This window comes from Stenella coeruleoalba (assembly GCF_951394435.1).
Source record: "Stenella coeruleoalba genome assembly, chromosome: 5".
Taxonomy (NCBI): domain Eukaryota; kingdom Metazoa; phylum Chordata; class Mammalia; order Artiodactyla; family Delphinidae; genus Stenella; species Stenella coeruleoalba.
The window spans coordinates 16,042,217-16,330,574 of NC_137150.1; the positions used below are offsets into that span (position 1 = coordinate 16,042,217).

General features: G+C 37.6%; 1 protein-coding gene and 1 long non-coding RNA gene across 19 annotated transcripts; one reads left to right on the forward strand and one right to left on the reverse strand.

The window, feature by feature from the left end:
* Positions 1–30,160: 30,160 nt before the first annotated feature.
* On the forward strand, positions 30,161–56,216 carry LOC307186559. The gene is made up of 3 exons (XR_013828406.1): positions 30,161–30,276; positions 33,754–33,856; positions 54,210–56,216. It is a non-coding gene; the product is annotated as an uncharacterized lncRNA (long non-coding RNA).
* MBNL1 (muscleblind like splicing regulator 1) lies at positions 45,866–222,093 on the reverse strand. Of its 18 annotated transcripts, none has more exons than XM_079921803.1 (12): positions 221,380–222,093; positions 189,938–190,926; positions 86,044–86,214; positions 84,884–84,994; positions 77,811–78,011; positions 66,861–67,118; positions 65,637–65,690; positions 64,610–64,763; positions 57,027–57,062; positions 56,238–56,332; positions 53,132–53,206; positions 45,866–50,539 (listed from the first exon to the last, which is right to left on the reverse strand). In XM_079921803.1, the coding sequence occupies exons 2-11, from the start codon at positions 190,109–190,111 to the stop codon at positions 53,150–53,152; spliced, it is 1,311 nt and encodes a 436-aa protein (XP_079777929.1). In that variant the 5' UTR covers positions 190,112–190,926; positions 221,380–222,093; the 3' UTR covers positions 45,866–50,539; positions 53,132–53,149. The 18 variants fall into 18 exon arrangements, with proteins under 18 accessions (XP_079777929.1, XP_079777939.1, XP_079777936.1 ...); XM_079921813.1 differs by lacking the exon at positions 221,380–222,093 and adding an exon at positions 191,147–192,403; XM_079921810.1 differs by lacking the exon at positions 189,938–190,926.
* Positions 222,094–288,358: the final 66,265 nt, after the last annotated feature.

Genomic DNA, 288,358 nt, shown 5'->3' on the forward strand with positions numbered 1-288,358 from the left:
CAACCCTGTGATTAGAGGGTTGAAACTTTCAGATCCATCCCCTCACTTCTTACCCCCAACCCTCGCCACCTCTGGAGGGAGAGAGGACCTAGAGGTTGAATAAATCACAAATGGCCAATGATTTAATCAGTTAGGACTGTATAATGAAGCTTTCACAAAACCCCAAAAGGACGGGGTTCAGAGAGTTTCTGGCTTAGTGAACATGTGGCAATTCAAGGAGGGTGGTGCCCTAGGAAAGGGCATAGAAGTTCCAAGTCTTACCCCCATCCCTTGCCATATGCACCTCTTCCATCTTGGCTGCTCTAAATGAGATCCTGTTATAATAACCTGGTAATCTAGTAAGTAAAATGTTTATTTGAGTTTTGTGAGCCTCTCTAGCAAATTAATCAAACCCAAGGAGGGGGTTGTGGGAACCTCTGATTTATAACCAGTTAGTCAGAATCACAGGTAGTAACCTGGGTTGTGGCTGGCATCTGGAGTAGGGGGCTGGAAAGGGGCTGTCTTGTAGGACTGAGCCTTAACTTGTGTAATCTGATGCCGTCTCAAGGTAGATAGCGTCAGAATTGTGTTGAATTGGAGGACACCATACTAGTGTCGGAGAATTGGTGGTGGTGTGGGAAACCACACGCTCCTACGTTAGAAAATGGGTCTCAGAACAACAGGTATCACCATAGATACAATGGATGTACATAACCTCAAGGGCATGGATGATAGTCAATTACAGTAAAATAATTAGAAATTTATCTGTTTTAAGTATGTATTAGCCTTGTTTCTAAGATAATTAATTTAATTCTGTTTATATTATTTAATTTTTAATAATGGCTGTTTAATTACCAGCTTGCAAAATGCTTGAAAATTTATCAGTTGGCCCTTGCAAGCTGACTCTAATGCATTACTAAAAGGGAAATATTATAGTCACACAGAGAAGCAAACCACTGCAAAAGGACACGTTTATTCTTGGACCTCCCAATAGTTATAGTCATAATAATAACAGTGAGAAAGACTGCTGGTTGTCTATCCAAATCCAATATTCCCCTTTTTTCTTAAGAACAGAATTTTAATTTTGTTAGGTTTGGCAATGCCTCCAGTTAAAGTATACTTCCCATCTCCCCTTAAAGAAAAAGGAAAGCGTGTGACTGTATTTAGGCCAGTGATGTTTGAGCAACAGTTATTGACTGGGACTCTGGAAGAAATGGCATGGATTCAGCTGGCCTTCACCATTTTGCACAACCAGCTTTTTTCCTTCTTCTCCCTGTATGTGGTAGGTAGGATCATGGCAGTCATATTGTGAGCATGAGGTAGTTCTGAGGATGTGAGCTTCTGCTAAGAAGAGCAAAGCAGAAAATAGAAGTATTCTAAGATATTGATAATATGAAGAAGTCAATATGCCAGCCTTGAACAGCCCACCTCTCAACTCCATTGTACGTGAGAGAAAATTTAATGTATTTTTAAGCCACTTATTGTTAGGTCTTTGTGATGCACAATCAAATACTACTTCTAAATGATGATTATAGTTAAGGTTTATTGAGTGTCTGCCATGTGCCAGAACACCATGTTAAGTAATTTATAAGTGGTACTCCTAGAGAGATAACACCTTTCTGTGCTTAATCATGCTAGTTTATGATATTTAGAATTATTTGTCCTACGAAGGATTGATTAACTTTAGATTTATAAATGTTCACACTTTCCCTTCAGCAGAATATACGTGTTCTGAGTCAAATTTATCCTTTCATGCTACGAGGGGTATTTACTCAATTTCTGCTCAAAGAGGTATTAACAATATAAAGAATTGTATTACATTTGAATTGCACGTGCTAGTCTAATACTCAGTTCATTGTTTGCAATAGTAAAGGTCTATTCAGAATCACAAGAAGTTAAGTAAGACTGAATATAGAAAGCACTGTTCTGATGTTCAAGCTCTCTTATAAAGATTTGAGGTAACTCTACTCCATTTCTCCATACAGTTCCAAAAATTTCTAAGAATCATATTATTAAGTTAGACATAATATTCAGACATAGAATCCCTGCTGGAATTGCAGACAGAAGGAGCTAACATTTCTAGTTCCTTCCAATGAGTCTATGACAGCACCTCAAAATAACAACTCATTGAAATCAGCTCCCGGAAGGAACAGTTGATAATCAGCTAGAAGAATGAAGCCTTGGCATGCTTGTCAATCATATCTATTGTTGCATCCTATGAAGGAAGGTAATCAATTCTGAGTGGCATCTCTTAAGGAGGAAACCTGCTTTTATTACAATAAGGCTTTTCCTGAAATTTAACTTTTGAAAAACATCTCGATCCTTCTTTTCTGAAATACTAAGAGGACCATTTGAGGATTATTGTACTTTATTTTACAGTTCAGATTATAGTCTATCTTTTTTTTTAATTCTGAAATTAAAATTGAGGGGGGTTTGTTTTGGTTTTGTTTGTTTAAGTCCTCAGAATGGAGCCGTTAATAGTTATTGGCGCCAAACAACTTTCACCAAATCTTTCTTGATGTCCTCGCCTTCACCCAGTCCCATCTCTCTTTTATAGCAGCAACAATGCATCCTCGACAAAGTCAGAATTCCTGGGGAAGATGTGGAGACTTATTCCAAGATTTATACTCCTCTTTTGAACCACCGTGAAATGTTTTTTAAAGGTAATCTTTCCTAAAATACCTCCATTTATTTCTTCAGTGTGTTATAATTAAAGGGAAAAAAAAACTCCATGACTGACTTACACATTTTCTCCTTTGTATTTCTCCTTCACTGAATTATCTGTGAGAATTCTAAGGAAATAAGTAAATACCATGTATACACAAGGATTTAGGTAATGGGTTTTACTCCTGTTGTGTGCCAAAAATTTGTCTGGAAATTCCAGACATGTACGAGTTAACTACTTTTTAAAAAAATTATTGAAGTATAGTTAATTTACAATGTTGTGTTATTTTCAAGTGTACAGCAAAGTGATTCAGTTATATACATAACTGAATATATATAAAGAATATGTATGTACCCTTTTCAGATTCTTTTGCATTATAGGTTATTACAAGATATTGAGCATATTTCCCTTTGCTATACAGTAGGTCCTTGCTGTTTACCTATTTTATATATAGTAGTGTGTATATGTAATTTAGGAATTTAATTTTTAAAGTGACCTGTTGCTTTTCTGGTGTCTGTTCATAGACAAGGAAAGTTTGGAAGTTGGGGGCAGAGCTCCATGGGGTCTAGGGCTGTATGGACCTTTTTTGTTTTCCTGTGTCTTCACAAAATGCTTTATCCAGAGCCTGCTCTAGGTAATAAGTGACAGATAAGGCATACTGGGTCCTTAACTCCACACTAGGTACCACACTGAGCAGTTGACATGTGTGATTTCCCTTAGACCTCACAGCCAACCTAAGAGTTAGTTAATGTTATTATATTTATTTCACAGATGAGGACATAGAAGCTCAGTCACAGCTTTGGCACAGCCTGAACTCAATCAGTTTGTCTGCCTCCAGGGTCTTTGAACTTAAATTCTCGTGCCCTATTGAGAACCTTAGCAGATATTCACTGCATGTGTGAAGATCGCATAGGGGAACTAAAGGCCTGCAATAAACACATCCCTTTCAAAGTACTCTGCCTCGAAAATATTTCCCCACTTAGTCCATTGATTAGTTGTACTTAGTTCATCAAACCTTACACTGCACAGGTTAAGACTTTTACCCTCAGAGTGAATTACTTTAATCCCATGGTCTCCTACCTGCTAAAGATAAGCACTTTTTGGTAATAACCATTTTGATCTTAGGGAAAGGAAGAAAGTAAGTGAAGAATGGAATAATTTTAGAGTGACGTTGACGTTATGCATGGCAGACCCTGTGTTGAGCTGTGAGGTCGCTCAGAGGCAAAGAAGGATACAGAAGAGAGTGAGAAGGCAACAGAAGTATATTTATTTTAGTTTGTAAATATGCCTAAGGCCCTTATGGCTGAAACAGATTCGCGTGCCACTGACTGTCACATCTGGTTTCTCAGCAACAGATTACTAATATTTGTTCTGGGCCTTGATGGATTGAAAGCTTTAAAATAATTGAAATGTAATAACAATACTATATATACTAAACCAAAACAATGCTGAAGATCATATGTTTAAGTCCATGATTCAAAACACACTGTATCTCAGATCGGATCTTACTGGATCTCAGAATAAATATTCTGAAAGCTATTACAAATATTCTCGTTATATAGGACTTTTGGTTGTTTGCAGATACTCAGATCTACACAACAGAAGGACAGTGAAGGGGTCTTACTGCACGTTTTCTGCAAGAGAGGCTACTCTAGAGCCTGAAGTCTGTGCACACGGGCAGCCTTTCTAGCAGCCTCTTGGCAGATGTAGAGTCCCATGGCTTCATGGATGCTGTATTCATTTCCTATTGCCTCCATAGCAAACTGCCACAAATGTAGTGGTTTGAAACCACAAAATTATATATCCTACAGTTCTAGAAATCAGAAATCTGACACAGGTCTCACTGAGCTAAAATTAAGATGGTGCTCGGGCTGCTTTCTTTGCTTTCTCTAGAGGAGAACTCATTTCCACATCTTTTCCAGCTTCTAGAGGTGCCCATATTCCTTGGCTCAAGACCCCCTTCCACCATCTTCAAAGATGATAATATTGCACCTCTCCAACTTTTCTTTTGGCCTCTCACCTCTGACAGCAGTTGAGAAGTGTTCTCAGCTCTTAGGGCACATGTGATTAGATCGGGTCCACCCGGCTAATCTCCCTACCTCAGGGCTGTTAACATCACATCGGCAAAAGTCTCTTTTTGCCATGGAAGGTAACATATCCGTAGGTTCCACAGATTAGAGCCTGGGGATCTTTGGGACCCCTTATTCTGCCTACCACAGATGGCCTAACTGAAATATTTTGACTAGGACTGCAGCGGTCACCTTCCACGGGGCAACAAGGAAGGTCACTGTGCAGAGAGCCTGGCAGAGCCTCATCCTCAGAGTGACTCAAAGGTTAATCCTCTCATGGCAACCTCAGTGACAGCAAGTTCAAAAACAATTAAAACCTGCCAGGAGACTCCAGCTGTGAGCAAATTTTGTAGTACGGGGAGGAATAAAATTGGACAAATTAGCTTGGCTGAGTTAACTTGAAAATTTTTTAATACACATTTAGAATATTCCTGATTTGGAGGTGAGGATATATTCAAATAAGTCATCAATTTAAGTCAGAGAATCCCAGATTGGGATGAGATATCACCTTTTACTGTCCAGTGCTATAGTCCCCTCTACCACGTTTCTGACCTGTGAATGATATCTAAGCATAGCAAGGGCTGGTAACTCACTGCTCATTTGAATTTTGCACAGCTGTAATTGTTTAAAGGTTCTTCCCACCACTATGCTGAAATAAGCCCATCTGTCATGTTCACATATGGCTCTCTGTTCTCTCTTTTGGAACCACACAGCAAAAATCTAATTCAGCTCCTACTTGCTAACTGGTTTCTAAGAGGGCATATAGATCCATTGTAGGCCACTGTATAGATTAAAGAAACTGATAGTGACTTCCCTGATGGTGCAGTGGTTGAGACTCTGAGCTCCCAATGCATGGGGCCTGGGTTCGATCCCTGGTCACGGAACTAGATCCCACATGCATGCCACAACTAAGGATCCGGTGAGCTGCAACTAAGACCCAGCACAACCAAATAAAGAAAGAAAGAAAAATAAATATTTTTTAAAAAGAAAAGAAAATGATAAAGGTTTCCTATTTTACAATTTGAGTCAAGAAAACAAACAAAAAAATCTAGCTTGTGCCATAAGTAATCACGTGTAAAAACAGTTAAAAGATGTATTATAAATCCATTAAACAGTTTTTAGTCCATATTATAATCTCCTTGTTCAAATTTGTTACAAGGGAAAAAAAATTCTACAATGGACTTTTAGCCAGACAGTTCTGACTTGACATTTATCTCCAAAATACTAAAAATCACTTCAGTAACTAAGACTAGAAAAACAATCTTTCATTTTCTTTATGAAATATATGAAATTTCTATTTCACTTTAAAATCATCTAAATAACATTGCCCATGCTCTCTTTTAAGACAATTTTACTTTATCAACAAAAAGAGAGAATTTGAAGATTGAAAATTTCAAGGAACGGAATAGATAAGGGTCAGCAATTTCCAGGCAGCTGTTAAATAGATGTTTCTGTATTCAAAGGAACTGTTCATGAAAAGCAATTAAGTACTGCGCCTTTTAGTGTATCTCTTATTTTTTTGGGTCATGTTTTTCTTGGTGTATTTCAAAAAAATTTTAAATCAATATTAGTAAATATATAATAAAAGTTAATGAAATTCACTCAAGTTTAAATAAACTGGCTTTGCTGCTTAAAATTTTTTAAAAAGAAATAATTCTGTCTAGTTCTTAAAGCTTATTTGTGTTTATAAGCAGTCAAGTAAACAAAATAAATCCAACAAAAGACCATTTATTAGTGTTTTTTAAAAAGTAATAGTGAAAAACACAGGAAGTTGGGGGGAGAGATTTTTAAATGGGGGGATAATCTTAATCATAGGAATGTCAACTTTTTGAAGTGACAAAAAGCAACATGTTCAGAAACGGAACATTTGATTGACAGACGAGAGTCTGCACAAAAGCTTTGAGAGTTTGATCCTGGTGTCTTTTGTGGAGTATTTGAATTATAAAAATAATGAACATACCATGTTGTTCTGAGGTATTTTTGTAATTGAAGTGTTATTTGGTTCAAAATTTCTTTCTGTGTTTGTTAAATATAATTGGTGTTAAAATATCCTTTATGTGTATTGGTCTATAGCTTAAAACTGAACTTCAAAATGAATACACTGCAAATGAAATTCAAATTTGCCATTAGAGCTCTGATTCTGCCTGGATGAATCTATATTCATTGAAATATTTCTAAATAAGATATAGTTTAGTTGAACGCTCTTTTTTCACCAGTATTTTTGGATAGTTTTAATAAATAATGTAAATAATATCAAATTCAATTGTACCATAGTAGTTCTATTACCTTTTTTTTAACTTAAAACACTTTATTTATGAATATTCACTTTTGTGAGACATTTGTGGCTTAAGTTGTGCTCCCTGAAAAATAGATTCTGAGATGGAGATTTGGGTGTCCGAGGTTCGGGACTGCTTCTGGGAATACTTCTGAAGAGTAAGGGAAGAGAATTGAGCAAAAGGAGAGGTTGAACTGTGATACATTTGTGCAAGCGTGTTCTCAAATTGAGGTCAAGGTTCTAGGCCTTATTATCTTTCCTACACTGACATGTCATTGGATGTAACACACATAGGGGAAGGGATGTGCAAGGGATGTCCTTCAAAGGAAGGGCAATTCCCCAAGTATAATGCAACTATGAACTCTAATCACCCAACGCTCTCAGCAGCAGTGGAAATGAGTGCCCCTTCCTCCTAAAGGCAATGGGTACATTACACTATTTTTTCAAACTAAAAAAAAATTCTTCCAGTATACCATTGGCATCATGACCATGATATCATTAGTATTAAAATTTATACCTTAATAGAATATTTGTCATGATCAACCCCAACCCTCTCAAAGCACTAAGGAAGAAACAATGTAGATGATACCCTACACATCAAACCACTTCTAAGACTTTGGGCTAATGCATTCAGCTGAATTCCAACTCATATATCCACCTGCCTACTCAATATTCTCCTTTGAATGCCTAAATAGCACATTAAAATAAAAATCAAGCATTTGATTTTCCCCTGCATAAGTGTGCTCCTCCCCCAAGATTCCTCACTTGTGTAAGTGGCACAGTCATTCTTCCGAGTGTTCAAGATAAAATAATCTAATTCATTACATTTTGCTCCTTTTGGCACATGGAATCCATTAGGACATCATGTAGGCTCTTCCGACAAAACATAACTAGAGGGACTTCCCTGGTGGTCCAGTGGTTAAGACTCTGCAGGTCCACTGCAGGGGGCACGGGCTCGATCCTCGGTTGGGGAACTAAGATCCCGCACATCACACGGTGCGGCTGAAAAAAAAAAAACCATAACTGGAATCAGAGCACTTACATGCTATTATTATCTTAGCATAATCCAATATCTCCACTTGGCTATGGAAGCAGCCTCCTGTGTGGTCTCTGCTTCCCCCTTACCTGACAGTATGTTCTCCACACATCAGACAGCGATGCTTTTAAAACTAAGATCATGTCACTCCTTTTCTTAAAACCTTTCAAAGACTCCATATCACCCTCGCAGTCCCACTCACTATCCATCTTAACCACCCACCATTTCCCCTCCCTCACTCTGTTCTGGCTACACTAGACTTGTTAGTCCCTGAACACAACCACCAAACACATACCCTCCCCCAATGGCCCTTTCCCTTCCTGTTTTTTCTGCCTTGGATTCTGAGCAGAGAGTTAGATATCTGCATGTCCCCTCACTTCCCTCAGATCTCTGCTCAAATTTTGTCCATCAAAATTTTCTTCCTGCCCCTCCCTGACGCATCATCCTTTATCCGTTTCCCTGACTTAGGTAGTTCTTTAGTGAGCTTTTCAACACTTTTGCCATACTGCTCTGAAATTAAACTTTGTTCTAATATGGCTGTCGATACTGATGGCAGCTTACTTTGTCTAAGGTAAATACCTATCACACAAACATGGTAGATGGAGAGAACAAAAAGATGATGACGGGGAAGGTAAATGTGGCTTTGCTCACGAGAAGAGTGTTCTTAGTGACAGCTGGAGGGAACTGACACAAGAGGTGATTAGTTTCCAGTTTCTGGAGGGTGTCCTCAAGACGCTAGAGAATCACCTCCTGGTGGTTATATTCACAGAATTGGATTCTAAGTTGGTCAAGTGAATCTCAGTATCTCTTACATATCTGATTTCATATGATTTTATTAGAATTTTAAAGACCGACCATTGTGTTTTATGGACCCTTGAGATATTTTTATTCATGTTCAGATTTGTCTAGGCGATCCATCTCAACGTGCTCATGGTTTGCCATAAAGATGACTCTTCTTGTAAACAAGGCAAAAAAACAAATTCCTCTTGCAGGATTCACTATGCATATGAGCACTTGATTAGAAATTTGGCAACGAGAAATAAATAATCTCTTGAAAGTTCATTACTAAATGATGCTATCATATTCTAAATAAGCACAGCGTGAATTTCAAACTGGTTCATTAATCATTAGAAGATAACTCTAATCAGTGGAGTGTTTAGTGTAAAGTCTAACTTTGTGGCAATTGTACTTGATTGAAGATAGCTGCCAATTAAGAAAAAAAATGCAAATGATTGGCAAGAAGGAAAAAGAGAACCTTAAAACCTTAGACATAATGACTCCACTGATTGCTAAAAATTGAATTGTTTAAAACCCTCAGATTGTTATAGCTGCCCTGAATTAATCCTGCACTATGCAGATTAGAGAAGTCATTTCTAGGTAGAGACAGTTTTGATTCTCTCCTTCCTTAGTTTCGAGCCCCAGTTATATCTACAATGCATTCATGTAATGGACTACATTTCCAGCCAACCACCTTTATGGTTAGCTGACAAAATTCTGGATAATGGGATGTAATTTAAAGTGTCTGGGGAAAATTCTGGAGAGACTATTTTATTGGGAGCTGACTCAGCTGGGAAGTATGTTTTTGTGCCTTCTCCCTTCCCCTTTCCTACTGCTTGAAAAATCAGATTTGAAGGATGAACTTCCAGAAGCCATCTCAAAGGTGATTTTGAAGAGGGAGGCCACCTAACTGCAAAACAGCCCTGGACATCTATCTTTTTTATGCGAGAAGGAAATAAACTTCGATCTTCCTTAAGCCACTGTTTTGCGTTTTCATATACACATAGCCAAACTGAATGTGATAATACTCTGCTGCATGATGTTATATTAGGTTCAGTGGACGTGCTCTCTGGAGCACAACAAAGTAGCAAATGCACTGAGTATGGTAGTTATCTGTCATAATTTCCTGCCCAGCATCTATTCCTTTTCTGTAATGTGATCTCAGCTTCTGTGGAGCCATCTTTCCATTACTGAAGGTTCTTTCGGTGAGACTATAAAACAAGATGCCCTCTTCCCTGAGGAAGAGGTACCCATTATCCAACCATGAGTGATGGGATTCCATGTGCCCTAATCTTGAAGCTTGAGTGACAAAAAGGTGAAATCGCTGGAGCTGAGTCTTCTACCATCATCCTGAAGAGACTGCCCTTTGTTTCTAGCCAAATAGATACTGAGAACCTCTAGTTACTGTCCTTTCTTAGCCCTAGTTATTTATCTTTTTCTTCAATGCTATATTTCCTTTCTATATATATTTCATCTTTGCTTTCCTTTTGAGGGGTGTTGAGGCGGGGGTGGGGAGAGAGTGCTGTATTTTCTTTTGTTTTTGATTCAGTAAACAGAAGTGTTTTTTTGTGTTCCAAGTTGTACTTAACACATGACCAAAATTGGTCTCATGATGGGTCAGTCAAACCCAACATAATTGATACCGATTAAGCCTGAAGCTCATGTCCACTGCAGTTGTCTCATAGACTTAGACTGTTCTGATGCCAGATGACCACTAGGACTTCTGAGAGTCTAGCATTTGTCCCTGGTCTGCATGGGATCTTAGGTCACTATTACTTAAAGCAATTGGTTACTGTATAGTTTCTTTTTTTTTTCCCCAGGATGAAAATTTTATTACTTTATTTTTATACCTTATTATTAAAACGAAGATGACTATCCTCATATGCATATTTCTTTCGCATTTGAAGTTACATCATCGTAGACACAGTTAAAATTTATAATGCAAGATTAAACAGGACAAGGACAAAAAATGAAACAAGTAAAATAGGAAATGATGATATTTTTACAGCAATTTTTCAAAAGGCTCAAGGATTAAAGAAAGAATTTCACTTCATTCTTAAACATCTTTTGGGATTAGCTGAAAACTTTTTTCCTTGGGTATCTGGCAATAGACCTGGAAGTAATGACAGGCCTTCATAGTACCTGAACTCTGAGTGTGTGTAACACCAGTACACCAGCAAGGTAATGGAAAAATAGATCATATTACTATGGAAAATCCTTCCGTTACCAAGTAAGATTAAATAATAATAATTTACATTTGTATGCTAGTTTTCAGTTTCAAATATTTTCCAAAGTATCTCCAGAAACCTAAACTTCTAGAGAATAAACAATCTTCTCAAGCATAAAGGAGAAAATTTTAAATGACTATGTTTTATGACTCTGGAATGTACGCTTAGTCACAGCTAACCATGTCATACATGATGTCAGTGACTAACAGCATTATTTGGAGTGGATAAATTCATCCCTACTCCTAGAACACAGCAAATCAAAAATCACATAACGTAGATGCCAACATAGTAGACTTTTGAACACATTTAGTACAACTCCAACTTAGTGCCATAGAGCTTGATTACTGTGGCTAAAACTTCCAAAACTATGTTGAATAAGAGTGGAGACAGTGGGCAACCTTATCTTGTTCCTGATCTTAGGGGAAATGCTTTCAGTTTTTCATCATTGAGGACAATGTTGGCTGTGGGTTTGTCATATATGGCCTTTATTATGTTGAGGAAAGTTCCCTCTATGTCTACTTTCTGCAGAGCTTTTATCATAAATGGGTGTTGAATTTTGTCGAAAGCTTTCTCTGCATCTATTGAGATGATCATATGGTTTTTCTCCTTCAATTTGTTAATATGGTGTATCACGTTGATTGACTGGCGTATATTGAAGAATCCTTGCATTTCTGGAATAAACCCCACTTGATCATGGTGTATGATCCGTTTAATGTGCTATTGGATTCTGTTTGCTAGTATTTTGTGGAGGATTTTTGCGTCTATGTTCATCAGTGATGTTGGCCTATAGTTTTCTTTCTTTGTGACATCCTTGTCTGGTTTTGGTATCAGGGTGATGGTGGCCTCGTAGAAGGAGTTTGGGAGTGTTCCTTCCTCTGCTATATTTTGGAAGAGTTTGAGAAGGACAGGTGTTAGCTCTTCTCTAAATGTTTGATAGACTTCGCCTGTGAAGCCATCTGGTCCTGGGCTTTTGTTTTTTGGAAGATTTTAAATCACAGTTTCAATTTCAGTGCTTGTGATTGGTCTGTTCATATTTTCTGTTTCTTCCTGATTCAGTCTTGGCAGGTTGTGCATTTAGAAGCATTTGTCCATTTCTTCCAGGTTGTCCATTTTATTGGCATAGAGTTGCTTGTAGTAATCTCTCATGATCTTTTGTATTTCTACAGTGTCGGTTGTTACTTCTCCGTTTTCATTTCTAATTCTATTGATTTGAGTCTTCTCCCTTTTTTTCTTGATGAGTCTGGCTAATGGTTTATCAATTTTGTTTATCTTCACAAAGAACCATCTTTTAGTTTTATTGATCTTTGCTATCGTTTCCTTCATTTCTGATCTGATTTTTATGATTTCTTTCCTTCTGCTAACTTTGGGGTTTTTTGTTCTTCTTTCTCTAATTGCTTTAGGTGCAAGGTTAGGTTGTTTATTCGAGATGTTTCCTGTTTCTTGAGGTCGGATTGTATTGCTATAAACTTCCCTCTTACAACTGCTTTTGCTGCATCCCATAGGTTTTGGGTCGTCGTGTCTCCATTGTCATTTGTTTCTAGGTATTTTCTTATTTCCTCTTTGATTTCTTCACTGATCAGTTCGTTATTAAGTAGTGTATTGTTTAGCCTCCATGTGTTGGTATTTTTTACAAATCTTTTCCTGTAATTGATATCTAGTCTCATAGCGTTGTGGTCGGAAAATATACTTGATACAATTTCAATTTTCTTAAATTTACCAAGGCTTGATTTTGACCCAAGATATGATCTATCCTGGAGAATGTTCCATGAGCATGTGAGAAAAATATGTATTCTGTTGTTTTTGGATGGAATGTCCTATAAATATCAATTAAGTCCATCTTGTTTAATGTATCATTTAAAGCTTGTGTGTCCTTATTTATTTTCATTTTGGATGATCTGTCCATTGGTGAAAGTGGGGTGTTAAAGTCCCCTACTATGAATGTGTTACTGTGGATTTCCCCTTTTATGGCTGTTAGTATTTGCCTTATGTATTGAGGTGCTCCTATGTTGGGTGCATAAATATTTACAATTGTTATATCTTCTTCTTGGATCGATCCCTTGATCATTATGCAGTGTCCTTCTTAGTCTCTCCTAATAGTCGTTATTTTAAAGTCTATTTTGTCTGATATGAGAATTGCTACTCCAGCTTTCTTTTGGTTTCCATTTGATTGGAATATCTTCTTCCATCCCCTTACTTTCAGTCTGTATATGTCTCTAGGTCTGAAGTGGGTCTCTTGTAGATAGCAAATATATGGGTCTTGTTTTTGTATCCATTCAGCCAATCTGTGTCTTTTGGTGGGAGCATTTAGTCCATTTACATTTAAGGTAATTATTGATATGTATGTTCCTATTCCCATTTTCTTAATTGTTTTTGGTTCGTTATTGTAGGTCTTTTCCTTCTCTTGTGTTTCTTGCCTAGAGAAGTTCCTTTAGCAGTTGTTGTAGAGCTGGTTTGGTGGTGCTGAACACTCTGAGCTTTTGCTTGTCTGTAAAGGTTTTAATTTCTCCATCAACTCTGAATGAGATCCTTGCTGGGTAGAGTCATCCTGGTTGCAGGTTTTTCTCCTTCATCACTTTCAGTATGTCCTGCCAGTCCCTTCTGGCTTGCAGAGTTTCTGCTGAAAGATCAGCTGTTAACCTTATGGGGATTCCCTTCTGTGTTATTGTTGTTTTTCCCTTGCTGCTTTTAATATGTTTTCTTTGTATTTAATTTTTGACAGCTTGATTAATATGTGTCTTAGCGTATTTCTCCTTGGATTTGTCCTGTATGGGACTCTCTGTGCTTCCTGGACTTGATTAACTATTTCCATTCCCATATTAGGGAAGTTTTCAACTATAATCTCTTCAAATATATTCTCAGTCCCTTTCTTTTTCTCTTCTCCTCTGGAACCCCTCTAATTCGAATGCTGGTGTGTTTAATGTTGTCCCAGAGGTCTCTGAGACTGTCCTCAGTTCTTTTCATTCTTTTTTCTTTATTCTGCTCTGCAGTAGTTATTTCCACTATTTTATCTTCCAGGTCACTTATCCGTTCTTCTGCCTCAGTTATCCTGCTATTGATCCCATCTAGAGTATTTTTCATTTCATTTATTGTGTTGTTCATCATTGTTTGTTTCATCTTTAGTTCTTCTAGGTCCTTGTTAAATGTTTCTTGCATTTTGTCTATTCTATTTCCAAGATTTTGCATCATCTTTACTATCATTATTCTGAATTGTTTTTCAGGTAGACTGCCTATTTCCTCTTCATTTGTTAGGTCTGGTGGGTTTTTATCTTGCTCCTTCATCTGCTGTGTGTTCTTCTGTCTTCTCATTTTGCTTATCTTACTGTGTTTGGGGTCTCCTTTTTGCAGGCTGCAGGTTCGTAGTTCCCGTTGTTTTTGGTGTCTGTCCCCAGTGGCTAAGGTTGGTTCAGTGGGTTGTGTAGGCTTCCTGGTGGAGGGGACTAGTGCCTGTGTTCTGGTGGATGAGGCTGGATCTTGTCTCTCTGGTGGGCAGGTCCACGTCTGGTGGTGTGTTTTGGGGTGTGTGGACTTGTTATGATTTTAGGCAGCCTCTCTGCTAATGGGTGGGGTTGTGTTCCTGTCTTGCTAGTTGTTTGGCATAGGATGTCCAGCACTGTAGCTTGCTGGTCGTTGAGTGAAGCTGGGTGCTGGCGTCGAGATGGAGATCTCTGGGAGATTTTCGCCGTTTGATATTATGTGGAGCTGGGAGGTCTCTTGTTGACCAGTGTCCTGAAGTTGGCTCTCCCACCTCAGAGGCACAGCACTGACTCCTGGCTGCAGCACCAAGAGCCTTTCATCCACACGGCTCAGAATAAAAGGGAGAAAAAGTAGAAAGAAAGAATTAGTAGAAGTAGAAACAGAGAAAGAAAGAAAGAAAGAACAAAGAATGCAGGGAGGGAGGGAGGAAGGAAGGAAGGAGGGAAGGAAGGAAAAAAAGAAAGGAGATAAAGTAAAGTAAAATAAAGTAAGATAAAATATAAGAAAGTTAGTAAAATAAAAAAATAATTATTAAGAGAAAAAAAGAAAAAAATTAAAAACAAAAATCGGACGGATAGAACCCTCGGACAAATGGCGCAAGCAAAGCTATACAGACAAAATCTCACACAGAAGCATACACATACACACTCACAAAAAGAGGAAGAGGGGAAAAAATAATAAATCTTGCTCTCAAGTCCACCTCCTTAATTTGGGATGATTCGTTGTCTATTCATGTATTCCACACATGCAGGGTACATCAAGTTGATTGTGGAGCTTTAATCCGCTGCTTCTGAGGCTGCTGGGAGAGATTTCCCTTTCTCTTCTTTGTTCGCACAGCTCCCGCGGCTCAGCTTTGGATTTGGCCCAGCCTCTGCGTGTAGGTCGCCGGAGGGCGTCTGTTCTTCGCTCAGACAGGAAGGGGTTAAAGGAGCCGCTGATCCGGGGCCTCTGGCTCACTCAGGCCGCGGGGGAGGGAGGGGCATGGAGTGCGGGGCGGGCCTGCGGCGGCTGAGGCCGCCATGACGTTGCAGCAGCCTGAGGCGCGCCGTGCGTTCTCCCGGGGAAGTTGTCCCTGGATCCCGGGAACCTGGCAGTGGCGGGCTGCACAGGCTCCCGGAAGGGAGGTGTGGATAGTGACCTGTGCTCGCACACAGGCTTCTTGGTGGCGGCAGCAGCAGCCTTAGCGTCTCATGCCCGTCTCTGGGGTCCGCGCTTTTAGCCGCGGCTCGCGCCCGTCTCTGGAGCTCCTTTAAGCAGCGCTCTTAATCCCCTCTCCTCGCGCACCAGGAAACAAAGCGGTAAGAAAAAGTCTCTTGCGTCTTCGGCAGGTGCAGAGTTTTCCCCGGACTCCCTCCCGGCTAGCCATGGTGCACTAACCCCCTTCAGGCTGTGTTCACGCCGCCAACCCCAGTCCTCTCCCAGCGCTCCGACCAAAACCCGAGCCTCAGCTCCCAGCCCCGCCCGCCCCGGCGGGTGAGCAGACAAGCCTCTCGGGCTGGTGAGTGCCGGTCGGCACCGATCCTCTGTGCGGGAATCTCCCCGCTTTCCCCTCTGCACCCCTGTTGCTGTGCTCTCTTCCGCGGCTCCGAAGCTTCCCCCGTCTGCCACCCGCAGTCTCCACCCGCGAAGGGGCTTCCTTATGTGTGGGAACCTTTCCTCCTTCACAGCTCCCTCCCAGAGGTGCAGGTCCCGTCCCTATTCTTTTGTCTCTGTTTATTCTTTTTTCTTTTGCCCTACCCAGGTACGTGGGGAGTTTCTTGCCTTTTGGGAGGTCTGAGGTCTTCTGCCAGCGTTCAGTAGGTGTTCTGTAGGAGTTGTTCCACATGTAGATGTATTTCTGGTGTATGTGTGGGGAGGAAGGTGATCTCCGCGTCTTACTCTTCTGCCATCTTCCCGGAAGCCTCACTAATTAGGTTTAAATGTTTTTCATTCCTTTTTTATATTGTCTTTTGAAAATTGTCTTTTTATATTCTTAGTCCTTAGGAATGAGCTCTTTATAGGTTTCTCTAGTGCTTAAGCAACGAAGAAGTATTTGTAATCATTTTTGAATAATTAAGTGATCAACTTTTTAAAGCCCTTGTAATCTTCTGTTCAGCAATCCTACTTGTTTTGCTCATAGAAACTAGCTTTTTACTTCTAGTTACTGAACATAAGTTGAGCACATAGTAGAGATGACAGTTTACACTCACTACCTCGTATAATTCTTTTTGTCAGTCCTGTGAAGTAGGAACCGTTATTATTACCAGGTTAGAGGTGATTGGAGAGAACGGTAAATTGCAAAGGTCAGACAGCTTGTTAGAGCTGAAGCCCAAACTAGAGCCCGCACCCCACACGCTTTAACCACTGCAAGCCACCAAACACAGGAAGTGTTTATAAAAACAACTTGTCACATGGGAGCTGTCAGAGAATGACCTGATTCATACTGTCATATTTCTGACCTTTAGCTTTAGTCTTGTGACCAAAAAACACCCCCCAAATGGTATAAAGTTTAGCTTTCAACATGACTGAAGAGCGGGAATTATAGAGCTATTTTCATCTTCATCCATGTGAAATGACAAAAGGCACAGTGATGGTGTGAGAGCTGGGTCTTCCATTAATCCTCAGTCTCCCACTAACCCCCTGAGTGACCGTAGGAAGTTATTTAAGCTCCCAGAGTCACGATGTCCTCTTCTTTAGAAATTATCTTCATACAGCTTTCCTTGGATTCAGTGGGACTGTATATGTAATGGACCAGACAGAGTGCTTGGTACATAATAGATGCTCAATAGATGTTATTTTTGTGTTTGGTTTCCAAGGTTTGATTTGGATATGTAGGTGTCCAATGTCTGCAAATGATTTGCTCCAGGCTCTGTCACTCCTGAGAGTTGCTAAACTAGTTAATTCTTGCCAAGACTTTAATTGGAAGAAAATAATCCATTTTAGAACTTCTAACAAGTACTTACACATTGGAAACTTTCCAGTGTAGACTAACTTACTCTTAGCACATCTCTGGACAATTCCATGTCCTCCAAAATCTCTGTACCTTGACTATATTCATAGTGTAAATTCCTGAAACAGGTTTAAATAACTGATTGAGGAAAAGAAGAAAGAACGTCATACCATTATCAAGATTGGATTCAGACTCCCACAAGCCTAATTACCTCCTTGAAAAGTACTCTTCTGTACTTTTTGGCTCCAGCCTCTTAACACAATTAGCTACAGCCTTGATTTTTGTCTCTGCTCATTACCTGTATGTTCTATCTTCAAACGAGGTATGCACGGTGGATTATTACTTTTTCATCTAACACTGATACAGGCACAATTATATGATATTAACACTTCCTCTTCAGAAGAAGTTTGTTTTGTAGAGGTCTTGATAATCAATTGTTCCTCATTTCATGATTTCGTTTAAGGACAGGCCCAATGAAACACATTCTGTTCTCCTGTTTTTTCAGTCTGTTGATTGCTGCAGGTGCATTGTAAGCCATTAGGTCCTTCTCACACAATCACAATCTTTCTCTTGGTATAACTGAAGTTACTGCATTTGTTACCGTCAAGAACAGTATAATTTTCAAAATACATCACACTCAGTAGCTAGAATGGTTTTAATTTCTTTTATTCACTGAGAGATGGCAGAAAGAATATTTAGGGTATGTAGAGACTAAGTGGGTTAACTAAATATAATTAAGGCTGAGATTTTTGAATGACACAATGATTTTATTATTTTAAAATGCTTTGCATGCCTCCTCTATTGTAGTTATTGTCTGTTTGGGCTTTTAAAATATCCAATGCTCACCTGATTAAAATGGCAGGGCTAATTCTTATTCAGGCTGTTTGGTATTTCTGTTTCTACTGTGATGGATAAATCATTTAGAGGACATAACCCTTAATAACCTTTTTCTGTGTTTGTTTGCGGTACGAGGGCCTCTCACTGTTGTGGCCTCTCCCGTTGCGGAGCACAGGCTCCGGACGCGCAGGCTCACCGGCCATGGCTCACGGGCCCAGCCGCTCCGCGGCATGTGGGATCTTCCCCGACCGGGACACGAACCCGTGTCCCCTGCATCGGCAGGCGGGCTCTCAACCACTGCGCCACCAGAGAAGCCCGCTTAATAACCTTTAACAAGATCTCAGACTGTAATCTGTCAGAATCATTCCCTGAGTACAGTTCTTCCTTCTGCTGAACATTTATACAGCAAAGAAATGTTAATAACTCCTAAGAGAGCTGGTAGGATTTTATTATATTTTAGAAGGAACAGTTATTTCTCTGAGAGCCCAAATTGGGTTGTCTATCCAAGGATCTCAACCTCAGAGACTTCTCTAGAAGTAGAATGATCCAGAAAAGCCACTTTGGATAGGCTTTCAAATTTTCATCTTTTCTAGAGAAACTACATTGATACTGATGACATAAAAATGATGGGAAGTGTACCTTTCTTGACTGTCCTGTATAAAACAGGTGACTTCCCTGCATTTCGTCGCTTATCACCCCACAAAACCCACATGTCTTTTTTCTTGGCCATCGTGTGATTATATGTCATAGTGCATCTGATCATAATACTTTGCCCATAAAATCTAGCTACCTGCACTAGAGTTAACAGAGGTAACCCTTAGGATTTCCATCTATAATTGTGCCAAGCTCAGTTTTTGTGTATAGATTTCATCAACATTAGATTTTATCTCATCTGTCTATTTCTGTTCTCAATTCGATGCTGATTAGAGACCCACAAGTGCAAGAACTTACGTTAGTCCTGCCTCAGTCCTCTACGACTCCACTTTGTAGCAATGGGTAGAGCTTTAAAATCCCTCTGAAACTTAAAAGAAAGGGAAAAACTCATGTGCTAAGTGCTATTTTAAAAGTAATTATCTCTTTTCTCAGAAGCTCCTTAATTTCCAAAATGATGTTTAGTTGCTTGGCTATTTACTATTTACTCAATGTGTGTCTTTTTCTTTAAATTTTTATTGGCGTATAGTTGCTTTACAATGTTGTGTTAGTTTCTACTGCACAGCATCAATGTGTGTCTTAAACGTGGACATGGGACAGTTATTTTGATTACTCAGATCTCTTCTTTCCTTTCACATGAGTTTTGAGATCTCTTTCTGATAGTAGAATTACAAGAAAATGTCCTCCATATAAATTCAATCCAAATCTAAAATCTAAATATATGTATACACTCAAATGTATATTCATGTGTGTTTTGGTCACTGGATAGAGGGAGAGGGACCTACACCCGGTATTTGGTTTGAATGTTGAGACTGATGATGCCACACAAGCACCAAGAGAATCGAAAAAACTTGTGAAATAATGAGGCTTTGGGGAGAGAGCAGGGTGCCTCCCAAGCAGTTCCAAAAGTCACTTGGGAGTGTAGGGAAAGGAGACTAGCTTGCGAGTTTTATGGGGGTTAGGAGGTGGGGCTGCTGTGGGAATTCCTGTGTATGGCTTGAACTTCCCGCAGGACCCACAAGAGGGAGCACCAGCCTTGCTTGCCGGCTTGCCCAGCTGCGGGGCAAAAGGGGGAAAAAGAGGGGAGAGCCTTAGAAGCTGTCAGCAGGCAATCTCAAAAAATAGGGCCAGGGCTTCCCTGGTGGCGCAGTGGTTGAGGGTCCGCCTGCCGATGCAGGGGACACGGGTTCGTGCCCCGGTCCGGGAAGATCCCACATGCCGCGGAGCGGCTGGGCCCGTGAGCCATGGCCAATGAGCCTGCTCGTCCGGAGCCTGTGCTCTGCAACGGGAGAGGCCACAGCAGTGAGAGGCCCGCGTACAGCAAAAAAAAAAAAATAGGGTCAGTCTCTTACTACAGTATTACACGTGCATAAACACATAGCACAGACTTGAGTACACCTACCTACCCCTGCAGTCTCCTTCACCTTATCTTCCCGTAAGATTTCTGTGCATTGCAAGGACTTACGTTCCTGTGATCACACTTGGCTCGTAATTCCTGCTCCCTTGTGATTCTGACTTGCATCTCATCTCCCAAGGCTATTGGTGTCTTTCCACTTGGGTTGATCAAGATGCAGAATTCAGACCTTCTACGTGACTGAAACAACAGCTAAAAGAAAAATGTCCCACTTCCACAAGACATTTGCCTTTGTGTCATACTATTGTAAAAGTTTGATATTTCAAAAGTTTTCTCTCAAGAAAAGAGAGTAATTGGTAGATTACTATCCCCCTATTGGTGGGAATTTGCCACACCTCTAAGAAGGCAGAAGTGCCTGTGTGAATTTTTTCTCTATGACATAAAAAAAAGCTGTCCCCCTTTGATTATATGAGGTTATAAATCTAAGTAATCTAGTAAACACACACACACACACACACACACACACACACACACACACACACACACACACACCAGCACACGCAGACAAATGCTGACACATGGTCTGCTGATCTTGTTTGTTTCCTTGATGCTAAATGAGGAAACTTCACACAAAGTTGTCTTAGACTCAGGAGACTCAGAAATTCTGATAGTCTCCTCTAGAAAATGAAGCTGAAAATCACAAAAGATCTCTCTAAATTAAATGTTATCATTTGTATAAAATTCATAAAGTGGAGTTCTAACAGAAGGTACCCAAATTCTCTTTTCCTCTAAACTTCTTTTCTCAGGGGAAAAAAAACCCAGAACCATTTCTGTTTATTCCTACAACATATATTCACATCTCACTTTCCCTAATGAAATGTGGAACTGAGAGGGAAATGACTTTAAGTACGTGTCAACTTAGCATTGTGAGTTGAATTAATCTGTAAACATGAAGCTTCTGCTCCTCACTTGTAAGGGTGTCATTGCTGAGCATTTACCATGAGTGACAGGTCTGGAAGTTTCAGATGGCTGCTTCCTCCCCTAATCTAACTCCCAACAAGATTCCTACTGAAGAGGACAGGCTGATAAATGTACTGGCTTGAGCTTTGTCTTAGTTAGAATATAAATAATTTGGATGGTTCAAATATAAATTTCAAGGTTTATTTTTCCCCAATTTTAGGACATATGGTTTTAGAAATAGCTTATCCATCTTTTATGGAAGCAAATAAATATTTTGCATGATGAAGCAGCTTCATAGTTCCTTCTAGAAAATATTCAAGGTTAAAATGAGCCTGCCTCACCCAAATTTGCCAAAATATTAGGAAACGACTTTATAGGAAAAAAGTTATAAACATCAGTTTCACATGTTAAATATAAAAATCAAAAATGTTACCTTGAGCTTAAAATAGTATATGTCAGTGATTAATGATGGATCTGTTTTCTCTTTTATTATTCTTTGTAAGTAATTTTTTCAGTTGATAACAATTAAATGACTAGAAGTGGTTTATTGCAAAATGTTCTCAAGGATCCAAATGAATCAATGAATCTTTATAATTAAGCATTTTACTTGCTCTCTCCCTGAAAAAGAAAAAATGATATTAAAACAGATTTTACATCCTGTTATGTCCTTTAACCCAAACTAATGCTGACTGGATAAACCAGCTGCATAATTTCTGTAAGAGTTTTTGTGGATTTAAATAATTGTGAACAAATTTATATTTAAAAAATAATAAAGAGTTATAAAATTGGCTAACCAGAATTTGAAATTGACTAAGGCCAGTGGTATTTCTCTTGAGCATCCCAAGGTTTTCTCAAGGTCACCAGAGTCAGAAAGACCTCTTTTGAATTCTTGGTTAATTATTAAAGCTCTATTTGGCAATGTATTGTCCTCTCTGTGCCTCAGTTTCCTCACCTCCCAAATGGACATAAAAATGCCTACTTCAATAGTTTAGTTGTGAGAATTAACTATAATAAAATGATTTTAAGAAAAAAGCAGAGCACAGTGCCTAGTTCACTGTGACACTTAGTACCTAGTACCTATTATCATTGTGGTATAATTGCATTTTCCGGCTGATACTAAAACTACAGGATATTTTTTCTTCACTTCTAAAAGTACACATCTTCTGAACTAATTATCAGCTTGATAGCAAGACAACTTTTAAGACTCTTTGGTTTGTACATGTCTGAAATATATCCTTTATACTTTATACGTACAGTATTCTCTCTTTCTCTCCTTTTAATGCTCAAATGCACATAATACAAAGAAGCTCTCACACACACAAAAAGAAAAGAATATCTCTTCTTCCTGTTCTGAGAATTTTTCATTGCAGGTAATAAAATATTTTACAGAGAATTTATGTTATATATAAGTTACAAAGCTTTTATCCCAAAAGATAAGCCAAATATAATTGAATTTGAGAAAGTTCCTCTCTTACGAAAGCTCCTGCAAATGTGAGTGAGGTTATCCTCACAACTTCACCAGGTTCTAGGCCAATTAACAAATGAATACGGTGGAATAATAATTTGAGATGTTCCTTTGGTCTAAGAGATATGATGAAGGGACGTCTGAAATCGAGGAGAGATCAAGAGGGAAACTCCTTAGCTCTTTGATACAACTTATCATCAAAGTTTGACAGGCTAATTTAGGAAGTGACCAGTTATCAGCCAGAGCTAGTTTTTCCTACTTCCATCCTGTTCCAGACCAGACAGAGGGTATATGCTCTATTTGGCAATGTATTGTCCTCTCTGTGCCTCAGTTTCCTCGCCTCCCAAATGGACATAAAAGTGCCTACTTCAATATACCCATATACCCATATACCCTCTGTCGTCACACATACACAGCTTGTATAAAGTGAGGAGGGAAATTGAGAGTATTTTGACATTGGTGGTTCTCTACGCCTTTCTTCCCATCTTCACCCCAGGATGTGTCTGTGTGGACTTTGGATTAGCAGTAGAACATCTCAGAACCACTTGAGGATGATCCAAGAGCTGAGGAGGACTGTGAATCATCAGTCCCTTATGGACTCTGGTGATTGCCAGCCTTGCTGATGTCCTCCCACCCAATGGTGTGAAAGCTAGAATCCAGAAGTCTGCGAGGAGTGTTGGAAACAAGTTGTAGCTTCAGAGCACCACAGAGGGGTGTGCGAGAGTCCCCAAGACTTCTCTGTGTTCAAGAGAAAGTGTCCGTACCTGAAACTAACACAACATTGTCAATCAACTATATTTCAATAAAAATTAAAAAAAAGAGAAAGCGTACCCAAGGTGAATGAGAGAGAGAATAATTAATGTAAGCATGGAGTTGGTTCCTTCAGCCAAGATGAGAGGCTGTGTAGCAGGAAATGTGTGCAAAGCTGTCCTTGCCAGGCAGCACTGGTTGGGAATGCAGTCATCACAAAGGGATGCCAGTGTGGACTGGGCAGTGAAAGCTCAACCACTAAATTGACTATGTTTTTTGGGAGTGACTAGACTCAGGTAGGTTTTATGTTTTTTACATCAAGCAGAATGAGTGCTTTTTTTCCCTTTCTTTCTTTTTCCTTCCTTCTTTCCTTCCTTCCTTCCTTCTTTCCTTCCTTCCTTCCTTCCTTCCTTTTTTGAGGGCTTTGAATAAAGAAAGTTAATTTGTAGGAAAAATAGAGGTATATTTTTGCACATATGCTATTTGAAGAAGGTTAGTGGTACCTGGGCAAAAGAAGCCAGGATCCTTACCCAGGTCTTTGATCCCAGAGCCAGGGGTAGGAGAGGTAAATCCCATATTTTCCATCCCCAAATTATACCAATTTTCAGAACTGAGGCTCCCAATAATTTAACTTCTGTTATTATTTTTCTGTATTCTCCAAGTTGAATGATTTCACCTACCAAACAAGTTACATATGTCAAGTAATCATTAATTCATATTTCAAATTTTAAACCAAAAGGTATATAACTAATTTTCAGTGCTTCTCAACAGTGTGAGTTGATTGACTCCTTCCAGGACCAATGAAACTTATTTGTGTTCACATCTTTCACCTTATCCTGGCAAAGGAAAGATGATTTTCTCTTGGAAAATTACTAGACTCCTAAAATTCCAACCACATTCTCATTTTGAATGTGAAGGAATGGTGAAAGGCTCATGTAGTGGATAGATGGTACATCACCAAAAGGAGGAGAGGTAAAGAGGCTCGATTACTCTCATTGTCAATAATTAGAATTTGAATGTAAGAAAAGAATTCAAAGGTGTATTTAAAACTTTGCAGAACTGTCTTACTTATCCAAATACACATAAAGTAAGCTAACAGGTAGGAAAACTGTGAAACGATTGTTGGGAATTTTTTTTTTTAAGATTTAATTTTATTTATTTTTGGCCGCATTGGATCCTCGCTGCTGAGCGCGGGCTTTCTCTAGTTGAGGCAAGCGGGGGTTACTCTTAGTTGCAGTGCACGGGCTTCTCCTTGTGGTGGCTTCTCTTGTTGCAGAGCACAGGTTCTAGGCATGAGGGCTTCAGTAGTGGCGGCGCACAGGCTCCGTAGTTGTGGCACACGGGCTTAGTTGCTCTGCGGCATGTGGGAATCTTCCTGAAGCAGGGATCGAACCCATGTCCCCTGCATTGACAGGCGAATTCTTATCCACTGTGCCACCAGGGAAGTCCCTGAGAATATTTTTAATTACATAACTCATTGTTCCCTATACAATATCTTATTTGACAAAATTTCTCTTCTGTAAAACCTTGGCTTTCTTTAGGTCACTGCTTTGTTTCTCTCTCTCCTTTTTTGTTTTTTGCGGTACGCGGGCCTCTCACTGTTGTGGCCTCTCCCGTTGCGGAGCACAGGCTCCGGACGCGCAGGCTCAGCGGCCGCGGCTCACGGGCCCAGCCGCTCCGCGGCATGTGGGATACTCCCGGACCGGGGCATGAACCCATGTCCCGTGCATCGGCAGGTGGACTCTCAACCACTGTGCCACCAGAGAAGCCCTCTCTCTTTTTTTAAAGAGCAATTTTAGATTCACAGAAAAATTGAGAGGCGTATACAGAGGTTCCCATATACCCTCTGTCGCCACACATACACAGCTTCCTCCATTTTCAATATTATTCACCAAAGTGGTACATTTGTTACCAAAGATGAACCTACATTGACACATCATAATCACCCAAAAGTCCATAGTTTACTTGAGTTTCACTCTTAGAGTTGTATGTTCTTTTGGTTCGGACGAATGTATAATGACATATCCATCATTATGCTATCATACAGAGTATTTTCACTGCTTTAAAAAATCCTCCGTGCTCTGCCTATTCATCCTTTCCCACCCTCTACCCTGACGGCCACTAATCTTTTTATTGTCTCCATGTGTGTCATATGGTAAGAGAATGACATTATGGAAAAGGCAGAAGTATGGTAAGACTATGTTTAGTTTTGTAAGAAACCACCAAACTGTCTTCCAAAGTGACTGTGCCGTTTTGCATTCCCACCAGCAATGGATGAGAGTTCCCATTGCTCCACACACTCACCAGCATTTGTTGTTGTCATTGTTCTGGATTTTGGACATTCTAATAGGTGTGTAGTGTATCTCACTGTTGCCTTAATTTGCATTTCCCTGATGACATATAATGTGGAACACTTTTTTCGTATATTTATTTGCTATCTATATATCTTCTTCAGTGAGGCATTTGTTAAGGTCTTTAGCCCATTTTTTAATTGGGTTGTTTGTCTTGTCATTGTTGAGTTTTAAGCATTCTTTGAATAGTTTGAAGAGCAGTCCTTTATAAGATGTGTCTTTTGCAAATATTTTCTTCCAGTCTGTGACCTGTCTTTTCTATTTCTTGGCATTGCCTTTCATTAAGCAGAAGTTTTTAATTTTAGAGAAGTCCAGCTTATCAATTATTTCTTTCATGTATTGTGTCTTTGATGTTATATCTAAAAAGGCATCACCATACCCTGGGTCATCTAGGTTTTCTTCTATGTTGTCTTCTAGGAGGTTTATAGTTTTGCATTTTATAGTTAAGTCTATGATTCATTTTAAGTTAATTTTTGTGAAAGTTGTGAGGTCTGTGACTAGATTCTTTTTTTCTTTCTTTGTCTTCTTGCATATTGATGTCCAGTTGTTTCAGCAGCACTTGTTGAAGAGGCTGTCTTTGCTCCATTGTATTGCCTTTGCTTCTTTGTCAAAGATCAGGTGACTGTATTTATGTGGGTCTGTTTCTGGGTTCTATTCTGTTCCACAGGTCTATTCTTTTACTGTAGCTTTATGGTAAGTCTTGAAGTCGAGTAGTATTAGTCCTTCCATTGTGCTCTTCTTCAATATTGTGTTGGCTATTCTCGGTCTTTTGCCTCTCCAAATAAACTTTAGAATCAGGTTGTCTATACGCGTTTCTCTTTTCATGTGAGTAATTCAACTCGTTCAACCTTTTCACCTTGGTTGCCTGGAAAAAATCAATGTAAGGTATATTTGCTTATTCACTGGAATTCTGTTCATCCTTATGGGTGGAATTTGATTTTCTTCTCTAAGTCTTGTTTTTCCCCTTTCACTTACTTTTATTTTCTGAGTCATAATGAAATAAATATAAACATGAATCACAGAGTCAACCCAACTTTAATAAGCCCATCATTTACCTTCCTTACAGTGAGGAAGGCCGCCGAGTCAATCAACTTGGGAGCTAAGGGTCTGATTCCTGTTCTGTCCTTCTCCTTCAACCGCACTTCATTCTTAGTTGTTCTCACTTAGGAAAGGAGTCGGTCTTCTTCACAAGATAAGAGGGAAAACAGACTGCTGGGTGATCAGCCTTTTCAAGTGGGATGTTGCCTTATAGGCTCATATTGACGAAATCCTCAATAACCCTGATTTTCCCTGCATGAGCACTATTGTTGCATTGGAGAGATTCCTCACACTCTGCTCTTTGTCTGCCTTTCTCTTGGTGTGCTCTTGAACCTGAGTTGGTCCTTCACTGATAACATGTAAATATGATCCAAAACCACACAGTAAGACGTGCAGAACAGACAACTGCTTGAAATGCCTGTTTTGATATGGTCTCTATACTAAAGGACAAAGTTAATCTGCACAAATATCAAACACTGGTGACCTATTGGTAAACAAATAAAGAAAGATTGGTTCACTTATTTTCCCAGTGAAAGCCTGAGTGCCTCTACTCAGTGTCTACTTTCTTGTATATTTCCTCAAATTCCTAATGAGATAAAAGAGCTACTCATCATAGCTAACATTTTGAGCACTTACTATGTGCCACATACTGTACTATGTACTTCATATTTATTTCACTAAATATTCTTAACAATTCAGTGAAGTGTCGGTATCATTAACTCATTTTCAGATGACAAAACTGATTCAAAAGAATATTAACATTTTTCCCTAAATTATAATCTAATAATTGAAAAGCAAGGATTTGAATCTAGGTAGACTCTAAACTCTTAAGTTTGTGTTCTTAATCACTCATTAAAATGGCCTCTAGCCCCAAACTATTCTTAACTACTTGAATATACTTCACATAGTCCTCAAAGAATCAAGACTATGCTCTAAAATCACTAGTATTGAAATCATATGCATGACCAACATTCATTAACATTTCGCATGTTATTTATTCTCCGAAAACCTTTCCCTTGAAGGCTTATGTTCATCCTTCAAGGCTCCAAATTCCTTCCTCAATGAAGCCTCCCTGACTTCCTCCAGATAGTATCTGTTGCCCTGTCTTCTGTGCTTAGTAGCTTGTTCAAACCTTGTGATAGAACTTAACCCCATAATTACAAGACTTTCTTTAAGGCAGCTAGGCTGTTCTGTTTCTTTGGTACCTGGTAAGTGCTAGATAGATTTTTCTAATATAAACACATTGAAATTCTTCAAGCCAAAAAAAAAAAATCATTCTTCTGGGAAGGAATTCAGAGAGAAGAATAGTGAATATACTTTTTGGAGCAAGAAAAAGAATAAATACATATAATTTATGTATAACTAAAACAGGTTAAATCTCAAAGAGATGGACGAATACTGTTGAATTCAATATCTATTTCCTAACCTACGGCAACATACTTCCCACAAAATATCCCACAAAAGAGCAGAATTCTCCAGAATACCTCTCGGCTCTTCACAGGAACTGAGGAGCTGCACAGCACTCTCTTCATCTTCAAGGTCAGGCCCCAGGTTTGGAGGACTTCCTAGATCGCATCAAACACCAACACTGACATCTGCTGGAAATGCACTCTGCCCATATTTCCTGCAGTTGGTTAAAAAAAAAAAAAAAAAGTGCACAGAAACAAACTTATAAGAAACTACCTAAAAAAATACCCCTGAACCTAAACAAAAAACTTATTTACCAAGAAAATGTAAGTTTGAACAACCTGGGGTATTTCTTTTACTGAGACTATACTCTTGACAGAAAATTTTTGGAGTAACATAGCCATAGATTTATGACTCTGGATTACTAATTCTTATATATGCATCCTTTAGCTTGGCCTCCAAAATGTATTTAATATTTTTTTAAAAAAGAAAAATAAGATGCATATCTCTGCAATTAATTTCTACCTCACTTTTCATAAATAGCATGGTTCATGCTCTCTGGATCATAGAAAATACTAAATCATTTTGCGGCCTCAGTTTTCATGGATATGGAGAACATAGTTTAGGCGAATAGTTTGTTGCTGTGGTTTATAGCATTCTACCTGTTCTCCTAAGTTTTCTTTCTGCTGTCTCACTTGTGATACTAATTAGGTATTTGGAAAATAGTCAAATTGAAGAAGAATATACTTTCCTCCATTTATTTATTTATAAATTTAAAGTTAATCAGATGTGAAGTATTTCTTTCTACACTTATTTTTCCTATTTATTAAAACATTTTGGTAAGAGAAAAAATTCTGCAACTCAAAAAAATGATTTTGTTTTATTTTTCAGGAAAAAAATTCCAAAAACCTGTATGTTTAAAATTGGTTACCTATAAAAATTAAATCCTAGCTTTCTAGCATGAATCTTCCATGTTAAAAGATGTTCATGTTTTCTTCTAAATTTACGTCCTAAGTTCCTTTCTGGGGAAGTAAGGTACTTATTTTGTCCCTTTTTTGCTTTTCAGCTTTTTATCTCTATTGTAAAATATGATGAATATACAGAAAAAACATATAAAACACAAGGGTACAGCTTAATGCCTTATAATAAAATAAGCACTCATGTAACTCTCACTCAGCTCAGGAAATAAAACATGACCAACACGTTTACAAAAACCCTAGCTGCCCCTTCTCAGTTACAATCCACACCCTTGCTTTTCTTTACATTTTAACTCCTAAATATACATCTCTAAACACTACAGTGTTGCTGGGATTTTAATTTTGTGTAAATGGGATCAGAGTGCACGTTGGCTTTTATGTTGGCTTCATTCAGTCAACATTCTGTGAGTTTTATCCATGTTGTTGCACGTAGCTGAGATTTGTTTATCTTTACTGCTCAACGTTATTCCATTTTACTAATATATCACCAATTGCTCATCCAGTCTATTGTTGGTGGATATTGGGGTCATTTCTGACTTGAGGCTGTTTCTGATTCTAATGCTTCTAAAAGCAGTCCTATGTCTTGTGATGCATTTACAGGCATTTCTGTTAGATACAAACCTAAGAGTGGATTTGCTGGGTCATAGGGTATATGGGTCTTCAACTTCCATACGTAACCAAATCTTTTATTAAAGTGGTTGTACCGATTTGTATTCTACCCAGCAGTATGTGAGTGTTTCATTTACTTCACGTCCTTGCCAACACCTGATAGGGTCAGACTTTCTCATTTTAGCCGTTGGGGAGGGTTTGTAGTAGTATCTCATTTTGTTTTTAACTTGCATTCAATATCCTTTTTTAAATAAATTACCTACAGAAGTCCATTGCTCATTTTCCTAATGGAAATTTCTTTTTTCTTAGAAATTTCTAGAAGTGTCAGAACAACCTGGCAGCCTTGCAGCCGAAGTTGGACCACTGTGCAGTCCTGTGCACCTGCAGCTTCCTGCTCCAGCACCTGCCAGGCGACATCAAGGCACTCTTCTGCAAGCCCAGCAAGGTGAGTACAGCGAGGCCGTCCTCTTCCTGAGGGCAGCCCTGAAGCTGGAATCTTCCAACAAGACCATCCACACCAAGCTCTCAAAGCTAGTGAGGAAGCACGCCAACCAGCAGAGCACAGAGACCACCCTATACCCAGAAATGCTGGGCAACCCCACACAGCTGACTACCAAGTATCCTGCCAAGGGGGCCTGGTCCATCCCATGCAGGAGGCTTTTTGGGGGGAATGCTGTTGCCCTTGGGGGCGTGGCTCTCTCTGTGGTCATCGCTGCCAGGAACTGACTGCCCAGGTGGCTGCCACCTGCCACCGCCTCCTTGCACTGTGGACCCCACCCCATGCTCCCTAACTCTCCCAGGCTCCCTGTCCACTGCTCTCTCTGACCTGACTCCCTCCTCCAGTTTGGAGGCAGTAAAGTTTGGGGATCCCCTGGTCCAGAGCGCAGAAGGGACTGAGACCCTATAGGAGGAAAGTGAAGCAGAGCAGAACCTCACGTCCAGCTTGGAGGGAAGGGACCCTCAATCCTCCAGACACAATTCCCACCCCAACCCCATCCACCTGGGCATCTGTTTTCTAGAAGGCCCTAAGAATTCATTAATTCTAACCATCATGATGTCTCATCGCCAATAGCTGGTTTTCCTGTTGCTAGTTTTGCCTTCCCAAATCTTCTGCCAGTGGCAACCAGAATGCGCCGTCTGTCCATAACTGCACTCTGAAAGTAGAAACACTTTACTGAGGTTTCTACGACCCCATTCCGGCCTATCTCTCCAGCTTTCCCATTGTCTCTGTTCACATTTCATGTGATAATGACTTCAGGTCTGTTGAAGCCTTTCGACTCATGCCTTGTCTTATCTCCTCTGTGCCTTAGCTAAGGTGGCCTTTTCTGCCTGGGATGTTCTTCCAGCCTCTTTGCCTAGATGCAATGGCTCATCTCTTGGCACCTCCCCGAGAGAACTTCCCAGAACACCCCAAGCTAGATTTTGTGCCTGATGCCACCAGTCGCCCTATGCCTTAAATGTTCCTAGGTCTTACGTTACTGCCTTTGTACCTTTCTCCCCAACTGAACGGTCCTCCATCAGGGCGGGAATAGTGCCTCACTCGTTCGTCTCCATGTGCTCAGTGCTAGCACATGCTTAGCCTAGAGGAATCATTGGGTAAATATTTGGTTTTTTAATTGAAAATGTTAAACCCTTGTATTTCGTTACTTTACCATCCTGAGAAACTCTTAAAGTACGAAATAATTGATTCGTCTGTGCAAGTGTTTTGCAGTTATTAGAGGACACGTTATTTGTAATTCGGGGACTGACACAGGTAAAGCTGCGGCTGCCCAGAGTTTTCATCATTTTAGGATTATGGGAACTTCCAACAGAGGGTGAGCCAGAGAAGGAAAATAAGATTAAATCAAAACCAATCCATTTTCTAAGATAAGAACATTAGAGAAATAAAGAAGAATAAATAAATTGTTGAGACTAATGACTGAATTGATGTTTGAATTTTGTGGAGAGCTGGTTTACTCTTTCACCCATTCATATTTGAAATAAGACATAATCAAGCCTGCCTTTCAGAGTTTTGGAAAAATGCAAAGAGTTAAGCATTTAAATAATTTCTCTTACATGTATTTTAAAAATATTATCACGTTTACCCACGCCTGTGGTGGGTATGCACTTGATATTGGCAAATCAGAGAATTAAAGAGATATCCATCCACATTTATGCCAACACATCAATCAATTCAAGTTAAAGGAACAGTATCATTTGCTGGGGCCAAAACGTAGGGGGTCACATTTTGGACTCAACACACTGAAGGTTTGGGTATTGTGCAATTACAGAAGGCAAATAGTAGTATTCTTCTGTATCTCACGAGCATGATAGAGCTTGTAGAGAGGGGCACTTTTTAGACAGTGGGAAAACTGGAAAATTGGGGAAGTTAGTGTTCCATAGACTCATCTTCTGGGCTCCTTCTCTACCATTGCTCCTTAGAGATCAGCGACCTTGCCCTCTCCTTTCCCATAGCAGTCTGCATAGTCCTCTAGTGTATCAATCATCAGTTTGAACTGCAGCGTTTTGTTGGCACAAATATCCTGCCAACTCTTCTTTGGGGTCTTTGAGCATGGAGACTGATTCAGATTAATTGTATTGTCCTCAGTGACTATCACAGAACAGGACACAGATTAGCATTCTGTAAATTCTTACAAAAGAAAGAACAGGGGAAAAAAAGATGAAGAAAGGATGTGAGAGAGAGAGGAAAGAAAGAAAGTAACATGAATTTAAGTCATTTTTCCCACAAAGTCTCTAAAGTATTTAAATCATCATTAACTATGGAATGAAAAATTTTATCTCTTATTCAGGGGTTGGTAATTAAAAGTGAAAAGGTGGGAAAATTGTAGGGGAATGAAGCAGCTTCCCAGACCCTTTTAAGTCACATCAGATGAAATAATTGTTCACTACACCTTTTCATAAGGAGGGTTCTGCTGGGAGCTGAGAGCAACAAAAATAGTGATCGGAGTTCAGTGCCTTGTGAAATAATGTAGAGGGAAGAGGGAGGAAGAAAAAGAGCCAACTAATTAAAACAAGATAAATATATTAAAGAGTATTCAGGCTGGAGGTGTATATTCTGTACAAATCAATTTCCACTGCAATTCTTATAACTTGTTCACAAGCAAATGGCTTATGTTCCTCCTATGTGCCCCTGTTGTTGCTAATTAACACAGGCTTGAGATGCCTGGGAAAAGAAACAAATACATAAATAAAAACCGTTCTGCGGATGATAGGGAAAGGCATCTGCATGCAAGGCAACAGACTCTCAGTTAGAAATATTTTAAAGGGTGTACAAAGACTATAAATGTATGTTCTCTCTTTCACCAAGATCCCTTATCAGAGTATGCTCATAAGCTATCCCACCCTACCAGAATATTACTTCCTACAGTCTCCTCTCCATAGGTAATGAGTTAGGTAATCACATTTTTGTATTCAGGAGGGAGGAAAGCTTTAAACAAACACATTCTAAATTACTCTCTTTAGTGGAACAGTTCAAGGAGTTTAGAGTGGGCTGTGGGCTGGGAAATACCAGCTCATTTCTCCAGACAATTTTTCAAACAATGGAAGACATTGAAATGCCATCAGTCTTTCTAGATATTCAGTGGTTGCATTGTTTTCATGACCTGAAAAGCAGAGTTAGGTAGAATGTTCCTGATCTGCATTTTCAGCGAGGATAGGAGATACATTTAATTAAAATTCAAGTAAACAAACCTTCAACCAGCACCTCCTAAATACAAAGCTAGTGCTAGGCACTGAATGCCACACACAGATGAGTAAGACTGGCTGGCTAATCCTGGTGAGAAAATGCCTTTCTTTGGGCAGATTCCAAGTTGTGATAGTCTTCCTGTAATATCAGGAAGAGTAAGTACTGAAGTGGAGGTAAAAGCAATCAGCCCTGAGAAAGTAAAGCAAGAAATAACTAATGTGTCTTTCATGTTGTCAGAAAGGAAGAGAAGAATGCTTCTAAAGGAAGTGGCATCTAATTAAGCAGAAAGGATGAGTCAGCATTCAATAGGAGAGATGGCTGGAAAGGATATGCCTCCAAGGTAAGAGGATGCTGCCTTACTCCATTCAGGTCTCTGCTCCAATGTCACCTCCTTGGAGAGTACTTTGCCCTCATCTCCCAGCTTAGTATACTTACCTTGCTAGCAAATCTTCCTAAGGTATGTTCCGCACACTTACTTGTCTTTTCCACTAAATTATAATAAATATATATGAAACAATTTTGATGATTTAGAGTATTCTGAGGACAGGGAAGGTGAGGAAAACACCTAAATAAATTGATTGATGGGTTTAAAATAGAAATTTGTGCCATAAATAAAATGTAAATAGTGAATGATATAATCACCCAGAAACTAGTTATAATCTTGGAGAATTAAGACCAAAGATTATACAAGATTATACTAAGAGTCTTCCCTAAAATAACATACATATTTCACTGATTCAGCAAGATATTTTATACAATTTTCAACTAACAGTGATACATAAGTGCATGTTTTAGATAACACATTTTAATACTCTGAATTTGGCAAACCAACTCAAATGGGTGCCTGCTCTAAGAAACAATTTAAATGAATTTATCGTAAACAGTAAAGGAAAAAATATGAAGCAATTTAAATGAAAAGCAATAAATGTTTACTAAAACGCTTAGAAAATTTGAAAACCCAGAAAATTTAAAAATAATAATCCTATAATCCTACCACTAAAGTTACTTTCCTATGTGACCAAATCATTTTTGAAAAAATCCTTTTTAAATACAAAACACTCCCTAATACTTTACTTAGTCATTTCCTAAATACTGAAACAAAGACTGCTCTTGGTTTTTAATATTATGAAAAAATGCTACAGTGAACATATTAACTCATAAATATTTTTTCAATACTCAGATTACTTTTTTTTAAACATCTTTATTGGGGTATAATTGCTTTACAAGGTGTGTTAGTTTCTGCTTTATAACAAAGTGAATCAGTTATACATATACATATGTTCCCATATCTCTTCCCTCTTGCGTCTCCCTCCCTCCCACCCTCTCTATCCCACCCCTCCAGGCAGTCACAAAGCACCGAGCTGATATCCCTGCGCTATGCAGCTGCTTCCCACTAGCTATCTACCTTACGTTTGGTAATGTGTATATGTCCATGCCTCTCTCTCACTTTGTCACAGCTCACGCTTCCCCCTCCCCATATCCTCAGGTCTGTTCTCCAGTAGGTCTGTGTCTTTATTCCTGTCTTACCCCTAGGTTCTTCATGACATTTTTTTTTTAAATTCCATATATATGTGTTAGCATACAGTATTCGTCTTTCTCTTTCTGACTTACTTCACTCTGTATGACAGACTCTAGGTCCATCCACCTCATTACAAATAGCTCAATTTCGTTTCTTTTTATGGCTGAGTAATATTCCATTGTATATATGTGCCACATCTTCTTTATCCATTTGTCCGATGATGGGCACTTAGGTTGTTTCCATCTCCGGGCTATTGTAAATAGAGCTGCAATGAACATTTTGGTACATGACTATTTTTGAATTATGATTTTCTCAGGGTATATGCCCAGTAGTGGGATTGCTGGGTCATATGGTAGTTCTATTTGTAGTTTTGTGTTTTTTGTTTTTTTTTTTATTTGTAGTTTTTTAAGGAACCTCCATACTGTTCTCCACAGTGGCTGTACCAATTCATATTCCCACCAGCAGTGCAGGAGTGTTCCCTTTTCTCCACACCCTCTCCAGCATTTATTGTTTCTAGATTTTTTGATGATGGCCATTCTGACTGGTGTGAGATGATATCTCATTGTAGTTTTGATTTGCATTTCCCTAATGATTAATGATGTTGAGCATTCTTTCATGTGTTTGTTGGCAGTCTGTATATCTTCTTTGGACAAATGTCTATTTAGGTCTTCTGCCCATTTTTGGATTGGGTTGTTTGGTTTTTGGTTATTGAGCTGCATGAGCTGCTTGTAAATTTTGGAAATTAATCCTTTGTCAGTTGCTTCATTTGCAAATATTTTCTCCCATTCTGAGGGTTGTCTTTTGGTCTTGTTTATGGCTTCCTTTGCTGTGCAAAAGCTTTGAAGTTTCATTAGGTCCCATTTGTTTATTTTTATTTCCATTTCTCTAGGAAGTGGGTCAAAAAGGATCTTGCTGTGATTTATGTCATAGAGTGTTCTGCCTATGTTTTCCTCTAATAGTTTGATAGTTTCTGGCCTTACATTTAGGTCTTTAATCCAGTTTGAGCTTATTTTTATGTATGGTGTTAGGGAGTGCTCTAATCTCATACTTTTACATGTACCTGTCCAGTTTTCCCAGCACCACTTATTGAAGAGGCTGTCCCTTCTCCACTGTACATTCCTGCCTCCTTTATCAAAGATAAGGTGACCAAATGTGCATGGGTTTATCTCTGGGCTTTCTATCCTGTTCCATTGATCTATATTTCTTTTTTTGTGCCAGTACCATACTGTCTTGATTACTGTAGCTTTGTAGTATAGTCTGAAGTCAGGGAGCCTGATTGCTCTAGCTCCGTTTTTCATTCTCAAGATTGCTTTGGCTATTCGGGGTCTTTTGTGTTTCCATACAAATTGTGAAATTTTTTGTTCTAATTCTGTGAAAAATGCCAGTGGTAGTTTGATAGGGATTGCATTGAATCTGTAGATTGCTTTGGGTAGTGGAGTCATTTTCACAATGTTGATTCTTCCAATCCAAGAACATGGTATATCTCTCCATCTATTTGTATCATCTTTAATTTCTTTCTTCAGTGTCTTACAATTTTCTGCATACAGGTCTTTTGTCTCCTTAGGTAGGTTTATTCCTAGATATATTATTCTTTTTGTTGTAATGGTAAATGGGAGTGTTTTCTTGATTTCACTTTCAGATTTTTCATCATTAGTGTGTAGGAATGCAAGAGATTTCTGTGCATTAATTTTGTATCCTGCTACTTTACTACATTGATTAGCTCTAGTAGTTTTCTGGTAGCATCTTTAGGATTCTCTATGTATAGTATCATGTCATCTGCAAACAGTGACAGCTTGACTTCTTCTTTTCCGATTTGGATTCCTTTTATTTCCTTTTCTTCTCTGATTGCTGGGGCTAAAACTTCCAAAACTATATTGAATAAGAGTGGTGAGAGTGGGCAATCTTGTCTTGTTCCTGATCTTAGTGGAAATGGTTTCAGTTTTTCACCATTGAGGATGATGTTGGCTGTGGGTTTGTCATATATGGCCTTTATTATGTTGAGGAAACTTCCCTCTATGCCTACTTTCTGCAGGGTTTTTATCATAAATGGGTGTTGAATTTTGTGGAAATCTTTCTCTGCATCTATGGAGATGATCGTATGGTTTTTCTCCTTCAGTTTGTTAATATGGTTTATCACATTGATTGATTTGTGTATATTGAAGAATTCTTGCATTCCTGGAATAAACCCCACTTGATCATGGTGTATGATCCTTTTAATGTGCTGCTGTATTCTGTTTGCTAGTATTTTGTTGAGGATTTTTGCGTCTATGTTCATCAGTGATATTGGCCTGTAGTTTTCTTTCTTTGTGACATCCTTGTCTGGTTTTGGTATCAAGGTGATGGTGGCCTCGTAGAAGGAGTTTGGGAGTATTCCTCCCTCTGCTATATTTTGGAAGAGTTTGAGAAGGATAGGTGTTAGCTCTTCTCTACATGTTTGATAGACTTCGCCTGTGAAGCCATCTGGTCCTGGGCTTTTGTTTTTTGGAAGATTTTAAATCACAGTTTCAATTTCAGTGCTTGTGATCGGTCTGTTCATATTTTCTGTTTCTTCCTGATTCAGTCTTGGCAGGTTGTGCATTTAGAAGCATTTGTCCATTTCTTCCAGGTTGTCCATTTTATTGGCATAGAGTTGCTTGTAGTAATCTCTCATGGTCTTTTGTATTTCTGCAGTGTCAGTTGTTACTTCTCCGTTTTCATTTCTAATTCTATTGATTTAAGTCTTCTCCCTTTTTTTTTTGATGAGTCTGGCTAATGGTTTATCAATTTTGTTTATCTTCTCAAAGAACCAGCTTTTAGTTTTATTGATCTTTGCTATTGTTTCCTTCATTTCTTTTTCATTTATTTCTGATCTGATTTATATGATTTCTTTCCTTCTGCTAACTTTGGGGGTTTTTTGTTCTTCTTTCTCTAATTGCTTTAGGTGCAAGGTTAGGTTGTTTATTCGAGATGTTTCCTGTTTCTTAAGGTGGGCTTATACTGCTATAAACTTCCCTCTTACAACTGCTTTTGCTGCATCCCATAGGTTTTGGGTCGTCATGTCTCCATTGTCATTTGTTTCTAGGTATTTGTAAATTTCCTCTTTGATTTCTTCAGTGATCACTTCGTTATTAAGTAGTGTATAGTTTAGCCTCCATGTGTTGGTATTTTTTACAGATCTTTTCCTGTAATTGATATCTAGTCTCATAGCATTGTGGTCGGAAAAGATACTTGATACAATTTCAATTTTCTTAAATTTACCAAGGCTTGATTTGTGACCCAAGATATGATCTGTCCTGGAGAATGTTCCATGAGCACTTGAGAAAAATGTGTATTTTGTTGTTTTTGGAAGGAGTGTCCTATAAATATCAATTAAGTCCATCTTGTTTAATGTATCATTTAAAGCTTGTGTGTCCTTATTTATTTTCATTTTGGATGATCTGTCCATTGGTGAAAGTGGGGTGTTAAAGTCCCCTACTATGAATGTGTTACTGTGGATCTCCCCTTTTATGGCTGTTAGTATTTGCCTTATGTATTGAGGTGCTCCTATGTTGGGTGCATAAATATTTACAATTGTTATATCTTCTTCTTGGATTGATCCCTTGATCCTTATGTAGTGTCCTTCTTTGTCTCTTCTAATAGTCTTTATTTTAAAGTCTATTTTGTCTGATATGAGAATTGCTACTCCAGCTTTCTTTTGGTTTCCATTTGATTGGAATATCTTCTTCCATCCCCTTACTTTCAGTCTGTATGTGTTTCTAGGTCTGAAGTGGTCTCTTGTTGACAGCAAATATATGGGTCTTGTTTTTGTATCCATTCAGCCAATCTGTGTCTTTTGGTGGGAGCATTTTGTCCATTTACATTTAAGATAGTTACCGATATTTATGTTCCTATTCCCATTTTCTAAATTGTTTTGGGTTCGTTACTATAGGTCTTTTCCTTCTCTTGTGTTTCTTGCCTAGAGAAGTTCCTTTAGCATTTGTTATAAAGCTGGTTTGGTGATGCTGAACTCTCTGAGCTTTTGCTTGTCTGTAAAGGTTTTAATTTCTCCATCAACTCTGAATGAGATCCTTGCTGGGTAGAGTAATCTTGGTTGCAGGTTTTTCTCCTTCATCACTTTCAGTATGTCTGGCCAGTCCCTTCTGGCTTGCAGAGTTTCTGCTGAGAGATCAGCTGTTAACCTTATGGCGATTCCCTTGTGTGTTATTTGTTGTTTTTCCCTTGCTGCCTTTAATATGTTTTCTTTGTATTTAATTTTTGACAGTTTGATTAATATGTGCCTTGGCGTATTTCTCCTTGGATTTATCCTGTATGGAACTCTCTGTGCTTCCTGGACTTGATTAACTATTTCCTTTCCCATATTAGGGAAGTTTTCAACTATAATCTCTTCAAATATATTCTCAGTCCCTTTCTTTTTCTCTTCTCCTTCTGGAACCCCTCTAATTCGAGTGTTGGTGTGTTTAATGTTGTCCCAGACGTCTCTGAGACTGTCCTCAGTTCTTTTCATTCTTTTTTCTTTATTCTTCTCTGCAGTAGTTATTTCCACTATTTTATCTTCCAGGTCACTTATCCGTTCTTCTGCCTCATTTATTCTGCTATTGATCCCATCTAGAGTATTTTTCATTTCATTTATTGTGTTGTTCATCATTGTTTGTTTCATCTTTAGTTCTTCTAGGTCCTTGTTAAATGTTTCTTGCATTTTGTCTCTTCTATTTCCAAGATTTTGCATCATCTTTACTATCATTATTCTGAATTGTTTTTCAGGTAGACTGCCTATTTCCTCTTCATTTGTTAGGTCTGGTGGGTTTTTATCTTGCTCCTTCATCTGCTGTGTGTTTTTCTGTCTTCTCATTTTGCTTATCTTACTGTGTTTGGGGTCCCCTTTTTGCAGGCTGCAGGTTCGTAGTTCCTGTTGTTTTTGGTGTCTGTCCCCAGTGGCTAAGGTTGGTTCAGTGGGTTGTTTAGGCTTCCTGGTGGAGGGGACTAGTGCCTGTGTTGTGGTGGATGAGGCTGGATCTTGTCTCTCTGGTGGGCAGGTCCATGTCTGGTGGTGTGTTTTGGGGTGTCTGTGGACTTGTTATGATTTTAGGCAGCCTCTCTGCTAATGGGTGGGGTTGTGTTCCTGTCTTGCTAGTTGTTTGGCATAGCATGTCCAGCACTGTAGCTTGCTGGTCGTTGAGTGAAGCTGGGTGCTGGCGTCGAGATGGAGATCTCTGGGAGATTTTCGCCGTTTGATATTATGTGGAGCTGGGAGGTCTCTTGTTGACCAGTGGCCTGAATTTGGCTCTCCCACCTCAGAGGCACAGCACTGACTCCTGGCTGCAGCACCAAGAGCCTTTCATCCACACGGCTCAGAATAAAAGGGAGAAAAAGTAGAGAGAATTAGTAGAAGTAGGAAGAAAGAAAGAAAGAAAAAAAGAAGAAAGAAGGGAAGGCAGGAAGGAAGAAAGAAAGAAAGAAGAAAAGAAGGAAAGAAGGAAGGAAAGAAAGAAAGGAGGGAGGGAGGGACGCTGTGAGGAATGAAGGAAGGAGGGAAGCAAGGAAAGAAAGAAAGAAGATAAAGTAAAATATAATAAAGTTATTAAATTAAAAAATAATTATTAAGAAAAAAAAAAACGGACGGATAGAACCCTAGGACAAATGGTGGAAGCAAAGCTATACAGACAAAATCTCACACAGAAGCATACACATACACACTCACAAAAAGAGGAAGAGGAGAAAATCATAAATCTTGCTCTCAAAGTCCACCTCCTCTATTTGGGATGATTCGTTGTCTATTCATGTATTCCACACATGCAGGGTACATCAAGTTGATTGTGGAGCTTTAATCCGCTGCTTCTGAGGCTGCTGGGAGAGATTTCCCTTTCTCTTCTTTGTTCGCACAGCTCCCGGGGCTCAGCTTCGGATTTGGCCCCGCCTCTGCGTGTAGGTCGCCGGAGGGCGTCTGTTCTTCGCTCAGACAGGACGAGGTTAAAGGAGCCGCTGATTCGGGGGCTCTGGCTCACTCAGGCCAGGGGAGAGAGGTGCGCGGAGTACGGGGCAAGCCTGCGGCGGCAGAGGCCGACGTGACGTTGCAGCAGCCTGAGGCGCGCCGTGCGTTCTCCCGGGGAAGTTGTCCCTGGATCCCGGGACCCTGGCTGTGGCGGGCTGCACAGGCTCTCCGGAAGGTGGGTGTGGATAGTGACCTGTGCTCGCACACAGGCCCCTTGGTGGCAGCACCAGCAGCCTTAGCGTCTCCCGCCCGTCTCTGGGGTCCGCGCTTTTAGCCGCGTCTTGCACCCGTCTCTGGGGTCCGTGCTTTTGGCAGCGGCTCACGCCCGTCTCTGGAGCTCTTTTAAGCAGGGTTCTTAATCCCCTCTCCTCGTGCACCAGGAAACAAAGAGGGAAGAAAAAGTCTCTTGCCTCTTCGGCAGGTCCAGACTTTTCTCCGGACTCCCTCCAAGCTAGGACTGCTTCCCGGCTAGCCGTGGTGCACTAACCCCTTCAGGCTGTGTTCACGCTGCCAACCCCAGTCCTCTCCCTGCGCTCCGACCAAAGCCCGAGCCTCAGCTCGAAGCCCCGCCCACCCCGGCGGGTGAGCAGACAAGCCTCTCGGGCTGGTGAGTTCCGGTCGGCACAGATCCTCTGTGCGGGAATCTCTCCGCTTTGCCCTCCACACCCCTGTTGCTGCGCTCTCCTCCACGGGTCCGAAGCTATCCCCCTCCGCCACCCGCAGTCTCCGCCCGTGAAGGGGCTTCCTAGTGTGTGGAAACCTTTCCTCCTTCACAGCTCCCTCGCACTGGTGCAGGTGCCGTCCCTATTCTTTTGTCTCTGTTTATTCTTTTTCCTTTTGCCCTGCCCAGGTACGTGGGGGAGTTTCTTGCCTTTTGGGAGGTCTGAGGTCTTCTGCCAGCATTCAGTAGGTGTTCTGTAGGAGTTGTTCCATGTGTAGATGTATTTCTGGTGTATCTGTGGGGAAGAAGGTGGTCTCCGCGTCTTACTCTTCTGCCATCTTCCCCTCCGCCTCTCAGGTTACTTTTTAAGGATAAAATGAGTTGGATAATGAATAGAGTAGTCATAGTATTGTATTCGAGAAAAGAGGGTGGTTTTCATTTAACCTATTCTAATCTATTTTGTGGTTCAGTTAAGGGCTTGGAGCAGGAGTGGGAGGTAGGAAATACTAGCTCCGTGTGTATGCAGTGGCCTATACGTCTTGTTTTAGTCATTGCCCTGTGAGGTTCTTGCCTTTCAACCTTGCAGCTCAAGCCCAGCATGGTGCCTGGCTAGATTCTTTTGTTTGTTTGTTTTTGAATTTTATTTTTTTATACAGCAAGTTCTTATTAGTTATCCATTTTATATATATTAGTGTATATATGTCAATCCCAATCTCCCAATTCTGGCTAGATTCTTATGTGTGTTTATGGAGCCGAGTCAGTGCTAATTTAAGCATCTAAACTAAACCTATGATGAAATATGATAAATATAGTAGTGCCACTCAAATGTAATTAGAAATATTTTGATAAATATAATAAAACACTTTAAATATATTAATGACACAGTTTTCATGATCATTAAGGCATCCATTCTATGATTTGATCTTGATTTAAGTAAAGGGGGAATTCCAATAGTTGAGTTTAGGTACATCTAAAGGGTCGCTTTCAAATTGACATGGTTAAGTATGGTCTGTGATCATATCACGCTGGCTCATGAATTTAAAATATTCAGTGAGTCAGAAAGCACTTGATTCTAGTTTTGAAATGTTCGCTGTATTTGCAACAATGAGCAGGACCTGTTGTGGTGGTAAATAACAGGAAGATAGAGTTTCACTTCTGAACAGGAAAGATAGAATTAGAGATGACACAAATGGAGTATGTCCATGGCTGCTTTGAAAGGGATGTGTAACCTAAGAACTAGGATGAAAATTAAAGATTACGTGGAGTCATTTGAAAAATGGATAATGATAAAATAGCAATCATTGTTACCATGTATCCATTTCTTGCTGTATGCCAGGCACTGTTCTAAGCATTTTATATACATTAACCCAGTAGTTGCCTCCATAGCAATTACATCAGAATGTCTGGTGGAAGGGACCAAGCATCAATACTTTTTTAATGATGCCCCAGGTAATTCAGTCTGGAAACCATTCAGCAACCCTGCAAGGTAAATATTCTCATTGCTCTTTCTATCTTACGAAGGTGGAAACTTGAGTCCCAGAGAGGTGATGTGGCTCCGCCAAGGTCAAAGAACTGAAAACTTGAGACATGAGTCCAGGTGGACTGATTGCAGAACCCTTGATCTTAACCACTTGCAGTGCCTCCCCCAGTGCTTTAATGCCATTTCTAATGAGTAGCTTTGATTTTTATGAGTTTAAGGAAGCTTCCAATGCATGTCTTAACAATAATCATTTCAGGAGGTTATACTCTTTTCCTGTGGTTTGACCAGCAACTGTGTTGTTGGTGGCCCTGGGTAGTACCCACCGCTAACATGCACAAGGTTGTCAAAAGTGCCCTTCTCTCTGTCTCATTCCTTAACCCTCCAGATATTACTACTTCTATCTATCTTCAGAGTCCACCTAAGCCCACATCTGGGAATTGGTTGCATTTGTGAAAGGAAGAGGCAGTGCCTCCCAGTGCCAAGGCAAAGCAGGGCAAGTGCTGACGTTCTTCCTGTTACTGAAGCCCCATTCACCGTGTCCAGATTTCGACTGTTAATTTGCTAGTTGTCCATTACAAAGGCTTCTTTTGTTCAGCCTCTGCTGCAGGCTTCTAGTTCCTCAGATGTCTTTCTGCTTTCATCCAAAACCTAAAGTCAAGCTCCTCAGATGTCCTTCTACTTTCATCCGAAACCTAAAGTCCTGTTATATTATGCAACTTCAGGGGTCTCTCACCATAAGACTTTAGTCAAGAGACTTATAATACTCTTTTCTAGACTAGTGTACTGTGTGCTGTTCTAAATAGATTTTGGAGATCTGCTTGGCTAACTTTCTGGTTCTTTGGCACGGCATTGCTTTACATTTAAGTTCAAGCATGGACTTCTTCTGCAGACTGCGGTCCAGACCTTGAAAGGCACCACCACCACTATTTCTACACCCCTTGTGAACACGGTGTTCTCCTGTGAATGGATCCTGTCTGCATGGGTAATTTCGGTCACAGCTACCCTGGTCCAAGCAATTGCCTTTCAGCTATAGCTTGGGGGGTATATTTCATTATTTAATTCCCCTATAGCAACTGTATATCTAGTGTCAGAACAGATTTAATAAGCGAGGCACTTGGGGGTCTGAGGACTCATCCAGATGTGGAACACTTCTATGGAAGTGTTCTATGCTTTTTTATTTCCTAGATGAATTCATGACCTCAGCACATGCAGTGGTTGCAATAGTTAAAATTTCCCTCCAGTGAAATTGTGCCCTTTGCAGTGGAATCATACAAGCCCACCTGAAGCCGCAGTTGAACGCAGCCACCAGGCTCTGCTAAATTCCAAGGGCAGGGATTCAACAGCCCAGGCTCCACCAAGAGGCACCTGTGACCGACAGCAGTCAGAATTCACATAACAACCCGGTGGCCCCCCACCACCATGGACGAACCTTCAGGTTTATTCTCTACCTGTTAGAAATTCTGTCTTGTCATTATGAAACCCAGTGAGGGAGAAAGAAACTGACCGCACTTGCTTCAGTAAATTTTTTCTGAAAAACCGAAATAGGTCACTAATAGTAACAGATTTTGTCTGTGTTCTAATCTGCCACTGCTCTTTTCTCCTAAAATGGTACACTCAAGGGCAGGCTATATTTTTTTCCCCAACATTTAATTAGCAAAGAAAAATATCCCATGAATAAAGAAAAAGCTCATACGACAAAAAAGGAAGAGAACCGAGGGGGCTGCTTCCTAAGACAAAAAGGAGTAGCTCTGACCCCCTTGGTTGCCTCAGCCCCCTGGTGGAGGACAGGCAAAGGGTAGGACAGGGCAGTTGAGGATGCCAGGTGTCCGGGGCAAGTGCCAGCTCTGAGGGAGTTTGGCTACAGGGCTTGGAGGAAGGAGAGTTCTCCAGCCCTGGGCCCCCATCGGCCCCAGCACACATCTAGATTTTGCTCTTCGGGAGTTCAGAACACACAGGGCCCTTTGAGAACCTAGAGTCCAACTCATAAGTCTGGAGTTGTAAGCTGTGGCCCGGTGTGGCCTCACACAGCTACAGCCTGAGGGTAGCTTCAGATTTATTTACTGCCCACCCCAAGTGCTGCATAGCTGGGACCAACCATAGCGAGGGCCGTATGCTGGAGGCTGGGCTGAGGCCAGCCGTAGCACAAGGCCACTTTCTAGTCACTTCAGGGAGGTTCAGTGTTTTTGAAAGGTCAAGAAAAGTCAAAACAAATCCTTTAACATTTAATTCTCCAACTTTCGCATTTTGTATCCCTTCATATTAATACGCGGACTTTGAACATTAAAGTGGATGTGTTCTAGGCTGTAATAAGTTTCCAAATCTTGAACATTATAATTTTTCTCCAGAACATATAGACTGTCTCAAATAGTAAAGTGACTGCCTCAGACTCATCAGTGAGTGGAGTAAAAACAAGTAGAAAGGGCTTCCCTGGTGGCGCAGTGGTTGAGAGTCCGCCTGCCGATGCAGGGGACACGGGTTCGTGCCCCGGTCTGGGAAGATCCCACATGCCGCGGAGCAGCTGGGCCCGTGAGCCATGGCCACTGAGCCTGCGCGTCCGGAGCCTGTGCTCTGCAACGGAAGAGGCCACAACAGTGAGAGGCCCGCGTACCGCAAAAAAAAAAAAAAAAAAAAAGTAGAAAAATAGCAAAATCTCGTTGCTGACTGTCCTACAGGTTCACTCCCATGTTGAGTGACTATTTCCTGTATGAAGGTGCGCCTCAGTCAAATTTAGATTGTCACTGATCTTCAGGGTCATTCCAAGGTGTAAACTCCGTGAATGTCAAGGGTCTGTAATGAGATAAGAAACCAGACTTCTAAGACAGGGCCCCATCCTGTGAGCTGAGGACCCCTAGTGGTCCCTGCAGTAATAACTCCTTCTGAACAATAAGCATTGTCTGGAGAATGAGTATCTCAAATGACTGTTTTTCAGATGCATGTATATGTTGTTGTGATTAACAAAAACGTTACAATTGCTATTTGTTACCGTATTTTTTCAGTTAAAAGTTACCCAAAAGTACTATCACTAATTGGAGAGGAGCCAGATGTTTTGCTGTTACTCAAAAAGGCTGTGAACCCCTGCTTTAGATAATCTCCCCCAGGGCAGCTACTCTCTGGGGCGCAGCACCTTGAGTAGTTGAGTCCACTGAAAATAACAGAAGTGTTCCACAGAACTCAGCCAGTCACAGAACTGTATTAATCATAAGTAATGCAGTTATTTTTATTGCAGTACGTTTTGGAAAACAAGCATTGACCTACAAAGGAGAATTTGTAGGCTCTGACCAAATAAATGTCAAGTGACACAGTCGCACAGAGTAGCACTAAATGATCAAATGAGCAAATTTCTTCACATTGGAACTCTGGCTTTCACTGACTATCCGAGAAAACTGCAAAATGCAAAGCCATGTGGGATACCAGGCTTTACTTCAACAGAATTTTTAATTCACCATTTAAAAAGCTCACACACACACACGCACACACACATAACCAAGAGTCATGTCATGGCTTGGTTCAGCTGTGTGTGTGCATAAACCTGTATCCCTCTGAATCAAGTGTCATCATTACTGCATTTATTGAAATATTCTCTCAGATTGCCTGATATCCAGTGCCAGTCTCCTGGGGCAGTCAGGCAAATAAAATTTCGTTTACAGAAAGAATTGATGAGAATTTCCTTTTTTCCCTTAGAATTTTCCCCTCCAGCATCTAAAATCTATCTAACAGCACTTAAAGTGTCAGAGGAAAGGAGGATGAGATTTTTCAGAGAACACTGGGCAGTGGGTGGCAATACATCATGATTCAGATTCTCCCTCTTGGTCTGAGAGGCTAGTGGGGAAGATAGTCAGTGCCTTACTTGCCATCAGTTAACACCTTACATTGAATTTCTACATCATGATGTTCGTCAAGACAGACATGCATGGATGCTTCAAACGCACAAAAATAATTTACTCTTCAATCTCAGATACACAAATATACTTAAGAAAGAGAAGTTTTATTAGGGCAATTTCACTTTATTTTTCCATACAGCAAAGTCAACTACTGCAGTAATAATAAAATAAGCATAAAACAAATTGCAGCCCAAGACAAAATACATAATTTTAAGCAACTACAAGCAGAAAGTAAGTTGTGATTACATAATAGTAAAACCAAGCACATCTGTCCTTTCAGCAGATGAAAGCGTAGGGTTGCTGGTAAGTGCAACACCATAACCCGCTGGAGTGAGGGCTGGATACACTAATTCATTAAACAAGTGCCCACTATCACATTTGCTTTTTTGAGTGCTTCTGAGTTGAAAATTAAAACCATGAAATTTGAACTGTGTTTTATCTTTTTCACCTGCTGAAAGAACAGGATCCTACAGCAATTAAAAAACAATCACATAACAACTATAGCTACTGTGTGCTGTTTGGTTTGCCTGTTTATGGTTGAAATTTTGTGAAAGTCAATACTTGTTTTGAAGATTTTTTTCTTTTTTTTTTTTTGTGAACAATAAACCACTGAAATTGGCAGAAACTGATTTGAATAGTATATGTCCTTAGTATAGTTCTGTCTCTTTTTTGTTTTGTTGAAGTTTTAAACATGCAGTAGTTTTGAAAAATGTAAGGAATATTTGATCCATGATTTCACCTTAATGGTTGAAGTACCTGCTAGTTTTGGTAATGATCTTCAGGCAGATTTGGCCCAATGGAGTTTTTGTCAGTCATGAGATCTCGGAAGGATGGCATATCTTTCCAGCTGAAAAAATCCTGGCAAACTACAAGCTGTCCACAAAAAGCAAAGCAACATGTTTGAAGGGGTATGGAGTGCTAACTCTGTGCCACTTTTGCAAGCAATTTTGCTCAGTCTGTCATTGTATTAGCCTTAACAAAACTCCTTGTAATTATAGACGTTTTTATTCAAAATAAGATCTTACTATTATACAGGTTTCTCTCTTTTGACTATATACAGAAGTGCAAAAAGTCAACCTTCTCTCTAGACGTTCCAACATGCTAAATTGCAGCATAATCAACCCTCAAGAGTTTGCACACACGCTATAATTCTCATTACGTAAACTTTGAGTATTTGGATTATCAACAAAAAGTCCCTTGTTCTATTTATTGATTATGCAGCTTATTTATAACAAGGCCTGATATTCAGGGATTTCAAAAATATTAAACAATACTTTAACATTTGAAATGGATACAGTAGAAAATAAATTTTATTCTAATATCTAGGATCTAGATCTTCTTATAATAACTAATTACAAACAAAATAAATCATCAAAATATTACTCAATTGTCTGCCAGGATTGTTGCGATAGCAACAACTTAACTTCTTACTTAGCAATGATTATATATTTATAAGATATCCATATAAAAGATCTTTGTTCTTTTAATGAAAACTAGACAAGAACTAACAATGACTGACATTCTTACACTTTAATATTAAATCAGTAAAATATAAATCATTTAGTTAACAATAATACGAATATTCATATGACACTACATGTAATTCAAAACTGAGTATGTTATGAAGGAAAAACTACTTTAATTTTTTTTTGTATTTTGAAAAATTCATCGGTAAAATCTAATAAAACAAGAGTCTATAAACTGAAATGGTATTCAATTGTTAATAGAAAATGAAATCTAATAAATGTAGGAAATGAAAAACTACATTTTAACAAGAAAAATAAGTAATATTCTATAATGTAACTAACTACAATAACATATGGAGTCACCATTACTCTCTTAACACGATTGAAATTACATTGGTATGGGTTCCAACCCGTAATGTAATAATCTAAGGCTTTAATAGATGTACAGTACAATCAGTAAAATCAACACATCAGTCTTATATTAGAAAGCATCTCTCTCAAGCATAAAAACTTGCAGTAAACTTGGAAGTATGGAAAGTTCTAGAACTGAACTTTCACTTCTCCCATTCCATACTAGAACTACCAGTGACCTGGCCCCTACTTCAGCAATTTTTAGAACTGCTGAACAGAGCAAAAATATCCTTTACTAGCTGCAACATCCAAACCACAAAAAAGGAATTCCTTTGGATGAATCCATTCTTAAAAACTGAATGCACATCTATTTTTTTTTTTAATTTTGTAAAAGGCTTTCTAAGGCTATAAGCAGTAAATCTGAACAAAACAAAACAAAACAAATCACATATAAAATTCACCCATGTACTTAACCCACCCAGTGACTAGGTTAATTAAACATTTCCCATTTTCATATTTTGGTTTATCATGCATCTGATGAGTGCTGCTTTCTTCTTTGTTTAGAGTCACTATTTTAAATGTGACTGTGATGAAGCCTTTAAGCAAATGTGAAACCATTTTTGCAAAGCATTTAGAGTCTTCTGACTTTTGACAGAGCTATAAATAGAAGCAAAATAATTTCCTCCAACTTTTTTTTTGTTATCGTGTCTCAGAAATGGCATATCCCTTTTGAATAACATGTTATACAGTATAGTATGCATAAATATTACACTACAATGCATTAAAATAATTTTATATATATATATCTATTATATATATCTCCAGTATGTGTGAGTTTATCTGTATTGAGAGAGTTTGTATTGTGCTGTCTATTTTGTTACTGTAAAGTTAAATCGGCCATTTCTGAGACAGCTTTGGTTTCCAAAAAAACAAAGGAAAAAAAAAAAGAATGGTGCCCTTTGACTGATTAGTACTAGCAAATAAGCAACAAAATGTGGCTCCGAAAACAATAACACTGAAGAAATAATACTCTAGTTTGATGTACAGTCTATGGCACTTCATGAGAATCCTTAACAACATGGTACTTAAAGCCATGATGTGCTTTAAAAGATACACAGTTGTGGTTTTGCTTGGCACATTCATCTCTGTCAGATCCCTCCCTCACCACATCTTAAAATCTACTACATTAAAAATATTACTCTTAAACAAAAATGACTGTGCATGCACGCTCTCATCTATAATGGCAATTTTAAATACAAGGTGCACCTTTGTTATTTGTAAACCTTGAAAGAAATAAACTTATTTTTAAAAAATTATATCTTGGTCTACAGACGTACCAATACATAATAGAATCATGGTTACACCATAGTCTGTCTTTTCAAGATGGCATGAATATACAGGAAACTAATTAGGTCTGCATATTTGAATGCATCACTCTGTGCTAGAAAAGAAAGACAATGTTGTTCTTTTAGACAGGAATATCACCTCAGCACAAATATCAATTAAATGTACAAAGTGTATAGGCAACAGTGTGCAGTGGATTTCCATGTTGTCTTGTCTTCTGGTTAACATGCAATATGCGGATGTCTTGTGGCTGAGGGGTTTTTGTGTGTGTTGCTTGACGGTATATACACTATGGCTAATGACCTCGTCCTTTACTCTAACCAAGCACACTGTCCTTTCCTCCTTAGCATGATCTGCAAGGGAAAAAGAGATAATCTTCGTTAAAACAGCCAATATCTAACAGCAGTTTCCAATATGCATTCAACATGAAAACTCTATTTCTTGGTTTAAAGAGTGAACACGTGTATATTGTATCTTCATGTAAAAACAAAAAACACTTCACAAGTACAAAGGACCTACATTTGTTTATCATTTCTTCGAGAATAAAATGACATGCACAGCTTAATAAAACTGTAGACTCTGAACAAATATCACCCAACACCAAGCTCAAAGTATAAAATACATTTGTCGAATCAAGGGGCATAATGTAGTAGAGCTCTTTTTACCACTGTCATTGTGGGGCAGAACTTACAACTTATTTTACTTCTAAAGGTTAATAGGTTTCAAGAGTAATGGTTTGGCCCACGAAATTAAAATCCATGCAACAATTCTGTTAAACACAATTTGCTCTCTTTGGGTGCTTGATTAGCACAGTACGTGTTTGGAAAAAAATAAAAGAACGATACTCTACATGACTGTTTTGGATAAAGTTTGGATTTTTCCCACTAAAGGCAAGAAAATAAAAATTGTTCCTTATGCTCCTGACAAATTAAGGTTGAACTGATATTACAATGCACCTGTGAACTGAGTTCCAGTTTTTACATGAAATTTGTTCCCAGAGAATCTTTACATATTAAAATATGCTTTAGCACACAACCTAGAGAATGAAAGAAATCACGATTTTGCTGCACTCAAAAACCAGTTTAAATACTGTAACTCCTCATGAAAATGAGTAATCATTTGTTAAATAGAACATTAAAGAGCCTAAGTTTCAATACACACAAATCCACTGTTTTGCTAATTGATGAACTTACGGCCATTTGCTATCTTTTTTTTTCAACCTGGATTATTGCTAAGAAATGGAACGTAGTTACAGATATACATATCAAACACACCCAACTGACTATAAAAGCTTGAAACAGTTTTCTTTTAACATGTCAAAAAGACAACTCTATTTCCAAACCTACAGACCACAAAGCGATGTGCTTATTCAAAATGTGGCTATTGTTCAGAATAATAAACATTATCAGAACTGCATTGAGAGAACTTACGAAACACAAAAATCAGTTTCAGTCATTTAATTCAGGATTGCAGCATGTCTCTGGTAGTACTTCTCAGATTGAGTCTATTTCTTTCTTAAACAGCTCTCAGATTTCATCTATACACTTCTCCTACGTGGGTTCACCCTTTGACCAGCTGTTGCTATGCTCAAGGGCCTCTGAACTGCCCCATCTCCTGACTCAACACCTCTGTCCCTTCTGTAAGGCCGTGACATCTCGCTTCACTCTGTAACAATCTTGATTGTCCAAATTCACTTAATTTCTGACTCTGTTAGGAAGAGCTGCTCCCTCATCTTTGCTCCAAGAGAAATGTGTTCACACCTCTCTTATTTTAATGTAGAGTGCTGAAAGTTACATCATTATCTCATCATCTACTCATCTTTATTTCCTCGACCTGGTAATTAACACACAGTAGCACCAAAAAATCATTTGTAAATATGTTAATGAACAGATAAATGAATGAAAGGAAGCAACAAAGAATGATCACCCCTCTTATTTACCAGACTCAGTTTTAAGCATTATGGCTCTTTCTAAATATAAAAATAGATACTTAATACACTTCTGAGCACGTAGATAACTTGAACACATGCATACTGAATAAAACATATGCTCTATGGATGAAAAATGGTCATCTTTGCAAGTATCTAAGTCAATGTGTCTGAAAGTAAACCACAAGACTTTCAAATCATTTGAGAAACGACAACATCTTCAGAATTATATGATCCTCCAGGGTGACTATTCTGAAGTACCTAAAGTTTACCTGGATATATAGATATGTGTGTGTGTGTGTGTGTGTGTGTGTGTGTGTGTGTGTGTGTGTGTACACGTGCACATACGTCCGTGTGTGAATATATTTATTTAAATCAGACTCTTCATATTCTAATGACCCTGTGTGTGGCGAAGCACGGGGTAAAGTGGGTACATGTTCTCATTTAGGATTTAGCAGAGCAATTTTTGAATAAAATAAATGCTGACCTACACCAGGGATCAGCAAACTACTGCCTGTGAGCCAAATCTGGCCTGCTGCTTGTTTTTGTAAATAAAGTTTTATTGGGACACAGCACACCTTTTAGTTTACACGTTGTCTCTGGCTGCTTTTGTGCGACAGTGGCAGAGTGGAGCAGCTGTAACACAAACCCTATGGCCCACGCAGCCAAAAATATTTTACTATCTCATCTCTCAAGAAAAAGTTTGCCAGCCTCTGATCTATGCCTTCTATTTAGTTTTAAGTTGCCTTTTTTCTTCACTATTGTGTTTATTTCTAATATGAAATAAAAACAAAATTAATATATCCTAAGTATTACACATATTTAAGTGACATCAACATATTTATTATGAATTCACATGATAAAATTCCTCATAACCCATCTAAGATAAAATTGTGAGCTCTATATAAATACTTTCTTTGAAATTTTATAAAATTTTCTTAAGTGCATTACACAACTGTTATCTTAAAAAAAAAAAAACTACCACGGATATACACTCTATATTACACAATGAACTTACTGTGTAGTGATGAAAATTCTACATCTGGGTAACATACTTGTGGCTAGTCAGATGTTCGGCAGATATTATGGGTATCTAGCAAATAAAAAATTATTTAATGAATGACCCATGCAAGCAAGCCAACAACCAAGAGATGAAAACATTTTAATATTAAATTTTTTAAGAAAAGTGAAATTCAGCTGTGAGGTGACAGTCCTTATCTGGTCAACATAACAGTAAGTTAATGTAAACTTAATGCCAAAGTAGCAACTCATTTTTAAAAATCTTTGTGTTAAATACTATTCTATAAATGTTATCAGTTTTTAGGAAGAGAAGTAAAACTATCAAAAATTCATGCAGAGCAGTAATTGAAAGAAGCCCTTTTTGTTGGCCTACACACACACACCTGTGGTTTCAGTTATTCAGTAATCCAAAAAGTAAAGTAAGAAATGTCTTGCCTATTTTTGTGCAACCAGTTTCTACATTTTCATTCAACTGATGGTGTCTAACTTTTTTTCCAAGTTAAAAGTACCAGCTAAGAATTATAAAGGAGTATTTCAAAAGAACTGGATAACGGTGTTAAGTCTACTGCAGAACCCATTTCTGAATCCTAATTGCACATTTTATTGTATTTTAAATGGGCAAGAGAATTACAAAACTTGAGAGAAAATACAATAAGGAAATACAACAAGGAATATAGAGGTGACTTGTTTCCATCATCCCAAAAGCCAAGATCTTCCAGTTTGTAGCCTGATTCTCCTCCAACCCAGAAGTATGACTGCTATCCTGGGAGACAGATGTATGACATCTATCCTATAGACGAAGACAATCAGAGGAGTGAAAGCACGGGTTCTAACACTAGTGACCCATTTCCCGGTGTGTAACCTTGAGCAAAGCACTTACTCTATGCTTAGGTTTCCTCATCTCTAAAATGGCCCGAATCCCATTTCGGCAAGGTTGATGGGAGAACAGTAAAATCACATACATGAAGGCATTTTGTTGTTGTTTCGATTTAGTTGTCCTAGACCAATTCAACATATTACAGTCCACAGTCTGGAGTGTAAATTAATTATGTCTCTATTTTATTTCCATTTCTCAGATGATATCTTTACACAATTCTACAGCATTGGCAAATGGCACGAAAATGTGCTCCAAGCATAATGAAGCTTCTCATACCATTTTTCCTGCTGCTGCAGGACAGGATGTTGCACCCAACAGTGTAGAAGCATCAAGGATGGGGCTGTCGAAACATACCAAGGACCTTCAACACCAATCGATGCAGATGAAGGGCCAGCTATAAACTTCTGCATGCATGCAGGCTGCATTTTGTGGCATCAGCTATTTCCAGCATTGCTACTGTACTGTAGGCATATACATATGTATGTATATGTAGATATAATATATGTGTGTATATATATATCCATTCCCTTTTCTTTCTTTTGGTTGTGAAACAGTACGAAGACCCAAGATTATGCATGAAATGGTCACAGCACAATGCAAAAAGTAAAGTGTCCCCTACAACCAAGGTGGCCAGGGCATGTTGAAATTTGCTTTGCTGTACTTCTGCTTACACCAGCAATTCTATAGTCATACATGGTACACACAAGAGAGTTCAACATCATTAATCTGCACCATCAACGGATTGCATTGACTCCATTAAGAAATTTCTACCATAGATTACTTACTAACATGCCACAGATGCACAATCTAGCATTCTTGTAAATGAGTCTGATGTGTGAGCATAAATCCAGGGCTATTTTGACAAGCTTCGGAAAAACTAACGATTCTTTGCCAAGAAATGTTTAAAGCTTGTCTGAAACTTTAAAATACACCCATTTTGGCATGCTGCTTTTGAAAGTTTTTAATGGCTATACTAATAGCTTATAGTTCTTCTTCAACAGTACACGGTGCGCTACAGAAACAAGGGTGGCTACTCCTTATAGCAATAACTGCGAATTCAGATGGTACTTAATTGTTCTTCTTTTCCCAAAGGGGCAACATGTTGATTCCCATCTGATACTGGTTCGTCTGAGAATCATTTGGCTACATTTAACCTTGGTCTGGGGGTTATCCGAAACTTGATTTGCCTCTAGATTTTTTCATATGCTATTAACCCTACTGAACTTTACGTTCATAACAAACATATCTATATATTCAAGCCCAAACCTACTTTACATAAATTTGACTTTGATTCAACCAGTATTTTCTAGAACATAATTTTAAATAGGAGCAGAAAACGCTGGTTGAATCCATGCAGATTTTAAAATGTAAATATTTTAATAATCAATTTCTTTTGAATACTCACATCCTAAAGTTTAAATTTCTGAAACAGATTCCTTCCACTTAAAAATACCCTGTGTATCTATCACTCCATAAACTTGTATGGAACATAGAATGACTCAATTTGCCGTACTGGATGCCTTTTTTTTCTTTCCTTCATAACCCTCCAACGTTTATGCTGAGTAGTTACAGAAATAAGAGCACTTAGGAATTTTATTTTTTCCCTTAAATCATTGAGAATCAAAACTTGGACACAAATTTAACCTATTTTGAATATGCAATCTGCTTATTGAATAAAACTATAATGAATTTATAACAAACTCTATTTACAAGAGTGGTCATTTGTGGCATAGATAACACATTTAAATATTTTGCTTTTTATGAAGAATTTGGGCAAGAACTAAGAAATTGTATGTATCAAATGCTTATAACAAAAACCTTAAAATCACCTGTATTTTAAAAAAGGTAAGTTTCAGGTGTGCCGCATTGTAGTTCAACACCTGTATACACTACCCTATATAATTTCGATTGGTCGAAACACCTGCGTGATGGATTGAGCCCAACTGAGAATTGCTTGTGTAAATATCATTTTAGTAGCTTTAGAAATGGAGCTGCGACAACTTTGGAGCACTTATAAATGGCATAAAAGCATTCTGCCGCTCATCAGAGAGAATGTGTAGGCCAACAAGAGGTATCTTTGAGACCCCATGCTCTTAAAGCACCCTCTACAGCCCTCACAGACACGCGACTCCCACGGACCTCAGTGGGAAATCCACGTGCGTCAGGGCTGTTGGACTGAGCCCTACGAGAGTTGGTTTTTAAGAAACAAAGCTGTAAATTAGCAAACCTGGTTGGCTGTGGCGGTTGCAGCGAAGGGAACACTTGTGGCAGATGTTGTTGCTGCGGACACAGTGGCTGGCGTAGCACCGTGCACCATGGGAACTTTCGGAGGGAAAATCATATAAGCAAACATACAGAAGAGTGTAGCAATATGGAAACCATGGCAACATGGAGGAGATAATTGGGCATGGTATTTATCACAGCAACAAGCCGTGTGACGGGGCATCATCACCAGTGAGTGACATGCAATCACAGCGCAAAGCAGGACAACATTCCAAGGAGAGAAGGGGAAGGGGGATGAAAGAGAAAAAAAAGGGGAAAAAAAGCTTGTTACCATCAAATCAAGAAAATTGACACAAACAGGCTTAATTTGCTAAGTCAAAAACAAGAATTTTATATAGTGTTCATAGTCAGACATTCAAAATCTAAGTCAAAATACAGGTATTTACTTCATATATACAATTATCTGTTTGAATAAAAGTATGTTTTCTTATTTACTATTGTAAAAATATACAATATATTACTTTTATGAGATAGTTTTTTTTTTTTTTCTTACACACCAGAACTCATAGTCCAATCAAAATCCACTAAAGGTGACTAAAGGAAACTTGTGTGTAAAGAAAACATTTATGTGAGTCCATGTCAATTAAATAGAAAATGGCATTTAATTGACAGGTGTTAGTAAAAAGGAAATGGACTTGCCCAATAGATATAAGTTAAACTTAGCAGTGGATTTTGAGGGGCTGTGAGGTGCACCATAGGTTTAAGATAATCAAGAAACAAAGCTGGCACCTACCAACACTTGTAGCGGGTGTCATGCACAATATTGAGCCTGCCCATCATGCATTGCAACAGGAAGGTGGATTTGAAAAGGGAAAAGAATTAAAACATCCCATCACACGTGTAATTAGGAAATTCATTTGAACAAAGAAGAAAAATTGTTATTATGGGAACAGTGGCATGTAACTGTCAGCACAATCAAATCATACAATAGCATAGTGATCAATTAGAACTAGTCTCAAGTGAAGAATAAAAGCCAGTTTAACTGTGTGCTGGTACACGTTGTTTCTCCTAATTGCTGCCTACAAATAAAAGTATTTTGAAAAAAATTGAAACCTGCTTAATTCTTTTAAAAATAATACTGCAGTTTGTTTTGTTTTAATCTGGTTACTAGCCATCTGGTAGCTTTGCTATTTCTGACTTTAACCTATGAACTGAGCACATGTTAAATCATTAGGGAAATTTATTATTAAGATGCTAAATAATTCAACGCACAAAACTGACTTAACAATGTAATGAAACCAAAACATTCATTTTCATTCCTTTGGTCTTATTTATTTCCCTGTTCACTGTAGCGACAACAACACAGGCATGGAAGGGGTTGTGATCATTCATACAGGAATTTTATTTGGAGGGGTACCAAGCAATAAATTATGCATAAAGCGAAAGTGAACTTCTGCATTGCCTTAGTTGGGAATTTAAATGTAAGGAAAACATTGAGATGGGATATACTTTCGTATAAATCTCGAACTGGTTTACTTAGTAGGTATCTGGGAAAACTGACTGGTTTTCACTGCTGGTTTAGACCCTCAGGACTTCTTGGACTAGCAAGTGTTCTACAAAATTTCACATCCAAAAAATGGTTGATTAGATTTCAGTAAAAACCCTGAATGGGAGATAACGAAGATATATACATCGCATATGGGGTGTTAGCACTGATGTTCACAATGGCGCCACCATGACGTTAAAATAAATATTACGTATATAGTCCCTGTTCTCTTTGACGTATAAACATTGAAAAATCTAACTTGTTTTACCAAGTACAGGGCCCTTTCCCACATACTGAATTACTGTTCTTTCTATGAGATTAGTTTAGACTTCTAGGTTTTAAAATATCAAATGATTTTATGTTTCTATCTGAATCTTGGTGCATCCTATTTAAATACTAGCAGCATCTGGGATGAACATTTGTTAGAAAAGTATCTGCCAATTTCGTCTCGTCCGAGATGGCCCTATAAAACAAAGCTGCCATTGAGAAGCACAGATTACTTAACTGGCATCCTTGTAACAGCTGCAATTAGACTGTTATCACAATTAGACGGTGGGCACAATGATCAGTGATTAAACTAGGTAATGGAGCTAGGGAGGCATCCTCTCAGGTGGAGTACTATTACATTGATAGGCATTATTTAAGACGCTTGAAGATCTCTGTCATTTGCTACCACTACTGAGTCAAAGACTTGTGAAAGACAACAAAAACAAACCAGTAATAACAAAGACGGTAATTTGAGACAGTAGAGCAAGCAAAATTTAATACTCTAGATCTTATGAAATCATAATCCTGTAATAGTGGGGTGGGAAGACTGAGAAAGAGAGGATGAAAAGATGAATGAAAAAGAATAATGTGCAATTTGATAAACAGTCGTTTTAAATACTGTACAGGTTATAGGTTTTAAATTTATTATTTATTATTATGCTGCAATTTGCCTATTGTATTTCATCCCATGCATAATTGAGGCTGCACATGCTGAAAATGAGTTAAATTTACCCTATCTCTCTAAAACTCTAAAGCATTTATGATTTGCATTTCAGTTTGAGTTATCTTCCTCATTAACATTATAACCAATGCACACAGTTTTGAGAGGGATTTGCAGCAAATAAACATAAGGCAGCAATGAAAATACTAGCCAGGGTGCAATAACTCACGAATATGAAGACATAATGCTGTAGGACCCACTTACCAAAAACAAAAAATCACTTTTGAAATGACCATAATATCCATCTTTACATCAGATGGGTTGATTTATTAATAATGATTGTACAAGTAGCCAATTAAAATTTTTTCCTTCAGTTTTCAGCACAAGGCAACATTTAAGTGAATGTATTTGTCAATTTCGAATTTCCCCTACAAAGGTATTTGCAGAGCAGAATGGTGTGTTTCTGAGGAATGCAACACTTTAATTACATGATATTCATATTAAAATTTTAAATTGATCTGTATGAAGGTGCAGAAAAAATTACTAGGAAGGTAAGTTACAAATGAGACGTATGTGTAGGTAAAATCAGTTCAAGGAGAAAGGAAGGAAGTAGAGAGAAAAAGAATTATAATGGAGATTTGGTTGGAGGTTTGAACTTAGATATGGTAATTCAAGCCTATTTAGGTAGATTATGATAGAAGTATAAAGCTGATTTAAAGTCTTCTAAAAATAATTTACATCATTTCAAACTAAAAGTTCACAATCAGTTGAATTATTCTCAAAATTGATATCTAAAGAAGCAACAGCTCCATAGAATTTATTTGTTTCTATTCAATCAATCGAATTCTATTTTATTGCACTACTGAGTTGGGAAATAATAAATAAAACTCAGTGCTTACTACATTCCAGGCTTTATTCCAGACTCTTAGACTTGTCTATAAAAGTGCTTTAAGAAAATGTTTTTATCAAATATGTTTAGAACTCACTTAAACACAACTCTGAAATAATTACTACTATTATCCCCATTTTATAGATGAAAAAAATGAAAGTATAGGGAAATTATATCTTGTGGTACAGCTGTATTTAAACTTCCAAACCAGATGTGTAATCACTATGCTAAGTTTCAGGTAAACCGTCTGCATTAATTTCATTAAGTATAATGAAAGTGATAAGCTGGAAATCTTTGTTTTTCTATTCTTTCTGTTAAAACAATCCCATCCCTCTGCAACTCCCCTCTCCAACCCCTCAGGAAAGTTTCTTGGCCTTTTGTTTCCTTATTTCTGGTAGTGTTGCCACGCATGGCGAAGCTGAAGCCGTTTACAGGAAACTTATTTTTAGGTCTTTTGAAATCATAAACCTAAACTGACTGAGGGCAATATGCCAGGTCAGGAGAGAAGAGAGATGTGCTTCTGAGGATCGCATGTAGGCAAAAACTGTGAAGGAGGGCAGAGAGAAAAGTTCCTCCAGACCCTGGAGAGGAGGCGGGCAGTGTGCAGCGTCCCTGGGTAGTTAGGCATGTGGCGTGTTCTTTCACAGCAGCCCTGCAGGCAGCAGGCTTTCCAAGGAATGGGCTGCTAAGGGAGGGAGGCTAAGGGGCTCAGGCAAGGATGCTTGTACCCAAGGCAGGCATAGAAGCCCTGGAGTACCTGCCTTCAAGAGATCTTGTGGGCTTCCCTGGTGGCGCAGTGGTTGAGAGTCCGCCTGCCGATGCAGGGGACACGGGTTCGTGCCCCGGTCAGGGAAGATCCCACATGCCGCGGAGCGGCTGCGCCCGTGAGCCATGGCCGCTGAGCCTGCGCGTCCGGAGCCTGTGCTCCGCAACGGGAGAGGCCACAACAGTGAGGGGCTCGCGTACCGCAAAAAAAAAAAAAAAAAGAGATCTTGTAAACATGGACATTGAGGATATCAGCAGTGACCAGTGCTGACTGAGGAATGGAGAATGGGTCGCCTGTCTGAGACTATTGGACTGCACAGGACCTCTATTTGAGTAGAAACAGAAAGAAGAGGAGATGTGAGGAGGGGGTTCTGGAATCCCAGTGACGCCGCCTGATATTTCTATCCAACACAGTGAAATTGGAGTTTAGAATTGGACTTAATTTCAGTTCAGGAAAATAAATCTGATGTAAATAAAAGTGTTATTTCTTACACACTCTAATTTCAGGGGTGAAATTTACAACTACAACATAAGTAGACCCTAGGTTATGCATAATCTGTATAAATAGTGAATTTAGTTTTAAAGGGTGAAGGTTAAAAAAAAAGGACTATATATCTAAAAAAAAAAAACCACCAAAGCTTCAATGTGAACTTAATCCAAATTACTTGTATTTATCTTTAAGTGAGATGGACAGTGTAAAAACAAAAGGCCAGAAAACTTTCTTGGGGTGGGTGGCAGGGAGATGCAGTGGGATGGGGTTGATTGAATGAATGGAAAGATGGGTGAATGGACGAATGGATAAGTAGACGGATAGGTGGATGGAAAACAGGGAAGGAACAGAAGAAAGAGAGGAAGGGAAGGAGGTAGGGTGAGAGAGAAGAATAGATAGATGGTTAGAAGGATGGATGGATAAATGGATAGATGAATGCATACACGGATGGATGATGGATAGATGGGTACAGGCCACGTAAGTCCTAGTTTGTTCTTAAAAGTTACGGTATATACTAATTTTTCTTAGCTAGCTAGCTGGTTTGCCACTGAACCCTGATCTTTTGCTAGCAACTTACTCTGTATACAGAGTTACCTGCTCTAAAGATTTAGCCAACCATGCTTCATTGTAACTTCAATGAAATAGACCTGCGTGTCCCTGAAGTTACGATTGAAGCAACAGACTACAGAGCTCTAAGACTCTAAACTGCAAAAAATAAATGACTTCCTTTTTCTAATCAGTTCCAATAAAGTCTTCAGAATATAACTTCCAAATTATAATACTGTGGTTAGATAGGATGCTCTGATCATATAATTCTTCTATATGTCTGCAGAATAACCTAGACTTTGGAAAATGACTTTTTCTCCCAGGCGTTATACATAAGATGACATATGAATTTGTGGTAGGATGGATTTTCTGTAGTTCTCAAAGTATATTTAAAAACTTAAATGAGTTGAAAATATTTCAAAGTTGAGAGATTTCACATATGAACCTCCAAATGTCCAGAATATCTGGAAAAAAAATCATAAGATCTGGCAACACTGGACACCAGGGCCACTGCATTAGGTTGTACAAGTTTGTATACAACCAACCCTGGGAGGAACAGACACAACCACCCCTTGTTCACAAAGACTGACGTATATGGAACCACAAAGGGTACTGTGCAGTGCACCATACCCACTAGGCAGACAATCCTCTAAGGCAGCAAAGGGCTAGGTCTGAACATTGACCGATCCCTTTAGACTGGGCCTGTGCTCTCCAGTGCCTCCCAGACCCCACAGCTCCTACTTTATTTCTTGCTCACTTATTCACGTTTCCTGCCTGGCCCTGAAGGCATCTGGGTTTCATATTCTCTGCCTTAGATTTCTTTCCTTTCTGGTTGTCTGATCAAGTGGTTTGGCAGAAGTATACATGGGCTATCCATTTTAACTCTTTAATGCCATACTGGCACGCAGGTACATGACAATGAAAATTTTATTTTTGGCTGCGCAATGCGTGGCATGCAGGATCTCAGTTCCCTGACTAGGGATCGAACCTGTGCCCCCTGCAGTGGAAGCGTGGAGTACAAACCACTGGACCGCCAGGGAAAGTCCCGACAATGAAAATATTTTTAAGGAATGATGGAGGCAGTACTTACTTCTGATTATGTGACTAATAAAGGTTAACCTGAAGCTTAAGCTCTTTAAAACTCGGTTACAAATAACTCTTATTTGATATTACTATTGCAAAAATTTCATAGCATGTTGACTACAAATATCAAGAACAGAATATTTCTGATGCAAATTCATCATAAAAATGCAAATGCATCTTAAAAATTTCAGCATATCTCAATATATTGTGGCACACTTTATTTAAATTAACAATGCTTAGTTTCTAGAACAGAGAGATAAGTATGATTCTGACTTATGAAGGTATTTATTGTTTTTCTCTGACTTGACCTTACCTATCATCTTTTGCTCTATCCTATCCACAGACTAAAAACCATTCCAGGGAGAGACTATTGTCATAAGTCAGAGTCATGCATATCATGCAATTAATGATTATACTTATTTAGAAAAATCTTGTCATTTGAATGTTTTTGGAGAAACTGATGCAAAACCCATTTGATAAAACAGATTATTTTAGTTTTCTTTAAATAATTTATGGAAGAAGTTAGATTTGTTTTTTATTTTTAGATTTTTAAATAGGGAAACTGTCATTTCTAGTAGTAATGTTTTATTCAATGAAATAAACTGACAAAAATAATTTTTAATTTCTTCAAAGAGATTATGGCAGTTACCTACTTGAAACTTTGAAACTTTGTTTGAATCCCTTGAAACTTTGTCTACTGATCTGACTATAGAAAAATTGATAGATTATCTGTTGGAGACAGCATAAATCCAGGGGCGTGGCAATTTATACTAAAGCAAAAAGATCCATTTCTGGAAATCTCTGAAAAACTGTATACGTTGAGAAGAAATTTTTTAATCTTATAAAACTTAAAACAAATGTGACTTTTCCCTCAGAATGCAACAAATACCCTACAGATCAACATGATTTAATTTCTGTTCTAAAATGGACAAACTGCAACTTGATAGACACTATTTCATGAGTAAATATCATTTTATCTGTGGTTCTAGGACAGGCTATTTCAATTAGTGGAATATTCTAGTTCATTCAATGTTACTACATATTCTACATAGGGATGGCTAGTTTTCAAAGATGCGCTGTATATAAAGTTGTGCTTAGCAGTAAAAACTAATGTGACTATAATTTATTCTCATTATTCAAAAACAAATTATCACATTCCCTCATGGCATTTTGAACGTAATGCCCTGTAAATACTGTTAACATAGTATAATATACTAATGGGGCTGGATCTCTGACATACACATCTAGTCATAAATTTATCAATTTAATTAATAAAATTATTGTATTAAATAAATCTCTTAACACATGGTAATTTTTTAGAAAGATTAAGAGGTAAAGAGGAAAATAAGATTAGAGTCTCTGGTTAGTTGAATTCCAGATTACAAGAAGTGTAATATGTATTTTTCTGAAGTAAATGATGAGTGAGCAAAAATAATGAATTTCTAGATAACTAATTTTCTCATTATTTATGTTTTTAAATTATATATCTTTGTGTATAGTTCTAGAGTATATTTATTTGACTAAGTTGTAATCAACTGAAACCACAAATGTATAACTCAACAATAAATGTAAACTTCACTGGGCACTTAGGGCTACTTCAATATTAGCTCAGGAGCAACAATTTTAAGTGATATATACTGATTGGTACTGATAAGAGCACTTTTTAAGAGCTCTGGAACACAAAGTCAGTTTTTTATTCTCCACCTTGAAAACAAAAAGGCTGAAAAATAAAATCAAAACTGAAAAGTGTCGTTTCATATAATTCAAATGAACTCTATGGAATCATGAAGGCAAAGGGGTCTTACAGCAGGAAAGGGTCATAAAATAGCTTGACAGACATATAACGGTGTAGAGGAAAGAGGAAAAAAAAAGAAAAGAACTCTATTTCAATTCCAAATTACACAAACAAAAATAAATATATAAAACATCAATGATGTCTAATCCATCTTTCATTAAGCTAAAATTCTTAGTTTTTTAGGAAAACCATAGGAGATACCTCAGACAAGTTTCCATCTTACCTTCCACCTGCTCTATGGCTAAAAACAACTGGGGGTGTGGCTTATCTGCTCTACCAGTAGCACTCTACAGGGATCATCAGATTCATTTATTAATAAACTCAAACCCCTTACCTGGTGGGAGAAATGCTGTATGCTGTTGTAACTGCATGTTGGCTAGAGCCTGTTGGTATTGGAAAATACCAGTGTTAAAGACTGCGGTGGCACCGTTGGTTTTTTCAAGAGCAGGCCTCTTTGGTAATGGGGGAAGTACAGCTTGAGGAATTCCCTGTTTAGTGAATGAGTATAAAAAACAAATACCAGTAAAAAGAGAAAAAGAAAAAAGAAAAATCAGTTGAGGGCTAAAATTGTTAGGAAGCATGAGCAAGCAAGCAGCAGAGCACTTAACTACCCAAGGGGAAAAAAACATCCAATAAACAAAAATTTAAAGGGAAAAAAAAAAAGCAAGATAAAAGCTTTAAAGGAAGCATTATTTTTGTCTTGGGGGCGGGGGGAAAAACCCACTAGTATGAGAGCACATGTTATAATGTGTTAAAGTGTTTTAAGTCCCATAATGCTTCAGGCTTTCTGGGAGAAGCCATTGATTTGGGAAAAGAAGAAAAGCTGCACTGCGAGCTCCATGAGGACTGACAAGTATAAGCAATGTTAATAGTTAATTGTACGGAGTGACCGAAACAGGTAAAATAAAAATCAGTCCCACTCTGCCCCTCCCCCCATGTCTACCTAAACATGCACATGTCCCAGAGCATGCAAGTTTTTTTTTTTCTTAAAACACTGAACTAGAAATATTAAAAAGTCAATAATTCTATCACTAAAGCCATGCTAACCAAACAGGTACATAAATATACAGTCCAAAAATACATTTTTAATGTCCTTCAAGTATTCCATTAGAATATTCTACAATGTAGTTAAACTGAATGTGGACTGCTGGGCTTTCGGAATCTTTCATTGTATGATATCCGTCCAGGGACTTGTATTACGGTCTTTCCGCTAATTTTGTCAGGAAACCACACTCAGTTTTTCATTGTACTTTACAACTTTATAACAGAAAAAGGAATATATATTTTTAAATAGATAAAAAAAAAAACTTGTATCTACAATAAAGCTACATGCCAAGCTAAAAGGTGAAAGGTCATAGTACCAGGTCAAAGGTTGCCTCGAGGGGTCGCTTCAGTGATTTGACAGCCGACTGAGTCTTAATTAGCAGGCAGCGAGCACATGATGGCAATGGGCCAGTGGGGTTCAAGCGCATTAACATAAACAGCAAGCAGAGGTGCATCATGGGGGCAGCAGTGCATTTTTGGGTAGGTGAGAAAAAACAAATAAAAAAACAAATCATCGGAATGCCATATACAACGAATAACAAGACTAAGCATGCACAATAAAGGCACTACTGAGTTGTTATTGGGAGGATAACTCCTCTTTGTAGTTAATTACAAACAAGATACTCTAACAGAAAAAAAAAAAAAGAGTGAAAGGAAGAGAGGAGGAGAGAGTCTGCCTTCTGTATTTTTGCTCAAGTATCCATAAACAAACACAGAAAAGACCTCTCTCGTGATTATTTTACTGTGCTATGAAATACCACACAGTGTTTTTATGAATATTTTAAAGATTACGTCATATATTTATGTAAAAAAAAAGGACAACATTACAACAGCTAAGCAAAGAACAAAAATGGACTCATTAAAATCAGCTATTAGATCACATTAAAATTTACCTTAAGTGTATAGGTATCTGTTCTAAATGATCCAATTTCTAACTCCTCCTTGAGTACTGCTTTCTCCTTTCTACGTAATGGCATAGGCAAGCTTCTCTAGTTTTACAGTTCTGTTTATGCCACAATAGTGCTTAAGATTGTCTAGATAGCAAACTGTTCAAAATCTTGTAGCTAATCCTAAAAACAATTTTGTTGAAGCAAGTCTCCTAAATAGTTCCAGATTCTCTTATGGTTAAAAGCAAGATAATGTAGAGAAGAGCCTTGATGTGCGAAGGAACACACCGAAGGAAAACGACGGCTGATTAGGTGGCACACAGAAATAAGAGGACCGAAACGGCAGGATCGTTAAACCGAAAAGGAGACAGGTGTTCTGTACGAAGCAGAAATTTCAGAAACCCTATATCCAGAATAAGACACGGTATTAAGAGCTAGGCCGAGGGAAGGAGCAATCTGAACCATTTGAGGAGTTACTCTCACTTCTCTGAATGGTAACTTCATTATGTATTGTCTGGGATACCTGAACAAACATATCTTAAGCAAAAATTTTTTTTTAAAAAGGTTAATAAATGAATAGCTTGTCGTCAGATATAGCTGTTCACTTTGCTTTTTTGACGGTTAACGAGGATTGATCTGAGGTCTCTAACTCACCATGGCAGCTGCGGTGGCTGCAGCCTGTGCTGCAGCAGCCTGGTTGACCTGGTATTGGGCAGCCTTGATCTTGGCTTGCAGATGTGCGGGAGGATGAAAGTATTTGCACTTTTCCCTAGAGCATCTCCCTTTGATGTAATCCATACACACGGTGACTGTGTTGTCATTGGTGTCAATCATTGTGCTGTCAGCAGGATGGGCAAACCGACAATCGTTTTCTCCTCTGTTGCAATTGCCACGCTGGTACTCTCGACATACCTACGGGGTCATTAAGTGCACAGGGGTCAGTCAACATGGACAAGTAGAAACTTTCCGAAGATTTTAACTTAAAGTGCAAGACTGGTGATAGAAGCCAACAAATGAAAGGGGAAAAGATAATTTGCAAAGGAACCACAAAATAACTTGAAAACATTCTTAGTTCGGTATACAAATTATAATCCCATTTCAGTAAAATGTCCATGAGAAAGAAAACACATTTATGATACTAATTATGGTAAAATATCTAATTTAAATTATGTTGATATACTTATTCATTACCAAGGGGGAAAACAGTAACTTTATATAGTGAAGAACCCTGGAGACACCGCTTTAATCAAACAATCAAAGTTAATATCACCAGTAATAAAGACATAATGACATCATGTACCTACTGATATGATGCACTGAAAAAAGGATACAACATTACATTTGTTGTATTACTGCTGAGAACGCATAACCTGAATTTATTTAATCATGAGGAAACATCAGACAAACTAAAATGGTAGGATGTTTTACAAAATGACTGATCAGTACTCTTCCAAAGTGTCAAGGTCATGAAAGACAAAGAAAGATTGAGACACTGTCACAGACTGAATGATCCTGGAGTCAGAGAAAGGAGGTTGGTAGGACAACTGGTGAAATCTGATTGAGGTCTGTAGATCGGATAATAGCAGCTTATCAAGGCTAATTTTCTGGTTTTGTGAGTGGTAACATGGCTATGTAAGCTGTCAATATTTAGGTAAGCAGGGTGAAGGATAGGCAGGAACTCTTGGTTCTATTTTTGCAACTTTTATGCTAATCAGAAATTATTTAAGAAAGTGTAAAAAGTAAAATGATAGCTTTTTCATAAAATGTTTCGAAGAGCTAAGTTTTTGATCATTAGAGATTTACCTGGTAGCTATAAAAAGCAGATGGAAAAAGATTAGTTTTTGTTACTGTTTATTTTTTTTTTTTTGCGGTACACGGGCCTCTCACTGTTGCGGCCTCTCTCGTTGCGGAGCACAGGCTCCAGACGTGCAGGCTCAGCGGCCTTGGCTCACGGGCCCGGCCGCTCCGCGGCATGTGGGATCTTCCCTGACCGGGGCACGAACCCGCGTCCTCTGCATCGGCAGGCGGACTCTCAACCACTGCGCCACCAGGGAAGCCCTACTGTTTGTTTTATATCTATTAATTTTGGATGGGGTCCCTGGGGAAAGGTGAAAATGGGTTATTTTTCATTCATCTGCTCGATTTTGACTCTTACTATTAAAGTTTGTCATGGTGCTTGCTCTAATCAAGAGGTTGCCGGCGCTGTCTTCAGTCAGAATAGTTTGACCTTTTTACCACAAGAGGGCCATCTAAACACAGAATGTCCTTATATTTTTATGCTCTTACTTCATGCTTCAAGGATGTTTCCGTTTTGTTTTTCACAAATCTTTTTACAAACTGAGCGAATGCAGACCCTGAACACTCAATTTTGGAATTCATCAAGGGGAAAAAAGGGGGGGGGGAACCCCATTGTGATTTAAAAAAACAAAGATTTTCTTGGATTTAAATACATGAAATGATCACATTTAATTCTAGGCATTTCCCCCTTTTACATCCATATCCCATTACTGAGGAAAGTGCTTCCTTTTAAAAAGGTCTCTATAATTTGTATCGTGGTATATCTTAAAAATAGCATTATAAACGACATCTTGCACCATTTGGAAACCTCAACTAGCTAAAGCATTGCATTCCACATAGCAATGAGCCAACTCTATTCATCACCTCAATTTATGTAATTTTTAAAAATTATTAAATAACTACTCTGTGCCAGACACTCTGAGAGATATTAGGAATACAAAGATGACTTAGGAAGTTACAGAAGATCCTTTTTTTTTTATCATTGCATTTATCTTCTTGAACAAAAGAAAACAAGGATATCCAGGAGTTTATAATTTGAAAAGCAAAAGTGGTAAAGCTGTTATCCACAACTATTGTCCTCCACTCTCACTGAGGACTGGAGTCAGCTGTGCGGCTTTCTACACCACAAATCCCCACTTACTAAATTAGGCTCATCAAAATAGGAAGAGAGGAACACTTAAATGAGGATAAAAACTCTTCACGTATGTATGCAAAATTATGCTAAACTTATACCACAGCATAAACAAAAAAGTTACTTTTCTGTTTAAACAAATCTGTGTCAATGCAGCCTCATCCAATAGGAAACCATCTGTGTTCGGACACTACTGCTGTTAGCTCTTCAGTAATTCCTGCTTTCTCGAATATGCTCGCAAAGAAACTGGCAGCAGCTGAACCAACACTCTGTTTTCCAATTTCTCTCGCTTTTTGCCACACTGACAAGAAAGAAGATCTGAAGGCAGTCTATCTGTAGGATCTTGAATCACTATCAAAATCAAAGATTTGCAATTTTTCAAAAACAATTATGCCAGTGCTGAGTGCCAGGCTGATCTTGACTTTTTTATTTCTCTGTCCATCTCAACGTTCTTTTTATTTTCAGGGATGTGAGCTTAAAATCAGGTTGCATAAAGATGATCATTCTAAGACCCCTTCTCGTCCCTCTCCGTTTGCTTTATGCATGTGTCAGTGTGGTTTGTATAGGTTAATAATTGGTTTATTACAGTTTTGTACTCTTTACTGCCTTGCAGGATGCATTGGGGGAGAATTCTAAAAAACATTTAAGCAGAGCTGATAACTAGCAGTTAGCTCAGAATTTTGTTCCTAAATCCAGCCTTTTCTGATGTTCCAAGAACTTAGGTAACTGTTTCTGCATGATATACATTTTTGACTGTTTTATTTTTTTTTTCCAACTTAAGGTTCCTCCTGACAAGAGAAATGGAACAGAAGAAATATACTGAAATAGCTGTTCTCCTATTATTCTTGCCTTTGAAAAAAATAGAGAAGAAACTGAAAATCTCTTGTGAAAACTTGTACTGGTGAGAGCTACAAGGCTAGAAGGGCTAGAGAAGTTTGCCAAGCTTTGCTTGTATATATGGATTGCTGGGTACCTATCTGAACAGAACAAACTTCCCAAAGCTTTTCAAACAGATTTTTCTCTACTAATGACCATCAATAAAATGGGATCTATCCCTTGACTGCTGAATATGGGTTTGGCCTGATAAACTCAAGCAAACTTTAGACTGTGTTGCTTCCCCAAAAGAAATCTCTTAGTTGTATGTAGTATTGTGTTACCAAATTATAGTTGACAGACAAAATTTCAACAAATCTAACCTTATAATTCAAATCAGGATAAGAAATCGCACAATTTACCACACAGAGAATTTGGAACAAAGAAGATAAAATTAGGATTTGAAAATCCTAACAACATTATGGCTCTTTTTTCTATTCTCATCCAATCTTCTGCACGAACATATTTTTCAAATAGTTGTAACTATAGTATGGCTATTACTTGGTGATCTGTTTTTGCTCAACAATGTAGCATAAGCTTTTTGTTTGTTTGTTTTACTTAATAGTGTCCAGAGTCATCATTTTTGCTGGCTGCATCAAATTCCATAAAACAGATGTGTATAATATAGGTAACTCTTTCAGAGAACATCTAGATTATTTCCAATATTCCCATATTACAAATAATGTTGCAAAGAGTATATTCATGACCACACTCTTTAAAAAAATCATTCTCTAAGGATAAATGTGCAGAAATGGCATTAGTGGGTCAACATATATAAGTACTTTTTACAGTTTGGTAAGTGGTTTTCAAACCTAGATGAAAATAATTCCATCTATTGATATTAGCTAAACACATAATGTGCTTCAATCAAAAAGAATGTTTGTAAGTATAAGTACTTATATGTACTATAAGTATTAAGGCAGTTGACCTATACACACTACTATATATAAAATAGATAATTAATAAGGACCTACTGTATAGCACAGGGAACTCTACTCAATACTCTGTAATGGCCTATATGGGAAAAGAATCTAAAAATGAGTGGATATATGTATACATATAACTGATTCACTTTGCTGTACACCTGAAACTAACACAACACTGTAAATCAACTATACTCGATTAAAAAAAAAAAGTATTAAGGCAGGATTTGCTTTGGAAATCAGGTAAGTTTTGGAAACTTTCATACAAAATGGATAAGAGGTTGCTTTTACAGTAAAAACCGTCATTTCAATAAAAATATTCACTGAAAATTCCATTTCCAGAAAAACACCTTTGGCATATAAACTTTAAATAATCAAAAGAAAAAGCAATCAGAAAAACTTCCCAAGGAAATCTAAATTAATTCTACATAAACCTTCTTTGGTTAATTAAATAGCAGTAGTAGGGTGGAAAGAGAATAGAGTTTGAAATCAGAAATTTTCAGTTCTATCTAGTGTTTATATTTACTAGCTCTGGAATCATGAATACTGAATAAGATAATGTACAGATAGCTTAAAACACACTATACAAATCTGATTAAACAGTTGTTATTCGATCTCAATTTCTATAAACATGACAAACATATTTCAAAATGGTCAAAATAATAATAGGTTGTATAAGTAGTATTAAATTCATCATTACTCTGCAAGTTAAGGCTTGAGAGTCTAAGGAAATTAAGGTCAATGGATGAACTTATTCAAAACTAAACAGCCATTTGCATGTTATTTAAGAGACATTCTATGTTTTGTGCTTAACATAGTTAGTCATCTTTAGAGACTAACATTCAAAGCAGGAAGAGAGGGCTAACTGTAACAGGGAAGAGGGACTCTCGGGTACTTTTTTTTTTTTGCCGTACACGGGCCTCTCACTGTTGTAGCCTCTCCCGTTGCGGAGCACAGGCTCCGGACGTGCAGGCTCAGCGGCCATGGCTCACGGGCCCAGCCGCTCCGCGGCATGTGGGATCTTCCCTGACTGGGGCACGAACCTGTGTCCCTTGCATCGGCAGGCGGACTCTCAACCACTGCGCCACCAGGGAAGCCCATCTCAGGGTACTTTAATACTCTGGGAAGTCAATTTAAACCTAATGACCAATATTAAGGAGCTTATTCAAAGACACATACATACCCGTTGTTCAACAGTAAGCATCATGGACTTTATTAAGTTTGAGCTAACACAACACTTTAAAAAAGAAATACTGGATAATCAATTTTATCAAAGAACCCAAAGCATTACAGGTCATGAATATACAATCTAATACAAAGAAATTACCTGAGTTTTCAACTCAAAACGAATTCAAATATCCACATCTTAAAATTCTGGTGATTAGGGGAAATGATCTTAGTTAATTGTTGGTAAAATTACATTCCCAAGATAAATATCTGATGATGCGATATCTAGTTTCAGTCTGTTATTTGATAATTGTACAAATTTGGTCTACCTGAACCTCATTTTTTAAAAACTGAAGAAAAAGACATCTACTTTAGCTACCTCAGAGAATTTCTGTTAAGATCAACTGGGAGTTTTCTTTGAAATCTAAAAGGTGGAACCTATCATTACCACCAGGCCAGTGAAGACAAGCATATTTCTATAGATGATATAGCTAAGAATTTGTCATTTGACCTTATGTAATTAAAAAAATCAAATCTGAATATACAGGAATGACCAACTAAATAAAACTTCCCATTAAATACACTGCCAGATTTTCATTTACTCATTTCTATGCATGACAGGACATCTGAAACAAGCTCATCAATATGCCAAATGTTCAGATCTATAGTTACCTTTACTACTCCTTCTAAATAACTGCAAAGACAGGGGCATTTTAGCTTTAATTTGTATGAAGAAATTGGTGGAAAAACAGCAAATATGAGTTGGCTGAGCCAGGATTAGCAATTCCCTTATTTTAAACAATGTACAACTCTATCATCTCTAAAACAAAACTCAAACTAATCACAGACAGTAATAATCGACAGAGACTAGATGTTTTAAATGGGGGGTGTGACCACATTTTAGAGAGTCATTCTAAAGCCTTATTACAATTAAAAAAAATGTAGACTACATAGACCTGTGTGCATAAAACTCAATATTTCTTGGTACTTTTCTAAAGAAATTAAAATATCATACAAGCAATAGCCAAACACTCTCTACAAAAATACGGAAGTAAAATAATTCTATCAGTAAGCCTTTCTTATATTATTAAAAGCATTTGCTTTTCTAATCTTATTTTGAATTGCATCTTTTATATGCAATAGATCATGACAAATCCATTCAATGCCTATAATAATGTCATGTAGGAATGCCTTTCACTATCACTTGAATCCACATTTATCTTTAAATGCTCTTTTTTGTGTAGGCAGTAGGTATCATATGTTTTTATGTCTATATGAAAAAAGTCACTAGACTCTTTTGTGTCAGTAAGTAGTGGAAGCATTCAGTATCCAGTGGTCTGAATTAGAAATTCATGTCATGATTACCTCAGTAGAATAAAACTTTCGGCACATGAATACTTTATTTTAAAACAAACTTTAACTGAAAAGTATCAGAAGCCTAGTGGTTTGCTCTCCTTCCCTGGAATATGTCATATGTTTTTGTCATACAGACTATTGATATGAAAATGATGTAGTTCACAAAATGGCAATCTAATGTCTCCATCAGCATATGAAATATGTGGCCACTGGTTTGTCTTTTGTTTGGTTAATGCTGTTATGCAGTATAAATTACCCTAAAAATTATCACCAATTGCTTAAAATATTTCATAATGCTGTACATTGTGTTCTCAGCAATTTCACAAAATGCAGAATGCTAAATGCATTGGAGGAGGAAGATTTTTGTATACAAGTAACTGTACATGAGGTAAATGATGAAAATTAAGACTTAAATGACAGGTGCTGGCATCCCTGGAATAGGTATTTTATAGACCATTTGCATTTAGAATCACCTGGCAGATCTGTGCAAAGGATTTCAGAGACCCGCTAAAGACCCACTGAATCGGTCTGTGGGGATGAGGCCCTGCATTAAAATTTTTTTTTTTTAGTTTTTAATTTTTTTTTTTTTTTTTTTGGCTGTGCTGTGTGGCTTGTGGGATCTTAGTTCCCTGACCAGGGACAGAACCCAGGCCCTGGGCAGTGAAAGCCCCAGTCCTAACCATTGGACCACCAGGGAATTCCCAGGCCCTGCGTTTTTCACAATCGTCCCAAGTGATTCTAATCACATTAAAGCTTGAAAACCATTGCTCTAGGACTAGGGGCATGAACTAGATGCCATACTTTGTAGCTGGAATGTTCAAAATGTAAACATGTTCTCAAGGAGAATGCTAACACATGTTTAAAATGTGTCATATTTTATCTCTTCTGTTACATTACCCTAAGCTCTGAATAAGGGCATGTATCGTTCTGTGATTAATTAATTGATTAACTGGCTGACTGACTCATTTATTCCTTCACTGACTAAGTTACTGGGCATCATTTATCAGCTTGGCACTATTCTGGTGGACCTTTTCTTGTTGTTAATAACACAGCTGATAACCTTATAAGGCTTCAAGATATTCCTTACAACAGTTTTTACGTGTAAGATGTTCAACAGTTCTTCATTGGATATTGTTGAATAAACAAGAGAATAAATGCATTCATGGATCCTTCTTGCACCATAAAAAAATTATTGTGTGTCGTGAAAATAAGTCAAACAGTGATTTCCTTAATTACCAACTCTTTGTAATGAAGCAAAGATATGACTAAAAACCTCAGTCCTTTCCAGTACCTACAGATTTTTAACAATTTCTTAAAATAATCATTGAAAATGACCGCTACTTGAAAATTACACAAGGGCATCCCAAGGTCACAAAATGGAATTTTCAAAGCCTCATTTCAGTGACTGATATTCGGGAGACTTGCTCCTCTTTAGAGAAGACCATGAAGACTGAATTTTACAGCACAGAAAGTATGCAGCTACAAGGTCTTTTAAAAGATATCCAACAAAGAATGGATAATATGAATAGTGATAGAAAGCTTAGGGGTGTGTGCGTGTTATTTATGTGTTAAATACCTTTACAGTAGTTCGTGGCTGGCATTAAACACAGGAAAATGACCTAAATTTCACCTAGAATGTCCTAACTGGAGGTGATCTTAGAGATTGTCTGGTATATTCCCCTAATTTAATATGTGTGGAATATGAAGCTCGGAAAATATCGAAAACTTGACCTATGCTTACTCACCTAACTAGCAAAATCACCAGCACTAATCCTTGGATTCGATTCCTGTGTTTCAATTTAACATTTTTTGTAGTATCACACTGGGTGCTATAAATATAAATATGTGTTAGTTCCTCTAAACAGAACCAGAAGGCTGATGATCTACCATGTTTTTAACTTCTTCATTGTCTATTTTGTAGCCAAAGAGAGAAAGAAGTGGCAAGGAGAATTGGCCAATATTTTAACTGATTCAAAATCTGTTCACCTCAAAAGGAACTCAAAATTCTAAAATGTACTTGGGAGTTCCATGAGTTAAAAATAGAGTATAGATTTAAACCCTAAATAACTAGATGTGTAAATTAAGTGTGTGTACTTACTGCCATGTCTTTTAGACTCCAAGATGTAGTGCAATTAGCATGAGAGGAAATACCCTGAAGATAGGAGTGTCTAAAATCACAAGTGCTAGGAGAAAGGTGCCCCTTAGCTTCACATTGCAACATCCTAACAGGTTGTAACTGTGACATTGAGTCAGATCCTGTGCAGGAGAATAAGGAAGCTGCCCAACCATCAGGCATTTAGATAAGTGGAATTCGGGTTAAAAGGAAATGACAGTCATTGCAACAGTAGCCATTTGTTGTGACTATGGGAAAGGAAGACAGACAAAATACTCAAAGTAGCTTCTTGCAAAAGAAAAACAAAACAAAAAAAAGACAGAAGTCTTCATTTTAACTAAGCACCATACAAAATATAACCAATTACAGACTACCTAAAATTGTGGGAGGATTAGTTTAAAAGAGTTCTGACCACACAATCAGCCTTTTAAAGAGGTTCTTTGACAGAGATTTAAATAGAGACGTTCTCAGCTTTAGGAATATCATCTCCTATTAATAATTAATTCCATCAAGTTATCTCAGACTGCCTATTTGGTTCCCATTAAACAATCAACAATTACACATTATGAACCCAGGGTTTGCTTCAGAAAGGTCGGTGGGTGGGGGCGGGGGGGAGGGATGATTCATACGTTGAGCACATCTAATAATTTTTAAATATTTAACATTTCTTAAATTTCCTCCCAGTTTATCTGCAAACAGCATTAGTTAATCAATGAGCAAGAACAATTGTGCAATGACGAACCACCCACAAGTCAAGGTGTTATCTCTAGCACACAGCAGAGTCCTTGGTGCACAGAGGGCGTGCAATTAAGTCTCAATATCCTTCCTGAGTTCTCCTTGTGGAACTCTTGTAATTAGTAGCTTTTCCCAAAACGTTCAATGAAAGGTAAAAAACAAGCCTAAAATAAACAAACAAATGAAAACTCTAAAGGGAACACACAAGCCAAAATTTACTGCCTCCTCTTTGTACTATCACCTGTGTGGGAAGGGAGAGTAATATACTAGTGTTTAAAAATGTAGTTCTGAGTTCATTCCCCACCGGAACATCCTACCCACGTGACCTTGAATAAGTTACGTTACCTCTCTCTCCATAAATTTATCGCCCTGTTAAATGGAGTTAATGATAGTATCTTCCTCATAAGATTGTTTTGGGGATTAAATGTGTTGCATATGAAGGGGTAACGCTGTGATTGGTAGATAGTAAATACCCAATAAATATCAACTATCGTTATTACCGTCAAAAAGATGGTGGCAGTTATAACTATCTGAGATCCTTTGTAATGCGTGCAATGAAACTTAATAAACAAAAAATTGGTGCTTATTAAATAAATTCCTGCTAAACTGATTAGAGTCAATTATGTTCACACAATGGCCTTGTTTTTCCGCTTTCTCAGTAATTAAGACACGTAAACGTTCTCAGCACTAAGTACTGCCTCATGCTAACCAGGAAACAGAGGAAGAGCTCATTTGCTCTTTATATGGACACCAATGCTAGATTTGAGAGCTTCAATGTACAGTAATGTTGCCATTTTTCCCCTTCATCTAGAGTTTACCAAGTTCACTAATTTACAGCCATGCTAAAATTCTCAACAACCACTTCAACATAAGATTTATATCTTTAATTTCTTTTTCATGTAGCAATAGCAAAGTATATACATCTGATCATCCTTGACTCTAAGACTGAGAGCATCACCCAATTTACAATTTAAAAACTTATAATCACATTTCACAAACAAGGCTGCCTTGCTATTCCAACCAAAATATTATGAGGCTTATGAGGAAACTTGCAACGATAAATTTCAAAACAGTTTGTAGAGAGTAACTGAATAACATCTTTATGAGGACAAGTACCAGGGGATTGATAGAATTTGTTAATAGCAACAATAACAAGAAACATTTAGGAAGCTTCTGCTGTGTGCCAGACACTGACTAATTCTTTGAGGTAAATGCCATAGGTTTCCCCAATTTGAAGATGAGGAAACTGAGGCACAGTGAAGTAATAAGCCGTCTGATCCCAGAGTCCAAGTTCTTACCCATTATTCTACATGCGGATGTTGTGGCTTCTATAAATGTTACATTCATCAAGTATAGCATATCTATATTCTAGACAAACGCTCCAAACACTAAACCAAAATCTCTGCTTTGAATTGTTTTTAACCTTTATGGCCATGGAAGAAATAAACAAAGAGCACACTTTGAAATTTAGAATGGAATACAGAAAGACACCAGCGAATCACTCCTACCTCAAGTCTGTCTGTCCGCATTAATTTCTGTGCAGCAGCTGCAGCAGCTGCAGGTACAGGGACCCCAGGATTCCCTGTAACCAACATTGGTGCAGTCGGCAAGATCTCTGCTGGAACCAGGCTTGGGGAAACAGGTCCCAGGTAGGGATTAAAGGCTGCTGATGCATTGGTGGCTAAGCTTGGTGCAACTGAAAACATTGGCTGAAAAATAAAATACAAAGCAAAATTTAATCGGCAGGTCTTGGTTCAAAGTTGATATCCTGCATTATATATCTATCCTCCATCCATGTATCCATGCATTCATTCATAACCCATTCTCCCTTTGCTTCCTCTTTCCCTCCCTCCCTCTCTCCATTCAACTGTATGTTTATTTACTCTCATTTAGGATAAGAATGTTTCTTAAAACAAGCATTCATCAAATCAACGTTTTTCTAAAATAGAATGGGTAATTATCCATTAAATTTTCCACTGGGATTTTGAAGCTTGGGGTCTATAATACTTGCAATTTCTTTTTGAAAAATAGCTCAACCATTCAATACAGAAACTTCTTGTGGTTACCTAATCTCCACCTTTGTCCTGATTTAATCCTGGAAACTTGTCTAAGAAATACATTTCATAATTGCTATGTCAGATGTACTTAAAAGATCTGTTTACAACTGTTAATAGGTTGCAAGTGTCCTATTATCTAGAATAAATAAAGCAGAACTCACAGTGGACAGCAGAATTTCACAGTCAATGTAAACTGTGAATAAATCTTATGGGATACGTGAAAGGTGACGATGACACCATTTCTTTTGAGCATATAAGATAAAGTATTTGGCATATATATTTGTTGCAGGTTTTCCTGGGGAAATTATAAATCTCCCACCAGCCTATTACACCTTCGTGAGACACTTAACAAATTCAGCTTACTAGGGAGAAACTATTCTGAAATGTGAAGTCTGAAAAAGAACACTTCTAAAGAAATGCATTCTGATTGTTCAAGGAAATACATATAGTAGCATTGAATAAAATGCTACAAGATAGATTTTTTTTTTGCCAGGAATGCTTTCATGAATATATGAAAATAGTTTCTATTTGTTGATATGAAAATTTGCATATCAGGAAATATGTTTTTGAATAAAATTAAATAATTTACCTGAAATCTATTTTAACAATGTGCTTCTCCAGTTTTCAGAAGCTAACCTAGCACAATTTTCCACCTTATTGGTGGTAAATTTTCAACTTCCTAATTCAATGGAGTTTTCATTCTTGATGTTTAATGCTGTGTGTAATAATAATGTTTGTTTCCAAAACACAAAACCAAATGGACAAAATGGATCCTGTTCATTAAGGTAATTTTAAACAATCTGTTGTTATCTTTACCCTGTAGTAAGGAATAGAATCACAGAAATTTCTTTTAGAAAGAAAGGGACATGAGAATGTAGATAATTCTTCCCTCTGACAGGAATAAGAAGTTAGATGACCCCAGAGTTCATTTAGTATTCAAGAGAGTCTTGGTGTAAGGTTTTATGCAATCAAGATGGACATGTTACAAAAGTAATTCTTATAGCTCAGAAGAAATATCTTTAAAAAAATAAAATATATCCTTTATCTAATTTGGCCCTGACTCATCCTGTATTTAGAAGAGTAAAACAGATTTCAGGTATACCTTTTTTCTTAGGGCAGTGGTTCTCAATTATGGGTGATTTTGCCTCGCAGGGGACATTCTGCAATATCAGGGGACATTTTTGGTTGTCACAGCTGGGGATGCCAGCTGCACCTAGTGGGTAGAGGCTGCTAAGTGTCCTATAACACAGAACAGTCCCTCGTAACAAAGACTTATCCAGCCCCAAATGTCAATAGCGCTGGGGTTGAAAATGCCTATCCTAAAGGATACAGCCTTCTCGTGACTTCACAAATTGTTTTAGGACAAAATATTTGCAGCCAGCACATCCAGTCTTACTAAGAAGACCATGTAATACAGAGTATTTAATACATAATTTGATTCACTTGGGTGAATAAACAATATACCATGGATTCCATCGATATTTTCAAACTAAAATAATTGTTGTTCCTAATGTGTTGGTTTGAATGCCATGGTTAGTTGCCCTGCCTGGTTCATGGCTCTTGATGAAGTTGCCTAAAGTAATACCTCCGGTCCCCAGTTCCATCCCTGCCCAAGGCAGCTACCCACGCACAATAGGAAACTATTGGGGGTTCCAGATATTAACAATCAATAACCTGTCAGAAACTGGGGCCCAGAGCAATCTCCATCTATCAACAGTTACTTATTCAAACAGCAGCTGATCTGATACTGCTTCACTGACTACTGGTTGCCAAGGCAGCAGCAACACAAGAGTTGCCCTGTATAGTAAATACATGTTGAACTTGGATCTCTATTCAGAAATATTCAGGTTAAACTTACACTGTTACATACTGTCGGACACAATATGTGACATTTCAGCCAGAAAAACACTCTAATTTTTCTCTTATTTAAGAATTATAAGAAATTTAGCACAGAAGACTAAAAGACTAGTTTAGAATATGGAGAACAGAGCTGGTCAATGTTAATTCTTGCTATGAATTAATATGTATTTCCAGAGAGGGCATTTTAAATGTATACTTCAGAAAGTTATTGAGATGTTTGTGTCACTCTGCACAATCTACTATAATTATTTAGAAGCAGAGGTCCAACTGACAAACTGATGGAGGGAAGAAAAGCATTTTTATTTTAAGAAAATAAGATCAGTGGCCAGTAAAATCCAGCTTTGCTGAACATCACCGAATAAAATAAATTTATAATCTGCAATGCATATAGTGTAGCAGTTGCATATTACAGATAAAAGAATACTTTTATGAGATAAAAATACTCATCTTATTAACTGGAAACAATTTTTCCACTAGATTGTTTCTACAGAGTCGTCACATGAATTAATTTTCTGACAATTCAGCAGAACAGATTCAAATCTGAAGAACTTTAGGGCACTGTCCCCAAGTAAAATCTGTAGCAGCTTCTAAAATTCTAGAACATCAACTATTCAACAAACATTATCTCAAACTGCTCCCTCTCCAGATAAAGAGTTATTTGCTAAACAGGCAATCGATAATAATAGCTCTGTACTTTGAAACTGGATTCCAGTAGCTGCCCAAAAAACCCACTGAAGTGCAGCATTCCTTTATTTCTTTTGAATTTCTGTAAATTTGTTATATCCCTTTTTCAAAGAGCACCTTGCTAGAGGTAGGTCATTGCCGGCCCCATCAGAGTGCTCTAATCAGATTAGTGAAGCACTTGAACTGTGGTACTGCCAATTCTCTATTCCAAATGCCATCCGAAAGAGGATTCAGCAGAATCACAAAGACGGATATTAATACAATGGTATTATCGAGCAGTATCCTATTTTCTCCGAAGTAACCACAGGATAACATAGAACTATGTAATTGGTGTATTTGATACTAACTATATCCTTGTAATAATGATTTACAGATACCTTTGTTCCCAGAAGGCATAAGGAAGGTTGGTTTATGATTGCCTTTTTGCCAGTGAACATCCCAAGCAGAGAAAAACAAATTGCAATCTCACTAATGCTGGTGCATTTATGGGCTAACCACTTGTTTGTTTTAAATGAGACATTTGATTCCATTAAGGTAATCAGGCTTTATTATGAATGAAAATGTTATTCAATTTCACATTATGACCCTCGTTAACTGTGTGCCAACATGACTATTACAATAATTCTATTTATTGTGTGCCAGGCATTGTGCTAAGTGCTTTACCTATGTTATTATATTTAATCCTCATAATAGTAGAGTATAAACTCCTTGGAGCAAACGAAAGCAAAAACTCCACTGCTTTTGTTACAAGGAGGAGGGGATACATGTTTAGTTCACTACTAAATTCCCAGAACCGAGAATGATGCCTGGCACACAGTAGGCCCTCAATAAATATACACTGAATACGTGAGTGAGTGAATGGATGAATGAAAGTGAATAAATTACAGCCTTGTCAGGTGGATATTATTAGTTTCATTTTGCAGATAAGGGAAAGGGCTCACAGAGATTATGTGCCCATGGTCACAAATGAGTGCATGGAAGACCTAGGATTTAGACATCGGTGTGTTTAATTCCAGGTGGTTCTAAAACCAGTGGTTCTCAGTGCTGGCTGTCCAGCAGAATCACCTGGACGACTTGAAGCCCGGAACTCCCTGGCACTCTCTACTCATCAGAATCTCTAGGCAGCAGTAGTTTTTAAGGCTCCTGGGGAAATCCTATTCCATATACTATGTGGTCTTCTACTATTTAAATACAGAAATAGGTCCAGTTTTCAGGTTCTATGTGAGGTCTCTAAGTATATGTGCCTCCTGTGGCTCCCTGCTTTTGAACATGGTTTTCCCTCCACGGTGAAGGTTGCTCCTGTCCAGCCCAACTGTTTAATTCCTAATTAGGCTTCAAGAATCAGGACTCTTTCTCGAAGTCTGCCCTGATCCACGCACACCTCCAACTATGAAGCCGCTTTTCCTACCCTCTGTTCCTACGTAATTCTTCGTCACTGGAGTTCAGCATTGATCACCAGGTGTGTTTACTTAACCATCTCTTCTACTTGGGCTCTCAGAGTGCAGTCTCAGGCACTGTGCTTTGTCCATTTTGCACATCCTGCACTTAAATAGTCCTCTATTTATCTTCAAAGATCATACAATAAAGCAAAAAATGCTCTTTTGTGTTTTTATTAGTGGTTTAGAAATGATAATAGAACTAACACCAATTACTTGATAATTGACTATGCTAAATTTTAGGAAGTAGACATATACATTCAATTATTTATTTTCAACTACTTATTTTCTTATCTTATGAAACTGGAATAATTATAAGATTGGTAGGACCTTTCAAATAATATATCTTAAAGTTTTCACTATATGCTGAAGAAGGTCAGGGTTTTTAAATGAATCCACCAAAGACCCGGAGTTGGTTGGTGGCACGTCTCCATTTAGTGTTTCCACAGCATGGACGCCAGAACCTGAACGGCCTGGGTGAAAATCCTGGCCCTGCTAACTCACTAGCTATGTAACTTGGGCAAACTAGTTACTCTCTGAACCTCTGAGTCCTCATCTCTAAAGCTGGATAATATTCCCTACTTTTATAGGACGGTTGTGAGGATTTATGACATAAAATGTACTGAGTGCCTTCAATGCCCTCAGAGTACTGTAATTACCCCCCAAATGTTATGTTCTTTTTCAGATTCCTGGCTTGGTACATTTCATTACAACATAATCAAGTCCATGAAAACAAGAAATTCACCTATAAATCCCTGCATTTCCCAGACCAGCCCAGTGTTATGTTCTGGAGATCTTAAATTTATAGACCCGGTCTCTCAAAATTTATGAGAAGATGAGAACCCAAACTGGGCGGCATGATAGCTATTTCCTGGTCCCAACAGTACTCTCATCAAGTCCCTGGCTGCCTCTGCTAACAGTCTACTAATAGATCCACCTGTACTCCCCATTCGATGCTGCAGTCTCTATAATTGGGCTTGTGCTCTGGTTCCAGTTATAATTCCTTTGGACTCTGGCACGGGTAAACTACCCTGAACCTCTGCCTGTTCTTCTCATGTTCGGGAAACTCTTTGCTTCATTCTTTCTTTCACTTATCAAGCAATTTTTAAAATCTCTGCTACATGCCAGGCATAATGCTAGATGCTTCTGAATTTGATTAGACCTCACTAGCCTCTTCCCCTCTTCATGTTTCCTCCAGTTATGGTCTGGGGGCCAAACTGGCTGGCCCTAGAGAACTAAGATGCTTTACTTACTTGACTAAAAGTCCAGTCACTGCTCAGATATTCCTGATACTGCTGAGGTTATGAATCTGCTCACAGTATTATCTCCTTTGCTATCACTACTACCTGGGTTGGATCCAAGTTTATACCACGTCTTCAAACACCACCATCTATTCTAGTGGCCATCCTCCTCTGAGTGGCAACCCTTTTCCATATTAGTCACCTGGCTGTGTTATAATCCCTCTCTGTAGGCCCAGCACTAAAGTTCCAGTAAACAGCTGGTTATGACCATCTCGTTTATTTCTGAATTTATATTCTGATATGAATATACATTTTCCATATCATTATCCTCATCAAAACAGGGCTGACTACAAAAAGGATCGAAAAGTCTCAGGTGGGGTTTTGAAGGCAAATTTCCTGGATTAAAGCCTTCTCTACAGTCATTAAAACCCTAAATGCTTTAAAATTGAATAATTAAAATGACTTCTATACTCAGTACAAAAACGTCACTCTGAATGGAGTCTACTTTTAGACTATGATCTCAGGATGCCTTTAGCAGAAGGGTAATTCCACATTCAAATCTAGACATATCAGGGAAAATTAACATAAAGCCTGAATGGGCTCACAACTAATAAAAATAAATGTTCCGTCTAAGCAGAGGATTTTCCATCAATAACACCAGAAAATGAGGTAATTTTTCTGATGGTTTCAGAAATCTGTGACTTGTTGATTTTTTTTTAAACAACACATATTTGTTACTAGCATTTCAAACACATGAGCATAAATGGTGTTTAGAGTTTGTCCCAGGATTACACATACGATGACCCTGAAATGGCCTTGAGAGTAAAACTCAAGGACTAACTCAGGAGATGGGCCAAGACTTCACAGTGAGGAACTCACTGTCATGACCTGTTCTCTGCCATCTGGGAACCACACTTGCTGATCTCAGAGGTTCTCCCAGTCACCCAGAGGGTAGAGCCTGCCGGTCAGCACGCTTTAAATGTTTAAGTGGAACAAAGTGTCTCACATCAAGGAGAGATATTATATTGACTATCGTAGTAGCCACCCCAAGGATTTATCAGATCTTTGAAACCATATGTGAGAGTCGAGTGTAAAAGAGAACTCTTGTCCTATATTTTACGCTAGAGACAATGATTAAACTTTTTTTTAAACCAAATGGAAATCTTCATGCTATCCCAACACAGACATGTGAAATTAACAGGTGTCACAGAAATAAATTTAAGATATCATATTTTTAACTGAGTCCCCAATAATGGAAAAAATATATCAAGTTAAAACAGACAGAATTATAATATTCTCTCACCTCAACTGTATAGTATTGATAATTGGTATCACTGCCGATTGGATTTGGAGATCCCTCCCACCTCGAAATGCAATCCCCCCCTCTTTTTTGGAATGATTGGTTCATTAAGTTCTAAGAGAGAATAATAATTACATTGAGTTCAGGGGTTAAAATGTATCAGGAAAAAAATTAGTTAGCATACATGCTACAGTTAGCTATCAGAAAAATGTGGGTCTTCACGTTTCCATGACCCCATAATATTGCATATAAGTCAGTGACAGGAATATTCCGATCATTGCAAATTTCAACATGCATTTAAATACAGAATTACTATATCACAATTAACATCAGAACATCTTTTGTAACCTAAAATTAGTTACGATATTAATCTCTCACATTTTTGTGGATAAATGTGAGTAAAGGTTATTAAAGTCATTTGTCACATACACCCTCCTCCCAAATCCAAACAAATAAACAAACAAATAAATAAATATGCTCAGAATCAAAGGTTACGTACATACATGGCTCAGTAAACATTAAATCCATATGACCACCTACAGTTTATAAAATTTTGCTCTTTTCTTAAAAGCTCGTGGAGTTTCTGCCTCTCCTGATTAGGTCTCCTTTGATGAGACTTCGAGGTCCGTGATATGGATTCGTCACTGTCAGAATTTTCCTAGCATTTGTAACTATAAACTAGTTTCAATTTAAGTTTAAAAGAATAACAAAGGCTCCTTTTCAAGAAAGAGAACTGTATAGATTCTCTTTAAGGAGAGAGGAAAGGGAAACATTTTCTCAACATTAAAGATGATATACACCAATTTTTAAAATGACTATTACTGCTAAAGGTAGCCTGAAAATGCACCTTGACTATACTGATGAGTTTAACGACCATTTAAAAAAAGACCATTTAACGTCTGCAAGTCACAGGATTTAATTTGAAGGGAGTTTTGAGGGACAAACATGCTGTAATGTAAATTTCCACATGATTTAGCCAGAAGATGAGTAACTTTACGGTGTGAAAATTGTTTCCAGGGTTTGACTGCTAGTTTGGCTAGAAAATGCTAGGTAACTGATACTGTTACCTATGTTCAGTTGATCTAGTGCAATCACCACTTTAACACTGAAAGTGAGCACTCAGAATGACAAACTTCAGGAACGAGAACTGAGAACACGCTTACCACGGGTTGCAATGGGGCACCGGGCATCATGGCGTTGGCTAGTTGCATTTGCTGGGCCAACATGGCCATGTTCTTCTGCTGAATCAAGTTATTGCGCCCATTTATCTCCAATTGCGTTTTTAAGTGGGGGGGTGGGTGAAGATATTTGCAGTTCTCCCTGGAGCAACGACCCTAAGAAACAAAAGCAGAAAATATCACCTTAAAAAAATAATAAAATCCACAAATCTTAAGAAAATCATAATGACGCAAACCCGTCACTTGAATCTACTGTGGGTCTTTCACACAATGAAAAAAGTCCAAATCACTTTATTATACATTTCGAGTAAATGATGAATTCACTCTAGTGTATTATCAAAATGAGATATTAAGACATGTGAAAAAAGTTTCAAGCTTAAAGAAGCTCCTGTATTTTAACATTAGCACTAATATTTCTAGTTCCAAGTTTAAAAATCTACAAACTGCCAGGGGAATATTAAAACACAGAATTATCAAATAAAATGTTAGGCTCCTTCCGTAACATCTTCTGGTTAACTTTAATGAACCCAAAAGAATGATGAAGTTTTACCATCTATTTTTACTTGTACTGAGTCGTAAGGGAATGAAATTAGAGGACTCAAGGCACACTGTTATCTTCAGTAAAACACCTTTACATGTATCTCACAAGAAGTAACATTAAAATTACTACTAAGCATTATAAGCCAATATATTAAGAAATGTACAGATGAAAGGAAGAAGATTTCCACACATTCCTCACTGTGTATAGAGATTAGTAAGTATAGTGAAATATTGGTGAAAAATGTAGCCTTTAACCTTCCAGTGGTAAATCTAGTCTACATCACCCAAGAATTATACAACAATAGAAACAGACATATTTACCCTCCAAAAAACTTAGAGTATAAAATGGAGAAAAAAAATAAGTTACTATAAAACAAGAAGTGTGAATATACCTTCCTTTGGGATGATTCTTCTCATCAAAATATATTTATTAAAGTCTGTATTATGCAATATTGTCAGGGATTGACCCATATTATTTCAATATAGTATTGTCAAGTCATATTGATAGTAACTTATCTCATGAATTACCACCTTGACAACTTCTTTCACCAATAAATCTAATCAGAGCTGTTTGTGAGGGTAAAAGAAAGATTTAATTGAAGCCATCAACCACCTTCTTGAGCTTTCTTTGATTTTTCTAAGAAAAATCTATTTACCATAATTTGACCTTGTACTGCAAATGGACGCAGAAAACTGATGTTTATATTTGTGAGAAAATCTGTCACAATTCTAACTTGAATGATTTATTTCTGGCTCGTTTTGATTAAGCTTTTTAGGAATAAGTTCATAAGTTTATATCACAGGATACTGCCTTTTATTTTAACAAGCTTTATGTAATAAAGCTTTACTAATAACATTTTAAGTCAGGAGGCAGTAGAGAACAGTGGTCAATAGCAAGGACCTTACAGGCCTCAGGACCTGGGGTAGAGGCCTAGCTCTCTCACTCATCAGCTGCATGAATTGCATAAAAAACTAACTCCTTTAAGCCTCAGGGTTTTCATTCATTTCAAAATTGCTATATAACCTACAAAAGAATAAGTTTATTTTTAAGATTAAAGAAGATAATGTCTATGTCACACCCTCGGTACTGCCTGGCACTGTCCAAGGAGCAGAGGAAGGTCAGAAGCTGCTATTCCCACCACTCCCAGAGCATTTTAAATTGTATACACAATAAGAGAAAAACAAAATATTGGCATGAAGGTAACTTTTATAATATTTATTAGTTATGGCTATTGATAAATTCACAAGTAAAGTAACATTTACATATCTATGAGCTATTCCATCTGAAATCATCATGCTTGACATCTGTTGAGATCGTGATTAGTGTAAAAGCATCTGGATGCAAAACAACTTTCATAAAAACAACACTTCGAGTCACAAGATAAACCACAGGGGATGACTGGCCAACACAAATAACTCATGGATGACACATGGTCTGATTTCAGGGATATCCAGTTGGGGTCTTTTAAAGAAAACCTGCTTTTTCAGTACAAAGAACAACTTGTCTCTAAGAGAAATTCTGCTTCTCAGTATCTCCACATCACATTTCTTACTAAGATTGGATTTATTTAAGTGCAGATAAGCAGGGTTATATCCACTCTGAAGATTCAGTTACTGTCAATTGACTCAGATCAGTTTCTAGAGTTCCATAAATAACACAGAGACAGCCCTGGGCCCTGAACCCTGCTTTGTCAACACTAACACTGGTCTTCCTCGCACTTCATTCTAGTGCCTCCCTTGAACATAAACCACCAGGGCTCTCCTACCTAGGAATACAGCCTGGATTGAAACAACGAAGGAGAGAAACCACGTGCAAACCACCATATATTCTGTATCCCCGCATCTCAAAACTTTTAATAGAAACTCGGACCTTGGGTTTTCGTTTTGTCTTTACTACATCTACTCAGGAAAAATACCATTCTACTACACTTCCTACATAGGCCACCTTTCCATGCTTAGCTTGATCTGACTGGATTGCAGCCTCACTTTCAAAAAGCTATGTTCCTAAGAATCATCAACTGAGGACATTTTGTGGCAAAGTACACAGACTACCAAGCCTCCTCCACAGAGTTTGTGGCAATAGGTCTGGGGCCCAGGGATCTACATTTAACGGTATTCCAGGTTATTCTGATATAGCAGAAAACACTACAGAACACAATTATGCAAAGCCACGTGAATTTTTCATTGACACGTATGGAAAAAATAACTGAGTAGCCTCCGCAATTGATATTAGATAAACTTAGCTTCTTAGGAAGGTCAAAACGTATTTAATGCTTACTATGCTGCTGAATAGTTGTGGTTTGACAAATAAAGAGGTCAAAAGCAAGTTAGAACAAACATCCTCTTCCAGAGAATTGCCTAAGCTCTGAGGAAAACCACCAGTAGCAACCCTTCTAGAGAGTTCAGGTAAATACGACATTGGTACCTCTCCACATTCATCCATCTCTTGAGTTCCCAGCACTGTACCTCAATAAGCATTTGCAGAATGAATGAATGAACACTTCTTACTAAATGCTTAAAGATGAATTCTACTGTAAATCCATTCTGGAGACAATGAAGACAACAGAATAAAAACTAGATCTAATACCAAATTTTGACTCTGAGTTGTACTAACCTAATGATGCTTTTATTCAGAGGCCAGAAATTTGAACACAGAATAAAGCCTGCCACAATAAAAGGAGAAAAAGTAACATGAGGCCTGCAAGTTTCACTAGGGAGGAAGATTTGTGTAGGGATTCAATGTACTTGGCATTTTAAAATCTATACAGTGACAATACATTCTAAAAAACCTAAAAACAGAAATTCAATCTGTATCTTGTACTCACATATGCAGATTTTTGTATAGGAGCTACTACTCTACATCATCAGAGATTTCACCCCAAGATACAATAAACTGGGTTGCTAGGATTAATGCAAAAACATGAAGAAGTTTCTATTCAGTTTTGATTGCTACATGCAGTTCCCCTTATTGCCATATAATCGTACATCTGACCAAACACAGCTTGGTTCAAACAACAGCTTTGTTACTTACTTGCCGTGTGACCTTATGGAAGTTAGTTAACTTCTCAGAGTGACCATAGCTTTCCTGTAAATAGTAACAATACCATTGACCTCACGGGTGATGTATGAGGATTGAGCGAGATAGTGGGCCAGCCTCATACATGGCTCCTGGTATAACAGCCTGGCAATAAATATTAATAATTTCTCTCTCTTTCCGTAAGTTCTCAAGCTAATAACAAGCAGCAGTTGCTTAACCTAGGACCCTATCTGTTAACGGTACTAAAAATAATACAAGTAGCAAAACTCAGTGACAGTACATGTCAACCATCAATAACATAAGCTTTCCCCTTAATCATCACTTTCTATTTGCGACATCCACTAAGGGAAAATGCCCTTCGAATACATTTCTCACAATGTTATGCTTCTGCGGTTTACTTCTGTGGATCGCACCTGAATCTTATTTTCAGTGAGCTGGCCAGCTGACTAGCAGGCCACACTATACTGCCTATACCATAAATATCTTAGACTCCATTCAAGGAGGCCTTTTATAAGTTAACACAACACAGATTCCAAAGACATCATTGTAATGCATATATTGTATATTTTAAGGAAACGGAGGAAGTTCAATAAAATATTGATCCAGAATGAGTCCATTTTTCTCTAATAATTTTTCTACCATCTTTAAATATAAGTAACCTGCCCAGAAAAAGTAAAAAATGTCCCCTTGTAGACCATTTGAGGCTAATGAGAGATTAAGTCATCAAATCCTCAATTTCTGAGGCTACAAACTGTTAAGTTGTGAATTGAAGGATTTTCTCATTAGCCTTTGAAATTGGTACAAAGCGTGTGATTCTAACAAGGGAAGATGTACATTTAGATTAGCTGAGTCTCAAAATAAATGCCTGATTAATTTTTAAATATTATAGTGTAATTAAGTGTACTTTAAAGTGATTACACACATAGTACAAGCATATATAATATATATCTAAAATGATATGTATGTGATGTATATAGTGAAGTATAAATTGTAGAATAAAGATAAAAACTGAATGAAACTAGAGATGGCAATTTAGACACATAAGAAACTATTTCTCTGCTATTTCTAATATTTATTTAAGAACTAGCTAGCAATCAAAAATAAAACATCTTACTTAGAAGTTGGCCAAACTTAGTAAGACAAAAAAAAAATCAACATTATATTTGAAAACTGGAAACACTAATTTCCCATTTTTTCCCATTTCCCAAGAATTACACTTCTTCCATCTAAAATAAAAGGACTATAGTGACCTATGAGGTCAGAATGTAAAAAGTCACCTTATTAAGTTGCCAATGGTAACTATGTGGTAGGATGAAAATTACTGAGTCACATTTGCATAGACTCTGAAAAGAAAGGGGCAATAAAAAAATTATAGGGGTACCAGCTAATACGCATATGTCTTTTCCAACTTTCATTGGAAGTACTGGTTTTCTGGTAGACTGTTCGAACTGCAACCATTTATTTCAATTGTTAAAACTAATATTTCCTATGGAACAGCTGATATATGCAAATGTTTTGAAGCACTTTCTGAAGATATTCACCGCTCAGATATTGGCCAGAAGCTCTGGCAAAGGAAGCTGGGAGCTTCCTGTTGAAAATTGCTACTGGATTGGTTGGTTTTGGGGTTTTTTTCCTGCTAAGATAATACAACTATCTCAGAAAAATTTTGCCAAAGGGGGAAAGAAACCCTTTGCAGTCAAGAAATAGTTTCACGCTTTTCCAAAATGATTTTTTTTATGGTTCTGCCATGCTTGCAAATGATCAATTCTAAGGCAAGGGTGAGTAAATTTACATATATAGTATTTATTTGAAAAGTGTAAGTACCTAGTGGTAGGAAATGTACGGCAGTTTAAAAGGTGATTAAGAAAAAATTATATTTTATACACACACAAATATGCACACACATGCATATATGCTCAAATGTTTTGTTTTCATTTAGGGAATGATATAAGTTTAATTAGCTCTAGGAATTACAGCTTATTGGCTTTTGCAAATATTGAAAACAAATTAATTGCATCTAACACACAGGATATTGTAGCTCTTAAATGTATATATCTCCTTATGATTCACTTGTTTCCATAAAGGACTTGTGTCAGCTTAAATTATTTTATTATATTTATTTATTTTAAACATTTTATTTATTTTTTGGATGCTTTGGGTCTTCGTTGCTGCACGTGGGCTTTCTCTAGTTGCGGCGAGCAGGGGCTACTCTTTGTTGCGGTGTGCAGGCTTCTCATTGCGGTGGCTTCTCTTGCTGTGGAGCTCGGGCTCTAGGCACGTGGGCTCAGTAGTTGTGGTGCACGGGCTTAGTTGCTCCACGGCATGTGGGATCTTCCCGGACCAGGGATCGAACCCGCGTCCCCTGTACCGGCGGGGTGATTCTTAACCACTGCGCCACCAGGGAAGCCCCTTGTCAGCTTAAAGAACATACACATCCTAAAAAGAAGTTCAAGGTTTCTCAACCTCAGCACTATTGACACTTGGGTGGCTATCTTGCCATTGCCATTTCGGTGGCCTAGTCTTTGTCGTGGGGCCGTTCTTGGCCTTGGAGGGTGTTTAGCAGCAGGCCTCGTCTGCTAGATGCAGACAGCACTCCTGCAGTCCGTGATGACGGTCAAAATTATTTCTTGATATTGCCAAAACATCCCTGGGGGTCAGGGGCAGGCAAAACCATCTCCAGCTGAGAGTTATCCACTGCTTTATACCTAATGGACTTTAATGAAGGCCGTATTAGTCTGCTCAGGCTGCCATAACAAAATACCATAGACTGGGTGGTTTCAACAACATAAACGTATTTTCTCACGGTTCTGGAAGTTAGAAGTCCAAGAATAAGGTTCTGGACAATTTGGTTTCCAGTAAGAGCTCTCTTCTTGGCTTGCAGACAATCCCCTTATTATTTCCTCACATAGCCTTTCCTTGGTGCATGCACGCAGAGAGCTCGCTCGCTTGCTGGTGCCTCTTATAAAGACACCAATTCTGTCAGATCAGGACCCCACATCCAGGACCCTAACCTTAACTACTTTAACGTTCATTATTTCCTTAGAGGCCCCATCTCCAAGTATAGCCACACTGAAGACAGGATTTCAACATACACATTTTATGGGGACACAAACAGTCAGTAAAAGGGGCACACATAATTTAAAACCTGCTAACCTGAAGTTTTTTGTAAGTAGCTTTAAATATTTTCATTCTTACATTTAAATGGTAGGATCCTTTATTCTGGGAATTTCCTCAAACATAAGATAATGGATTTGTACTATAAAACCTGGCTCTAAAGGAGTGGGTGGTTGACCAGTTATTCCTTCCAATTTTGCAAAATTCTAATAGCTGCAGCTTCCAAAAACTTTCAAAGTAGGAATATGTGAAGTTCAGTAGTTGTTTGTTTTGGTTTTAAATAAAATTATTTTATTTAAAATAAAAACAAAGACTGTGGTATATCAAAGACTAAATAATTAAATTCCAAAATCATATCAATAGCTCCATTCACTTGTTAACTAGAATACTGAAGAAACTGACTTTTTTAAGGGCAAGCAACATTTTCTTGATTTCCCAGAAAGTCTTTTCAGGAAAACTAAAAGTTAGACATGTACCCCCTCCTTTGAAAAAGAAGCTATTGAGAAAGATAAATTAAGTAGCCAGAGAACCCAGAAAAATAAAGATTTCTGACTGCCAAAATAAAGATTTCTGACTGCCAACTGCCAACTGGAATTCTGGTGGACCCATTGCATAGTGCAGTTTTTAATCATATGTAAATGGATACATGTGTACGTATGTAATTATGCATATACACACCATATATGTTCACCCCAACTGTATACCTATTTCTAAGATCAGTGTATGCACTACAAACTCAGACTTTGCTTTCGTTGCAAATTTAAGAAACTTAAGATACATGACTAAAATTTTTATTTCATCCTTTATTTGAGAAAACACATGAGGACTTTTAGGAACCTATAGAATAAAACCTAAAAAGAGGGCTTCCCTGGTGGCTTAGTGGTTGAGAGTCCGCCTGCCGATGCAGGGGACATGGGTTTGTGCCCCGGTCCAGGAAGATCCCACACGCTGCGGAGCGGCTGGGCCCCTGAGCCATGGCCGCTGAGCCTGCGCGTCCGGAGCCTGTGCTCCGCAACGGGAGAGGCCACAACAGTGAGAGGCCCGCGTACCGCAAAAAAAAAAAAAAAAAAAACCTAAAGGAACGCTGTACTATCATTTAGTCGAAATTCTTAAAGTAGTGAAAACAGATATCTTCATTTTTTTTCTTAGAAAGTCTCCAGGGGGATTTCACTGGTTTGATGTTATTGTTTGTTTGTTTTGTCTTACAAATAGTATTCTATAGTATATCACAAATGAGATGACGCTTGAACAATGCAGTGGGCCGGGATGGGGGGTTGGTTGTTAGGGACACCAATCCTCACGCAGTTGAAAATCCAAATATAATCATATGGTTGGCCCTCGTTATGGGAGGTTCAACATCTGTAGTTCAAGCAACCTCAGAGAGTGTGGCATTGTTGCAGTATTTATTGAAAAAAAATCTGCATATAAGTGGGCCCGCACAGTTCAAACCCATGTTGTTCAAGGGTCAACTGCAGTATACACATTGTTAATATGTCAAAACTATCTATTTACTATTTTTAAATAGTATGGTATACTACATAGTAAATAGATAGTATTGACATATTAACAGGAATTTTTTTTTTTAATTTGAGCTACATTTTTTGTTTGTTTGTTTTAATTTGGCTACATTGGGTCTTTGTTGTGGCAGGCGGGCTCTCTAGCTGCAGCATGTGGGCTTAGTTGCCCTGTGGCATGTGGGATCTTAGTTCCCCAACCTGAGGTTGAACCCACGTTCCCTGCATTGGAAGGTGGGTTCTTGACAACCGGACCACCAGGGAAGTCCCTATTCATTTTTTATTCTCAAATATTATGCCTCTTTAAGCCAGATTATAAGTGCACCCTTGTACTTATTTCAGAGTTTTACCATCTAAAAATGCTACAAAATACTCTTTAAAACAAACACAATTTCTGTTTTAATTTCCTCATTTGTTTTCAGGTAACACCAGGTAACACCAGGAACAAATGCTTAGCATCCCCATAGAACAACGGAGAAAGGAGTCATTTCTCCTCTTATTTTGCTGGGCAGTTAATCTCTAGTCTCCTAAACTTAACATGAAGTAAATATAGCAACATTAATCAATATTTAAAGCTTAACTTTCTAGGTGTAAATTGCTATTTCTTCATCCAATCAACATAAGGACAAATGCTTGGAACTCAGGTCAACATAAGACCTGAGAGAATTTTCTCCTATCAGTAAGAGAAAAAAGAAGCAGAAATTTATAAATGTATTTTCACTGAAATATTCCCTATTTCTTTATTTTATTTTACTACCGATCTGAAGTGCTTTCAAATGAAATGCAATATAATGCAAATTTTGATTTTTTTCCTTTTCCTGACCCCATAAAAAGTTCATCTTTACATATAAACTGTGGCTTAACAACTCTTGAGACTGCCAGGAAAAGAAAGAAAAGTACTAACACACATACACATCCATACACACAATCTATTGAGTTTAAATTTGTAATTTTACCATGGCCTGAAAGGATATAAAAGAATGTAACAGACACTGTTTCCTGGGCATTAAACTTTTTCACATCCAAGTCTAATCTGATTTTAGGGAAGCGATTCTTGGTTAGACTTTTCTAGCTATTTAAAGAGGCCTCTCCAGTATTCAAATGTTCTAGGCACTATTTTATAGAACATTCCTAAGTTTGATGACGACGATTCTTGGACACGAAAACCAACAGTGACATTTACAAGACTCCAAAATATCCTCAATGCTGACGCAATATCAACGCACTCTAACTCAAACATCGGGATACTATGACTTTTTTTCCCAGAGAACTTAGGAGCTTTAATTGCACAACTCCCATTAATCATCTTGAAAATGGCATAACTGAAACTCTACACGTCTAGATAAGTATTACGTAATGCAAGAGAGTCGGGTTAGCTGCTGCCGAGGAGGTGGAGAAAGGGAAAAAGGCAACAAATCACACACACATTCTTGTTACAAAAATACCACTCCTTTCTCCAGCAGCTTTTGTCTGTGAGAGATCAGATATACATACAACTGTGACAGCAACAGTTAGATCAGCACACAATTTTAGCTGATACTCATCTGAAGAAATCTTAGCCTCCTCAGAGAGGGCCCACAGGGATCTTATATTTAGAGTTGCTTTTGATGGGATGCTGTAAGAAGAAACGGTCTCACTTTTTCCTTCTACTCCTGGCCTCCTCTATGCCACAGAATCCCACAACAGTGTGTAGCCATCTATGAAGTGCTATAAAGGGTTTAGCTGGCACCTATGGTCTGCCACTCTTCCAGTCTTCCTGGGCTCCAAAGATGGGTCTGGCCAGCATCCCTAAGCCAAACCAGAGTCTCCAATGACCTTGTGAAAGCCCAGTGACATTTGGTAGGTGCCAGTATCATTAAACAGTCCAACATTTGTTGGCTGCTTTTTTATAGCATCATAAAATTGGAAATGCCAGATCACCATGTTTCTATTATTTTTTTAAATTGCTTCATTATTTTTTTTCGGTACAGCAACTGTCAGACTTCTAAACTGTTTGGAGCAGAAAGACTTCTGAAGTTTTATGGTATCCAAATCAGACAGTCTTCAATCTTGGCTAATAATTAAAAGCCCTAACATTTACATAATAAAATTTAGAGCTCTATTTGTAGCGCATGCCTTTCAATTGAGAAATACAAAATGTTTTACAGATAGTACCCCATTCATCATCATACCATTATTAGGTGGATTACAGCATGACTGTCTATATTATATTTCTAGGGCTTTCCTGAAGGTAAAAAGGAGGTAAACTTCTTAAGTCAAAAGTACATAATTTTTTCCTCAACAATCTCTTGGAAGACTTGTTTAAGCAGTTCTTTATAGAACTATTCTAGCTCTTAGTGCATTGATAAAGCAAAAGCTCTCCATCTTTAAATACCTCTCCAAAGGAGAAGGAAAGGGGTCCTCACCCAAGTACACATAACTGAACCCAGACAGCCCAACTACGAAGCTGGAACTCTTCGCCATTACACTAGAGGTAATGGTAACCATTACACCATCACTTGATCATCGTTACATGTGCGTGCTTTTCTAATCACTGCTCACACCAAACACAGAAGACTTTATCCACAATAGGTCAGAACCAAACGGATGCTTCAACCCCCTTGAGTTCTGCAAAGCAAAAGATGTTTCACAATATAAGCAACTAATCTTGGAGAAGATTAATCCACATAGTATTTCCGAAGTGTAATGAAAAAACTTAGAATAACTTCCAGTTTCTCTGTCATTCTTTTTTTTTCCCCCTCAGCAGAACCTGTACTATAGGATCAACAGCAGAAAAGAAAATAATTGAACACCATAAAGTTAAATTTCTGCTTCACATTATCCATTTCAACAAGAGCCCTAGTGAGTCAAGAGGTTCTTGGACTATCTATGGATTCCACTGACCTGGCCTCTGTGATTTAGACAGATCACAAGTAAAGAAAAGGTGATTTTATACAGAAAAAGAGAATACATTATATATATTAAAAATAGGGCTTCCTGGTGGCACAGTGGTTGAGAGTCTTCCTGCCGATGCAGGGGACACGGGTTCATGCCCCGGTCCGGGAAGATCCCACATGCCGCGGAGCGGCTGGGCCCGTGAGCTATGGCTGCTGAGCCTGCGCGTCCGGAGCCTGTGCTCCGCAACGGGAGAGGCCACAACAGTGAGAGGCCCGTGTACCGCAAAAAAAATAATAATAATTAAAAATAAAAAACAAAATTAGACAATATAGAGAGGCTTTAAGGGGCAAGTCTTTCATTCAGCAACAGAAAAGAAAGTAATGGAAATCAAAGAGGTAAAACATTTTGATGACGTCAGCTCAAGAATAATAACACCATTGCTTTTTATTTACATGAAGCATTTGCTATATTTATACCTTCTAGATCCTACACATGCCTACAAATATAGGAAAGTAAACCCTATTTTTTTTACATCTCTAAAGTAACATTTATTATTGGTTATGATAAACCTTTAAGTATAATATCATGCAATGTTTTCAAGGTCCCATTTCAATATTTCCCTTGTAAATCTCCCATCAAAACCCACTAGATTGGATAGTGTATATTATGCATATGACTGGTGCTTAAATAGTTTTCTAAACTATAACAGATGTCCAAAATTTTGGCTATCAGTTTTATATAGAAATTATTAAATTACACTGCTCTCCAATCTTTTAGCGACATCACTGACTTTGCCAAATAAGAAAGACCCTTCCTTTTCCCCAATTTTTCATTCCAAGTCCTCTGTAAACCTCTGAGATTCCCTAACTGAAGACACACACTGTCACTAGCTTCCTGACCTCACAGATTCTGCCTCAAGTCCAGCCATTAAACACTACTGCTTCACGTAAACAATGACAGAGCACAAGGCAAAAGTGAGGTGACAGAGGTCCGCACTACTGTTGACCACTGTCTCCTTCAGGCAGATCAACTTCGTACTTGAACAAAATGTGCTCAATGCCACTGGCACTGCCCCCGTAGGGAAAGCACTCCCCTCCCCCCATCCCCATGACAATTTGCTAAAATTGTGCACAGTCATCAGCTCGCTTGCTCTCTCAGACTTCAGGCTGCAGCGAGGAGAAAGACAATTGGCTCCCGGGCCCAGAACACGTCTCTATTGGATGCTGACTGCAGCAGCATAGGCGGTAGGGTGAAAAACAATCTCTTGAAGTAAAAAAAAAAAAAGCATCACAACACAGGTTATCTGAGCCTGTCTCCTCCTCTGCCCCCACCCCCATCCCCAGAGACTTCCACTGGCTTTCTCAGGCAGGTTCCCAAACATCTAAAGGAGTGACCGTGAACAGAAGTTACTTGAAAATTATCTCTGGGAATAAAACAGGAAAGTCTCCAAATTTTGAGAAAGAGTTCATATATTTCTGCTATCCTGGAATAGCTTTCTGGAAAATGATCCACTTTAACAATAAACAAATAAAAAGAGATGCCTGTGAGCTATGGAACTCTTTCAAAACATCTATATGATGAGTCTCTTAAGGCAGAAGGGTACTGAAGTGACTTAAACAGAGGCATTTGAAAAGCTTAATCATTACAAGGTGTTCTGTTCTAAACAGCAATCAGAAGCTGCGGAGATATTCTTAAGTGCTTATTTAAGATGAAAAGTATGGAGATGTTGGGCCTCACGGGAACCTCAGCCATGGCAACATTTTTATAATAAGTCAGAATGCGAACGTAAGAGGGAAAAGCACAGGCGGCTGTCACATGGTGTTTTTCTCCTGCTATCACATCAAAAACATTTAGGCTGAAAGCCCGGATCTGCTCAGCACCGGGCTTGGGTGTATTAAGTGAGTAAAGCGACGTATCTGTGAATTTTACACTCTCTACCTCTGGCTAAAGCAGGTGGCTGTTAGTAGACATAGTTGTTTCATGTTCCTTGGCACTGCACATGCCTTCCTCCCAGCAGGGCCACAGGGCTTCACTGCGCACTAATGTCTTGTCTTCCTCCCATGCTGATGGCCTCCAGAAGGAGGCTGTGCCTCAACCTTGTGCCCACAGCGCAGCCCAGGCCAATAAGCCTAATAAACATTTGCCAAGTGAGTGAGTCCTGACTTTATTTCAGAATACAAAATATTCCATCCAGAGAAAGAGAAATATAGTATGACATCACTTACATGTGGAGGCTAAAAAAAAAAAAAAAAAAACGATACAAATGAACTTATTTACAAAACAGAAACAGACTCACAGACTTAGAGAACAAACTTATGGTTACCGGGGGAAGGGTGGGGGGGAGGGATAGATTGGGAGTTTGGGATTGACATGTACACACTGCTATATTTAAAATAGACTGGGCTCCCCTGGTGGCGCAGTGGTTAAGAATCCGCCTGCCAATACAGGGGACACGGGTTCGAGCCCTGGTCCGGGAAGATCCCACATGCCACGGAGCAACTAAGCCCGTGCGCCACAACTACTGAGCCTGTGAGCCACAACTACTGAAGCCCGTGCGCCTAGAGGCCGTGCTCCTCGACAAGAGAAGCCACCGCAATGAGAAGCCCGCATACCACAATGAAGGGTAGCCCCCGCTCGCCACAACTAGAGAAAGCCCGCGTGCAGCAACGAAGACCCAACGCAGCCAAATAAATAAATTTATTTTTAAACTTTTAAATAAATAAAATAGATAACCAACAAGGACCTACTATATAGCACAGGGAACTCTGTTCACTATTATGTAACAACCTAAATGGGAAAAGAATTTGAAAAAGAATAGATACATGTATATGTATAATTGAATCACTGCTGTACACCTGAAACTAACACATTGTTAATCAACTATACTCCAATATAAGAAGTTAAAAAATAAACTTACAATAAAAAAACCTTCAGACACAAAAAAGAAGAAATTAACACAATAAATAAACTTACAATAAAAAAACCTTCAGACACAAAAAAGAAGAAATTAACACATTATAAATCAACTATACTTCCATTAAAAAATAAATATTAAAAAAAATTCTGTCCGATAAAGTAGTTCTCAAAAACATTCCTTGTGCATCTTCACCCAGACCTCTGTCAACTCACACACTGTGGCCTCATCTTCTCTCAATTCAATTGTATTTTCCTTCTCCCCTAGTCTCCTCCCATTTGCTCCATTTCCTGGTAACTTCTTACTACCATCATCCAGCCACAACTTTGTACTCTGACCCAAATAAGCAATATGGCCACTTGCTGGATTTCTCTGTGCCTTGAGCGTGTAACCTTCTCCTCTAGAGGTCTTGGTGATTTTCACACAGGAACTGTCCCAGGACTTGACATAAAAAAAGCAATAGAGCCCCAGGTCAATGGTGACGACCACATGAACTGGAATCACAGAGTTGTTTGTTCCAATGCTAACTTTGATATTTATTAGCAGCGAGACTGGGTTAATTACTCAGGCTCTCTCAACTTCAACTTCCTCTTCTATAAAACTGGAAGTAAGAATACCATCCTAGGGGGCTTCCCTGGTGGCGCAGTGGTTGAGAGTCCGCCTGCCGATGCAGGGGACGCAGGTTCGTGCCCCGGTCCGGGAAGATCCCACGTGCCGTGGAGCGACTGGGCCCGTGAGCCATGGCCGCTGAGCCTGCGCGTCCAGAGCCTGTGCTCCGCAACAGGAGAGGCCACAGCAGTGAAAGGCCCGCGTACCGCATAAAAAAAAAAAAAAAAAAAAAAAGAATACCATCCTAGGGATGGAGTGACTGTTAGGTGAAGGCATGAATAATGGCCCTTGATTATGCTCTGGTACTCAGGGGACGGACAGCCCTGGGTCCCTCTCACTCTCCTAGCACATTCTTCACATCTCTGGAACCTTGCAACCCCTGCTTCCTGTCACACAGTCCCACATCTCTGGTCACGCTGGAAAGCGTTCCTTCTCCTTTTCCTTCAGCCCCTGTTTTGACAGTCCTTCAGTTCACGGTCAAGTTAGAATCTCTTTTAATGAACTACTAACTCCCACTAAGCCTCTAGTGGCCAAGGATGGCAAATTTCCAGTCCAGGGGAAAAAACACTTCTCCAGGAGCCAGGGAGCCCTGGCTTCACTACAGCTCTTTCGGCCACTAGCTTTGTGGCATCATACAGGTGCTCACCTCCTAGCCCAAACAGTGCCTTCCTTTGTGAAACTGTAGCCAAGTAACGCAACTCCTGAGTGGCTGTGAGAAAGCTTTCCCAGTGCCCAAAGGCTGAATCAACGAATGCTCATTTCTCTGACCATAAGGAAACTGGGCATCTGTATTTTAAAAGGGGTTGATAATAAAGAGGAATCCTTTTCCTAGGTTAAATTTGATGATGAGAGGTGACCCTTTTCAAGTGTCACTTTCCCTGGATATTTCCTCTTTCCCTGTCCCCACTTCCTTCTCTTTCTTGTCAGGTAGGATAAACTCACAGTGGTGAACTCAGCATCAGTCAAACTGTATTACAGGTAATTTTTACAAGTCTGTCTATCCCTCGAGATTAAGAACTTGTTAAAAACAGGACAAACTCTTAACTTAGCAACCTAAGTACTTTTAGTTAATGTTTGTAGAATGAATAAGCAATTTAGGAGACAGGAGGGCATTTCTGGGGTCCCAGCTATCACACCACTGAGACACCCCTGTAAGGTTTAAGCCAATGGTCCTTAACCATGGCTGTACATCATAAATTAAAAATTCCTATACCCAGCCTCCATTCCCAGAAATTCTGCTTTAATTGATTTTGGCTGGGTCCCAGGAAAGCTCTCAGACAATTCTAATGACTGCTACTCTGAGGACCATTGGTTAGTCTCTATATACTAATGCACATTCTCATTTACACGTCAATCACAGCCCTTTCCATAGTTCTTTTAAACCCAGTGTTTGCCAGTGACTTCAAGATAACTACTAATGTTATCTGTCAGTTAACTGATACTTGTGTTTCTAAACGGTCTCCTCACAGCTCCTTTCCTGGACAGTGGGAGAAAGGGCACTCAGGGCAAGGGCGGGCACAAAAAGAGCCACTGCCTTTTGTTCCCTTGGGCATGTCATCTTGGGCACACACGCAGGCAAAAGAGAAAGCAGAATGGAACAACGATTCATTGTCTCCTCATCTAACCCAAAAAACAAGCTAGAAGATAGGAAATGAATGGATGAGGCCAACAAGTAAAATAAAATAGGCGGTTTTGCCTTAAATATGCTTTATGCCAAGTCTTAATATCTTCTAGAATAACTTACTTATACATTTATCTACTTGGTGAGACTACTCATGTGCTGAGTGCTGCAGGACCACGGAGACACAACACGAACCGGACACGTAGTTTGCAAAGGGGAATAAGGCATGCACATAAACGGCTAGAACACACGGACAGAAGACAAAAAGGGTCATAAGGTCAAAAAGACATTCCGCTTAGAAAAATCAGATAATAGCTTTGAAGAAGAGGTAGAATTTATACATGAGCGGTTACAAAAGATATCCAGGTAGAGGAAATAATCTAATTTGAAGCATCAGTGACAAGTAATAAGTCTGTAATAAGAGGAGTGGGAAATAAAGTTTGCAAAGTATGCTGAGTCTCGCTTGGGGACAGTTTTAAAAACTGAGTTAAAGACTGTCTACTTTTCTGTAGGCCAGGGAGAGCCACTGAAGGGAACCAGGGATGACAACAGCAAAGCCGCTGTTTCATGATTTCATCAGACAGGAGCACAAGGGGGCCTGACATGGCTGACAGCCTGGGGAGGAGAGACCAATTAAGTAATTATTTTAATAGTCCAGGCAAGAGCTAACACAGACCTGACCATTCTCCACATCATTATCCCATCTTTGTCACAATCTCCCACTCCACCCCTATTCTAATGCACACTCACATACTCATTCTCTCTCCCTTTTCCTTTCTCTCTCTCTCCCCAGCCATACTAAACTAAACTACATTCAATCCGGTGTACAAGACATTGCTTTGTCCGTGTAGATCCAGTTCTTCAAAGAGTTCGCCTTCCCCCCATCTTTTTTGTTTGGCCTGACTAATTTCCAGTCAGTCTCCAGTTAAATGTTGCCACCTCCAGGAAGTTTGCTTTACACTTCAAGCCTTTGTTTAATGCTCTGTTAGTTGGTTCCAGAGCATGCATTACACTTTATCATAATTGCTTGCCAGTTGCCTGTTTCTTTCACTAGACCAGGAATGAGACTTGAAAACCACAACTGTTTATTTTCCAGCTGTATTCCCCAAACAAGAACATCCAGAATAGTGTCAGGATCATAACAGGTATTAACTCACTGAAGGAGCAAATAAGTCGTCTTTTAAAGCAGAATGTATATTGAATAATATACATATATACTAGACATGTAATACACACTCATATATTAACTGTATATCTAACTTCTAAAACACAACTAGAACAGGGCTTTTTCAAAACCTACTAACGGGGATTCCCTGGTGGCGCAGCGGTTGAGAGTCCGCCTGCCGATGCAGGGGACGCGGGTTCATGCCCCAGTCTGGGAAGATCCCACATGCCGCGGAGCGGCTAGGCCTGTGAGCCATGGCCGCTGGGCCTGCGCATCCGGAACCTGTGCTCCGCATCGGGAGAGGCCACAACAGTGAGACGCCCGCGTACCGCAAAAAAAAAACAAAACAAAAAAAACCTACTAATGTTTTGAGAATGTATTTAATTGATTATCTGCCACATTAAGCTTGATCATTTTCCAATTTCTTGCTACTTAATAACAAATTTCTGGTTCAACCATTAGTCTGTTATTCTATGTTCCACTGTTTCCTTAATACCAAGATAAAAACTGGCCTCCACACTACAGTCCAATCAGAAAACAGTAATAGTAACTGTAATCTGGATTACTCAGATTAGAAAATGTTACTTAGAAGTGTCAATATGGTAGGTAGCTTGGCCAAAATTCTGAGGCATTGCTCAAGGGATATACCAATAAAATGAAACTAAAAGTGTTTTGGTTTTTTTCCTGTTGTCATAGTTCTTGTTAGAATAGCAAGAAAAGTGGTTGATAATCAAATGACTGATTATGCAAACAAAAAGTAACTCCTCCTAAAACCAGTATTCCATGTTATAAACTGGCAGGGTTTTGCTAAAGCACACCGGCTTCCGTGGGGCGGGGGGCAGATGCCCCAGGCTCCACAGGAGTGCATCCGTGAGATTACCAGAGCACACCTCACACACAGCAAGAAAAGATTTACAATGTATTAGTCAAGGAGTTTATTTTAGGGAGAGATTAAACGGAGAAGCACGTAAGGACCAAGAAATACTTTAAATAGATTCAAGTAAAAGTTTACAAATTATCCATCACCTTATTATTTACACTTGAAACATGTTATCAGTCATTTGAGTCTGCACAGTCCTCAGAATACCAATGTTCCTATCTCCCGGATTTTCTGAAGTGGGGGAACTTTCAGGTGACATCGTCCGTTTTTAACAGTACACATATAGTCCTGCCAACTCACTTGCTGTGGGTTTAGCTTTCTGTCATCTCTCCTTTTGTTTTTTCCAGTAATATACTCAAAAATAAGCTACACCCCCTGTGTTTTTCTTTAATATATGTCTATGGGTCCACTATGTAAAAACATCTGTTAATTCACCACAGGCCATTTCTTATACCTCACTTTTCATAAATAAAACACTTTGCTCACACAAATGAACAGACGGTTCATTAAAATAAACGGGTAATCCCCAAACTTTCTTTTGAGAATTTTAACCTACATCTTTCTTTTATCTGATTACCTAACGAAAAAGAAAAAAAAACAGAGTGAGGCAGACCATAAATCATAACATAGGGTAAATTTTAGAAAACAGATAATCAATACTATGACGTGTCCTGTGACACCAAGGGGGACCAAGTGCAGAGGAAAAGAAGACCATTTTCAATCAACCTCACAATGACCATATGAGCAACTGGCATTAACTCCATTAGGCTGACGGGGAAATTAAGGCCCACAGAGGTTTAATGACTTGCCCAAGATCACAGAAGTAGCAAATCAAGTTTAAATCTAAAATCGAGGTCTGATACGAAGTCTCAGGATTATGTCCTCTATAGCGCAGCTGGCTTCTCAGGAATCCAAAAAGCCAGGAGGTTCTACTAGGTAAAACGGTAGCAAGTAACGCCACACAGGTGGGAACTTCAGGCTGTCCAAAAGACAAGAGATAAACCAACCTGGTTGGAATGAGGGCTTCGTCCAGGAGAGGTAAATTCAGAGAGTTAAGGCGAAGTAAGTGGAAGTAACTAAATAACTGGTTAAGAAATCTAAATAGCAGCAAAGAAAACCCATCCATTGAGTGCCTTTGCGGAGACCAACTTGAATTTCAGGAAGACACTGCATAGCGAAAATAGCCCAAGTCATAAGGATGTAGAAAGACTGCACTCATTAAGTTCAAGTGGAATGGCTGTCTGGTTATATTGTTCCCAACAACGTAAGACAAAACAGTTGCACTAAAATGTTGAAGTGGGTTAGCATGTCAAGCTGGCACACACATGTCCTCTGTGAAATGCGTTACATACCAAGATGGCAGAGAAGAGAAACTAGACTTAAATGATGATCAGGACTATTATTTGATATTTGAGTTTAAAATAATTTATATGACCCTATGAAGAAATGAAAAGGTACCTAGTCACTCTATTAACCCTGAAGAAATAAGACGCTTGCTTCACAATCTTAGATTTAAAAAAAAAAAAACATTTCTCACAAAATGAAAACTACTTATCTATATCTTTTTAAAAAAATTATGAACAGTTTAATACAAGATAAGGAAATTAACCATGGATGATGAGGGGAAAGAACTTTACCATGTATTTATTGTTCGTGCTCTTCCAGATAGAGCAGTGGACATAATCAACTCAACTGAAGTCCTCCTAGAGCCAGGCTCCACCTGACACCGCTTCTGTTTATTCTCTTCACAGCACTGGTCATACCTGCAACTATGTTGCTTATTTATGTGTTTCCTTACTGACTGACAGGCTGCACTAGGGACCTAAGATCCATGAAGGCAGGGTTTGTTTCCCAGAGCTTGGAGTGAGTCACAGTGTGGAATGAAGGAAAGAATAGATCTCACGTAATCCTCCCCACAATTCTATGATGGGAGTACTGCAGTCTCCACCCCCATGACCCGGTGAGGATCAGGGATCCTGTGAAATTAAATAATTTGCACAAAGTCACAGAACAATTAAAGCCACAGAGACCCATCTGCCTGATTCATATGTACTACCGTACAAGCAAGTTTGGCAGACTATGTTTAGAACTAAGACAATATCAAGTTGAAATTCAAATAGTCAGTGTTTAAAATGTAGCAATGAAAAAAGAACGATCTCCAGAGGACTCTTTTCATGGTATATAAGCGCAGTCAGACATACTTCTCATAGCTGTCACCACAGTACACATTTAGTTATACTATGGATTTCACACAAATTGATATGACATTTTGCAAATCATAAACAAAGTTGTTGATGTCACCCTTTGGGAAAAAACTCAATTTTGCTCCAAAGTATTTGTGTTGCCACTACAAAGGTCTCAGTGGTTCTCACTTGGGAGAAAATTGTGAAGAAAATCTAGCTGATAATCTTATTTTTAAAAGCTGTAGGTTCATCCTGGAAAACCATGTAGGATGAACTGAATGTCAGTGATAAAAATAGATTCATACTAAATTGGTTACTCTCAATAACTGTTAAAAAAGCTCTATAAATTAGACACCATTTTTCAGTGAAATTCTTAGAAAAAAATTATTTAAACTACTTTCATACCTCCTACTAAAAGTGATAATATCCATAAGGACTGAGAAATGACTCTTTTGAGAAAACAATTTCTACAAACAACTGGTGAACTATATATAATATTCAAATTCACTTAGCCAACTACTGCACATACATAGGAAAGAGGAAACTGTACCCACAATTTTGCTAATAACCTAGTTTTTACATCTATCTATTAATAAATATACATTGGGTGTCTATTAGCTTATCATGATGCTGGATGACACAGGATAGAAAAAGAAAGATAAAATGTAACTCTAATTAGTAAAGAGGGTCAGATGTAGGAGACATGAGTGGAAGCTGTCTTCATGGGAAACATCCTCAAGATGAGGTATGAATAAAGTTGGACTAAAATGGTCGAAGGACATTCTCTCAGCCCTGACAGGATTCATGCTCCACCCTCCCATTCATTCTCTAGATAAGGTGCTTTCTTACCTACTAGTTCACTAGGGTTCCAGAGACTTCTGGCTCATTGCTCACCATGTTGTGGTGGTTAAATCTCAGAAAGTGAAAGGGCTGGGATTATCATGCCCAGTAAAAGTACTCTGGATTGCTTCCATGTCTTGGTTATTCTAAGTAGCGGTGCTCTGAACACTGGGGTACAACATAAATGTCCACCGACAGATGAATGGTAAAGCAGATGTGGTATATATATAGGATATATAGATACACAAGCATACATACACAATGGACTATTACTCAGCCATAAAAATGAATGAAACAATGCCATTTGAGCAACACGGATGGACCTAGAGATTATCATGCTAAGTGAAGTTAACTCTGAAAGAGAAAGACAAATATCATATGACATCACTTATATGTGGAATCTAAAAAAAAGAATGATACAAATGAACTTATTTACAAAGCAGAAATAGACTCACAGAGATAGAAAACAAACTTATGGTTACCAAAGGGGGAAGGGGGGAGGGATAATTTAGGAACTTGGGATTAACAGATAAACCTATCTACTATATATAACATAGATAAACAACAAGGAACTACTGTGTAGCACAGGGAACTATACTCAATATCTTGTAATAACCTATAATGGAAAATAATCTGGAAAAGAATATATATAACTGAATCACTTTGCTGTACACCTGAAACATTGTAAATCAACTATACTTTAATTTAAAAAACAAATAAGGGAAGGGGAAACAAACAAACAAAAAAGCACTCTGGAACCTGGGATCAGTTTTGGATATCAAAAAATCCTCTAGGATAGATTCTAGCCGCAAGATAATTTGTGATTCTAACCTACACAGCAGATTTAAAAGCCATGCAATGGCCATGAGCCCCTCCTATGTGAATTCTAGTGGGAATGCAATGTTGCCACTTTCTTGGATCTCAGAGCTATACAGGCACACATGGGGAAGGGATTTGAGGGAGGGGTGACATAAGACAGGGAGACAGACCAGTAAGTGTTAGGTGGGAAGGACAGGGATGTTTATGTGTAGGAGTTCTGTTACCCTCCTATGGCATCTAGGCAAGAGATGTGGACCCCTTTTAGGAGGTACCTCAAAGAGATACGACAGAACCACTCTAGAAACTTAGGATCTAAGGCAATAAATTATATACTGCATTAACATGCTGGAAAATTCAACAGACCATCTGCATAGGCATGTTTCCTGTTAAAAACAGAAAAAAGGGGCTTTGGGATTTTCTACTCAAATGAATTCTCAGGAATATTTTTACATCTTTTATGAAGTTTCCCTTACATTACTGCAAAAAATGAGAGTAGCTACCTTTCAAAAGAATGTGACGGTACTGGCAGAGCACTGAAATATTCTGAATGGCTACTTTTATAATGTATGCTCTTTCTTCATGTGTATCTTTCCCACCCTGAGATTATGGCTCACCCAGTTAAGGCTATTACATAATTGTGACAAAAATAGAAAGGGATTAGTTAAGAAGAAATGCTAAAGAAGACATATATTATTCAAAAATTAAAGATTAACACTTTGAATGCTTTGTACTTCTTGTTGCTACTTAACCAATGCAGACATTCTGGGGCAGTTGTTTATTCAAAGAGGCAGAAGTAGGAGAAGTATGCCGATTTTCAAAAGCATTCCATTCATTTTTTGAGTTTTGAAATGGCACATGAAATGTAAATATGTACAAAAGGCTCAATTTGTTGAACTCTGTTCCCATTAACACCACTGCAATGGGTCTCATATCAATTTTAGTTCCCAGACAGATGCTCTGAAGTTTTTAATAGAAGCATTATGTAGCAATAAGAAGTGGACTGCATATTAACATGGATACAATATTACCCAAGTACTAAGAAAAAAATAGGGCCCATCTTTAGGGACCTCTTGTTGATATTTCTGTTTATATTGCATTATATGAAGAAAAAAGAAGTCTTTATGCCAGTACTTGCTAGTTGTAAATCTCAACTGCCTCTCCACAATGTAAATTTCTTTTTCCAAAAATGACAAGACTGAATGATGTTCCCTGTACTTGTAACCCATGCTCAGTAGAAGAAACTCTTAAAAATTCCACAATACATTCAGATGATAGAAGCTAAGGGAGTGCCAATACTTTATTAGCAATTCCTTGAAAACTCAGCCTGTCCCCCCAGAGTAGAATTGGAAACCATTCATAACAATGTTTAAGGGCTTCCCTGGTGGCGCAGTGGTTGAGAGTCCGCCTGTCGATGCAGGGGACGCGGGTTTGTGCCCCAGTCCGGGAAGATCCCACATGCCGTGGAGCGGCTGGGCTCATGAGCCATGGCCGCTGGGCCTGCGCGTCCGGAGCCTGTGCTCCACAACGGGAGAGGCCACAACAGTGAGAGGCCCACATACCGCAAAAAAAAAAGAATGTTTAAAATGGGCTTCCCTACGAGTTGGGGTGGGAAGAGGATAGACACACAGATACTGCATGCTTGTATGTTACTTCTCACTGCTACCAATTAGGATGTCAGCACTTTGCTGATCAAATCTGATTTTTCATCTCTGATGTATACCCCGTTTTTCGTCTTGAATTATGCTAAGGTGTTCGGTATAGGAAGTAGCACTGCGATCATGCCTGACATATGTGTAGCAGAAGGCTGCACAAACAAAACCACGGCAGGCAGGAGCTAGATGCACCGAGGGTGAGGAAGCATGCAAAATTAAGCCCCCAAATATGGTCAGCTTTCCTCCCCAAAGTCTTCTGGAGCTTCAAGAAGCATTTTGGTTCCCCATGTGATTTTCAGGCACGTTGTGTGAACCAAGTTTTCAAATGCAAATGACAAGGTCAAAAGAAGGAAGGTTTACAGGTATGAGGATCTGGAAGAAGCAATGGAAATGTGGGAAGAAGGTCAGGAATTTGAAGGGTAATGTCAGAGATCTGTGAAGGGAAGCTGAAGCAGTTACATAACACATCTGCTCCTAGCTGTGAAGACTTCACACTTCAGACTTGGGATCGTCATTATCCATTCTAGGAAAGGTTTACATTTCTCCAAGTAAGTTCACCTTTATGTGTAATATTATGCTGTGAAGTTCCTTTAAAACTGATAAAGGAGACAGTGTTTAAAGGTGGGAGCTCCAAAAGGGAACGGATATCTGTATGTGTGTGGCCGATTCATTTTGTTGTGCAGTGGAGGCTAACACAACATTGTAAAGCAACCCTGCTCCAGTAAAAATTAATTAAAAAAAAAAAAAGTGGGAGCTCAAAAAGCAAAAAGATACATTCAGGTTGAAATCCCAACCCTGCTACTTACCAGCCCTATGACCTTGCGCATACAGTTTCTCATCAATAAAATGGGAATAACTATACTATTTACCTGATAATGTGATTTAAGAGAATTCAAATGAAAATTTATGTAAAGCCAATACCTAGCACCTAGAAAACACCAGTAGAGTGTAGTTGTTTGTCTTATTATAAGTTTCTCTTGATTTGTTAGATGAAAGTTTTCTAGTCTTTCTCTACTCTGAGTTCATTTTGAAGGCCTAGGTTCATTGTTCTGGTAAGTAGGGCCTTTCTACAAAGGTCTCTGCCACTCCAGACTGCAGGACAAGGGCATTCTTGCCTGTGCCCTGTGACCCCTCTCGGAATCAAGTATCCTAGTATTAATATTCCTGCTACCTGGGTGTGCTTCTCCACTACAAGAAAGCATAAAAGGCATAGCATTTTATTTCCAAAAACTTGATCTCAGGGCTTCCCTGGTGGCGCAGTGGTTGAGAGTCTGCCTGCCGATGCAGGGGACACGGGTTCATGCCCCGGTCCAGGAAGATCCCACATGCCACGGAGAGGCTAGGCCCGTGAGCCATGGCCGCTGAGCCTGCGCGTCCGGAGCCTGTGCTCCGTAACGGGAGAGGCCACAACAGTGAGAGGCCCGCGTACTGCAAAAAAAAAACCAAAAAACAAAAACAAAGAAAACTTGATCTCAGACTAATTCACCCTTTGTGTGTTTGTGTGTGTGTAGAAAGAGTTACACATACGAGATAGATGAATATACATACATATACATGGGGTATGTGTATATACAGAGAGATCCATACATACATAAAAGGCATATATGGAGATAAATCCCCATTTAGGATCTATGGAATACTTCATGTGAACTTGGCAGGATTAAATAAAAGTAAATTAGGCTCTAACCAGAAAAAGTCCATTATTAATCTTTATTAACAATATCCACATTCATATTCTCCAGTAATCCAGATATTATTCCACCAAAACCTCACCTTCCTTCCTTGCCCTTATTTTAGAGCATGATTCATGTAATAAAGATTTCTTTCAGTTAGTGAGTCAATTTACCTATATACCTGTGTAATAATTTACATGTACAACATCAGATATGCTTAGTGGATACCTACGAAATACCATCAATGAAGTTTCTGCATTTCCAGCTCTAACTTTCAACTGCTAGGCCCCTGAACCAGAATCATTGGCCTTTTTCCAGAAAATTCTGTGCCTCCTTCTGTCCTACCATTTCCCCATAGTGTATCTAGTCATACACCTTCAAAGTCATAAACCCTGGACTGGATGCAGGTAGGCAGACAAAAGAACTGAACTCCACATCGGGAGCACCCATGACCAAAACAGATGCTCTTAGTATAGGAACTGAGGGTAGAACGGAGATACAAGAAGAATATTCCTCCACTCAGTTATGAGATTGGAACTTCGAGAATTATTAAAAGCTGAAGATCTGAAAATGATAACGAATCTTTGTTACATTTTTTCCACTTTTAAAATTCTATTTGTACAGCCCTGATATGAAAAGACCCTTAATATTTTAAAGCTCGAATATGCCCCCATTTCATCAGAGCCCCTGTTTATGTGAAGTCAGCAAGGACACACTGAGGCAGGTGGCCGACTAGGTGCCCTCTCCAGCTGAGGTATCAAGCCCACTTAAAGCACGTGACTTACATTTCCTCCCAAGAACCAACACAATCAATTACATGTCATGAATCTTTGGGATTGTTCCCAAATAGTCAAACACTGCAAGAATATATAGTGTCTAGTGAAATCCAGTTGGCCCAGAAAACAGTGTTCCAGGGCCTGTGGCTCAAAGAACGGAGCATCGTACAGGGAGCTGTAGACCACCTAATTTCTGTTTTTACTTTTTACTTTTCTTGTTCATTTATGGAATGGCCTTGGTAAGCTGATTTATCACTCTTTATATAAGTTAATAATACCCTTTTTATCACTTTTCTTAGGCTACTGGAGACAAATGAGATACAGTCAAATCTATCTACAAAGCATGTATGTATGTGTGTATACATATATGTATATATACACACACACACACCATACATCTAGACAGATAGCAAATATATATAGTTTGTTTTCTATCTAAATGTAATTATAAAATTATGAGAATCATATCTGCTCAGGAAACATACATGGATTAGAAGGGTAGACTGGCACTTTAGCAAGGTAAGTTTGAACTACTCAGAAATAAATGCTTCCTGTGACTTCTGATGAAAAGAACAAAGTCATCTGTTAACCAAAAATGCAATGACAACACTTTTAAGAGACAAAGATGGTATATGAGAAAGGAACACTTTCACAGAAAATCTGCAATAGTGGAGAATAATTAAAAAGAGTGACTAAACATATTTTAGTTCTTGACTGTATGAAATCACAGCTTTGAAGGAGGAAATATACAGCATCATTTACTCTTTTCACATTTTAATTTTTAGAAGACAAATTTAATATTGCAAGTCTTCAATGTAGACAATTTCTTTCCAAGGATCTGCTTTGTTAGCTTTCGTTTAATAACAGTTTTCACATTCAACACCAACTGCATTACTGTCTTGTGCCTGGTGCAGGGTTATGCTACTGCAGTGATATAAAAATAGCAAAGGCAAAAAAAAAAAAAAATACACAGCAGACTGGAATAGCTTAAAAATTGAAGCTTTTGGATAAAGCTCTCTGAAATAATTATAATAGATACAGCACCTGATCCTTTGCTATAAAATAGATCTTCCTTCATTATATAATATTAAAATTACTTAGGGATTCATATTTCTTTCTCTCTAGACCTATAAACGATTAAAGTTATACTGGGTTTCAGAAGAGTTCAAAATCCAAGCTGCACTGGCCTGCTGTGTCTGTTTACTTAATCTATTTTTATAACACTGCAGTAGCCAAATCCAACTTACCAAATACCTGCTTCAGAAGTGTGCACCACATTGATTCAAGAGATAAAATTTATGAGAAGCTAGCTGCAAACTATGTTTATTTCTAATAAATCAATCTACTCTATACTATTAAATTCAAGGCCGTAAGGAACCACAGATACGCTGCTTTGAAGTCTGAAACACGGCCCAAAAGGATTTAAATTTTTTTTCAAACTGTTTGTTCGGCCAGGTAAGATAGTTGCCTACTTCACCTGTGTGAAATAACACAAGTTGCTATTCTTAGTTTGCAAATCTGAGTTTCTGTACCAATCCTCGGCAGGTTTTTTGACACCTAACTGGGTGTTGGGATAGATATATCATCTCTACAGCAACCTACTACACAAGTATATTATAGCTAAATTATTTAATAAAATAAATCCTCGACCTTGAACATCTTTCATGCCAAAGAACAATGCCAAATCTAACTTACTCTGTGAAGCATTTCTAACAATTCAATGTACCCAAGAAAAATAAGCTTGAGAGTACTGACAGAATGGGATTTGCCAATTAAAAGTTGTTGCCATAGAAACAGGCTTTAATATGTTCTATGAAAAAAAATGAACATGTTATGCTTTCTCTTGAGTCATTTACATTTGAACATAAAATGTGAAAAACACAATTACAGAGAAGGGTGTAGCTCCCTAAGGGAGCACCGAACGTATTCTCTTGTTCGTGAAAAAATAAAAGTTCCTCTTCTTAACCAAAAATGAACACACACTCTGTTTTCTTGAATTTTTCATAGGTTATTTGACTAATATATCACTTCAGTGTGCGGGGTGATTTTCTTTCTAGAACTGTGCCTTTTTTTTTTTCCAAAGTACTCTACTAGATTTATATTTTCTGAAAGTCTTCAAACACTGTGCTCTTTGAAAAATAACTTTAAAAATATCTTTTGAACTACTCAAGGGGGAGATCATTACAAAGGATCCTTTGACATTCTAAAGACTCTAAATACCACATGCTAAAAAGTATTTTAAGTACATCATTGAATGTTCCTGACTGTTTACTCAAGGGATTAATATGGGTTAGACTCTAGCCAGATGACCATAACCAGCTACAGGATATAAAATAGTGAACTACTCTATCACTTTTATTACTGTTTTACTAACACAGCCCATGACAAGAATTCAGGACATGGTGCTATCAGTCTTCAGGTGGTGACCCACAAGATAAATATTAATGTTTTGTAGAAATTCTATCATGCAGTTCCCAGACTGCACCGATTTCAATACCACTCTAAAAAGCAAATGACACATTTAAAATTTGTTTTTTGAAAGGATCAATCTATTATGATGTGACTTGATTCGTTATATATAAAAAGAAATCATCCTGTGACTGATGAAAATTTTAAAGTCTATATACCTTCATCAGTTGAAGGTAGAATGATCTGCTATGTGGAAAAGACACTGAATAGAATACTTAATTAATACATTAATATTGTGTACCAGTGATTATCCAGAATTAGTATGATTAGATACCATTGAAGTGGATGAAGATTTTAATCTAGTATACTTAAGATGAAAGAAAGTAGTTGTTAAGAACGAGGACGATATTTTAATTATAGAAGAACTGAACCGAAACATTAAAACGTACATGACAGAACCAATCCTCTACATTCCCTCCTTCCTCCCCTGTGGGCATTCTCTCTGCCCTCAAAGAGGACTAGAGAGCACGTTGCTTATTTAAGGCCACAATGGCTCTTAAAGAACTTAACTTAAAAAAGGTCTAAATACAAGAAGGAGATATATTCTCGAAAGAAAGCACATATATATAAATATCTTACAACTCATTTTTTAAAAACCTTAAGCTATTTGTCTTTCAAACTGCAACAAAGATGCAAATCACATCTCAAAACGAAGTATTGTTACCAAATAGAGTTCTCTTTCTGTGATTTCTACTACAGATGTGCAACCTCTCTTGCATTACCTAAAAAGTATAAATAATTCTGAAAATGACACCATCGCTATTTGATCTTCCTTTCAGGCCTGAAGAGTAAATAATAATTATCCAAACAAGTTCTATGAGAACATGCGCACTAAAGAATTAAATCTGCCAGATAAACAACTGGCCAACTGTGGACAACAGCTTATCTTAATGGTACAAAGTTTGGAATTACAATAAACTCCTGACAGCACTGGTTTATACAATTAGACATTTCCAAAGCAACACAAAAGGATGTCTGTTTGATCAAGCAAGAATGTCCTTTGCAGATTTAGATTTCAAGTTTCAGAATCGAAAGTTGGAAAGCAAATGTCATAACGAACTCCACACCTGCCAGCGAACGTTGCAAAGGACTTGCTTCGGTGCCCTTCCTTCTGATTTGGTTCAACAACTAGCACAGTATCAGGCTGCCTGAAAGGATGCTAAATTACTATGACTGTAATCTATTTGTTGTTTAGTTTCTTTTTCTAAAATATGTTGTTCAGAGAGTAATGTCAGGACGTTTTATGGTTTTTAAATTGACGATGAGATGTGTTTTCAAAAAATGTAACTTTAAAAAATCAATTTGAATTCAGTCTGGATTCTTTTCAAACTGTCCATTTCATTTGCAGTGATTTTTCTATGATCCTCTAGCCAGGCAAAAACCCAGCAGCAATATTCTCTGGGGATAAAGGGTTATTTGATATATGAAAAAGACTTTTTAAAAAGTTTTTAATATACCCTAAAAATGGATAAAAAGTATAATGATTAGTAGCTTCTCCAAGAAGTATTTCCTCTAGGCAGAGTTTGCTATAGCTTAACTCCATCTACCACCCTCTCCCAAATGTAACTTTTCTTAAAATAAAACATTATAAACTTCTGTTGTACACTAAGCATATGGGGTCTGTAATCATTCAAATACAAATTATTTAAATTTTACATTTTGAAAAGTAACGTGGAAATGTTAGTCACTTTGTTACCAAAATAACAGGTTACAAAGTCAAACTCTCATTTAATCTAAATATATAATAAATCTAATAAACAGTAAATCTCAAACTCCCTTTAACTGTACAGATTTTACTTAGAGGCTAGAGATCTGCTGAATGCCCATGACATACAAAGGGGAATCTGAGGCGAGTGAAGGTGAAATCACTAATTCTCTTAATCAGAGATTAAAGGTACACTCTCCAAATCCATCATTTTTGTTAGGTGTTATTTTTCCAACATGACAGCAATACAGTTTTCAAGGCAAAAGGACCCTGAAATATACCACAACACATCTACATTCTGAAAAGTGTTCATGTCGCTGCCTCAGTATCAATACAATGCAGAACTGCCCAGAGGATTCCTCCAAAAACAACCGGAATAGGGTCACTTGGGAATTAGCTCCATGGCAGCTATTCCACAGGGATAACAAACCTTTGTTGCTCTTGTTACAATGGCTCCTTTACACCAGCTCATCTAATCTAATTTAATGTATTCTCTATCCATGAAACAGTATTTCTCTATAACCAAAGTTTTCAGATCTTTGCTATTTTCAGAATACTTTCTGGCTCTGTACAGGGGCATATAAACAGCTCTTAAGCTGTGGAGGCTCAGAGACATCCCTGTATGCTATGGGCTCACTCTTCAGGAAACCGCACATGAAGAATTAACATAAAATATTAGGGCCTCTGAATGTCTCCATTGAAACTGTGAACTCCTTCAGGAGCTCTGTGAACTCTGTAAGACTTCCTGATTTAAGGTAGAATTCCAAGCTCCACCCGTTGTAATAGCTGTTACAGACTACAGAAAATAGGACTCATCTAAGCACACAAAAGCAAGTCCGTGTGCACAAAATCGTTCTCTGCAAGCTGTCTGATGGAGAGGCTTTTAGTGGGTAATAGAAGGAAATTCTAGAGAAATTTTGGTAGAAACTTCTATCAAAGCAAAATGCTAATAACACCTTAAAGGACAGCCCTTGTCTCCTGGGCCCCTTGAGTCCAGAGGTGGGATCAGGCACGTCTTCCCTTTTCCTAGTTTTGAGACTGGAAGGATGGCCCCACTCTCTCTCAGGTGAGAACCACTCCTTGAAAAAGATGTTAACGGGAGACCAATAATACGCGGAAACACCCTGATTAAGTATGGAATGGGAATGATAAACAAAGCAGCATTATGGAACTAAGAATGCTATGACAAAAAAAACCCTGAAACCCAAAAAAACAAATCACCACCACCACCACCACCACCAAAATAGCAACAAAAAAAACAAACAAAACGAAGTTGCAGAAAGTGTTAGGATAACAAAAACTGAATTTAAAAGGTAAGAAAAATAAGAGATCACCCCTGCCCGATGTAATAAGAAGAGAGGACAGAACAGAAGGACACCTATCCAACTCCTACTTACATTCTGTCATTAAGGACAAGTATCTTTATTTTTTTATTTTTTGTAGTCTCACCATACAGCTTGCAGGATCTTAGTTCCCAGACCAGGGATTGAACCTGGGGCCAGGGCAGTGAAAACACCGAGTCCTAACCATTGGACCACCTGGAAATTCCCAAGTATCTCTAAACTGAAAAATATGAAAGCTATAACGCACTCTGCCTTCTTGCCTGGGATACGTACCCGGTAACATTCATGGACAGGAGAAGTACTAGAAAAATGAAAAAGAGCCTCTAGAAAAACACATTTTCCCATTTATTTTGGATTTCCAAAGTTTTATTTTCTGTTTCACACTTCAAATTACTTGAAGCTTTAGGGAAAGGGCAGGATAAGTCTTACTTTCATTATCTCTCTAGTTCCTCTTACTAACACAATGTATGACTTCTCCAGCTTTTGTGCCTTCTTAAAAATGTTACGTGGCCTAACATACAGCAAGGGACAAAGATTCTATCATAGATTCATAATGTCCTCATACTTATGAGTCTCCATAATGATTTTAGGAAAGAAAAATGTTTCTTTTCCCTTAATCGGTCATTGTCTGAGGGGCATTACACTTAGCCAATGCATAAGACAAACAGGGTAAGAGTAATCAGCTAGTTTTCCATTTGACTCTTACTACTGCCAAGTGGGTTTAAAGGCAAACTATTTCATACTTATATCTGCTTACTTGATTAAACATTACCACCTCTGCTTACTAAACAAGTCTAAATATACCCTCCTTGGGGTAACTAAGGAGTGTGTTATGACTTAGTGTAACTGTCACTTAGTTACACTAAGGTTGTTTCTAAATCAATTGACAGATATCCCAAACACCTAATATGTCCCTGGCCTCAAAAAATATGATTCCTGTACTGAAGCAGGTTAGGGTGTCAAAAAAAACAGTTAAAAAACAAAGTAATAAGTCAATCAAACAATTACTTGACATCAAATAACTAACCCGTTCAAACTTTTTGACTGGGTTGATTATGTTGAAACAAAGTTAAGCATTTTAGAGGAATGCAAATTTTAGTCTTTTCTCACCCTACTGAGTTACAATGCTAAACTAGATAACATTTAACCAGAGAAGTAAAAAACACACCTTTTATAGAACAACTTGTGAAAATGAACATATGTGAATAGAAAGAATAATTATTTGTATATTAACTTAAGAGCAACTTTCATAAAAATATGGATGTGGGAAAGTAAAATAAAATTAAATTTTGCTACACTATACTACATTGCCTCTGAAGTGAATTTTCTGATAAGTGATTTTCTAGTAAACAACACTGAACATATTTCCCTATTCTGCTATAATATTTCAGTAAGTAACCCATCAAATGTCTTCACCTTTTCATGTTGTATTAAAATTCTAAATATCAGGGCTTCCCTGGTGGCGCAGTGGTTGAGACTCTGCCTGCCGATGCAGGGGACGCGGGTTCGTGCCCCGGTCCGGGAGGATCCCGCGTGCCGCGGAGCGGCTGGGCCCGTGAGCCATGGCCGCTGAGCCTGTGCGTCCGGAGCTTGTGCTCCGCAGCGGCTCACAGCCACAACAGTGAGAGGCCCACGTACCGCAAAAAAAAATTAAAAATTCTAAATATCAAACTATAAACAGGAATTTTTCTTAAGAAAATAGTGTGCATTTATGGGTAGAATTTGTTTTTATTTTTATTCTCTAACAAGTTAGGATACATACTAACACGATATGCCCTGGGCTTCTTCTATGTCCAGCCTGAAGTTTAGGGTATACATAAAGTACATAGTCATAGTAAGGAAAACTATAAACTTCTGCTACCTTCACATATAACCATATTTGTACACACTTCCCCAAATCCAGACATGTTCATCTTTCAATCCCAGCTTTGTTACAAATAATTCTGAATATCGGCAGAATTTATGACTTTTACTTAATTGTAATATAAGAATAAAACTTGTTATAATAAAAACATCTATTATAAAATCTTAGTTTGGGGAAAGATGTATGATTTTTGCCATTCGGATTTGTCCAAAAACAAGGAATTATTTTCTGACACAAAGCCAGATTATTCTATCTCACCCCCCCGCCTTGTTTTATTTACTGTGTACTTCTCAAATGCTATGGTATAAGAACTTGCCATATTTAAAAAAATCTTAACTTGTAATTGGCTTATGACTGTCTTGAGCATTTGGAGTTTTCCTGTATAATGCCAAACAAAAGCATGGGAAAAAACAGTCACCCAAGGCTTAGAGAAATAATGCAGTGGAATATATACACACTTAAAGCACATAAACACTCATAAATTATTAAAAACTAAACCCAGAGCAGGAAAATGTGTAAAAGCCATATTAAAATGTAGCATGTGAAAATGTAAATGAAAAGTTCCATATGAAGGGCTTAACATAATGTACTAAGGTATCAGAAATATTACTTATTCAAGCTCACAATACTCAGGATATATTTAGCCAAGCCTTTGGGGACAAGCATGATAAGGCAAAAGCTATAAACCCTCTTGCAAAACCTCTTTAGAGGCTTATACCTAGTAATCGATTAATAATCTGAATGTTCTTTCATCCATGTTCTTGTTTTTCTGTCCATTGCCCTTATCTTCTCTTTCTCTCCTTTCTATCTGGCTCAGTGCCAGTTAGACTTGAAGACCTGAAGAGTTCATACAAATGAAAAGTGTCTGATTTGAGCAATTTGGAAGGTAAGGAGTGTCAGATTCTTAAATTATCCCACTTTCTTCCTCTAATAATTTCAGGCACTGTATTTTAGGCATTCAAGGACCAATATGTTCTACAACTGTTAATTGGTGAATTATGTGAGCACATCCTATTTTTATACTTTCTGACGCATCTTTTAAACTTCAAATCTGTAGCAAAAGGAGACCTCTCAACCACAGAAAACATAGTAAGAGATGAATAGTGAAGGAAAATTTCTTGATCTCAAGGTTATAGAGCCTGAAATGTATGACTGAACAACAGTATAAAAATCTTCATACCTAGAAATCTTTAAGAAGAGACCTTTGTGGTTTAGAATATAAACTCCTCATCCAGGCTGGGAATAGCTGTCTGTGGTTTTAAGCTGCTTTACTTTTAGAAATTATACCTCTTGTGAAGGTCTTTAATTGCCTTCTAGTCTAAGCATCCTATGTCATTAGCCTCATGTATCTTAAGGAAACTGGAGTCCCTCACCAATTCATGTGGAGCAGAGGCAGGGTACTTTAAACCATCTTCATCTGAATCTTTGACCAAAAAAAAAAAAAGAAAGAAAGAAAAAGCCAAAATAAAACAAATTTTAAAAACCTCAAAACAAACAATCAGAAAACAAAATAAACAAAAAACCCCCAACAATCCTACTACAACCTCCTGGTTCTTCTCTGCTTATTTGTAGCAATTATTAAAATGTCATTTAGAAAATCTGTGTTCCAGTAAATTTAATGAAGACAATTCTGAGCAATCTGGAATGATCCCAGGAAAGGAAACTACATCTTGCCAAAAATATAAAGTACAATCAAAACAATAGTTTGAAAGAAAAGCTGAAATGATTTAAATATTTAAGCCTCCAAGAAAAGCTACTAAGCCTCCTCAGTTGGTTTCTATGCAAGGCAACATGCTGTAATTACCCAATATTAATGATTACTAGTTGGCAAAAAATGAGATATTCTGATAAAAGTTTTCAGAACTAACCATATTCGCAGTGAGGAGAGAGCTACATGTATAGGAATTCCTGCTTAAGAGTTCTGTCAATTTGCTATGGTCATCAATGAAAAACTCAAGGTTAATTGTCAGAAATATCAGTGGCAACCTCCCATCCAAGTTTTTATATTTAATTGCTACTGTTTCCAACCTAGTTTTAAGTTATTCAGCATGTGTTAAACATGCAGGATAATCAAATTATAAATCAAAAGAAGAGTTGATATTCAGTCTACTACAAACACACAGTTTTAAAACTACTCAAACAATGATGTAACATAATATATTGGGTCTGAGTTCTTGATATAACTGGAATTATAAGAAGATTCCAAATTTTTCAAAGAAGAAACCTTTCATAGGAAAAAGCAATGATATAGGCACATTTTACAACAATAGTTTTGAAAAAAAACTGTCTAGTTATTATATAAATATCAGGAAGGCATATGCTATTAAATATTTATATAAATTTGGAGAGGTAACAGCATTAAAAACAAGCATTATATTATACCTATTTCCTAGTAGTAAAATGTGAGTTTAGCTCTCATAAAACAGAATTAAAACTGATAAATATTATAGGCACACGTGCACTCCTACATCTCATTTGGATAGCAAGAACAGATGAAATATTCTTAAAACACTCTGTCCTGGTTCCCAGAATTTGACAGCTGTATGTTTTATCAAACAATTAACTAATGTGATAGCTCTGATTTTAAAAGAAATTTAAGGCACTATAGAAGATACTTAATTTACTCAATGTTAAATAATTCTAAACAAGTAACTGCCCAAAATTCTGAATCATGAATGTGACCTCCAAATATATTGATGTATATCAGAGCATACATTTTATTTCCATCAACAATTTGTCTTTGGACACATAATGACAACTAACATTTATCATCATATAATGTGTGCTAAGCACCGTTCTAAGTGCTTTGTATGTATTCACTCTTTTAAGCCCTTACAATCTTATTCAGTAGGCACTATTAATACCCCCAGATAAAAGGTGAGGAAACTGAAACACAAACAGGTGAAGTAATTAGCTAATAGTCATGTGGCTGACAAGTGGAGGTGTCAGGGTTTGCACTTCTTAGCTTGGGATCTCTAACCACTCTGCCAGCTACAGTGTGTCTTCTACACTAGCTACAAGTTCAAGTCTCTGCAGATGGTCTCTTGCCATATCGAGCAGCAGAAGAGTATGTACTTTTAAATCAACCCAGATTCAAAGGCCCACATAAAAACAAAGACCCGGCCAATCTAATGTTTAAAAGCATCATATCTGAGCACAATTCTATTAAAAATAGTAAATGTCATCTTAGCAAAAAAGGAAGACACCTTTGAAGAAAGGAATGAATATAACCATTATTAATAGCTTCTTACTCACAACGCAAACCTTTCAACTACCTGGCAGAGACTCACTGTTATTGCTGTATTTTTCTCATTGCCATGGCTTTGGGGTTTCGTATTAAAGTAGCAGGAAGTTGGCATGTGAATCACCCACCACAACCCCTACCCCAAATCACATTTTGAGTATGAGGAAAGAGAGGAAAAGGGAAGGTAAGAGAAAAGAGGAAGTGAGGAAAAGGGAAACACAACCAGGAGAAAATGGGGAAGCGAACTGGCATGCAGACCCCGAGGTGAAAGAGCAGAATCAGAGTTCTCCAAGAAGACATATAGGGCTGCACCGCTCAGATCATCTGCTAGGAGATGTAACTGGAACAAATCACATGAGGTTTCTGTTGTGAAGTATTCTTCACAACACGCTCTTATTCCTAAAAACACACCATTTGCCAACAAAGTGTTATTTTAGATTCCTTGGTTTTTGGCTCTCCTCTCAGCTAGATCTAATATATGATCATCTACATAACAATTTGACAAATGGTAAGTATCCAACAACTATTAGTCAGCAAGTCTTATCTACCATAAACATTTCATTCTGCTTCTAAAACAGCTTCATATTTCAGGTGTGAACCACAAATAACAAGAGCACTTTCAAAGACTCTCTAATTTAAGAGATTCCAACTGAAAAGCTAGAACTGTATCACTGTATTAAACGAAAGATTGCAACAGTAGAGATAAATAAAGTGCAGTTCAATTTATATGCTTTCAAGACAATATGTGAGAATATTTTCTAAGACATCCGAGTCAAATATTTGTATTATCTGAACAGTTTAACAGAAGAGTCCTACGGAAAAAAAAAAAACCTATACTTCTAGTTTTAAATATTTCAGTCATTAATTTAAAAATTATTTTTGAAATTTAAAAGACTTTTGTAAAATGTAATTCATATTACATTTCAAACTATTAATCTATAAATATGTTGATGTGTCCTGTAGCAAGAATATAAAAATATGTAGAAATTTCTCTAGGAAACAAAGGGTTGATATCTAAATTTAGATTTCCTAAAGTCTAAAGGGAAATAAATGTGGCTAACATTGCATTGCAAATACTTCTTACCCTTGTTAAAATTATACCATAGTATTAACTCGTAGGAAAATACTCCTTTCAGCATTTGAGAACTACATGGAAATTTGAGTACTATGTCTCTATTATTATAATTATTATTTATTTTTATGAATTCATTACCCAGGATGTTGTAAATATTTATATGCAAAATTCAGCGGTAATCAGTGGTGTTTATCTTGACTAACTGATAATCTACAGACTGCAGTGCATTTATGATTTCAATGGAATTAATCTTCAATTCTCTTCACTTCATTGTGAGAAGAGCTATAAACAGATTGCCAAGAGGAGGCTTTTAGCATCGAAGCTTTACTTGAGGAAGAAAAGCAATTCCTTTGGGAGCAAACCCATCTTTATTCACTGCAGAGTACAAGTACTCTCAAAAGGAGCTAATAACCTCAACTCCTTATAATATACATATTTAAAAGATATTTTCTTTGTCCAAGATATAAGAATAATAGACACGTTCCAAGAAATAACGTGATGAAGTCAATTCTACTTTGTCCAAGGGAAAGAGGATTACTCCCACTTCACAAGTCCTCTTTTGACCTAAGAGAACACAAAGGATCTGTGGGCAGTGGGCAGGAGATGATGGGGTGGCAATCTGCCTTGCTAACAGTTCCAACGTCCCTGAAGCCCTCCTCTATTTTTCCAATTATTTTTCCATGTTCAAATCCACACTGAACACTTCATTCTTGTTTGGTAAATTTTATGTAGATTATTCCACAAGGAATACATCAATTTCACTTTCCTGGCAATCACACCCTGCCCATTTTCAGCTGGCTTCCTTTGACTCCAATTTGATACCCTGGATTGAATGGTCATGCCACGTAAGGGAAATGCCAAGGCAAATCTGTCAGCTCTGTGGGTTAAAGCCACTGTAGTGTGGCTACTTAATGATTTATAATAGAGCTGGGAAGTAGTCACTTGCAGTGCTGCTGGGAGATGCTGGTGGCTGACACCAATCACAGAAAGTGGTACAGATGTTTTCCAGCTGAAGATGCCTCAGAGCATTTTGTTTTTGTCAGATCACTGCATATACCCATTATCCAAAAACTGAAAGTGACCTTTCTCTATCCAACCCTCTCCTCTCACTGCACACACACACACACGCACACACATAAAACACTAAAACTAAAAACGTCTTTCATTGGACAAATACTGGATAATTTTCAAATAATAAATCACTGTACATAGTAAATTTAAAATAAAAGCTGATTTTATAAGTGCTCTTTCTATAGCTGAGCTATTCTTCTCTAATTTACAGTTATCTTTAAACTTAAATGTTTCTAGAGAAGAAGAGATATAAGAGATCCTCATCTTTTAAAGTCTTTATATGTAAAAGATTAAAGCATTTACACAAAAAGTGATATGCCATTTAGAATTTGCTTTAAACCATTAGAGCCCACTGCCTATCCCCCCTCCAAAAGCGGAAGGATAGAAGCAACAAGATTAACAAATATTGAAAATTGCTGACAGATTACAGTATATTATTTTCTCCACTTCTGTATGTGTTTGAAAATCTTCACTTAAAAAACTTATTTAGAAATAAACACGGAGTTTTGCATTAAATCACCACTTTTCCTAAATGAATCAAATCATTTTAGTATCATTTTAGTCCATCTTTGCTACCTCAAAATATTAATGTCTAATAATCTGCAAACTATTACTTGACCATTAATTAAGGACAAATGCGATGATCTGTAAAGAACATCTGTTTTAATTCACTATCCAAAATAACTGACATTACTAAGCACTTATTTTGATGTCCCTCATTTTCATAAGGAAAGGTAAAACAACAAAGGATGACTGACATTCAAAAGCTTGCTCACCTTCCTACTTGGCTGTGATATTTGTTTCTTCATTATGCCTACGTATTTAAATTTCAGTCTTGCACCTGTCACAATCTATCCTCCCAAAGCATCGGGTTGCTACATTTCCAAAATATAATAATAAACTGAAAGATTCTTTCATCAATCTTCCAACATGGACCACTTAAAAGTAAGTGAAGCATTATAGCCTAATTCAGTTAAATTTTCCATAGCATCTACATTCAAATGGAAATGTATCTGCCAGCTTATTAGGTGCTGAGGATATTACATTATACTCTGCAGAGCTTGGCAGGATGACTCACACAGCAAAATAAGAAGAAAAATGGATTGAAACGGAATAAAATTAAGTGCTATAAAAATCAACTGGTAAAAAGTACACGTGGTAAGAGATGTGTGCTTTCTCTAAAAATTATGTTTTTAAATCAGAGATATATTGGTCTTTTAAGACCAGAATAAGATGCTTCTGATGGTAACTAAATTCAGGGTTGGAAAGTTGTTACTCAGTATTCAAATAGCAACAAATCCTCTGGCTAGGATTATAAACCTAGTTAACAGCTTTTATACTCCACTGTGATCACTGAGACTACTCTTCTTTTTTTTTTTTAATTTTGTGGTTAATAAATAATTGTGGAATCTTAGAGTTGTAATAGAATTTAGAAATAGCATTAAGTCAACCGCCTAATTTTGTAGATAAAGAAATGAAGGTTTGCTCATGGAATGTCAGTCTTGCCTTCCTCCTAGGCTGTAGCAAATTTAGCATTCTTTTACATGTTTGTCCTGACACAGGCTGCTTTGTTATGCTTTGTTATGCTTTTGTCCAAAAATTTACCTTCCTCCCTCCTCCCCCACCGCCCCACTGTCTCTCTCTATATATACACATACATGTATATCATATATATGTGATGAAGATATCTTCCTTTTTTAAGCTAATAGAATATCTCAGAAGAAAAAAAGTCCCTTGAAACTATCTTGGAATTTCCAGGGGAAAAAACTGCATACATTTTCAGCCTTTTAAAAGATGTTTAACAGAATTGTATAATTAAAATGATGTAGCTCTGTTATGCCAACCTCAAGGCTATATCAGTTGTTCACAAACTGTTCTTAAGACAAAGTAAAATTAGGCAAAGGTTTCTCAATTCTATCTTCAAATTCTATTTCCTTTTAAAAAAATTAACTGCTTAACATCACCAACTTAATCTCTAATAATATATCTTTTTAGCTATCTCTATTTTGGGGAAGATAATCTGAGCCTAAAGGCTCAGTTACGTTCATCCAATTTGCGGTATCAAAATTTGAAAATGAAAGGCTTTAGGACATCAGAGAACGAAGGATGACAGTTTTAATACATACATGAGTTGTTTTGCCTTATCATGAAGCAACGTGGGAATAGCAAACATTCAACCATTTTATCTCTTTGTTTGCCGGGACTTGAGAAAAGTTAAGTCATCCAGTAATTTTTCACTAGTTAACCAAGTAATTAAAGGAACTACGAATCTATAGAATTTATCAGAAAATTGTTTGAGCTACATACCCATTTTACTTTCAAAATTTACAAACTGTCAAACAGTACAGTTTTCGGATCACTCTTCAGAAGATTTATCTCAATACACATTTTACAGGTGTTAAGTTCACTAAAGATATGACATGCGTGTATTTCAAATCTCTAGCATAGTTAAATGCTTTCTAAATAAGCCACAACCATCCTAAATTGGGTGGTATAGATTTCGTGACTGGTATCATCTAAAGAGCTTTCCAAAAGAGAGGCTTAGTTATAAAAGGCTGAACTCAGAGTGATGAAAGATAGCTCAGTGTTCGGACAGAGCAGTCCATTTCCATGGAGCTGCAAGCACATTTGTAGCCAAGGTCCCAACACGGTCTGCCCTTGATCTTTACTTACAGCTTCAAAAGTCATTATGCCAAGAAAAAGGTAGGACAAGACACAAAATAACAAATTGGATTCCTTTTCATCACTGTAGTAACAGATCTACTTTCTGTTCTTTTGCAATCTCTCTCACCGTGTCTGACTGACTTTTTTTTCCCCAAGTTGGAGGCTTTTGTCAAAACTAGAAGTAACTGATTTAAAATATTTTATGGGAAACTAAATCATGTTGGCAGGACTGGGTTTGGAAAATAGTCTAAAGTTATAAATATATTCTGAATAAAATGTTTTAAAGATACTTAGGTTTTTAAATTGAAGTCTGTTCACTAATGGGTCATTCTGGGTCATAAATATATAATGCAGTTAAAGCTTTTGTTTCACAATTTAGAGGACATACCTGGTTAATGTATCATCTGGGATGTCAGATAGGTTTCAACTTACACATCAGTTCTGAGTGGGTGAGTTTCTGGAGTGGTAGCAGGCATGTAATGAATTTATCCTTCGTGACCTCTGCCATGCTGTACATACGCTAGACATGTCAAAGCATGCAGTGTTTTACTAGAAATGACAAAGGGTACATTGTCCCCTTGCAAGTGATCTCTTACTGAGATAACAAAAACACAAAGTTATTGTAAGCCACACTATAGCTATATTGTACACAGATGTCTCTTGTTATAAGGAATTTTAAATATAAAAGATGCAGGCACTGCTACACAATGATGATGTTATAGTCTCTACCGATTATATAACTTAAGTGATCAAATTAGAGAAAGAAGGTACTCTAGTCCAGGAGTTGTACATGAAGAATAAAGGCATCTTTAATTTATAATATATTGTGGGAACAAAAAATTCACTTCACAGATATTCTCTTTACTGAAAAGATTTTGATGCAACATAGTTACTGGATCAACACAGGTTATGTTCCCTGGGGGCATCGACTGTGTGATGGACGAATCTCATTACTGACTACGATTCAGAAAAAGCATGAAAAAGAATGAAACGTGAGGGCGATCTGATGGAGACTATTATCTGTAAAAGGGCAGGATCTGACATGTTTTCTTCAGCAGAGAGTATCTGGCACTTTAGGTATTTCAGGTGCTCGTTGAATATATTCGGTTAAAAACGGGTTGTAGCGTTTAGGCCCAATCTCTGGTTCTGATATTAACCAACTACATGACGTGTACTCAAGCATTTCATTCTTAAGTTTTCTCATCTCTAAAATGGGACTATCAGTACTTGCCTCAGTGAGCAGTTTTACAGAATGAATGAAATCATGTAAGTGTAGTCACCTAGCCTGGCACCACGATGCCTGACATATATAGTCAGCACTCGGTAAAAAATTGTTTTTAAAAAATACTATAAATAGTTTAATACTGGGCTTATTCCTGTATCTACTTCCTTCATCCTCCTTTCCTTTGAAACTTATTTGTCTCCTATGAATATAGCTAGAAGAATTCTAACACCTCTGTTCAACTTATTGATAGTGGCACATCCCTACTAAATCCTTACCTCAACACCCTCTACCCTGTATCTTGTGGCTCAATCTATAAACTTAACATTGAGTTCTTAACATTTTAATAAAGATTAGGCTCTTAAAATGGGCTTGAGGACATGGGGAGGGGGAAGGCTAAGCTGGACGAAGTGAGAGAGTGGCATAGACATGTATACACTACCGAATGTCAACTAGATAGCTAGTGGGAAGGGAGATCAGCTCGGTGCTTTGTGACCACCTAGAGGGGTGGGATAGGGAGGGTGGGAGGGAGACGCAAGAGGGAGGATATGGGGATATATGTATACGTATAGCTGATTCACTTTGTTATAAAGCAGAAACTAACACACCATTGTAAAGCAATTATACTCCAATAAAGATGTTAAAAAAAAAAGATTAGGCCCTTTGTGTATAAGGTATGTGTAAATTTCCATAATAATTTATATCTCTCAATTCTACTACTAGCATTGAGTAGTAATATTAGTAATAACATATTTCAAAGTGAAGAAATACTAAATTTGTACACAGAAATGAAATCCTAAAACAAATGTATAACTCCAATATTGTAAACCATGACTGAAAAGGACTGTCTTTTGTGGTTATGTTCTTACAGATTTAATCTTAATTCTGCTATTATTGCATAAAAATATAGAACTTGTTATGGAACTCTGTCTATATAATTTGATACAAATTCCTACGGTTGTTTCCTTTCTCTCCCCATTAATTTTTAAAATATGGGAACCACACACATACATTAATTTAGACAATTCTACAGATTTGTTCATCCTATGAAACATTCTCTAAATAAGCACTCAGCAAAGCGCCAAAACATAATATTTACGTATTTACCTACATCTATATAAAGGTAGCAATCTACATTTGAGAAATGAATAAATGCAATTAGCCCATGAGAAGGTTCACTGAACTACTTTTTAAAAAAAATTGTAACCCTTAAGTGTCTACATCTATGGCTCTGAAGCAAGGACAATTTTGCCCACCTGGGGACATTTGACAAGTTTGGTTGTCAGAACTGTTTGGTTGTTTGGGGGGAAGTGCTACGTAGAGTCCAGGGATGCTGGGAAGCATCCCACAGGACAGCCTCAGCCACAAATACTTATCAGATCTAAACTGGTGGTAGTGCAGAGGCTGAGAAACTCTGGTCTGCATAAAAGTCAATTAAATAACATGCCCTTCAAAAATCAAGTGGATGTACTCTTTTGTGGCATTACCCTTGAAGGGAGAACTCTGCTTTCTGCCTGTAGGAGTTTAAAACAAATGCAATGTGCGATTTTAAACGAATACAGCTAAGTAAGTTTCTTGAATCTAGGTCATAGACTTGAAACATCTGCATGAGCGATCCCTAGTAACGCAATCTTGAGGCCCGTTGATCCTGCAGTGGATCTGTGGTGCAGGGCGCACAGGGAAGTGAAATGTGAATGATGGGTGCTTGGTCAGGGCTGCTGAAATCTGCAAGTCAACCATGTGGAACTGGCCCAATAAACAAAAACATTACATCAATTATAAAACCTCCAGAATCACTGTCATGTTTTCATTGATTAATTCCCACTCATTTACTCCACTGAAAGAGTTTTGCAGCAAGGAATAAAATGCTTTAAATGATATCCAGTCCCCTGCAAAGCCAGGTGTCTAATTATCGTGACTCATCCTTTCTGCTCTCTCTCCCTCTGTCTCTTTCTCTCTGTTACGCAGCAATATTAGCTGGAGAGACTACCAACTCTTTGCTGTAAGCAATACATTTAAAAAAAAATTTTAGATGTCTGTTATATTAGGAGAGAATGTCTGAAAGAAAATAAAATTGGCTCTCGGCTAAGAGACACTGGTTGAGGTATAAATAATTTGGTTAACTTCTTAAATGCACAATAATTACATACCCTGCCATTCATTCACTTTTACTCTTTGGGTTAGCTCCTCTAACAGCAATATCTAGTATCCCCAAATTAAAAATATTAAGATCTATCCTTATCATAGTCTTTTTCAGGACAAAATTACTAAAACACAAATCTGGTATCACCATCCCACCTAGGTTATTCAATAGTTGGCCCTAGCTCTATTTTTTCTTTTTTTTTTTTTTTTTTTTGTAGTACGCGGGCTTCTCACTGCCGTGGCCTCTCCTGTTGCGGAGCACAGGCTCCGGACGCGCAGGCTCAGCGGCCATGGCTCACGGGCCCAGCCGCTCCGCGGCATGTGGGATCTCCCCGGACCGGGGCACGAACCCGTGTCCCCTGCATCGGCAGGCGGACTCTCAACCACTGCGCCACCGGGGAAGACCGGCCCTAGCTCTTAAGTGAGGATTCAACTCTTCCGCTGAACTCACGAAGTCCTTCATAACCTGGGTTTTAGCCTTCGGCCCTGTGCCTTCCCTTTTCTCATAACTGCCCGTTGGCAACTGCCACAGCAGTTACACCAAACTGCTAGCAGTTCCTGGAACATCCCATATTTTTTCATGTTTCTTTGACTCGAAATATACTGATGATTTGGTCTCAAATGTGCTTTCTCTCTTTTTATCTGCCTCATTTACTCCTTGTCATCCTTCAAATCACTACTGAAGCATCCCTGGAACTCCTTAGGAAGCCTGCCCTGCCCCCCCCCCAGGATACGATGGACCCGTACTATGGATACAGGTCCATAGTGGGCATATTCCACTGCATCTGATGATCTTTTCTGTCTCCTATGTGAGACTGGATCCTTTAAAGATAAGAAGTGTGCTCTGTGAACACTCAGAGCCCCTGGCAATGCCTGGCATAGAACAGACAATAAATGTCGGTGACTCAATAACTGGTGTCAATGAATGGATGAATGATGGTAAAGTTCATAGATTTGGGTATATGGGTTCCTTTCTCCACTTACAATAGTAACATTTTATCCTCTCCTTATAATCTAACCATCCTCAATTGTATACATCTTCTATAGTCAAGCTATCTCCTCATGGAAACCTTCAAAGTTCACCTTCAAAGTTCACCTGCTACCTAGTAGCTGTTTCATAAATATCCGATGCATGAACAAATCAAGAAATAAATCTTTTAAAATGATTAAGCAAAATTAGTCCAAGGATAGGAGGATTCCAGTAAGGGCTGACCAACAAAAGGAGTGGATATGTGCAACCTATCTCCTTCTGGATACAAGGGAAAAATGTGTATGAATACATAAACCTACTTGGGAAATCTACTTGAATGGCACATGGGAATCTATGACACTAGTATTGCAATTTCTGTTGGGTCTAAACTTTTTCAAAATAAAATTTGGGGTGGAAAATGCCAGCAATTATAATAAATGTAGAAGTACTTACAGAAGGGTCAACAGAGTGCTATGGAAGCCCCAAGGAGAACAAGAGAGGAAACCTAGTCAGGTCTGGGAGCAGAGAAGCCTACTTAGAGAAAACTTCACAGAAAGGGTGATTCCTGAGATGAATCTTGAAGGACAGAGAGGGAGAAGGAAAGGAGATTCCAGGATGAGTGAATGACCTAGATGTCATAAGCAAGGAAGGATTTGTTTATATTGGATCCTATCGATTTTAAAAAGTTTAAAATGTGTATCAATATTACCACAGATAATTACTGGATGGGTGTACGATGTTCAGCTATCACTAACTGTAACCATCAACTGTAACCATCACTAACTGTAACCATCAGGGCCGGGATACGGACGTGGGGTCTTGTTGTGGTTTGTCATGTGATGGTGTAACACCGGAGCTGCCTTCGCTTCACATAAATGTGGAAGATATACTGGAGGAGGGGAGACAAGTAACGGAATGCTAATCTGACTATAGGCATAGGCCAAGGACCTATTCACGAAGTGTTAGGGCAAAGATACTAAAAAAAAAATGACAGAATAAGCATATCAGAAACTAGGGAGAATTCAACATTTGGAAATCATTAGGGCCCAAGCCCAGGTACTTGGTTGCCATGACAAAGCCAAAAGAATCAACTGAAAATTTGACAAGAAGGTATCCTGGGAGAAGGTGAACAAAGAGGGAAAAGGCCAATGTTTTCAAGAGGCAATAAGATTATAATTTTCTATCTCTCTCGGGAATATGCTCTGAGTATCATTCTGCTTTGAGTCTTAGAGCGTGAGTCTGATCTGACTGCAAATGAAGCAAAGGTAGGTAACCAGGGATGATATATTTAATGTCCGAACCCTCTTCTAGCTTTTTAAATTCACCGTGAATCACTGAGGAATTTGCTATTTGAATAAAAGAAGGAGTCTGGAGCAAATAGCTACGCTCACGTGTAGCATCGCACTCACTAATACCAGTAGAGATGTCTAGAGCCATCCTTTATCTTTCATTTCATGCCTCCCTCAAATTCTAGAATGGAAATTTTGGTTTTGTGGAATGCTGACCCCTCCAGGGGTGAGCTGGTCCCTGCTTGCACTGGCCAGCCCTAGCTGACTGTGTACTTCTCTTCTATAATCTACATTCAGTGACCTCACAATGGTGCTTGAAATCAGTCATGGCATTAGTATTTCTACCACAGAAAACAGCAAACAGGACAAATCAAGGTGGCTTGTTGCTTTTTCCCCTCTCAGGGGGCAAATTATTAAACATTTACCAGGATACCACTGGATCCATACATCCAATCTAGACAGTCAGAAACCAACTAAGCATCTCATGATAAATAATAACTGAAAAAAACGGAATATTATTTTAAATAAAAAATACATGAGACATGGAGAAAATTTTTGAAATTCACTTCAGCAATCTGTTAGCAAGCAATCAGTTGGGATTGCTCTATGAAAACAAATGATTTGAAACTTTCAGTGTCATCTCTCCTCCCCAAGTGATGAGGTCAAGATATATACGGTTCCTGCTAATGCCAACTAAGAAGGAAGCAACAATCACGTCTTGCTTATACATGTAGCTGAAGTCAAATGATAGAACATGTGGACGAGTTTAAATTGTGTTATTCTGGGGAGATAAAGTTTGAATCTCCAGGGGAATAATTAGTCTTTGTTTATAAGTACCAAATGTAGTTTTTGAAAGAGTCAACATATTTTCCTTTCAAGGAAAATTAACAAATACAAGGTATTTGTTAATGTACGCTTAAGCGACTGATATCTTTCCATAAAATATGTATGCAGTTCTTTAAAAATCAGAGGATACTTTTTATAATTCAGAGATTAACCAATATGGATCACTCAGTTCCTTTGATAGAAAAGACAGCTAAACTAGTGCTTCCTTATGCAATCCATAAACAGAAAGGAAGCAAAATGTGTTCTATCACTATGAATAGAAGGAAAAATGAAAAAAGAAGAATGCCATCACTTAGATATTTCAATTAATTCTCTTCATTCCTGAGAGCAAAGGAAAGATATCTATTTAAGAAGAAAACTAATTGAACTTGGATATTTAAAAGTGAATTCTATGTATATTTTTTCAAATAGCTTTTGCTGTCTTTTCTATCCTTTATTCTGACAAGTCACTTAAATCCCAAAAGGTAATTTTCAACTCTACTTTTCTCTTTAATCATTTGTCTTTTTTTTTTTCCATAAAACAGGCTTACACAATTCTTTTTTTGTTTTGTTTGGGCTAAGCAACATATGGGACCTTAATTCCCCGACCAGGGATCTTACCCGTATCCCCTGTGTTCAAAGTGTGGAGTCTTAACTACTGGACTGCCAGGGAAGTCCCAAGGCTTATACAGTTCTTAAGAAGCCAGTGGTTGAACGCTACACTTACTATCTTCAACACATCTATGTTTAAATATGAATAAATTTAAAAATATCTTTAATAAAATAGATCAGTAATAGATCAATGATAATGACACATTTATATATCATGAATACCTTACATATGACTTTAAAGCTCCTTGAATCATAATTTGTTTTTTAATAATGCTTTCTTTATACACACGCTGACTCTTCATGAGATGCCAGAAACTCACTGATTTTCTGGCATCCCATGCCACTCATTGATGTGGCATATGAAATTTAATACTCTAAAGCTAACAAATCCTTTTCTTTCTTAAATACAGCCTACATAAATACTCATTCCTTAATTGACACACATGCGCGCACACACATACACACCTCTATCTTCACTTTTAACTTCTCAAGTGTTTTCTGCTCTGTGGACCCTGCGGATCCCCATATTTCTAATTTCACTATGAATTCTCTTTGTTCCTCTGCCATCACCCATATCTTGACATGCTGACCATTGGCCAACCTTTTTTTTTTTTTTTTTTGCGGTACGCGGGCCTCTCACTGTTGTGGCCTCTCCCGTTGCGGAGCACAGGCTCTGGACGCGCAGGCTCAGCGGCCATGGCTCACGGGCCCAGCCGCTCCACGGCATGTGGGATCTTCCCGGACCGGGGCACGAACCCGTGTCCCTTGCATCGGCAGGCGGAGTCTCAACCACTGTGCCACCAGGAAAGCCCCCCAACCTTATTTTTAACTCTGCATCTCATTGCTTTCTTCATTTTATGTGATCTTGTTGCAACTCAGATTACCCTGATCAGTAATGTCACTCATTCATATGTCAGTCTATAACCAGGACCTATGGGAGTAGTAACATATAGAGGCAAGAAGAAGGTGGGAAAATGAAAGGCGCCATTTGAGATTCAATTTCTCTGACACTGTTCTCTACATACCCTTCTCCTGTTCCACACGCCCACCCCCGCCAAGAAAACACCACACATACCCTGAGAAACCCTCATGATCACATTACTGAAACAAAAGTAGTCTTAAAGCATTCCTCCCACAGTCACTCTGGGTGACTTCCCTGCTCCTCCAAGGCTCCCTCTCAGAGACGGGAACTTAGTACCAAAGACAGTATGTAAAAACTACCACTGTTTATGTTTATAGAACAATGATTATTTTCCATAATCCTCACAACAGTCACTTGCCATCAAGGCAGATGCCACTACCTTATTTTAAAGGTAAGGAAACCAGCTTTGAGATGTGAAATGCCTGGCCAAGGATCACAGAATTAATGGGTAGCAGTGGTTTTGATGACAATCAGGGCTTCTGAAAACTGACCAGCCTCCTTCCTTGTATCACTTTTCAGGATATAAGATAATATCGCTAATCACATCTACCATTCCTGAGGGCCTCTGTGAGCAAAGAGTTGTACTGGGCTCTCTACGAGCACATTCTCCCAGCAGCTTGCAAAGATACACAAGGCATACTCTGTAATTCAGGACTGCATGATCCCTACTTAGAAAATGTGGAAAATGAAGCCCAAAAGCCACATCAATAGTAGATGGTGAATCTGGGGATAGAACCAGGCCTTCTCATTCCTTGTCTGTCTCCCTACCATAGCAGTGACTACTCTGGGATTGCGAGCATGGTAATGTTACAGGGAAAATGTAGGACTCTGCGTTAAAATATATTGGGGGAAATGTAAGAGCATACACATGCGCACGCACATACACACACATACGATACACACATACGTACATATACACACCTCCTGTGGGATGGAGAAAATAATTGTATTCTTATAATTTTTAAAAACTAAGAAGAAAATCATTTCTGCAACCAAGTTAATGTTCGGAAGGTTAGAGTAACATTACTGTATTCCACATAATTAATTTCGATTTTCCAGGTAGCATACACTTCCAGACACACGCCCTGTTGGATGGCTCCAGTTCTACCAGAGGAGGTTATCATGAACAGCTGAACTTCTGACCCTTAAGAATCACAGAGAAAAGATGAGAGGTATCTGTATAATATCTAAAAACAGGCCACCTTTTAAGGATGTCCTTCGTCAGGCAAACCTGGATTACTAGTAGCTTCCTTAGCTGGCATAGCTTCTACGGATATTCTAGGATTCCACTGTTTCTTTTAAGGAGCAGATACCGGCAAAGTTATCTTATAAAGGGTAAGAGGCTTACCTCACAACAGCTGAAGGTTGTTGATGACACATAAAAACTGAGAAGGACATTAAGTCTAATCAACCTCAGAAAAGAACAGAGTAATAAATTCTTTGGACAGTCTTTATATATAGCAAGTGTGCTGGGATATCTGATTATTTTAGTTCGAGACTATAAAAACTGCATCTGAGCATAATAAAACGTAAGTCAGGGAGACTGTTATCTTTCTTAGCACCCATTTTAATGAATCAGAAAATGGTTTCACAAAACCACGAAAACGGATGCTTGCCTCATGATTATCACCAACCCACGCTGTTCTGCTGTACCAGATTACAAGGTGTATCATTCAACTGAAAGCAAAAAGTCTTTCCACTTCACACAATTCTGGAATTCTTGCTGCTTCTCATGAGACACAAGTGTCATGAAATTGAAGCCAGAAGCAGTTTTGTATATATTTAAAAAAAAAAAAAAGGCAGACTCTTCTTGTGCTTTGGTAGCTCTGTGGCCATAATGGTCACTCTTATTATTGCTGTTTATCAGTTCACACGGGTACAGGTACTATGTTAAAGGAACAGCTCCGTGGTGACTCCCCCGTATCTGGGGATGACTCAAGCCAACACATGGCAAAAATACATGATATCGCTGCTTCTCCACTCTGTGCTTTTGATTAAATCTATCAGAATACTGAAATCGCCTGGAAGCCGACTAAATTCTTAGAAATAAAGTCATGTTAGTGAATAATTTCCATATTAAATTGGTTTTGAAATATACATTCTTTAACAGAACAGTAGGTGAATACTCACATTCAGTATATTAGTCTAAATTTTGGACTATATCTAATAACATCGTTATTAGCCTGGCAGTGTCCCATCCTCTGCTCATTAATTAATGACTGCATTTTTCTAACTGAATGCTCATTTGACAAGGAAAGAAAATTAAACCTGGAAGAAAAGTCTAATTCTATAGTCTTATAAACTTGTTTTTAAACTTCAAATTATCTTAAATAAGTTTGCACTTAAATATTTTATGCTAAAACTAAAATGTGAATTTAGTCTCAATTTCTAGGATTATCAAATGCATAGTAATAAGCCAAAGTTTAAAATATTTTGCTTCCTTTTATTCAGTGTCAAATGATATCCACTCTCTAATTGTTATCTTAGTAAAAAATTTAAATATTTATGTCCTAATCACATAATCCTTGTGGTTTAAATTTATAAAGCAAAATTAAACTGGACATAGGCTCTGCTCCAGGCATTTGCATATACAAACTCATTTAATCCTCACATGAACACTATAAGATAAGGAATGTTATTGCCAAGTTCCCTGATGTAGTGTGAGGTCACGCTAGTACTTGAACCAAGGAAAGTCTCTATGATGCTATTTTGCCTCTCAGACACTTGCACAGGGATGGAGTGTCATTCTTTTATTTTTTTTAATACTTTCATTTTGTTATTTGCTCATTCCTTCACTGAGTAAACATGTACTGAGCACCCAAACAAGTGCCAGGCTCTGGAGGAATAATGATAAATAATATAGAATTTATGCTTTTCAGTTATGTTCCAACTCTGGTGAGACTGGAGAGCAGACTTTTGATGAAATAATTAAAATCTACTCAGAAAAATGCTAAAATGACAGGTAAAAAATTTCTATAGAAGCAAAGACTTGGAGAGAACCATTTAAACAGTCTGATTCTCAATGTCTGCGTCTGAAAAATGGGTATGAACAACAAGTATTTCTTTCTGAAAAGAAATAATTCTAAAACCATGAGTAAATTATGTGTCAACTTGATACTAACTTACACAGTATACACATGCCCTGCTTCACTCTATAAATGAAGGACTTTGAGGCATTTACTTTCCGTATGGTAAAAAGAGGTGAAATTACAGTGAAGCAGTTGAGAATATAAAACTCCAAATTAAGAGGTTTGCTTTATAAAGAATGAAGGGACCGTGAGTAGCGAATTAAGCTATGGAAATCTCTTTTAGTCTTTTCATTAATCTGTATGGTCCTCAGACTCAGGTATATACTTTAATAGAAAAACACTGACTTCTCTGTAATGCAACCATAAAAAAAACTGACAATTTTAATCCATTTTTCTTTTTTCATTTTAAATTTTTATTTATTTATTTAGGGCTGTGTTGGGTCTTTGTTGCTGCGCGTGGGCTTTCTCTAGTTGTGGCAAGCGGGGGCTACTCTGCTGTGGTGTGCGGGCTTCTCACTGCGGTGGCTTCTCTTTGTTACGGAGCACGGGTCCTAGAGCACATGGGTTTCAGCAGTTGTGGCTCGCAGGCTCAGTAGTTGTGGCGCACAGGCTCAGTTGCTCTGGTGGCACGTGGGATCTTCCCGGACCAGGGCTCAAACCCATGTCCCCTGCATTGGCAGGAAGGTTTTTAACCACTGCGCCACCAGGGAAGTCCCCCATTTTTCAATAAAGCCTCATATAGGACAAACTGGCAAGAGACACCATGAATAAAAGGAATTTGCCTTCCCCATCAGCTGCCTGACTCTCAAGCATGCTCTTATCAACAATTCTGTCTACTGTCGCATCTCTCTCCTTGAATGAATCTATATCTAGGTAGCAACCAAATCAGCTCCTCCATTCAACCTGAGGGACTAAAGCTTTAATTTTAAAAGCTTCCTAGTATTCACCTAAGGCAGGAAAAATTTACGTTTGTGCTGATTTCTCACCTTCTCCAATACTTCACTCATCAGCGAGTGCTGTCCGGGCACTCTCAACACTGAGAGGACGATGATGGGTGGGCTGCAGAGATTTCATGAACCCCTGAATGTGCCTGCCTGATTTTAGGGTTAAGTGCTGATGTGCACTGTATCATAACTTTTATCAGATTCTCAAAATGGACCACCAGCCAAAAAAATTGAGCATCTATTGAGATAGACTCTTCTTCAGAAATGAATACACATGAGATGTAACAAGTGCTCAATAAAGAGCTGTGGAATTAGTGTTTGACACTTGAATTCACCCAAGGGTGTCTACCTCTTACCCATCTATCCATTCCACCATGCCCAACCCAAAAAATAGGAACATAAAAGACAAAGCAAAACACAGAGCAGCTTGGTCAACTTCTATGCACTGTTGTCTCTAAGTACCCCAAAAGGCTAGCTTTCCCAGCCTCTGTTGCAATTAAGTTGTGCCATATAACTAACTCTAGCCCAGGAGTCACACGGAGGAAAATGGAGCAAACTTAGATCCCTGAGTCACTGGATGAAGGGCCGCACCACTGACTTTACAAGAGCAAGAAATAGCTCTTTGTTGAGATAAGCCACTGAAATTGGGGTGGTCTGTTGTTGTTGTTTGTTGCTGTTGTTGATAATCACAGCCTATCTTCACATCCTCAAATTTAAGATAAAAAGTCTATCAGACACAGTTTAAATCTCTCTATGCATTAATTTTTTTTTTTTTTCGGTACGCGGGCCTCTCACTGCTGTGGCCTCTCCTGTTGCGGAGCACAGGCTCCGGACGCGCAGGCCCAGAGGCCATGGCTCACGGGCCCAGCCGCTCCGCGGCATGTGGGATCTTCCCGGACCGGGGCACGAACCCGTGTCCCCTGCATCGGCAGGCGGACTCTCAACCACTGCGCCACCAGGGAAGCCCTAGCAACTTTTTACTTTGCACATTTTGATCTTTTCAAAATTATTTTCTTTTTCAAATGTTTCCACTTTCTATAATGAATATGGTTAAAATTTTTATCTAGCTTTGAAGGTATCTATTTCTGGGCTCTAAGTTATGTCTTATTATGTTGTAACTTTCTAACCAGGAGGGGGAAAAGAGTATCATCTTAATAACCTGTCCCATTCATTTGAAACTGAGGATTTGTTTTAGAAACAGCTTTTGAGGTTCACATAGGTAGCTAAATTAGCCCTGTATTATCATGCACAGTCCAGGCTGCAAAACCATTCCCCTGATAGCATTGGCTTTGGGGATTACTGAAATACATTAGGGACCACATGAAAAGGGAGCTTATTGAGAAATTTATATGCGGTTATTAAACAATATACACTTTTCTGCCCTCACAAAATTTACAGTCAAGGTTGGACTATAAGGCAAGAAGAGTTAAACTAAAGGATTTAAAACACATTACATAATCGTGAGTGTGAACAAGGCAGTGAAACATCCAGACAACAAACAAGACGCAACTGAAGGTACAGAGGGGATGCTAGGAGAGTAGTCTCCCTGGCTGAGCACCTCCTCTTTGAATCTGACTCTCTGAACTCGGAAGTGCTTGGTACATCTTCCTTTCTAAGGTCAACCTCCCTACCCACTTTTTTGACCCTTTCTCAGCTTCTCTGATATATAGCACTCCCCATTATCTTTATTTTAATGAGTATTCATCTTTTCCTCTCCAATGACTCCTGTATCTTCCTTTAGTGGGAAAAACATGCTTCCATTGGACCCTCCACTCTTCTACAACAATCTTCTCTTCTCTGAACTCTCCAGCTGACACTCACTTCCCTTCATTTTATTACCGAATTTCTTTATAGAGTTGTCTAAACTTGTTGAGTTCTCATACATATCTTCCAGTGACTCATCTTCGTGGAATCTGGTTTGCAATGAGGATTCCACCTCCTCCCTCCCAGCTCTACTCAAACTGCCTTCTCAAAGGTTACTGGTGCCCATTTAACTGCCAGAATCAGTGTCCTTTTCTCATTTCTTGTCCTCTCTCTAGCATCTGGCACCACTACCTACTTCCTTCTTTTCTCTTTTGCCTTTCTTGATAATGTACCATTCTCCCTCCTTTTCCCACAGTTTATTAATCTGCTTGTTCTCTGTCACTTTATTTGATTTTTCTCTCTTCTGACTGCTGATTATAGAGAGATGCACTAAGACTGTCTTTATATCCCTTCTTCCTACAGTACATTCCCTCTCTGAATTCAGCACAGCATTTTCTTGTAACACAGCACTATCAGTTCTATATGAATGATTTTCAGATGCTTTTTCTGTAAATTCAACCATCCCCAACCAAATCGGTTATCTGCTCCCTGCTTATTCTCCCTAAAAAAAAAGAGAACACATCAATTCTAACACCTATATTTCTTAACTTGGCTAATGGCAATGCCTCATCCCTAAACATCCAAACGATAAATGTCAAGGTCATTTTCAGCTAACTTTCCTAGATACACATGGAGAAATAAGTGATAAACAGTAGCATAATGCAAAACATTTACTGTGTCTCCTTTTAAGTACAATATTTTTTCAAAGCATCACATCCATTTTCCTGAAATATCTTTGAGTGGGCTCTGTGATTTTTATTGTTCAAGAAGGACCACTATGAAAAATATGAACTAATAAATAATTTCCCCTTATTAGGATGACTAAGAGATTAGTCAGAAATGATATTCAGCTTTTCTAGTTCAGTGATTTCCTCTAGGCTTTGTAGAAATAGTAAAAACGTTCTCCACTAAGGCTCAGATAAAATCAAAAGCTAGTGTTTTGATAAGCTGTTCATTCAGAAGTCCAAGTTTCTATTCTTTCTCTTTTTTTTTCATTTTTCCACATGCCATGAATATAATGTTACATTCAACTATTCATTTACAAAATAATAAGAAATAAGTTTCCAGCTGTTTTATTCACTGACTAAAGCCACTGATGTTTGCATTTTTCTTAAATGTTGTTTATGTACTTTTTCAAATGATGAAACAAGATGCTGTAGGTAACACAAGTCAAATACTAGCTCTATAAATTGGTACTAAGATAAATAAATGCAACAGCTATAAATAATTACATAGTAACCCCTGAAGAACTGTTATTCCAGCATTTCTAAACGTCTACAGTGTGTGTTTACATAAGTACTCTCCGTAGCACAAGGGATACATTCCTGGGGAAGGAGCCCCAGGACAGGCATGGTAGCCAGTACTTATGCTGATGTGAGCTCGCTTCTCTATCAGCCAAGGCTCTTCCTTTCTCTTCAAATTCTCAGCTCAGTTTATTTCTGCAACCACTCTTTCTGTTCCCATGCTGTAGGAAGGCTCATTATGCTGTCCATAATGTCCCAAGACTTGTGAAAAGCCTTAACTTCATACTGATATTGAATGTTTCCCCTACCTTTTTCTCCAACAGTTAAAAACCTGCCATGATAGTATCAAGCTCACTGCTTTTTTTTTTTTTTTAATTCTTTATACTTTTGGGTGTTACTGCTGCTGACTAAATGTTTAAAAATACATAGTGCATGGTGTTCCTTTAACACAATTACTGTCAAAGCTAAATAAAAATAGGGATAGAAAAAACCCTAAATTCTTCTAAACCACTGTAATTTTCTTAATCCATTTCTATTTATCTTATTTAGGAAGTAATTACATGGATGAATGTCTATTTTTAGAACAGTAGGAACTGCCCTTTTGCTTATTTGTGTTTTCTCCTCTACTGATTCCCAAAAGCCGTATAAATGCAGGTAGGGTAATTCAACCTGCATAAACAATATCTTATAACCTAAAAGTTCTCACAGTACTGTAATGACTGGCTGTTATCACAAGAGAAAACGAGGAATTTCACCCAATTTCTTTCAATGAATTCTTTATAGTACTTTAAAATAAGTATTGTTTTCTAAAAATAATAAACAGGAAGAAGAATGTGTTACCACTAAGTTTATCCATTCATTCAACCACTAACTCTTTTTTCACTAACACACTGATTTATTCAATAAATACATGTTGGCTTATCCAGCTCTTTGAGGATATAATATATTTTGATGATATAGCAAATTTTATATTCTCTAGTGTTTGTTAAAAATTCATTTTCTCCTTGAGGGCAGATGCTTGTTTTCTATACCTGAACTCTCACCATTATATTCACCTTCTCTTTTGTAAAATTAGTTTGGGCAACAGAAACAAGTCTCAAAACTGCAGAAGAGGGTGGCGCGGTGGTTGAGAGTCCGCCTGCCGATGCAGGGGACACGGGTTTGTGCCCCGGTCCGGGAAGATCCCACGTGCCGCAGAGCGGCTGGGCCCGTGAGCCATGGCCGCTGAGCCTGCGCGTCCAGAGCCCGTGCTCCACAACGGGAGAGGCCACAACAGAGAGAGGTCCGCGTACCACAAAAAAAAAAAAAAACGAAACAAAACTGTAGAAGAAATTTTAAATATGACCTTGACTTTGTCAAGGTATGACTTAGCTTTAAGGAAAAGAAGAGTTTGGACTCTTTTTCCTCCCACCTCACAATTCTTCAAAATAGATTAAAATTTGTACTACCAATTGTATTATAAAAACAATAATTATGTTTTCAGTTTTAGGGTTCACGAGAGCAATATACAAGTGCATCACTAGTGGTCAGATTTCAGGAAAATATTTACTACTCACAGTATACTTTTGAACTTGCATTTATATTACTTTTCAGATAAATGAATTCTTTCCCAAACAAGATGAAGCCGAGTTTACAAAAGGTGCTGGGCTATGCATCATCCCTATCAGATCTCATGTGGTCCAGGGAGGAAACATGGTGGGTATGCTTCCAAGGACACATGATACACACAAGGTAAAATGGTGATTAAATGGGGACCTGTCACAAGAAACTAAAAAGCCAGTGCTTCGTCCCAGTCTTACATGATTTGTAGTCTTCTCTGTTGTAAAGCTCCTGACTTCCATTAAAAATGCCAAAAGCAAAACAAACTTATGGTTGCCAAAGGGGAAGGGGGAGAGGATAAATGGGGAGTATAGGATTAACAGACGCACGCTACCATATCTTATAGTAACCGATAATGGAAAAGAATTTTTAAAAGAACATATATATATATATACACACATATAACTGAATCACTTTGCTATAATCTGAAACTAACACAATATTGTAAATCAACGATACTTTAATAAAAGGGAAGAAAGAAAAAAAACACCAAAAACTTACAAACATGAAGTAGAAACTGATTTCCATAAGGACTGGTATATTTGAGTTACAGGTAGAAAATGGTCTATTGGAAGACTTAACCATGAAATCTAATTTTAAGATAGCTCTGGAATGGAAATTCATAACAAAAATAACTAAAGGATAATTTTAACTCAATTTGAGGTTCTGTTATTAAAAATAAAGTGTCAACTGAATTAGTATTTTTTAAATAATTAACTTTATTTTTCAATATGTTACTTTGCAACCCTTGTAAAGATATTTTAAAATAATTTTGGTTGCAAATGAACCTAAAATTAAACTTTCCTCTGAGTTGAGACGTCCTTTTTAAAGAGGTCTATTTCCACGTAGCAACCTTAATATAGCACATTTTAGGTATCCTTTGTTGTATGAAATGTTTGCAAATTTGTCAACACGGTTCCAAAATCATAAATACATAAAAGAAAGTACAAGCTCAATCCCTCAACCCTAGACTTTGGAAGTACAATATAGATTACTTATTTTCTAAAATTAAAGTGACTGTGTTTAGAGATCTGGTGTAGGGCCTCGGACAGTGTCACCACAACCTTTGTGATAGATGGGTCATGAGAAGTTTCGAACACAGGGTCAGGAATCATGAAAACGGCTTCTGAAGTCTTTGTTATTTTAATGTTTTTAATTGGAGGTGCTCTGTACTCTCCTCTTGGGCAACCTTGACTTTCTGCTGTAGATGATAATGGTGGCTTTAATTAGCCTAGGCAAACTTGGAAAACAAAACCACAGGCCTGTATTTTCCTTCCTTCAGAACAGTAATGCAAAGTCTAATAGAAAAACTGAAATGGGAACTGTCCCAGGAAAATGTGGTTATGCTGCAGTACAGCATCCTTCTGAGGGTCATCAGGTTTAGTCCATAAAATACTATCTTGCATTAATCCCTGTAAAATAAACTCTTCTCGGGAGAATGATGGGACAATATGGAGAAAATCAAGAAGAAAGGAAGGGAAACAATGAAAGTTAAAAAAAATCATAAACCTAACCTATTTATGTGAAAGGTATGAATTTTTTTAAATAAGGAAACTGGTTTAAATGGATATTGGTAAAAATTTCTCACTATAAGACACTGAAATGCAGAACTGATGCCGACACATTTGAGGATTGTTCTCTAAGTCTTCCAAAAGGGCACTATCGCCAAGCCCCACCTCCCAATGACATAACTTCAGATTATTCTGAAGTGTAGCTCCCTCCCATCAATCATCCATAAGTTTTCTAAGTTTTGGACCCCACACTACCACATGAATTTGTCCTCTGGCAGCTGACCTCTTGGCTAGAAAACACTCTCGCTGACTCTCAGTTTTACCTTTTTCTCACACTGTCAGTTCCCATCAGCCCTACATCATAAAACAGGAGGCTAGATAACCACTTCTGTTAGAAACTAGTCACAAAACAGTACAGCAAAATAATAACAACAGCTTATTGAATATCTAGTGTGTGCCAGGCACTGCTCTAAATGGTTTAAATTTATTAATTTATTTAATCCTCAAAACAATCCTACAGTCCCATTATTATCTCCATTATAAAGATGGGGTATCTGACGCTCAGAGAGGTCCAATAACTTATCCAAGGAAACACACAGTAAGTAGTGGAGCTGGGGTTTGAGCCCAAGTTATCTGTTATCTGGCTCCAGAGCCAATGCTCCTAACCTCCAAGCTATACCAGCATAATTGCAATTCTACTTAGAAATGGTGTGAGAGTATCTGCAAATTACGTCTAATAAATTAGACATATATATACATACATAGTGGTTTAACTATACAGCTGTCCATCTTAATAAAAACAGTGTTTTTGAAATATTTGTTTGGCTTGTACCATACAGCAAATTTCTTTTTAATTACAAAAGTCTTTAAAAAAATTCATACATCAAAGGCCAACTGCCAGATAGGAAATCAAGAGTGACAATTGGTGACGATTATCAAGCACCGTTCACTTTATTTACATTTTCTCTCTTAGCGTTGACACTTCTACATCCAACGGCAAAACTCTCCTCAGAAAGAGATATCACTAATTTTATTTGTATCACTCTCCGCCTCTTATGTTATGAAACGGGTAAAACAGAACAGATTAAATTGCCAAGAACACATCCGGGGCAAAGGTTGGGAGGAGAAAACTGATACTCAGGTATCTAAGTTATTTCATGTGTAAAGGATTTTATGATGAGCTTAACTTTTGTTATTTACTACATACGGTTTCAATAATATCTCAAACTTACTACCTAATTAAAACTCACATGATGAATTGACAAAATAAACTAAAAGCAGGCATCAGGAAATGAAAAACAGAAAAAAAAAAAAAAGGCACTGCCAGGGTGTTTCCTCATATAAACAGTATGCTACACCCAGATATAATTCAGTGATGCATGGCCATAAAAGCAAAGCAAATGACTGAAGAGAATTACAGAGATAACATCTTGCAATTTGTGTTCTGGTGTAAATCTTTTATGGTACAGACTAAAGTGTGTGTGTGTGTGTGTGTGTGCGTGTGTGTGTGTGTGTGTTGCTATCTCTATGTATACATCTCTGTATATGTCTCTATGTATTCAGAGAGAAACTGGGAAGAGAGGGTGAGTTTACAGACACGTTTGAAAATAAAAGCAGGGAAGGACCCTACTTTCCACAAAATAACGTACTTGTGTTAGTGATGATTTTTCCATTTTCGGACTCAATTTCTTGTTTACCTTCACATCAGTGCGTGTTTTCCAAAGCAAAATTTTTTAAATGTGAAATGACTTCGCTCTTGATTTAAAAGTTTGTTCTTGAGATACCCTGGAAAGTTCCACACTATCTTAATATTATAGAAGTACTACTGCAGCATATGGTCTTTTTCAAATTAAAGAGACACAAATGTTCATGGAAACATTTGATCTGATTTTAACTCTCAGTTGAAGTTTTCTAAACAGCCATCCTTCAGGTGCCAGCACACAACATTCTGGGTGTGAATGCAAGAAGCAAATGTGTCTAGCCTACATATATCATGCCGAATAATGGGCATACCTGTTTGGTTTACCTAAAAACAGCTTTATGGCAACTTAAGTATCAACATAAATTGTTAGGCTTAACGCTAAGCAGAGTTAATTTTCTTTTTAATATGTTTTATGTTTTTAATGCAAACTTTGATTGAAAAATGCTTTCATCTTATTATTTTGGAGAACACACATCAAAAGAGGAGTTAAATTTATAATAAAACCCCAAAGTTTTGCCAACCATCCCCCACAAATATTTCAGCTTTCATAATTACACTCTGACTTCTCACATCATCTGCATAGGCTCTTCATTTTACTCATACATTACGAATTACAATTTTACAATATTACGTATTTAAAACCATATTTTGATAACTTCTTTATGTAAGGGTATATACATTAATGATGTATTTACATCAGATATATTTTTCTTCAAGTCTCTGGCACCAAAATTAAGTTTTTAATGCCAGAAATATCATTTTTAACTGTATGAAAAATGAATGTAAATAGATTCCAGTAGCTTTTAATTCTTGAAATATGTCCTTGCTTGAAAAGTTTTATAAACAGTTTAGAATATTTTATTCCCACATTCATTAATCAGGCTTCATTAACAATTTCAATTCTGCTAGGTCACCAAACCTGTCATTACAAAGCTTATATACATTCAGCTCCCTGGCCTACCTCTAGCATCTGCTTTAACCCTTCTCTGTCCCTGAGGGAGCCCCAGGACAGCCTAGGCTTTCTGCACTGTAGACTTGCTTTCCAATCCCTTTGGCGACCATGGTATCCTTAAATGAGTTCTTCTGTCCCATTTCCAAAACTTCTAGTCTTTTATTTAATTGTCAAACATGCATTGAGTGTCCATTTCTGAGACCCTGTGCAAGGCAACGCAAGTAAATACAATAAACATCCCCAACCTCAAGGAGTTGAGAATCTAGTAAAGGAGGCTAGACAGGTTAAGCAGCAAGAATCCAAGAAGTCCCTGTTCTGACTAGTGTTCAAGGCTAACCTCTGATACTCAGCTCAGTCCAAGTTAACTCTCTCTCTCCAGAACTTAACCCCACCTGCTGGTTTGGGTTCTGTTTCAAAAGGGAAAGAATACAAGAATGATAATAGTACCTACCATCTGCTTAACCAGGACCATTCCCACCATCTGGTGACCATGATGCCTGTCACTGACACTGCCCAATTGAGAGAAGTTCACCCACCTTCCTGATGGCAAAACCACCCCAAATTTGGGTCAATTCTGATCTTTGATAACTTTTCCCCACCTTTCTCTACTGGCCTGCTACTGAGGAAAAATACCTTTGACAGGGAAATCATATCAATTCTTGGAGAATGGAAGATCATTTAATCACCAAGATCCTGTCCATCTCTGATTTTCATAAGCCATGCATCTCATTCTGTGAACATACTATATTTTAAAAGAAATATGTACACCTCAATCAATTATTAATAAAAGTCATTTATTGGAGGAGCTCTTTAATCATTTACTGTCCATAATAACCCAATATAATGGAATAATGATATAATTATTAGCTTTACATATAGGTAAAGAACTGTAGAGGGGTTATGTAACTTGCCTAATATCAAACAGTTTGCAAGAAATGGAGCTAGAATTCCAATTTTTGGAAGCCTTTCTTTTAGAGTTCCCCCTGAACCACTAAACTATGCTACTTTTCCCAGCAGCGTATGTGACATCTTGATTTATTCATCATAAAAGGTATGGTTAGGGATGAGAGAGTGTCAGAGTGCAGAGAAAGCATGAGTTTTTGCTTTGTGGTTACTGTTGTTATTGCTGTTTCTTTGTGGAAAGTGTGTATGCGTGTATATGTTCCTGTTTTGTTTAGTTTTCCAGTCAGACAGACTTAGGTCTAAATTCTAGTTGTATGAACTTGAGAAAGTTACATAATAGCATCAACAATTTATTGGCTATTTTCTATATGCTAGCCACTTGGCTAAGTGCTTGGCATACTCTGTCTTGTTAAATTAAATTAAATTAAATCTTCATAAAAAGACAAGGAAATCTTACTCATATTTCAGAGCAAGTGTGACTATGACTGAAAGAGCGTATGTAACGTTTTCAAGGTCAACTAGCCAGTGATGAACACAGACCAGACTGAGTTGGGAGGAGGTTTAGAAGAGAGCGCTTTGATGGCACTGGGTCATGAAAAGAGGCAGCACTGAATTTAGAAGCTAACACTCACTGCCAGAATTGACAAATAATAGGACCTCTGAGTGTGGACACTGGAGCCATACAACCCGTGTTTGAATCCTTGGATTCAGTTGTGACATCTTGGGCAGGTTATTCAACTTCTCTCAGCCTCAGTTTCCTAATTTGTAAAGGTAAAATAATAACACTACATACCTCCAGGTATTTTTGTGAAGAATAAATGAGATAATTATTGTAATGGCACTGGAGGTAGTAGGTAATCAATAAATTACAATTAACGAAAGAGATAGCTTAATCTTGCATGATTCTGATGCGATAAACTTTAATTTCCACACAACAAAATGAATAATGAACAGTGTAAAACTCCCCTAAAGGATCAAAAATGTTAGTATTGGGGATCATTCCCTAGATCTGTCCCTTCTTTTAGTTGCTCAAACCAAGTGCATCTTTTCTATATGGGTACGTCTAATGAGGCTGTGAACTTTGATTTATTTGTTACAACCATGGAAATATATCATAAAAGGCTCACATTTGACATTTCTCAATGTCGTTTATAAATGTTCTGCTCATAGCCCACCAGTCTGAACAACTCTCATACTCTCCAAGAAGGGACAAGGAATAGATGGGAAACAGGAACCAGTGGGAATTGAGAGGTATGAGTCATACGAGCTGAGTGATGGTAGAAATACTTAGGGATTGTTACGACTGGGATTAAACAGACCTTATTTTGAGAACTAGCCCAAGACTTCTAAGACTTGCAGTGAATAAGTACTTCGTATTTTTTCTAAAGTTAAGTTTTACAAACTCCCGTTCCAAAACTACTCCAATCCTTAAGTATTTTTCAAATTGAACTTTCTAAAAAGAGAATTCAGAGTTTATATTCTTAGTTTTGTACACATTTTTCTCCTAGGTCCATCTTGGTTAGTGAGCATCTTGGGCAACAAGCAAAGGGACTGGATTACAATTATACCTCCCCAAGAACCACATTAAAGGAGCCTAAGCATGGTCTTATTAAGTGATGATAGCTATATGGTAAAGTCAAGGAGAATTTGGATTTTGAAGTAATAATTCTAAGTCAGACAACCAGAATGCATTTAATTAATGAATATATCAAATAATTTCACACAAATATAATTATTGTATTACAGAGAACGTGCATTCTTTCCACTTTTATGATACCACAAATAAACAGGTATCTTTAAAAATACAAGTTGAGGAATTTTTTAATTTTGGAAACAATGAAAGCCAATTAAAATGTTTGCTTAGAAGCAGAAAATATACTGCCTATACTTGAACAATCTTTTCAACTCTAAGAATTTAAATTTTCAGAAAATTGCCAAATTTACATGATCATAAACTGAAATAAATGGCATGCCAGAAGTTCTATACTTTCATCAAACAAAAATATTTTAATGATCCTTCCAATGTACTTTTCAAAATCCTAATATACTGAAAGCCACACTAAACAAGACAAGAAATAAAAAAGAAATTCTAAAGGCCTCAATCATGCTACATTGTGGAAGTGAGCCCAATGTTTATCAGCCGTGCTCAGAAACTCTTAATACTGAAGAAAATCTCTTCAATTCCTAGAATCCATTCATTGCTCTGCTGACATTGGCAAACTGGCCCCTCAAATGTACTGCAAGTTAAAGAAACAGAATCACATAGAGGCAAATGCACTGGGTTAGAATTCAGTGACTTGGGTTCTGGTCTTGGCTCTGGGCTTAAGAAACTATGAATTAGTGGTCCTCTGTTTCCTTATCGCCAAAAAAGTCACTCTATTATTTATTCTATTTATTTACTTATTACTATTATTTATTCTATTCAGCTAGCTGCTAAGATCTTCATGGTACCACTATTGTATGATATGTACATTTTCTATATGCCTTAAAAAAGTCATCACTAAACTATCAATATTACTATATTGTGTTCTGCTTATATGAAGTTACTTTCTCCATAGAACATTAAATACAATGCATATCACTAATTAATTGTGCTCCACTAAAAATATTTTTAAAGTAATTTTAAAATTGTAAGGTAATTTTATAAATGGCCATAATAAGTTCAATCTATCATTCTGTCTTAACACTTACTTAAATCATTTTAAAATTATATATATACAAAATTTTATATATATGTAACTATATATATATGTATATATATTCATTTCTTGTCCCAGAAGAATATAAGAATTCTAGATAAAAAACAGGGAAAAAGCACTCTACAAGCCAACTTGAGAATAATGCAAACTCCTACCTTGAGACTGTGCCATACATTTTTTAAAACAGTAAACGCATTATAAATGTTAAGAATCAAAGTATTAAAATTTCCCTTTTCTATTTTTACATATGAAATCAATTACTCAATTTGATGTACTAGAAAGACAGCAAAACATTCCATCCACTTATGCTTCGAGGTCTAGAAGGAATAAAACTTGGATATTTGCAAGTGTAAATAAAATACTTTGTTGAACATCTTTTAGTTTTAAAAATAAGCATGCTAAAGTAAGCACTATCAAAGATAAATCTTCGTTTTCGTTTTGTGCAGCTATTAGTCAACATTCTTCTTTTTCATTTTTAAAACCTGTTATATTTTTGGTTATTGAGATGAAAGTGTTTCAACGTGACAGTAAGCTAATAATAGCCTTAATTCCAACCATAGGGAATCAATTAAGAGATTAAGTCCTTATTGAAAAGAAAACAAAGGGAGAAAAAAGAAGACATGAATTGATAGTAAGGCCGCCAAAGATCTCATATTAGAAGAGGTGTGTTAATAACACTTCCGAGAATAATGTCTATGAATGGAGGCTGAGTAAAGAATAAAAGTTATAAATAAATAACAGTTGCCACAAAAGCTATTCATGCTGAAGAGATGATCTGGGTCGTTCACTCCGAGATGCTGCTGTGCTCCCTCCCAGCCCTCACACACACACACTAACACCCCACGTGTATCTTTCATCCTGGTTTTTACATGCAAATGGAATAAAATTTTTCCCCCAAGAAATAGGGGCAGGGAAATAATCCCCTTTAAAAAACAACAACAACAAAACCTGAACTTAAATCCTAAAAGAAAAGAGACTGCTATATTTAGAATGCCAAGCAGTATTTTTGACAACGGACAATAACGTATTCTAGCACTACCATGATCTGAGCTGCCTTTCCCATTCCTTCTGAATTAACTACGGACATAGGAATTTGAGTTTGAAGAGTTTGAGGATATAATCATTTCATGTTTGTTTCTGGTTTTAAACATGAATGGAGAGGCAAATGAAATACAGGCATTTGGAAAGATAAATAATTTCTAATTTATTTTTAACTGTTTCAATTCTCAGCAAGATTCTTCTGACAAGATACACAAAGCCAAAAGGTGCTTCATGAATTCCACTTCAAAGAATGGAAAAAATATTTTTAAAAATCTATTCAATGCCAAGTTTAATCTAAATAAAATCAAAGAGAAATGCGATTATCACACCAAATTCCTAAAAGCAGTGTTTTGTTTTGGCTCTATCATCAGATACAGAGTTGCCCAAGGATACTCTAGCTATGGAGTCTACGTTAAATTAATGGCTGTAGGTTTTTTAGCTTCTAAAACAGCTTCCTAGAGAAATCAGTACCTTACCTTCACATATCTTCTGGAGAGGTTTCTTGGTGCTTTGAAAACTCCTGAGGTCTATGTCAAACGGCCATTCTGTTGCTCCCAGGGTCTTAGGGGCTTGGAGAGATCCCAACACCTGCTGCTACCACTGAGCGTCGAGGCTAGGAAAGCTTCAGGGTTTTGACAGCAGGATCACTGAGCCACAGCCAAAGCTTGGGAAGCCTTAACAACTGAAAGCAAGTGTAGAGGGCAACGTGGTACCCAGCACGCACAGGGCGCTCAACCGTAGCAGCAGGGGGAGGAATATTCCCGCCCTCACGAGGGTTTACAGGCAGCCACCAGGGAACCCAAGGGTCTGTCAAAGGACAGAGCCAAGGAAGTGGAGACATGACCACACAGCACGAGACCCTCAGAGGACAAGGGAACGGGAACAACTAGCAGAGAGCTCAAGTAGCACTTGAAAAGAATCATCAAAATTCCCCGACAGGACACAAGAAGCAATGGCAAAATGCAACAAAATACATGGAGGTAGGCCATTCTAGCATCCCACAGACAGCCAAAAACACAGTTGAGGGGGGATATGGAGCTCTAGTTCTAGAAAGAAAAGTAAGGAAGACATATTATAGTATGCCTACTAGATGTGAGGTTAAAAATCTAATGAGTGGCATCAAATTCCTAAGTCCCATCACTATAATATTTACATTAAGATAAGGGAATTTGCAAATATAAAAAGTCACAGAGTGCGGATCCACAAGGCAACAGAGGTTAAAAGGCAAAGTTGTCCATTATGGGAGGAGAAGATGAAAAGACAGAGAGAAGGTTAAACGCAGTTGATTTTTAAATGGAGAAATCATTAAAACTGCTTTTTAAATACAACATATGTTTTATCAAATACATCACTTTCTATCACGATCAGATGAGGGAGACTGAAGGAATTCATGAGGTAAGAGAAGAGTATGAAGAAGAAAAGGAAATGGACAAAGTGTTCAGAGATGAGTAGAGGGACAGATGGAAAAAGGAAAAGAGTAAAAAAAAAGGAGGAAGAAAGAAAAATGAGATTAACTTATTAGGTTTTAATGCATTGTCAGATAACTACTCACTAAGATTCTCCTAAATCTGGGCTTCACGAGGTTCTATTTTCCATGGAGATGCTTATAGCTTGTTAACCACTATTCGCAGCTCTTCAACTTCTCACAAACCCTCAGGAACTTATCTTGAGGAGCCAGCTGAATATTGAGTAGTACACAGCTACAAGAGACAGACCCTAAGACAATTTTGCTTTAATGAGCTGGGTAAACTCAAGCCAGGGACCAAATATAAACTCTGACAGAACTTTAATCATCCCTAATATGAATCAAAATTAAAATGACCAGGCTCATTTAGGAACTGTCACTTTTTCAAGACTAGAAGCAAATTAACCACGCATAGTATTTTATATTGTTTTAGAGTTAAATGAAAAGAAACTTTACTGCCTAATGGCCATTCTGTGTGTGTAATTCTTGATTTCAGGTATTTACTTAACATATATTAAGTTCAGGTTAACTAGAACAGTAATAATAATCTATTTTACTTGGTGTCAAATAACTCAAATAACAAGTGTTGGGAAAGGTTGCCTTCCATCCCTCACCTCATACATGTGGTTATGTTATGTTGTATATATTATGTTAACAACCTATACAATAAAAGCAGCTCTTGCTTGGGCAAACCTACTTATGTCCAGACAGCCGCTGTGGGTCAGATTTTTTTTTTTTTTTTGCGGTACGCAGGCTTCTCACTGTTGTGGCCTCTCCTGCTGCGGAGCACAGGCTCCGGACACGCAGGCTCAGCGGCCATGGCTCACGGGCCCAGCCGCTCCGCGGCATGTGGGATCTTCCCGGACCGGGGCACGAACCCGTGTCCCCTGCATCAGCAGGCGGACTCTCAACCACTGCGCCACCAGGGAAGCCCTGGGTCAGATATTTTTATAAAATGAAATAATCCTTAAACTACAAAATAGTAAGTACTGCCCAGGCAGCTAGTAGTTTAAATTTGAGAGAATTGACATTTTATAAGAGGATGAGGAATCTGAATTTCCCTTTAAAAATACTTCTACTGTATAAACGGTGCCTAAGTGTAGATGTTGGTTTGAACTAAAACTTAATTTTTTAAAACACAATCATGTCAATAGGATAGGTTTGCATAACGAAAGATGGAGTCCCTATGGTAGAAACTAAATGGAAGCTGAGCTTTCTTTTTAGTGTAATAAGTCTGACTTTAAATAATACATTAAAAAATCAATTACAGTTTGTTTTCTGACCTCTGTTCTCAAGCCCACTCATGAAAATCAGTTTCAACAATGTAAACAACAAAAACTGAAACATACAAACAAAAAAATGTGGAAGAGAAGATAAAAGACTGAATTAATGTTGCCACTTGAAATGGTAGAGTCCATTCAATTATAAAGCTCTTCAGACAGAATGGTATGTCAGGATTGTCAGTGAAAACAGAAAAATCGGTACTAGCTTTTTAAAAATAAACATTACATTGCTACTAAAGTATCTTCCTAAAGTAATGAGATAATCTAAATCAGTGTTTCTCTGTTGTTAAGCATCACAAAGGGAGAAATTTTTGACAAAGGTGCTTACAACTGTATCCCTGCACCTAGTTAACCTTAACCTGGCAACATAGTAGGGGCTCAGTACATATTTACTGGCTGAACAGTGGTGCCACATGTGGAAAGGCACTTCTCAAAAGCATGGGGGTGGGAGGGGCAGGTTATAGTCAAATAGAGTTCTTAAAAATTAAAGTTAAACAGGGGTCTTCCTACACGGCTTGTCAGAACCTTTATTATGCTCCTGAAAATTCCTAAACTTGATTGTCAACATTTTTCATGGAATACCTATTAATCATAGATTAATTATTCTAGAAAAAGTTGGTCTATACCTCTACGGAAAACTTGATATTTCTGCATCTTCTAATCTTTTAATGAAAGACACAGGTGAACTATAAATTGGCACATATTCATCTCTGTTATAAATTATAAGGTGGAAGAGATACCTATGTATTTCAAATCTCATAGTAGGCTTATCACAAATGGCTGCTGCTTTGGGATAAGGAAATTTTAGAGGAGAATATTTTGGAGTGAGAAAAATTGAGAGAGCTCATTCAAATTATTCGTTTCACCAATGAAGAAACTTGCTCAAGGAAACTATTATACATTGTGTTGGCAGATAAATACATTAGCAATGAAGTTTCTTTATTGCTAATGTCGAAGATTCATCCTGTGCAACTATCTGACTAATATAAACCATACCTTACTAACTTGCTTACATAATTATCTTGAAAAGAATATTCCTGGCAAGAATTTGTGTATTAAATAATCTCTTAATTTAAAATTCTATACTCTATTGTGCTGAAAAAAAAAGAGGGGCTCATTTACAATCGAAAGGGAAAATAACTGCTTTCATATACTAGAAAGTTTTTATTTTTTTAAATCACTGGGGGTCAAATGAAAAACAAGAATGAAGATTAAATACTGCCTGAGAAATTACATGGGAAACTATACTCCATATACTGAGATAGCTAGCAAACTTCAGGATTAGTATCTTCAAGTAGTAAAGCTGGAAGTGAATATGTTTATCTATGGAACATACACAGGATCACAGATCAGGTCACCAGTGTTAAAACTATGATTCCTTTCTAAAACAGTGTTCTGATATTCAGATTATCAGATGCCATTTTCCCATGGACGCCACCTCAATCCTTGACAGAGCGAACCTGCCCAAAAGGTATCTTAGTAAACTGGCTCCCCAGTTGCCTTATTCACTCACCAGCATCCATTAGCCAACTCCATGCTTTATCTTCAATAGATAAGATACGGCTTCTTCTTGCCATGGTGCCATGAAAAGGATCCAGAAGGTTCCCTTAAACCACATTTCCTGAGTGACTGCTGCAGCACCAAGAGTAAAGGATATGCCAGGTCAGCCACTTTTCCTTCCCAGCAATATTAGCAGCAGCAGCAGCAGCAGAAGCTGGAGCAGACCGTTGAGACCCAACTCCTTGCAGGATGCTAGCCAAAGCACTCTTGTATACGCTACACCTAGACAGAGTTTGCCCGTATGTTTGCACCTTCCCCACAGTGTGTCAAAACAGGTGTTTTCCTGTGATCATGCTTTAAATCTGCTCCCCAAACAAGGTGATAAATATACTGTTACTATGAAATTCTAAGTTTCTAATTCTATGGAAAACACATTCTTAAAGATTTACTTTATCATAAGGAAGCCTTGATGAATGCTTTTTAAATTTTCATTCACCTTTCCCACTCCTAAGAAGCAGGTAGACTGCCCTAAAATTTCCTGTTAATGAAAACACGGATGTTACCATATGAAACAAATGCCATCATGCAATTTTGGTCATTTCTTGCATAATATTCTATCTGCCTTCCTGGCACAGAATCACGTTTCACAAATGCTAATGTTTTCATAATCTTTACAACACTCCCAACAGATGGCGAAATATCAGGTCTCATGAACTTTATTTTACAGAAGCAACGTCTTTTCTGCCTCTATCTTTCACTCCCTTTTTGATGTTATTGATGAGTTGCTTTTCTTCCCAGTGGTGTTCAACTTAATGAGTGGCTAGAATATGGCTGGACAAAGAGAAGGTAACATCGCTAACAAAGCATTTACTTTACTTAACCGATTCATCCAGAGCTCAAATCCTACAGGTTAAAAAAAGCATCTGCAGATGTTTTTAAAAAATCGAAACAGTCCAACAAAGGATAAGTGAAAACCAGATTATTATTTTCCTAACAATTAGAAAATAATTATAAACTCCAAGGCATGTGTTCTCTGCACAGGAGAAAATAACAATTCTCATTAGCAAAACTGAAACCCTACATACACAGATTCTGAGTATACCATGTTGCTCGTGTATTAATACTTAATGTGTTCACTTCAACATCAAAATAAAAATCAGAACAGTAGTTAACACATATCACATACTCAAGTAGTGCCAGGCACTCAGTACTTTACATGTGTTATCCCGTTTAATCTTCACAGCAACTGCAGATCAGGTATTATTACGGCCCCATTTTGCAAATGAGAAAACTGAGGCTCAGTCAAGTTATGTCACAAGTTTAAGGTCACAGGGCTCGAAAGTGATTTGAACCCAGGTTGTACAGTTCCAGACCTGGAGCTCTTAAACATCTTGTTAAAACTGCAGCATCAGTTCTGGTTTTCATTTATTTCTGTACTGCAAGTTTACCTAAACAGCTAATATGTATACAGTACTTATTGTGTGCCCTAAAATTCCGTAAGTCCTTTGCATGTATTAATTTCTTCAAGATTCAAAACAAGCCAGTGAGGTAAATACACTCCTATTTAGTGGGGTAAGAATGTTAAGGAAGTCGCCAAAGCTCATTGGACTACTAAGCAGCAAATGTAAACTTTGGATCCAGGGAATGCAGCTCCTGAAATTGTGGTTTTGTGGTTTTGTGCCTACGCCTACCCTCTACTGCCTCCTGAAAGCTGACTGCATGTTAGATGAAAGGGGATAAGAAATGTCAGGTCTGGCCAGAACCCTGGTGGAAGGAGGATGTGCTATCCCGTCTCTTTTCAAAACCATATGTATAAAGTACATGAGCTTATACAAGACACAATTCTATCATTTTCCTTCATGATGCTTACTAACTTAAGGAATTAGCAAATATTTCATGTGATTCTCAGATTTTAAAAAGTCAAGGACAAATTCAGCTTTCACATTTTATTCCAATATATCATATCTTCAGAGGCACTAACAGGACAGTAACATTATTATCATCACAGTGTCAGTCATTCTGTTTTGGGGAATTACCATTGCTGACGGTCATATTTATATTTTATTCCCATCATTGGCAAATAAATGTAATTATGTGCAGGGCCAAGACAATAATTGTGAGCTTAGAGGAAGCTTCAGAAATCCAAGGTTCATCCCTTGAGATGATGGCTGCAATCAACCTTGGGCCAAGACACCTGCTTGAGTATTCAGCAGCTGAAACGACCTTCTTTGAATTAGCTCTTAAGGACACAAAGCCATCTGGGGAATGTCAGACAACTCAAATCAAGCACCTAGGTCCCAAGCGTAAGTCTGAAAAACCAATGAAGAATACTGAGACCAAGCTATTTCTTTAATTTGGCAGCAAAGCCTAACTCTCAGGATGAACTCTGGCTAGCTTTAGCTTTTCTGGCTTTAACCTGACATAAATTACCATAAGAATCCATGAAAAGTTCAGAGAGAAAATACAGTTATGGTAAAGGTGTCTACCCTCCGTCAGAATTTAGCCACCAGCTGTAAGAAATGCAGCCATTTGGCGACATTTAGCAGAGAGAAATTTACATACCCATGTGGCATAGCTTGAGGTGATGCATTGGAGTCTATTTACTCTCAATTATTTTTACAATCAGAAGTTTCCACAGAAGGAAGATGGCAATTCTTTACCCCATTTCTAGACAACTACCTTCTCTGTAGAATTCCTTGGGAAGTGGTATTACATACTGTACCCACATAAGCTTGATTTACTCTTTGGCTGACACCAAGATTTAAATTTATCTCAGTGCCCAATGTTAACACCGAATTAACATAAAAGCTATTCAAAAATTTTTCCAAAACACATTCTGGAATTTTTTGGGTGAGAAAAAAAATAATAATTCCATAGGCTTTTACATAAGGCAGAGCATAACAAATGATTTTATGACCTTGGCACTACTAAGTGATAGACTAGGAAGATCATGACTTGTTTATGGAGTTGTCCAAATTTTATATGAGCATATATATGTATATATTCATTGTTTGACTTGCCTATTGAAGTTACAGTTCTTACTTCTTGCTGTTAATGACGCTGTAATTAAAAACACAGAAATATGATTCTGATTTTTTTTTTTTTCTTTCAGTACGCGGGTCTGTCACTGTTGTGGCCTCTCCCGTTGCGGAGCAAGGCTCCGGACGCACAGGCTCAGCGGCCATGGCTCACAGGCCTAGCCGCTCTGCGGCATGTGGGATCTTCCCGGACCGGGGCACGAACCCATGTCCCCTGCATCGGCAGGCAGACTCTCAACCACTGCGCCACCAGGGAAGCCCTGATTCTGATCATTTTAACACACTACTTTTAGAAAGATATCAGTCAATAGACATATTTGTAGATGAATAAATTAACTGCTTCTTATCCATCAACTCCTACTGGGTCTACTCTCTTTTATTTAATTCCTTGAACTTGGCTTTATCTGCAAAGAAATATGTTAATAAGCATCAACTCTAGCCTGTTCACAGATCAGAACAGGAGTTGTTGCAGTGAGCTTCCCAGCTTCTTCTGGAAACTAAACAATGCACCAACTGTAACCAATCCTTAACTAAGTCGGCTAGATATGAACTGGTGACCTAAAAGTGAAAAGCTTTAATTGTGCATTACAAATTTCTGAGTCATTTTGTCCTCACAACTTTATGCTTTAAATAAACCTAAATGCTGGCTAAAGAAAATCTACAAGTATGACTTAGTGTTTCCAAACCAGGAAAAGGAAGGACTTTCAGTGTTTGAGATAAGGTTTGTTTTCTGGAGTTTGGAAAATAAACATTTCCTATGCAGTTATGCCTGGGAGTGTGTGTGTGTGTGTGTGTGTGTGTGTGTGTGTGTGTGTGTGTGTGTGTGTGTGTGTGTGTGTGTGTAAGGGTGGAGAGGGGCAGAGAGGGAGGAGAGAAGAGAAAGGTAGAGAGGACAGAGGGAGACAGAGAGAAGTTTTTAGCAGTATTTGGTGTTCATGCAAACTGGTTATTTTGTGCTGGAATTAGAATTTACCTCAGGAAGTATGTGCACATGTGCCATGAAAATATTGAAATTTATCATAAAATCAACAGGAAATGCTTACCTGACTGTATAACGCATTTCTATGAATGCAATGATACAGAATATGTCCCATATAGTTGCACAAAATTCTCTCATAGGAGACTAAGCAAATTTTGTCCTGATGCCGTGCTTATATAACCTTAGAGATATCTACTTTCTCAGTAATTTTTATGTAATTTATTGTTTACTGTAGTTACTAAGGAATGGCCAAGGGAAGTAATAGTGTCATATTTGTCAAGTATAGATACATTTGTAACCTATCATATGACATTTTAAGTATCAAGGCATCAGTAAGAGCTTCTACTGCAATTGTACATCTTCCCATGTGTTAGTTGGTTAGTTGGAAATGCGTCACACAAGCCTGTGCTCAATATAAGGATACAGGATTAAAATTAGAAAAACAAAATGCCACTTCCGGGTCTGTGTCTACCAGTTCACTTAATCCTCATTACACAACTCTGAGGCAGGTATATTATTATTCCCCTTTGACAGGTGAGAACACTCAGAGAGGCTGAAAATGTGTCCAGCAAAAGCTGTTCCATGAATGCCCTTAATAGAAATTAGGGATTAACAGGATTTCACCAACACACACACGCATGCACGCACGCACGCACGCGCACACACTTGTGGTTTCCTGTTTTCTGTTATAGGGACTGTTATATATATTTCATTTGATATATAGAGTTAAAATTTATACTTTCGAGAATTTGTAGAAATAATTCTTAAAGTATTTGGAGATCGCTACTCCTTCAGTTTACTGTTTACGTCAGATAAGTAAATATATAAGTGAAAATTATTTCAAACCAAGTAGCTTACATATTTTAATATGTCCAGAATGCTTTTATTTTGCCCAACACTTGAAAACAGCAGAACATTTGTTTGTTTTAAAAGAAAGCCATTTTCTTTATGCACTTGGACAGTGCTGTCTGACCTAAGCCAGTCAGCTTAGCCAAGGAGTAAACATCATTCTTCTATTTCTACAGGGTTCTCTTAATCCCTCACAGAAAAATTTCCCCACTTGCGCTTCTGTTCGTTGTTAACGTAAAGACTATATGTTGTAATTACACGAGACCAGTATCATCCCTTTTCTTTAAAGCCCAGTTTCGCCCTCTAATGAGCTCCTGTTTGTTATCACTGGTACTTCCAGTTCCACCTTCCTGTTTAAAATATTTCTTCCCCCGCTCCCCACTTTTTTTTTCCTTCCAGAAATGACTAATCTTCCTGTTATTCTACTCTGTCCATTTTCCCCCTGGTGTTCTTTTCATGTTGCGTAACATTTAATTTTCACCAACTCCTTTTAGAGGTTCACTACTATATCCTTGTTGCTGGCCTTCCATTTTCTACAGATTAAAACAGTCAATATTTACGGATGAGCACACTTGTTGGTCAACTTTCGTGCTATTCGGATTAAGCTATTTCCTCAAGTCAAAAATGCAACTGTTCTTTCAATTGACATAATACAAACAGCAATTTTGATCTTCAAAGTCAAGTCAGCTTAATCCTCAGTTACCAGATATCACAATTAAAGGGCTTGGTTTTTTGTTTCCTTTCAAATTTCCTGATAAGGTAGGTGCTAGAAAGCAAACCTAATATCACTGCTTTGAAAAATCTCTTGCCTCCCCGCACTTCTCCCCAACATCAGAAAACACATTAGCATAGACTCATAAGCAGAATGTAGTATTTCTCTATCTTTCTGATTTTCAACTGCAAAAAATACTTTTAATGATATGCCAGGAATCTGCCTTTTACCCTAATTTCAAATAATCATAACAGCTATCTCATACTGTCTGAACATGAGTGAAAGAGGAGATCTGAGAAGAGTTTTAGAATTACAGTGGTCATTTAAATAATATAATCTACAATTTTACAACATTAGTATCACATGTCTAACAAAACAATATAAATTATAGCCTCAGGTTTACGTAATACATTTTTCTGGTGAATTCAACATTATGTCATATTCACTGTCTCACAGTCACAGAATCCCTTAGAGAAAGGAGTGTCCTACTAGTCCCATTTACACTGGCTATTCATACAAGAAGATGTTCACAAAGCTTTAGAAGTTGTATGCTTTCTAAAATCCAAAAATGCCTTAAAAAATCCTGACAAAACACATTTTAATTATAGGAGATAAAGACAGCCATAAAATGTCACCCTCGGTTCCTGAAAATAGAAGTCAAATTAAGTTCAAATATTTGCTTATATTAAAATAGCACAGGATCTTACCACTCACTTTTGTCTTGGGGAGGTCCCCATTATTCCCTCTTCTTACCTTTCCAAATAATAAAAATAAAAACTTCCTCATTTGTCACATACAGTGCCCTGTATGGAAATACTTCATTTTTCTTTGGGTCAGCAGTCACAACTTAACTTTGAAATCTCTTTATTGTTCCTATTTTAGACACCAGGGCCAGGGTCTCTAAAATCAGCTAAAAATATTGTTCATTAAAATGTATAAATAGGACACCAAATATGATAGTAAGCAGAAACAGATTCATATACATGCTTATTTTTTTTAATCATATCATATTATAAGTAGAAGAAAAACCCAAAGTATATATTCTGTGAAAAAGCAGGGCTAGTGTCTACACCCCTAGTAGCTAGCCTAGCACAGTGTTACCAGAGAGAAAGATGATCAATACATATCTTCTGAATGAACAGATTCGATCATATAGAGGTATATTTACGGTAAACAAAAAAGGAGGGAAAGGGAACTTTCCATGGGAAGTAATGTTATCAAAATGCATTCATCAAAAAAATGATTAGGAGAAATAATCCAAAGAATTTCCTCAAGGGAAATTTTGTAAAAATCTGTTAGAATCCTTTGAATAACTATACTATATTTAGATCTTATATTAGAAGTTAATGTCTGATTCTGAAAATTGGTAAATAAAAAATCACGCAGTTTCTCCATCTTTTTGCTATAAACTGTATTGTGGAGTTGCCAATCAGATACTAAGGAAAAGCTCTTTACAGAAAGATTCCAGATAATAAATGCAGCAGGAATAATATAGTTAAAAGTCAGCGTTTTGCAATCCCTAACAAAATCATGGCGCTATGAAATGATCGACAATGGAGTGAAACCACTAGATACAATTTTAATGGAGAACTTTATAGGGATTGGCTCAGGCTCACCTGAACTTACTGATAGATTTCAGCATCATTAGCAGTGGAGAGAAATGAAATTATTCCCTCCTGATGTGATGCAATTGGAAGTACACAGCACCATCTGGGAAGTATTCTCACCAAATAACAGTAAGTAGCACTAAAATTAAACTCAATTCTAGCTTTAATTTCTAGTCTACAGAAAATAAGGGTGATAGAGGAACAAGCTAAATGATACTACTATAGGGAAGCAATTAGCTAAATTCAGAATCTCAGATGTTCTCCAGGACAATGACCTGATTTTTTCAACTAATAAAGACATGGGGTGGGGGAGTGGGGAAGAAGCAGGAATTATCACAGATTAAAAGAATCTTAAAAGACATAAAATCCAAATAGATGTTGTTTAGATGCACATCTGACAATTTTATTTAGATGCTCATTTGAGCAATCTACCTGTAAAAAAGATGTGCTGTGACAACTGGGAAAAGTTGAATGTAAAGTGGGAATTAAGTGATATAATGACCATATGACCCAGCAATCCCACTACTGGGCATATACCCAGAAAAAAACATAATTCAAAAAGACACATGCACCCCAATGTTCATTGCAGCACTGTTTACAATAGTCGGGTCATGGAAGCAACCTAAATGCCCATCGACAGATGAATGCATAAAGAAGATGTGGTACATATATACAATGGAATATTACTCAGCCATAAAAAGGAATGAAATTGGGTCATTTGTACAGATGTGGATGGACCTAGAGACTGTCATACAGAGTGAAGTAAGTCAGAAAGAGAAAAACAAATATCGTATATTAATGCATATATGTGGAACCTAGAAGAATGGTACAGATGAACCGGTTTGCAGGACAGAAACAGAGACACAGATGTAGAGAACAAATGTATGGACACCAAGGGGGAAAGCGGTGGGGAGAGTGGGGGGATGGGATGAATTGGGAGATTGGGATTGACATGTATGCACTGATGTGTATAAAATGGATGACTAATAAGAACCTGCTGTATAAAAAAATAAAATAAAATTCAGATATAAAAAAAGAAACAAAAAAAGTGATATAATGAAATTATTGTCGATACTGATAGATTTGGAAATACAGTTATACTTAAAACAAGCTATATTTAAAACAAGTTCTTAACACATAAAGTTCCTACATACATATAAGCAAACTGATAGGACAGGATGTCTGAGAGTTGCTTTAAAATACATCAGGAACAAAAGGTATGTGGAAAGTAATATGTGAAATAAGACGGACAAATGTTCACAGAATGTTCACATGGATACATCCATAGAAAATGCAGATTGATACATACACAGAAGTTGTTACAGTATTTCTCTAATTTTGTGTATATTTAAAAATTACCACAATAATTTTTAAAAGCTACAAAAAAAAAAAAAAAGGAAAGCAAAAGAGAACGGGTTGTTACTGTCTAGAAGAATAACCAAACTTTCTCTTATATTTTTAACTCAGAGTCACAAAACCTGGTTGACAAGCTAGGCTTTGCTTCTTCAAATCTGATCTGGCTGACCTAACTCAATTCATTTATATCTGTGAACATAAATATCTGTATCTGTAACAGGGAAAACAATGATCTTTCCTACTTCAAGATCATGTATATATGAAAATAACTTGTAAACTTAATTTATATCTATACAAATACAGATATCATTATTAAAATGCTTTCTTGTTCACCTTCATGTCACACGTGTATATTATCATCTCTTCAACGAAGTAATAAGGTCTTTATGAGCAAAGTCTCTAGCTTATTCCTTCAACCAACAAACATTTGATCTTTTTCTATGGGGTCTACTATGTAACATGTATTTCACTAAATGACGAGAACACAAAGGTGGTAAGTCACAGGCCATGGACTCAAATCCAGAGAGGGAGGGAGATGCATAATTTTGATTAATGTGCCAAAGACAGTTATCGGGATATGAATTGGGTGCATTACAGAAACGCGGAGGCAGGACAATAGCATGGCCAGGGCTGGGGTGAGGAGAAGCTTCCTAGAGGAGGTCATGTCTAAACTAAACCTAAATATGAAAAAAGTCTGCAAAACTCATATAGGAAGAAAAAAGTTCTCAGCAGAAAGAAACAACAACACAAACAAAAATAGAGGACATTAGGTTGGAAGAGCAAAAGAGGAAGGCTTTTACCACAGGGCACTATGGCTAACACTCATTGTTAGAGGCACTGAGTCTCAATCAGTGACCCACTGGACTCAGAAAAATGCTAAGTACTTTGTAAGGGATCAATCAATATCTATTAATTAAAGTACAGAGAGATAAATGGTAACACTACTTGAGTGCTCATTGTACATCAGGCATTTTGCTAATATACTGAGATAAGTGTACTTCTTACTCAACCTCACATCAGTCCCAGGGTGGGTACTGTTACTATCCCTCTCATACAGATAAGGACACTGGGGCACAGAAAGGCTAAGTAACCGGCCCAGTCACTCAATTGGCAAGTGGTATAGGAAGAAAAAATCTGGAAATAAATAAAACAGCAGAGAAAGAAAATATCTGGAAATAAAATTCTACATGGATATTCCATATGGTCAAACAATTTTTTAAAAAAGAAGAGACAATTCTATAAACAGTGGGTGCTGCTAAGTGTTTAAGAAGTAGCTCTCTGGGGAGGGAATTGTAGCATTTGCCAATTTCCACAGTGTAAATCCTCCTACCATGGCCAATTTTAAGCTGCCAATACGACATCACTTAACCTGGAGTTGGGAACAGGTCTTATGTAAGCCAGTCCCCGCACTCCACTGGCTGCAGCTTTCAACAAGCTATACAGGTAGAGAGTTAAATTAACAGGCTAATCATATGACCAGGAGGTAACAAGTAAATCAAAGAAAAGGTGCCACTGCTATCTCTGTTATTTGCAGGACCCTTGTATATAAGGAACAGACAATTTATATTTGAAATTATTGAGCTCCTAAGGAGTATAATGAAATATATGAAAGACAATGAGGATGAACAAGTAATTCATAGAGGTTCCTCAAGGAAACATATATTTTATATGAATGACAGAGTTGACATTAAAAAAAGTATTCTTTCTATGTGATTAATGAACAGTAATTAGTAAGTGATTCCCTGCTAAACTATTCCTCCCTCAGGGAGCACACAAGAGGATTTATTTCTAACTAGAGAAGTGGAAAAATGAAAGCACAGTTTAAGGAAACTATTTGATTTGGGTCAGCAACAGTCATTGCAACCAAAAGGAGGGGCGGAGGATTATTTTTGCATACCCTGTGCCTTGCAACCTACCTATCATATAAAAGGGGTTGAATGATACTGATAAGGAAAGAGGAAAAAAGCCAGTCCCTCACAGATCTAGATCTAGATCCAGATAGATATTTCTATACACAGGTATGTGTATAAAAGGGAGTCCAAATTATTAATATTAGTGTATGTACACCACTGCTTTGAAAACATTCCTTTAGGTTATCTATTTAACAAAGCATTGACTAAATAAGCATAGTTAGATGAATTTTATATTTATATAAAAGAGAGTTAGAATTATTAATGTTTATATATTGATCCTATCTCCTTATAAAGTTCCTTTATCATTTAACAAGTGTCCAATAAATAAATATATCTAGATAAATTATAAATGAAATATAAAATCTATTTTTCACACAGAATGCAAATAAATGCTAAAAAAAAGCAGCTGGTGATTAGCAAAGCAAAAAAGATAAATTCTACACAAATTTGTTTAGAGGTCTACCAACCTTAAACCAGTATGTCCCCTTTTTTTGGCATGTGGCATGTTACTGAATCTGGCTCTTACGAATCCGCAGCCTATCTATTAGTTAACAGAATCCTGACGTAAACAGACTCCCTAGAAAAAACTGCAATTCATTAGTACTGTCTTTTGCTATTTAATACATATGCAAAACAAAGGCAAAAGATGCTTCTGAGCCTTGTTAGAGTCTATATAGGTTGCTTTCTGATGTTCTTCCTGTCTCAATAGTAGGTCCCAGGCATCTTTTATTGGGTCAATTTAACTATTGATTTCTACCCATAATGCTTATCAACAGCAGAAAAATGTCACTTTTTCAGTCCACTGCCTTAGGGCAGAAAAATTCACAGAATAAATGCTTAAAAATGAAAAAAAAAATCAATCAGCAACACTGTTATCTAATACATAAAATAACTCCAATAACCAATTTTGTTACCTAACTAAATTGACATTTTTCAGCCCAGTTAGGAGACTGGCATGAGACTACGGGTATATATTTTTTTCTTTGTGATATCACAATTAGTTGAGAAGTGAAAATTCAAGTCAAGTGATTTTAGTGTTCTACATACAATGCTAGTTTTCATTTCCCTTCAAAGAGATGACTGTGTCAATTTTTAATGAAATGTGTGGTCTAATTTACAACTGTAATGACTATAATTAGCTTAATTGTCTTTTGAATCTTAAGGGTGGGGCAAGGAAGGTCATGGCATGGGTCAGGAGCTACTAGTTCAGCTGCTATTCTGCATTTCGTCCCATTTTAAAGTCAATGCAAGTAAAGTAATATTTATTGGAAGCTGACCATGTGTCAGGCCTACGGGTAGGCACTGGAGATTCTAATAACTAAGGAATAGTCTCCGCTTTCAAAAAGCTTCCAGACAGAGGATGTGGAGGTCAAAAGCTAACTACAATGGTCTATCTATTTTAGGAGTATGACAGAGTTCTAATGTATCTCTCCTGTCACTGCATTTTTATGCAGTAAAATCACCTAGGAAGTAATGTGTGTGTTTTCATATTTCTGTGCCATGGTTAATACTACCTGGCTTACTAGAATCATACCTAAAACCAGAATGAATAGGCTTTAAGTTAGGGATTAAGCAATTGTTCCTGGTGATACTGGTTCCTGGTAAAATCTGATCTGTCCAGATTTACAAAAAAAAAAAACTCAAGATAAAACAAATATCACCATCTCTTCCAATTAGTTTAAAAGTAGATCCAACTACGTGTTCTTGTGAAATTAACATGTTACTGTGTGTTATACAAATAAGAAGCAAGACTTGAAATACAGATTTACTGATTTTTAAAAAAAAAAAAAGCTACTGAATGTTTTGGTGACGAAGCATGGCACACCAGGCTCAATCGGCCGTCTCTTGAGCATTTTACTTACTTCCCAACTTGCAAGATTAGGAAATCAAACTAGCCTCATAATCATCAACAAATACAGTAGATGTAGTACAAAGGTGTTCTCTTTTGAGCACCATATGAAGAGGCTCACTGATGAAGACAGTAAGTATTGCTTATGCCGCGGGAAGATACTCTACAGAGCCCGTATCTCTTTAAGATTGTTATCAAGGCCTTACCTTCCGTGAAAGCACACTTTGCAGAAAAGCATGCGAAATCTAAAAAAATGGGTCAGCAGAACTTAGTCTCCAAGGAGACAACATTTACAAATTGTGAAGCTCCTTGAAGAGGGCCACTATGTCTCAGGAAGTGACTGTTTAAGTGGAGACTGTAGCATTTGTTACCAGCTACATAATTACTCCACTCTAACCCTAAAGGGCCTGAAGTACTAAATTTTTAATCCCTCCTAATGATTCTCTTCAAAGTGGATAAATGTAGGTTTCTCCTCAAATACTTAATTGCTAGGACGACTGGCATCAACACAATCTGGATTGTTTTTGACTCTCCAGAACTTTTTTTAAATAGCTCGTCACACAGCTCCTAAAAGAATTGTTAGAGGGAAGAAATAATGAGCAAGGTACTAAGTGGTAGGGCCTAGGCATTTATACTTTTTGGAAGCTTGGACTCTCTTTTCTTCTTCAGGTTTAACATATGCAACACTGTACAGGCTTCACACTGGGAAGCCAAAAAAATTTTTTCCCTAAAATTGGAGTGTGGAGAAATTTAAGTGCAACAGAGATACATGATCTCCAGACAAATAACCTGTGTCTTTGTTACTGTTATGAGTTCTACAATAAAAACAACAGTAGTTATAGTTGCAGTCTGGATCCCAGAATGTTCCCCTCACAATAAACACCAACGCCAACCAATGCTTTTCTCAATATTCTCAGCAGAGTGAAAGAAAAAGGAAAAACAAAACACCGATGATGTTGCTACCCTGGTAGTATTGCTTCTCCCCATTCAACCTTTGAAGAATACATACTCTTCTACCTAAGCGTGATACTTTCCCAACAAAGCACTCTTACTAACAGTGAGTTAATATTGTTACAAAAATAACTGTGTATTGTGCCCCTGCCCCGACCCATTATCACTCCCCTCTGAGACATGGGCTATCTATAAAGCCACCGTTATCAGGAAGCCTGACCAGGTCCCTATGTGCTGCCCGCACAAGATAACATACAAAACATGGCAGGACAGCAAATAAAGGCCTGTTCCAGCGATTTCCATCAATAGAACATAAACAGTCCATCAGAGTGTCAGAGAAGTTTAACTGGATGAGTCCTACTATAAATGAAGGGTGTTGGATTCCTTAGAGAAATAGTTTATGACTGTTTATATGTCACTATCCAACAAATGTCCTATTACATGAAAAAAAATTCTCTAACAAATTTGAAAGCACATAAAATCTGCTCACAATTATCGACCATGGTCAGGAAGAAACACTGCTTTCAATTCAATGAACACTGAATGCCAAGGACATTCAAAACACCATACATAGAGCGGTGATGAATGTAAGCCTCCCATTCTTAAGGAGCTTACAAAATAGTGGGAAAAAGAAACATGAAAAATGAACTATAAAATCAGGTATAATGTGATTTATTCTGTAATACATAAAATGGTAGGAAAATGTAGAGAAGAAAAGTTATTCATGAAGTATGTCTCATCTGATAATCACTGTATAATGCGGGCCTCTTATGAGTAAGAGCACAGAGAGAGAACTAATAACTAATCTGTCAACTGCAACCACAGGTTGACTTTAGATGCAAGTTTAGCCAAAAAAAAAAAAAAAAGGATTCTGCAAAAATCAATTGGCTAGGGCTTCCCTGGTGGCGCAGTGGTTGAGAGTCTGCCTGCCGATGAAGGGGACATGGGTTCGTGCCCCGGTCTGGGAAGATGCCACATGCCATGGAGCGGCTAGGCCCGTGAGCCATGGCCGTTGAGCCTACGCGTCTGGAGCCTGTGATCCGCAACCGGAGAGGCCACAACAGTGCGAGGCCCGCGTACCGCAAATAAATAAATAAATAAATAAGGCTAGTAGGTTATATTCCAAATTTTAAATATTAACCTGATACTGAAAAATCATAATAATCAAGGGTACTTAATTAGCCAGGATATTACAATTTGAAAGCTGGCAACCATCTGTGAATGACCATAGAGTGCCTTTTTTTTTTTAAGCTGTATTGATTGTATTTCTATTCTTCAAATTGACATAATAGCTACTCATGGCTTAGAAATGAGATTTGCAGCCTGTCCTTCCAAAGATCTATGTAGTAATGATAAACCCAGTAGTTGGAATCCATCAAGCTCACACTGAGCATTGTCACTGGCAGAAAAGTTGCTGCTGGACAATGCATCTTTTCAAACCACCTGGAATAGAATCTGTAAATCCACAAACAAATGATTTTCCATCGATCAAGTCCTATTTTCATTCACATGCAGTTTAGAACCACAGAGTGGAATACATTTGTAGCAACCTGATAAACCTAAAACATTGAATCTTTAAGTTTATGATGATGCAGTTTTATATGTGCTAATGGAATTAAAAAAAAAAGTTCAAAAAACAGAATGGCCAACGTGCTGCCAAGGTGATGGAGTTAAAGTATGTAATGGTGTTAAATAATTTCCCGTCGAATTTCAAGACCAACATTCATTAAATAATTGGAAATGCATGAAACAGAATCCTTTTAAGGAGTTTTGTCATAAGATAAACACATCTTAGTGATCAAATCACTTCCAGAATGCTGGTAACTTGAGATTTCATTTTTCTTCCAACAGTGACCTGTTTTTCTCTAGAACAGTTACTAAGAAAAATATTTTTCAGCTAGTCATAAGAATGACTTCCTTAGAAGCCCTTTCCTTTGTACTATTAAACAGTCTGGAAAATTGCTTGCTTGACTCATTCATGCTGTCAAAATATACTACAGGCTAAGGCTGACCATCAGTTTTCCCTGTTTCCTAGAACAACGCATATAATTTATGCATGAAGTTCTAAAGTAACGGCATCTGGAGTTTTAGCATCACTTTCATGTATTGATAGTTTATAAAACTATATCCACCCAGGCTAGTCTAATCATTTGCTGTGCCTGAGGCTGCCCGTAATGCAAGCAAAGTTTCATTCATTTAAATCCACGATCAATCAGAAATTCAAAGAGAAGATACTAGAATTATTTGGAGATTACTCTATTTGCAGTTGCTTGGAGATAATGAGATGGAATAAAATATGCAAAATATGAAATTCTTTACAAAAATAATTATGAGGTCAACCAGGTCATCACTGGAACTCCACATTTGTTGATATACATTGTAAGAATCTTAAAAGTAACACTTCTTCTTTTACCAACTGTCTATTTTATTATAATTAATAGAGGAGATAGAGCAAAATGGAAGATACGTAGCAAAAAGGAACCCTGCTAATTACAATCCATTTTTTTTTAGGGACCAGAAGTCATAGCGAGTGTTATTTAGAGAGAAAAAATTATTTTTGAATCTGAAAGCTAGCAGGGACATTAATGAAACAGAGTGACTCCACTCTACCTGCTAACTATGAATAAGAAATTAAGTAGGTGAGAAGGTTATTTCATTTTTTTTTTTTAAGTCGCGTTTTCAAATTTATCGACGGTGCTAATCAAAAAGCAAAGTCAGCTCTATATGGGGAGTCTGGAGCATGTGAAGATCTCCAGATGGTTTTATCCTCGGGAGAAAAATACATCTTCTATATGGACTGAGAAGTCATGGCAAAAATACTACCTTCCCTGAACCTCTCAGCAGTATTCAAAGAATGGTTGTTAACCATGAGCCTACAGCTTTTGAAAATATATACCTGGCCATGTCTCTTGGTTTAGAGATTCCAACTGAGTAGGTCTAGGTGGTGGGGCAAGTGGTAGGGGTAGGGAAAGAATATACCTGCCAGGTCTTTTTGGCTTTGCGCAGAAAGCCTGGAAAAGCACCTGAGATGCTATCTGGCACACAGCAGGCATGCCACGTAAGCTGTTGACTCACATGGAATTAAGTGGGTCCTACTGTTAGTATTGTGGATAACTAAGCAAGGGAAAGGTTTGAGTCTAGCAGGTATTCGTAGCAAAATGATCCAACTGGCACCATCTCTTGTACACTCTCTACTTTCAATGCTGAGCTTTCACAATTCTACAAAGTTCCAAACTGGCAGGTCCTTTGAGGACAGGGTTTTAATAGGCATTTCCAAAAAGCCAGTCATAATTGTTTATGTTCCCTCATTTTTCAACAATCGTATGCTAGGCAAATAAACCAGAGGTGACAAAAGGTTATAGATCAAAGAGCCCTGGAAGGTATTAACAAGGGGAGAAAGCAGTCCTCCTTCCGTCACCCTGAAGCAAACACGTTTTGAAAAAGTAAACAGGTTTAAAATTTGAGGCCATACTGTGACTAGGAAGGATTAATAAGGAGCGCCTTTATTAACCTGAAAGTTACTATCATTATCAGTATTTTAGTATTTTTTTTCCAATCTAATATTTCCATAAGTGGGGCGGAGGGGAGGGAGAGAGAGAACACACAAGTGCATGCTCTTTGACTACTGATGTTATCTGTAGAAACTTGTCTGCTGGAAAATGTTTCTTTAACTTTGGTTTGGCTCCTATCTTGGATCTGATGGGAAATAAAAACTTTTCCATGGATTAGAGCCAACTGAGCCACTAAAACAAAAGGTAACATTCATTAGAGGACCATGGTACCATGATCTCAGTCTGAAGGTTAATTTTTTTTTCACATTAAGTATGGATTGTCTGAAGTTTGGAAAATTCAAACAATGTCAAATAAAATAAGTAAATATCAGCCCTACCTTAAATGTTATTGTTTACATGAAAAAATATTTTTCGCTAAGAAACAAAAGAGTAGATAAAAAGAACTCAATTGATTCCCAGCTTAATCATTTAACTTAATTTCCTATCTCTGCAATATCCCCCAGATGTGAGCACCTACACACACATACACATCCCACTTGCTATTTCTACATATATCCAATAATATGCGATTTCAATAGGAAACCATTCTTAAAAAGACGTGACTTTTTCTCAATAAAATGTGAGCATCTAAGGGTGTTAGCTCCCTTGATTTTTAAATGAAATACAGGGGGGAAATCCCAGCTTTCACACATCTGCTAACTAAATATCAATTGACCATTTAATGCCAGGAAGGACTTACTGCACAATTTTTGGCATCTTCTAAAATGCTGAAGGGACTTGCCTGGTGGCGCAGTGGTTAAGAATCCGCCTGCCAATGCAGGGGACACGGGTTCAATCCCTGGTCCGGGAAGATCCCACATGTCAAGGAGCAACTAGGCCCGTGCGCCACAACTACTGAGCCTGTGCTCTAGAGCCCTCAAGCCACAACTACTGAGCCTACGCGCCTAGAGCCCGTGCTCCGCAACAAGAGAAGCCACCGCAATGAGAAGCCCACGCACCGCGACGAAGAGTAGCCCTCACTCGCGGCAAGTACAGAAAGCCCGCATGCAGCAACAAAGACCCAATGCAACCAATAAATAAATAAATAAGTAAATAATTTTTTTAAATGCTGAAAACAAATTTTATGTTTCCTGCCTTCAGAGGTCCTCCTGTACTTTCTCCTAATTGTTTCACAACATGTTAAAAGCCTAAATAGCCAACTCAATTAAACAGGCTACAAGCATCTCCTTCAAACATATTTGATCCTCTTTCAACATCAAGTAATACAATTAACTCACGGCCACATACTAAATCAATACACAGCAGAACAGAATGAGCAATAATCAATAGCCTTAACAAGAAGGCAGTGGCACGGCTCAATAAATAAAATAGTAAGTGCACAACTCATATTCAGAATTAGAATATAACAAAATTTATACACAACTGCAAAGGAAAACCCAGAGCTAGCCACAGGAAACTACTAGGCTATACCAGCCCTGAAAAGACAATAAAATCAGGGAGCTGGGGCATTTTTCCCCATTCGCTGCAAAAAGTATATACTCTCATTTCTAACTAAAATAAAAAAGTCTCAAGCTTGTGAATTAGGCCAGCATCTTTAAATATCTTGAAGCAAAAGAGACCATTTTACTGGGCTAGAATTGGATTCCTATCAATTCTGGGTAATATGAAAGGGGGAAAAATGAGGATGTGATAAATGGAATATCTTGGACTTGGATGCCCCTTTACACCTTTGAGGAAGTTAAGTGGTAGATATTTTACCAACCAAGTAAGTTTATACAGGTATAAAAAGAACAAAGTAGGGATAGTGCAAATCATGAAAAAATAGACTTTAATATCTAACCTTCTAGTCTGTGCAGGTACTTTACTGAATAAACATTAATTTTATTTTTGAAACAAAGTCCTAGGTGAGTCTTTTAGGAAGAAATTTACATAAATAATATACTATTTGAAATATCAAATGTGAACTACTTATTTTAGGCCAACACAGAGCTAAAGAGGCATTAGTTTTAAATGAAATTAAATTTGGAACAGATGGTCACAACCACTTTTCCAATCATGGATAACTGCATTTATGAAATGGGTTTTTAGGCATAGACAATGATATGAATACTGACTTATTTTATTAATACTACCCCAGTGAGCTTGAAGTCAAGTGGTACATGTGCTAGAGGTTAAGAGATGTTTTCTCTTGATAACAGGTAAATGAATAAGCTAGTGTGTGATAATGCAGAAAAAACTCATCTTTAAATCTTTAAATTAAATCATGGATAAATACCTGTAGTACAGTATGCAAAATAATGCGACATTTCTTCTGACCTAAGGAAAGTTCTTCTCTTAAGGGGAAGATACCTTAGACTGAATTCCAGCATTCAGACAAGAACACCACGAGCAGCTAGCTACTAGGTGTGAAGTGTTTACACTGAGAGAGATGTTGCATGGAATGACCTATATTATGGAAATGATCTCACTGAATTCTCACAAACATTCAAAGCAGGTATCATTAGTCTCATTTTATGGAGAAGGAAACTGAGACTTTGGGAGGCAAAGTGATTGGCACAAAGTCACTAGGAAGTGACTGATGGAATCAAACCCATATCAACCTGCATTCATGGTTTTGGCTCTTAACCAGGTCTTACTCTTTGCCATGAAAAGTTTTTTATTTACACATTTTTGAATATGGCTTTTTGCAATCACTCTGCAGATGCTACTTTGAGTAAAAACTCCAAGGTAGCATTGGGACTACGTGAAAGCCATCAGTGGCTACATTCTCGTTACTCCTGGCACCGATATATTTGCTATAAAATAATATTTTATTGTAGATTTCATCCCAAGGAAAAGAGCAAAGAGGCCAATCTAGACACTCAGAAAACACCAAGAGGAAAAACAAAGCAAAACTATAGCTAAAGCAAACTAATGAAGAAAATGCCCAGAGAAATGAAATCAAAGGACGAGGAATACCAGCACTCTGGTATACTCACCTTTCCCTGTGATCAATTTGGTTCTGAACACAAAATAAGTTTTACTTCCATACCAAGTTTGAGTTTATATATCAAAAACAATTTTGTTAACAACATTTCTAACTGGCTGTTTGACTAAACTGATGCATTCAAGAAAATGGCCAAAAGGCACTGAGTTTCTAATCGTTTAAGGAAAGGATCCTTGTAACACTAGCTATTGATGTTAAAGGTTTTCTCTTCCCTTTTGTCCAAGCCAGCATTCGTCCAAATGAAAAGCTCTGTGAGGATAATTATATGTTTCTCATAGAGCATTTTAAGTCATATAATGAACACTAATATTTGGATACCTCTTTTAAAAGTCCAATTTAAACTAATATTTACTAAATACCCGGTAAGCCCAGGAATCTGACGTCCTTAAATCCATGTTTTTCTGAGAGCAAACATGCTCTTTTTGTCATATCATGAACAAAATGCAAACAGTGATTCTTATATTTAGTCATTTTTGTTTCAATTACAAACAATGCAAAAGTCTTAAAAACAATGTCATAAGCTATTTTAAAATTAAATATTCATGTGAAAAACCCTCCTCTTACTAAAGGTAAGTACTATACAAATATACAAAGACTTAAATTACCTACTAAAATATTTTTCCTAGCTAATTTTTAAAATACAATCTTAAAAGTTAGCATAAATACTTAAGTGTGACATACAATAGGAAGACGTATTATATAAATCATTGTCAAAGAGGTGGGTGAATGCTTTAATCTAGATTTTAATTTCATATAGTATAACTTACAAAGACTTCGAAAGGCTTAAGCACAGTTTTTTGTTTCCAATATTATTATAAATGCCCAGTGAAACTCATGAAATATGAAGGAACTCTCACCCATTTAAAAAAAAAAATGCCTCATGGTTCTATGCATTAGAAAAGTACCAATTATACTACTTCCTTGAATAAGAAAGGATATTCTATTTTATGCAAAAAAAAAATCATAAGGATAATTATGTAATGAAAACCTCCTTATCTGGTGCCCCATACTTCACTTCCAAGCTTTGTCTTAGAATACTGAAACTCTTACTTGTTTTTTTCTCAGAACAGCCTATTATTCTGATTTTCTATACTGTTCCCAGTCTGGCATGACTTTCAAAATTCTTCCTGACCTAAGTTTTAGATTCTCTATATTATCAAACTTCTTCTAGTTAAAATTTAGTATAAATTTTCCATTTTAAATTAAAAAAAAACCTTATTAGTGATTATTCAGGGATGTTTTTCTGAATTAAGAAAAAGTGTGAGTGATCATGTTTTAAAAAGTATAGTTGTCCTAAATTCAGGCAATTACAGTGACTCAACAAATATGCCTAAGTATGTCTGTCACTCTAATACGCAGACTCACTAATAATTAACACTATATTTTTGTATGCATAAGGTTGCTGTGTAGTGCTTCATTCACACTTTGTCAGCTTAAACAAGTTAAACTCAGAGCATAGGCTCTAAAGGTTGAAACACAGGCTCTAAAGACAGGCTGCCTGTATTGAATCCCAGTTTGACCACTTCCAGGCGATGCAAACTTGTATAGGTTACTTAATCATTCTGAGCCTCATCATTTTATATAATGAACAGATGATGATCAAAGCAGGGGAGTAAAATTAACCATTTCTATGTGTTACCTAAAAATCAATCTGATTCAGGTTTATCTTGCTAAATTTTGGAATATGACGGGTCTAGTATAAACCTTTTACCGTGTAAACACACTCTACTAATACAAGCACACAGTTTCTCTAGCAGTACACATAACCAGAGTTGAAATTCATCTGCTCTTCCCACACTGACTACTTAACGGTTTCCAAGTTTTTCATGACAAACCTCTCAGACATACACAAGGACATTTAATGCTTACTTACATTTTACATGGGCAAATTTGTGTTCCACTGGGACATTTTAATATTAAAGAATAGAAGAGTTAAAACAATGTTTTATTATTCTAAGATTTTTTTTTTTTTTTTTGCGGTACACAGGCCTCTCACTGTTGTGGGCCTCTCCCGTTGTGGAGCATAGGCTCCGGACGCGCAGGCTCAGCGGCCATGGCTTACAGGCCCAGCCGCTCCGCGGCATGTGGGATCTTCCCGGACCGGGGCACGAACCCGTGTCCCCTGCATCGGCAGGCGGACTCTCAACCACTGCGCCACCAGGGAAGCCCTCTATGATCATTTTAATCTACATTATACTTCTCAGAAGCTGTAGTCTATCAACAACCTAACAGGCTCTGTGTGTTATTCACCCCACTGCCTATTGCAACTGTCTGGTACACAGCAGAAATAAATGATGAAAAGGGGAGGAAGAATGGATTATTTTCCATTAATTGAGATGCAGAGGTGGCAAATACTTTGGTTTGCCATTTTTAAAATTCCTAACCATTCAGCATAAAAATATGTGTTTGGGGTGAAAATCTCTCCTCCAGCATTATTCATCCTTACGGGAAACACAGAAGCCAAAAGTAGCCAATAAAGATTCTAAAACATAATAATAATTTTGCATTTCTCACAATGCATACTCAACCCACTATATGTATGTTACATGTTAAGCTACTATATGTTAATCATAGTTTAAAGGTTGGGGGGAAGCTACTTAAATAGACTCCACTATGCAAAAACTTGCAATGTAGATGACTCTTCTTCAATGTGGATATGACTTTTAGTTTACCTGAGTTTAAGATGAGTTTGTGTTTGGAGTGTTCTTTTATATATTGGGTATTCTTATGTGTACATTTGTCTCCAATTTATTACTGTGCTATAATTCATGGAAGGCAATATCTGGCAGTAAAATTTCATAATAGTGAGAAAATTTTAATAAATAAAATCATGATGATAATCTTTTCTCATGGCTAGATTTAGATTTCATTAGTTTCCACTTAGCCATGAAGAGTTATGAGATAATGTGAAGAAAGGTTCATTCAGAACACAGATCTTTCTTAACAGGATTCTTTATAAATAAATGAATTCTTTAGTTATTTTGTTCTTCATGGTTCATTTCTCAGTTGCCTCCATTAAAGAATTGTTTTATGAAAAGCAACGTCGTCTACCAAAGAGGAATCTTATTTTGGGCATGATAAATTTGGCTCTGTTTTTCTCTAAAACCTTTTTTTTTTTTTTTTTTTAACTTGGCCCATTTGGTAAGCTAACACTGTTTAGTTATAAAAGCTTCATGGGACTGGAAGATGTTACTAGACTTATTTTCAGTCTATGAACGATTTTAGAATATTAGATGAGCAAAGATATCTGAAAGCAAATTATCGTCTGAATGCAGTAACATGGAAAAGAATGAATTACAGATGTAATTTATCCGTCATGAGCAGATCCTAAACACTGATTATGTCCGTGCTTGTGCAGAAAATTGAAAATGATAGAAAAGCTTCCCAGCTTTTCTAACTTTAATTTTCCATGTTTTACTTTATGTAATTTACTGTCAACTATTAACAGCAGATGCTTCCTGCCTTATTTGAGAATAGCCTGGAATTAAGCATAAGTGATTCTGAAAACCAGAAGCCTTCACACCAAGTCTGAATTTTGTGCAGAGAGATAAATTCTAAGTTAAGATGCCTGGGGTCTTGAGAAAACAGTTTTTGGATCTCAATAAATAGTGAGTCTCAATCTAACATGAACTGCAATTAAAATATAAATATTGTTGAATAAATTGAGATAGCATCAGGGACCTCCCTGGCGGTCCAGTGGTTAAGACTTCGCCTTCCAATGCAAGGGGTGCGGGTTCGATCCCTGGCCAGGGAGCTAAGATCCCACATGCCGCACGGCCAAAAAACCAAAACAGAAAACAGAAGCAAATTCAATAAAGCCTTTAAAAATGGTCCACATCAAAAATGTCTTAAAAAAAAAAAAAAAACTGAGATAGCATCAGAAGAATCCTTCTGAGCCTAAAATTGTTATCTAGGGTTAAAATATAGGTGGTTCCCAATAGACCAACGGTGATGCAGGGAGAGCTGCCCCAGCCTGGTGGCCTGTGGCTATGGGAACTCTCTTATTGGGAATTCCCTCTAGTTCTTCTCTTTCTACTTGTGGTCTCAGAATTAGTAGTTGTGAGAGGGAAGGGAGGGAAAAAAAGGAAAGATAAACCACCGGACACATTTCTCTCTCTCTTCCTTAAGTTTCTCTTCCACTGACCCTCCAATTGCTATGGAAAAGTTCCACCTCTGAACTCCACCACACCACCTAATATACTGGTCTCCCTGTTAGCAATTTGCCCCTGGAGGGCTGTGTTTTTAATATCTGCCTTCCCAAAGTTTGACACAGGAAGTGTTTAAGTTATACTCCTTGAATTGTGAAATCCCCACCCCCTATCACCTCCTAGATGTCTTTCTTCTCATATCTGGTTCTTTATTGCTGATTCCTTGACTATATCCTGTGATAAAATGGCCAGAAAACAAAAACAAAAAAATCTTAGTTTGATATTTTCACTATGCACCTATTTTTCCCCATTTCTACCAGTAATCAGAAGGAAACGGTATCAAAACAAAGCTACGCTTTTGATCATTTTAGAAAGGAAAGAGAATGGGAAGAAGCTGTTCATCAATATGAAGTTCCACAGTGGACCAGACTCAGAACCAAAAAGCTATACATTTGAAAAGGAAGCAGGTTGAGACCTTAGCAAAAAAGAAAGGTTACTTGGAAGATATATTAACAAAAAAGTCATCCCACCCAGGGGAAGCTTTTGACATAGCCCCTCATTCCATACCCTGTCTTTACTCCCTATGATTCTGAGCCCTACCCTATTGAAAGCCAGCTCTGGGTCACAGGAGTAGCCCAAACATGGAGCTGAGGAAACCTCTCGCACCGGCTTGCAGATAGTGTCTGCGAGTTTAGGAAAGGCTACCTTCCCTGCATTAGGCCCGGATGAATTTCCAGAGCCCCAAACTGAAACTTGAAATGTACTTTTCCCATCGAAACAGTTTAACAAAAGCAGTTGGGGACCTATGACCCTCATATTACTTAAGATGTATGATGGGATAGTACTCATAATGTTTCTGGGGAGGCTCCTGGGTTTAATTAATAATCAGAGTTTCCAGGGTACTCTTTGTACTGAACTATAACTCAAGCATCCTATGGGTTACTTAGGCTTCCCAGGGTTGGACTAATGACTTACCCACACTGCTTCTGTGGAAAAAATGCTTTCTAGCCAATTAAAACTTTGGAATATTTTTTAATATACATTGGGGGACAGCTACATAGTTTACACAGTGACTCCTTAAGATGATAAATTTAAAAAGTTTTTCCTACATGGCCATACATTTAAAACAAATATATAATCTTTGAAAGTTGGTGGAAGCAATTTTTTTCATGTGGGACCTTCCCGGACCGGGGCACGAACCCGCGTCCCCTGCATCGGCAGGCGGACTCTCAACCACTTGCGCCACCAGGGAAGCCCGGTGGAAGCATTCTTGATGCTATTTTGTGTTTCCTCATTGATTCATTTGTTGACTTAAAATATAATGTTTTGAGTATTTATTGCTTTAGGCCCTATGCTGTAAACCTGCCTGAAATATTAATTTTTATTCTTAAGCACTGCTGGTCAGGTATTTTCTTTGCTGAATCCTTGGGATGTGGATATGTAAATTAAGAAGCAATGTTTTACAGGAAAGTGGTTAAAAGTGCAGGCTGTGAAATTAGGTTACCGGGCTTGGAGTCCACATTTTACTGGGTGAATGACCTTGGGGACATCACTTAACTTCTCTGTACTTCAGTGTGACCATCTGAGAAATGGCAGTGATACCAGTAACTCTTCAAAGAGTTTTTGTGAGGACTAAGTACTATGAAAAAAATAAAAGCACTGAAAATACTGACCAGCATAAAATAATTTTCAATAAATATTAACTCATTTTATTTTGCTTCCTACAGAGGAAATAAAGTATTTTTGCAGAAGCAGCAGAAATAGGCATCAGAGTAACTACAGATTCTTTTGTCGAAATCATTGAGACCTGTTTTTTATGACATACCTTCCTGTTATATTCCAGTTATAAATATATAACTGTTTATATAAGTATGCACTGGCAATAGGAAAATTAAAAAAATAAAGAAAGCAATTTTTAATTTCTGTATTAGTAAAAATCAATCCATTCGTGATATGCCATATTTTATTGACTAAATATATCATGATTTGAAAGGAAAAAAAAAAGGCAACTCTAGTTAACGAGGACAGGAAAAGTGAGGACAGGTTTGCCAAGATAAGAAGATAAAAGTTTCTCTTCAGAAGTGATCTCCCCTCATACCCAGATGCTTTTCAGGGAGAGATACCTGATTCTGGAAGTTTTCTGGGGGGAAAAAAATCTCGCTAACTCCCATCCCAGTAACTGCCCTCTTGAACATCCATTTCCCCCTTCTACCTAAACTACCCAGAGGCATGGTTTCAATTAGGGCGACAGTTAAGTACATAGTTTCCAGCTATCCTTGCTGCCAATGAGAAACCAGGATGAATCACTGGGTGAAGCTTAGAGAACTTTTGCTAAAAGGAGCCTAAGTGGGCTGGGCTGCGGCCTCTTTTGCCCATGCTTCTTCCTGCTTCCTGGAATGAAGATATGGTGGCTGGCACTGCAGTGGCCATCTTGCAATTTTTAAATAAACCTATGGTCGGAAGTCATGTGTTCCCGAGGACCTAAGGGTGAAGAAACCTAAGTTCTAGTGACTGTGGAGTCATCACATAGGCCTGGACAACCTACTGAAATATAAACCCTTAATTTGTTTATGCCTCATGCTGGGGAGGAGAGGTGTCTCTGTTACTCAATACTGAATGTAATTCCTTAAAGACAAAATGTCTAAATCATTTCTGTATGACTCCAGAGAGAAATATAAAAAGGGATCAGAACCAACAGTTCTGAAGCTGGGCAGTTAGAAAGCTGGAAAGAACTCAGGGAGAACACAAGAAGAATATTACTGGTCAGACACGGCCAAGGCCCAAAGGTATCCAGGAGACAGCCTTTCAATCAAATTATAATGTATAAGGGCTTATAACTATCAGTATCTTTAAAACACAAGTCCTTATAATAGAGAAAGTTTTATCTCTAACAACAAATCAAACTATCTCAAAGTGAAAATCTTTCAAAAATGTGCCAGAAGAGTATAAATAATGCTGTAGGTGATGTTCATTTGATGTTTTCTGTATAAGAAATACAGTATAAAAACTCTGTAGTTGTTTATCATAAATAAATATTAGAATAAGATGTCCTCACCAGAATTATTCCTGTTTAAGGTAAAATTCACCAAGAAATCACTATTCTAACAATCTGTTCTACTTCAAGCAACTAAGTATTTCTAACAAGCCTTTCCAGTTGCTTTTACTGAAATTTCTGTGTATTAATAACTATCCTCAGGGCTAAATCACAGACCATCTACTTAGTTATCCATTTCCACTGACATAATTTTTGGCCTTGTTAACATAGAAATTGCTCCCTTATCTACAAGCACAAAATGTGCTTCTGCTGAAGTTTAAAAAAAAAAAAAAAAAAAAACACTCAAAATTTGTTCAATAGGATCTCTTTGTAAGAAAATAAGAAGCTTTGTCTAAGTCTGTGGGAAGGCAGAGACATTGCTCAGCATGAAAGGTAACAGATTAGCGATGCTGATAGCTGAAATCCTCTACTTATCCTTGGCAAGGAAAATGACAGGATAAGCTTCCCAAACTAGGTCCCTAGGTGTCTGTGCTGAGTCTGAGAAACATTCAGTTTCTCACCTCTCGCGTGAACCAGGCACATGTCACACACTTCCGGAATACAAGATTCACACCACACTGCATAGGCTCTTTTAAGTCAGTCATAGCCGTCAGCAACAGACTCGTACATGGAATTGCTTTGAGGCCATTCGTGTGGAATCAGAATTTTGTGTATGTTTAGAAGTCTGCGTTACAATTAAAGTTTGAACTCGATTATAAGTGCCACATTGCTTTAGGTTTAAATTGTTTTTAGTTTGCCACAAAAGTTGAAGCAAGGTTTAACGCGAAAAAGAAAAAATAGAAGCAGTGTACCATTATCTTATGAAGAAAAAAAAAAACTAGCTCTAGAATCAGTGCCTTAGGTATCATGATTCAAAACACGGCTTGAAATTTGTCCAAAAGTTTAAAAATCTTTACTCCTTTAAAAAATATTATTCTAAAAAAAGTCTAACCATAGAATATAAATAGGTAAAGGAATAAAGTTGTAAGTATAACCAAAGCAGCTGCGGCTACTGAGAATTTCATTAAAGAAACGTTTGTGTCAGAGTTGATGACATTACGCCTGGCTCATTCACAGGATATTCTTTACAAAGTTGTGACGTTTCTGCTTAGAAAATACAATTTGAACTTTCGTATGATACACAATGCTACCCAAGTTATGCTAATAGCTCATCTCCTAAATCATTAGGGGGAAATGAGGAAGTCCTGTGTCAACCTGTCACTGAAAGACACACTGAATATGTACCTACAGAGCTACACGTACATACAATACTCTGTCAGAGTTTCCATATCACATGGGAGATGCGCTTAGCAAAACAAACAACAATGAAATTCCAGGTAAAAGTTATTCCAATTAGGAGCCTACTAGATCCAAGTTTTAATTCAAAAGTAGATGTTTAGCCTGAAACTTGCAGATACCATTTTGTCAGGATTATCAGCTGAACTGGTTTAAAAGATATTATGGAAAGACTATGCTGGGACTTACAGTAGCAGCAACACAGGCGATTGCTAAATGGAAGATAAACTGTGCTAACAATGGAAGATCTTCTAAAGTGTAACTGTCAATACCTTGAGACCACTTTATTATGTCCAGTTATGTCACCCTCTCCCCACGTAACCATCTGGAGACTTGGTTTATCTGCGTTACTAACTATGAGTTTTCTAGTTGCTCATTTACCTGGATGTTTACCTATTTGTGTGTCTTCTAATAGCTGATTTTATTACTTCACATATTCCGCTAAGTCTTCAGAGGCACTTTGAATGTGTTCGCTCATGCCCTTGATTCCACCCCACTTTGCAGTGGAATATGGTCTCTGATGTGTCTATGATAAATCTGATCAGCTGGGCTATCTATATACACAAACATGTATAACAGTGAAATGAACAATTATTTATCTTAAACAAAATTGCCCAATTTGGTAAGAGAACAAGGTACTAAACTTTTCAAAGGTAAAAGTTTGCTAGATTTTTGGAAAATAGATAGTAAACATAAAGGTTATACTTCTCCTCCCAGAGCACCTGAAAAATAAATGGATATTTGAAAAAGAAGAGTTCAATAAGCAAGTCTCTTTCTGCTGATCACAAGATGAAAGCTTATTTTTTGATAATATAAATAACCTGGCATCACATTCAAATACAGCCTGTAGGCTTTCTTTATATCAACTACTTAATTTTAGTTAAGAGATGATTACTGAAGAAAATAGGTCACTTGCCATTAACAACTCTTTGAATCATCACTCCTGAAACATAATATTCTAATAGCATCTTATAGTGTTGACATTTTTCTTTTGATATTTTTCTCTTTGGGTATCCCTTTCATAAGCCATAAGAAAAAAAAAATCCTCTCCAGCATTAAATAAAACACTTTTCTAATGTTCAGTATTTCTGAAGTAATAAAACACTCAAATCTATAATCTGTGAGCAATTTAATTCTCAGTATGAATATACTGTTAGACTGTTGGAAATTAAGACTGCAAGTGCAAAAGCAAAATTAAGGGAGAAAAATTAAGTGCTTAAAATATTGTTTAATTTATAAATGATAAGTCATTATTACATCTTTTGTTCTTTCTTACTGCCATATTCTATTTCAGTATATTCATATGTACGTATATTCCTCATTATTATATATTCTCATTTTACTTAGCAACACATTTACTGTGATGCAGAATTCTAGGTTTCCACGTAGTAAATGCATCTAAGTTAATTATTTAAACTTTAAAATCACCTATATGCAACTAAAAGACTATCAGCTGATTTTCTTCCTATTTCCTTTAGTATGCCAATTGATTTCTTTTACATAAATACTTTCTTGAACTGTTTGACTTCTGTTTTTAATGAAATGAATTCTCCGCCTCTATGTAGAAGTCTGCTATAAACCTAAGTCACCTGGGAGCCTGGCCAAAGTCTGAAACAGCACAGCTGAAGGGTACAGCCATTTCCCAGGGTCCTCTCAGAGAGTATTTGCTTTGCTTTCCTAACTTGCTAAAAATAGTAGATTACACAGTCTACCTCCATCTCAGGGCTCAAGAACTCACAAAAGGCTGGACTATGGATTGTAGCAATATATAGAACACATTTTATTAAAGAAGTCAGGATATTACAAGTTTTCTAAATTCCTTCCGTTTACTCTCTGAAACAATACAAATGATCTAGCGGTTACTGGCATGGAAACCTCATAATGCTCCCAAATTTCAGAACTTCAGGCATGAGTCATAGAATTACTTTAACTGTTTTAAAATATGTTTTTGATCTATTTTAGCCACAAAATTGAACACAGGAAGACTACTATCTAAAAGGTGGGATTCTAAATACTCTATAAAGAATCACATGTGTTACTTACAAACACACACACATATATATGAAACATGGCTTTTTGAAACATGAATACTTAATTACACATTCAAATTTTTTTAAATTACTTCTTAACATAGTTCCCTAACATTTAAGGAGCTGTTGTTCTGGGGATGAAGCTTCACCAGAAATAAATTTGTGTTTATTTTTTCCCTGTTATTTAAATCAAAATATCTTACCACATTTTAGACACTATAAATTAAATGTTTCTCTTAGAAAGACAAAGAATATGGACAACGTTTTCATTGATTAGCTGCTACAACAAGCTGATTTCAAAAGTAAACTTAAAATCTTGAAATTATTTGTTATTAAAAAAAAGTCCTTGATGTTGATGTGGCAGTTGAATCCTGTTAACCACACAGCATGTCATTAAGCAACGCTGCTGCTTTACTCAAAGGGGGACTGTTCCATGGCCACAAGTGAGCAGCAACTAAAAAAATATTTTGAGATGGAAAAATAGCAACTGAATTTTAATGTTTCACAATGTTTCCAAATGCTGTGAAAGCAGGTCTTCTGTGAAACCACTCAGTGTCACAGCCAAGTTTAAGGTCCTTCATTTTGCAGCTACCAGTGCACCATCAACTGTCTGTGGGATTAAAAATTGGATTAACTAGTAATTGGGTCAAAACAGGGCTACTTATGGACACAGCTGGTTACAGACAAGTGTAATTAGCCCTTTGCTGCTCATTTTATGGGTCCCAGTCTCTAATCACACCTAAATTCAGTTGGCAGGAATTTAGGAAGACACATTCACAAGGTACAACCACTGTGCCCTTCATCGATGCCTTTCAAAGGAAAGGGAAAAAAAGGCCCAGTGGTAATTTATAACTTTTGTTTATTGATCTTTAGCACTATGACACTAAGAACAATCTAACATTATAAGGTATCTTTGTTGTTGTTAATACCTTTTTTTATATTCTACTTTGAAGATAATATCCTTGAGTCTTTGGTGAAACTTTAGCAAAGTGAGCTGCACACACTGGACCAAGAAGCAATTTACTGAAATAGTTAACTCACAAGTTAACTCATAACATTGGGGTGAGTTATGAGTTAACTTACATGTTAACTATTTCAGTTAATTCACCCCTATGGTATTAAAGAAAGGTTACTGTAGCACTATTTTTTTCTTTTTGCAAAAGACAAAATGGATCTATGAAACCTTCACTTTTCTATATATGTTGAAAAAACAGCGACTCCCCTCTCCAAGGTTCAAAGAGTGAATTAAACCAGCACATTAATATTCAAAGGCAGTTCATTAAACCAAGTATGTAGAAAGTACCCAGGAATCTTCACACTTCTAGTCGACCTTGCACATCAAAATTAAGACATGTATGCTATCTTTTAAAAGACCCACTTTCAAACTTGATACCTGAAATACGAACCCAGTGACATTTTTGAATGTCAAAATATACTAAAGTGAACTTGTTGGTATTATGGTGCCCACAAAAGCTAACTTTTAACACCCCTAGCTGAGACTGTTACAAATAAAAACATAATAATCAGGAGGTAACAGAAAATAAACTGCTAAGTTACTTCACATTAGAATTTTAGAAACTTTAAAAATCCAATTAATAATACTACTCAAGCGTTTCTACTGAATTATAAAAGTCACATTCAACAAAGTTTATGCCTCTGATAGGGTACTGTGGCAGCAGCCCAGAACCTTACTTCTAGTTATGTTTTCCACAAAATACATTGCTTCTGGCCTTAAAATAATATGCTCATACAACAAAAAGGAACTCCACAATGTCAAAACATTAATATAAAAAGTCTATCCAAGTTTAGCTGACAGAATCTGCTATACTTTTACAACGGTACAGCACGTTTTCAAACAAGCAAAAACAAATCATCCCCATCCAGCTAGTGCCATGGCCTTGTACATAATCTATGCACATGCTAACACACACGTGTATCTACATTTACTATTCCTATAGATAGGCACTGACTTAGCTACTATTAAGTAAAAAGTAGCCTGACACCTTCTGCTCTAGAAAAAAAAAAAATCACAGCATTAAAGGACGGAGAAAGTTATTCGTAACAAAGAAAGTTTGGCCAGACTTGGTTCTACTGCTTCTCAGTAAAGTCCCCCACCTCAACATCATCAAGAACACACCGTATAACTAAAACTATTAACACAGCAATCCATAATTCCAAACTCAGTGGACTGTATATCCACATCCCCTTTATTCAATTATTGCATATCCTTAAAATAATATAATATTTACTCACTTTCAATGAATCAAAGCAGGCGATTACTCGTCCATTTTCAACTTGGCAGCTTTTCGAAGGATGTGCAAATTTACATTCCGTGTCTGGCCGTGAGCAAGTCCCCCTTTGGAACTCTCTACATACTTCCAGTGTTAGCCATTTTGTGTCCCGAATTGGTGTGACACTAACAGCCATGTTTAGATTTTACAGGTAGTTAAAATTTTCAGTGAAACCAACAAACCCAACCCCCCCCAAAAAAAAAACAGTAACAACCAAAAAAAAGAAAAAACTGAACTGATAAAACTGTAAAATGATGATGAAAATGTCTCCTCCAAAATACTTTTCCCCCACTCCCTGCTTTAAAAGTACATGGAAAATTGTGTTGTCAATATCAAGGAAAAGATCTCCCACTAGAAATTCACAGCATGAAACTGTTAATTCAAAGAGGTTTTGGTTTTTAGAGAAATACTAGGATCGTAAGTAGATGAACGTTTAAAAGGAGGGCCTCGAATCAGCCTTGTGCTCTCAGTAACCCCTTCCCAGTGCCAATTTGGAGCCCAAAATGCAAGCATGAAAACGTGGCAGACCCTTTGACACCGAATTTCCAAGCTGCTTTCAGCAAAGTTGTCTGAAAGGGAATCTCCTCGCAGCTGAATTTGCAATGGAGTTTGGTGATGCAATCGGTATTGATTAGTTTGGCATAGACAGATGCAGCAGTTTAGAGCAAAATCGAGAAAATGATTTTTTTTTTCCTCCTTGATTTCCTGGCAGAAGATATCTTACTTTTTCAGCAAACTTTTCTTTTAAAACTAAAGCAGCCTAGGGCAATGCCAGCTACTTAGAGCTTTTCTCTTGATTATAAGTAGAAATGGGGGTGTCTGGGCTAGAGGTGGAGGGTGGATGTGCTGTCGTCACAGTCTAGCTGGCAGCAAGCAAGGCAAAAGCAGAGACTGCTCTAGAAGCGGTTCCAAGCAGCAGAGACGTCAGGAAAGGCACTTCTTAGTACCAACCTGTAGAAAAAAGAGATAGGTTAAGATTTACTAAGTAGCTCTTCACTGATGTCCTACAGTATCACAACCTTGCCATGTGCTACCAGACTAAGTAGTATTCAAGTCAGCCTCTCTCTCTCCCTCTCACACACACACACACACACACACACACACACACACACACTCTCTCTCTCTCTCTCTCTCTCTCTCTCTCACACACACACACACACACAATACTTACAGTGAGGCATACTGCAGCCAGCCATCGTAGATTTATTAAAAAAAGGGGCCGTTTCCCCTTGTGAAGCAATGCATGATAGAGAGATAACCAATCACAGATAGTGTTGCAGCAATATTCTGGGCAGAAAGCCAATAGTGTGGGTTGTCTTATGAAAGGTCGCGCCTGTCAGATGTTCATTACTATGCTATAAGCACAGAAAATGTCCATCAGATGTGACTTATTCCACTGCAAGAGGACGAGCATGTGGGTTTTGAATTTACCCAACATGCAGTTAGTGGACTAAACCATGTTAGTTTCAAAACAGCTTCTCAAACAAGTCCAAGCACTTGAAGATCATTATCAGGAAATAAAAAGCAAGGTTTAAAAACTACAGCTGACTTCCAAGCTGCTCTCCCTCCGGCTCTGCGCAGGCACGGGCACTGAACAGCCTGCTCCTGCTGTCCTGACACGTGAATAAAAAAGGAAAGGGGTGTTTACAAATGGTACATTCTCCTGACCTATCCAATTCACTTCCTTCTACAGCCCAAGTCCTGCCCCTCCACTGAAAGCGGCACTCATACTGTAAAACTATTCCATTCAGCCGGCAGACACTTTGTCAATATATCACAGGGAGGCGAGATACGAACAAAAGCATCCTTTATTCTAACATTTTTTAAGCAGAAGTTGAGGTCATGTGGGGAAAATAAGGAGTGCAGTGTTGTCAGTGTGGCTGGCAAATCTGAAGTGAACCTCAAGGGAGAAAGTGAGTCCATCGCAGAAACATGAAATATTGAAGTGAACAATTTGATTTGGGCAACATGATGCACTTCAGAGGTACGAATGAAGCTGGAGGGTGGGAGCTGGGGGATCCCCTGTTGCCTAACGATCTATTAACTCAGACTGCTCTCTACAGTGGGGCATTTTTGCTTTTAACAACTTACTTTCTCTTTCAATCTAGATGGAAAAACTTTCAGAAAATGCTCAGTAGTTACCAAAAGCATACACTTCTTTCCCCCATTTTGAAAGATACCAAAGAAAACAAGGCTTTAATAACTCTAAAAGTTTCACACTCTAAAGAGCAATGACACAGTATAATAAATACTGTTAGGTTACACTTCTTCAAGGGCCAAAAATGGCCAACTAGCGTATATTTCTAATGTGGAAATTAGAATACAGAATATGAATATGAATATATATATATACATACATATATATAAACCATGGATATCTAGCCGAAATTTTTTAAATTTATTTTAGAACTAATACTGTCATTCTTAACATTAATTTTTTTAAAACTCCCAGATACTAGGTTTAGAAAATATTGTAGTAAGACTACAACTTTTGGAAAGATTTAAAAAGAAAAAAAAAACTCATACTGATGCTCCAGAAATATTTTTGTTTTTAAAAAATTTTCCGGTCCTATTTCCTGGTTCTGTAAAAGCAAAGCCAAGTTGGTGACAAACTCTTAAGATTCATCCACCTTCCTTAATGTTTACTCTGCATTCAAAATTTCTCAACTTCTTCATGCCTTGCATAGGTACCACATCTGTGGTCAACATCTCTTTTGTCTTTCTGGAATCTTCAAGAGCTTCACCTGCAACCCTTACCTCCTTTAGAAGCTGGCTAACATGTCACTTCTTCCGAGAAGCTTTCAGGATGTCACTTCCTCCGTCTCCACCCACCCATATATTAACACTGTCTCCTCCCAATTACCTCTGCTCCCCTATACAGTGTTTTATTTGCGTACATGACTGACCCACTAGCCTAATGTTCCCAAGGACAGAAACAATCTTACTCATCTCAGTAACCCTAAGTGCCTGGCTTAGGGATGGAAAACTGACGGAGCTCCATAAACTGTGGCAAATTAAATGACTGATTTCTACATGCAAGCTGGAATTCACTTTACAGCACATAAATACACAAACACATGCAGGAACACACCCATATAAACAAATGTGAACACACACCTGAAAACACACACACACACTCCTCATTGCCTCTATAAATTTCTATATTCTAGGGTCACTCAGACCTCCCACTGTCTAGGAATCCTCCCCCTGGCCCTGGACAGCTCCCTCTCACACTCCAGCTCTTCTAAAACTTCATTACTCTCAAGTCCCTCCTCCTACATGTTGCTCTCACTACCAACAGTAGATGACCTCATACGTCACAAATATTTCATAGTAAAAATAGTGGCCCCCAGGCATGGACTCTCTCTCACCTTCCCACCACCCATCTTTAAACTATCTTTCTGTAATCTTTCTTCTCAGTCTCCCAGGAGCTTTCCCTTCTCCTGCCCAAGGTTAAGCTGCCACCTTGACTGGCTCCTTCTCGAGACTTCTTTCCCTCTAAACTCCCTCTATATAGGAACACCTGCCTTTCCTGCAATTCCTTCTCTTAGCCCTCAAAGTGCTGAAGAAGCTCTAAACTGGAAGGGGTGGCACAGCAGGAGGAAGGGGACCTTGCCTAGTTACACACCACCTCTCCCTAATGCTCGTAACTCATGCTTCCCAAACAAATGTCTGAAGAGTCATCTACACGTGCTATTTTCCTGCTTCTCCGTTCACGCTTGAATCTGTATCAGTGTAACCTCCCTAACTATTACTTTAGTGCTCAGCGACAGTCGTCAACGCCCCCAACCAAGCCAAATCCAAAGACTACGTACGCATAGTCCCTTGTCATTACTTGACCTCTAACGGCCGGTACAACTCCTTCTTTCTTGCCCCCTTCTCCTTGTCTTGAATTGACACATTTTATCTTTTTGGTTTCTCCCAGCGCTGCACCTCTATCCTCCCTGGGAGAGAGGAGCTGTGAGGAACTGCCGAGGTTCTTGGCATATGTCATACCGTTGTGAGCTCCTGGGATTTGTTACATGCTAACCCTTTGTTTGGTTTGACACATACTTCTTCACCCCTTCAACTCGGCAAATCCCTTCTCCTTGTTTAAACTGCTCTTCAAATATCACCTTCCGTAGAAGGCTGGGCCAACTCTGATAAACATTATTCCCTTTCAGAATATTCTCAGTACTTTGTAGCTCTTGGTACTTTTGCCCCCAAGGTTATAAACTCCATGACAATAGAGTGTATCACCATTTTTTTTTTAACCCAGTCCCTGGAACATAACAGATGTTCTTAAAATGTTTACTAAAAGAATAGGTTTTATTCAACCTACTAGGAATAAACATGTTTGTGAGAATGTGTGTCCAGTTCCGAGGAAAATTTCATCATGATCTATGGGATCTAAACAACATGAGGACAGACAATGGTACCATTAGAAATATCTTCACTGCTTGCTGGTTATGTCTAAATACAACTACAAAATTAATTTCTAGGGTTGATTATTTTTCCTTTCTACAATGTTACAGGTTTAGTTCCACTCAAGTACAAAATATACTTTAATTACTTAAATGCTTATAAATGGGTGTCCTGATTATTTATATTTTCTGTAGCAGAGAAATCCTATTTACATCAAAAAGTATCACTGAAAGAATTATAGATAAGTATTTGTAAGCTGAAAATACTATTATAAAATGTATTAGGCAAGGACGATAATCAAAATATTTATAATTAGCCAGGCATGGACAAGTGAGCAACCAGATAGGACCCCGACTTCTACGAAATAGTCCAGCTGCACCTGATAATGTGTGTTCCAGCCTTTGATACAGGGCACTGGGAGTAACAAACTCAAACTTTATCCTAAAAATTGGTTTGACTAAATTGCTGATATCAGAATACTCTCTTGTAACCTTTTTCTTTTTCTTTATTGAAACATAAGAATCTCAGAGGAGACTAGAAATCTTCGTAACTGAGTGGCTTTGATAAATTAAGATTTTATAGGATTCGGGTCAATACTTCAAATGGCAATGGATTTTTGTTCTACAGATAGAGACAATGTTTAAAAGTGTATGGGTATTGTTCAGATTGCAGGAATTCTTGCAAACATATTTACTCTAAAAATATGTGTTATTTGTAAATAATTACTGAAAGAAATACTTCTACTGTAAAGATATTTACTGGGCTTCCCTGGTGGCGCAGTGGTTGAGAGTCCACCTGCCGATGCAGGGGACACGGGTTCGTGCCCCGGTCCGGGAAGATCCCACATGCCGCGGAGCGGCTGGGCCCGTAAGCCATGGCCGCTGAGCCTGCGCGTCCAGAGCCTGTGCTCCACAACGGGTGAGGCCACAACAGTGAGAGGCCCACGTACCGCAAAAAAAAAAAAAAAAAAAAAAAAAAAAGATATTTACTAATAGGTAAATTGCTTCCGAGGTAAATTTTTGACCAATATTTCAACGTATTATAATAAACCTCCCTGAACAAAAACGAACAAAAGAAATGATTGGGAATACAACCGTTTTTCAGTGAGAATCAAACTTTTAAAAACCTGCATAACAACAAGCCCTCTTTCACCTGTTGATCAAATTCCAAACACTAAACTGTAGTGTTCTTCCTATCATAGGATATGTTCTACATACAGACAGGCATATTCTTCCCAAGAACCGAGACCAATCTCTCCTTGAGTGATATCAGAATTCACATGTATTTTCTACTTTAAGATAAGAGGAGGTAAATAGAAAAGAAAAGAAGAAAATGTAAAGATAGAGGAAAAGAAACCAAAAACAGGATAAAGTTTAAAAAAAAAAACCACGGGGAATTACAAATAATTACTCTTACAGCAATTGATATATATTAGCATTAAAGTAACAGTGGATGGCTTCATATAAATATCTATTTAAGGGTTGCATGGATTCTGCAGTAAAGGATAAACAGACAGTTACAAGGTATAAGACTAAAATTCTGTTTTGGAGAACTGGATGGCCTCTATAAGCAAGGTTAAATTTCTTAGTCATATATGTTTACTAATCAAAAATAGGAAGATTGGTTCTATTACAAGCCAGAGTAGTTAGCTGGGAACTTGGGGGACTTTTTCATAACTTTTGATTTTGAAATAAGTTACATATTGAGGAAGTTAACTTAGTAATTATTTGAGGTTTTTTTACTTACTAAGACAAGTTTCAATCTAACTGGAAAAGACGGCCAACTTCGCTGTGTATGTTTGGAGCTGACAAGGAGAAGCTCGTCGTCCAAAACAGTTAACTTCTCCCCCTGGCTCACTGGTGTCGACAAGTCCATAATTAGCAATGCATTACTTTAGTAAACTAAGTTAGCTCACAGGACAATTTTGCTCATGGCTTGTCCCAAGTATTAACAGAGATTTCAGTAAACAAACAACTAACTAAGCATTTCTGGAGGCTGTATAGTTCTTTCTCTACTCACTAAGGTACTAAATAGAGTAACAAAGTTATTTATTATGTGGGAAAAACTGTGGTCTGAATGGGTTAATGCAATCTTCAGCAGTATTCAACTCCATATAACAAAAAGCTGAGATCAGTGTTTCTCAGTGAGGGGTAAGCACACTACTGGTAGCACCCATGGCGATTTTAAGTGATGCAGAAACAACATAATTCTAACAGATGCATCAGAATGCTAAAACAAGTGTGTCAAGCCTGTGGACATCATAACTTAGGAAGAGGCTAAAGTATAATAAAAAGAATTTAAAGAGTAAGACTAAGTAAATATATTGGTAAAAATCATGAAGGAGATATGCAAATGACTGAAGTTTTAGAAACACTGCTGAGAAAAAAAGATAACTTTCAACCACAAATCCCCTGGAATGGCACAGCGATGGGCAACGTGGCCTACTGGTCTGATGCTCTGCACTGTGTTTTGGGTGACAAGCTGCTAGCAAGGAAAGTAAGATTATGTTTACCAACTCAAATAAGTAATCAAAGGTCTATCAAAGCATTCCTTTAGAATTCTGATAGGTTTGATTACCTAATCATCAAGTGGTCTCTTATTGAAGGATATTGAAGGAGTGTTGGTTAGGTGATGCACTATTGCTAAAGATTTGAATTCTAAAAGCAACTAACTAAACTGTACTCAAATTAGAAAATGACTCTTGTCCCTTAAGTATTTACATTTAAGACAAAATGAAACATGAATCCTCTACTCAGACAATGATTAAAAAGTTAATTTTGAATTGATTCCTATATCAGGCAAAATTTTAAAACTTAAAAGACATAAGAATCCTTAAAAAACTACAAACAGAACTACCATATGACCCAGCAATCCCACTACTGGGCATATACCCTGAGAAAACCATAATTCAAAAAGAGTCATGTACCAAAATGTTCATAGCAGCTCTATTTACAATAGCCCGGAGATGGAAACAACCTAAGTGTCCATCATCGGATGAATGGATAAAGAAGATGTGGCACATATATACAATGGAATATTACTCAGCCATAAAAAGAAACGAAATTGAGCTATTTGTAATGAGGTGGATAGACCTGGAGTCTGTCATACAGAGTGAAGTAAGTCAGAAAGAGAAAGACAAATCCTGTATGCTAACACATATATATGGAATTTAGGGGGAAAAAAATGTCATGAAGAACCTAGGGGTAAGACAGGAATAAAGACACAGACCTACTAGAGCATGGATTTGAGGATATGGGGAGGGGGAAGGGGAAGCTGGGACAAAGTGAGAGAGTGGCATGGACATATATACACTACCAAACGTAAGGTAGATAGCTAGTGGGAAGCAGCCGCATAGCACAGGGAGATCAGCTCGGCGCTTTGTGACCACCTAGAGGGGTGGGATAGGGAGGGTGAGAGGGAGGGAGACGCAAGAGGGAAGAGATATGGGAACATATGTATATGTATAACTGATTCACTTTCTTATAAAGCAGAAACTAACACACCATTGTAAAGCAATTATACTCCAATAAAGACGTAAAAAAAAAAGACATAAGATAAATATCAGAACGACTCACTGCATTTTGTAGACTGAGCCACTAGTTTTGTTCCTAACTGTGCCTTCTTCCAGTCCCTACAGCAAAGTTATCTTCTTAGAAGCTTTTCCCGCCCACTGTCAAAAGTATCCAAACCTTCTGTTCCTCTCAACACCAGCCCCTTATCCTGCTTTATTCTTCTTCACAACAGCTGTTAGTATTTGGCATAATACTATGTACCTATTTCACTATCTGCTTATGAGCCACAGTTTAAAACACTGAGATGCCACCTTTATAATTGAATGAAACCACCGGCAAACGCCACTCTTTGGAAAGAGCACAAGGCAGTGAGGTTAACACAGAACCATATTTATACACCTCCTTCATTGTGAAGTTGATGGAAGTTGTTTTTTTTTTTAATCCACGGAATAATTTGAAACAGTTACACGTGGCTTTGCAAATTTAAAACATGTAAATAATTATCTGTGAATTTCTGACAGAATCAGTCTTCAATTCTGGCAAAAGAAGGGAAAATTTGCCTTTTTTTCTGATGATATTCAAACAGGCAGTCTTTTAACATTTCCCTCTATTCCATGAGAAAGTCTAATAACACTACGAATGTTACTTTCTCATTCTTCAAGATGAAATACTAATCCTATTTACTGTTTTATTTATTCTATATATTACCCAAAGAAGTTGTTATCTTGTTAGGCTTAGGTAGTCATTTCTGATCTGTCCATGTCATTTAATATTTCAAAATAATAATTAGGAAGTCAGAACACAAGACTACAATAAAATTAACAATGTTGATATGTGCTCAAAGAGCTAAAAGATAGAAAAACCAAATCTAACCATTCTGGCAGTTTTCAGGAAGAATGGTACATTAACCCATCTGGAATCTACCAGTGTGAAATAAGCATGATAAAACTGTGAATGTTAAATGGAATGTAATACATCGTGCTACTGTTATTCGCAGGGCAATGCCATGATTAGGGACTTTGATTTTAAAGTTTACTTAAATGAGTTATAGTTTATTTGGCACAGTCACTAGGGGCCAAAATCTTAGCTTTAATTTTCCATCTTTATATCTTCTGAACGATATCACCTAGCTTCTTACTGAGGTTGGTGGTACCTCCACCTAAAACATGTTTAAATATTATCTTCATTGATTGAGGAATGGTAGCAAATTCATCCATGCTTCCCTAATAACATTACTGTACAACTCAAAAATAAGTATAAAGTTGATTAACGAGAGACTTGAGGAAATAGTCCCACGGCACCCTGTACATCAGTGAAATCTGCTGCATGTGTACCTCTTTGCCCCACTGTTCCAACTTTCCTTCCAAGGCAGAATCATTCTCACAACAACCAGTGGTCATTAAGAGCTTCTCCATAATTAACCTATGCCTGTTTTCCATTTGAGTAGGTTCAATCGAAAGAAATTATAAAATCAATATGTAAAGAAGTGACAAAAACAAAACAAAAAATTCTGACCAAAATATAAAGCATATCTCTGTTAGAACAAAATAATCATAGTTGTCACACTTTCCCGAATTTCTAAAATTTTATTGTAGCAATAGACCTCGTTACCATCAACTATATGTGAGCACAAAAGCTTGATCTTAGCAGATAAATCTTGAATTTCCAGATGTCTGATTTAAAACCTAACCTAGTAACCTCAACCTGGGAAATCTTATTGGCTTATTTCTATAGAAGACTGCCCAAAATCTGTTGCTTAATTATTAATCATTATGAGAAAAATATGTAAAATCTATGTTTATAGTTAAAGAGATCTAAAATAATTATTCTTCAGAATATAATGAATGATATCAAATATGAATATAGGATTGAATGCATCCTAATTAAATGAATTATTGGACTTCTCATGACAAAACACAATACATACATAATTCCTCCTTTCCATTTAATCAGTAAAAGTCCCCATCACTTCACAAATGTATCTCTTATTGCAAACTTTACAAATACTCAAGCCACAAAGGTACCACACAGTTTAACGTTTCAATCCTAGGGATATTTCTATTGATTTATATATTTGACCTTAAAGATTACCTTTTTAACAAATACACTCAAACATACTTTTAATAATATACCAATGTCAACTGAATTTATTCCTAATAAAAATAAAATATTAGAATCTCAGTTTGACTTGAGCTTTTCTAAAAAAAAACCCCACAAATTCACATACACTCACATGCAAATAAGAATTATGTTTTCCCTAATAGTGAGTCAAGACCTAGCTGTTTTTCCCTAGTTTAAAAAAAGAGGAAGATATGTTATAAAACAAAGACATGCATTAATAACTCATTTTCCCTTCAATGTAGCTGAAGTACCTTTTGGGGAACGTTCCTAACAAATATACTAAACTAGGTCTCAGATGCTGAACAAAACAAATTATGCTAATATTATTGCAACTGCTATAGAATAAGCCAGTGCTTCAGAATGTATTTTGCAGAAGACTAAAATTTCAAAAAGCAGCTCCACAGTGACAAAAGGGAGGCACATTTTGTTTGTGCCTACCTCAATATTTATTAATTACGAGGCTTAACTTACAAAAACGAAAAACACACTGAGAGACTCTGCACGTCTTGAAAATATAAGATTAACTGGATAAAAAGGTAATTTGGCTCCCCGATAACTAAATTTATATTTATACATAAATCATTTACCACACTTTTGTGCCACAAAACATACTTAAGAACTGAAATCTCATTATATGAGCATCAAAGGACAATGCAGATCTAGAATCTCTGACTCTTTCATTCACAGGAACTTTTGCAGACATACATGGAAACGCACGTCTCATGGAGCTCACATTCAGAAAAAGATGTAAAATAAAACAAAGGAAAAACCTACCATGTGGTGATGAGACGGTGAAAATAAAGTATTCTCAGATTTGAAATGTAAAGCCTCAGGAGCAAATTAAAAGTTGAACTAAATACTGTTTATTTAAATTTTGAGTTTTTCTCCTCTACACTTATACTTTCACATCTCCAGTGACTACAATAACCTGAATTATTTCAAATCAAAGAATGAACAATTTGCACTCTTAACTATGGTTCTCCCTTGTTTTGTGATTGAGAAGTATGGGTATAAACGATAAGGCTATTACCTACATAGATACTACTAAATAATAATGGAAGAGATAGTAAAATATAAATTCAAATGATGAACAGAAATCTCTAGCAAGCAATTTATATGAATCATGTACATTAACTCCATGTATTTTTTCTTTCTATTTTGGGGGGGGGGGTTTAGACGTTGCTAAATGAATGCATTTTCACTGTAATAAATTTAAACCATACAGAAGGGTTTTACTGAGAATTCTCCATCCTTCCATTGCCAAATCAGACCCCCTCTAAACCCAAAGGTAACCACTATTATTAGTATGGTGTGTCTAGTCCTTTTTTCCATGCATTTCTCATACACATACACACATCTACAGATACAACATACACAGTTCACCACTTTTACCAAAGTGATGGAAACATACTAAAGCATATTATTCTGAGGCTTGCTTTCTACAATATATGTTAATGATCTTTCTTTATCAATAGAAATAGATCAACATAAATACTTTTTAACAACTGTGTATTACTTTACTATATATCCATGTCTTTACCAGTGGTCACCTAAATTGATGCCAGTTTTTCATTACTTTAAGCAACGCTGCAATTATAAATACAAAACTATGCTTCCATTTGAGTGGTATTAATAACATTAGCACTTAGAACATAAAGTATATGCATATATTAACTTTGAACTAGAACAGCAAACTTCTTCCAAGAAAACATTTATTAATACCTGCTTCTACCAACAATTAATAACGTGCTTTTCTATATTTATTAAATCTATGCTAGACCTAAAAAAGATACTATCCTTAAATCTAGATTGTATATTTCTATTGTAGGAACAGGTTAAAGGTATATGTCTTTCTTCCCATAAATAGAACTTAAAGCCTTTCATTTCTGTTTTGCAAAATATTTTCAACTGTTAGCACTTACATGGCAGTTAATCAATGGAAACATTTGTAAAATCAGTTGTTCAACTCCTGTTATTTCAAAATAAACAATCTAGTTGCTAAAACAATTACAAAATTTATATTTTGCAATTATTTGCCAAACAACAGGGGGTGGAAGTCTGAATAAATGTTTCAGTTGACAGAGTATCAAAATGCACAATATACAGGTTACTATTCTTTTCTTATTAATAACAACAAAATGTGTAGTTAACAGAGTCTGCAGGGCATGTTATATTAGGAAAATCTCTGACAGCGCAATGTCATATGATGAAGGGAATGCTTTTTTTACACATTATTTCTACAAATGTCAGAAAATATCCTGCTTCCCCCCTCCTTTTTTAGACACTAATTGACTAAAGGAAATGGTTTCTGACAAGTGCTATAAATAATGCAATGCGTTATCAAACTAGCTAAGGCACAATAGAACTCTGGTGAACTCATGTAGGCCCAAACACATTTCCCTGTGTGGTTCTTTCTCCTGAGGCCGGGGCTCCTTGTGCCATGGAGTGGAGCATTCTCCTGGAGTGGCATGCACTTCCAGTCTAAAGAACCGAGATAGGTATACACTTTTGTATGATTTTGCCAATGGACATACCTCCCGTTAGAAAATAAAACACTCTCCTCTCACTTTACCCTCCTCAAACTCTTTCTCGCTTATTAAGTAACAGTTCACGGAATAAAGAAGAACCTCAAACTGGATTTGCAAAAGACTTAAGTGTGGGCATTTCTAATGCTTTTATTCTCTTTTTGACAATGTGCTTTTACCATGTTGTCAGAGTATAAATAAAGTCTCACTTCTCAGGAGATAAGAGCAAGATTCTATTCCTAGGATTTTGTACTTTCCAAAAGAGCACACATACTGAGCACACTATGAACAAACTAACATGGCAACTTGAGGTTTGGTTCCTTTGCTAAATAGAAAAAAGAACATCCCTTTCTTAAGTATTTTAATTGCCCATAAGGTTCTGTGCATTCTGGAAAAGCTGTAACCCATGAGGAAATCTGAAAAGTGGACTACACCCTCCTAATGAGACAGTGACGAAATCTTTTATGTTTTTCCACCAGCATCACATGCACTTAAAAAGCAATGACCTGCTTTCCATGGCAAATCACAGTGCATATGATGTTGATGGAAGTATATGCAGTTTACCGTGTGTCAATTACATGTTAACAGAGCCTTTAAAAAAAAGGCTAAGAACAGACATTTGTCTCAACAAATAAATGTAGCAAAGAACAGGAAAAAAAAAAAAAACCATATTCCTGGGACCTACCCTAGACCTACAGAGGATAAAGACCAGTAATCTACATTTTAAGCAAACTTCCCAGGTTATCCTTAATCTCATTAAATTTTGGCAATCATAATCAACTAAAGCTAAACTACTACTTCCACGGGAGACTGTTTACTGCATTTCTACCCAATGATTTCCCAAAAGATGCCTTATTTGAGATTTGGCATTGTTGCTTTCGTTGTGGTCATCCATTTACAATGCTTGGTGTCAGTTTATTTATCTCTTGTAAAAATAAAACAGTGTGTGTGTGTGTGTGTGTGAAAAAAATAAAATAAAAAGTCAAAAAAAATGGTTAAGATGAGATTTGGTGACATGCTTTCTGATTATATTCCATTAACTACTTTAGAAAATAGACATACCTGCAAAATGTATATGAAGTTCTGTTATATTCGTTTTTTAAAATATTATTTTAAATCAGGCACCATACATGCCCCTCCACATCATTCTTATTTATAATAAGAATAATTTATGTAGTAAAATTATTTTGCAAAAAGATGAAAAAACAATTAAGCACCTATTCAATCACTACAATAAGATAAAGTAAGTTGTTAATAGTAGGGATAAGATATGAAGTAAGGATTAATGTATGTATGGGAGTGTAGATATGCATGTATGTGTGTTTGTGGGTTTGTGTCTGTATGTGTATCCAAAGAATAAGGAAAAACTTTGCATAGGAATTAGTCAAATCATGTTCTTCATACATAACTAAAACCTAGCTTTTTATTTAAATTCACGTAAAACCTTCGTATTAAATTTAATAGGGGGAAAAAAGACTTAAATAATGCTTTAATCTTCTTCCAAGAAGAACCACTTTATTTTGGATAAAACTATATAAACTATGCATCTTCATTAAAAACCCGTGAAGAGACAAACTTTTTGGGAAGTTGGCTTGTGCTACATTTCCTTTTGATTTATATATAAAACCTGCAAGGTGTTCATCTTGTTCTTTAATAAAAAGTTTCTACTGGAGGAGCCTCTTAGAAAAATTTACTTTCCCCCCAAGAAAAATTTACTTTTCTCCCAGAACTCATACATTCTATGATTATGCAACAATAGCAAATAATATTTGATATATTGGTATACAATTTACTTTCATCTGAATTTTGCCATTTGCTCCTCAGGACTCTAAGAGATGGTTATATTATCTCGCCCATTTGTGAACAAATAAATTAAGGCTTGCACGGGTAAGTGACTGGCTCGCCAAAGTCTCCTAAGCTAATTAAATGGAAGAATCAGGACCCAAAATCAGGTCTTCTGATTCCAAATTTAAAATTTCATTCGCAACACATGCTAGTACTTTAACACCAAACTTTGTAGAAATGGCCTTAAATACAACAGAAGCCAAGAAACAGAGAGATTGGGGGTAGAGTGGAGTATGGTGCAGCAGCCACGACTACACCCCTTGTGGTTTGCTCTGAGAGGTAAGTGAAAGAGAAAGCCCTGTGTACAGATCCTGAGGGAGATACGATGGCCTCTTCACACAGCTGAGAGATGGATGTTCTTGTCCTGGTATGTCCATGGGGTATATACTGGACACTAATAACGTACACTTAGAAATGTGAGAATTATACACTCCAGGTCTATTAGTTTCTTCTAGGACTGTTAACTGGTTTTAATCTAGTAATTCATACATTACAGGGTTCTAAATACTCAGTGACTGATGTAAAGATTAATTGTAGAGGAAGAGGTGCTTGAGCATGATTTTATTTTTATTTGTCTGCTTTCTGAGCAAGAGGCTACATTTTCTTCAGAGCTTTCGAGGAGCTTAGATTTCTACCAGCAGAAACCTTCTACGTAAGGAGCAAGGAAGGCTGCTCTAAACGCATACAACTGAATATATGCTAAGCAAGTATGCTTACAGTAAGACTGATCTATATCAGCCACTAAAACAGTGTTTGAAAAGCAGTGAAGGAGATGGAATAACTGTCTGAAACACTTCTAAGCCACGTAGAGGCAGATAGATTTTTTGACGGCTGTTAAAGCCATAGAAAAGTATGCTAGAGAGAAAGCACAGAGGGTTTGAAATGGTACAGCTGGTATTTTTCTTTTACGTGTAACAAACCTGTTCTCTAATATATTAGTTACCTTATGGCACCAAAAACAAAAAAATGGTAAATGTTAAGCTGCTTTCTGATAAGAAAACCCAAAGTCAAAACAATAAAAAAATGACAATCTCAGTTCCACTGCCTCAAAATTATCTCCTTTGACAAAAACTGCAAGTGCTACTCCTCTAATTGTGCTCTTGACTTTTTTAGTTCTCTTTCTTTCTTCTCTACTATCCTAGGGGAAGAAAAATGTTTCCTTTAAAGAAATCCAAATACATTCAACACACAACAATAAACTTTCTGCGCCACCAGGGAAGCCCAACAATAAACTTATTAAATGAATAAATATATTCATTAAAGGTAAACAATACTTAGATAACATAGTACACATGCATTGATTATATTAGCAGTTTACTGATGTTATGTATGTAGCCTAGACATAGGGGGAATACATGGATGCAGCTTTGAAGAATTTACTGCTTAATCAGGGGACATAAAATATACAAATAACTGCACATAAGAGAGAAGGTGGGAAGTACACAGCACAGATAACAATAAAGCTTGGTGACTAAAAGAGAGAGGTCAGGGGTGGTTTCTTGATGGATAAGACATCTAAAATAGGCCTGGAAGGATGGGTTTCACTTGGTTGGAGACAAAAAGGAATGGCACTCCAGACTGTAGGAATACAGAGAACAATGGCAAGGAGAGGGAAAAGCACAAAACATGAACACTGGGGGAATTGGTCTGTGTGGATCACCCATGTGCAACGGGGCTGGCAGGAGATAATCTGGGGCTGGAACCAAATCAGTAAGGGCCTTGAAGGCCAGACTGAAGATTCCAGCCTTCACTTCTTAATTAATTGGAATTCATCCATTCCAAGATTTCACTCAAGGACAGAGTCAGAATATTTAACTAAATACCCTAAGGGCTAAGAATAAGACTGTATATGGGATACAAAGAAATCTTAATAAATAAACTTGGGATTTTTCTACTTCCTAAAGCCTTTGCTTTGGTTTCCAGAAAGCTGAGAAATTTAGTTCTCAATTTCATCTCAAGTACTTGTTCCGTCTCTTTTCCTTCTAACTGACTTGTTATGTCTCTTTTTCACAGTCCTGTTTTATATGTGCACTTACTGTTGCAAGCCAACCAACATCCTTTTCTGATGGAGCATACATCACACATAAATAAAATTATATTAACATTTGTCCTGGTACCAGGTAAGGTTGTAGATGAAACACTTAAAAGTTTCAGAAGAAAAGAGACATATTAGAATCCAACCATCAAGTAAAGATTGTTCCTCTATAAATATTTCAATGAAAGATGGCCACATCGAATTCAGATACCCAGTTAGCATAGTGGACAATTATTCTAAAATCTACAACTGTTGGGTTCAGCAACCTATCTTCTTGCCTAGCTGTCCAGTTTGACCTTCCCTGTGAATTAGTGTTTCTACTATGATGCCAAAATGACCTTTTGAAACTTACAAGGCGTCCAAGGCTGCATATATTTTCAGCTGTATCAGCCCTGGCTGTCACAGCATTCTGCATGATACTGAGTGGCAAAACTGGAGCATACTGTACTAGCCTAACCTTTTAAACTTTACAATATTGTACGGCCACTCAAAATTGAGTTTTCTCTTTCTGCATTACCTTGTAATGCTACTTCTCTTGCTTATTTGTAAAGCAGTGATTCTAAGCATAAAATGGTACTTTTCTTACACGAAAATAGAATACTTTACTTATACACAGTAAACCTAATACTGATAGAGGCTTTAAAATAAATATTTACTGACATCTACAAATAATACTTTTTTAATTAATGAAAAGAGTATTTAAATTCTGTGGCAATGGGAACTATAATAATATGTCATTATGTCTGCAATGGCCAATCTGAAATTTGAGAGATGTCTCAATTTTATAATTGCACTTTTATAATTGCATCTCTTTATGTTAACCATTATGTATTCAATGCCTAGCACAGTGCCTAGAATATAAAAGAACCCAAATTAATATTTAAGTGAATGTTGCAGAATCTACATGTTTAATTACACTTCATTTATCATAGAACTATTGCAATGAAACATAGGTGCTAATTTTCTTAACAAAAAATTAGTACATTAGCATAGAATATTGATCTTTAAAAAAATACGCCTGAGAATTCTTGGTACACAAAAGGGAGAATATTTTTCAAATCCATTAATGTCAGGTCATTTACAAACAGAAAACTGTTACTGTGTGAATAGGATAAAGTTTAACAACAGTAGGAAAAAAAAGCAATAGAAATCAATTCATTAAGACACAGTTAAGATTCTTAATAATGATATCTGTCAACTGTTTGATCTCAAGCCTAATAACTATTAGAAAGTAATAATAAATTTAGATTTACACATGTATATCAGAATATCTTTTGTTTTGTCACTGACATACTATATTTTCACAAGTCCTACTTGTAATCAGTGCAAAGAACCACAAAATGATATTAATATAATATTTCAGAGCAAACTTATACACTAACCTTATTGGTGAATGCGTCCCTTAGTTTCATATATTTATTTTGTTCCTTTTTCAGCTATAACTTATGGACTACTTCATAGTCCTTTATGGAATACACATGTACATATGGATATAACACACATATGTGTGCACATCACACACACACAGACATGCTCTAATTACTCTGCTAGGACTTGGGGGAAGTGAGAAAAGTTCATCAGAAATCTCCAAGTGTATGTCAATTCTCAATGACACGTTTGATTATTTTCATGTTGGCAACAGATTTCTATTTTTTAATGATGAGAGAAATGAACTGAATTACCCTAATGCCTTCAATAATGCAGCTGAATAAATTAGAAGAGCATTTGCAACACTCTTTTACGGCTCAAGACACTTCTTAAACTGTGCCACTTAAAGCCATCCAATGAAGCAATTGGCAGAATGCTATGTCATTCAGAAGTGACACCAGAAACTTCACAGGTGGTAATGATTTTGAGTCTAAAAGTAGATTTTGCTGATCTTGGCGAGCGCTGGGGCAGAGGGTATTAGGTGTGAGTAGAACTAATACCGAGCAAACCACACAGGCAGATTAGGCCATTCGATACTGCCCTCCTCTCCAAGCCAGGGAAACTTCGAAGTCCACTCCCCCGTCTCTGCTGTTTTATGACCACAATGCTTCAAAACCCGCCTTTCACATCCTGCCTCCTTTACTAAGTCTTTCCAGAACTAACCTGGACTGAGCCTCAAGTCTACATTGCTGGGTTTGTTGACTTAAGTCATGCCATCCTGATGGAAACAAACAGGCAGACAAACAAACAGCAACTCTGGGCTGAGAGCTCAGCACTCACAGTACCTTGCTACATGACCCTTGAGCAAATCACCTGACTTTAACCTTGCTGAGCCTCCATTTTCTCACCTGTGAACCAGAGTCAGGGCCAGCAATGCATAAATCTCACAGCGCTGTGTAAGAACTAAGTATGGTCACGTAAGTAAAAGAATAAGTGCCTACCAAGTAAGAAGCTATTTTTATAATTATTATGATCGCTGATGGTATGGTCTTTTGTAGTTCTTGTTTTGTTTTCATTATTTCAAGATGAATGGATCTTTTCCTTTGGGCCATAAACTTCAGAAAAGAGGACCTATATCTCTAATTTCTCCTGAAAATTTCAGCCAAAAATCTTATCGTGAAGGTTTTTATGCAGTGGGCTTTAAATAAATGTTTATGATTGCAAATGAAGAATGGCAAGCCATACAATAAAAATTCTGAGTTTTCCAACCTAGAATGCAGAATAAATCCTGGAAACAAGGAACAAACACTTCACAGCTGAATGGGGTCTTATAGAATATGCACAGTTGCACTTTCACCGTTTGAAAGTTTGGAAACTAGCCTACAAAATACAGCTTTATTTCCTGCAAACAAAGAAAAGCTGGAGGAAAAAGAGCTTCGTGAGCGTTATCTAAAACCTTCTGTCACTAAAGTTAAATACAGCACACCTCTCTTTTATGGATTTTTCTTTTCTGTTAACACAAAAGTTGCCGCCTCTGAAACCTGACTCTCAATACTGAGTGTTTTCATCTCCTAATCAGGGAGTTAGTATGAAGAAGCTTCAGGTGAATTATGTCCCCATCTTTCTACAGAAGTGCCAACATCTGAAACAAATTAATCTCTTCTATCTGGTCTAGAATCACCCTACATTTGGGTCATGCTTATTTATCAAATACTTAAACAGAAAGATAAATAGCTTAAGTACTGAATCATGTAATTTTAACAAATTATGATTTGATTTTTGTCTTTTCTCCAATATACAAAGTATACAAAGAGTTAAGGTGTCTACTGGTTGGTTTTAGGCAAATTCCACACTCTGCCCACAAGCAGCCTATTCTTGGCTCTTCCGTGCCCACTTTGTTTTGCCCGTACATTACTTGTGAATATTTCCATCACTACACTGGAAACTACCCTGAGAACAGGGCGTATCTTACTCACTTCTTTATCCTCTGATAGGTGGATAAAGCATGAGAGGTGGCACATGGACAAGTACACTCAATAAATATTTCCTAATAAGAGAGCTTTCCTCTGAGGTCAAAAGCAATGGCATACAATTCTTCCATCTTCCTTCTCTAAACAATATATAATTTTATTTGGTATATGTTCAAAATACCTCTATGAAGAGAGGAATTTTTTAGCAAGTGACAAGCTCCAAGAGAACCAGTCTTCAATTAATACTTTATCTTTTTTAAGTCATTAGGCTATGCCACGTAATGACAGAGAGTACAGACTGGTGTGTGAAAATGATGCAACATGAAAGCATAAAATGACCATATGAAGATGATAAATAAATTAGCATGTGTTCTGGAGCTATGCCTATCATTTCTTGGTGAAAATTTTATGGCATTATGTTATTGGTGTGAAAGTACATTATCTTCGCAAAGCTTCCTCTGATTGGATCCCAGATGGCCCAAATGCAATGTTATAATGGGTCCCACTACTGCATGCCCTTACCGTATCTGCTAAAGACAGGAGGCTTATAAGCCTAAGAAGCAAAGATCACAAACAGGTGTAAAACTCTATGCCATTTGTAATCCAATGTCAAAGCAAAAGAATGAAATGTACTTGCCAGCCTTTTAACTTAAATTTATACCTTCTTGAGCCCTGTCAATTCTATGGGTGAAGTTTTAAAATTACTGTATCATAACTATACCACATTCGTTCTCAGCAGAATCATAAAGGGGAAAGAGAATGCTGGTTTTGAAGTGAGAAGAGACCTGGCCTCAATTCATTTTGGCTGCTCACCAGGCTGTGTGAATTTAGGCAAGTAGGTTAACCTCTCTGAGTTTCAGCTTCCTCATCTCTATCAAGAGGATGGTGGTTCCTGCCACACAAGCCTGTTCCCTGATTGTGTAGCACTATGGTTCTTTTCTGGAAAGAATGTCTCACGCAGAGAAGGTGCTCAAATATGGCAGCTAGCCTCATTCTGTTCATACTGTTCGTACCGTTTCCCTCTATTTTCTGAAAAGATTGCCTAACCTTCAGCCTATGTCAGGCCCACCTCCTCCACAGAGCATGCCCTAACCATGCAGTTCCACAAAGACTTCCTTCTTTGAATTTCCTCCTTTGGTACTCAACTTTATGGTGCCAATACTGATTGTACTGTTAACTTTTCATGTCTTTCTCCCCAACTCAATTACATGTCAAAGAAGAATAGAAACTATGTAATTCTCCTTTGAAACCTCTTCTCCTGACCTACGACAATCCCTTACTTCCGACAGGTGCTCAAAATATGTTTGTTAATTGATTATTTAGCAGAGCACAAAGAATGAATTGATTTCCCTATATTGCCTATTGTTAACATAGGAACATAACTTTCTAAGTGAAAAGACCTCAGCACATAATAAACTTTAATCCATTACTGAGAAACAGACACAATAATCACTTCCTATGTTAACTGCTCCCAAAACAATATTTACTTTTAAAATCCAGTCCTCAAACTATATTCCTCTGAGAGAGTCATTTCCCACGGACAATTTTCAGTGAATGTGGTCCCCCAGAAAGCATTACGCAGAATTCCATTTGAAGTACATTTTTTTTCAATAGTCTCAATTATTGTTCTGGATATTTCAAATTAATTTTTGGAAAGGTCCTGCAATACCTCAGAGAGACTCTACACCTGGGTTAAAGATTTGCTTGTATTCCCTGTTGTTCACTTTCCCGACGCTCATCAAATCTCTCAAAGTCTTCTGATAAGGTATTTAAGACCAACTGCCTTATATGAAGGCCATTAAGTTGACAATGCAGCTTTCCCTGAAATTTTCAAATAATGAAAATTCAAATAATGGCTCAAAATAATTTGGAGTAAATTTGTCTAGTTAAGGTTGGCCCAGTGAATAGAGAAAGCAAAGACGAATTTCTAATTTTAATACTATTTAATCTTAGTTACTTTAGGATGAAATTTTCTAAGCATTATCTATAATTCAATAAAAACAGATTTTTACCATATCTTTGTAGCACAAGGCCAAAACCAGATAAGGAAAAAAAAAAAGTCTAATAATAGAAAAAGGCATGTTCTGAGTGTGATTTTCACATAATACTAAAAGGCACATAAACAAAAGGCAAAACGAAACAGTTAACATTATTTTCTCTAGCTCTACATAAACACATTTAAAGACATAAACAGTGCAATTTGAAAATTATTTTCTGTGGATATAGACCATCTAAATAAAGTGGTAAATCTTTATAAATAGAATCTTTTTCTTGAAAACTGTCTTGATTTCATAAGAACTTCTCTATATGTATTAAATACAGTCATTGTTCTGACATGCTTTGCTTAAACTCTCTTAAGCCATTTACTTGTAAAAGGCATGTAAGTGCCTTATGTAAAAAGGTCTACGAGTACTCCTGCAAAGCTTTCTATTCTATTTGAAATATAACTATCCTCACAACCCCAGGTAACTGTTAACTCAATGCAACTGGTTATTTATTCCCATAGGTAAATAATTCTGTTTATAAGAACGTCTGATTATTAAGGATCTTTATTTCCAGGAAAAAGAATGTCACAGTTACACTGATACCTTCCCTAAAATAGCAAGGTCTGAGAAGTATAAATGTCAGCTACATTGAGCACATTGCAAACTTGTTTTATCATGTATCTATCTGCCACCTGGTTTATCATTGAGGATCATTTACACCAGTGTTCTGCATGAACTTTTAACAGGGGACCGCAACTGCCTAGCCGTCAATGAGACATTTCTTAGCAAACAACAACATACCCCTAAAGATGAAATTACGCTTACTTCAGAATTACCAATTTGGAATAAAGAATTTAACAACCCTGTCTTTTAAAAGAGCTCGACACAGAAATGAACTGTTTTAAGAATTTAACAGGTATCTTCCACTTACCCAAGTTATAGGTCCTGATAAAATATAATTTTAAGTGTTTTTCTCTGATATATTAAAATATAGTTCTTTATACTAAAAGACCTCACAAGGAGCAATGTGATGAACAGGGATAACATTAACAAAGCTTTTAAAATTTTGGATGAAAAGTTTTAAAAATTCTTACCATATTTTTATTTTTTTATTATTTTGCGGTACGCGGGCCTCTCACTGCTGTGGCCTCTCCTGTTGCGGAGCACAGGCTCCGGACGCGCAGGCTCAGCGGCCATGGCTCACGGGCCCAGCCGCTCCGCGGCATGTGGGATCTTCCCGGACCGGGGCACGAACCCATGTCACCTGCATCTGCAGGCAGACTCTCAACCACTGCGCCACCAGGGAAGCCCTCTTACCATGTTTTTAAAATCATTTTTAATACCTCCCATCACCTTTAACATCCACATCTAACACTTGCTACATCCTGTGGACCCAAAGCCTGTCACTTTTTCCCTAGCACACATGTCCCTTTCATTCTCCTGTCATTGTCCTTTTTTAGTCCCTCATCTCTATCCTACAATCTCCACTTCATCCTATGTATGTCCTATTCTTCCTCTAAAAAATGTCACTAAAACACAACTCCTGTACAGTTACTTGCCAAAGCAAATGTTTCCTAATGTTCCCATTGTGAATCAAACTTACTACCTGGTCCTCAGTGCCCTCCAAAGTGGAGCCCCTATCTCCCTTTCCCACCTGATTCTTCGTTTCTTCTACCCTGTTAACTGCCCCTCCCTAGGCCTTTTCTCTCTCTCCTCTTACTTTCTACTCATTCTTCTAGCGTCTCCTCAAATGCTGTAGTAAGTTTTACTCTTCTGAATTATTCCAAATGTTTACAGTTTCCATCTCCTATCAGTACCCAACACAAGTGTTTTTTAAATTTTATTTTTATTCTTTGACGTACAAGCATGGGTTCTAGAACTGGACTACCTTGGTTCCGCTCCTTGTTGTGCCATTTCCTAGTTAAGAAACCATGGGCAATTATCTTTGTGCCTCAGTTTCCCCATCTTTGAAACCGAGATATTAACAGTACACATCTCATAAGGCTGTTCTGAGGAATGTGTGAATTAATTCATAAACTTTACCCTGGCACAAAGAAAGCAGTTCAAGATGTTAGTAATCATTGTTAAAGCTATTAGCCTCATCACCATTCTTTGTACATGACTGCAAGCAAGACAAAAAAATGGTTAAAAATATGGACATTGGAATAAAGAAGAAAAAAGATCTCACAGCTCTGCAAACTACCAAAAGTGTTTTCTAGTCATGCTAGTCATCTTTAAGATAAAAGTCATAAGGGATATTTTACAGCTGTCGGAAAGATTAAATGAGATATTTTGTAAAGAAATGTATAGCAAGTGGCACTTCTATTAGTAACATGTTTATAATTTCACAGATGTAAGAATTAAACAATAGAAAGAGTAAATGGTTTTTCCCAGTCCACACACCTAGTCACATCTGGTTTGGTGAAATAAAATCTATACATTGTGAGACTTTTGTGCCCCACCTCCCAAAGTCTATTACTCCTTTCAAGATGTAGACAAAATGAAATAAATATATAAAGATACGATAATTTTTAAATGATAATAATAACATCAGTATCACCTCTTATATTTACAAAGTGTTCCACTTCTCAAAACACGTTACCCCCAAATCAGGTCTGTTTTTGTTGTTCTACCGGCACTGCAACAAAGATTGTACTTTCAAAACAAATTTAGATATACTGTTTATAGAAACTGATGTTATCATTTCATAGCATGGCTTTTTGAAACTAAAATTTAGTAAACAGAAATATCAATGAGGGAATCTTTGTGCCGAATACTGAGTTTGCAAACTCAATGGCTCAGAGCTTTTTTCTCCAACTCCCCCCCCCGCCCCCCCCCACCGCAGCTAGCCATTTGCCCTCCTATTATATCTGTGGCCTGTGGCCTAACTTGACTATCACCATCCCACCCCATATCCTATCTTTCTACTAGGATAAGAGCTAGCCACCCACATAGAGTGCTAAAAGGTCATTGTAAAGGTAATTCTTTTCTTGTAATCAGATAAGACAGAAACAAATAAAATGTTAACCTATCATTATTACTATCATCAACAATGCTGATAAACAGATTGTTGAATACTGGATTAGATTAAATTTTTTGGATGCAATAAGCTGTGTATGGTCTGTAAGTTTTAATACTAAGTCAAGTTCAAAAAGTATCTTTAGTGATGTTCTAAATATGAATATGAATTGCTTAATGCCTTATTTGGCATTCTTGTTATTTAACCTGCTTTTGACGTGTTTTGACTATTAAACTGTAAAGTCTTTCACTGTTTAGATTTCCTCACACTCCCACTGCATATACTATTGTTACCATAAATTTTTCGAATTTTCTGAAAGAGTCTATTCAGTCATAATCATTGTAGACAATGTCAGTATGCGGGGATTTGGAGTACAGTAAGTATACACAATGTTACCACATCTTTCACAATCATGTACTTAAAATATTCATGAATTATTTTTAAAAACCTACAAAATTGTATTCACAATTGTGACACTTCTACCAGTGCCTGAAATCATCAGCTATATCTTGTTTTTCTTTTTTCACTTTTCTTCTATTCAACGTCACATTAAATTGTATACTCTGGCTGTCTCTGATTAAAATCTCCCTGCTAATATATAGTTCTCTCATTGCTGTTCATTATATATTATACGTTTCCTTTCCCAAAATGAAATCACTGGGTTTTTGGTATATTTTAGTATTACTTCCACTGCTTAACTTTAGTATATAGATTTTTTAGCAAACAACCTTGTAATTATCAGCTTACTTTTAACCTAGCTTTCTCTTGAACAAATTTTCTACATCCACTGTTCACCCCATTTACCCACTTTGGTTTCTGATACATTTGTAACTATCTGGTGACTTCAAAAACTGATATTTTATGGTATTCAACAGTAATACTAATGACAAAGCTATCAATATTTTAGTATAGGACGTTTGGAAATCTATATATTTCTACCAGCAAAAGGAACTAAATAAATGAACTAGAACATGTATGAAAATTATGTCTGGATGTTAAATGTATACATATGAACAATATGGAAATATCACTAAATAGATATAATTAATGCTGCTTTAACAGAATATTTTTATAATGTTAAAAAATAAAGAATACCTTTTGTTTTCCACTATTAATGCGTTAGAACTGTTTGTTCCCTTTATTACATGTATTGGTCAGAGCTACATTAAGACGTATCTTCCCTTATCTCAACTTCCATACCATGTTACCTAGCCTCTGCTTATGAAATATCACTTTCCACTTTACAGTTATTTTCAAAACTCTTACTTCCCCTACCAGACTGCCACCTCTTTGAGGAAAAGGTATATCTTAAGTTTGGCAAATCTCACTGAACATAGCTTGCTATTTTTGCCAAAATACGTATTTTCCTATGAATCAACTTTACAAAATAAAATAATATCTCAAATCAGCATGCAATGTTCATTTCACATGATTAAACGTGTTCCCATGATCCTAGAATCTTGTTAACTCTTTAAAACAAATTTATTCTTAATTAAGAGCTTCCCGACTATTTTAAAAGTGGAAATATAGCGAAAATCCAGTCTCAAGATAAATTTTTTTAAGAATCCTTTAGAGGAAGAAATATTGTCATTTTGTGAATTCTGCTAAAGAGGGACTGGAATGGAGTTGTTTTTTTTTTTAACATCTTTATTGGAGTATAATTGCTTTACAATGGTGTTATCACAATTCTTTTTAATAATATTATGTTATTTAATATCCAGGTGATTTGAATAAACTGGCATTGCCTTGGGAAAAGTTTTATCTTCTAATATACATTCACACACAAATTGTATCCACACTTGATGGGACTATGTACCTTATTAGCTATTATTCACCTCTTTGGGTATATGAAAGATACACTTCTCGATTTCTTAAAACAATGTCCAAAGAGATGACAGTTTTCTCCTTTGGAGCATATACACTACTTGAAGCATGATACTTATTTCAGAAATACCTTCACCTTTTAAAAATAATTGATCTCAGTGGAAAAGTAATTTTCCACTCTATCCAATATGCCTACATTTCATCTTGAGATTAATATATCCTGAACTCTTTTTGACAAAGGATCGCCACAGAATCCTAGAGTAAGATCTCAAAAATAGTGGGAAAAGTAACAAATACAGAATGCCTAAAACTCTAACATAAATTCTTCAAAGGATTTTTATGGACGTCACAGGCAGAAGTGATAAGATGCCTCTCAGAAAACATGAATAATTATCTGACAGAGATCTAATGAAATCATTAAAAGACTAACAATAATATGTAGAAAACTATAATCTCGCATTTGCTAAGTGTTTTTCCAAGGATATAGCTGTAATGCTTATATAAATGTATATTTTTATAATATGAAAACACTACTACATAAACCCCGAGTTCCCTACCTCAACTCTAAAAATACAAAGTACGTCTAGAGACTTTTAGTGCCCTATGTCAATAGCTCTTCTTGAATCCTCTGCACTGTGATCAATAATTCTCCAACCATTAGTGAATCTGCTCCATGACTCATCAGAAATGATCTACAAAGTTAATGGGGATGACTGTCCCCCGCAGGTTCCACACATGCATTGACACTAATGGCAGTTATGCCTCCTGTAGGTGGGGGACAGATTCAAGATGGCACCAAGCCGGGAGGCAACTCTTCCGAGATTCTCCATAAAACTTGCTCCCTTCCCCGCCCCACCCCCACCAAAGAAGAACTCACTGCATCCAACCTGTCTTATATCTTTGGTATCCTTCAAGGAAATAAAAGTAAGCGTATGTTATATGGATGCAAAAGAACCACGTTTTTTTTCAGTTTAACACTCACTGTGCATGGCAAAATGTACTTCGGTTTTGAAAATATCTGAAAGGAATGTTTCCAGGTCCTAGGCCATTGTGTTTTGTTCACCAGTCAGATGCTTTCTCAAAATGTGTTCATATTATAAAGACAAGGTCTCTGTGTATAGGATTCCTCAAAGCCCAGAACATTACTACAGAAACGTATTCTTACCTCTCCTAACATTCAAAACAATGCCTCTTCCCTCCAGGTGAAAAATCTTTCTTGTGAATTCATTAATCCTCGATTAACATACAGTCAGGAGTTTGGACTTATTTGGGGTTTTATTCTCTAAAGGTGGAAAGTCACAGCAAAGGAAAATATATATGAAGCATTTGAAGATAATTGCTATTTACTGAAAACTCTATTTTAAAATTTAAAAATAAATTTTAGTGACTCGTTTGTGTTTGGTAACTTCAGGACAATGATAACTATAGTGTCTCTAAAATGTTCCTAAGTAGCAATCATACTCTATTCTGGCCTTTGAGAGGTGTTAAGACTCATCCCCTAATTATAAGCCTTTTCTCTGTTATTACTACCTCGCCATTAAATCTCTAAACTAAATAGTAGTTTTGAGGATACAAAAATAGATGTTAGGTGGTGTGTTTTCTCAAATTTTGGTTACAATGGATAAGAAAGATGAGGTATTCCTATGTATAATAAACTTCTTTAGCTTGTAAAAATAAAAATCCTTTTTATTGTGTTTTGACCAGCAAACTCCTTAGGCTTTCTACCAGAATAGTGCTTTCTTGCGTTATTCTAGAACAGCCCTGTCCAATAGAAATACAATGCAAACCACACTTGTTATTTTAAGTTTTCTAGTAGCAGTATTTTTTAAAACGTGAAAAGAAACACGTGAAATTAATCTAACAATATATTCTACTGAAACCAATATATCCAGAATATTATCCCTGCCACATATAATCAATATAAAAAAATAGTATCAGATGTCTTATATTCTTTCTTTTGTACAAAGTGTTCAAAATCGAGTACGTATTGTACACTTAGAGCAAACCTCAATCCAGAAAACCACATCTCAAGTGCTCAATAGTCACATGTGGCCAACGGCTACTGTACTGGACAGCACGTTCTAGATTCCAAAAATATGAAGCTTTTTGGCCTAAAAGGCCACACACTTTAAAATCTCCCTATGTAACATCCTCTGTGATCGGTATTGCCATTAGGATTTTATATTGAACCAAATATTTAAGTGACTATATTTCACTTCCTTCTTCTGCTCCCCTGACCTTCATATCTACGGCCCACCCTGATGCCTCAGAGTGTAAGAAACCCCAATCACCTATTCTTTTCATCTTCTTCTAAGCAAGATCTGAGATATTCTCTAATCTCTGCATCTTCTATCACCAAGCAGAAAGCCAGAAGGTGCAGCAAGGCTATTCTCTCTGTTTCCATAAATAGATATATCAAATACAGGCCTAATGTATGGCGACAATGATAAATGCAAGGGCGATTTTTTTGATTACAGTAAAGACAGGAAATTTTATATAAAAAAGTAATACACCCTTCCTCAATCAGAAATACGATTTTACTCCCTCCCTCCCCCGCCAGGAGAAACCTTGAGATATTCTGTTCTTGTTCTGGAACAGAACCCAGTGTTTCATTTCATAGGAATTCCGTGCCCAGAGGAAGAACAGAATGTTGGAATCAAAATTTAATGAATTCAACTTGGAGTCTAAGTTTGCCCCAAATGTGGAAATGTAAACACAAGCAATAATATCTCAAACCATAAAACACTTTGGATTCTCTGTTGGCATGGCTGCATAGAGTATCACACACGATGTGTATCTGCACACAAATTTGTTCTTAGTTACGTGAGGAAAAAAAAATTAAACTAGGCACATGTGAGGTTTTCTGAGTCTCTTAGTAATAATACAACCTGATTATTACGTCTTTAGTGACACTGTAATTATAGACGAATGGATAAACAGGTTTTCTGGTGCTGACCCAACTTGTTCCTTAAAACACAAAAGGCAACTTTTGCAAGGAAACCCCCCACTGAACAAATAAAACTAAAAGCTTTGTCTACCTTTTGAAAGAAGGCCTAACAACACGCTAGTAATCCAAAAAAAAATTCACCCCCGTGCAAATACACAACACTGATGAAACTCAGAAAGCTGGAGATTTCCTAAAACACAGTTCGGAGCTGTAGTTGTCACCAACTTTAAGAAAGCAAAGATACAAGTGACAACAATGTGCTTTCACAGGCTACAAAATAACTTTATTCAGAGTCTCCAGCTATAGCACCATATCTAAGACATTCTAAGGACTGAACTAAGTATTCCTGGGATAAATTTTACAGTCTTTGAACTTTCATTTTAACTTGTCTCAGTGATAACATTTTATCTCAACAGCAAGACAGGGAGCAACACCAACGCTCTCAGGAACCCACAGAGATAACATGGAGTGGCTCACTTATGCTGGTATAGAATAGTTACGTACTAACTACCCTCTGGGTATAAACAGGCACTGTGTTCAAACCCAGGAGGGGGGAACACCGTGTCCACTGGTGTAGTATTTCAAAGCACATTGCAGACGGCCTGCAAATCCAAAGGCATTAATTATGACTTCTCTCTCACTGTATTAATTTGTTTGAGAAATTCCTCCGAGTAGGGCAGAGTTTACCATCCATTTGCTATCGGCTTGTGCCTGGGCTGGTGGGCACGCAAAGTAAAGGCAGTGGCAATAACCTTTCTGGCAGCTTCTTACTCAATCTTAATCCTAGGGAAGTGCACTCCACGGAAATACAGCACAGAATCCTAGTAGCCGCATATTCTCCCGGCCCAGGAGAGATTCAAGAACACAATTACTCTTCCAGCTTCACCACTGTACTTGTAAAGTGCTGTGAGAGGGGCAAGCATAAGCTCCACCATATACCTGCTCGTGTTACAGGCTCTGGAATCAAAGTATTCTCACATGACACATTACTACCAATAACAGATTCCGGCTCCGTTTAAAAAAAGAAAAGGGGTGGGGGGGGGGAGGCCGCGCTACATATTTGTCCTGCTTTTGTCTAAAAAACCAGAACCCAAGTCCTAACTACTTTTCATTCTTTTCAACCTTTCATGAAAGCAATTCAGTCCACTAACTGCGGCTCCACCCTGAGAGCGCCTATACTTACTTTTCTTACAGTTTTTGAGTGACGCACTACAAAACGATGGGAAAAAAAAAAAAGAGCCCTCTCATGCAGGGCTTCTTCCGCCCTGTAAACTTGGCAAAAGGCAAACTGGACTGAAATACAGCACTCTCCATATAAGGAAGCCCAGCTAAACATGTCATGCGTAATTTATGGGTAGCAGGCAGAGAATTAACCTTTGCGTGCACATACTTGGCCCAGATGAAAACCGGGCTGGATGGCAGCCCCAGGGGCAGGGATGCGGGATCTCTTGGGAGAAACCGTGGCTCCCATCGGATGGACTCGCATCTCCCCCCGACAAAGGTCGTTAAGTTGTAAGTACACTTCCACGCACCTGTTTCTTTTATCCGCCACCACCACCACCACCCCCCTTCTTTCTTTCTCTTTCTTTCTCTTAGGCTGCCAAGTGGGAAGCTGGCAGTGCTGACAGTGTCCGCAGAGCCCAGGGAAGGGCTCCTCGCAGCTGGGCTGCAGCTGCAACCTCCCGCTTTCCCTCTAGCTCGAGATGGTGTGTGATAGGAAACCATCCAGCGTGCTGAGCCGGCCCAAGCGTCCTCTCACTTCCTCCTTCAGCCATGTACAGCCCCGAAAGAACACGAACAATGCAGAGCAGCAGACCAGCGCGAGCAAACTGTGAAAATGGAAACTTACCTCTCACATTTTTTTTTCAGAGGCAGCCCGACTGCCGAGCGAGTGCCCAAGGCATTGTGGGAGTCATGATTCCAAGAGGCCCGCGATTTAAAATTGAACTTGTCAGTTCCCGGTCACGGGAGCATTGTGAGCGCCACAACTCATTCAGCTGCAGTGAAAAGACTGTTGCATGTCGCTGTGCAGCCTCTTATCGCCGAGGTCTGGTTTCCGCTGCTGCTGCGCGGCCCCTCCCCCGCCGGCCCAGCCCCACCAGGAAGCCCTGGGCGGACTCGTCGAGCCCCGGAACCCACGCGGCGGCGAATAAAACGCTCTTCAACTTTCCGCCGCCCCTCGGCTCTGCTCCCCCGCCACCTCGTCGCCCCTCAACCAAACAAAGTCCGCTGGGGGTGGTCGTTGCCACCCGCCGACCGGCGCGGAGAGCAAAAGGAAACCCGAGCTGGAGCTGGCGAGGTGCATCCCCGCCGCCTCCCGGTGGTATCTTCCATCTTATACGTTCAGCATTATAACCTCCGAGCTATAGTGCAGAGAGGACGCACCGCTACTACTTTCTGCTCCTTCCGACTGGCTGAGCCGACAAATCGGTTCGTTGTTGAAAGAGGCCCGTGGATGGGACTTGGTAAGGCAGCCGGCAAGGTTAGACTGAAGGTGAGTCTCAAAATCAGGATAAAACAGTAGCAGCTGGTGGGGCTGCCGCGTTAAAATGCACCACACAGTTTTTGAACCTGATGGCCCACAGGCGGGAAAGACATCCGCACGACTGCCAGTGTGTATCTTTCTCCAGTAACAGGATGTCCACGGTTTTGGAATTCCTTAGTAAAACTTACTGTCACACAAGCACGAACACTCACATACCGGCTTCCCATCTACTTTGTAAATAATATTTGGAATGTGAAATCCCCTTCCTTCCCAACTCTGCATTATATGATTTATAGAAAGAAGAACCCCCTCTTTCAACATAAAATATTCATTTTCTTAAATACTGTAACAGTCCAAGGCAAATAAGTCATATCATTGCTGGAACAAAGGAAACCACAGCCCCAAATCATAATTCACTGGGTGTCGTAAGATGGAACTTGCCTTCACTTTGAATAGAAAGAATCCTGGACTATCGTTATGTGATCAAGTTTTAGAGATTGGCGCGGGGCGGGGGCAGAACTTCCTTTGGATTTAGGGAATAACTTGTTCAATGACGATTCTAATTAAAAACATTTTTTTCCATGTTTTGGACACAGTTTAGGACCAAATGCTAGCTACTGTGCGATGTACTTCCTACAAGTTTGTTAGGCTGTGTTAGAGAGGGTGGGGACAGCTTCAGGAGGAGAAGGAAAAACATCATGAAAGGTGCTAAAATACAAAAATACTTCTAGAGGCATTAATAACAGACTTGCGATCTCGACCCTTGGCTAGGTCCACAAAACACTGAGTTAATATTGTGCACTGCTCCCTTCCAGAACAAAGAAATTAATTAGATGGTGCCACTTCTCAGTGTTAATCATTGAAAAGTACCCAAGTGCACACACAGTGGAAGCAAATTTAAAAGGAAACCGACACTTTCTCAGAGAACAGGGATGGGCATTCTCTATCTGCCAATTGGTAGCTACCCCAAGCTATGAGGACTTCTTTTCTTCTAATTCAGCATTCATTTCAACAACTACATCAAGTGCCTGCTATGCCAGAGATTCAAGAATGGATAACACAGAGTTCCTACCCTCAAGGATAATACCTCTACCAAGGAAGAGGCTACTGAAGAGAAAAATAAACCAATTAATTCCACCTGAAGGATAAATGCTAAAATGATGAAGGCAAGCCCAAGATGGGCCTGAGTAGATTCAAGAAGGCTTCCTGGAAGAGTGACTTTAACAGGTCCCTTGAAAGGTGTGTAGCAATTAGCAAGATAAAGGGAATTGAGTCCAGGTCCACTGGAGAAAAGAGCCTGGCAAATACAGTGGACCTGCCAGTCTTTCTGTTAGAAGTGCAAGCCGGATACTTATAGGAAAGTGGCAGCAAATGAGCTAAATGTAGGTCTGTGTTAATCCAAGGGTCTCAACTTTACTCTGAAAACTGTGATGATCTAGATGAGTTTACACAGCAAGGAGATAGGTGAAATTTGGACTTGCATTTCAGAAAGATCCTGTAGCAGCAGCTTGGAGGGTGAATGGGAGTGTAGGGTGGAGGCCGATGGAAGAAGGGTGAATGGGTGTGGACAGACTGGAAAAATGACTCATGCAGGGAATGAGGAAGGGAGGAGACTCCCAAGTCCCTGGCTAAGCCTACTGGATTGTTTGCTACTTGCTTTTTAATTTCTCCAGTTTGCCTCCATTCTCCTTGACAATAGACCTTGACTTCTGAGCTGGGCCACCTATGCCTGTGCCGGCAGGTGGGTGCCCTCACTGGCTTCCACGTGCCTCTCCTCAGAATGTCCAGTGAACCGCTGAGGGCTAATCCTGGTTGTAGGAACTTATTTTCAATTGTTCTCAGACCCTTGCAGACTTCCAGGTTAGAGCTTTGGTGTTCTTCTTTCATGTGGGTTAGAAAATTCGCTGTTGGGAGCAACATGGTGAAAAACAAGACTTTGAACCTGTGTGGTGCAAGAGTGGAAATTATTTTTCCACTTCAGCACTGGAGGAGGGGAGACGTTCTGGGAACAAAAGAAAAATTGAAGCCGAGACAAATTTTCTGCTCCACTGAACAGAATACAAAGAAATACAAGAAAGACCCTTGAATGTTAGAAACAGTAGAATAAACATCCTAGTAAATGACAAAGAAGAGAGGAAAAAATGTTATTTCACATAAGAAAACTCATACAAAACAATGGTCAACCTAGGACTCCAAAGTGAGTCAAAATAAATGATGATATAAAACTTCATTGCCACTGGTTTAGCTTAATTTATTATCATTGATAATACTGTAACATGAATAATGACATGTAACATTTTGAAGCAGTGCAGCAAACACCAGATCATATGTTAAAAATATTAAATCATGTTGCCAGCTTTCAACTACCAGTGGCATTCTAACCACATTTCAAATTGTGGAAATTATTAAAAAATCATTATAGTAATAAAAAGTAAATAGTTCCCATTTATAATACCAATCATATTCCCTCAGTGCTAGGATAGCATTATGGTTTCTCTTCTATGAAGTGTAGTGTTCATAGTTCATAGGCTCATGAGTAAGTATATCTATAAGTATAAAAAGAATGTCATTTGTGGGTGGAGAGGGAAATTATAGAAAACAATTTCAGATGAAATAAAACTACATTTTCAGATAAAGGAAAGAATATTCACTGCAGTTTCCTGAAATATTTCAGACCATTCAAGTCTTAATTATACCAATGAATCCCAATAGAAATACAGTTAAGGAATATGGTTTTCAGAGATAACATCAGCTACCTGGTTTACAATAACACAGATAAAGGAAATGGTAGCATTTATCTTTTTCATTCAAATGAGAGTCTTTATGGCACTCTGTAAGCGTGTGTGTGTGTGTGTGTGTGTGTGTGTGTGTGTGTGAACTGTATCTTTCTTGTCCTACACACCACATTTCTTTTTTTACATCTTTATTGGAGTATAATTGCTTTACAATGGTGTGTTAGCTTCTGCTTTATAACAAAGTGAATCAGTTATACATATACATATGTTCCCATATCTCTTCCCTCTTGCGTCTCCCTCCCTCCCACCCTCCCTATCCCACCCCTCCAGGCGGTCACAAAGCACCGAGCTGATCTCCCTGTGCTATGTGGCTGCTTCCCACTAGCTATCTACCTTACGTTTGATAGTGTATATATATCCATGCCTCTCTCTCGCTTTGTCACAGTTTACCCTTCCCCCTCCCCATATCCTCAAATCCATTCTCTAGTAGATCTGTGTCTTTATTCCTTACACACCACATTTATAGCTCAGTAAGCTCTCACTGCTGTCCAAATATTTGCCTTTTCTGCCCCTCCCCCAACAAATCATCTAAATGAAAATATCCCAAGGTATGCTTCTTAAAACTCGAAATATGAAAAGGTCTTGAATCACAGATCTAGGAATACTGTTATTATACCAGAGTAAAAAGAATCCATTACAAGATAGTGTCAAAACTGGGACCCAAATTCAGGCCCCATGATTTTTGACCCATGTTTAAATATAGATGGTTAAGAGAAGAAGCTGCTGGAAGGCAGTGAAGAATTGGAAACACTTTCATATGATGAATCTATTTTAAGTACATGCATTAAATGTATCTCCATTCAGTTTCACAGCAGGGAAGGGGGTGGAAGCATTCTTCTGTAGCCTGGATTCAAACTTGTTCAGATATCTGAACAAATATACTTGATAGAATTGTGTGAATTTAGTTTATCTAAATTTAGTTTAGGACCTTTATATATTTCACATATCAAGTAAGTTTTTAAAATTATGCCTAGTATTTAAATATAAATAATATATATTCTATTGTGTGTATATATAGTATGTTATATAATAGAACATATTGCATATATAATATATATACCACTTAATGTACAAAACACATAAATGTAAAAATATATAAAACCAATATATTTGTCTTAAAATGTTTATAAAGATTAAAACTGAGTTAAAATATTAATTTTATCATGCATTTTTCAATTAACCTATTTTACCTAAAAGTTGAATCTAAATCTTCATTATAATCATTTTAGTATCTAGAAATAGGGAAATAGAAAGCAAATACGTTTCAGAATTAAAGGTTTAGAACCACAGAATTTTAGTAGAGAATGGACATTAGAGCCCATCTGGCCCTGTTCCCTTGTTAGACCAGAAAATACTGTATAAGTAAATTGGAACCATGACAGAGAAGAGCTAGCATCAATGTCTTCTGATTCAGGCCATTTATTTTCATCATTTTCTTAAAGACACTAGGACAACAAGAATATAGGCATAAGTGCTCCCCAAGTTTAATGTGAAGAAGAGCCACATTAGATTTCTAGGAATATAATTCTTTCCTCCTCTATTTCTTCCTTGTTTTTTCTTTTTTTCTCCTTTCCATTTTTCCATCCTTCCTTCCTTCCTTCCTTCCTTACAGAAAACACATTCACACAATGCCTCTGTTTCACAAATGTTCATGGAGTATCCACTGTGTTAAGTAAGTCCTGTTCTAGGCAGTATGGTTACAGAAATGAACGACACATCCCAATCACTTCCTTCAAGGAGTTTACAGTCTCTTAGAGGGAGACAGGCACTAAACAAGTAAAGAATAAATATGTAGAAAAAGATAAATATCTGAGGCAATTTCAGATGGAGGTAAGTACTATGAAGTAAAAGAAAGCAGGTTGAGGGGAAAAGGAGGGGAGGCTGTGTTTGTTAAACAGGATAGTTGGTCAAGGATTGAGATGGTCAGAAGTAGGCAGAGTCCTCAAAGAAGTGAGAACTGGGGAAAAATCATTCAAAGCCGTGGGAACTGTAGGTCTAGAACCTTGAATCCTGAGCTCATGCTAGGGCTGGAAATCCCATGACTGATAAAAAACGAATGGGATACCTAACCTCAAGGAGTTTACAGTCCAGTGAGAGAATCGATGAATCTTAATAAAATTAATCACACTCAAAATGCAAAGCTCCAATCATGATAATTTTGCTCAGCGGGAACCATTGACATGTTTGGTTATATTGGAGTTGGGGGGGGCCAGTATAATTGGCACAGGATCCAGATTTGCTTTTCACGGAGATAACTAGATTATACTTGACTGCTGTGTACAGGAGCCTGATAGTCTAATCGCAGAACGGAACACAGGCGATACACCGCCGCTGAGAAGGAGAGCAAACCAGAAGAGTGGGCTCTGGCCAGGACAGCAAAGGCAGCAAATGGCTGAAGACCTGAGAGAAGAGAGTGATTTAGTTGCCTATAGCAGTGAGATACAGTAAACATTAGAATCTTCCATCTCAGAGCTGAAGAGAATCCATAAGATGACCAGCTCCAGGCCTTGAGAGAAGTGAAATGTGTGTGTGTGTGTGTGTGTGTGTGTGTGTGTGTGTGTATGTGTGTGCGTGAGAAAGAGAGATTTATTTCTTCCCTCAAGTCAACACAGGATAGAAAACTCAAAATTTCTGAAGACAGAACATTTTCATAAAATTCAGCAGTGATTCCAGTTCCCAGAAATAGACACTGATAATATTAGTTTACTTATTTCCAGGTTTTCCTCAACACATTTTTTTACACAATTGTTATTGTACTACATGTACAATTTTGTGCTGGTTTTTTTCCCACTTCACCTCATAATATAACTTTATAAAGCAAATAATATCTCCATGTCATTCATATTCATTAATAATCCTCATTTGTCACATAAAGTAACAGAGACTGGAGAATTGACCCCTGACCAAAACCTCACAGTTAATAAGGGGTCAAGCCTCCTGCCCCACAGTGCAGCATTTCTGAGCCTACGTCAGATCCTGAAGTCATGTGTCTAATGTGTAATACATTTCTATACATTCTTATCTAGGATATACACACTGTCTTCTAATACAGACTGTCATTAAGGAAAAGAAAATGTACACTAATGGTCTTTTAATAAGTAAAAATGTTACAAAAATAATTATGAAACAGATACCAGAAGGTCAAAATGGACATATTACCTATATTATGTTACCTTACAATATATAATTACATGTAATATTGTGAAATATTTTCTACCATCTCATAAAATGGTGTGCTGTGGTTTAGCAGAGAGTCTCCTTGTAATCTTTTAAAAACAGTATCTATTAGATCTAACAGTATAAATGTTATAGTGTAACTATCTTATGGACTGTAATCCAAACATTTCTACATGTTAACTCTGTTCTATGTAGAATAAAAGCATCTGCAAAATGTGGCCATTGCCTTATTTCTTCCTAAATGCAAAAAAAAAAAAATTGAAATTGTCAATAGCAAGGTTGATTTTTCTTTTTCTAAACATCCACTGTATCTATCTACTCATTTATTCCTGAAGTTCCTTTCTTTTGGCTTCTATGATATTCCACATCCTTCTTTCTTCTCATTCCTTTGTGTGGGTTTTCTCTCTCTGGATGTTTTGTCGGCATCTCTTATTCCTGCTTCCCCTTCTGTTTCCAGAAATTACCTTCAGACCATGTTTCAAGTGATGTCCTAAAGCAGGGGTCCCCAACCCCTGGGCCACGGACCAGTACCTGTCCATGGCCTGTTAGGAACCTGGCCGCACAGCAGGAGGTGAGTGGCAGGCGAGCGAGTGAAGCTGCTTCTGTATTTACAGCCGCTCCCCATCGCTCGCATTACCGCCTGAGCTCCGCCTCCTGTCAGATCGGTGGTGGCATTAGATTCTCATAGGAGTGTGAACCCTACTGTGAACTGCGCATGTGAGGGGTCTAGGCTGCGCGCTCCGTATGAGAATCTAATGCCTGATGATCTGAGGTGGAGCTGAGGCGGTGATGCTAGCGCTGGGGAGCGGCTGCAAATACAGATTATCATTAGCAGAGAGGTTTGACTGCACAAACACCATAACAAATCCGTTGCTTGCAGACTCATATCAAAACCCTATCAGTGAGTAGCAAGTAAAAAGAAGCTCAGGGCCCCCACTGATTCTGCATTATGGTGAGTTGTATAATTATTTCATTATATATTTCATTATATATTACAATGTAATTGTATAATATATATATTATTAAAATGTAATAATAATAGGAATAAAGGGCAGAATAAATGTAATGCTCTTGAATCATTCTGAAAAACCATCGCCCCTCCACCCCTCCCCGGCCTGTGGAAAAATTATCTTCCACAAAATCAGTCCCTGGTGCCAAAAAGGTTGGGGAGTGCTGTCCTAAAGGGACTTCTGAATAAGAACAACTTTTGTCACATGAATAAATGGTGGGAGCTTCGTATACACATCTTTTTTCTCTTCTTCCCTCTTTGCCTTGTCCAGTAGTGTGGGAACTAAGCAGTACGGTCATAAATTAATTCTAATGTCTTAATGTAGGCATCAGGGTGCACCCGGCTGCTCCTTGATTCATTCAACAGGTATTTACTGAGCATTACGTCTCAAGAGTTAAACGGCACTGGGGACATGGAAATTAAGATCTCTTCGAGGTGCTCACAGTCTAATCTAGTAGAGGGGGATAGACCTAGGGAAAAAACCCCTGCACATTTGGAAAAGAGTGTAGCAAGTGAAATAATTCAGTTAAACCCACGTGCCAAGCAGATGGCAAAGAGGATAGGGCTGGGCAAGGCCTTGCTCCTCATAGACTCCCAACCAGCCGGCAAATGGTATAATTACCTGGCACATGTTAAGTGCTTGACGGCAGAAAGAAAGACACCGAAAAGTCAGGAAGAGCCATTAGACAGACAAGCGACCTGACAGTAGGAACACTTTAACAAATCATTGCCCTAGCAACGTGAGGGGAAGTTTTTCTTATTTTTCATGCTGCCATTATGTAAAGCCTACTGAGTGTCAAGTCTAGTTCCCAGACGCTGTGGCTGCAGACAGGCAGGCTTCCTCACCCTGCCCTCAAAAAACTCCAGGCCGCCCTTGCAGCCCTTGCAACTCTCTCTCTCTCTCCTTGTTTCCCCCAGACCTTCAATAGTAAATCCCCAACTAGGTGATAGGAGATTATCTGATTAAAGTCATTCACACTAAGGCGAGAATGAGGCTTAATCCTTCAAAAGTGTTTGCTCTGACAAAAGGATAGCTTGTTAACCCTAATGAACTGCTAATAGGCAGAAGTTAGAGGGCTCTATGGATCTCTCCTCCTCACTTTCCCAGACTCCCCCAACCCCACGTCCTTGGCTTTCTATTTTCCCTCCTGAAATAAGGGAAACTGGTGAATTCAGCAATATGATGGATTCCTATTACACACATTATCTCTTTGAACCCTCACAAGAGACGTGTGAGATAGCATTTGTGAGGCCCTCCTAGAAATGAGGAGACTGAAACTAGGGCAGTGGTTCTTGACTTTGGCTACATTTTGGATCTATAGAGTGCAACCGTCTATCTCTGGGTTGCAATTAAATCAGAATTTCTGGGAGTGGCACCCACGCACCATTTTTTTTTTAATATCCTCAAGGTTTTTATTTATTTATTTTTGGCTGCGTTGGGTCTTCGTTGATGTGTGTGGGCTTTCTCTAGCTGCGGTGAGCGGGGGCCAACTCTTCGTTGTGGTGCACCGGCTTCTCATTGCAGTGGCTTCTCTTGTTGTGGAGCACGGGCTCTGGGTGCGCGGGCTTCAGTAGTTGTGGCACGTCGGCCCAGTAGTTGTGGCTCGCGGGCTCTAGAGCACAGGCTCAGTAGTTGCGGTGTATGGGCTTAGCTGCTCTGTGGCATGTGGGATCTTCCCGGACCAGAGCTCGAACCCGTGCCCCCTGCATTGGCAGGAGGATTCTTAACCACTGCACTACCAGGGAAGTCCCCACCAATATTTTTTTTAAGTTTCTCAGATGATCCCGCTATACAGCCAAGGTTTCCTACTGCTGAGCTAGAGTTTATGAAATAAAATCCTTCAGAATCAGTGGCAATGTATGGACCTGCTCTGTTCCCTCCCCTTGGCAAGTTTGTCTGGCACGATAGAAACAGTGTTCTCTGCAGGAAACATTATCTCAAATCGAGTTTAGGTTTGCCCACATGCATGTAGAATGCAGGAGGCAGGCTAGTTGTGGGGAGGTTAGATGCTGCGGCACCTTTGTCATGCACCTGGTTGGACATGATGCTCCTTAGGCCACCAAAATATGTCTCACTTTGTACCACGTAAGCATCAGTGACCTGTGGGCTTAAAAACAAGCTAGAGAAACAATCAAGCCCACACAGAGGATAATCCTACATGTTCTGTAAGGCTTAGGTTGCTGTTTGCTTAAAATTCTATACCCTGCCTCCTTCTAAGAAATTGTTGAGAATGACATCAGGGCCTCTGAGTATCCTGCGCCACTTCCTTTTGGGTTTATTTATATCAGACTAAAGAAAAAAATATATATTCTAGAATATATACATATATGTATATGCATACCTATATATGAAAATGTTATATGAATATATACATATATATGTGTATATATACTTTTTAGAAATAAAAAGTCTTTGGCAAATTTTAGTATGTTTTATAAATTCACTCAACAAACTAACATAGTTAAATCATAAATACAAATAAATTAATAGGACATTTCTCATTTGAATCTCATTTGTGGGTAATGTTACAAGTCTTAATTTACTGTCTTTGTGAATGTGCCGTCAGCCAGAATGTGGCTCTCCTGGCCACACCTGGCTGGACTCAAATGCCTGTATTTCTGTCACCGGCTTAGCAATGAGTAACTGCTGACAGGACCTGATCCCATCTAGCCTTCTCAGTAATTCATGTATTTCTAGACAATGTTGAACATTCTTCTCCCTTTCAAACTTTTCTGGCCGTAGGCCACCAGCTCACTGGTAACTGCTGCATTTTCCCTCTAAGTCGTTTTGCTGTCAACTTTCCTATCTGGTCCACAAATAGTCACTGAGCACCTGGCATAATTCTGGACTTTCCTGGAATCTGAGGCTACAGGGTGTGTAACACTGGACCCCAAGCCTCTTGAAACATACAGTCCCACAGGGGCAATAGATATGAAATAATAAGTAATTATAATCAATTAAGTAAACAATACAAATTTGCAAAGTGTAGTGAAAGGGAAGGAAAAACATGTGAATAGGTGAATCTAAACTCAAAAGACAGACAATTATTATTTTTATGATCTCCCCTTTATTTCACTGAATTCAAACATCTGAAATTATAGCTCTGTGAGAGCCATCACAGTACTTAAACTATACATCTACACTGCTTGAATTCCTCCTCATTTGTAAGACAGAATTCTATTACTGGTTGTGTGAAACAGTGACTTTATTTCTGTTAAGATGAAGGGTGTCCACCACACAGCCCCCGAGGGCAAGGTTTAAAGAAATCTCTGACTGATCATTACTACTCTGCCCTTGCTGTGTTCTTTGGTGTTTACTTTCATTCATTTCCTGGGTTTAATCTTTTAAGGCTATGACATCTACAGACAAAGCCAGCTTCTCTCTCACACTTTTGGAGAGTATAGTATGTCAGCTTTTGAATTAATATATGAAAATCCACTTGTATTATCTTTGTTTTTGTCAAAGTTACAGGACTTTTTTATCCTTGTTTCTGATGTAAAAATTTTCTTTACTATTGCTGGATATAAAAGGTAATATGTGCTTATTTTAAACAATGTATCAAGTGCCTTTGATAGGAATTTATTAATTCTGTTCAGGTGCCACCGTAAAGATGTTTATGCATGATTATTCTAGACTAGCAATAGAGTGGTGGTGTACAACTCCTACCCACATGCTTACTCCCATGCACAATGTAACTTCCTTCCACAGCTTCAAGACGCCCACGTTCCTGCAAAAAAAAGCACTTTCCTACCTGTCATTTAGTCTTTACAATTAAATAAAGAAAAAAGTAACTGTATAAAAGAGGCTGGCCACCCAGAGCCTCTCTTTTCATAAATTCTTTCTTCTCTAAAGATACTCTAAATTACAGACTTAGCCAGAACAGTTTTTCTCCTTGTGATGACTTTGAAGTCTGTTTATTCTTACAATATACTGGTAGGTCTTTCTTGGAAGAAGCTGTAAACACTTCGTCAGGTCCCTAAATACTGAAAACTCTACATGGTCCCTGGGAAGTTAACTCAGATTAGACTTAAGCTTGTAGAAAAGGGCATATTTGTCACCAAATATCCAATTTATGTGAGGCACCCAAATTATTAGGAAAACGGAGTACATGGATGACCCTTGGCACACATTTGTTTATCTTCCTTACCATGATGGAAGAAGACAACTGAAGTAAGTCCATTTCATTTATGACTAACTTACTGGGTGACTAAAGGGAACACACTGTCTACTTTGGGGTTATTGGCAACAGGTATATACATGCCAAATATGACACATGGGCCAGTTTCCACTGGCAACAGTCACGGCTGCTGCCACCTTGCCCCTCTGCCTGTGCTGTTGCATGCTCTTGAAACAAGGCATATCCGTCTCCCCAGCCTCGTGCAATGACCTGTGTTTGCACCACACTCTTTAGAAGAATCAGGTTAAACAACGGGGGGTAATTTTTCCAAAGCTGCTGCTCTGCCCATGACCTTGGCTCCTGTGAGATAAAAGAGTCTTTGGAGTCTACTAGACATGAGATTCTGGACAGTCTCTCCAAGTCTCAGTTTCCTGTGAACTTAAAATGTCTACCTCATAAAATTGTGCTGATGAATGACTTCATGAGAATTAACCTAACATGAGTGAGGCATTTGATAAGTTATAGCTACTGTTATTATTTTAAGTGGATAGTAATTACAAATTTAAAAATCTAGAATATTTAAAGAACAAGCTCAGTTTAAACTTCAAGTCTTTTCAAAATATGGTGATTAAAATCACATTACAACTTTAAGAAATTTACAGCTATTTTTCACAAAATGAAAAGACAGCTCCTATTACAGTTTTTTGAATAGACAGGTAGGATGTAATTAAAAAGGGAATCCCAGATGTTCCCTGGAATGATAAACAGGCACTTGAGAAACATCTCTCCTAATTGGCCAGTGAACAGCTTTCATTTGTCCAACTTTCCCCACCCACTTTACAAGGGGAATCATAAGAAGGACAAGCCAAGCCAAGCAAAAGGCATCTACCACTTTAGGGACTTCCCTCGTGGCGCAGTGGTTGAGAATCTGCCTGCTAATGCAGGGGACACGGGTTCGAGCCCTGGTCTGGGAAGATCCCACATGCCACGGAGCAACTGTGCCCGTGAGCCACAACTACTGAGCCTGCGCGTCTGGACCCTGTGCTCCGCAACAAGAGAGGCCGCGATAGTGAGAGGCCCGCGCACCGCGATGAAGAGTGGCCCCCGCTTGCCACAACTAGAGACAGCCCTCGCACAGAAACGAAGACCCAACACAGCCAGAAAAATAAATAAATAAACAAATGTGGGGTTTAAAAAAAAAAAGAGAAAAAAGAATCCACCTGCCAATGCAGGGGACAAGGGTTCGAACACTGGTCCGGGAAGATCCCACCTGCCACGGAGCAGCTAAGCCCGTGTGCCACAACTACTGAGCCTGCACTCTAGAGCCCGTGAGCCACAACTACTGAGCTCGCGTGCTGCAACTCCTGAAGCTCGTGTGCCTAGAGCCTGTGCTCCGCAACCAGAGAAGCCACCGCAATGAGAAGCCTGTGCACCGCAAGGAAGAGTAGCCCCCTCTCACCACACCTAGAGAAAGCCCGCGCGCAGCAATGAAGACCCAACGCAGCCATAAAAAAAATAAATAAATAGAGTTTAAATTAAAAAAAAAAAGACATCTACCACTTTAAAGAACAGTTTATATGCACAGTTGCATGGAAACCACTTCCTTTGGAACCGTGCGTGAAATTGTGATTTTTTTTTTAACCCAGTCAAAGCTGTTGCCACAGGATAAAAATTTCGTTGTCTACTTGCTTCTTTTAAGTAACTCTAGTCAAGAGATCCTTTCAGACATAGCTTCCCCTTTTTCAGATTTTACTCCTACCTCCCTGAAAAAAATATATCTCTCAACTTCATCAGAACGAACATGCTCAGAACTCTATGAGGAGAAAATAATGATTATGTGTTGCTAAGTACTATTTAGTAACAAAGGCCCGGACCACAGGAATGATGACATCACCCGCAGAAAGAGGAACATTTACACTTTTGAAAGAGATTCTTTTCCAACATGATGGGTCACCGTCAGAAGAACAAAGCCAAATAAGGCAGGAGGAGAGTCTGCTTGGCCTGGAGAAAGCATTCTTAGCATCCAATTCTGGACAACTATCCGCCCCAAGTTAACTAAATAGAGTCACACCCCAAGCCCACGTGTTCTTTCTGTGCTTCCCTCCTGAATCTTGTTCACGTCAGGAAATATGTACTATTCTTATTGCAGAAAACCTGCAACTCCATAGTTTCAGTAGCTTTGCTTCTTGGTTAAACTGCCCAACTATGGTACGTGGCAGGTCAGAGAGTGGCTTCATGTTTCAGGACTGGTCTCTAATATTCACACACTGCAGATATTCATGCATTTATTCCCTCATGCACTTGGGAACCACACACCATCTCACACTTTGCATTAATCCAATAACATGGTCAGTCATCACACCCACATATTTACGTTATAGGATGGAATGCACTGCTTAAATAGCACATAAGTCATTTGCACCCCTCCACACTTCTCAAAACTGGTAGCATAATGGTTTTCTATTCAGGCATTGTCAGGAGTACTCAAAAGTTAGCTTCTGACTCCTACAGTAAGATGTCTGCCTGCCTTGGGGAAATTATGATTGTGTTCCTCTCCACCCCACCCATTGCCATCCTTCTAGGACATACTCAGCTCAAGGTCAGAAGTAGATTTTTTTCTTTGTCAGCTCTTAACCCAAACCAGACAGAGAAGCAGCCATACTAGTTGTAATTCATTTCTTAAGTATAGGGGGAGGCCAATCGTTCTTAAATATTGAGTTTGTTTACTCCATTAAAAAAAAAAAGAATATGTCCTTTTCAGTAAGCTAGCTTATATTCCCTTCCCAAATCATACTCCACCTCCCACCTCCCTCAAAAAGTTGTGTCCAACTAACTCTAGGATTTAAGTGGTAGTAATTGGGTCATTTAGAGCTCTTGGGATAATAAAAATAAATCAGAGGAAATTTATAATTACCATGGAAAATGCAAAGTAAGTTACTACTACTTAGAAGAGGAACAGGTTGATATTGCAAGGGTCCCTATCATCACTGGCACTGTGATTTAGGAAGAATAAACAAAGGAACATCTGTTGTCTCCAGGCACTGGAAAACAGCCTTTTCTCTAGTCTTTTCTGCTTTAGATCCATGCAGAAACGAAGGTACCTAATGACCCCATTACCAGACATCAGTGAACCTATCTTCAATGACCACGATTGGGGTCAGTTAGTCCATGGCAATCTTGCTGAAAAATCTTAAGTTGACAAATTTAAATGATATCTGAGACCTTTTCACTTTTATCAAACGTCACACCTATTATGGAAATGAAAAGGCAAGAAAATGTAGTTAACCTCTGAAGGTAAACTTAGCTTATCTGAAATTTATCTAAATATAATAATTTATCTCCTAAGAAAGCTTTTGACCTATGTAGTAATTCCTGCTTCTCTTCAAACAACAGCCTTTCCTGGCCTGTGTTAAACATAGATAATGAATGGGTCATTCATGTACTCCTCTACCCAATACACACATGTGCATGTCCTTGCAAATATTTGCTCACACTGTACAACTCCTTTCCTTGGCCTACAACGTAGGTTCCCTGGCCCTTTGTCCACCTCAGTTCTCCTTAGCTTCATCTTCCACTTCCCTCCGAGGACTGGACTCTTTCTGCTTCTCAGATATGCAGATATGCCAAACTCATTCCTGCCTCTGCACTTGCCCTTGCCCGTTACTCTTCCTGGGCCACTCTTCCCAGAGTCCATGGTTCTCTCAGCCTTCTCATCATTCAGGTCTTGGCTTAAATATTACACGTTCAGAGAGGCCACCTCGGGAGGCCAGCTGTCTCTCTGTCCTTCTACTTTGCTTAATTTTCTTTGTGATGCTACCCTCATCTGAAATTCCCTTTTAAAAAATTTACTCGTCTATTGGTTTACTCATTGTCTCTCCCCACTAGACTGAAGGGTAGAATGTTGAGTGTAGAATCTTGGTCCTGTCCATCACTGTTCCCCCAGCATCTAGAACAGTGCTCAGTGCATGATGCTTGATGTAGGAATACATGAATAAACACACTTCAAAATGAAAACAGAGTCTTCTCACAAGAATTAAAAATCTTCTCTTCACATAACCCACTTCCTGAGAAGAACCACAAGGTCAGGGTCACCAAATACCTCGTGTGGGAGGACCGTAAAATAGAAAAAAAGTTACCCAATATTAAATTCATGTGATATTAACATTTTTTTAGTTCTTTGAAACTTTTCTGAAATTTTCCAAAAAATTTATTATCCCTTTTCTACCGATTAAATGTTGATGGTTCAACTTTAAAGCTGATTCCTTCAGGAAGCCTGTGCCATCACTATGCCCAGAAGTATAGCTTTCAATTATTTTGACGTCGCAAAAGGCATATAATATATCTTATATATTTTTCATACTGGGTCTCAAAATCCACTTCTTTTAATATTTCATCTACTAGATTGTAAGATTTCTGAGGCAGGGATTATACCACATAGTCTATAAATTTCTAACAGTATCTACGCCACAGCTCTGCCTACCTTGCTTCTCAGTAAATAAGTAGTAGAGGCAGTATAATACCATGATAAAGACCCAGCTTAGAGAAAGACACACCAAGATCAGTTTTGTGACCATTATCAAGCTACCTCTCTCTGAAGCTCTCTCTCTTTTTTCTCTTAAATCTGTAAAGTGGGAATAATAGTACTAATTTTACAGTGTTGGTGAGGGTATTAAATTACTCATGGGAAGCACCTGAAATACAATAATATTTTTAAATGGTCCTAAAAAATAGTACTGAAAAGTGACATACAATGTTACTAAAAACTGGTGCTAAACGTGTAATAAAGCTATTATCAGCATCATCACCACCACTGTTATTTGGAGCCTAATAATCTCAAGAACCAAGTTTTATGTTTATAACCTTAAACTTGACATTTTGCACAGGCAAAAAAAAAAAAAAAAAAAAAAACCCATAACAGTTTTCCTAGAGTAGCTTTATAATCCACTTCAAGACCAAAAATAGAACCAGGAAATAATTACAAAACAATATGTGAATTGCATGCATAGCCATGAGGACGGCACAGCAGATGGTTCATCAAGAAAGTATTCTGGAAGGAGATTGCTCTTCCATCTGGCCTGAAGAAAGCAATGAACCCTAACTGGCCAAGAAGAACGGGCGCATGTTTTTCTTGGTGGTGAGGGCATGGGCAGAAAAAGTGTAGAAGCCATGGGGCAGCAATGCACAGCAACTGCCCCTCTGGATTCTAAGAGGGTAGCGGCAGCCGCTGTGAACTCATCTCTTTTTAGCTCAGTGGAAAAAAGCCAACACACACAAAAAAGAGAACTTCTTGGTCCATTTGTTGTCTCCAGGGACTACTTTTTTGTTTCAGTTCCTTTCACTCAATGGTAACAGAAGTATCCCCACCTGACAATTGCATGGCAGTTTAGAGCACTATCATAACCTTGGCTTCTTCCAGACAACCTTGGGAGATAGCTGTTATTTTCTTATTTTTTATTTTTTTTGTTTTATGCGGGCCTCTCACTGTTGTGGCCTCTCCCGCTGCGGAGCACAGGCTCCGGACGCGCAGGCTCAGCGGCCATGGCTCACGGGCCCAGCCGCTCCGCGGCATGCGGGATCTTCCCGGACCGGGGCACGACCCCGTGTCCCCTGCATCGGCAGGCGGACTCTCAACCACTGCGCCACCAGGGAAGCCCAGCTCTTATTTTTATTATGCCTGTACATGAGGCTTAGAAACATCAAAGCCTTTTGCTTAATGATTTATTTGTGTACCTACTATACTCCATGCAGTGTTCTAGATACTGAGGATATATCATGAACAAAACAGACCAAATCCCTACCCTCATGGAACTTACATTCTAGTGGGAGGAACAGACAATAAATAATTGAATAAAGAAATAAAGATGAATATTTTATTTAGTATTAAGTGCTATCTAGAAAATTTAAATGGGAAAAAGGATAGAGAGTGACTGGGATAGGGACACTACAATAAAATCTTCGGTTGGTTATGGAAGACAACCCTTTGGAGGAACAAACATTTGAGCCGAGGTCTGAATAAAGAATGATTGTGTCACAATAATACATGTGGGAAGAGCATGCCATGAAAAGAGAAGGAAGAGCATGTGCAAAGTCCCTGAGTCAGAAATGAGGTTAAGATACCCTAGGAGCAAAATGAAGAGTGGAGTCAGAGCATAGTGAGTGAAGGGATGAGAAGTAGGATATGAAGGAGGAGATGTAGGTGGAGGACAGGACATATAAACTATCAGGAAAAATTTGAATTTTATCCCAATTAAAATAGGAAACCATTGAAGAATTTTGAGCAGCGAGTTATATGATATGATTTATGTTTTAAAGAGTCATGCTGGCAAGGATGCATGGGTAGAAAAAGCGAAATTTCTCAGGAGGCTAGAACAAGATCAGAGATGCCTTCAACAGAGATGACAGTGTCTCACATGGTGCTCAAGATGGCAGAAGGGGTAAGCCTGATCAGTGCTGGGATATATTTTGGAAAAATATTTTAACAGACTTGCTGATAAGTAAGATGTAGGTGAGGCAAAGAAAGAAATTAATGATGCTTTTGACCTAGATAACTGAGTATAAGATGGTACCATTTACTGACCAAAGAAAATTGGGGACGGAGCAGAGAAGGGCAGGAAATGAGGAGATTTTTTTTTTTTTTTGGACCTGTTGACTTTGACATATCTGTTAATACCTGAGTGAAGAAGTTTAATAATCACTTTGAGGTATGAATCCAGAAGTTGGCAGAAAGTTAAGGAGGTATGGATTTTTTTAAATTTAAAGGTATGGGACTAGATATCTGGAGAGGGAAGACAAGTAACTTATCTAAGATCCAAAGTCAGTAAGTGACAGAATTGAATTTGAACATGAATCTTTTGACATAGACCCACTTGCTCTTGCTGCCACAAATATTAGAATGTATTCATAGTTATAAGCACTGGAGTAGAATATGGGGAAGGGCTGGGGGCAGGAACATTCTAGAATCACTTATATTGAAGGGTGAGAATTTTTCCCAATGTTTATGGACTACACAAATTCATGGTTACTTCTTATCTTACTTTCTTTTCTAATTATTTTTTGTAAATGTGGTGATATATATACAATTAACTTTAAAAAAATCTCTGGAATGATAAACTCATAAGGTTGGCCAAGTACTACAGATATCTACTTTCTCATCTGAAATGGTCACTTTTTGCAATACGCAAGAGAATAACTGACTTTAGACTAAACGTAGACTGCACAGAATTGAAATATAAAGATAAAAGTTCAACCAGCAACTCGAATAGGTATTTCTGAATTGTATCATAACATTTGAATTAGGTTGTATCAAGCTTGTTTAATAGAAATGTCCCCAGGCAAGTAGCAATTCATCTCCATGGCTTAAAAAAAAAAAAAGATTAAATCAATTCAAAAAATAAAATAAAAGCAAAAAGAATGCAAAGGAAGAAAACTTAAAACTGGAAACAAACTGAAACAAATGAATCTAATTGTATTTTAAATGAATATTATAACCCTGACTGAAAAGGAAAAGGAGAGAGAGTGAGGGATGGAGGGAAAGAGGAAGGAAGGAAGGAAAATTTATCCATCCAGTAATTTACAAATACATTATTTGGTTGGGTATGGGTGTGGGGGAGAGAAGTGCACACAAACTCTGCCCTCTTTTTCAGTAGGTTTGTTTATTGTAGTAGTGGTTTTGGTAAAACAATTTAGAAATTATTTTAGAGATGTATCATAGGGTTGAGTGCACGAGTAAGCATGTTGATGTTAGGATCCAGGGCTCACACTGTGGAAGGAGGAGCACACAAATATGGAATAGGGAAGGGCAAGAAAGAACCCTACAGGGAGAGATTGGAATTGGAGCTATCAGATGAACTCATGATGTCCAAAAGAGAGGTGTGTGTATACAAAAGTTTTTATGCATAAGCATTTGTGAATGCATACTTTTGTGTTTATGTCTCTACATATGTATGTGCATTAACATATTTCTCCTGAAAGAGTCAAGAGGCAAAAATATTCAGTGGCAGTGGATATGCTACGTATCCAGATCTGAGCCTCTAACACCGTTCCCCACTAAAGGAGATGAGAAATGAATGATTCCAGGGGTGAAACAGGATGGGTACCAGACCAGCCTACAACATCTTCTTCTGCCAGAAAGTACTCACTAACATGACGGGGAGGTGCCACAGAGGCATCAGAAGTCAGAAAGAGAGGGCTCCATTGGCTAAATAGGGACCGTTTGAGCACCAAAATAATTAAAGCAGTAATGAATTATAACCATTGAAAAGACAGAAATTCATGAGTTCACACCAGTAACAGATAGACATATAAATTAATAATTAAATAAATGGGAGAGAAGAGAGCTCTTTTGCTTAGAATGCGCAAGACTGACGAAAATGTGCAGGGAGTGCTGGAGTTGGAAAATCATCATTTGGTAACCATTATAGTACAGATTGCATCAGATGAGAACACCAGTTAATGCGAAGCCCAACTGGAAATTTTTTCACTAGGAGTCTTCCTAATAAAATGGAGAAATTAAGCAATACCTTGACTAGGTGGCCAAAATTAACACTCCCAGTGTGGGACAGATGAGCATCATGTGCCTCTAGATGTGATAGCATGAGAGGAACAGTATCACCTATATGTGTAGTATTCTAGCAGAAAATGCATAACCACAATCTAACCATGAAAAAAATGTCAAATACAAAATGAGGAACTTGATGTTAAAAAGAATAGAAAAAAGAGTAGGTGGATAAACTGTATTCTTTAAAATTTTCAATTCCATAAAAGACAAGAAATAGTGTGGAAATATTCCAGATTAAGGAAGGCTAAAGAGACATTACAACTAAATGTGATTCATGACTCTAGACTGAGTTCTTTACTGGAAGGGGAAATATTATAAAGGGTGTTGTTAGATAAATAGCAAAATCGTAATATGAACAAATATGAGATTAAAGTATTGTATCCATGTAAATTTATGAAGTAGATAATTATATGTAACTGTTAAATAAGAGACTTCTATTTTCAGTAATTACACACTGAAGTAAAGGGTCATGTTGTTTGTAATGTGCCCTCAAGTGGTTCAGGAAAAAAAATGGAGGTAGAAAGATAGAAAGAAAGAATGAGAGCAAATTATAAAGCAAATGGGGTAAAATATTAAGATTAAGCAAACCTGGGTAAGAGTATGTGGGAGTTCATTATACCATTTTTATTTTTACAACTTTTTTAAGCTTGAAATTATTTCTAAATAAAAAAAACTTTTAAGTAAATGAAGTATAACAAGCATTTCTAGTGAGCATTTTAAAAAGTCCACTGCCATCAGCTATCTGATTTTATTTTACTCAGAAAGCCGCCTAATTGCACAGAGAATGTTTTTGCCTTTCCTCTAATTCAGATCTGTTCACCAACACAGGAAAAGAATAAATGCATCTCCTTATATTTTTTCTTATAAAAAGGAAAAATAAATTGAACTAAGTTATACTTAAAGAAAAATTCTACTAAGTTTATTTTCAGAATCAGAACTGGTGATGTTTTTGCAGATCATATTACTATTTACATCAATAAGAAGAATTTTGAGAATGTGATAATGACTACATACATAAAAAACTAAAGGCTTATGATGAAATATCTGTAAAATAGAATAATAGATTTTCTTTAAATTTGGATTTTAAAATCCAAATTTAGCATTTTCCTCAATAATACTGAAAAATTAAAACTTATTTCTTGTACACGCATGGAATAATGAAAACATAAAGCTAAAAGCAACTTGGAAAACATCAAATCTAACTGCCTGATTTTAGTTCATGTAAAATAATTAAAAATATCAATGATGTCAGGTAAGTGTTGGAAATATAACAATAATGCTCAAAAAACAAATTATTTGCATTTTAAATATTTTAAAAATTAGCAGTTTAAAAAAATTTTTATTGGAGTATAGTTGATTTACAATAAATTAGCAGTGTATTTATTTTCTACAGTGCAGATGTGTAAATTAGACTGCACTTAACATATTGTTTTAAATGGGAATACTCAGAAGTATAAAAGGACTTGCCTTTATTCTTTATATTTACGGAAATTATTTCTTATATGGAAATGAGACTCATATTCTATCTCACAGACAACCCATAGTTCCACAGTGCATATTTTTGGGAAAACAAGAACTTTCCGACTTATTTAGCACATATTTTTATTAATAAAATAACTATGAATAGGCTACATGTGGCACTTCTTTGGAAGTCACATACATTAAAAATAAATAGAAGATCAACAGATGTAGGTGGACACAAATTTGCTTTTAAAATGCTGAAAGACCCACGTTACCTAGATTTAGAGTATTTTTGTTTCTGAATTTAAAACACTGCGTCCTTCTTAGTCTGCGCTTAAGCCATAATCTTTCTTTCAGGCAACAAACTTTCTTGTCTTTGCTTTTTTTTTTGCAAATGGGGAAACAGCCAAAAGGAGGGAAAGCAAAACAAACAACAAAGAAATGTTTCAGTGTTTCAAAAGTTCTTTTGCAAATCCAGTTATTTATGTCGAAAACAAATAACGTTGTTTCAAAGTAAAATTATTATTTGAAAGATGATATATTCGGGTGGGATAGAGCCCTCTGTTAGCAGCATTCTCTTCTACAGGTGGGCAGTTTTGGGAAGTTCATACTGCGAAAGAGGAGACAGCCAGGGAACTGTGAGATTAGCTGGATCAACCCTGGGTCTCCATAGTCTAACAGATCTCCAGCAAGATCACCCACAGGTCACATAGTCAACCGTGTCTTATTAAGACAGGTATAAAATTTCACAATGCCATACAGCGGTCATCCAGTTTTAACTTTTATTAGATTCAATGAAAATTTATGTCTTAGATAGTGGGTCACATGAATGTAATCCTAACGAAACATAGTAAAATATGTGTCTATAGTGCAAAAGTCAAAATTTGTGTTTTCCAGAAATGAATTATTTACAATATTATATCTAATGTCACTTAAAACTTTTGGATGTGTGAGCAGGGTCTAAATGTTTGTTGTAATAACAGTATGTGAAATAAAAAGCCTATGCAATGCATCCAGCTGTTTTCCTAATAATGCCAAGAATATCCCCTTCAACAATCTATATGATTTATGCAAACACAGCCATATAGGCGCTAATTTTTTTCTGTAGATATAATTTTCTCCAAGGCAGAAAAAATTCTAAGCTTATTTTGCATAGTCTAGGACTAGACTGTTCATTCAGAGACTTTAGTAATTCTCAACAACATCAACACATCTGTCTTGCTGGCAAGATAGCATTTTCTCTACTTCTTTAGCCTTCATTTGTGGTTCTGAATTTGCAGCGGTGATCAATTTAGATTGTAATTTCCTTGGGTTATGTTTTCTCTTGGTTGTTATCAGTTATTCAGCGTAATACCACACCCACAGCACTTAATAGCTCATGATGTCAAAATATCTCATACTTAAAATTCTGGACATTTAGAAATACTTCCATCATTTTTTAAAAGAGAGGGGCATTAAAAATGGTATTGTTGCAAATAACATAACGAAGTCCTGATGGAAGTAGTGTTTAACTAGTGTATGATACATAAAGATGAAGATGCACAATTTTAATGGATTTCTCAATACTAAAATGTTGATCTAGTTAAGGATGTCAAACTTTATACTTTCTGAATTTATAACACGAACAATCTGTTTTTAACAGTCTGTTTTTCTTCTCCCTATAATCAAAAGACAGCAACTCTTGTTACAGCACATTGCATGAAAATAGTTTAAAAAAAAAAAAAAAAAAGCTTTTTTCCAGGTAATGTAGTAGAACCAGTATGACAGTACTGTTTACCAAAACAGTAAAAATTAAATCCATTAATTGATGGAACAATGTAGACTTTCTCTTTTGGAAGCCATGTGAGTATTCTAATTAAAAAGCAAACCAAATTAAGTAAGCATTCAAATTATTATTTGACTATATATATTATTTATATGTATGTGTATATAACTGCATTTTTCTTTTTAAAGATGTATTAAAATAAATTGTAATGTTTTGTCAAAGTACATAGAAACCAATTGTTTTTAAAAGGAGGATTTAAAAATTGCTATATAATGAATACAATTGTATAAAATTATATTAAATACAATTCCTATATAGTGAATACAATTGTATTAATACAATAAATTAATGTTAATATGTGTAAACATTACTCTAGATTAGAACAACAAGAAAAAATATTCTGCTGGATTTAGATTACTTTAGAATTTCTTAATGAGATCAGTTTCAGCTTAGTTTGACCTCCAGTTATGAATGCAAATGGTCTTACCTTGTTTTAGTTCTTGTTCCATTGCTAGGCATTAAACTGTAATTAATCTTATTAAGACAAACATGAATTTCTAAAATTAGATTTACTTATTTAAATTTTTAAATCATATCATCTACACTACAAACTGCTCCTAAAGTATTTACGTATCGCTGCAATGTGATGATAATGAAAAATAACACTGAAATGTCACATTTTAATTAATACAATATATTTTCACAGTGGGTAAACAAATGCAAGAATATCTTTTCCCTGTAAAACGTTCAACTAATAATATGCAAAATTAACAAGGCAATATATGTAGGAGAATTTACAAATGTTAGGAATTTGCTAGAGCTGGGGAAGAAAAAAGTTCTCAAAATTTATTATTAATATAAAAGTTCTTTTAGCACTAAACTGTGTACAAAATTATGAAAAAAAGAGAATGTTTTACTTTGTAGTTAAAATAATTCAGCTATCGATAAGAACTTTTAAAATTTCCAGCTTTTTAAACGCTGTATGAAGTTGAAACGTAAATTTACTAAACTTTTTCATTTGAAATATTGACTACTTACTTGAGAGAGGTATCGGTTTTATCTAACCTACTGTTATTAACCTACTGTTATAGAACTGTTATTCTATAAGTAGCAATCCAAATAAAATGAAAAATAACAAGTAACACTTTCTTCTTACCTCTATGTCTTATTTACAGTTGCTTGTTGAGCTGCTTAAATAGTTGAGTTAAACTATCGACACCTCAAAGAGCTCTGTTCTCTGCTCCGCTCTCTTCTCTAGACACATTTTTTTTCCCTCTGCAAAAGGATAGTCTACCAAAAGAGGAAGTTGTGAAACACCAGAGTCATTATGCTTTATAAATTCTATGGAGAACGGAAAATTATTCACAAAGCTTACACTTGAAATCATGGTAACAGGCTATAATTTATGTGTATACATACATAATTAATGTATACACATATTTATATGTGTAAGCAAATTTTAGAAAAGTTATTGAAATCTATACTTAAGTAATGCTCATTTACATGAGGAAACATTTCCTGTGTGACTAAATGATAATCATAGAGGAACAGAAAATACTGCTCTGTGTGGAAGAAAATTATCAAGCTGATACATGAGGAATAAACTTGTTTTTATAAGGCTACTTAATGTAAAGTCTTTAGAGTATGACCTAAATCCTAATCTGACTACAGATATTTTGTAAAAAGAAAAAGAAAAAAAAACTTCAATAAACGGGCATTTTCCTGGAATCTGAGTAGTGGTTTTTTACCTACAAGTCTTAAACTTCCTTTCCCATGAATAGTTGCCTGTTACATATAGATAAAGCATTGCAAAACTGAAACTGTTGCTTATTCATGAGCTATGGTCTCTCTCAACTTCAGCCACAAGAATAAAAAACAGGTGCAGATTCTGCAATGTTGAACATTTAACTGGTTAAGTTTCTAACAAGATGGGGCATTAATTAAAAATATCTATAGGACAGTAGGGACAATGTTTGAAAGGACATAAAAACAGTTGAGCAACACAAATACTATTGCCAACTTCAAATAAAAAGAAATACTCATGTACATACTTCTCCCAGGTTACTGGATAATAGAAGCAAATGGGTAGCTGCAATTTGTATGTGGCGGTCTCTCCCAACCTCCCTTGGTCGTTGGGGAAGAGGAAGGGGGTGGATTGCAAGAATAATTAAGTAATTATGTAAACCTCCACAGATTGCAAGAATTACTTTCTGGACTCTAGAAACTACCACGCTCTCAGGGTATCACACTCTGCTTTTTAGTTAACTATATTTTCAAAGAGGCAATAAAAAGTAATTAGGGGATGATTAAAAAATGGAAACACTTTCCATTTCACCTAAAGTCATACTTAATGTGAATTTGCAGTAAAAATAAATGAATAAACAATACTAAGAAAGCGGCCTCCACTCCCACACAAAAACCATAAAACCAAACCAACCAAACAAAACCCCCCGCATAGCATCACCAATATAAAATCTGATTTGAATTCTCTAGTGAGATAATTGTAGAAAAACTTTTGAAGAAAAAGTTATTATTGATGTGATTAACATCGCTTAGATTCTATGTGTTTTTTGAGAAATGTTAAATATTACTGTATGTGAGTATTATTATAAAACATTAAGCCCATCTGCTCCCCAGAGACCCAGGTTCACTCCTGGAAGCATAGTGTTCAATATCTGTGGATGATTTTAATGTGCTAGCTCAGTATTTGTGTCCCTTTTACCAGGTGGTGGATGTGTATCTCTGTTTCTCTAATAATCCTTTCCAGGCTGGTGAATATGCTCAAAGTTCCTCCATCTTAAAAAATCTCCTCTGACTAAAGTGCCCTATTACCTTCCTTTTTGAGAAAGTTGTCACCATTGACTTCCTTCAATTCCTCATACCCTCTGTATGTGTGTATGTGTTTGTGTGTGTGTTAGAATATATATAAAATAAATTGACCATTATTGTCATTTGTTAAGCATATAGTCCAGAGGAATGAAGCATTTGCACACTGTTGTACAAACATCACCACCATCCATCTCCAGATCTTTTTCATCCTCCCAAATTGAAACTCTGCACTCATTGAAAAATAAATCCCAGTTTCTCCTTCTGCTGCCCATTCCCTGGCAAACACCATTCTACTTTCTGTCTCTATGAATTGACTCGTCCAGGTACCTCATAGAACACTTGTCCTTGTGGCTGTTTATTTCACTTAAGTTCATTCAAGTTATAGCATGTGTCAGAATTTTCTTCCATTATATGTATCTACCATAGTTTGTTTCTATTCCATTATATGTATATACCATATTATATGTATATACCACATTTTATTTAACCATTCATCCTTTAATGGATACTTGTGTTGCTCCACCTTTTGGCTGTTGTGAATAATGCTGCTATGAACATGAGCGTACAAATATCTGACTCTCTGCTTTCAATGCTTTTGAGTATATACCCGGAAGTAAAATTGCTGGATCATGTGATTATTCTGTTTAAATTTTTGAGGACCTACCATACTGTTAAATACTCCTATCTTCCTCATGCTTCATCCCTCCGCATTCTGGTTTCTGTCTCGCCTATACACAAAGACTCTTGACAAAGTCACCGAATGACCTTGTTACCAAATCCAAATGACACGTCAAAGCCCTCGTACTTGACCTCTTTGCAACATTTGCCACTGTTGACCACTTCCTCCTCCTAGAAGTGCTCTTTGTGCTTGAATTCTGGACTTCACCTTCTCCTTCTGATTATGTAGCAATTGCTTCTTTGACTTTCTTATAGGGTTCCTTAACTGTGTTCATCCACTGAAGGTTGCCATTTCTCAGGACTCTGTTCTGGACCAGCCCCTCTTCTTACCCACAATCTCCTCAATATATTTCCACGGTTTCAGTAGGCAAATACTTACTGCTCCCAAATCTGTCTCCAACATAAATATCTCTCTAAAGAAGTTTTGACCAGTGCAAAATACAAGATCATTTTTACTTGTGATCTAGAGAAAAAAATTTTGCCTGGAAGCTCTAAGATCAACCTGAATTAATTTTCACCTCTACTATTGTTTAGCTTTGCACATGTCAGCCATCATTTCTGAGCCCTTTCCTCATCCATAGAGTGGGGCCTTAAATGCCCTCCTTAGAGAATCATTGGAAGATGATTTTGTTAACATTCAAAAAATTATGAAATGAAGAATACTTAAATATGTTATTGTGTTTATAGTATAAAAATACAGATAAAGCAAAAGTCTATTCTATTTCCCTCTAACATGATTCTCCTCCCCCAAGGTAACCAATGCTATCAGTTTGATGCATATCTTTGCAGATCTATTTCCTGTGCAGTTATATATGTATATATAATATACATATACATATATTATAGCACATATGGAATTAAGTAATTTTTTGGGTTTTTAAATGTACATAACATCATACTGTATGTTTTTCACTGTGGCTTTTTTTAACTTTAAAACATAGCTCGAAGGTATCTCCAAGTTATTCTTTTTTTAAAAAATACATTTATTTATTTATTTATTTGTTTATTTATTTTTGGCTGCGTTGGGTCTTTGTTGCCGTGGGCGAGCTTTCTCTAGTTGCGGAGAGCAGGGCTACTCTTCGTGGCGGTGCGTGGGCTTCTCATTGCGGTGGCTTCTCTTGTTGCGGAGCACGGGCTCTAGGTGCGTGGGCTTCAGTAGTTGTGGCACGCGGGCTCTAGAGCGCAGGCTCAGTAGTTGTGGTGCATGGGCTTAGTTGCTCCGCGGCATGTGGGATCTTCCCGGACTAGGGCTCGAACCCGTGTCCCCTGCACTGGTAGGTGGTTTCTTAACCACTGCGCCACCAGGGAAGCCCTCCAAGTTATTCTTTTGAACTGATTCATATATATCTAATTCTCCTGTTCATAGAATTTGTGTAACTTCTTCACAATTAAAAATAGAGCCAGTCAGCAACATTATGTCTCTTTAAAAATATGTGCAAATCTTTCTTTAAGGTAGATACAGGAAAGCAGAATTGTTGGTCCAGAGTGTATATACATTTAAAATACCAATTGTCACTGCCAAATTGCCCAGTCAAGAAAAGATTTACCCTTTTAGCTTCCAACATCTCCTGGTTTTTGGCTCTTTTGTCGGTATTTAATATACTGAAACTTTTAAAGATTTGCCAATCTAATGGACAAGAAAATGGTGTCTTAATGTTTTTAATTTATATTCTCTGATTATTGTGGAGACTGAACATATTGTAATGTTTGTATCTCACTTTTTATTTCCCGTTTGTAAATTGTATGTTCTTTCATTCTAGACATTTGTTTATTGGATAAATGTCAACATCTTATTGATTTGTAGGGTTAAATTTATCTTGTTTCACTGCATTGTCATCATTCTTCTTTTTCAATGCTCCAGTAATTGGCTACTCTAACTTTTTGAGATGACTCCAATATTCTTTGATAATACACTTGCTTTTTGGAACAGCAAGATGACCCAGGCTTATTTTGTATATTTCCTACCATAGGCGTGAACTTAGTCATTTCTCTAAAGGACCCTGGTTCCTTTTAGTAGGACAGGGTTTTTTGAGACTACAGTTTAGACCTTAATAGTGTTCATTGCTACAGAGTTATCACAAGCATTAGAGTTAGTGAATAAAATGTCAGCTCTTTCTACATGCCAAGTAGCACTTAACTGCAAGATATATTTAAATATGTATTAGAAGTTTGTGTTAATATTACATACTTTGCATTAAGAATAATATAGGAATAATATATCTGATATAAGAAAATACCTTTTTAAAATAAAAATTGGGCGCTATTTTCTTATGAAAGGATATTTTGATAAAGAAAGGCAATAGCATAGTAATTGTCATAATTTGCATTCAGAATGTTCAAAATACCCTTCCAAAGACATTTCAAAAATCGTCTAGATTGGAAAGATATTACACAGCTTTCATATTTTCCATTATTTTAATCCGCATTTATCATTATGATTCTCAATCTCTGTTCCCTTCAGTTTTTCCTGCTATTATGCCTTTACCACTTAAAAGTAAGCATCTCTGCATATGTCCCTGAAAACAGACTTCAATTAAAATAAAATATATTCATGCTTTTAGCCACTATTTTTTCTGAAGACATATTTTCATGGTCACTTGAAGACTACAGAAGTAGCAATATTTCAATTTCCCTCCGCATATCTTAATGGTGAGAGAAGTACTTCTGATTCACTGATTTTATTTTTAACTTCCTATAGAAATGCCCTTCGTATTTAAGCATTCATGTAATTTTTTCTGTTGTGTTTTCGTGCAGCTAGAGAATCGAAGAGGAAGGCATTGTCTGATCATTCTCAAATACCTTTAAGGCTCCGTTCCTTATCTGAAAAAGGGGATGAGAATACCAACTTCACTGGGGTGCTGGAAGAATTAATTGGATATCCAGGTAAAGGGCAAAGCTGAATAAGTTTCCTGATGAGTATGATGCTGATAATTTCCAAATCTAATTTGAGAACACACAATTGGACAAACATTTTTCTTCTAATTTGTGAATGTATTTATTTATTTGCAAACATTGCAAAAGGTTTACAAAGTAAATCACATCTAGTTCCACATTTATATTACATTTATTGTATTCATTATGAAAAATGAATGAAGAGAGCCAGGAATATAGGAGATTTGTGGAGAGTCATTTATTCATTCTTCTGTTTAAGATTTATTATCTGCTATATGTAAGGATTTATACTAGGAGCTGGGAACACAAAAAGAACAGCTGGACTTTGCAGGTTATTCTCTGTTTCACTCTTTCCTGCCCTGCTTCTTTGCCGAGAAGCTGATCTCTACTCACCACACTACTAAGCTCCCTTGTCCTCTTCCTTCTGGTTGAATTCAGCCAATGGATGTACCAGCATAAGATAGAGAAGAGAGAATTTGGACTATTTATTTTATCCCCTTCATCCTGTCAGGGCACAGTTTAGGAAGTAACAGGATTCCTCTCCCTGCAGCTGCAGATCCTCTCTGCCTGTTTTTCTTCCTCAGACATAGCACTGACTAAGTTCCAGTAACACGGTTCTTCTTGCCTTTCAGGTCTAGAGGTGGCAATGGCTTCCTACCATCACCAACCTATAGCTGCTTTATTGTACCTGGTTGGTTCCTAATTATTTCAACACCTCTCAATTATTCCTTCATTAAATCACCTGAAATTGATCCTTTCAAATGTACCATCTCAGGCAGACCTTACTCTCAACATCTACGTTAGTTCTGTCGTGCAAACAGATTATACATGCTAATTTGAAAGTGACATATTAGAAGGTGTACAGTTTCAGAGGGAACACAAAAGTGGAAAATTATAGATGTCCTAGGCTAGGGGAATCAAGAATCATAGCACAGAGGAAGTGATAATTGGACTGAGACTGGAAAGAAGAGTAGGACTTTATGGGTATTTAAAAGAGAGGTTGCAAATAGAAAAGGCATGGAAGTCAGAGGAAGAGATGTGACCTGGAAGGGCTGGGAAAGGGGATGGTGAAGGACTATAATAGAAGAAGCCAGAGAGAAGGCATCAAAAGATGACAAAGGGCACCATAAGTAATGGTGACTTGAAATATGACTCCTGAAGAAGAAAAAACACCCACTTTTTTAGCATGGCAAGCAAGTCTTTCAGGTATCTGTACTTTTTCTTACCCACATTACTGATCCTTTTTCTTCTGGAAACAATTTTCATGGTTTTTCTCTGAGGAACAGGCTCACCCTTGGTATCAGCCCATGTAAAGTAAGTGGCATTGACTGTCCTCACACTCTGACATTGGTGTAATGTGACCAAGGTCTGGCAAGCAAGTTTAATCCTTTTCCTTTGCTACGGTGACTGGTTCAAAGATGGGCATGTAACTCAAGCCAGCCAATAAGACTTACTCCTGGACATTTTAAACTCTGCTTTTGCTGAGATTGGCTATCGAAGAGACTGAGCTCTGATGACATCCTCTGAGTCCCTGACTCCAGCTATGCCTGAACCCTTATCTCTGTTCTTTTCACTTACTGAGCCAACAAATTCTTAGATTTCTCTCACTTGCAGCTACAGAGTCTTTTGCATCAGGAGGGAAACTCTGGAGGAGGAAGCATGTTTTCTTGAAGCATAGAATATCATCAGTAAAAGAAAGCTTTTTCGTTATTCCTAGACCAGGACTGTTCAACAGAAATATAATACAAGCCACATCTATCACTTAAAATTTTCTAGTTATTACATTAAAGAGAAATAGGTAAAAAGAATTTTAATAAGGTATTTTACTTAACTCAACATATAGAAATATTACCATTTCAGTATGTAATCAATATAGAAATTGTATCATTTCATTTTTAAATAATTAAAATAATTTTAATTGTTACTTAAAATTAAATAACAATTAAAAATTCAGTCACACTAGCCATATTTCAAGTGCTCAGTAACATTGGACAGCACAGCCCTAGACCAGATCCTAGAGTACAGGAGGAGTCAACAGAAGTGCAGTTGAAACTGAGTCTTTAGTCAAAGTTTAGGGTCTTAGAATAGGGAGATAGTTAATATTTTTGAACAGGGAAATGATGTAAGCAAAACAATGCTTCAGTAAAAATAATCCGGCAGCTACAGCATCCTTAAAGCTTTCCTGATTTCCCAGTCAAATTAATGATGCCTTTTTCTATAATCCTCTTGTATGGAGTTATAAGGACATATGTCAGATTCTCTAGGGGCAGAAACACTTATTCACTTAGAGTAAAGTAGCCAGGAAAATAATCTGGTGTTCAGCAGGATTCTTTCAAGACCTTGCTATGCCTTCCTTTGTCCCTAATGAGATTTGGAACATTCCCATGGCATTACGTGGTGTGCCAACTTCTGAATCCTGCTTCTAGACAATCAGGTACAGTGGATTGATGGAATCAAATGTATGATGAACAAATAATTAAAAGTTTTTTCCCTAATGTATGCATTAACTTAGAGGTCAATCTTGATTTGAGACCTATTCAAATAGGAAACAATAGGAGTCTTAGAGTCAAGAAAATATACTATATATTGTCAGCTCCAAAGTGGGAAAAAGTTTCTTTACTTTGCTTTTATCCCATCCCAGGTTCTTGGCCATAACAATTTCTCAAAAAAATGTATTTGGAACTAGTGAATTATGAAATACAAATAATAGTCTTTCAAATTTTCTTGGATAAGTAATATAAAACAGAGCACTTTAAAAACATTTTTCAATTTTTAATCTATTTAACATATTTGAATAACTTTTTGATTAAAATTTTCTGATCAACATTCCATTTTCTTTCCATTTTTCATAAACAAAATGATTTAAAGATATAATACTTTTCTTTCCTGGAACATTCATTATGATTTTAATCAAATGATTATATGAATTCTAAGAGTCTTCATTTGCTAGCAGATGAATTACATTAACAAAAAACTGTTTTGTCAGAAACACTCTTTTTCTGTACGAACATTTCAAATTCCTGAGCAGAGGCATTTTACATGGTTAGTGAAACACTTTGTTTCTGCCAACTGGGAGAGGGCTATGTTTGTTATTTCTGTGGTGAAACAAAGAAAGGATATGTTCTTCTTCAGTGGCACAAAACCGCTACAACAGAGGAACATGTTTCAAAATGGGGGTCAGGTCAGGAAAAGAAGTCCCCAGAGGAAAACTGCTGGGGACTGGCCACACCTAAAACTAGAGAAAACAGTGCAACAGCCATTGGTGGTGACTGCAGCAAATCACAGCCCCTGTGAGATGACTCTGTCCCTTTGTAACAAGACTTCCAGGGAGCAATGATGTTATATAATGTTGGAAGCTCTTGTAAAATGAAACATTGGTGTCATTTACTTGCTTTTTGTTTGTTTGTTTTGAGCAATGATGAGATATATATTTGAGAATGTCGTGGGGATTCAGTTTGTGGGACTGTAAGCATCAAAAGAGAAGAGGTATTTCTTTTTTTTTTTTTTTTTTTTTTTTGCGGTACGCGGGCCTCTCACTCTTGTGGCCTCTCCCGTTGCGGAGCACAGACTCTGGACGCACAGGCTCAGCGGCCATGGCTCACGGGCCCAGCCGCTCCGTGGCATGTGGGATCCTCCCGGACCGAGGCACGAACCTGTGTCCCCTGCATTGGCAGGTGGACTCTCAACCACTGCACCACCAGGGAAGCCCAAGAAGAGGTATTTCTTAGTGGGATTTAATCTCTGCTCTTTGGAGGTGGCTGTCTTTGTCAATACAGTTAAATATTTTTTACTTTTGGAGACTAGTTCTGACATTTGTTGGCAAGTGTGGATATCCATTTGGCCACTACTGACTGAGCCCTTGGTGGTCATATTATAAAGCTTTACAATGTGCCTTTTGTTACAAAACATTTATATGGCCTTAATGCATTCTGTTCTTCCCAAAAGCCAATTACCAGCAGTTACTCAGCTTTTAGAAGGCTTCAAATGAAGTCACTTATGTTTCATAGTGGCTGAAAATTTACAAAAATATCAAAGCTCAAATCCTTTATTCTGTGTTCTCAACTGAATCAGTGGTTCCCAATGTTTTCTGAGTGTCAGGACATGAAGCACTTTTGATTCCTGGAAATACTGTCTTTTTTTTTTTTTGATAGATAAATAGCTAGATAGAGATGTAGATATATGTATACCTATATGTATATATACATACTATGTATATAAATGGATTTTTTTGGTGAATGGGAGTTACAGAAGTAATAAGTGATTATCATAAAACTATGAGAATAAAACTATAAAAATCATTTTTGTTTCAATCAGCTGGGGATTATTACAATTCAATTTTTATATATAGCCTTCCAGATCCATATATATATATATCAATTTTTCAGAAATGGATTACATAAAAATATAGCAGACTCCTATATAACTGCATTTCTATATTTATTATTCACAGACTGGGAAAATACTTAATGACAAAGCTACTATACATTTAATAACACTTCTTATTCACACCATCACCTCCATACCTTTGAACATATTCTTATAGAACATATATATATCCAGGCTACTGAAATAACTGTGGATGTATGGTTTGGAAATCTTTCATAAAAAAATATGTCTTTCATATTTAGAACCACTGATTGAAATCTTTTCACAACAAGCCCATCTTGTGTGGCTGTGCTGATTGCTCTACATCCAAAGCAAGTTCACTTGACATAGCTTCTGTTGTTGTCGAGAAACACACATGGAATAGTTGCTACAGACCAGAATAGGCCTCAACTTGTAAGAGAGAGGCTTGGGAATCAGCCTGTCTGATTATGTAGTTATATGACTTCAGGAATTAATCATTAATGGTTCTTAGGCTAAAGGTGAGTGAGATGCATCCATAATTTCTTTCCACAAAACCTGGTAAGACTTCTAAAAAGAGAGAAGATCTGGAAGAGGTCTTTAAAGAAGGAGCTATAATACTTGAGGAAGTTAGTTGGGCAAATGAAGCTTTCAGGGAGATGTACAGTCAAAATCCAAAAGAAATATCTAGTGAGTATTGTACTGAGGATGATCAAGAGATCAAAATTCACAAAGGAATTTATGCTAGAAGCAGCAGCAGTCATACTTAGAACATGACAAATTTCTTTTTAATTTGGGAACAAAATTCAAAAGAAAGGTAAGTTCAGAAAATAATATGATGAACAACTGTGTAACCACTATCAGAATAAAAAGCTATTAATGCCTAGGTATCTTTTGGTTAGGTAACTTTTCTTTACATAGCTCATTTAAAAATTAACCTTGAAGTACAAGGAGTGGTTGATAAAGTGTTGGGGATATTATAAAAGAGAATGGAAAGGAAAAAGCACCTTTGGGAGACATAGCTAGTAATGTACATGACACACACTCAAAAAACTTTTAGAAAAATGACTCACTGGAATTACTTAAAATTGCAGAGACTCATCAAAGATGGGAGGTTAACTATGACATGATTTAACATGTTCTAAGTTCCTTAGTTTCCACAGTCATTTGATTATAACTCTAACTGATTAATTTCAGAAATACAGACAGACTCCAAGTTTAACTGGGCTGTGATCCAAAAGTTAATTTGTGTCTTAGTTGTTTGAATTTGCTCCCCCATAGTTACAAGGTTATATTCTGTTGTTAACTCTCCTGACTGGTTCATAAAAGCCTATTTAACATGTCAGCCAAGATTACCAGCTCCTTTAGGACCCCTCATACATCACATATAGGAAGCAGTGATTGTTAGGTCCGATAATAGTAGGGTGGTTATATTTAGAAAAAAAAAAGATTAGTTTTCTATGGCTGTGTAACAAATTATCACAAACTTACCAGCTTAAAATAATACGAATTTACTATCTCACAGTTTCTGTGGGTCAGGAATCTCATACAGCATGGCTGAGTTCTTTGATCAGAATCTCAAACTGCTGAAACAGTTTGAGATTCAGGGTTGCTATTCTCATATGAGGCCTAGGGTCCAAGGTCAAATAGGTTGTGGGCAGAATTCAGTTCCCTGTGGCTTTAGGACTGATGTCCCCATTTTCTTACTTGCTGTTGACCAGAGGCTGCTCTCTGCTCCTAGAGACCACATTCTTTGCCACCTGGCCCCATCTGTCTTCAAGCTAGTAATGGAGGGTATCTTGCACATCATATCCCTCTCATGTGTTGAATCTCTGACTTTCTCTGTCTCTGATCTCTAGGCCTAGTTTTAAAGGGCTCATGTGATCAGGCCAGGCCCGCCTAGAAAAATCTTCCTATTTTAAGGTCAATTGATTTAGAATCTTAATGACTTTTGCAAAATCCTTTAAAACAGTGCCTAGGTTAGTGTTTGATTGAATAACTAGGAGAAAATGTGTACATATCAGGGCCCAAGAATCTAGGGTCACTGCCTTAGAATTCTGCCTACCACTAACCCTATCAGTTAGAGATACATACTGACATATGAAGGACAGAAGGACATGATGCATGGGATTTGCATTGAAATAATCGAACAACAAGAAAAAAAATTAAGTGAGAGATAGATGAAATAAAATTGTCAAAATATTGAGTTGTTGAAATGGAATGATGGGTATTTAGGGGTTTATTTTACTATCCTTTCTGCTTCTATTACATTTGAAAATATCCACTAAAATTTTAAGTAAATAAATAAATAAATAAACTTTGATGCCATTGAACTGTAATCTTGTTGAGTTTAAACTCATAGCCTCATTCCTTCCTTTCTTCCGAATCCCTTGTCCAACCATTCCTCAGCATTTTAAATCCATGAAAGAAATTGGGACTAAGTGCATCCCTGGGCATACCTGGGATGGCCAGGACGGTAAATGTTAGTGCATAGATAAGGACTAGAGCATTTGTTATGCTGAAGGTGAGGAATATGTGTGAGACAGAGATCTCTGGCCAATGGGACAACTGTGATCAACTTTACGCTGGTTGGAAGGGGTAAGGAAATAAGGAGGCCTGAAAAAGAAGAACTGTCTTCCATACAAATGTCAGCAATAAATGTAGAAGAAATGATAGAATTAGCAAATTACCATTATGCAATCTGTGATGTAACAGGAAATTTAGACAAGGATATCAGAGATATGAAAATCAATTGGTGAAACTTTATAAGAGAACAAAATATTCACAGTTTTAAAATATCACCCTGTGAATAGCTTTTTCTTTTAAATTACAAAGGGAAAATGGATCTTTATAATGGATCAATCATGCAATTACTACCTTAATAGAGCTGTCTAATTTAAGATAACCAATAGTGAGACAATGTCATTTTATGATTCCTGATTAATGCAATGAGAGTTAATTGCTTTCACTTACGCAACATTTTTGCCCAAAATTTTTAACTTGAATACAGTCATAAGAAAATAATTATCCAATCTAAAGCATGGAGTATTTTACTAGACAACTGGCCTGAACTCTTACAAAATTCAGTGTCATTAAAAACAAAAACTAAAAGCATAGGGATTGTTTTAGATTAAAATACTCCAGTGAGACTTAACCAAATGCCTTAAATGAGCTTTGACTGGATCCTGCTTTGAAGAAAAAGTTTATGAGGACATACTGGAGAAAAAAATTTGAATGTGAATAGAACATTAGATGCTATAATTGATTTACTGTAGGTAATGTTGAGGGTAATAAAAGTATTGTGCTTTCGTAGGAAAATGTCCTAATCAGGAGATATGTTCTAAAATATTTAGAGATGAAGTATTATGATCTTTAACAGAAAGTTTAATATACATACACACATGGACATATGTGTGGTGTGAAGACAGAGGGAAGAAACAAATTTGTCAAATGTTAACAATTGGTGAAGATTATATAGGCTTTATTGTACTATTTTTCAACTTTTCTATAGGTTTAAACTTTCAAGTATAAAGGAAAAAATCATACAACCTTTAAAAAATTTTTTTTTAATTTATTTATTTTTGGCTGCATTGGGTCTTCATTGCTGTGTGCAGGCTTTCTCTAGTTGTGGCGAGTGGGAGCTACTCTTTGTTGCCATGCACAGGCTTCTCATTGCGGTGGCTTCTCTTGTTGTGGAGCACAGGCTCTAGGTGCATGGGATTCAGTAGTTGTAGCATGCGGGCTCAGTAGTGGTGGCTCACGGGCTCTAGAGCGCAGGCTCAGTAGTTGTGGCGCACGGGCTTAGTCGCTCCGCGGCATGTGGGATCTTCCCGGAGCAGAGCTCCAACTGTGTCCTCTGCATTGGCAGGCGGATTCTTAACCACTGCGCCACCAGGGAAGCCCCTCATGTAACCTTTCCTGACTTTAGTTTCTATCTACATCTGTAAAATGAGGGGGTTTGAATAAATAATCTCTAAGTTCTTGACTATTCTTTGATTAAATGTAAATTGAAACAAAGGACAAGGCAGCAGCTGAATTATTCAAGAATTTAATAAAACAGGGCTTCCCTGGTGGCGCAGTGGCTGAGAGTCTGCCTGCAGATTCAGGGAACACGGGTTCGTGCCCCGGTCGGGGAAGATCCCACATGCCGCAGAGCGGCTGGACCTGTGAGCCATGGCCGCTGAGCCTGCGCGTCCGGAGCCTGTGCTCCGCAACGGGAGAGGCCACAACAGTGAGAGGCCCGCGTACCGCAAAATTAAAATAAATAAATAAAAAAGAATTGAATAAAACAGACCAGAATGATAAGAAATGTGATGCTGATGACATGGGCAGTTAATTTAAAACAATTTTTTAAATAGCATGTAGTCCACTGCCCTGCACATAATTAGTTATGGTTTTTTAATTTGTTGATGGAATTACACAACACATTGATTCTTTCAAAATATTAAATATAATAAAAGGCCCAAATTATTTCCATTTTGAGGATAACAGTTATGTGGTTGATATATATAAGGAGTTCTACTTATTTCATATCCAGAATATATTTTTTGAGAAAAATAGAATTTCATTAGTAATTATCTGTCAAATATAGTGGAGAAATTTTTAAAACCATAGAAAATTTGTATGTATGATATATCATTCAAGTACTAAACATTATTTTCTACTATTAATTCTTAAGGAAATAATTTTATTTTATTTTTGAAATTAAGGAATTTATTTTAAGTAGGTAATACTTTGATCATCAGGACATTTTCAGATCTATATTTATTCTGGTAGCTAGGCCACAGTATTCCCAAATGATTAACTTTCAGAATATAAACAATGCTCAGACAATATGACTGTGGTAGAACAATACAGAGACATGATTATTCTGTAACCTTGTGTATAAGAGAGACAAGAACACTATCAACACACAATCACACAACTGAAAGTCCTCTTCTAACATGAATGATTAGTACGTCTTTACTAATGACAACTCTCCTCCCACCTTCTAGATGAAGAGTATGAAGTTAACCCAGTTGTCCCCACTTCCTCACACCACTCATTACATAACTGGCTTCCACATCAACCCTCTATAGAATCACACTGGCAGTCTTTGGCTAGTGGGCTTGGACAAGTTATTGTCTATCTGCACTTCCTCCTTTCTCCCTTTACTCTCTTTCTGTATTCTTTGTCTTCCTTCCACCCTCCCCTCCTTTTTCCTCGCCCTCCAGGTCCTGACATTAGGCATCTTGCCTCTTCAGGCCTCTTACTACTAGAGTCTTTGAGTTTTCTCTTTTTACCATTTCCTATTTTATTTATTTATTTATTTTAAAAAGTTACTCATATCGATATGCTCTTTCTCTATTTACTTTAATACCTTAGAAAAATAAGCAGGCTATAAAATATTTTTCCCTTTAAAATAAAGTTAAGGAAGTAATTTTAATTTTTCGTTCAGCAGACTAAATATCTTCGTTCTTTAGCAAATTAGAAAAATTAACAATTCTCAGTTGGTGAGCATCAATTAAAAATTATATCTTGTTATGTCACATTTACAATTAGGTAGCAATACTAAAGGACAGAAATATGTTAAAGTATACTCTAAATGTAAGAATTTTAGCTGTTTTACTTGAAAATTCCAAAAATGTTACCCAGAGAGCCTAAATAAAATGTACTGAATTGTTGATGAATCATATGCTTTCTCCATGGTGACATAAAATATTATTTGAAAAGGTAAGAAGGATGAAGCTTCTCCTTCAGTTAGAAAGAAAACTGTAAATAAATAATGTTTCTTAGATGATTCCTTGCCTATACTGTAAATATTAATCAATTTTTATGAATAATTTTTGACATTGTCTTTCCTCTAATGGTTTATTTACATTGGAGTATTTTATTTAAAATTATTATACATCTAAATCTATCATAATTTCTGTTTAAAACTGTGTTCAAAGGGAAAAAATGAAGAAAATTTATCTAAAGTTCAGATTTTTTTACTCTTTATTTTACTACATACAATGTATAGTTAAGAATAAAAGCAAAACTGATACAATAGGATATGATATATCCTGGTAAAGTTTTCAACAAAGTATCAATATTAAAAGATTTGTCCAGAATATCTTTTTTTAAACACATGCTTCCTGTTTAAACATTATAGATTCTTGTTAACTAATATGAGCATCTTTCCAGTCTGCCTTCATATTATATCTAGATTTTCTTGCCAGCAAGAACATCACAGACCATGCACCTATGCATCAACTGGCCATCTTGTCTTTGACTAAAACTTTGGTTTGTCTCCCTTGGTAAAATCCAAACTGATGGGTAAATTAATTTTACAAACCTTGGTTGTGTTGGTACATTTTTAAGTGATTCTTTTTTCTTGTAAAACGCAAATGTAAATTGATTGTGTTAAAAATGAATTCTGCTTTGTTGTGTACTGATGGAGTCTTGCTCTCACCTAACAGTGAGTATTAAGATGGCTGCATTTTGATCAGATGTAATTTGCATCCCCTACGTCACTTAATACAACATTATTTACAGATATATATATATATATACATACACATATATATACATATATATATATATATATAAACACACACAGACACACACACATATTCAGTAGATATTTGTTGAATGAGTGGTTCGATGAATGGACTACCCTGGTAACTAAGAAGGTGCTTAAGGCTATGGGATAAGGTTCCCATGTAATAAATAATTGTTTTTAAAATTAATATGAGCATTTGCTCTTAACACTTTAAGATCTGTAGGTCTTCCTATTGTTTAGTAGATTTCCCAGACTTTGGTATCATATTTCTGCCCATTCCTCTCCTACTTTTTTTAATGCTTAATTTATTACAAATTTCAGAATTGGCAAAACGTAACAGTTCTTACTACTAAAGCATTACCCCTTGTTCACCATAACAGAATATATTTAGCATTGCTTAACTAAACGAGGAAGAAACATTAATTCTGCCCTCCGTCTACTCATATGCCAAATTCACATCTTTGTCTGATTTACTTGCATCTGTTTTATTTTAGCTTGGTCAAGAAAACAATACCGTCTTGAACTGTATTACAAAAGACCAGAAATGTGACTGAATCAATGAATCACCATCCATTACAACAGTTATATTTGAAAGGGATATTGTTAGAAAGAAGTCCTATAACTATAAGGGACTATAGTCCTATAACTATAAGAAAACACCTTGAAACCTATGTGCACAGTGCTTTACAGCTCTCCAATTTATAGATTTCATGTTGGATTAAATAATTTGCAGCACCCTGACTCTTTTCAGGAAATTTTCCAAATTATCTAAGGCAAACTCACCACTGTTTATGCTACTGAATATTTGAAGTTTAAAAAAAGTCACAGGGCTATTGCACTTAAATGTGTTGCATAAAGGCCTTTGCTATTTACCTGAATAAGTTAGTAATTTTACTTAGGATGACTTTTACGCATAAATTAGTATTTTTAAAAAAATGTAATTCTATGCACTTATAAGATTTATGCTACCCAACATTATTATTAAACTATGAATGTCCTTGAATAAAGATTTATGTCAATAACAAAAAAATCAGTTGAGTATTATTCTCCCTCTAGGGCCCACAGTACATCTTAATTATGCACTTAAAAATCATTTTTTCAGTTGAAATGTGTTATAGAGATATGAATAATGATAAAAAACTGGTACAATATAATCTTTGCGCCACTTGCATCCCATAAAATCTGTGAATTTTTTTATTCAAACAGAACAAAGTTATTCAGTTATATGTTCACTAATGCTTCATGATGATGGTTACATTAAGAACAATTTTGGTAATAGTTCTATATTTCTCATCTTCTAGGGTAAAAAAATATGACAATTTCTGCCTAACTTGATCTGCAGCTACTTCCTTTTCTGGATTTGGAATGAATAGTAATTGCCTAAATTCAGAGTTACATTTAAGACCAGATTTCAAAAAATTTTAATACAAAACCTTTCTGTCACATCATCTTGAGTTTTACTGAAAACCTAGAGGTGCATATAACACCTAGAATAGGAAACAAAAGTCAACCACGAAGAGAAAATCTCTTCTTTCAGTTACCTTTTATTAATTAATTGTCATAAAAATCTATGTAATTTTCATTTTCACTAATGTTAAAAATTCATTTTTATGGTGGCTTGCAACTCCAGATACCACCCATGATAACTGGAACTGAGAGCAAACAGGACCCAGTTCTATCTTCTCATACCTCTCCACCTGTTTATCCAGCTACAGTACAAATGTCTCTTTTTCCTAAAGTGGTATCATATATTCAGTCAAGAATTTAGATGAAAAAATATTTTAGAATCTCTTGAGAGGAGATAAGAGCAACAACATAAGAGAAAGCAATCACTTATGCAGGGATATTTTATTTGGCACATATATAAGCACAGTGGTGAGAGAGGATATTGTGTGTTAAAAAGCAACTGAAGGGCTTCCCTGGTGGTGCAGTGGTTGAGAGTCCGCCTGCCGATGCAGGGGACACAGGTTCGTGCCCCTGTCCGGGAAGATCCCACATGCCACGGAGCAGCTGGGCCTGTGAGCCATGGCCACTGAGCCTGCACGTCCAGAGCCTGTGCTCTGCAACGGGAGAGGCCACAACAGTGAGAGGCCCGCGTACCGCAAAAAAAAAAAAAAAAAAAAAGAAAAGCAACTGAAGTAAAATCACAAGCCTAAAAGGAAGTTGTGCTTGAAAAGCAGGATATTTCTGCTTCTGGCCATAAGGGAGTCACAGAGTCTAGAATTGCCTTTCATCCATAGACAACTAGAAAACTAGGCAAAATATAGAATACATCTATTTTCAGAAACTGGACCATACGCAGTATACCTAATGGTCCCTGAGAAAAGAAGCAAATGAATTGAGCTTCTTGCTTGGAGGTAATTTCTGGGCTGCAGTATAGACATAGGGAAACCAAAATGAGCCTGGAAATCTCATTGAGTTGGGGCATAGATGTCCCAATTTGAGGGGGCTGCAGCAGTTAGAACTTGCAGGACAAAGTATCTGAGATAAAGGAAGTGTGTAGAGAAAGAACTCTAACAATCTGACTAGGGATTCCTATGAGTCTTTGGCTAAGTACCAAATATACATGAATACCATGAAGACTCATGAGTCCAGACTGGGAACATCTTCCAGTGAAAGAATAATTATATTGGAGCTGTAAGATGAACAATTCCCAAAACTCACACAGAGCTGGGAATTATTTGAGTTCCCATCAACCAGAGTAGAGATGCCTTGTTGGGTATTCAGTAGAGTACACAGAAGAACCTGTATCTTAAAAGTGGGACTAAAATAGCCAAGAGAAAATTTCATTCTAGACTTTCCCTAAAATGACTTTAAAAAGAGCCTAAGGAGTTCTCTGGTGGTTTCATGGTTAGGATTTGGCACTTTCACTGCCATGACCTGGGTTCAGTCCCTGGTCAGGGAACTGAGATCCTGCAAGCTGTGCAGTGTGGAAAAAAAAAAAAGCCTTGAAACATCAAAGTTCTAAAATGTGCACCCAGTCTAACAATCTTTAAAGGAATATAACAAAATCCAGCACTCAGCAACCTAAAATTCACAATGTTCGGCAACTGATATAAAATTACTAGCTATATGAAGAAAGATAAAAAAATTTGACCCTTAACCCAAAGAAAAATCAGTCAGAGGAAACAATCCTAGAAATAAAAGGGATGATAAAATTGGTGACAAGGACTTTAAGATATCAATATAAATACGTTCCACATCCTCAAGGATGTAAAGGAAAACATGAACATAATGAGGATACAAGTAGAGGATATAAAAGAGAAAAACTGGAACTCTTAGAGATGAAAGTTAAAATACCTGAAATTAGAAATTTACTAGATAAAATTAACAGCACTATATTCATTTCAGAAGAAAAGATCAGTAACTGTAAAGACATAGAAAAAGAAGGTACCTAAAGTAAAATATAGAAAGATAAAAGACTAAAAAATATAAACAAAGCTTCAGTGACCTGAGGGACAACAAAAAGCAGTCTAGTTTACAGAAGACCCAGAATGAAAGGAGGGAGAGCAGGGGACACAAATAATAGACAAAATTCTCCAATTCCATGAAGCTTACAATCCCAAAGCAAAATAAACACAATGAAAACTATCCCAAAACATAACACAAGCAAATTGCTGAAAACTGCTGTTTGAGAATGGAGATGGGTATAGGGAAAGGGAAGGAGATGGAGTTAGGGTTATGACTGAGATAAGCCCCAGATAACCGAAGCATTCCATTGACCTCTCCTTGAGGATCCACAACAAGCAGGTATAAATACTTAACACTGACTTTAAATACTGGCATAATTTTTTTTTAGTCTGACATTAAAAGTGAACAAAATCAAGAATACTTAATCCAAAGCTGAGAAAAATATACACACTACACATAGACAAAGATATTAATTGGAGATATATGGGGGGTGTGGGTGATAGCAGAGAGTGGGGTACAGGGAAGCTACAGATCATTTGTCATTTATTGTAATTTTTAGCTACCCCATCAGAAGTGTCTTCCTTGTATATGTGGGATAATGCTATGCTTCTTTAGTATGACATTTGTATTCAAGCCCTCTCACCGTGGTATTTTATTCTGTAAATTCTCTCCTCCTCCACCCTCCTCTCTCTTCGTCTGCTCTTTATTAAGGATATAGCATGATATTGGAGAAAAGAAAACGGAGAATACGAAATTCTACCCAAACAGAAGGACAACTAACAGAACTTCTAGGGAGTATAAAAGAGTCAGAGAGGGAAATGAAGAGGAGAACCCAGGGTTTAGACACTTGCTGGGCCCCAGAGTTGGGGATAATAATTTGATGAAAAGATGAAAACGCATGGGTAGTTGGAAAGATCTCACAGGATAAAGGGCTGTAGCCTGATTCCCAGAGTTTATGAGAAGGGCCACAGGCCACCAAAGGATACCTTGGTCCACTTAGGTTCATACTGTGGGCCTGTGGTATAGTTGAGCAGAAATATCTTGAGTTATAGTTGCCAACTTTTTCTCAATGGCAAGTGGCAGACACGAATCCCAAGGTTCTTGCATTCTCTTTGGGGTGATGAGACACTGGCCATGAGGACACTGGTGAGAGTTGAGGTAGGAATATACCATCATAGTGAATGGACAGACACAGGACTTAGGCGGCTATTGTGAAGAGGACTGGGAAAGATGGGCTTATGTTAGCAAGGGAGGGCCACAGGGCCCTGACAACATTAAGAGAAAAGATTAGTAGTTCACTAGCCATGAACTAAGCAGGAGCTATCAACAAGACCCTAGCAGGCAGGTGTGTTTAAAGAAAAAAAGGAAGTTGATTGTTTCTACATGGTTGACCCTCAAAATATTTTAATTAGATGAATAAAATAATGCCTGAAATAAACTATATTCTAGGGGTTTTAAGTGGCTCAACACATCTTTGATAAATTTTTTTTTTTTTTTTTTTTTTGCGGTACGCGGGCCGCTCACTGTTGTGGCCTCTCCCGTTGCGGAGCACAGGCTCTGGACGCGCAGGCTCAGCGGCCATGGCTCACGGGCCCAGCCGCTCCGCGGCATGTGGGATCTTCCCGGACCGGGGCACGACCACGCGTTCCCTGCATCGGCAGGCGGACTCTCAACCACTGCACCACCAGGGAAGCCCCAATATTTTTTTGATATAACCATAAATTAACTATAAGTTGCAACTAGTTATAGAAAACTATTTTATCTAAAATACTTTATGTAACATTATTTTAAAAAACTAAAAGAAATACAGAAAGATTTTAAGAAAATGCATTCATTTTAGAATGTGCATCACTAATATATGTCATTTCTTCTATTTTTATGTAGCACTTCCACCTGGCTCAAACTTGGTGGGAGATGCTTACTTCTTGGTAGCGGGTAGGGCATGTTTTCTAAAGAGACAGCAGGGAGCTGGGCAGTGTATTTAAGATAGGACATATTTCAAAACGGAAACTTGGAAAGAACATGTGACGCATCACATTGCCAGGTGTCCAACCTCTGGTCTCATTATCCACATAAGTATATGAGTCTTGTCATCTCAGACTCTGATGAGATCACTTGGAGTATTCATTGTGGCTGAGGTGTCAGATGGAGTGGAGAGGGCTCTGAATGGGGGAGCTGGGTGTACTGACCTCTGCACTGGCTTCAGCCATCAACCAGCCATGTCACCTTCAAACTGAGGCTTAGTTCTTCTACTTATAAAAGGTTGGGGTCGGGACTAATTATTTCTAAGATCTTTGTCAGCTCTTATATTTTTTGAACGTTAAAAATAATTTCTAATTTCATAAACCTAGAAAACCATATCATCAATACCAAGGTTCAAAACTTTCAAAACGTGATGATATTTAGGAATGAACAGGGCTTCCCGGGTGGAGCAGTGGTTAAGAATCCGCCTGCCAATGTGGCGGACACGGGTTCGAGCCCTGGTTCAGGAAGATCCCAAATGCCGGGGAGCAACTAAGCCCATGTGCTACAACTGAGCCTGTGCTCTAGAGCCTAAGAGCCACAACTACTAAAGCCCTCGAGCCTAGAGCCCGTGCTCCGCAACAAGAGAAGCCACTGCAATGAGAAGTCCATGCAACCCAATGAAGACCCAATGCAGCCAAAAGTAAATATGAACAAAATGAGAGTTTTTAACGTATCATTTATTTGTACTCTTTATCTAAAAATGTATGCCCTTCTCCAATGACCTAGAATTCTTCTCACTGTATTAAAATGAAACATAAAATACCAGATGTACTTGCGTTGGATAAAACAACCAACCGTCAGTAGAAATAATCTGGAGTTTAAAAGTAAATCAATCATTCATTCTTCTGGTGGTATTATTATAAATACTAATGGTAATATTACTCGTGAAGATTGTCCAAGGGAGACACAAAATCTGACTTTATTTTGTCCCACTTTATAACTCACACGTCTCTAATTTCTTTTTTATCCCGATTTCTTCTTTGCAGGTATGTGGCACAAACCCTCCGAAAACTAGAAGTCGTCTGCGGCCTCTCCTTAACTTCCACCCAGCTGCAATTTTTTTTCTTTTCTTTTCAGAGGTTCTTCCCTAAATTTACATTTACAGAATAACCTATTTTATCCATTTTCTCTCTCCTCTTAGAAGAAAGCATCTAATAAACTCAGTAGTTCTAAGATGTTAGTGACAATTATGTGATTCATAAGGAATAAATAAGGAATAATAAGGAATAAATAAGGAATATTTATTTTTAAAAAGATGTAGTAATGCCTACCACTCCCCCATACACACCATTAATTCCTAGTGATATCTGTTAATTGTGGACCACTAAAGGGACATCTTTTAAAAGTAATTAGTATGTTTTCTTAGCTCATGAAGATTTTTAATTTTTAAAAAAGATCACTTTTTTTAGTGCTTTCAAATAGGAACCCTAGTAACCTATTGTAAAAGGAATAGTTAAGCCACTGCATAACGAGCCATAAATACATCAAAAGCACAAAATGAAACGAGAACTACCATGTCAGGCACTGTCACAATAGAAAGATTTATAATTTTTTTCATCATGAAGATGTTGGGTAATTATTCTTACTGTGCAAAAGCTTAATTACATTCATATATAGGCATCTCTGCACCATTCACTCATTAAACATTCATTGAGCACCATGTTCCTTGACTAGTTCCTTGACTATATGTTAGTATTTATGCAAAATATGTAAGGCACGCATATTACTAGTTAGGTTATGCCCATGGCAGCCACCTAACTTAGAGGCTATGAGCTGGTATGCAAATAAACACTGAATAGTAGTTTACATAGGAGAAAAATTTGCATGTAATAATCTCCAAATTCCCACCCCATAAATACTTGTACTAGTTATAAACTTATCCTTATGCATCAAAACTCCAAAATATAGTATTTTGGTTAAAACAAAACTTTTTCCCCATTAAAAATATTGGATTGACAATCCTAGATTCAAAGGGTACTGGAACTGAAGGAAACTGTAGAAATCCTGTAGTACTGTGGTGCTTGAACTTGCTTGAAAGAGGCCAGGTGGCTGCCTCAAGCGGGTTGGAGGAGTGGCATGCTGTTGGGGACAGACTGGCTGAGCAGGTGGCTCCTGGAATAACCAGAGCAGTAAAATCCCTGGGGCGGGGGCGGGGGTCGGGCAGCGCCCTCTGCTTCACACTCAGCCTGACTTTGCAAGTCACATACTTACATCATATGCCCTGGTCCTGTAGACATTTGAGTTTGCAAAGCCTACATTATATCCTTCTCTTTCTTTTTACTCATTCTTCCTTTCCACTCAATGTCTAATCACTAAGGAATGAGGTTCGTGTCACTGGCTGATGTTTTCCTAGAGAGCACATTTTCCCCTGGCACAAAGGGAACCATCACCTTAAATAATTTTTACTTTAACTTATGAATAGCCTAAACGATTTTATGTAAATGAGTTGCATGCTCTGTGGACAGGCATTATTAATGTATGCTTGTGAAATTTTTATTTTAATAACACTATTTATGAGAGCTGAAGTGATGGATCCAGGCTTGGAAGCCTGATGCATCTCACTCACTTTAGATGTCTCACAGGTAAAAGCTAAGTGGTACTACCTGCAATATAACTCCGAATCCTTCAGAATACTTAGAAAAAATAAAAACTTAACAAAAAATCATCGTGTTTAATTTGACGGGAATGAAAATCGGAGAAATGGTTTCAGTTTCTATTTTGCCTGCTGCACTGTCCAATATGGTAGCCACCGGCCACATCAAGCTATTTAAATTTAATTGAAATAAAAAATAATAATTTTCTCAGTAACACCAGTTATATTTCAAGTGGCTAGCAGGTACTTCACTAGACAGCTGAGATATAAACAAATTTCCATCATTACAGAAATTCTGTTGGACAGCACTGTACTAGAGAAATACTGTAAACTGAAGAAAATTGCTTGTCATCTATAAGCATGAAATCTTTCCTTCCCTCTGTTTCTTGTCATGGTAAGGACACTGTTACTCTGAAAAGAATACCTAGTGCATTTGTTTTCCTTCTGACATTTCTTTCAATTGTCATGTCCCCCTGTATGCCTTTTACTTCTAAGCGTTCATCTTTCCTGTTCAATCCACACATGAAACACAGAGACATCAACCATTACCATCCATAGTCTTCCCTGGTAAATAAAGTAACTCTTCCACTATCACTAATATTAACTATAAATTGTTATCCTGCAACTAGAAAAGATCAGATTGTACAAACTTAAGGAAACAGCTTTATGCCTCTGATGGATCTCCAGTAAATATCTCTGCCTCAAAATACCTTCCAAGAATCTGGTCACAGTGCCTGAAATCCCAGCATGCTCTGGAAAAATTTTAGTTTGTCTAAAGTTTATTACTAAAATGCAAATTCCTGGCTGCTGTGTATCAATCTGGTTTCCGTATGTAGCTATTTGCAACCCAACAGGTTAATTCTCCTAGGTTTAGAACCTGGAAGGAAAAGGGCTTTGGCAACTAAAGAGAGCAGTTTGTCAGGGGAAGTTTTCACGAAAATGCCAGGTTGGTTCTGAAAACGTAGACCTCCTTACAAAGAAAGGAGACCAGAAAACATGAGGATGCTGTTTGCAGCACTATGGGATAAACCTGGCTTTGATCCTGAGTCTGTAATGTTCTCTTGTGCCATTGGACATACTTCTTACCCTCTCTGAACTTCAGTTTTATGTCCTTAAAAATGGGTCTATAAGTAACTTATCAGGATAATAAATGATGTGTACACATAGGCCTAGTTCTGTATAAAGCGCATATTGGGAGTGACAAAAAGGAGCTACTGTTGGAATTACCTGCCACCCTTGTCACTTTTTTTTTTTTTTTGCGGTACGCGGGCCTCTCACTGTTGTGGCCTCTCCCATTGCGGAGTACAGGCTCTGGACGCGCAGGCTCAGTGGCCGTGGCTCACAGGCCCAGCCGCTCTGCGGCATGTGGGATCTTCCCGGACTGGGGCACAAACCTGTGTCCCTTGCATTAGCAGGTGGACGCTCAACCACTGCGCCACCAGGGAAGCCCCCCCCCCTTGTCACTTTTAAAGTTTATAAACCTATGACTTCAAACTAAAAATGATGACCATATTCAATGTCCTTTCCTCTCTGCCTTAAGTACTTGAGAGTCAGTCAGTCAGAGCCAGGAACTGACTCCAAAAGATTGCAAAGAAGGTATAGAAGGGAACTTCCATGGAGCATGTGATGAACACAAAGAAAAGGTTTGCATGGAGCAGAGAATCATTAAATCATTATCCAGAAGTGCTGGAAAAGGAGATTGGAAGGCTGGGATAGAGATAAGATGTAAGGCTTGGCAGAAGTTGTTTTTTTGTTTTTGTTTTTACATAGAAGATTCCCTCAAGGACTGGAACCAGAAAGTGTAAATTATTCCTAATTGTCTCAGTTTCTTGCATCTGTCTGGGTTTATACTGATCTTAAATATTCTTTTCAGTTGCAACCAGAAAGTATGAATAAGTGCATATTGGGTACCTATTTGTGTTTATAAAATAGGCATATCCTTCCTTTTAGGAGTTGTTTTTAAGCCTAGAGGGGCAGATAGATTTTAAACAAAAATTTCTATAAGACAACATGACATGAACCATGATATAGGGCAGCGCAGGGTACAATGGGAGTTGCAGGGGTATGTGCTCAGAAAAATAAACTTCTCCTGTAATAGCTAGCAAAACCAAACACTGAGTGGATGTCATTTCCTGCAGCCATGACTCTCAAAATACAACAGTTACTTTATTTAATGTTTTGGGATATATTCTCTATGTCCTTCCTATCATATCTTTTTAACATAAATCACCTAGAATCAAATGGAAATATTTAAGTTTATGAATGTCCCAGAAAATTACAGTAATAGTCAACTTAATCAGAAATCCTTATCCAATAACCTTACCCATTGGGAGTCAATATAAAGGATACCAATAAAATACTTCTGGGGCTTCCCTGGTGGCGCAGTGGTTGAGAGTCCGCCTGCTGATGCAGGGGACACGGGTTCGTGCCCCGGTCCGGGAAGATCCCACATGCCGCGGAGCGGCTGGGCCCGTGAGCCATGGCTGCTGAGCCTGCGCGTCCGGAGCCTGTGCTCCGCAACGGGAGAGGCCACAGCGGTGAGAGGCCCACGTACCAAAAAAAAAAAAAAAAAAAAAAAACTTCTGATGGCTACATGGCTGCCACAAAGTATTCTTGAAGATCATCATTTATATTGACTTTTATTTTATATGCAATTGTAACACATTTTTTTGTGTTCCTTTCTTGTTTGTTTTGGTGGTCCACACAGGCTGACTAGTGATAACAAATGAGAAATCTGAAGAAATCATGCACTTTGGAAATAGAAGTGGCAAAATATGAATCAGAAAGGAATCTGAATTTTGAACAAAAGGCATTAAGATTTGAATAATACTGCCATTCCAACAGCAAGCCAATGGGGAGTGCATTATAAAAGATTTCCTTCAAAGTGATCGAAATGGAAAAAGAAGGCATCTAAAGTAATAAGCTTCCATTGTTTGGAATTTTTACTTATATGGAATATTATTTTTATTGGTGATGATTGATAAATAAGGTGTTATAAAACCTTTAGACATAGTATTTATGTCTTCAAAATATTTGCCTCTGATTTCTAAAGCCTTGCAACAAAGCTATTAAAATCTTTTCTCTCTACACTCTGGTTCCAGTGTCAGAAAAGCCTACTCTTTAGGAAAGATGTTAAGGAAGATTAACATCCTGTCTTAAGTTTATGTAACGAAAAATAGAAATACTGTAGAAATTAAAGGGTGTGGACTTATTTAAACCAAGTTATTAAAAATTTTATACACTTAAATAGTGACATGTGATTTATATTTAGTTAAGTACCTTAAGAGAGTAATCAGGAAAAGTAACCTAAGGTCTTTATGAACCAAGAACTAAATAACTAAAACCCTAAAGAAAAAAAAAAATCTTCAGATCAACATTTCCAACCAAACTGTACTCTAAAAATCTACCTTCCAGAATAGTAATTACAAAAGGTTTCATTTCTTTTTTTTGTTTGTTTTTGCGGTACGCGGGCCTCTCACTGTTGCGGCCTCTCCCGTTGCAGAGCACAGGCTCCGGACGCGCAGGCTCAGCGGCCATGGCTCACGGACCCAGCCGCTCCGCGGCATGTGGGATCTTCCCGGACCGGGGCACAAACCCGTGTCCCCTGCATCGGCAGGCGGACTCTCAACCACTGCGCCACCAGGGAAACCCCTTTCATTTCTTATGTAACAGTTAATTTCCAAAGAACTGAAAACTTTAAAGACCAACAAAATTTATGTGTTCGATGTAGAAGTAATAATAGCAATAGTACCTTTAAGACTGTGAAATTAAAACAGGGTTCTCTTCTCTTGCACTGTTATAAAGCAGAAACTAACACACCATTGTAAAGCAATTATACTCCAATAAAGATGTTCAAAAAAAACCCCCCATGAAACAGGGTTCTCTTATTAGAAAACAAAGTTCCAATTTAAACTAGAATGCAAATGAATACCTCATTCCCACCACCCGAGTTCTGGGCCCTGGTTCAGCCCTTTGCACTATTTCAACAGTCTGATAATTAAAAGATCTCTTTATCTCTAATCTTTTTTCTTCCAGCTTATCCTATTCATTGATAAGATTAATCTTTCTAGAGCAGTGCTATTCTGTATCATTCCCACACTAAGGAGCCTTCAAAGACTCCCATTTTTAATTGTGTTAAGACAAACCCATCAGGCTGTACTCCAAATCCCTCTATCCCAGTGATTTTTCAAATGAATTCTCTGGAATCCTAATAATTCCAAGATGTGTTTCAGAAGTTACATGAAATTTTGGTCCAGTGCAATGGATGCTGAGGCTGCAACTATTGTCTATTACCCTGGGGTTCAAATGTCTACATGTCATTAGACCAGAACATTATAGGAATAATTGTGCTAAATTTGAACTGATAGACTAATTACTACTTTGAAATATTTTACGTATTAGGGCTCTGCATAAAATTTTATTTGAAAAAAATTTTGACCTATTAAAAGAGTTTGGGAAATGTTTTATAGCATGCTACCATTTTATCTCCCAACATGTCCCAGTTACCTGTATCTACTATGATGCCGGTTCTTTTACTGGAAATTCCCTCCTCTTCATCTCATTCCCCATGTCCTCAGGTTAAATTTTTTCATGACCATCAAAGCCTTTACTGGTCCATCTATCCAACTTTCTCTTCACTTTGTGCCATGTTTACCGCACCCATTGGATTTTCTTCCCTGTGTTTTGTCCATACCCCACACTAAGTTTATTTTTCTTGACAGTAGGAATTGTGTCTTACTTTGCATTTATTAAGTGATCAATATTTCTTAAAAAAGAATTGAACACCAAGATTCTGAAAGTAAAAATGACTACCACCACCACTGTTACCACCATATAAATTCTATAAATTCTCTGCTTTAAGAGCATTATCTTTTCAAGAGCCTTGTCCAATGACAGATGTTCTCTAATTAGTAAAATGTATGAAATATGATACTTTCATAGAACATATGCAAAATCAACAATATTTTAGAGTGATGTGACAATATGAGAAAATATGATTAGTGATAACAAGGATAATGAAAATAATAGTTTATTGAATGCTTATCATGTGCTAGATCTGTCCATGTATCTTCTCTTCTCATTCTAACAGTTCTCCAAAATGGGCAGCATCTCACTTTTTTTTTTTTCTTTTTTCTTTTTTTGCAGTACGCGGGCCTCTCACTGTTGTGGCCTCTCCCGTTGCGGAGCACAGGCTCCGGACGCACAGGTTCAGCAGCCATGGCTCACGGGCCCAGCTGCTCCGCGGCATGTGGGATCTTCCCGGACCGGGGCACGAACCCATGTCCCCTGCATCGGCAGGCAGACTCTCAACCACTGCGCCACCAGGGAAGCCCAGCATCTCACTTTTATAGAAGAGAAAATGGATACTCCAAGAGGTCAAGTCACTTGCTCAAGGTTATAACTAGAGTAAGTAGGAGAGTCAGGATTCAAATATTGTTTGTGTGGCCCAAGAGTGAATGTTCTTTCCAGTTCATCACATTATCACTCAGAGTGTAAATAAGGAAAATAATAATGATACTGGCATATGTGTGAATTTTTCATGCAAGAAGCTTTGAATAGTATTATTCAATCATGGAGTTTGAGACTTTTTTACGTCTGTTACAAAATTCTAGCTTGAGGGGTTTCCCAAGATAACACACCCACTTGGTCTGAAAACTGTCTTCCTCAGTTACTGAGCATTTCACTCGTCTTGGCTAAGATGAAGACCTTGCACCAGAACAAGTGACAACAAAAGAAAAAAACTGAAAAATAGAAATGTTATATCCTTAGTTACAGATGTGAACTTAAAACGTATGCTGCTTTTGATGGTAGAATAAGAATGAAGAGAAAACGTGTACAGCATATGTTAGTCAAATATGGATTTGGGAGCAACTCTGGTATTGCTAATTGAGTAGCAATTAAAGCTAAATAAACAGAGGCAGACTTGCTATCATAGCAGAATGGACTGGAGGTATTGATCAAGATGCTCTTGAAGTGTGTGGGAGTTTCAGGCTTTCAGCTTGCTCCCCAGCTTGACTCTTAGCTAGAATAAATGTCAACAGTGCCAGTCTCCGTGAGACCAACTGCCTTCTCACTAATGCAACCAGGTATCTTCAGTCAGCCCTGTTTTTAACTTCTCTTGCCAGTTGCCAGTCTTTCTGATTTCAGTCTTAGCGTTAAGCCCATGGACTGGCTAAAAACTAGTTTCCTCATTTCACAATACTTAGCAATTCCAAACTTATCCTTAGGTCATTGAGCTAAATTTTACTTTGGTGATTCCTAAGTAAACTTAGTATCTTTCATAACTTTCCCCATAGTTTTTCCTTAATTGTGATTTTACAGTGTTTGAATTCCTAAATTATAAGTAGTAAAATAACACTAGCTGCAGATATTTTGAAAGTAGCTCCTGAGACTATCACCTTGAGACAACCCTGAGGTTATTACTAGGAAGAAAAGAGTGTGAACAGCAGGGGTGCCCAGTGGAGGTGGTCTCTAAGGAGGGGAGAGCAGAGGTACGATAGTTAATCAGCCCCAGTGCTTGAGGGTTCAGTTCCAATTACCCAGAAGCCAGTTGTCCTAAGCTGTTTACAAAGCTTCCCTCTCCCTCTCCCTCCTTCCTTTTCTACCTGCCTCCCTCCCTTGCTCCTCCATCCCTCTCTCCTCCCTCATCATCCTTCATCACTGATTTTCCTGACCTCATCTCCTCTCTGATCCTCTACTGATTGATCTAACGTATGACTTTTAAGTTCATGAGAACCTTTCTCCAAAGTCAGAGTGAGCAGAGCCATTTTAGACCATGATACTGTCAAGATAATATTTTTAATGTGCAAACAGGAAACTCTGTAAATAGAAGATCATTGTAATTGCTGCCACTTACAAGATGCCACTTCTATTGAGAAATTAAAGGTGATTTATATCTATTAAATGCAGTCACCATTTTGTTTCAAAGTGGAAAAATTATAGCTAACATTTATCAAATTCTCATTATGTGTCCGGGATAAGTATTAACTAAGTATTTTATACAAACTTTCTCATAAAATCTTTAAAATCAGTCCCTATCAAGCAATAGGTACTAATATTATCCCTATTTAACAAGTGAGGGAATTGCGACTTACAGAGATTGAGCAGTTTGTTCAAGGTCACACAGCTAGTAAGTATTTAGACTCAGGATTTGAAACCAGATACTACTAATTAAAAAGAAAAAAAGAATTGCTCTTAATCACTTATACTGCCAAAGATTTTAAATTATTAATTTTAAGCTATATCTGATACCCTTTTGGTCAAAACCACCTTTCCTAAAGCTGTTACAGAATATAATGAATGAAAGGCAAAAAGCAGACTGGTCAAATTTCACAGAGAATTAGTTTGGGTCAATAATAGAGTCATTCCAACAATAAACTCCACTTGTATTATATTTTACCATATTATGATAAAAATGCCTTTTTTTTTTCTTTTTGTAGAAGTATTTTCAGATAGCATGGTGAGATGGTCTAAAACAACATATATCAATTCTCCTGTTAATTTAAGTCTTACTCCAGAAATGTTCTTGCAACTGGATAACAAAGATTTGCTTTTATTTTTTTTTTTTTGGTGGGGTATAAACTTTAATGAGAACATCTCCTTAAGAACATGGAAATGATGTTTTTTATTTATTTATTTATTTTTTTGCGGTACGCGGGCCTCTCACTGTTGTGGCCTCTCCCGTTGCGGTGCACAGGCTCCGGACGCGCAGGCTCAACGGCCATGGCTCACGGGCCCAGCCGCTCTGCGGCATGTGGGATCTTCCCGGACCGGGGCACGAACCCGTGTCCCCCGCATCGGCAGGCAGACTCCCAACCACCGCGCCACCAGGGAAGCCCAGAAATGATGTTTTTACATACAGTACTGTGCCAACCTTTGGGCTCATATTTGGAGCTGCAGTGTTACAGAGGATTTACTTATTTAACATAGTTTTATTGAGTTTTATTGAGTATCTCCTGTGAACAAAGCATCTCAGACAATAAAAAGGTTACTGGTGTTAGACCTTACTTGCAGGAGCCAGGCTCACCATGATAAAAGAGACTCGCGTATCAAGATAAACCCCTCTGTTCTTTTTAAAATTTATTTTATTTATATATTATTTTTGGCTGCACGCGGGCTTTCTCTAGTTGCAGTGAGCGGGGGCTACTCTTTGTTGCGGTGTGTGGAATTCTCATTGCAGTGGCTTCTCTTGTTGCGGAGCACCAGCTCTAGGCGCGCGGGCTTCAGTAGTTGTGGAGCACGGGCTTAGCTGCTCCGTGGCATGTGGGATCTTCCTGGACCAGGGCTTGAACCCGTGTCCCCTGCATTGGCAGGTGGATTCTTAACCACTGTGCCACCAGGGAAGCCCCAACCCCTCTGTTCTTGAAGCAAGCTGATCAGGAGTGAGTATACCAGGAGCATCTCCCTCACCTCAGGTGGAGAAGCAGACAATTACTTGTGTAGCCTCAGATCAAACTAAACAATGATTTTAACCTATGACACCGTAATCTACCTGACTTCAACTATCATCACCATCTGCAAATGCCTACTGCTATTCCCTATACACTAGACTGAACCCCCTGTATATTTACACTAATCTAGTCTAGGTTCACAACTCTTCTTAGGGCACTGTCATTTGGGGCATTGATATTTGGGGGAAGCTCATCTACTTTGAGGATCAGTTCCCTTAGCCACAATCCCAACTGGTCCCACCAGTTAGAGATGCCAGGATGTCTCAAGCTGAATCCATTTAATTATGACACATTTGTTAGAGCTGGAATGAGACTTAAAGATCCCTTGGTGGTTTTTTTGTTTTTAATTGAAGTATAGTTGATTTACATTTGGTGTTTTATTTTAATCAATAGATCCACTTCTTCAAGTGGAATTTGATGGAGAAGCTCAATTAAAAAAACTAAATAGAACTCAAGGTGCAGTTGAAATAAGAGTACAGAAATGAGAAGGTCCAAGATTCCTCCCTCCTCACCCACCATAAACACACCTATTCAAGATTAGAGCACAGCCTTAACATTCCTGATTTAGTCCAACTAATCCTGAGTTCTAGGCATCTTGTCTGAAGTCACCCAACTAGTAACCAACTAGTAAGTCTAGGACCTAACACTCAAAACCAGTGTATTAGTCAAGGTTCTCAAGAGAAACAAAAACAACAGGATGTGTGTCTGTGTGTGTGTGTGTGTGTGTGTGTGTGTGTGTGTGTGTGTGTGTTAACTGGGGGGACTGGAAAGTCTGAAATTTGCAAGGCAGGTCAGTAAACTGGAGACCCAGGGAAGAGCTGCTTTTGCAGCTCAAGTCTGAAGGCTATCTGGAGGCAGAATTCCCTCTTCCTTGGGGGACTTCAATCTTTTTCTATTAAGGCCTTCAACTGATTGAAGGAAGTCCACCCACATTATGGAAAGTATCCACTCAAAGTCTTCTGATTTAAATGTTAATCACATCTAAAAAGTACCTTCACAGTGACATCCAGACTGGTGTTTGACCAAATATCTGGGTATCATGGCCTAGCCAAGTTGACACATAAAATTAACCGTCACATTCAAGGTCCTTAATTCAAAATTGTATGCTCTTTTCATTCCGAGTAACGGTTTATGATCCAACAGAAGAGAAAGGACAGTGTAGTATATGCTGCCTGTTGCTTATCTAACACCCATTCTCCTCTTCCCCTTCCTAACAAAACCTAAAATTTTTGTGTGAAGGCCAGTGAGCCTACCTAGAATATTAAACCTTCTAATTTTTCCTAGCGTTATTTTTGACCAGTGAAATGTAAGGAAAGGTGACTGGGTGTAGTTTTGGGAAATCTCTTTAAAGAGACGAGCTGATTTAGCTGGTATGTGGCCCCTTGGCCTTTTCCCCGTCCTCCTTCGTCTTGCCTGGAATTTGGACCTGAGGACTGAAGCTACAACAGACACCCTGTGATCACAAATGTCAAGAAGATCAGAAAGACCTAAGTCCTAACATTTTTTGAGCTGATGAACCAGCATCAGTAACTCTCTCCAGATTTTTTGTTTCATGAGAAAGAGAAAAAAAACATTATTTTTTTCTATGCTCTGTTAAGATTGCTATGCAGTCTCAGTCCTTAATTGATACAGACGACGACACAGGTAATTATGATGAAAATCTTAAAAACTGAACAATGGTGGAAACCTTGAGACTGTCTAAGGCAGCAAGGCAGAAGAAACAGGGTTGATATAAGTTAGACATCATGAACACATCAAATACTATGAGAGACCATTAGGCAGGATTTCTGGGAGACTGAACAGCTGCCATGAATTCAGCAAAAAGGTAAGTGGACATGAATAGCTATAGGAAGAAAGGAGATAGATATTTAAAATAGTTAAACTTTTTAGCCACAAGCCTAGGAGAGTCACTGGAATGAATTGCAGTAAAGCTGTGTGACTTTTTTTCTCTGAACCTTTCTGGAAAGCGATAGGACAGGAGAAGAGCAGGAACAAATTAACTACCCTCATTAGTAATCTCCACTGTAATTTGTCTCCTCCTGACAGACCATTTGAAGAGCTTATCTTGACTGGTTTGTCAGTGGAAGCACCTCTTCATCCTAAGGTTTTTAAAACAAAGACAACTGATTAAACTCTTTAACTTGTAACTAAAACTGCCCACCTTGCTGCAAGAGCTGAATCACTTTTAGACATGATTTTTCAGGAGTGTGGGGTGGGGAAAGAGAGATAGAGAGGGAGAGAAAGAGACTTCATCTGTTTGAGATGATTAAATTAACTCCTGCTTTGAGGCAGAGAGATAGCTCTGAACTTTCCATAGCCATCGAGAACCTTTCCTAAAGATACTCTTCTTATGAGGGTTCAGTTTTATGGAAAGAATGAGGGGTTGTGCAGTAGTGATAAAGGTGTAAGTGGGAGGATGTGTGAATTGAATTTTCTCGAGTTGAGGTGGGGAAGCTTCAGTCGGTGGATGACCTTGGGCACAAAACAATCATTGGCTGGAAGTGAGCACATAATATCTTTGGGGAAAAGAGAATAGAGTAGGGCAGGTTCGAGTCAAGTTTGAAGGCAGAGATGTAAGTGAGAATCAAGATGTATCTAGCAATACATGGTCAGGACAGCAAAAGAACTAAGCTGGAGGACAAGAAACAGGTGGTTAGCAAACATAAGGCTGGAATTGTGGCTGAAAATCCTGACAAAGGGAGACTTCTCCCCTACCTCCCTTCCTCCTTCCTTCCTTCCTTCCTTTTTTCCTTCCTTCCAGGGCATTAGAGGTACAGGGCTCATTTTCCTGGCCGAGCTTATTCCCTCCTGTTTTCTCAAACCCCAGTTCACAGCCAATGGAAAAAATGGTCCTCATTCACAGTTCACCTTTGAGAAGTCTTTCGGGAAGCACAGAAATTCAAGCATGTTTATTACACCCCCATCTGTTGTCAGGAATAAAAAAATATTTTTATGCAAAAAAACAGCATTAGGTGTGATTTTGACACGGAAAAATACTTCTTTTAAAGATTTCCAACACAATGGAATATGAGACTCAAATCTTATAATGCATCCACAGGGCTATCCAACTTCTTCCACTGAAGCAGTATTTTATTAAATAAATAGATATATTCCTAGCACTTTCTAAATTAATAAACATACATTTAAAATATTCTGAGAAGAGCCTATTTAATTCTCTGAGTAAAAGGCATCTGAAGGAATTTGGTTGGTGGGATGCAACTCTCTGTATTTTCTTTCCTCCCTCCCTCCCTCCTTCTCTCCCTTCCTTCCTTCCTTCCTTCCTTCCTTCCTTCCTTCCTTCCTTTCTTTCTTTCCTTTTGGCCAAATATCAGTCAGTTAATTGGAATCTAATATTTATTGAGTACAAACATGGTCTAATTTAATGCTCACAATAAGCATTCCAATATTTTTTTAAAAGATTTTTAGCCACTTGTTCGAAGTCACTAGTTAAAATAGTAGAGAGTTTTCATTTTCTCTGAAATAAATCATCAGCTTCAAACAAACCTTACTGAACGATGCTAATTCTGTACACTCCCTCAAGTTATTTTCAAAGGTAGGGGAAGTATAGGCTAGAGTTAAAACTTAGAGCTGTTTTGGGGACATATAAACTGATCTGAATAGACTTATTATACCAATTTGAAATTGAATATCTGGAACAAGAGGAGCTTTGGTAGTAAAATAATTAGAGAAAGTGAAACATTAGCATTTTAGTTTAGCAACTTTCTTTCAGTGTGTGGAGAAGTATTGGTTTATAAAACAGAATTTGTAGACGTGGTGGATTCAGTTTACAGTGACTCAGTTCATGGAGTCCTATACCCTTTCTTGGCTCCTTGTGATGTGGCAGCCACACACCTGTGACTTTACAAAAAGGCAGAAAAGGGTAAATGAGCAGTTTGGTTACTGTTTAATCATGAAACAGTTTTCCTGCTTTTTACCCAATAGGAAAATTAGATGATAAGCAAAAATTGCTTTTCATATACACCACAACGAAGGACTATATTTCAAAACCATTTTTCTTTGATGGTTCAATGACTTTGTTTTTTAATTTACAATCTCCTGGAAGCTGAAAATAAAGTAAATCTTCAGATAATATAAAAACCGCAAAACTTGTAGAAGTTTCACATAAGACATTAGAGGTATGCTCTACTTTCTACCCAAAGGAACTAATTTCTGAATATTTATTTAGTTTATAAAACAAATAATTACAGGCATGACAGACACAAACCTATGTTTTCCAAATCTTCTCAGAGCATAAATACTTACATTAAGATGAAGTGTTTTAGGTTAAGACTTATGTGTAAGAAGTCATAAACAACCTAGTTTCATTATATTTAATGTTCTAAAACAGCATTATAATCTTTTAGAATTGTTTTCATGTTTGAACCATTTAAATATATCTAGTAATAATAAGGTTAAAGTTCAAAATAATCTATTTTTTAAATGCCACCCAATTTTCTGATTATATTTAAATATTATTTGCATACTTATACTAAATGAAAAATAGTTTGAAATCTCAGCTTTCTTAAAAAAGGAAATATTCTTTGATGACCCCTCTGAGCATTTTTGGTTCATAGCACAGTAGCTGGTATATATTTTATACTCAGTAAACTTTAGTAAACTACAGAATTTAGTGAACTACTGTGAATTATTTTATTATCTTTTAAAATTTTATATTGTATATTGGAGGAAATCCAGGAAATTTTAAGCATCCAAAAATTATGATCTAAAATAAAGCGTAAATCAATAATGAAATTAATCCTAGGCTAGGGTCTATTGGTTACAGGACATTTTGAGATGTAAGTTTATTTTAAGGTATTTCATGAATAGCAGCAATACATTTAGCTACAAAATCCTTTGGTTGCTAAACATTTTATGTCTTAAACTGATAACCTCCGAATGGCAATTTTTTTTAGTGTTAGTTATGTTTACCTTAGTACATATTTAACATCTGCCTATTGTGAACAAATTCATTCTTTGCCTCGGACATTCCCTCCTTGTTTTTCTCTTTTCTGGTTTCCCTTCATGGTACCACTTCCCTTCTGCCTTCTCACAAGGACATGTCTACTTGTCCCGCTCCCCCAAAGCAGAATCAAGGGCATGAGATTATTCTTACTGCCCACTCTCCTTCAGGCTCCAAGGATCTGCAACCATTGCTCATCGAGCCCTTCTCCTTTGTAACTCCTATTCGTTATTGCTTTCTTTAAAACTTCTGTTTACTGACTTCCAGGAGATTCAGTGTCTACAACTTCAACACCTCAATTGAACTCTGTCTCTTCATTCCATGCCCCACCACCATGATCATCAGTGATCCTTCCAACCCCCTCGGCCCAACTGTCCAACTCAGGCAGAGACATCCTGGTCATTACCTAGAACTGGTCCTTCAAGATATCAAAGTCTGAAATCCATTTCTCAGTCCCCAGCATCCTTCTCCTCCCATCATGAGCTCTCATGCCTCTATGGAATCTGTCGTTTGTGCCCATCATGACCCTTGGTTTTTAATCCCTTTGTACTGTCCTCAGGTATGAGAAAGCCTGACTACCTCCTTGGCCTCATTACCTACTTAAAGATCCCATGTTGAATTAGACTTTCCTTTCACTGACTTTCCTTCACTCTAGTCCCCAATCCTGGACACAATCTATTTTCTCCACTCCTATTCCATGGCTGCATATTGCTGAAGGATGTTGCAAAGTGATGTGTATTACAGGGACTATAAATTTATGGTCCCTGACCTCAGCTGAGTTTTCAGTGTTTCTCAATAATATTTTTCTGATTTTATTGGTTTATTTTCTATGGACTTCACTATTATTTGTTATCTACCTAAAACTTACTTCTGGTTGTCTCCCTCTCAACAGGGAGAAGATTTAGGCCATTTAATATGAATTCCCCACTTCGCTCCTTCTCTTCAAAACTCATCTAAACTATCCTTTCCTTTCTTGCTCTTGTTTTTGAGAGATCTCTCCAAAATTTTCCCATCTTCTGAACACACCTTCTTCTAGTTCCTTTCATTTTCCCTCATTTGTTTTTTTTCAGTTAATCTGTCTTTTCCTTGGTAAATCAAGGCCCAAATTGTTACCAAACTTAAGTTAAGCTATTCTCATTATTGCTTTCAACTTTAAAAAAGCCATCCTCTTTTTCACTTACTTCATAACTAGACTTCGTTAAAAGGTAGTCTGTCCTTTCTGCTCCCTCTTCCTTCCTTGGCATTGCCTTTAGCAACTCAGAGTCTAGACTTCCTCGCCCTGGTCTATTGGAACAGTTTTCTCCCAGATAACCATACAAATCCCCATATCCAGTGTCTCTCCCTAAAGTACTTTTAATCTAACACTGCAGACCATTCTTCTCACATGTCTAAATCATCTTTCTAACAAATATTTAAATTGCAACTACATGCAGTAATGCAATACAAAGATAAATATTATATGGCCCCTTTCCTTAAGAAGCCCATAGACTAGAGATGGAACACACTACTGAAGTTATGAACAAGAGCTATCATGACAGAGAAAAACAAGAGTGATCGGCTCTGCCAGGGAGAGCTGGGAACAGCTTCACCAATGTGACATCTTCAGTGCTGGTGCTAGGACTAGGATGTGTCTTCTGGGTGGAGAAGAGGAAAGCAGGCATTGAAGACAGAGACAACATGCCTGAGGCACTTGCCTGGCATGTTTTGGAAAAATTTAGTGTATGTGACTAGATGTAGAACATCAAGCATTCAGGGTGCTATATAGGGATTAGTGAAGCAGTTTGAGGTCATATGTTAAAGGACTTTTTAGACCAGGTAGGAGAAGTTAAAATCTGTCCCATTGGTACTAGGGAGCCAATGGAGACTTTTAAGATGTAGAGCTTTGTGATGTGATGTATCCAAAACAGAACAGATTACTGAGCCTCTGAAACTAACTCTTTATTTGCCAAAATTTTGATTAAGGGAAACTTCACCCTTCTAACCATTCACTCTTTAAAACTTAGACATAGGGGCTTCCCTGGTGGCGCAGTGGTTGAGAGTCCGCCTGCCGATGCAGGGGACACGGGTTCGTGCCCCGGTCCGGGAAGATCCCACATGCCGTGGAGCGGCTGGGCCCGTGAGCCATGGCCGCTGAGCCTGTGCGTCCGGAGCCTGTGCTCCGCAACGGGAGAGGCCACAGCAGTGAGAGGCCCGCATACCGCAAAAAAAACCCAAAAACCAAAATAAAACGTAGACATCTGTGTCTAGTCTGCCCTCCCCCAATCACTCTCTGTATCTTTGATACCAAACTCTATCCATTTTACTCTACGTCATCTCTTGCACCTTGGATTTCCATTCCTCTCATCCTCCATGTCCAGATTCAAACCTCACCTGTTAGCTCTTGCCTGGACTTTTGAAGCACATCATGCACTGGGGTCCCAGCCTCTAGGGTCTCTCCTTTTACTAATATACTCCCCACAGTATTGGCGTTATGGAATGTCTGCAAAGAATAAACCAATATGTCAAATACTTTCTCCAGGTCTACCTGATATGAGAAGGCTTTCTTTCCTTTTGCTAAACCTTTGTTGAGTACCTGCTATCTCAGAGGCATTGTGCTGACCTCTTGCCTTTAGGCAGGGCAGAAAGCAGAAGCATCCTACTGCCAAGTGCCCTATGGTATCTATCAAGTCCAAGGCAGGAATTGTAAAATGGTGGTCATTGGGCTGAATTGGCTCAAAGTCGTATTTTATATAAACTGCATCATTTAAATAAACATTTACAATTTGGGACAATTCACACAAAAATAAAAATTTATGGTTTCTGTTGAAAACACAATCTGTCAAAGCAGAATCAACAATCAGATGGTCCTAAGTAGAGGAGAAGCAAATGCTTATACCGGTACCACTTGCTACTGCCTTTGCATCTCACTTGATTTCTTTCCCCTAACATAATTCTTGGGCTGGGATGGGGTGAGGGGAAAGGAGGGAGGGAGGGCTGAAGATGCCTGGGGTTGAATTTCCTGTCATCCCAATGGGAAGGGGTCTGAGAGTCAGAATTACATTGTAAAAATTATTGTTGTAAAAGAATATGCAGTTTCTTGAATGCTTGCGTGTTCATACCAGCGAGGTGTAATACCATAATTCATACCAACTAGGTGTAACATCAATAATTTTCTTGTTTGAGATTTAAAACAACCCCTCAATTTCTACTTATATTTTATTCTCTCATCTTTTAAGAAGAGTGGGCATCAGAGCATTGATAGATGCAGGGAAGAGTGATGAGGGAAGTAAACAGAAAATGGATGGTCTTCAACATAGAAATTCAAAGCAGTAAATTAGGTTAAGGAATATCATGGGTAGAAAGCCAAGAAAAGAAAAAAAAATGCATAGGCAACTGAGATTGGGAGAGAATTCCTAGTGTGATAAGAAGCAAATGCAGAATTGAAAGCAGAGATTTTGTCTTTTCAAGTGTTTGAAGACACCAGGAAATATCACAGCCAGAGCTGGAGAACATATAAAACAGAAGTCTAGAGAAGTCCCCAAACCGATGAAACAACCTACTTCCCCAAATAGTTTAAGGGTCTTTGTCTTTGGTGAGCCAAACCACTAAAATAAGGAAGGAGGCAAGGTCAAGATTTTCTCTTCTAGGTTCGGAGGAGTCATGTTTTGCTGATCTGATACTGAAGCAACTATACTTCTGTACAGAGCATGAAGCTGTATGTAAATTCATCCATTGCCTCAACCTGTTCTGCAAATATGTAACAGCTCAGTATTTGGAGACAAAGAAGCCAGTTTGTTCATAGTATTGCATTGTTTACCTTTTATTAACATGTATCCCAGGGGCTCATTTGCATAACATTTGCATTGCTTTGGCCATGGACAGCACATAAGGCACCTGCAAAGCTCTTGATCCAGGGAGGAAATAGTGTGTGGTGGGCTTATTGAAGTCTATGTGAGTGAAGGTGGGGAGGGAAGGAGAGAGTCATTCGTAAATTCAGTTAAGATAGCAAATGAGTACTTAGGTTCCTTAAAAAACACTTTTTCCACTTTAAAACTATTTTGGGACTTAGACCCTCAAGAGTAGAAATTGTTCTTAAAGGGAACAAAGTTCTCTGAAAGAAAGAAAAAAGCTAAATCCATATTTGGCAAGGGGCTTTATATTGAATATAAATTTTAAGATAAATTTATTTTTCAGACAGTATATAAAAGCAATCTCAGGGCTTCCCTGGTGGTGCAGTGGTTGAGGGTCCGCCTGCCGATGCAGGGGACATGGGTTCGTGCCACGGTCCGGGAGGATCCCATGTGCCGTGGAGTGGCTGGGCCCGTGAGCCATGGCCACTGGGCCTGCGCGTCCGGAGCCCGTGCTCCGCAAGGGGAGAGGCCACGGCAGTGAGAGGCCCGCGTACCACAAAAAAAAAAAAAAAAAAAAAGCAATCTCAGAAAAAAAGTCAGAAAAGTTTATTTTCTTTTTATTCAAAAAAAAACCCCCACAGAGATATAAATTGATATATGTTCCTGTTGTATTCCTTTGGATATTACATAGATTGAAAAACTGTAATTAGAAAAGGAATGAAAAATAATTCCATAAAGTATTCACACTTACATTTGAAAATCCAGAAGAATGTAATGACATATTTCAGCAGTCAATATAGGGAGTCATTTTTTCAGGTGAACTGAAGTGTGCATTATTGCAGCAACAGCTGCAAAAGACTCCAGAGCTGACACTTATTTGGGGGAGTTCTGACAGAGTGGCATGTTATTCAAACTTTCTCTATGTA

Excerpts from the sequence above, each read along its gene's own strand:
- MBNL1 (XM_079921803.1), bottom strand. The coding sequence starts at position 190,111 with ATGGCTGTTAGTGTCACACCAATTCGGGACACAAAATGGCTAACACTG. Across the intron at positions 65,691-66,860 it reads CAGCCACCGCAGCTGCCATG|ACTCAGTCGGCTGTCAAATC; the intron begins GTGAGTTAGAGA and ends CTGCTAATTAAG. Across the intron at positions 53,207-56,237 it reads CAACCGCCACAGCCAACCAG|ATACCCATAATATCTGCCGA; the intron begins GTTTGCTAATTT and ends TTTATTTGCTAG.